Source organism: Homo sapiens, chromosome 6, assembly GCF_000001405.40.
Source record: "Homo sapiens chromosome 6, GRCh38.p14 Primary Assembly".
NCBI lineage: Eukaryota > Metazoa > Chordata > Mammalia > Primates > Hominidae > Homo > Homo sapiens.
In genome coordinates, this window is record NC_000006.12 from 53,696,304 (window position 1) to 53,925,034 (window position 228,731).

Genomic DNA, 228,731 nt, shown 5'->3' on the forward strand with positions numbered 1-228,731 from the left:
CTGAACCGAAGGAGCCAAACACAGAAACTCTCTTCTTCCTCCCTGCATTCCCTGTCTGGGTAATGGCACCAGCATCCGTCTGTCACCCAAGACAGAAAACTACTGGTTGTCATAGGATCCTCTCTCTTCACAGACCTCGTGCCTCCCACTAAATACATAATACACAATGAAGCCTGACATCTTATCATTCTTACCTCCTAAGTACCTCTTATCTCTGTCCAGGGCCAGCTTCATGGGCATCCAACCTGTGCACTTGGACAGGGCCTCTCTCTCAGCAAGGTTACATACTTGGGGTTTAATGCTCTGCAGTTATCTTGAAATTCTTAATAATGTTTACTTCACATTTCTGCTTTGTAAGTCAAGTTCAATGGGGCAATGGAGCATGTGCCAGGGGCTAAGAGCCTAAATTCATGCATGATCCCACCTCCCGCTGTCTTCAGTGGATGAGTTTGGGGCTGTTCCCTCCTGTGCCTCCTAGTGCCCTGCCTGCCCAGCCTTCACCCTCCTGCTCAGGGCCAGATGGGTCAGGCACAAGCTGTGGCTGCTGTCCCTGTCCCAGACTAGCAGATCTAGGCTAGCAGGTCCATGGGGGGCTGCTGGAAGTTGTCTCTTGGTGGGAACACGCTCCCCTCCTACCCCATCCAGTACCCAGCCCATACTGACACAGAGGTTGAAGATCCTTGGGAGTTACCTGTCTGCCAGGGTTTGAGGCTCTAGGCTAGTGGGAAGGGAGCCACCTGGTTTGACTTCTCCAGATCCCACCCCTGATGGAGGTAACACATTGACTCAGTGGCTGGTGGGAGGGGGAGCCCAGAAGCCAACTGACAGAGCAAACGCACTCATGCTACACATTGTGGGATGAGGCCCCTGGGCAGCTGCGGGAATCTGCACTGGCCCCACTAGTGTTGTGGTGCCCAGGAGTGCTCTCTCAGCCAGCTCTGTGCCTTGGGACCCTCTTCTCTTTCTTCCAGCCTTCCTGAATCTGACCTACAGTTGTCTCTCTGGCCAGCTCCAGGCACCCACCAGGATAAGACACAAAATACGAATTGTGTGATTTTGGTGATTCTACACACGAGTCGAATGCTCATAATTGTATTTAAAACTGGCATTTGCACAGTTTAAATTGCACGTTGCATGCTGCCCATCTGAGAAGACAATTCAGGTAAGATCACCTGAGCTGAGACGTGAAGGGTGAGCTCCTAATGTGGAGCCAGTGCCATGGAGTGAGCACTTAAGGCAGAGAAAGGAGCAGTGCTGGGACCCAGCTTCAGGAGAGCGTGGAACGCACAGGCAGTGAGAAAAATCTTCTGTGGGTGGGCACAGGAGTCACTGGAAAATAATAGGGCTGGAGCAGGGCAGAAGCTAGATCTTACAAGGACTTTCTAGGCTGGAGGGCAGGTCACTAAAATGGTATTATGTAGTTTACACACGGCAGAGAAGACATTAGGAGACTTTGCATTTTTAAAGATTCCTTTTGCAAACTGGAGACTGTGTTGTGGTGGAAGGGTGCTAAGATGGGAGGCAGAGAGATGGTAAGGAGGCTATTGAGCCTGTCCTGGAGGTAGATTTCAGCCTGAACTGTGGAAGTAGCAGTGAGGATGGAGAGGAAGAGGCAGAGACAGGACCATCTTCATAATCTGTGGGGCCCAGAGCAAAATGAGAATGCAGGGCCCATTGTTCAAAGGAAAAAGTGCCATGAAAGGTTCAGATAAAGCTTATCCTTTCTTCCATGATCTCTCTCTTCTTGTCATGGTGTTTTTATGTTATTTTATACCTTTCTCAGTAAAGAAAAATGAAATCCTACATTATTAGCATGAATTTTACCCCTCAGCATGAATTTTATCCTTCCACCATCAAGCAGAATTTAAGCACACTTCCCACTGGTAAAATTAAAAGCATTTGGACAATACCAGCCAGGGTGAGAGTATCAGAAACCAGTGCTCCTATAGAAAGCTGAGGCACACCTTTCTGGAGGACAATTTGGGAATGTGTATTATAAGCCTTCCAATAATACTCTTTGGCACAACAGTTCCACTGCTAGGAACTTATAGTAAAAAAAGTCAGAAGAAAGCACTAGGATAATGTCATTTAGACTTTATGTGAAAGAGAATTTCACAAAAGGGAAGTTGTTACTTTTTCCCCCATTAGTGAAAGAATTCCTCTTAATTTTTCTTTCTTAGTATGCAAATAAATTTATTTACCTGAATAGATTTTTTTTTTTTTGGCCCATGTCTAAAACAAAGTACTATAATCTCAGATGTGTGTGTATGTGTGTGTGTGTGTCGGGGTGGGGGGGCGCCCATTCCCTTTAAACTACCATAGACTGGATGGCTTATACACAACATAAACCTGGTTCTCATGGTTCTTAAGGCTGGGAAGTCCAAGATCAAGGTGCTGGAAGATTCAATGTGTGCTGAGCCCCACTTCCTGGTTCATTGTGTCCTCACATGGTGCAAGAGGTGAACGAGCTTCCTTGAGCCTATTTTGTGACTGCCCTAAGGCTTCATGACCTAATTACCTCCCAAAAGGATCAACCTTCTAATACCATTGCCTTGGAGATTTGGGTTTCAAAATATGAATTTTTGGGAACACAAACATTCGGATCATAGTGCCTTCATTTCATCAAAAGAATCACATAATTTAATGCACATAGAAAGGCAATGCTAAGTCATTTGGCTTCCTTGGGGAGCTGTGGTTTGATGAACTTACACCTTACTACACATAAATCATTGTTAGTTTGACCAATATCTGAATTGATTCAAAATATGATAAGGCCATTTTTTGAGAATGTTGAAATATTTTAAAAATATTTAAAAATTAAATGAATCCAATTAAACCAAATGTCTCAGAGGACCTTGTTATTTAAAATGCTGTTTGGCAGTCACAAATCACTGCCTGGCTGAGGCAACTGTTTTAAGTAATATGATTTTGCAAAATCGTAGCTTGGACACTGTGCTGCTTATGCCTGCAAGTAATATGGGTCATATAATATGTCACATGTGAGATGATGCTCCTGTCAGAGAGATTATAAGCCTGCAGCTCTGCAAATCTGACTTTTGAAAGTGGCTTAAGTGTGTTTCCATGAATTTTGGAATGTTATCAAACACTAGCGTAGATACAACCATGAAATTAATATTCTGTATTGTGGAACTCAACAGGGTTCATAAACGAGCCCTAACTCAACCCTAAGATTTAAGAACACATGTTTTGGCTGCTTCTAACATTTACCTAACTAGGAAATAAGTGATAAATTAATTTCTCTGAACCTGTTTCCCAATCTCCACTGCAGGCAATAATACCATCCCATGAAGTTATTTAAGAGGATTAAATGAGCTTATACAGAGATAAGGAACTAAAAGCCATGCCTGGCTCACCATAAACCTCAAACAACACCAATGATCCCTATTCACAATAGAGAGGTGCTATGAGAGATGGAAATTTTCCAAATTAAAACAAGCATTTAAACCCACTGGGAGAAAAATGCAGTTATTGGGAGGGAAAAAGAGACATGTCTAAGTCTGCCCTTAAACTTCTGGCTTCAAGCAACCTAATCTTTTTGTTGCTAGCCAAAAAATAGAATCAGAACTGCTGGTTTCCAGATACTAGAGGAAGAAGGTAGCTGTAGGGGTCTAAGATGGGGAAGGGGTCGGAGCTAACACTATTGTCCTGGTGGGGAGGCCATGGGGGAGAGTTCGTGGAGGCCAAATGAAAGGAAGCAAACTCTGACTCAACATAATGGATACATGTTACCTTGGAAGAAGTCATCTCTAGATAGTCATTATTACATATATTTCACTGAGCTTCTATAAAAATTGAGACAATCTCTATAAACCATTACCAAAATGCTATTATTAGTAGTACTGTTATTTCTTATTTATCCTCCAGTACCGAAACCCCTCACTATTTATTTATTTATTCATTCATTCATTTTTTAGAGATCTGAATCTCACTCTGTCACCCAGGCTGGAGTGCAGTAATTATAGCTTACTGCAACCTTGAACTCCTGGGCTCAACTGAGCCTCCCGCCTCAGCCTCCCAAATAGCTGAGATTACATGTGTAAGACACTGTGCCTGGCCCTCACTATATTTGTTGATGGTCAGCACCTGTTTTTTTTCTCCTTACCTATCCTGGAACCCAATCTGTCATTTTATAGAAACAGCCTCCAACACTCTGGATCCTCTACCACCATGACCTAAACATTGGTTGCTGACATGGAGTGGAGGCCATGAGAATTAAACTGCATTTCTATGTTGTCAAACAAGACATCAACATTTCTGCAATGATGCTGAAGCTAATATTGGTTGACAGTAACAGCTTTGGACTCAGATGGCCCTGGGTTCAAATCCTAACTCTGGTATTTGACAGTAACATAGCTTTAGACAACTTAGTATCTCTCGGCCTCAGTTTGCTCATTTATCAAATTGGGCTCTACTATCTACTGTGCAAAACATCTTGCATGCGCTCTTCCAGATATTGCTTTATACTTCACCCTGTTTGGTGCTCCTCAAGGCATCAAAAGGCTTCCTTGTCATCTGGCTTCCATATGGAGTTATACCTGGAGATCAGCTCACATACTGGTTCGGATTTTTTTTTTTTTTTTTTGAGGCAGGAACTCACTATGTTGCCCAGGCTGGCCTCAAACTCCTGGGCTGAAGCAATCCTCCCACCTCAATCTCCCAAGTAGCTGGGATTTGACGCATGCACAACCATGCCTGGCTTGCTTCAGACTTCTTCAAACAAAGCTCTAATGTTACTACTGTGCACAAAGATGCCCATGGAATAATGTCTAAATGTATAGCCTGTAATTGAACAGAATCTGACTCCTGATCTAACAGGAGTCTCACCTTTATCTCCTCTTGTTCCTCCTGATGTACCCTCATGCTGAGGAAACCAGATAACTCATTCACTATTTCCTGCCAATATTCATGCAATTTCTTACCTTCATGCTTCTGCTTCTGCTATTCCCTACCAGGACCTGACTGTACATAATGAAATTCTACCCATTGCTCAAGGCCTAGCTCCAATGCCTCGAAAATATCCTCCCTGGCTCCCAAACTTAGGAATTGGTCTCTTGCAAGAATTCCTATACCACTGCATGTGTATCTTTCTTTCTGCACTTTATCACTTCCTGCTTATATTGTAATTATATGTTTCATCTTCCATGCCTTTTGTAAGGTCTGTGGAGGATGTCAGTGTTTTACTCATCCTGTGGCTCCCCACCATACCTGCCCATAGAGGCTGCTCAGTAAACACTTCCTGCATGATGTATGTGGATTCTGTTGGTGGGTGAAGATCATCAGGTAGTTGAAAGAATGATGCAAGCTGGCATTATGAATTTACATACTGCACTTTTTCACAAGAACTTCTTTGCTGGGGGTGGTTCTTAGCTTTATGACTAAATGTTGCATTTCTGTACTGTACTGCTCAGGTGGGGTAGGGAGGAGAATCAGTAAATTCATCTTTAATCTCTCTTCTGGATCATTGCTACTTATAGTTCATGACAAAACATTGTCTAAAAAGACTCACTAGGGGTAACCCTGCATGAATGTTGATATTCCAGAACAGATGGCAGGCTCTGGGGGAGGGGAAAGTGTGAAGGGAAAGTGTAAAAGGAAATTTTCACTCTCTGCCTGCCAGGCAGAATAAATAGAACACATTCTCTACACGGATGTCTTCTAATTCTGTCTTAACATTAGAATGCACCACGATGAATTAACAATTAAGGTTGACTCAGCCAAGCTGTATTGAACTTGCACTGTGTCCCAGCACTGCCATGTGTTTGGGGAGGCACCAAGGACTTAAGGCAGGGTCTCTGGTCCTAATTTATTTCTCAAGTTTATGTAGGAGGCAAGATCTAAACACTACCATCAAAATGAGGAGACATATGGATGGCTGCATCACTGCTCCAAAGCCCTTCAAGAGTCTAATGTATTTTAATATAATTTGAGGTCACAATATTGTGAGCCAGATCCTCCATGCCTGAGTTACTCTCTGGGAAGAAGAAATATGGTTCATTTCATGGAGCTGGGGCTAAAAAATTGCTTACCATAGGCTTGTAAGTGGGGCCAAACGTTGGATCTCTTCTGAAGCAAGCTTTGGTGACTAGCTGCTTTCCTAACTCCAGATCGGCCTTTACCTCTGTCCTTCACCTTGTAAACTCAAACTGGCACTGCTGGTTGTGGCCATTTGGGGGAAGTGCCCAGAAGAGTCGTGGATCTTGTGGATAGACTTCAGAGGCACAGGCGGCCTGCTGTGGCTGCTGCTGGCAAGAGAGAAGTGCAGGTTGGGTTACCAAACACCCAGCAAGGGGAGTACACGTCCTCCTTTGCCCTGAGCTTCCTTTTAACTAGTGTTTAAAATTAGATCACATAGCCTAGGACTAGGAAATTATGAAATGACATTTCACATTTTTTAGTGTCACTTAATCTACTGGTAACCAATTCTTGCTGTCCTTGTTTGTTTTCCCAGCAACCTATGTCATTGGGTGGTTAAAAGGATGTGATAAAGTAGATGAATGTGCTTAGTAGAGTGAGAGTACATAGCATGCAAAAATATTAAGTATTACACATAACATGTATCACTTGCTCTGTGCCTCAGCCTATCAACTTCCTAAGAGTGGGATCCATATTTGAATCCCTTTTAATTAAAATCTAACACAAGCATAAACAAATTCTTCACTTCTATTAAGTCTTTAATATTCTCATATAATATGTCATTAAAAGGTAATTTTTAATATTAACTGCTGTAAATTATTCTTCTTCCTTTTTTATGCCCACAAATTTATTGTAAATATTTCTAAATCTGGCACCAGTTGGTGGAGAGGGGACCCTCCATCTCTCTACCAGCAGGGCTCACCAGCTTAGGGATGCATTCAGAGTGGCTCAGGGAGGGCCTTGGTGTCCCTCACATGTGAGGACTTTTTGTCATGCATGAACGAACATCAGCTCTTGCAGCTGCTCTAATGGCCCTGTCCAAAGGAAAGCCATTTTAAAAATAGAATTGAAGGGAACAAATGGTTTGCCTGATAGACTATTTTGAGGTGCAGGAGATTGGAGGATTCAAAAATGAAAGTATGTTATCAAGTGGGATAGAAACATAAAATTTGGAGAAGTTTTGGGGTGTGATGTTTACCAAAAGGCCATGACAATTGTATGCATTTAATTTAATCTCTAAAGGTGACACCCAGCCATGAATTGGGTAAATGTAAACCCGTCATAATAAGCCTTAGAAGCAAAGGTGAGAAATACCAATAGCGTGTTCTCAACACTAGATTACACATATAGCAAAGTCCTCGGTACCTTAGAGACACAATTTTAAGTTTTCAGAATAAACCACAGGCCTTTAAAATAGTGTCAGGAGTCTTCAATTTTTCCAACTCTTCTGGGGACATTTACCTCCCGGGGACTCTTGGTATTACCACGGTAAAAACTGAGCATTAGCCCAATGCATAATGCCAGCCTGGACTTGATCCATGAGCTCACAGCCTAAGGCCTTACTTAGGAGTTTCTATCTTTTCTGTGGGCTTTCAATCTTCCCTTCTCTCAGTAAATTGGAGATAACCTAAACGAGCAGTAAGTAAGTCAAACAGCAGAATCAAATACGTACCATTTGAGTGGACTGACATTATATGTGGAAGCCCCTAGCACCATGTCAAGAATCAGTTAATTTTTTTTAGTGTATATTCTTACATAGGATATTTAATAATTATGGATGTAATTATACTGTATATAGTTTTACCTTTTGCTTTTTCCTTATTTTACAAGTATATTCTCCCATATTACATCCATCACATCTTTTAAAATGCTTTGTCACAAAATCTGCTTAATTTTAAAATGTAAATAACATAGAAGTATGTAAACTAGCTGAGTAGTGTCTTGCCTATAATCCCAGCTACTCAAGAGGCTGAGGCAGGAGGATCCCTTAAGCCCAGGAGTTCAAGACCAGCCTGAAAAATATAGCGAGACCTTGGTATCTAATAAAATAGAAAAAAATTAGCGGGGTATGGTGATGCATGCCTGTAATCCCAGCTACTCCAGAAGCTAAGGCAGGAGCATCCCTTGAACCCAGGAGTTCAAGGCTGTAGCGAGCTATGATCATGCCACTGCACTTCAGCCTGGATGAAGAGTGAGACCCAGTATCTTAAAATTTAAAAAGTGTGTAAAGTGAAAAGTGAAAGCTTCTTTCCTTTCTATATTCAACACTTAAGAAGCATGACTTTTGTGTATATTCTTCCAGGGCTTTTTATCAATGGGAGTGTGCGTGCATGTGTGTAAGCATGTTTATGTATAGAATAGTTTTTTCTTTACATAAATAGAATCAATATAAGCATAAGATTTGGCAATTTGCTTTTTTTTTCGCGTAATAATGTGCGTTGTCATATTTAGAAAATAAAAATACAGGATACCTGGTTAAATCTGGATTTCAAGTAACTAATGTTTTTTAGTGTAAATATGTCCCAAATATTGCATGAGACATACTCATATAAAAAATGATTTGTTGTTTATCTGAAGTTCAAATATAACTGGGTGTCCTGTCTTACGTACTTCAAACAAGTTTTTATATCTGCACATCTTGACCTACCTGTTTGCTCAAGCCGCAGAACACTCCATGTGCCCGAATGTTGCCAGCTGATAGCTCTTGGTAGTAGAACTAAAGGCAACTTCATCTTCTTATTTTTTCTCACTTGACTCTGTCCAAAATTTATCATTGCAAGTGCCTCATAAAGAGATTAGATCCTTCTAAATGGCAGGCACCTTTGTCTGTGGAGTAACCTGATTTTCTCAGGAAGCCTGGGAGTGGGAACTAGAACATTAGCTTACTCTCCTTTCTAGAGGGAGAAGACTCCCTGGGGCAATCAAAAAGGAAGTGGGCAAGGAGACCAGCCCTGCACCTCATAGGAGCCCAAGCTTTGGTGATTTCCTCGAAAATCTTCCAAGTCATCCTTTGGTGTCTGATTGATGGGTTGGCAGAGACTTCTGGGTGGGCTGCACTGAGGCCAGACCAGGAGGTGCATGAGGCCCCAGGCTCTTTCCTCTGGGCCCTGGTCTCTGTTTCTCTTCTTTGGGGGCACTCTCTGACTGTCTCTCCCACACTCTACACCTGTGGGGTTGACTAGATGCTCTGAGGAGCTCAGAGGACTGTGCTTACAGAGTCTCCAGGGTCGCTGGGACCAGGCCCCAGTTCCAGGAGGGAGGCTTGGAAAGTGGATCATCCTTGCTGTCCAGCACAGTATTTCCTTTGTGGAATTGCATGAGATTGAGCAGCCAATATGAGGTTGACACACTGATTTTGATTGACTCAAATTGTTTACAGAGATAGGACCATGGCAAAAAACATTTGCTGCTCTTCCACCCATCCCAGGGGCAGCTCAAAAGAAAACAAGTGAGAGGAAGGAGACAGGAATGAGAAAGCTGGGAAACAAAAGTTGCAAGTTGATATAGGCCCTAAGGGAAACCAAGAAATCCAGCTGAGAAGGATTTTGGAGAATGTCTAATAATAATAATACAATAAATGATAGCTGATACTTTACACAGTGTCCTTAATATGGCCAGGCACCTAAGAACTGTACATCACTAACCTGTTTAATCCTCACAATCCTAGATAAGAGCTATGACCACCTCAGTTTACAAAAGAAAGAGAGAGAAATAGGGGAGTGAGGAAAGGTGGGAGAGAAGAAGGAAGAAAAAAATGAAGGAAGGAAGGAGGAAGGGAGGGAAGAAGGGAGAGGAGAACTGAGGCCCAAGGAAAATATATAATTTGACACAAGATCACATAGTGGCAAGGGAGTGGTAAAGCTTGGTCCATGGAGTTAACTCCAGAATCTATGGCCCATACACTAGGCTAGATGTATCTATGTGGATTTTTAAGTTGTTGACTGTGTGGTATGTAATGTGACCACTTCATATTGTCTCAGCTTTCCAGTGAATGCAAATGTAACTCATGAATGATTTCTTAAAATTTTGCTTCGCTTAGAAACTAGTAGAGAAGCTGCTTATTCTTTAGATCTATAAGTGAGGGAGCAGGAATGCCTGGGTAACAATGAATATATGACAATAAGACCTTTAGGAGTCCAAAGAAATCTATGGGAAGGTGTATATATTCATCAGGATACCAAGAGGAAAAGTTGACACCCTCAGAGGGTTTAACCAAGAAGTGTTTAATGAAGAAGATGGAGGTAGGGTGGGGCATTAAGGGAAACAGTGAGGGAAGGTGAAGCATCCAGCAAATAGCAATAGAGAGAAGCCTTTACAATCCTAGCCCTTGAGGGGTAAGGGGCAATAACTGTGTTACCTAAGTCCATAGAGAGCTTGGAATCTTGGAAGCGAGGCTGCCTTCCAAGAGCCATGACTGCAGAATGTGCTTCTGCTGGAGCCATGGCAAGGCAGTGAGGAAGTACAGGAAATAAATATCTCTTCCTGTTTCCCTGTCCAGCATCTGATACCCTGCAGGTGCTTCCATTAGCCAAACCCAACTCAGAAGCCAGAAGGCAAAGGAGCTCAACTGATGCAACCTGCAAAGTCATCCTCTGGGTGCAGAGCAAGGCAGGGAAGGATGGAGAATGAAAAGCAACCAGCACCAGAATTGGGACTTCCATAAGCTCTGAAAGTGGAGGTTCTAGGAAATTTCCCCATGTTTGCAAGTGGGGAGATCTCAGTTGATACCTGAGTTATATTTCCCTTGTGATATTTCTACAATAAAAAACTGTGTGTGTGTGTGTGTGTGTGTGTGTGTGTGTGTGTGTGTGTTTTATTTGTGCATTGGAAAGACAGTAGTTTGGGTTCCAGCTTAAGTGTTATTTAGGTTGGGCTTCAGATGTTCCTAGATTTCACCAAAAGTCCAGATGTATCCTAGAGAGACAGGCAGAACACTTGAAGGGATGTACATGGTCTCTCCAGAAGCCTGTGCCATCCTCAGGCCGCCCCACGACTGAGAACACCTCCTGTGGCTGCCCTAGTCAGCGTGCTGACCCCAGGGAGTGGCTAGGGCTATTCGGCTTCCCGAGGCCACGGCCAGGCACCGGTCGCCTCTCTGGTGTCTGTCTCACCGTCTCTTGACCAGGCCCACTGTCAAAGCAGCTCATCCCACCCTGATGCCAATGATACTGATGAGCGTGGGATCCACAGACTTTTTCTAAGTACAGCCAAAGTGTTCTCCAGAATGCTGTGCAGCTCTTATCAGGAAGACAACTTTATAATTCATTCTTTTTTTAAAGTTATATAATGTAGTTTATCATCTTGACATGCCATGTGAGTAACGCATGATTCTCATCTAACTGGTTGTTTTTGGTGAAATCTTCACTGGAAATAGTGTTGTTACATTTCACTAATCTTAACAAGAGAGAGAGAGATTTGGAGTTGCAGGGAATGTTTGTTTTCACAATAAATTCCTCCTACACAGGCTCTCATTTATGATCCAGAAAGTCCAACAAGATTTAATTGTTTGGACTTTAAGTAATATGATACAAAACCACAATTTCCACCTCTTGGAGTAGGGTCAATATTATATTGATCACAATAAATGTGAACTGCCATCTCGTGGTTTTCTATCTACTCTGTAAACCTGAAAACTGGAATCAGGGAAATAGTTAACCATTTTTAGGAAGCAAACTATCATTAAAGCCACAGCAAGTCACTGGCAAGAATTTACTTTACCAGAAAAGGTCAGGTGTGTGTTGACTGTCCTGTCACTGGAGGCAGAGATGATTATTTTTTCCTTGAGGACAGTAAAGTGAATGAGGGTGAAGTGCTGATGTGACCTGAGTTGGGCAGGCTCAATCCAGACTCCAGTGGCCGTCTTGGAGTCTCATGGCTTTGCTGAGGCCTCCTTGTACCTTCTGGTATTACTTTCATTAATTAATTAATGCAAGTGAGTGTTCCATGTGGTTCTGATCTTAGCTTCTGCTCAATATGGAGGCAATCCATAATGTAGCCAATACCATGTTCCATGACTTCCTGCTGCAATATGATGCTGTACTGCAATCTATGAAATTGTCTTTGAAACACGTGACATGTCATTTCAGTCTTACCTTTTCTCAGAGAAGGGATGTTGGCCCTTTATGCTGGGGAGTTCTTGCCTTCAAAACAAATTCCTTTGTTTCCCAGTGTTCCTTATCATCATTGCTTTGGTTCTGTGGTTATTTTAAGGCCACTGTTGTCTGAACGCTTTTCAGTGAACTAACCAAGCCTCACATCTCCCAGGCCCAGAGACCTCCCAGAAAACAGAGGGCTGAGTGTAGAACAGGCTGGAGAAACCAGAAAACAGGATGAAAGGACCAGATGTCCTGAAAATGCCATTCCGCTAAAAACAGCCACATGAAGGATAAATTCCAGCAAACATATATTTCAATGCATTGCTGAACTTCCAAGGTATTAAGGCAATCCCTAAGGACAACAAATTTCAGATAAAAAACAAATCAGAAGCTAGCATGGAAGCCAGGGCTGTCCTGAGAGCCGATGCAAGGCTGGCCTGTTGGGCTATAGTGCATGTTTCCTGCCTTTGAGTCATCTCAATGTCTATCAACAGAAAAGTGTCAGTAAAATATAGAAATCTCATTGGCTTATACACAGTTTCCCCTCCAGAAAGTGACTGCTTTGTGCTGCATGCATTAGCAATTTCCACTGGCACAGCTATGGAGGAACACCATAGTGTACATGAAATGCATTCAACCCCAAATTTACACTCTGAGCTCAGTCTGGTTGTTTGTTCTGTCTAAAAATCCTAACTGCATGAGTCTCCTTAATCTTTGTGCAAAATAAAACCAGAGCATCCACCTCTGGTACCAATGCATTTCACACAGAGCCTGCACCTGCTCTCCACTGGCAACCTCTGAGAATGTCCCTGTCCTCTCTCCTTGCACTGTAGACTCAGCCTTTCTTATCCACAAGTCCTTCTTATCTTCTTCCATCAAGCTACTTACACCTTTGCTTCAGTTAAAGCCCTGTATTTACTGTAGTATTTATTTGCTGGGCATATAATATGTGGTTCTAATTGCTAATATTTTTGTAAGACTTAGAATTTTACTAATTCCCAGCGTATGGAGTTGTGTTGATTGAATTGCCTGTCTCTTCCCCCAACTCCCCTCCCCCCGCCCCCATAAGCCATTTTTTTTCATGTATGAGTAAAACAACAGAATATAAGGTGTTTATTTTTGGGAATATACGTGTATTTCAAGTTTGGGTGAAAACACTGGCCCAGAATTAGAACAATGGGGATTAAGGACCATGGGGAGGGGAACGGGAAGGGTAAGCCTTGGGTCTACACAAAATGGAGGAGGAGCTAAACCTGAAACCCCCTCCACCCCCTACCCCACAAACAGGTTATTTGCAGAGGTCACAGTCTCAGTAAAAAGGCTGGGGAAAATCTGCCTTCAGCTAAAGCCACCAAAAGAGAAAACTATTCATAGAAAAAAATGATGTTAACAATAATAATAATTTCCTCCCTAAGAATCTATAATTGTAGGTATGCTCTTTCAAGGACGTGGGATTCTACTTCACAGCACCAACTCAGTCAGGGATACGGCCACATCTGGAGTGGAAATGACCCCAAGAGAGTGGCACCCGTGGTACACATGTTTATCCTCCCTGGAGAGAAGTATCTTCAATCAAGGTCCCACAGGTTACCAAAATATGAGCTTATAATGAAAAGATTCCAAAATGCTTTAAGAAACATGTTATCATGAGTGAGACTTATTAATAGTAGCAGAAATCACAAAAAGCGGTTCTAGATCCCCACAGAATTTCAGATATTGAAATTATCAGATACAGAACACAGAATGATTATCTACAAACACATACTTACAGAGGTGTTACATATTTTTACATATCAACTTTTAAAATAGCAATTTTCCAACTAAAAATATGAAACCAAAATACTGGATAATAATAGTATGCCAACTGGAAGTGATTTGAGTTAAAGCATTTTAAGATCTGTGAAGTGTTTGGAAGCAGAATCATGTATATTTGATTTTACTAAGAGCTTCCCTAAATTACACACAACATTTTAAAGGTAAACATTAAAGGAATAAAAATACAGTGTGTAATGTACAAAGAGTAGGTGAAAAAATATCCAGAAGACATCAGGGAGAAAAAAAGAAGCAAAAGCATAGCAAATAGAGGTTGTACAACATGGCAGAAAGAAATAGAAATTTATCAGTAGTCACAATAAATATATACAGTGTTTTTGAAAATCTCCCCAAAGTCTCACGCCTGTAATCCCAGCACTTTGGGAGGCCGAGCCAGGTGGATCATGAGGTCAGGAGTTCGAGACCACCCTGGCTAACATGATGAAACCCCGTCTTTACTAAAAATACAAAAAATTAGCTGGGCGTGGTGGCGGGCACCTGTAGTCCCAGCTACTCAGGAGGCTGAGGCAGGAGAATGGCGTGAATCCAGGAGGCGGAGCTTGCAGTGAGCTGAGATTGCACCACTGCACTCCAGCCTGGGCGACAAAGTGAGACTCTGTCTCAAAAAAAAAAAAAAAAAAAAATTCCCCCCCATAGTGTTTCTAATTGTGAAAGTACCTCCCCTAGGTGTATGTGGCCTTGAACAGGCCCTGAGGATGATGGCAGGGTGGCTTCCTCCCAGGCCCTGGTCTGTCACCAGGCAGGCACTAGGGGCCAGCCGTCACCTTAGGGAGTCTGGCCAGCCAGTGGTGGCAGAACTCATCTTGCTGGCAGAGCACCATGGCATATGTTTCTCTATGATAGTGCCTCTTAGGATGTTTGTTTCTTAGGCCGCATTGAATGTGAAAAAGGAAACATTCTCCTGAGGGAGATAAGGAAGGCTGAAGCATGGAATTTTTGTTTCCAAGGAGGAAATGACCCAGAGGGGTGTGGAGCAGCTCCCAGAACACCCAAGGGATAAGAATCCTTCAAAACCTGGGAATGAATGTCACACTCAAGCAGAGCATAGAGAGAAACTGAGGGACGGTAAATCTTTACAAAGTGGAAGAAATGAAATGGTGGCTATCCAGAAAGTCAGGAAAAAGGAGAAAAATTCCAAAATAATTTTTGTTAAAATTTAAATATACTAAAGAAAAAGAAGAAAAGAGATGCAATATTCTGAAGAAGCCACAAGTTTCTGAGCCTATAGAAAAATATTTCCAGAGCTTTTACATAGATTTTCAGAAAGCAATGCTTTCTGGTGCTTTTTCCTTTAACCTGTACTTAAGATAATGCTTCTAATAAAATGGAAGAGGACAGCCTATGCAAATGTAAAGCAGAAATGAGAAGTACAGTTCATCTCATTTTAATGAATTCACTCTGGTTCCCAGAGATTTAAGCCATAACCATGTATATCCCCAAAACAACCTGAAATACCTGATAGAGCACAGAGCTATCACCATCTGGTAGAATATATTTGGTCTTGTTCTGTTCTCCAATAAATGTAATTAACTTTTGTATTTTCAGTGCTTCACACATTTGTAAATTTCTTCTTTTTTGAGCTCAAAGCTCAAATCCAAAGCCATACTTTAAACACCGCAAACTGGCTTTGCCTGTTGCCATTTCCACCAAATAAATAGCTGTTGGAGCTCACAGCAACTCAACCCTGTGGTTGGTTTCTTGAGAAAAGGGTTCAGTAACTATCCACCATCTGGTCACCATTGGACTAATCAAGAGTCCTTCCATTTTAAGGCAAGAAGTTCAACTCAAGCTGGCTTATGTCCAAAATCTAAATTTATTAATATTTGCTTCTGTAACTGGGAAGTCCAGCTGTAGAGCTGGACTCGAAGACTCCAAGCACTCAAGCAATGTGTGGTGGGACAAAACTGAGTCATAAAGCAAGGTTTTGCTTTGCTGACCCCTTCCCCTCACACCATTGATTGAGAGATACCCCTTCCCTAGGGAAGACTAGATTAGTATAGGAGGAATGCAAAGAGAAAAAAATGCTATTTACCTTTTCAATTTCTAAACATATTTCAAAATCTTCTAACAGAGATTTCAAAAGGCAGAGCTTTAGATTTGCTGAAGCAGCGATTTTGGAAAGAAGAAAAGCTTTTGAGAATTGAAAGAGCTAAACCCTGAAAGAATAAGGGGATAGAGCAAATGCCTTAAACAACATATTGGAAAGCAAATTAGGGTCTTCTAGATTTGGAGTTGGAAGGGGGATAGAAGGGGCATGATCAGGAAGGATGCTGGTGATCCTATGAAGGGAACAGTGTGCCTGGAGGGGCCTTCCCAAGAAGAGGAGTCAGCAGCGGGAGACAGCATTGCAAGATTTTAAACTAGCCGCCAGAAGCACTGATGACTTGAAATAAAGAGAAGGGTATTCAGGAAAAAGTCAAAACAGAAATGTAGAGGGGCAATAAGAGCATGTAAGCTGTTCTTACCAAACTAGTAAATGGGAGCTTTGAGTTTGGGGGATGTGCCAATTACAGGGTCAGGAGAAAAAGTCCCATCCAATAGGTAACCTTGCCTTAGACAGCTGGGATGCCCAAAGGGCCATACCCCTTGCAGGACCCGCTGGATAACATAGGGGGCCCAGGGCAAAATAAAAATGTGGGCTACTTGGTAAGACGATATTAAGATTTTCAAGATGCTGTCATCAAGATTATTAAACCAAGTAAAAGGCTGTTCTGGACACATTGTCTTGACCAATCCCTTATGAAAGAGTGGACTAGATGTAAGCCTGAGTCCCATCAACTCTAGCAGAATCTTTCTAAGCATCCATAACCCAGCCTTCATGTGGATTTGCAGCCTAAATTCATATTATCTGGGTCATCCAAAAATACCTCCAGCCAAGTATTTAGTATAAAGGATACCTGGGTTGAGAGTGCTACAAGGAGCCAGACAGAAGCAAAGGCAGTTTTCTTTGTTGGAATTAGCTTCAGTGCAAAGTCTAAATCAGTCCCTCCATATAAAGTTTCAAGAAAAAAACCATTTCCTCATGAGAAATCATAAGTTACCCAACGAAGAAAGACACTATGAATAAGAACTAACAGAAATAAGTACATAACTTTAAAAAAGACCCACAAAGCATTTTCTACTATTGCCATTATCAGACACACAATATTAAAAGGTAGTTTAATGTTTTAAAAAATTAAGGTCCTAGGTTGTGTGCGGTGGCTCATGCCTGTAATCCCCGCACTTTAGGAGGCTGAGGCGGGTGGATCACTTGAGGTCAGGAGCTTGAGACCAGCCTGGCCAACATGGTGAAACTCCATAAAAACACAAAAATTAGCCAGGCATGTTGGTGCATGCCAATAATCCCAGTTACTCAGGACGCTGAGGCAGGAGAATCACTTGAATGGTGGAGGCGGAGGTCGCAGTGAGCTGAGATCGTGCCCCTGTACTACAGCCTGGTTGACAGAGAGAGACTTGGTCTCAAAAAACAAACAAATAAAACAAAAACAAAAACAAAACAAAACAACAAAAAATTAAGGTTCTAGTGTGACACTGTGCTATAATTTTACAACACATTTTATAGTTTCATTACCACCATGCGAAACTGGGTAAATGGCACATGGGAGCTCTCTGCATTATTCCTTACAACTGCGTGTGAGTCTATAATTATCTCGAAATTAAAAGCTTAATTTAAAAAAATGAAGGAAAAACTGAAAAACCTGAATAATGAATAGGATTATAAAGAAGCTGAACATCTAAGTTTGAAAAAGAAGCAAATACAACCACAAGAAATGAAAAAAAAAAAAAAAAAAGAAAAAAATTCTGCAGGCTGAAGAATTAGTGAACCACAGTGTTCTGAAGAAATTTTCCAGAATGCAGTAAAGAGAGAAAAAGAGATGGAAAACCTGATAGAGAGATTAAGACAAAGTAAGTAGACCTAACAGACATCCAGTTAGCGTTCTTGATGAAGAGGAGACAGTGAAGATGGGGAAGAAAAAATACCTGAAGAGATGATGGCTAGTTTTTCACAGTTGGCGAAGGACACTAATCCACACAAAACATGTCATAATGAAAAAGTAGCCAGGGTGAAAGAGGATTACCCTCAAAGGGAAAAAACTAGGCTGCTGACTTTTTGACAGCGTCTTTAAAACCTTCCCACACATAGTGAAAACCTTTCAATGATTTTCTGTCAGTTTCTGGATAGAGGCAAGAACAGCATAGCCTACAATTCTGTGCCTAGCCTTTTTCGGGGCCACTGTCCCTGCAGCGGTCTGAGCTCCATGGCTTTCTTTCAGTTTCTTGTATACTGCTGTCTTTCCTCATGGCTGGGGACTTCAGACAGGATGTTCTCTTTGCCTGAAATATTTTCTACTTTTCCCCTCCTTTAATCTAGTTAGCTACCACTCGTCCTTCAGGACTCTGATAAAATGTCCCTTTCCTGGAAAGCATAGTGAAAATTTGTTAGTTTCTGTGTTTGTTTGCTTTCCTGCCCAACATCTGACCTCCACGTCCTACTTAAGGGGACTCTTATAAATTATATCCTTTGACTGATAAGGTTTGAAACTTAATATTCAGAATAGCTATTAAAAGGTATTCAACATATGCAATAGGACCACATACAAGTAAAACGTACTTTTCTTATGTATTTCAGTGAAATGTCTCGTTACTTAATAAGTAATAAGAAAACATAGTATTTTTCTTATGTGAAGTATTTTATCTTCACATCTTCTAAATTCCAATATAAATTCAGTTGAAGTACTTCCACAAACACCTTTATAAAGCTGCATGGCCACTTTTAAGAAAATAGATAAAAAAGTCTGTCTTCCTTGACAGGTGCAAAGGGTGAAAGGCACCCCGTCCATAAGAGTGAGCTAGGGTCATATTGTTTCTCAGTGGTGAAGTACTGTAGTCAACTCTTTCTCTGAACTTCAAAGCAAGCTGACTTTGTCTTTAACCACATATGGGTTTGGCTCAAGGACAAAGAAGATCTTTGTTTATGGGACTCTGGGAGCATTCAGTAATTTTTCAGGTGGAGGGTGACCTGCAGAATTGTTCATTTAAATGACATGCCTTATCAGAAGCCAGAAAGAAGACTTCCTCATGAAATGCTCTTCAACCTCTGCACTTTCCTAAGATGTTTATTGAAAAGGCTCTTTGTAGAAAAATAGTTTGAGAGTGACTTCTAAAAGGTAGTTTTTAAAGTAATAAATATTGATTTTTTTAATCCAAAGAGGTATAAAAACAAGCCAAAACATGGACCACGATCCCCCCATCCACTTAACCCACTTATAAATTTAATCTTTACAGAACTGTACAAAACCAATAGGATTAGCTGCAACCTCATTCCCTTCTTATCCCCAACATTCCATTATAAAAAAGCAAATATCCTAAAATACTATCTATTTATAAAGTACATATTTTTGTACAAAAGTAATTATGCTATCCAGCACTTTGCTATTTGTGCTTAATATATACAAAAAGGAATTTAACCCTGGGTAGTTCTAACTGTATGAATCATTGCTTTACAATAAAACAGAATAAAAACTATAGGGCAGTTAGAATGATGCTTTTAGCCCAGCCTAAAAAACTCAGAGGGATGTAGCATCATCAGATAACTTTTTGGACTACCTTTGTGACCAAAAAAAAAAGGCTTTGGCTACTGTCACGGATCAGGCTACAGGTTTTACAGGTAGACTTGAATTCAAGCTGTAGAATTGACAAGTTAGGTTGTCCTTGGGCAAATAACCTCCTAACCCCAAATGTCCTTATCTAAACAGTGGAGCAAACAACACTTAGATTACAGGGTTGTTGTAAGCAATTTTTTGTTTGTTTCTTTGTTTTTTTGTTTTGAGACTGAGTCTCACTCTGTCACCCAGGCTGGAGTGCAGTGGTGAGATCTCAGCTTACTGCAACCTCTGCCTCCTGGGTTTAAGCAATTCTTGTGCATCAGTCATCTAAGTAGCTGGAATTACAGGTGTGCACTATCACATCTGGCCTTTTTTTTTTTTTTTTTTTGTATTTTTAGCAGAGACAGGATTTCACCATGCTGGCCAGGCTGGTCTCAAACTCCTGACCTCAAGTGAGCCACCCACCTTAGCCTCCCAAAGTGCTGGGATTACAGGAGTGAGCCACCATGCCTAGCCCTATTGTGAGCAATAATGAAATAATATATATAAAGCACTTAGCACTGTGGTCACATAGGAATCCTGCAGAAATTATAATTTTTTTAAAACTTTTTTTAAAAAGGTTGGTAAATAGGTAGCCTCCAAGTTTTCGTGCTTGCCTTAATTCCATCTTCTGGGAGAAGCCTGTAGGTCTTCTGTAAAAGGGAGTCCTTTCAGGCCCCGCTTCATGGTTTAGTGTCCAAGGTAATGTCTTGGTCCACCAGACAGCGCTTTCCTAGCCTGTGCTCTTCAGTCATGACTAAATCTTCTTCATTTGCATTGAAATCTTCTCTTTTATTTTTACATTTTCTACAAGAAGCAATTCCTCTTGTTTGGCAGAACATTGGCTGCACTAATTAGGATGACTTCAACGAAGGGCAAATCACAGAGAGCAACTCGAATAGGGTGTCTACTTGGGCATGGTTGTAGTTCATATTGACCGGAATACATGACCCAAAGCAGGTTTGGAACAGAGAGCACAGAAGCAAAGCGAAAAGATGGAGAGTTTCGTTTTAGTGAGTTCAATGCATCTGTGAGGAAATGTCCAAAAATGCGTTGGACTGTTGGTCATCAGCCTATGAGAAGGACTTGGGGGATTGGGGATACAAATTTAGAAGTCATCAATGCACAGGAGATTGGACCTGGGAAAAGACACCTGGAGAACTATTTTAGGCACAAAAAGATAAAGGAGAGCCTGCAAAGGAGCCTGGGAAGAGGTGGTCAGAGGTAGGAGGAAGGTGAAAAGTTTAGTTTTCAGGAACCAGTAGAGGAGGGTTTTAGGAATGAAGACTGGTTGACCATGTCCAGTGCTGCAAAGAGATCAGGTAAGTAAAGAACTGAAAGATTTCAGATTTCCATCACTCCACAAAGGTTCCTCATATTGGATTGTGATAATGGTGTGTATGCTCTGACACTGATTCTATGACTTCAACTGGGTGCCCAACACTTCAATTCCTCTCTGATACTAAACACCTGGAGTTAGCACAGACCCCACATGCGAAGGGCTCAGTCCCCAAATTGCCTTCACATCTGACATCAGCCACCAATCTCAGGTATCCCAAGCTACCTGTACTTCTGCCTAGCTGACTACAAATTTGGGGGATCTCATGACCTCCCTCAGGTTCAGTAATTCACTAGAATGGCTCACAGAACTCACTGAGAGTGCTACAGTTTTATAATAAAGGAAACAACTTAGGAATAACCAAATGGAAGAGATGGATAGAACAAGATATGAGGATAGGGGAATACAGGGCTTCCATGTACCACCCTCCTAGCACATGATGTGTTCACCAGCTGGAAAGCTCTTCGAGTCTCATGGTCCAAGGGTTTTATATAGGTTCCATTATGCAGATATGACTGATTAAACCACTGGTCACAAGACTGAACTCCATGTCTAGTCTCTTTCCCCTTCCCACAGGTCAGAGGGTGGAGTTAAAAGTTCTAACCCTCTAATCACATGGCTGGCTTCTCTGGTGACCAACCCCCATCTGGAAGCTAAGGGCCTTGTCATGAGTCACCTCTTTAGCATAAACTCAGGTACAGTCAAAAAGGGCTTGTTATGAATAACCAAATATCCTCCTATCAGGAAATTCAAATTCCCAAGCTTTGTGCCAAGAACCTGGGGACAAAGATCAAATGTATTTTTTAAATTAAAGCATAATAAAATAAAATAAGAATTATTATTTATTTTATTTTTTATTATATTATTACCAAATTATTTTCGACCTAGCAATTCCACTTTGGAAATTTTTTCCTGGCATACACATGAAATTATCTATGTGCAAGGTCAGTCACTGGAGCATTGTTCGTTAGCAAAAGGGTGGGGAAAAACATTTCAATAGGGAACTGGTTAGAATTTATGATATGCTCATAGAAAGGAATGACATGCAGCTTTAGAAAAATAGAATGAAGAGGCTTTCTACCTACTGATGTGAAAGGATCTAAAAGAGACACGGTAGCAAAGTATAAATACTTTGTATATTATAGTATACTTTGCTTTGTATAGTTTGTTTCCTTTTGTATAAAAATGGGGAAGATGGTAATTTATGTTTGTATTCACTTGTATCAGCAGAGAAAAACCCTAAGAGGACAGGACACCACCTTGGACAAATGGTCCCTTAGTGGACATGTTTATGGGGGACTGGACAGATGCAGAGAATTGTAGGAAAATGTTCTGCTGGATACGTAAATATTTGTGTTTTCTATTTTCTGATTTTGGGATCACATAAATTTAAAAATTAAAATTAAAATATTTTTAATTGAAGAAAAATGGTGAGGCAGAGAATGGCAGGCTTTGACCTTTATAAGGGTATTAGACTCATACGTGGATTTCTGAAAATAATTCTCAGATCCCGCCTAGAGATTCTGATTCGGTCTGCTTGGGGCAAAGCCAGCACCTGTTTTTTCATTAAGCCCCACAGTAATGAAAACACCTGGCAAGCCACTGCATTGCTGAGTTAGATGTCGGTGCAGTCGGCACAGGTAGAGGGAAATGAGGGGCCCATGATGGGGTGAGAGCTGGCAACATTTGAAGGTTTTCACTAATAAAAGTTCCTGATTGATATGAATAAAAGAGATTGGAGAGGAAGTATGGAGAGAAAGGGTCACTTTTCACATTGCCTCAGTTATGATTCTTGGAAGAATCTGACAATAACTCCACATCAAAAGAAAAAATAAAAGAGCTTTTACCATTCCATGATTGACCTCCACTTTGAGCATTAGGCTTTCTGGCTATGTAGTGTCCACTAGAGGTCACTGTGCTCATGTTTCTGTGGAGACAGAAAACATTGGCACCTGCTGCTGCTTAGCTAGTCAGTCATTTATCTTAACAACGGCTTGTTGAGCTTTGGTTTCAAAATGAGTCTTCCTCATAAAAAACTAAATCCAAAAAGCAGTACACTCAGAAGTCTCTCAACATCGGAAAGGAGAACTCAGAAAGCAGAGAGAGAAATACTTCCAGAAATATCAGTGAGTTGATAATAAATTAGAAGAGTCTACTTAGTCCTGAAAGATTTTTTTTCCCAAGGCAGTAATAAGTTAGGAAGGTATCTGAGACTTATTCTCAATTTTGAATCCTTTTTCTTGACTTTTGAACACGATGGGGTCAATTCTCACTGATTAACCAGATATAGGTCTACGGGTTGTATATATTTTGGGATACACATAGTGGCTAAGGTGGCTTCACTTAGGCAAATAGGAAATTTGACTCAAGTATTTAAGGTAATACTTATTATTTAACTTTTCGGAACTTGTTTCTATGAAGACCAAATTACTGAAAGCATTAAAAAACAAAGCAAAATAAGAACAGGGCATAAGGACACAGAATACCCACAATAAGACTATTTGCCTATAATGGTTTTAACTCGAGGTAACCTCTTTATGGATCTTGTCAGATGGAACTATAACTCATTTCAGGGTTCTCAGAATGGGAGTTATCTTAAGTCTGCAAATGACAGTATTTAAAAGTCTTTCAATGTGTAGCTCCTGAGTTTTTCTTAGACAACAGCGAGACTGTCTTGTGGCCTAATGGTAATTAGCTGATTGACAAATACCAGGCCTAAGTTCAAAAGTTGTATTAAGCTTTGTGTCATAATTCCGTTGGTGATAATAAAATCAAGTGGACTTCCAAATACTGTGTTCATTGATTTTTTTTTAAATCAATCAATTTTTTTAAATTTTTTTGAAAGGTAATACTGTGCTTTAAACATGTATTTATTATATATAGATAGATTATATTATATATTATACATAGGGAGATGCAGATGCATCTGTCTATCTATCTGTCAACTATCTATCTCAATAGCTTTTGGAGTATAAGTGGTGTTTGGTTATATGGATGAATTGTACAGTGGTGAAACCTGAGGTGTTAGTAGACCTGTCACCTGAGTAGTGTACATTATACTCAATATATAGTGTTTTTAATCCCCTACTCCCTTCTCACCCTTCCACCTTCTGTACTTCTGAGTCTACAAAGTATTATATCAGTCTGTACGCCTTTGTGCACTCATAACTTAGCTCCCACTTATAATAGAGAACATAAAGTTTTTGGTTTTCCATTCCTGAGTTACTTCACTTAGAATAATGGCCTCCAGCTCCATCCACGTTGCTGCAAAAAACAAATCTAGTTCTTTTTTATGGCTGAGTAGTATTCCATGATGTATATATACCACATTTTCTTTATCTACTCATTGGTCGATGGGCACTTAGGTTGGTCCCGTGTCTTTGCAATTGTGAATAGTGCTGTGATAAAAATATGTGTGCAGGTGCCTTTTTCTTTTTCTTTCTTTTTCTTTTTTTTTTTTTTTGAGACAGAGTCTTGCTCTGTCACCCAGGCTGGAATGCAGTGGTGTGATCTCGGCTCACTGCAACCTCTGCCTCCCAGGTTCAAGTGATTCTCCTGCCTCAGCCTCCCAGGTAGCTGGGACTACAGGCACGTGCCACCACGCCTGGCTAATTTTTGTATTTTTAGCAGAGATGGGGTTTCACTATGTTGGCCAGGCTGGTCTCGAACTCCTGACCACAGCTGATCAGCCCGCCTCAGCCTCCCAAAGTGCAGGGATTACAGACGTGAGCCACCGGGTCCTGCCGAGGGTGTCTTTTTTCTTTTTTTACTTTTTAATAATGGCCATTCTGGCTGGGGCTAGGTGGTATCTCATTGTGGTTTTAATTTGCATTTTCTGATGATTAGTGATGTTGACCATTTTTTCATATGTTTATTGGCCATTTGTATATCTTCTTTTGAGAAATGTCTACTCACATCCTTTGTCCACTTTTTGATGGGACTCTTTTTTTTTTTTCTTGCTGATTTGTTTGAGTTTCTTTCTTTTTTTTGAGACAGAGTCTTGCTGTGTTGCCCAGGCTGGAGTGCAGTGGCACAATCTTGGCTTACTGCAAGCTCCACCTCCTGGGTTCACGCCATTCTCCCGCCTCAGCCTCCTGAGTAGCTGGGACTACAGGCACCCGCCAACACGCTGGCTAATTTTTTTGTATTTTTAGTAGAGACAGGATTTCACCATGTTAGCCAGGATGGTCTCGATCTCCTGACCTCGTGATCCACCTGCCTCAGCCTCCCAAAGTGCTGGGATTACAGGCGTGAGCCACCGCACCCGGCCTTATTTGAGTTTCTTATAGATTCTGGATATCAGTCCTTTGTCAGCATAGTTTACAAATATTTTGTCCCATTCTACGGGTTGTTTACTTTGATGATTATTTCTTTTGCTGTTCAGAAGCTTTTCTAGTTTAATTAGGTCCCATTTATTTTTTTTTAAACGTGTATTTATATTATGTCCCAGACATTTGAAGGGCCACCTGATCTAGATATCACAGAGATGTGTGCTGGATTGTCTGCAGACAGGTCAGCACTGCTTCTCCTAAGGCGAGGGGCTGTTTACCACGATCCTCTTCTGTCTATGATTCTGGGTAAGAGTTGCCAGGAGAAGAACTCGAAGGAAGGCAGATGTGAGCAAGAGGCCGTTATCCCTGGAAGGTTATGGGGCTGACACGGTGACCTATAGACACAGAGGGGCCAGCAGGCACCAGCTTGGCCTGGCTGTTCTCTGCTCATTGTCCAGCCTGTCTTCTCAACTTGTAATCTGACCAACCAACAGCAGCCCAAAGCCCACCAACCAGCACTTGGCTGAGGCCCACAGCACTGGGAGTTCCATGGAGGTGGAAGTTTCCACAGGCCTCTCTATGAGCTCTTCCTTGGTGGTCCCATGTTGGTGGCCCATGTACACAGCTTCTCCACATCTTTCCACAAGCTGTCACCCTCCCACCCAGCTTGCTGCAGCCCAAGGAGGTTAGCAACTTTCTCTGATCCTCCAACTCTCCATCCAGACCTCCTGTACTACCCAGCTCCTCTCACATTCTGTAAGCTTCAATTTCAGTATTAAACCCCAAATCCCTATAAGACTTGGAATGGCTCTGTTTTCCCGTGTGAACTCTAACTGATACAGGCTGTTTTAAGTTTGGCTGTGGTTTAAAAAAAAAAAAGAGCTTGGTTGAGCACTTAGGGAAGAAGAGATGTGCTAACATTTACTAAATAGTCTCCAAAGCTTTAAGATAGCACCATAATAACTGTTTATTGTGGATAAAAACATGGACTTGGTCATCAGACAAATTGGTTTCACCAATTCATAACTATGGCATAACTCCTGGCAGCTTAATTTCTCAGAACCTTATTTTCCTCCTTTATAAAGTGTGGAATTGATTATTCCTTCTTCGTAGTATTGTTCTGAGGATTAAATGAGATAAGATATTCAGCGTTTAGCCAGTATCCAGCATAAAGTGATAATAATTTTTAAAAAGCTACTATCATAGATCTCTTATTTAAGATCTGAGAGTTTCTGGGAATATTGCAGAAAACATCCTAAAAATATCACTGCTAACCTAACTACAAATGCTAGATTAAGACTTAAAAAAAATCTTTTAAAATAGACAGTTCACAGTGACAAGGGAATAAGGTCTTCAAAGGCAGTCCATGCATGACTACGGACATGGCACAGATGCAGAGAGGACATGGCATCAAGGCCGTGGATGGGTTAAAGGGCATCTTTCCATGCACTGGGACCTGGAACTCTGATTTCAAGAGCTACATGGGATGCAGGGCCACATGGGAGGCAGGGACCTTGCAAGGTGATATTCAGTTCAGAAAGCCCCATTTAAGCTACGATTTCAAAGGGCTGCCCCACAAAGACTGAAAGTAAAAAACTTTGCTGGTCTTGACCTTTCCTCTAAGTAAAATGGAAAACAACAACAAACGAACAAACAAAACCCACCTCTCCTAAGAACGCATAGTAAGAACAAGCTCCTGGCGGCTGGGTGTGGTGGCTCACGCCTGTAATCCCAGCACTTTGGGAGGCTGAGGTGGGCCAGTCACCTGAGGTCAGGAGTTTGAGACCAGCCTGGCCAACATGGTGAAATCCCGTCTCTATAAAAAATTACAAAAATAAGCCAGGTGTGATAGTGCATGCCTGTAATCCCAGCTACTTGGGAAGCTGAGGCAGGAGAATTGCTTGAACCCGGGAGGCGGAGGTTGCAGTGATCCAAGATTGTGCTCCAGCCTGGGAGATAGAGTGAGACTCTGTATCAAAAACAAACAAACAAACAAACACCAAAAAACTTCTGTGCAGGTTTGGGGCTCCAACTCACACTGCTTGCATGGTCTCTCCAAATCCCAAGCCAAGAAGGTAAAGTAGTAGTACCAGGCTGGTAGCATTCTTCTCCCTTATGCTCCTGGCCAAAGCAAACATAAATTCTTTCTGGGTAAACCAACAACAACCCAGACATACAGCATTCCTGCAGATAATGCTCCAATAACTATGAACTCACAGAATCAAATAATTTTTTTTTGTAAAAAAAGGAAACAAAGTCCAATAAGCAGGAGTTAGCTAAGAAAACCTGCAGAGGAATCACATTTACAAAGATTTCAGATGTTAACGTTAGTGTTTGCAGAATATAAATGATTTAGAAGTTTGAGGAAGAAATTAGGAAATCAGAATTACATACCAGGAAGAGACTGTTAACTGACTAGGTAGATTTCAAAAGAAACAATTGTACGCTCACCCCTCCCACTGCCCTCACACAAAACAAATGAAAACAACATTCAATGGATGGACTGAACAACAGATTAGGTGCAGGCAGAGAGTATTGGTGTACTGAGAATTATCTGAAGAAATTACACAGACTATAGTACGAAGACACAAAATAAATGGGAAATATCACAGACAAGCTAAAAAAAAAAAAAAAAAAAGAGGAGATTTAATATTAAAGTTCCAGAAGGACAGAAAAGAGAATGGGGAGAAGATACTAGCTAAGAATTTTCCGAAAGTGATATGATATGTGATGTGGTGTGCTGTTCCATAGATCCAGGACGCCTGAAGGGCCCCACGCAAAAAATAAAAAAATAAAACTACAAAAAAAACTCTCACCAAAGTACATCATAATCAAATTTCATATTATCAAAGATAAAAAGAAGCTCTTAAAAGCAGCCAGAGAAAAGACATATTTACAAAGAACTGCATTTAGACAGAGTTCAACTTTATTTTATTACCATGATTGCTCTGAGGAACTGATTCCTACATGCCAGCCATTAGCCCTCGTTTCTTTGAATGCTGCCCAGATGGGCCTGCAGTATTGCCAGGTGGACCTCTGCACAAGTAGTAGCAGTTACATTCATGTCTTATTTCAGGTAAGTGGGATTATGTCCATTTTGATGTCTCCCCTGGAAGTCTGACCTGAAAGGATTGTATCAACCAATCCTCTTATCCTCTGGGAAAAGGAGACAAAGGACAAAGGACAGGAAAGGAAGGGGAGGGGAGGGGAGGGGAAGGGGAGGGGAGGGGAAGGGGAGAGAAGGGAGAGGAGGGGAGGGTGTGGTCACCTGGGGCTGGCTGCAACCTAAGATCACTGTCCTTCTTACAAGTTGGACTTCTCTCCACGGACTCTCTCTTCAGCAACCCCATGAGTACTCCCTCCCCTCCCTCAGATTCAGGTGTAGTGACAGCTTGCTGTTAAAGCTCTGAGCTACTTTCTGCACCATCTCATGAGGGTCCCTTGCACTCTGCCCATGCATTAGTAAATAAACCATCCCAGAATGATCCTACCTTGGGCATGCCATCTGCTTCCTGTTAGGAACCTGACTGAATAACTTTCCAGCTTCTTCAGGACTCTGGAAACTCTTTGAGAGCTAGAATCCACTTTTCTTGCTTTTGATTCTCTCTGCATTTAGGGGAGAAATATTCCAGAAAGACTGATAGAAATACCAGCATTATGAAATAGAAATATAAAACACGTGCTCACCAAAAGCCTTCCTTAAACTCACTCTGTTTCCATCAAAATGAAACGATGGAGGTTGAGTACTGTCTATCACTCTTGGAGATGCTGTCTGTGTGGTCCACGTGTAGTTGGTTTCTTGGGCTAGTTCTCATGTGAAGCAAATCCCTGTCCCTAAGTGTCTCTTATCGTTTGCTGCACAAAATTAGGGAAAGCATGGAAAGTTTTTGGAAGTGTTTCATGAGACTTAGGAAGGCCACTGTAGCCCCTGATTAGCTCATTTTATATCCCTGAAGTGAACATGTGCCATGTCTGTACTGAGATAAATCACCGTTTCAAATAATCTCAAAATTCCCTTCTCTCGTTACCTCTGAAGCAGCCTATTTCCATGTTCACTGCAGAAAAGTCTCATTACTCAGCCGGGCGCGGTGGCTCACGCCTGTAATCCCAACACTTTAGGAGGCCGAGGTAGGCGGATCACTTGAGGTCAAGAGTTCAAGACCAGCCTGGCCAACATGGTGAAATCCCGTTTCTACTAAAAATACAAAAATTAAATTAGCCGGGCGAGGTGACGCGGGCCTATAGTCCCAGCTACACGGGAGGCTGAGGCAGGAGAATCGAGAATCGCTTGGACCCGGGAAGTGGAGGTTGCAGTGAGCCGAGATCGCGCCACTGCCCTCCAGCCTGGGAGACAGAGAGATACTCTGTCAAAAAAAAAAAAAAAAAGTCTCATTACTCAAAGTTATTAAAGCAATTGTTACCTTTGGTGCCTACCCTTTTCCTGGTCATATTTCAAAGCAACCTTCCTTGCTAGATAATTTATTCTATGCTTGTTTTATGAATGGCTTCCCTGTGACTCCTCCAGCTGCTGAAATCCTGCGCTCCCCAAATGGTGCGCTTGAGTAGCTGCTCTGCCCTGCGCTGCCCTCTAGCGGCACAAGTGTGTCAGAGCAGCGGCTCCCCTGCCTTCCCGCAGCAAGGGGCTGCCAGTATTGAATTCTCCAGCCCTCACCATTTCTCGGCCTCCAGTTTCCTGTTTCTTGCTAGAGTTCTCCCTCGCTGCAGCCTCTTGACCAGAAGAGGATCAACTTGAATGGTCAGCGGCTTTCCTGAACCCTAGTTTGAGTCAAAGTGCCCCCGAAATACAGAAAATCTTGCTGTACACCCTACACCACTTTGGAGCAACTCGTTCGGAATGCAGCCCTTTTGACGTTAACCTCCCATTCAGCACCCTTGGCAAGCTGAAAAAAAGATGTGGCTGGGCCAGATTCACCACCCTTATCCCCACCTCCTCTTACATCTTTCTCCACCCTCCCATCACACTCTCTCCTGACGGAGAGGAGCTATTTGGAAAGACAAAGTAACATGACAAAATTAAGTAATATGTCAGCATAATAATTGGAGGTGAGTGGTACCAGCAGTAAGGGTTGTCAGTCGTGTGGATGCTTTTTTTTTTTTTTTTTTGACGGAGTCTCGCTCTGTCGCCCAGGCTGGAGTGCAGTGGCGCTGGATCTTGCCTCACTGCAACCTCTGCCTCCCGGGTTCAAGCAATTCTCCTGCCTCAGCCTCCCGAGTAGCTGAGACTACAGGCATGCACCACCATGCCCAGCTAATTTTTGTATTTACTTTAGTAGAGACGGGGTTTCACCATGTTGACCAGGCTGGTCTCGAACTCCTGGCCTCAGGTGATCTGCCCGCCTCGTCCTCCCAAAGTGCTGGGATTACAGGCGTGAGCCACCGTGCCTGGCCCTTGTAGGTGCTCTAAGATGAAGAATTCCAAACTGCTAACCGTCAGCACACGTCGTTCATAAGAAAGCACAGCAGAGGATGCCATCCAGAGTCCAGGATGAAGCCAAGAGGGAGCCTCTGGAGCCGGTAAATCTGTCTCTGTTATTCAGTGATGAGGCTGGGACTCTCAAGGAAGGGCAGAAAGGCACCCAGAGGATTCTGAAGAGAGAGACCAAAGGGAGGGGCTTTCCAATGCCTATCTGAGGGGGACCCTTTACAAATTACAAAGTGACTAATGAAAAAGGTAAAAATGAACATTTTGCAACATTATCTACCCTCTGCATACTCATTTCTATTTTCATATTGTTTTCTTTGTGATAACGTATTTTACCTGCGAACTATCTCAGGTGTTGAAGTGCAAGTTAAAAAATTACATAAGTTGGGGCGCGGTGGCTCACGCCTGTAATCTCAGCACTTTGCGAGGCCAAAGCTGGTGGATCACTTGAGGTCAGGAGTTCAAGATCAGCCTGGACAACACGGTGAAACTCCGTCTCTACTAAAAATGCAAAAGTTAGCCTTGGTGGCGCAGGCCTGCAAGCCCAGCTACTCAGGAGGTTGAGGTGGGAGAATCGCTTGAACCCAGGAGGCAGAGGTTGCAGTGAGCCAAGATCACCCCACCACACTCCAGCCTGAGCGACAGAGCAAGACTCCATCTCAAAACAAACAAACAAACAAAACTGAGGTGTAGATTGTAATCTCAGAAAAAAAGTCACATAATATTAAAGTAGAAGGTTCAATTATTTCCTGGTGCTAAAAGAAAATGATATTGCCCGCGTCCCTAGCTGTCATCTTATGTTTCCCCTGTGAAATATCACCAGTGTATAACTCAGTAGGCCTCAACCCTGACTGCACTGTAAAATAACCTAGAGAGTTTTCAAACATTGAATCAGAACAGGGAGGTAGAGAGAGAGCTGGACATCTGAAAGTTCCCTGATTGATGTGAACGTGTAGCATGGCTTGAGAACCACATTAGCGTTCATCATTCCAGGTGCATTTGGTGGTGTGTCAGAGGAATGGGGACATTCCAACAAGATTGCTGTGAGGAGACCACCCTCACATAGCAGCCATCAGCCCTCATCATTCCTAGAGGACTACCCAGTCTGGTTCGTGGCATTCCCGGGTGTAACTCTGCTTACACAATAGGAATGATATTCAGATGGGCTCATTTCAGGTCAACGTGGTTATGCTGTTTTCTTCCTAAGTTGTTTTTACCCCAAATCTTCTGAAAACTAGAAGTTTATGGTTAAAAAACAACAGGTTTTAGTACTAGCTATTGGCTTTTTTCTTTTATTTTGCATTTGGATATTAATTTTCTCGGTTATATATTATTATACAGAAAACAGTTTCTCAAAAAAAAAATTCCCTCTTTTTCTTTTCTCTCTCCTTCACCCAGTGACTTCTGATTTGGCCTTTGAGCCTCCAACACTCTCAGCCATCCCATCTGCTCACCCCACCTGAAATCCCAGTTCCCCTCCTTTGAGCTCATATTGCATTTGGGACATTATTGTCTCTTGATTAATTCACTTGTCTGTCTGCCCACCTACACCGTAAACCTATAGAGGAAAATAACAAAGAAATACTTGTGTTTATATCCCCAGTTCTCAGTACAGTCTCTGGCACATGGAAAGGGCTGAAATATTTTAGTAAATGAAAGTTATCAAAGTTATGAAACTTCAGATTTCACTGGAAGAGTGTTTTCTTCCAATGAAATCCTGTTTCAATGCAATTTACGTAGTAGTGCTTGCCTGCCCACCCACTGTTCTGCTCCTAGAAGGGTGAAGTGCAGGGGTGGAAATGCTTTTAAGTGTGAAGGTCTGCTCAGCATTCAGCTCATCCTTCAAAGGAAACTTTTCAATTTCCCCTCCGGAGAAAGCGTCTGAAAACAGAAGTGGTCTGCTCTGCCCTCTAGCGGTGGCCCTGTGGCAGAACACTTTTAAAGATTGTCTTTGGAACTGCTATGTCAACGCTCTCCAGAGTGGTATTGGAATGCCAGTCTGTATAATAACCTGTATATTACCCAGTTATTATTTCAGCTTTTCGCCACTGTTTTCTGTAAGGGAGTCCTTTGCTCAAGGGTCTGTAGTTATATTCAGCAAGAACACCTCCCCAGAAGGAGGTTTGTGTGTTGAAGAACAGAGTCCTCAGCACTAGAAATCTCGGAGGGGTTCCTGGCAGCATCCCACAGGCCGCTTGAAATGTGTTTTTTTCTTTCATACTCCAGATCAAGGGTGTCCAATCTTTTGGCTTCCCTGGGCCACATTGGAAGAAGAATTGTCTTGGGCTACACATAAAAGATACTACACTCACGCCTGTAATCCCAGCACTTTGGGAGGCCGAGGCGGGCGTATCACGAAGTCAGGAGATCGAGACCATCCTGGCTAACGTGGTGAAACCCCGTCTCTACTAAAAATGCAAAAAAAATTAGCTGGGCGTGGTGGCGGGCGCCTGTAGTCCCAGCTACTGGGGAGGCCGAGGCAGGAGAATGGCATGAACCTGGGAGGCGGAGCTTGCAGTGAGTCGAGATCGCGCCACTGCACTCCGGCCTGGGCAACAGAGCAAGATTCCGTCTCAAAAACAAAACAAAACAAAACAAAACAAAACAAAACAAAACAAAACAATAAAACCACTACACTAATGATAGCTGATGAGCTAAAAATAAATAAATAAATAAATAATTTCATAATGTTTTAAGAAAGTTTACGAATTTGTGTTGGGCTGCATTCAAAGCCGTCCTGGTCTGCATGTGGCCTGCAGGCCGGGGACTGGACAGGCTTGCTCTAGATATTTTTCCTTACGGTACTGGAGCATTTGGGGAGATCAGGGCTGAGTAAGGCTCTAGGCATTACAGTCCCTCAGGGTTCATATTAAAATAAAATTCTACAATAATGACCCAATGTGGCCCAATACAGCTGACCCACAGTACATTATGAGGTATTTAATCAACTCTCTTTGGCTTAAAGAAAATATTTTTGTTTCTGAGTTTTATCGTGGTTGATAGTGGTGGTGTAGCAATTTGCTTATTTGTTTGCTGGGCTTTTTAATCAATCATGACGATAGAAAGCTGTTGTTGGGGCTTAAGGGAAGAAATGACAACCTAATCTGAAATGTCACCAAAGCCAGCAACTGTGGGGAACCTACCAAATAAAATCTGTTGATAAGATAAAAGGCTATTCGGATTCTGATCTGACAACCTTTTTTTTTTTTCTTTTTTTTCTTTTTTTTTTTTAGATAGGGGCTATGTGATGCGGAAGGTAAGGGAAGGTAGAGAAAAGTGTATAATATCTGCAAAAAGATCATTCCCATTGCCTGTATACACCACTGTTTCGTATGGACTGCATTTTTGCTGGCAAACTGCAAACACTTTCTCCAAACTGCAGACACATTTTGAGTCCCAACAATGTGCATGGTTCACAAAGCAATTTGTAGTCATGGTTTCTTTTACAAAATGATGATGTTTAAGAACATCTTGTAATTAGGTCAAAGGAAAACAGTGTTTATTCTATGAGCTGAGGATAGGCTGCAAGTCTGAGTTCTAATTAACACAGTGGTTGATTCACTAATGCCAAGTGTCTGTTGTTAATGAAGACATGAAAGCAGTCCCGCAGGTAACATTTTGTAAGGGGCTTCTTTACAGCAGCAGTTCACTTGGGCAAACAATGACAGCAATCCACACCCTCATCCAGTCTAATGAAATGCGTAGCTATTTACTGGATTCTTTTTACCTCAAACCCACTTGGGAGAAAATAGAGATTTTTCCCAATAAATGTGTACGGTAAGGCCTTTGGAAATATGCAAGTATTCATAGCTACAAGTATTAAACCATGCACTTTGAGCCAGTACGAATAGCAGCAAGGCTTAAGAGAGAAGGCTTTTTAAAAAATTTTTTTTATTTTTTATTTTTTTTCTAATGCTAGATCACAATGGACTTCATCAGAGCCCTGGAGAGCTAGAGTCAGAATAGGCCAAAGCAGGAACTCTTGCTCCACATTATGCTTTCTTTTTGCAGCATTAAGGCTTTGGCTGAAATGCTAATGATGAAAACAATCTCCTTGGGAACCTGTAGGTTTCCACCTTGTCCCAGGCCTGGAGAGATTAAAATGTTATGACAGTTGTGAAGTCCCTTTCTGGCAAAGCTCCATGATCTTGTGAAAAGTGTCAAAGGAGATGAATGAAAACAAAGAACTTCACCTGACCTCCAAGTGGAAGGCTGAAATAAAAAGTTAACCCTAGTCACTCCACTGTGGCAGAAATGTTACATATTCCTGCTGCCAAAATTCCTCAGTCCACTCTTGAAAACACAACAAACACATTCTCTCTCTCTCTCTCTAACTTCTTTTAGTCTTTCTGCAGAGCATGTTTTCTTTCTGGTGTTTCTTTATATGGGAGACAGGTAAAGGAGAGAAAGGATTGTTTAAGTGGATGAACCAGGCTGTATTTAAGAATTTTAGGCCAGGAAGGATGGCTCATGCCTGTAATCCCAGCATTTTGGGAGGCCGAGGTGGGCGATCGCCTGAGGTCAGGAGTTTGAGACCAGCCTGGCTAACATGGTGAAACCCTGTCTCTACTAAAAATACAAAAAAAGTAGCTGGGCGTGGTGGTGGGCGCCTGTAATGCCAGCTACTTGGGAGGCTGAGGTAGGAGAATCAATTGAACCTGGGAGGCAGAGGTTGCAATGAGCTGAGATCGTGCCATTGCACTCCAGCCTGGGTGACAAAAGCAAAACTCCATCTCAAAAAAAGAATTTTAATCCTCTTGCCAAAGGCATATGTCTAGATATCACATGGCTCTGACATCAGTAAGTTTATTATTTAAAATTTAAGAAAAAAAAATATATATATTTTTAGAAATAGAGATGGGGCCTCGCTATGTTGCCCAGGCTGGTCTTGGACTCCTGGGTGATTCTACTGCCTTGGCTTCCCAAAGTGCTGGGATTACAGATGGGAACCACTGTGACTGGATGATTAGTAAATTTAGACATGAACCCAAACTAAACCCACTCTCAGCTCCTACCTTTCCCTGTTGTCCAGAGCTGCCTGCACTCATTCCTTCCTCCCTTTACTGGCATCTGTTACCTTTCTACTCTTGAAGGAAAGCTTACTTCGCGATAATTTTCCTTCTCCATCTGTTTCTCTTGGCTCTGCAACTCATAAGACAGGATTGGAGAAAATATCACATGGATCACATAGTTTTGCATTTCAGAGACTCTAATGCAGTCATCTGGTGCTAGTCAAAGAATCTCAAAAGATCCACTTCCTCCTGAGTCTTCAATCTTGATGTGAGATAAGGGAAGGTCAAATGTGGTTTCCACTTTTAAAATATGGGTTACTGAGGCTGAAAATCTGAAAAAAGCCAGCTCCAAGCATTTGCTATCTTCACCATTTTTTTTCTCTACTCTCCCTTCAATTACTTTTCCTTCCTTGCTATTTCAATGCAGAATTTTCCGTGAGGAAGTTCCCAGCCCTTCCACCTTCCACCCCTTTAGCAGATCACCAGTAGGTTCCTGTATTGCAACAAGGGATATTTGAAGGTTTTACTTCCTAGCAGTGATAAGCTGGTGGGTGAGGGCCTTCTCAGTTCCCTAGGATCATGCCCCAGCAGAGACTACCTCGAGGTGAATGTGGTCAAGTTTTCCCTGGAAAAGGCAGTCATTCCAAAAGCCTGTTCTGGGACTTGGCTCAGTCACTAGCACAACCTGCAAAGTGTGGATTTTTTTTTTTTTTTTTTTAACAATAGACTGACAACGGTTACTGGTATGAAATTTCTTTCCCTTCATTTGCTTTTCACCTCAGAGTGATTTCTTTTTGCTTTAATCAAGCAGCTACTGTGTTCTTGAAATACAACTTTTTTTTAAAATGCAATTTTTTTTTTCAGATTGTGTCAAAGGATGGAACAAACCTGGAAGAGGTAAAATCTGGGTCCCTGTTTTTTATCTGCCACTTGAGAGCTGTGTGAACTTGAGCAAGTCATATCCATTCCTTCTTCAAACATGAGAGTGCCTGGTATATGCCAGGCACTGGGACACAATGATGAGGAGGCATAGGAAATTGACCCAAGAAATTGGCCATTACACTTGCTCTAAAGATTTGGCCAAGATACCCAAGAGCAGAGAGGAGAAAACCTCTAAGTCTGCTTGGAGGATGGGGAGGATCTTTTATAAAACAGGTAGAAAAACGTTGGCTCTGGTGCTGTGAAATACTTTGTCAACTGCACTAGAACACAGAGCTTTTTAAGAGCACTTTATTGGTTTGAAAATTATACAGTTCATTTGTATTAGTGATGATACTTACAACTTGATCATGCAAATGTGAATTTCAAAGTCTAAAGTTAACAAATATCTCTATCTACCTCCCAAAGAATAGAAAGACTTTAGAACACTCTAAGCCAATAATCTCTTCCATTTTGTTTTAATTCCATCCTATTGTATAATCACAAAATCAATCACTATCATGATGTTGCTGCTTATAATCAAGATCTATTTAGATTTATTTACATTTTACTAATATCCTTGCCTACTATACCTTTCTGCATCTCACTCCTTCCTTTTTTTTTTTTGAGAAAGAGTCTCACTCTGTCACCCAAGCTGGAGTGCAGTGGCACGATCTCGGCTCACTGCAACCTCCACCTCCCGGGTTCAAGCAATTCTTCTGCCTCAGCCTCCCGAGTAGCTGGGACTACAGACGCGCACCACCACGCCCTGCTAATTTTTGTATTTACTTTAGTAGAGATGGGGTTTCACCATATTTGTCAGTCTGGTCTCAAACTCCTGACCTTGTGATCTGCCTGCCTTGGCCTCCCAAAGTGCTGGGATTACAGGCGTGAGCCACCACGCCCGGTTTCACTCCTTCCTTCTGAGTTCAACTTTGTTTTTCCTGAATTGCATCCACTAGTAGGGTCCTTTAGGGGTGTACTCTCAATTATTATTATTTTAATGATGGTTTAGTTGGACTAGAACTTTAGTCAAGATCTATTTAGATTTATTTACATTTTACTAATTTCCTTGCCTACTCTACCTTTCTGCATCTCACTCCTTCCTTCTGAGGTCAGCCTTGTTCTTCCTGAATTGCATCTACTAGTAGGGTCCTTTAGGGGTGCACTCTCAATTGTTATTATTATTTAATGATGGTTTAGTTGGGCATAGAACTTTAGTTTGATAACTATGCATCTCAAAGATATTAGTACACTTACAGTGTTGCTTATATCAATGTAATTATTGTTCATTTTGGTTAACTGACTTTTTGCTTATGAAGATCTTTGTCTTTGACATTTTGTTGTTTCATTACATTTTGTTTTGTTGTTGACACTAGGAATGAACTTATTTTTATTTTTCTTGATCAGGACTTTTTAAACTTTGTGAATCAGACAATTTATGTTTCAAAAATTTTAGACAATTTAGTCATTGCATCTTCAAATTTTGCCTCTTCCTCATTTTTTCCATGTTTTCCTTCTGGAACTTTTACTGGACATCTTTTCATTTTATCCTCTACATCTCTCCCTTTTTATTCATGTTTTTTGTCTCAATCTCTTTGGAATTCATGCTCAGAGCTATCTTCCAGTTTGCTAATGCTTACTCCAGTTGCATATTCCAACTAATGCTATTCCAGCTAATGTTATCTTCCAGCTTCCTTTGCTCTTTCTAATGCGTCAATTAAGTTTTCAGCTTCAATGAATATACTTTTCTTTTCTAAGCACTGTGTTTGTTTATTCCGTCAACTTTGCAGTTGCATTTTTCTCCTTTTTTTTTTTATTGTGTTACGTCTTTAATCATTCTAAAGATACCTGTTTTATTGCCTATGTCTGACTCACCGGAAATTCCTAGGTATCCAGTCATGCTGTTTGTGGTATCTGCTGCCTCTTGCTCCTGGTAGCTTGAGTGTTTCATAAATATAGATTGCGAATTTATCAACACTGAGCCTTTAACTGTGAGGATCCTGTGAGGCCTGGATCGAAGGTGTGATTCTGCAGCAAAGTTTTACAACTGCCTCCGTCGAATGCCCCATGGGTAGAAAACCAGGCTTCATTTTTACATGAATTGCTTGATTGAGAGTTCTTGAGCTATAAAAGATAAGCCCTGAATCCACGTGGGGGCAGGTCTTGATCAGGAACACTCAGGGCAGACTTTCTTTTTCCTCACTCAGAACCCAGACTGAAATAAACAAAATACCTTGTCATCTCCCTGTCAGTGGGTGGATTTATTTAAGGACCTCTCTATTACTGAAAATAGAGTCCTTCAAGAGTCCCCTACTGGTGTTTCAGTTCCAGCTCCCAGCCTTATATATGTGTGGAGCCAGGACCTCATCTGCCATCTCCACGCATGCATTGGCTCTGAGCTAGTGCGATGGCGCCCCCTTCCTGTCTCCCACTTCCCTCCCAGGACAACCGCAGGCTTCCTGTCTCTGTACTGCTCTGGTTTGTGACCTGTTTCAATTTTAGCTCCTGAACATTTCTTGTACTATCTTATAAAGTCAGTGCTTTTAAAAGTATGTTTTGTATATTTTTTTCCAACATTTCTAGATGTTTTATAATGGAGGCTCTACATTTTTCTATATTGTTAGAAATGTAAACTCTTATATATACTTTTACGAATAGATCCCAAAGAAGTTTTTAACTTGGTGAAATCATCTTGTTATGTGAAAATGTGGCCATCATAGCTGGCTAACATGCTAAAGAGGATTAGCCTTGGTGAACATGCTACTAACTCAAAAAGTTATAATAGGGTGCTTGAGATAATACAGGGGAAAGGTAATGCCTTTTGAGGGACTAGATAGTCAAGCAGAATATCGTAAACTGAAGGAATCTTGGAGATTAATGTATTCATTCATTCATTCATTCATTCATTCATTCATCAGTTACCTGATGCATGCCTATGACCCAGAAACTGTTGGGTAACATGCAGTTTCTTCTCATCAAGATCATCTTCTGTAGCACACGGTGAATAATAAACAGATGATTAAGTAACATAGTTATAGACGGTGATAAAAGCTGCACACTTTTAAGATGAAGACTGGGAGGCATCAGCCTCCATGAAGAAGTAACAGTTGAGCTGAACCCTAAATCATGAGAAAGAGTTAGCCATGAGAAGAGGAGGAAGCAGCACCTAGACGGAAAGGCAATGTGATTCGGTTGGCGGGCGGAAAGCACAGGAAACCCCAGTGAGAAACCAGAGCAGACAGAGGGTTCTGAGAACACAGAAACCAGCTTAGCCAGAGTTGGCCCTGGTGGGACTCTGATTATACCTTCTGTATTCTCCAGTCCTCACCCATCACATACCACTAATGCCCTTGACAGCTGTCCTATTCAGCCTTGTCTTTAAGCAAGCTGTTATCTACCACATCAAATACCTCCAAGTGCCCACATGAGCCATAAGAAGACCTAGAACACCTGCTTCTGGGGTATTTTAGACATCTTGCTCCAAATCCATAGAGCCTCTGCAATTAATGAAATTATCTAGGAGTTCTTGCACCTGTTGTTTTTATGTAATTCTGTCTGTGCTCACTCGAATAACTACTAATTATGTTCTAGCATAATAAATAAAAATTTGCTGTTATGGTTTTAGAAAACAAAGAAAGTGCTTGATATTTAAAAAGTGCTTTTTATTAGAAAAATCTCTATACTAAATTGTCAAATTTTCATATCTTTTTGTTATATAGGGAGCTATCTATACAGCCCTGCTCAAGTTGACAAGTATATATACATGTATGTATACATATATGTATTTATACGAGCCTTAAAAGAAGAAAACAAATTTTATTGTCTTCCTTCTAATATTACTGATGAGTAACTGCATCCTCTCAATAGTTTGAAAACTATTGTTTACTTGATTTCACTTTATTTTCATAATAATCATGGGAGGTTAATAGTATTATTTCCCTTCTTTACCAGAAAAGGAAATCAGTTTCCTTTTATGACAATGGTGAAGCAACATAAAATATTACTGAGAATAGATTAAGGATAAAATGTGCATGTTAAGAGTTAAATGTTCGTCTCTGTTCTAAGCCAATAACACCAACATTTGCATCTCAATTTGTGTGAATTGGGTATTTTAAATAGCTATGTAATTTCCTACCATTATTAGTAGAAAAGCTGTTGTGCATGCTTTCTTTTAAAATAAACATGCATTGACCAAAATCTGTTATCGAATACAATATCAAAATCAACATTTCAATTTTTATACATTTTCTTTATCTTATTGTTTTGAAGGCCTTTCTATAGGAAGCCAGAGTCTTGTGAACACTAGGATGAGATAGATTTCTGAGACATTAATCACATCAGATGGAGTTATTTTCATTAATCCTTTGTAGAGCAACTGAAAATAGACCTGGAAATGAGTGTTGAAAATGTAAAGCTTAGACATGAGAAGCATTCAGTAGGAGGAGAGTCCTGGCATAGTTGTGTTTTCCCAGGGCACTGTCTTAATTTAATCTTAGTGCCACAAATGGAGTGGCTCTTTGAAATATTAGGATTTGTCAAGTGACTTTTCTCAGTAATGGTGTTGCCTCTGCCCATCTGTCAAACTCTTTTCAACACATGTTTAAAGGCAAATTAGAACACAAATGCAGAACTGAAAAGCATTCTGATATATGTACATTGCATTTCGGGTGTTGTTTTACTTGCTCTAGTTAAGTCTCTTCAGTTCTTGATGATAACATACTTGGCCCATGCTAGCTGCCTATAAAACACATCAATAGGAAGATAAACTGTTATAGAATCACACACATGTGATTTCTAACCATCCCAATCATTCCTATCCTTCAAAATCCCGGTTATTGCCACATTCCTACTTGACTGTACAAAATTTTTGACAGGTTGTATATCAAGTGCTTTATATGTAACATCCATCAAACCTTTACAATTACCCAGTGAACCTGCTACCTTGATTAACCTTTTTTTTTTTTTTTTTTTTTTTAAACAGATAAGGAAACAGAGGTGTGCAGAAGTTAACTACCTTATCCAAGGCCATACAGTCAGGAAGGAATGGGGCAGGATTTGAACCCAGGCAGTTTCACCCCAGGGCCGGAGTGTTTAGTCACCAATAAATGGAATGTTGTTTGCAGATTACGTGCAGAACATGATGCTGGGCATGTCCTCAGAAATCTCATATTCTAGTCAGGAAGTAAGTCACCAGTCTAGGAGGAGGAGGCAGGATGCAAAGTCCAAAACCCTTTGCCTACTCCTCATGGCCCTTTATTTTGGGATTCAATTTATTTTTCTTACCTAACTGCCTACCACGTACCATTTTCCTGCTTGAACTCTGGACTCATTGTGAGGTGTCTAGAGAAACCCTCACCTTCACAGCTCCATGCCTTTGTTTACTTGATGATAATACGTTCTTCTCCATCCCCTACACAAATCTGCTTTTCTCTAGGTGAATCCTAACTACTCTCCACGAAGCTCTTCTTTCACTTGAACTCATAACATTTCTTCCCTCCTTTTTCAGTAACCATATATGCTAGGTATTATTTCATGTGCTTTACATCTATCCCTGATGCAAGCCTCAAGTTTACCTAGAAGAGGATACTAGGGAGAAAGAATGGAAAATACAGAGGCCTCAAGTCTGGAGTGTACTAAGCATGTACCAAACCATAGGGAGGTCAGCAGCATTTAGGAGATATTTTTTAGCTCCCACTGGGCAAAAATGAGCTATGTGGGTGCTCAAGGCCAGCAATCTATTTCTCCAAGCTGTCTTTGATGGCTCTACACTCAGGCTTGCCTAGTGGAGTGGCTGTCTTAGTCCATTTGGGCTGCTGTAACAACATACTGAAAACTGGGTGGCTTATAAATAACAGAAATTTATTTCTTATAGTTCTAGAGAATGGGAAGACAATGCTCAACCAGTTTGGTGTCTGGTGAGGGCTCACTTTCAGGTTCATGAATGGCACCTTCTCACTGTGTCCTCACATGGTGGAAGGGGAAAGGCAGATGTCAGGGGTCTCTTTTATAAGGGCATTAATCCCATTCAAGAGGCAGAGCCTTCAGTCACTTTCCAAAGACCCTACATCCTAATGCAATTACCTTGGGGGTTAGGATTTCAACATATAAATTTTGGGAGGACACAGACATTGAGACAACAGCAGTGGTTCTTTGGAATCCTATCACTCTAGTTTTTCAATATCATATGTAACAAAAACTGGGCACAGCTATCATCTAGTAACAAAGCCTTGAAATATATAAAACAATATTTTCAGAACTAAAATGAGAAATAGACAAATCCATAATCATAAGGGGAGATTTTGGCACTCCTCTTTTAGTAAAGAATATAAATAGAATGAATAGACCAAAAAATAGTAAAAACATAAGGGTTTGAAGAACATGATTAACAAACTTGATCTAATTGATACACGCATGTTGAAAACTGATACCCAACAAGAGCAGACTAGAATTTTTTTTCAAGTACATGTTCTATAGAATTTTATTTAAAAATTTGACCATATGCTTGACCATAAAGGAAGCCTTAACAAAGATTAAGAAACTGAAATAATATGGAATATGCTTTCTGACCACATATAATTAAACGAGCAATAAATAACAAAAATGCCATACTAAAACCTCCCAGTTTTAGAAGTTAATAATGTACTACTAAATGATTCAATAGGTCAAACCAAAATCACAATAGGAATGAGAAGACATTTTATATTTAATATATTAAAAATGTAACATATCAAAATGGGTGGGCTGAATCCGAGTCTATGATTCAAGGGAAATTTATAGGCTTAAATAAAGCATTAGGGAAATAGAATCATGTAAGTATCCATTTCAAGAAGTTTGAAAAAGAAAAGCAAATTTTAACTCAAAAAAAGTAAATTAGGTAAATTATAAACAACAAACTAGAAACCAATGGAAAAAATACAAATACATGTATAATGAGGTTTAACAAATCCAAAGGTTGTATCTTTTTTTTTAAGAGCCTTAAATTGACAAACATCTGGCCAGTTTGATCAAGAAGAGAGAGTGAGAATGTGCAAATAAATAATTTCAAGAATGAAAACTCATTTAAAAAAATCCTAAGAGGTCTATGTGACTTTTATGTCAGTAATTTTGAAAATTTAGATAAAATAGACAAATTCATAGAGAATCTCAATGTGCCAAAATCAGAGTGTTGGAAATAGAAGGATTTGAATAGTTTTATATCTATTAAAGAAATTGAGTCCATAACTAAAAATTTTCCCATCCTAGATGCTTCCCTAGTGAAGTTTACCAAATATTTAAAGAAGTAATCATATCAAATTTATAAAAACTTTTCCAGAAAGTTAAAAAAGAACAAGTACTTCCCAAATAATTTTGTAAGACCAACATATCCTTGATTCTCAAACCTGACAAGAACATACAAGAAAAAAATAACAAGTCACTGTCTCTTGTGAACATATAAGCAAAAACTCTAAAATAAATAAATAAAAGAATCAAATCCAGTGTTACACAAAAAGAATAATGCATCATGACCAAAGTGGGTTTATTTCAGATATGTAAGATTGTTTTTAGATTAAAAAATCAATATAATTTACTGCAGTAACAGAATTTAAAAATCATATGACCATCTTGATAGATGCAGTAAAAATTTTTTATAAAACTCAAGATTCATTTATTAAAAAAACTCTTGCCTTCACAAAGATCTCTAAATAAACCCCATTAAAAACATCATAGTTAATATTAAGAGCTTTTCCTCTAAAATCAGGAATGAGGCAAGGATGGTTGCTTTTTTTCCACATTATTTTGTAGGTTCTAGCTAGTGCATCAAAGTTAGAAAAAGAAATAAAGAAACCCTATTAGAGGACTGGAAATTAAGAAATGAATCTGTCATTATTCATATATAATTATACACATAGAAAAATCCAAAAGAACTACAGAAAAACTATTACAATTAAAAGAGGAATTAACCAAGGCCACTGAATACATAGTCAATAAACAAAGTCCTGTACTTAGTTTCTATATGTAATTAAGTTTCTATATGCTAGTAACAAGCAATTAGAAAATAAAAATTTTAACAAAATATCATTTATCAACAGCATAGAAAAGTCACATGTCAAAGAATCAATCTAAAAAATTTGTAAGACCTCTACACAGAAAACTACAAAACATTATTGGGAGAAATTAAAGATGATCTCACTAAATGGAGGGATGTATCATATTGTTACTTCTGTCACATTCTGATAGTTAGAGAAAGTCACAAAGTTAACCCAGATTCAGTGCGGGAGGGGACTATGCAAGGACATGAATTCCATGAGGTGTGGTTCACTGAGAGCCATCTTTGGAGATTAGCTGCAGAGTTCATGTTCTGGCCTTTTATGTTTTACATTCTTCACCGGTGAAATACACTTACACTTATCTCCCTTTGGACTCCCAAAGCCTCATCCCATTATGGCACCAGCTCAAAGTCCAGTATCTTATCATCTAAATCATGTTGGCAAATCCAGATAGGGCTCTTCAGATGTGTTCCCTCTGGTACTGCTCCTTGGGTGTGGGTCCTTGGGTGCAGATACTGAATTGTACAGATTGTGAATTAAAAATTCTAGCTCTCTCAAACCTCATCACCAACACACATATACACTCCCATATATACATAACATACATTCATAAGATAGGGCTAGGATAAACAAATAGACACTTGCATTTAAAAGGGGGGCATGAATAGGAGGCACAAAGCAAGCACCCATCCACAGCAATTCCAACATCCTCTGAGCACATGTGACCAGCCCTGCTACTTGGGAGTGATTCTCCGTGGCTCTTGGCTCCGCCTTCCATGACATCCTGCCTTTTTCATTAGAAACGACCCACGCTTGCAACTGAGAAACTTTCGTAACCTGCTTAAGAAAGCAGTGGCTCTTGCCTCCGCCCTCCGTGACATCCTGCCTTTTTCATTAGGAACGACCCATGCTTGCAACTGAGAAAGTTTCTTAACCTGCTTATTCCCCATAGAAGTTTGAGGACCCAGAAACTTCTTTCATTTTGAACTGTCTCAATCTTTTTCAGCTCAAGCTGATACAGTTCTTTTGGAAATGTTGTGGTTTTCTGAGATATCCAATGATAAATCAGCTCTCTTAGATAAAAGCCCCTCTGTACTTTGCTGCTTCACTTATCTATTACTCTGCAACAAACTCCCCAAACTAAGTGGCCTAAAATAACAATATATTTTTTATGATTCTGTGAGCTTTCTGGAAAATATTGAAAAATTAGACTACATTAAAACTATAGGCCAAGCACGGTGGCTCATGTCTGTAATCCCAACACTTTGGGAGGCTGAGGTGGGTGGATCACATGATGTCAGGAGTTTTGAGACCAGCCTGGCCAACATGGTGAAACCCCGCCTCCACTAAAAATGCAAAAATTGGCCAGGTATGGTGGCGTACCCCTGTAATCCCAGCTACTTGGGAGGCTGAAGTGAGAGAATTTCTTGAACCTGGGAGGCAGAGGCTGTAGTGAGCTGAGATCGTGCCACTGTACTCCAGCCTGGACTACAGAGCAAGATCCCATCTCAAAAATAAAATAAAAATAAAATAAGTTATAAAGAACTCCTAAAGAATCAGATAATTTAATAGAAAAAAGGGGAAAAGATATGAACAGGCACTTCAGAAAACAGAATATCTAAATGGTCAATAAATATATATTATATGAAATAATTCTCAATTAGTCATCAGAGAAAATTCAAATTGAAACAAAAATGTGATACCACTGCATACTCAAAAAGATAGCTTAGGTTAAAAAGCCAATTACAAGCAAAGTTGCTGGGGGGAGTATAAATTGATACAGTCACCACTTCGGGAAACTGTCAGTATCTACTAAATTTGAATATAATATACCTTATGACCCAGCAATTCCACTTTCAGGTATATGTCCAACAGAAATGCATACACACATATGCACCAGAAGACTTGGGTATAAATGTTCAAAACAGCAGTATTTGCAATGCCTCAAAATGAAAATAACCCTAATATCCATCCACAATCTTAAAAAACACACCAACACGTGGTGTAGCCATAAATCAGATACTACACGGCAATGAAAATGCATGAACTGCTGTATACGACACAAGTAAATCTCACACATATAACATTATGCAAAAGAAACCAGACACAGAAAGCGCATGATATGATTTCATTTATATAAAGTACTATAAAAAAAGGTAAAACTTTTTTTATAAGGGAGTGATAATGTTCTGTTTTGACCAGGGTGAAAGTTGTACCAGTAGTTCTTTTGGTAGTAATTACTGAACTGTGCACCTTGAATGAAAGTCCACTTTACAAAGGGGTACATGTTTTGAAATTTTAATTTAGCAGAGCATACAAAGGGGAATAATCAGTTGTTCCTGGGAGAGTCCTGATAGCTGAGTTATGAATGAGGAGGAGAAGTGTATCATGCAACCAGGGAGGGGCAAGAAGGAATCCCAGGAAGAGGAAGCATCTTGAACCAAGGAATGAAAGTGCAAAACAGTTTGACATAAACTGGGACTCTCCAAGCAATTCATATAGGCTAGGAGGAAGGAGGGTGAGATAGGTGGAAGAGGGAGGAAAGCCCCACGCCAAGTATTTTCAATTTTATTATGCTTTCGGAAGATATTGATAGGTTTTAAGCATGGAAGCATAAGTTCTGGTTGGCATTTTTTTTTTTTTTTTTTTTTTTTTTTGGAGACGGAGTCTGGCTCTGTCTCCCAGGCTGGAGTGCTGGAGTGCAGTGGCGCGATCTCGGCTCACTGCAAGCTCCGCCTCCCGGGTTCACGCCATTCTCCTGCCTCAGCCTCCCAAGTAGGTGGGACTACAGGCGCCTGCCACCACGCCCAGCTAATTTTTTGTATATATATATATTTTTATTTTAGTAGAGACGGGGTTTCACTGTGTTAGCCAGGATGGTCTCGATCTCCTGACCTCGTGACCCGCCCGCCTCGGCCTCCCAGAGTGCAGGGATTACAGGCGTGAGCCACCGCGCCCGGCCTCTGGTTGGCATTTAAAAAAATATCTCAAGTGGCCAGGTGTGGTGGCTCACGCCTGTAATCCCAGCACTTTAGGAGGCCGAGGTGGGCGGATCACGAGGTCAGGAAATCGAGACCATCCTGGTTAACACGGTGAAACCCCGTCTTACTAAAAATACAAAAAATTAGCCAGGCATGGTGGCATTTGCCTGTAGTCCCAGCTACTCGGGAGGCTGAGGCAGGAGAATCGCTTGAACCCGGGAGGCAGAGGTTGCAGTGAGCTGAGATGGCACCATTGCACTCCAGACTGGCAACAGAGGCAGACTCCATCTCAAAAACAACAACAACAACAACACACACACACACACACACACACACACACACACACACACACACAAACTCTCAGGCTGAGGCAGTGTGAATTACAAGGGGGTGCCTGGACCTACACCCTCCCACCTTTTTTTCAGAGTTCTTCCTTCATCCAACTCCAAAGCTTAAGAGAATGAGAGGTCAGATCATGGAAAATAATGAAGCTCATGGAGGCACTCAGCCTCTTCATGTCCTTGATCTCATTAGAACCAGAAAATCATCGATGATCAAAACTGGAAAACAGGTACAAAATTCTTAGTGAAAATTGCTCCACTGAAACGTCATAATGGTGATGGAGGGATTGTCCCAAAACCAAAATACCGGAAAAGACATGTACTCTAAAGTATCTGTCCATGTACTCAATTGCTACAACTGGTTTTTCCTGTCCTTCATCAAGTCAAAGCTAGCTGTTCCTAGGCTTTTCTTCTTAAAAACCAGTTTTACCTGTTATGATACTTTGCCTGCTATAGCTAGATTTTTAAAGACATATTTTCCCCATACTTGCAAACTGGAAAACCTGCCTTGTTAAAGTCAGGTAACTGGGAATGTAATTAGCATATAAATAGATGTTCAACGTCACTATTTATCAGATAATTGCTAGTTAAATAAAATATTTCATAGCTATCATATTGAGAAAAGATTTAAAGGTCTGATAATGCAACTGTTGGAAAAGGAAACTTATACACTGCAGAAGAGATTGAAAATTGGTTTGACCATTCTGGAGTGGAATTTGTTTATATGTTTTAGAGCTAAAGATGCACTTATTCATCAAGCCAGAAATTCAACTTGCAAGTAGAAACCATGCAGAAAGTCTCAAACTATCTGTAATAAAAAGGCAAGTTTTCTAAAAATATTTCCATGCTGCTGAGGATCAATATGTTTGTAAAATACAATGAAAATGAATAAATAAAATTTTGGCTGGGGACAGTGGCTCATGCCTGTAGTCCCAGCATGTTGGAAGGCTGAGGTGGATGGATCACTTGAGCCCAGGAGTTCGAGACCAGTCTGGGCAAGATGGCAAAGCCCCATCTCTATAACAAGTGAAAAAATTAGCCAGGTATGGTGGTGTGCGCCTGTAGTCCTAGCTCCTCAGGAGCTGAGGTGAGAGGATCGATCACCTGAGCCTGGGAGTTTTGAGGCTACAGTGAGCTGTGATTGCGCCACTGCACTCTGGCCTAGGAGACAGAGTGAGACCCTATCTCAAAAAAATAAAATTTTAAAACAGACATACAAAATACAGAACTCAATATTCTGTATTATTGGATTCAATAGACATAAAAGTACTCAGTTGGATTGCTATTAAAGTTTCTAAATTAATATTGTCAATTTCTGTACTTAATTAGTTATGAACTGGTAGCGATCTTCAGGTCATGGTTTGAGAAGCTCACAGGAACAAGCAGATAGATATAAGGAAAAATGTTCATTGCAGCACTGTTTAAATATTAAAAAAATTAAATTCACAATCAAAAGAAAAAATAAATGTTATGGTCATACAATAAAATATAACACAATAATTAAAATGAATAAACTAGACCTACACATATTCACATGGATAAATCTTGAAACCAGAACATTCAGTGAAAAAAAACTGCTGAGGGTCTTTATTGTATGATTCCATTTATATACATTTCAAAAATACTTAACACAATATTACATAAATGTCTTAAGAATATGAATAAATGTATTACAATTAAGAAATAGAAGTAACTAACTTTAGAATAGTCATTTTCCTCTGGGAAGTGTGAGAAGAAATATAAGATTAGGAAACTTTGATTGTACCTGTGATGTCTTACTTCTATCAAAAAATTGAAGGCCAGGTGCGGTGGCTCATGCCTGCAATCCCAGCACTTTGGGAGGCCAAGGTAGGTGGATCACGAGGTCAGGAGTTCGAGACCAGCCTGACCAACATGGTGAAACCCTGTCTCTACTAAAAACACAAAAAATAGCTGGACTTGGTGGTGCGCGCCTGTAATCTCACCTACTCAGGAGGCTGAGGCAGGAGAATCGCTTGAACCCGGGAGGCGGAGGTTGCAGTGAGCCGAGATTATGCCACTGCACTCCAGCCTGGGTGACAGAGCAAGACTCTGTCTCAAGAAAAAAAAAAAAAAAAGAAACAGATACTGCATAATGTAAACATCTATTAAATCTGGGTATGGGGTACATGCATATCACGTTATTTCCTATTTTAAAAATGTTTGAATTATTTCATAATTTTTAATTTATAAAAAACAATAAAAAAGGTTCAAGGAAATTTACTACATCTTTGAAATATTGAAATTGTTTTAAGTGTCATGGTTTATTTGGCTAGAATACACATAGGCATAGACAGATAAACTTAACCATTTACTTCTGGTTTCAAAGTTCTGGCTTAAAAACTGGGATACCTCACAGACTCAGGAGGGATGATGGAAAAGCTATCCCCAGGTGAACATAGAAAACCTGTATTCCAGTCCCAGCTCTTCATGTAGTAACCTGTGTGAACACCAAAACGTCTCAAATTACAAAGAACACAGAGGTCACCTACTCCAACTTGCTTACTCTAAAATAAACTAGCTCAGACAGGCTGTGAATTGTCCAAGGCACACACTCATTGTTGGTGGAATTAAGATTTGGGTTGAGTGTTTTCTCCATTAGAAAAGTCACAAGTCATTTGGAAACAAATGAACAAACAAAAATAATGGTGTTTGGTTACTGCTAGTTGTTTCTACAAGGCTTGAATTCAGACATTCAAATGCAGTAGCCCACATTGCCTCTTCAAGAGTAAGCTGAGGGATTACCTGTCTCGTGGGAAGCAGGGGAAAGACCACTGACTTCGAAGTCAATCAGGTCTTGCTGTGAATTCCAGCTGTGTGCTCTGTGATCTTGGGCCCAGGTTTACTTACCTGTAAGTATGGGGAAGAAAAAATTACAAATCACATATAGAGTTTGTGGCACATGTTGAACATAATGAGTGGCTAAGGAATGTTATTTTCTTTCGCCTTCTTTAACTACTAAGGCAAGGAGCATAAAATGACTCTATGTCTGCCTTAAAGTGGTGATACAGACATGTAACAAATACATTAGTAACCCTTACTCCCTCCAGCCATCCAAGGTTTCACTTTCCAAGGTTTCAGTCATCCATGGTCAACTGTTGTCTGAAATTAAGTGATTATAGTACAATATGATATTTTGAAAGAGAGAAAGTGCATGTTCAAGTAACTTATTTTTTTTAAGACAGAGTCTCACTCTGTTACCCAGGCTGGAGTGCAGTAGCATGATCTTGGCTCACTGCAACTTCTGCTTCCCAGGTTCAAGCAATTCTCTGGCCTCCGCCTCCTGAGAAGCTGGGATTATAGGTACCCGCCACCACGCCTGGCTAATTTTTGTATTTTTTTAGTAGAGACGGGGTTTTGCCATGTTGGCCAGGCTGGTCTTGAACTCCTGACCTCAGGTGATCCACCCACCTCAGCCTCCCAAAGTGCTGGGATTACAGGTGTGAGCCACTGCACCCATACATAACTTTTATTACAGTATATTGGTATACTTGTACTATTATTAGTTATTATTGTCAGTTTCTTACTGTGCCTAATTTATAAATTACCCTTTGTTGTAGGTATGTACATATAGGAAAAAACATAGTGTATGTAGAGTTTAGTACTATCCTCGGTTTCAGGCATCCACTGGGAGTCCCAGAAGGCATTCCCGGATAAGAGGAGGCTACTGTAATTGCAATAGAATGTGGTAAACACCAACCTAGGTACATGTGGAATATTCCAAGGCAATTGAAAAAGCAGGAGGTAACTACTATGCTATACTATGTTGCCACTTAACATATCTAGAGCTCCTTTTGTCCACCATAAAATTATTCTCTGCTTACAAAAGTGAGATCATTAAAAAAAAAAACAAAAAAAGAAAGTGTTTGGCTTGTAATAAGGTGTAATATTAATATGAGGCATTGTTATTTTTTTCCCCCAAGAACCATGTGGGGGAAAAACCAGAATAATGGGCAGAACCAAAACCAGAATAATGGTCTCTCAAAGATGCATACATCCTAATCCTCAGAATTTGTGAATATGTCATGTTATATGTCAAGGAGGAATTAAGGTTGCTAACCAGCTGTTATTAAAATGAAATCATCCTGGATTATCTGGGTGGGCCCAATATAATCATAAGGGTCCTTTACGTGTGGAAGAGGGAGGCAGTGTTCAGATTCAAAGATCTGAAGATGTTACACTGCTGCCTTTGAAGACAGAGGAAGGAACCACAAGCTAAGGAATGCAGTTGTACTCTAGACTCTGGAAAGGGCAAGGAAACAGATTCTCTCCTAGAGTTTCCGGAAAAAAAAGCAGACATGCAAACAGCTTCATTTTTAGCCCATGAGACTTATTTCAGTATTCTCACCTCCAGAACTGCAAAGTAATACATTTGTATTGTGTTTAAACCATTAAGTTTTTGCTGATTTGTTTACAGGGACAACAGAAAATTTATATAAACTGCAACCTCAATACTTTGAAGACAGTAGCACGAGGAATGAATTAGTGCTGAAGACAGCATCGAATGTGAGTTCCATTTTTTCTTTAATGTCATTGTCATCACACTAGAGACACTGGGCTCAAATGGCTCCTGCATGATCAATATGGGCCTACCGTCAGCAAGATGAGGTCTTTCATTAAATTTTCTCTAGATCTATTTAGCTGTGGCACGCATAGGCTGTGCTCTTCTCTATATACTAATGGCCCTGGTGCATTCCATGACAGACACTGAGCATGCACCTTGTATAACAGTCCCAACTACTTTCCCTCAAAACATTTCTGTTAGGCCAAATGCTGTGTATTAATATTATTTCTCCTGATCCTTATTTCAGATGTTTAGATCCACCTGATAAACTTGCAATCATCTTTCAGGATGTATATCAAGGGTTCTCTCTTGTGGTAAATTGAGTTTTTTGTCTTAATTCCTCACTTCCCTCCAGTAGCATTCATACCCACACATAGCTGAATGGTAGGTGGAGTATATGTCCCTGTCCCTTGACTTTGGGCTTGGCCACGTTACCTGCCTTGACCAATGGAATTTTTATGGCTGTAGCAAGAGCAGAGACCTGAACTGTTTTTGCAGAGTTAGGTTCTCTTGCTTTGTAGTGACCCACAGTGAGCACATACTCTGGTCCAGGGGGGATGAGAGCCATGTTGAACGGACCTGATCCCAATCTGCAGCTCACAGTTGGAGCCCAGAGCCTGGCGCCCAAATCAAGCACAGCCCAGCAGATTGGTTGTTGATTTGCAGACATGAGCCTGAGGATTACTGTTCTGAGTTACTATGTCTTTGAGTGATTTGTTGCACAGCATTATTGTGGCAATAGCTGACCAATATACCTCCCAGATAAATGCTTTTTAACTACTCTCGCCCAGTAGAACTAACCACCTCCTCCTAAGCTTTTTGTGCTCATTGTGCTGTTACAGATTTATATATCTGTCTTTCCCAATGGACTTAAGTCCTATGAGGGCAGGTGCCAGGTGTCACTTAATTTTGTATCTATGACCTCCAGCATGATGCTGAGAATACAGTAGGCCCCTAATACCTTACAAGTGAATAAATAAATGAATACAAGGAACACACTGTCCCAGGCCTGAGACTCTTAGGTGGGGCGGGTGAGAAGGAATAGGAAATTACAGATTTCTGAGCCACTGCAATTGTCATCAAATACAAAAGGGGCCAAGCTTTGTTGGTAGACTGAATAAATAATATTTTAAAGCACATACGTTTTGTTTTTCAGGTATTTATAAATGCTATTGTGATTAATGAAGGTAAATAGCTTATTTCAAAGTAATAAATTAATTGCATATTATCACCATATATTTCCTCAAATGATGGATATAAAAAGAACAGCTCATCTCAAGTAAGGAACAAAAAGTTTTGACATTAAAAAGAACCCTCATATTCGGAAATGTCAGGAAATACCATTCCAGACTATTTGAAGAAGTCATAGAGAATTCAGCATTATGCTGAATCTTTTCTTGCTTGTTTGCTGGTGGTCAATGTGGCGGTGACTTGGCATGTCTCTCTAGCTTCATCTTTCCTGAAACTTTAGGTCACTGCAGATTTACATCATAAGGGTGGGGCTGCTGTCAGACTTTGAGACATCTCAAAGAAAATTATAAGCTTTCATTGTTTCTCCACCCTTTCTATCACAAAAGCTGTCATATCACTGCATTTTACAGCTCAGCTTTGGGTTGTAATTATAGTCATTGCCATGAGAATTCTTCCAAAAGAGAGGGTTTATTTAATAGGGAGAAACTCACATACACAAAAGAAAGGACTGCCAGCACAACAGTAATGATTGAGCATTGATAGTTTAAAACATGAAAACTACACATTGAGTGTGGCAGGGAGTTGGCTTAAACCATATGCCTTCCCGTCCTAAATATTTATAGTAGCAAGGAGGCTTCTGTGCAACTGTCAAGGCCTTTTTTTTTCTCTTTAAATGTATTTTTTCCCTTCCTTCAAATTCACTTAAAGGATGATATTTCTCATCTGTGGCTAGAATACTGCAGAGGAATATTTAAGAGTTTAAAGGCATGTGAGGAGAACTGGAAGTGGAGGTCAGGGGAGGGGGAAGCAATAGACAAGTGGTGACTTCAGTGAGAATCTTTAACTGCTCATAGGCAACTTTCAAGGTCTCAACTTAAGCCATGACCCAGGCATAGCTCCATGGGGCTGACAGAACTAATAGGAGACTCTGGACAGGATATTTGATAAATATTTGTTAATGAACACGTGAGTAAGTGAAAAATGAATGCTTCAGCATTCATTATTGATAAATACTGATAAATATTTGTTAATGAACATGTGAGTAAGTGAATGATGAGTGCTTCAGCCTGCCCCTTCACTTATGCTCCTTTCATCATCCTCCGCTAAGCACTCTACACTCCTGTGGCAATGAAGTATTTGCCATTTCCCAAACATCATGCTTCCTCTTGCTGTAACTCCTGGATCCTTTATCTCCTCATGCAGCCCACCATAGCCTATCAAGCTCCTACTCAACCTTCAAGTTGTAACTCAAGCTGTCATAGTTCCATGCTCTAGCAATACTTTATACATGTATAATAACTCAAAACTCACTATGTTATAATTTCCTCAATTCATGTGCAGGAACCATGTATTTTAATCATTGCAACCTAAGCAACTGGCTTGGTGCGTGACACATCATAGATATTCAATAAGTGGTCACTAAATATCTTTTATGCTGTTTGACCCTTCCGGTGCCTTCCAAAACAGACAGTAAATTCCTGCACTGTGGGATGGTTTCTTCTACAATTCTTTGTGTAAAAGAATTCTTTATTCTTTATTCTACATGTCCTCCTTTCCTAGGACGTAGCAATGTTTCACTCTACCTCAGAACTGATCAAGCAACAAGATAAGTAAGACCCAGTTCTAGATGCTAGGGTTAAGAAAAGGGAAGAGAAACAATTGGAAGAAGTTTAGTGGGAATGACATCATGATATTTACCTGTAGGAATGACACATACAAGTTTAGAAAGCATATTTCAAAGTAGACAAGAAGGTCATTGTAATAGTTCAGAATAGAGAGTTGGGGATATGTATACATATACATATATATAACATATATATGTGTATTTATACTTGTGTATCTATATATATAGAGGAAATTATATATGTTATATAGATAATTTCAGGAATAGCACTTCTAGGATTTGGTGGGTGATTGAAATGGCACAGAGGATGAAAGGAATCTAAGATTATTCCAAGAGAGCTTGGGCAAATCCTGTATTCTGCCACTACAATGGGAAATGGCAGGAGGAATGGCTTTATTAGCAGAAGGGAGGAGGACCCTGAGCTCAATGCTGCTTTTATCACAAACGAGGGACCTGTGGATCATCCAGAAGATAACTGTTCATCAGTAGACAGTTGTTTTGGAGCTCAGCAGAACAATCAAGACTGAAGATACAGATTTCAGAGTCATTAGCAAGCAAGTAGAAGTTGAAGTTTAGGTTGTAACTTACATTGTCCAACGATGTTATATGGAGTAGAGGTTCTAGGGGGTTGGGGTAGGAAAAGGTTATGTGGGAGTTTCCATCTCTGAAAATGGGAGACAGTTGACTAAAACCACATGCCTTCCATTGCTAAATACGTGTAGTGGCAGTTTTTAAAAAGCGAGAATTATTGAGAGTCTTGTGCCCTGATCCTGTGGGTGGTTTTGTGTATAATTTAAAAAGCTCCCTATGTGTGCTGATATAATCTCACATCTTGAGGATGACTGTTGAATATACTTTTATAATTAGACTTACTTTGTACATTTACATATTTGACTCACCTATGAGATTTGAATCACCTACGAGATTCTGCGCTACTTGAGGGCAAGACTTTATCTTGTTTAAATCTATATCCCCAGTGCTTAACACAGTGTCTGTCACACAGGTATTCAAATGTTTCATGAGTCAAATGATCTAATTGATTGTTTATTTCACAAGGTAGGGTTTGTCACTGACTTTTTAAATGTAAGAACATGGAGGCTGCATAAGATGCAGTAACTTGGTCATGGCACACAGCTAGTAAGTGGTTCAGCCAGTTGCCCCAATGCCGATCAGTGTTTTTCAACAATAGCTCACTGCCTCTGCTCATTCCTAAATCTGCCACCACCATCAAAAGACAGGGAAGCAGGGTATTTAGGAACTGGATGTAGCATTACTGGAAGGCCCTGTTAAACTCAAAGTGCTCTCTAAGATGTGTGCAGCTTACCTTGTCACTCCTTACTAACCGACTTCTTAAACTATCCGGTGAAAAGAACATTAAAGAAAGAGCTATTTCGTATTGGACCCATGTAGAGAAATATTCAGATGAGCCAGGAAAGTAGGAGAAATGACTAACTGAAGGAAAATTGCATCACAATTCTTTATATGCCTCACCCCTTTTATCTGATTAAACAAGGAATTTGTTTTCACATGTTCTTTGCATGAATAATATGATCTTCCAAACAGGAAATTAAAACCTTTGCTATACTCTAGGCCTCTCCTTAACCAAAAACTTGATACGTGGATGCTATATTTAATATGTAGAACATGTGGTAAAGAAAACAGGAAAATGCTGAGAAAGGAATGGGGTTAGAGAGGACATTTTATGATGGAAAAATATAGAGGGGACAGTATGGAAACTCTAGTGACTGTGATTTCTGACAAACAGTCCCTGAGTTGTAAACATCTAATACCTATAAGGTAACCTTGACTCTTAGCTGGCCAGAGCTCCTCCAGGAAAGCTGTTAATGGACTCTCACAGCTTCCAGAGAGCCTATGGATCTAAAAGTAAAGATCCTAAAAGCCAGGAAAGTTTGTGGGAGCCATTTTAACGAGTTTATTCTCATGAAGGATGATTCTGATTAGACATTTGTCTTTGTGAAATAAGCTTCAACTAGGCAGAGGTACAAAATATTAGGAAGGTAAAGGTCCAGCAGTCACTTGAACTTGATTTGGGTTTGGATAATCAGTTTGCTTTCTAAAGAATCATAGCACCTCCAAAGGCAAGGGAGTTGGGTTGGGAAAACGTGGCACCCCTGCCTGCTCCTCCAAGTCAGGAAATGCAGGCAGGCTTACAGCCAGGTGAGGAAACAAAGGATGAAGGCAGGAGAGGGATACACAAAGAAGGAAGGTGCCAAAGCCCAAATCCGCCAAATAAATTTGCGCAGGGCTTGACCATGCACCAGGAAAGGGAAAGGAATTATCTTTCTGTTTTGCCACAGACCTGGAACCTTCTCTGACCTTCCAGAGGCTAGTTCCAAAGGCTAGGTTGGAACTAGCCTTTCCCTTCTTGGTTCCCCATGGCTCTTTGCTCATCCTTTGCCTATAATGGCTCTTTTTGAGACAGAAACAACAGTTAGCATTAATCAAATGTACCAGCTACTCTAAAATTGTGATTTCATTTCAATCTTATAACAATACTATAAGGCAAGCACTCTTATTATCCCCAGGAAACTGAGGCTTAGAAAGTTAAATATTTTGTTCAAATTCACAGAGCATAAGGGGCACAGCAGAAATTCAAGTCCAGGTGTCTAATCCAAAATCTTTCCTCTGGAGACTCCCTGTTTTTCATGAAGCCCAGAATCCTGTCTTGCACATCACTTTCTCCTCATAGTACCTACATGGTCACTTGGACATGGTGAGTGCATTCAACACATATTTGTTAAATTGATTTTGAGTTTGTCAGTCTTTCTGTGGGGGTGACAATTTTCATTGACTCCTGGGTATCATTAATATTATTAAGTGAGAACATACGTGATTAAGGATGTGCCAGACACAAACCTTTCCTACCTTCCCAGATTCTCTCATCTGCCTCCTGCCATTCTTCTGACTGGCGCCTCCCTTACATGCCTCAGCTCCACTTCACTCCACTCCACTCCACCCCACTTCACCCCACTCCACTCTGGGTTTGGATGAACGACCACATTTCAGGGCAATGGAGTCAGCTTCTGGGGAGCCTCCAAAGGGCCAGATGGCACAACACTGAAATGCAGAGGAACTAGGTTCGAATGGGATGAAACTCAATCAAAGGTAAGTGAGACAGATAAGGGGAGCCAGGCAGATAACTCTCCATTCTTTCTTTTCTTGCATCCTTTGTGGAGAAGGTCCCTCATGCTAGAGAACAGACCTGTGCTCAGCGAAATACTGTGCTTTTTGAGTTAGTTGAGAAGCAATGGCCAGAATGATACCTCGTTGCCTTATATGGCTTTGCATTTTTCCTCATCTCGTTTCCTTTCTTTCCTCACCTGCACTGCCCTGGGCTTGTACATATCAAGTAAAATGGCAGCATAAGACAAGGAATAAAGAGAGACATGATATGTCATAACAGTAATAATCCAAGAAACTCTAACAAACATGTACTTATCTGTACTTCGCAACAGAGACATGAAAGATATTTATAAATAAAACAATTGGTTCCACTGGGGGAGACTGGCAAACTCTAAACCACAGTGGGAGATTTTAACACACCTCCTCAAAGCTGATAGAGAGATGTCAATACTCTTCCCTTTGGCAATGAGAGATCAAGAAAACAAAAATTAGTAAGTCTACACCAGATTTAAATGAGAAAAATGATGGAAAATATCCTTGAAAACCCAAAGGAGCTCAGAATCCTATTAAACAATCATGACATAGCTTCTATGGCAATAGAGGTTTGGAGGTTCAAGAAAAGTATTACCATACCGTCTTTTGGGACCTGACAACTTAGTTTGAAGGTAGGAGAGAGCCCATTCCTCAAGGTCAGGTCCAATACTCTGGCACCTAAGATTCCATGGGCAGACACTCACTGGCCCAGGCTCACGATTCACTCTACAAGTAAAATCTCCCAAAGTCACTCAACACTGCTGGTCAAAGCCCACATGTGTGCCATCAGAATAAAAGGTGGGCCTTTGAAGATTTATGGTTTTTACCCCTAGCCTCCCACTTCTTTAACTATCTCCATGGGCTGAATCTTTTACTTTTCAAGCAACGATAACATTGATAATGCAGAAAACTCTGAGAAAGTTGTTTTGATGCAAATGCTTTTACTAAGTTATGCATCTGAGATTCTTGGTAGTCTTTTACCAGTGAATAAACATCAAATTTTACCCTTTCACAGTTTTTCTCTTCTGCTATATATTCAATTATTATTCATTTGAATTCCTTTCTTCCTGAACATTATATTTGGAATTTTCCCAATGACACATTTTATTAATTTAAAAAACACTTTCCATTTTTTTCTCATTATCAAAACAAACTGTGCTCATTGTAGCAAATTCAGTAAATACAGAAAAGCAGAGAGAAGAAAATAAAATTCATCCTACCACCCGGTAGTAGTCACTTTCACATGTCATTTTAACCCTGCGACAACTTTTCGAAGCTTACGGGTTCAACTTTCCTGAAGTTCTTAGGCTTGGCCTTTGGCTTCCACCTTTGTCCTTTCTTTCCATCCTTATTCTTTCCTTTTTCCGTCCTTATTCTTTCCTCTTCCCCTCTCCCATTTTCTTTACATCTGCCAATTTATCAGTCAATAACAAATAGAAAGGGAAAATTAAATGTTTAATCTTATTATAAATATCTTATTATTGAATTAAATTTAGGTGTAATAGAGCCATGTGTGAAGACAGAAATTTGTCCATCAAATTTGATATTAATGGTAACTCCTAGCACTAGGCATCTCGGATATGAACTCAGTGAAACAGGAGTGGATCAGTTCATGGGGTTATCCAAAAAAGCTCACTTTCCCCAGCTCTACAGAATCAACAGTCTGAACTTCTCTAGAACAAAGGCTATCTTATTTACTGTGTTTTAATAATAATGGCACACTTATTAAGCATCAACCGCTGATAGAACTCGTTTACATATATTAATTAATTTAGTTTTCACAATAATCCTGTGGCAAATACTAGTAATATTACTCCCATTTTGCAGATGAGGCTACTGAGGCACAGAAAGATAAAGTGACTTGCTCAATGTTTCACAGCTTTTAAGGAACAGAGCTGGCATTAGAACCCTGGCAGTCTGTTTCCAATGTCTGTAGTTTTAAACCACTGCCAAGCTTCATCTAAAGTGTTTGCATATTTTGTAAGTTGTGATTTCTATAGCATATAATGTTAGAAATAACTTTAGATGGTTCATGGAGTTATTTTAAAAAATATTACGGTGGCACATGCCTGTAATCCCAGCACTTTGGGAGGCTGAGGTGGGCGGATCATGAGGTCAAGAGATCGAGACCAGCCTGGCCAACATGGTGAAACCCCATCTCTACTAAAAATACAAAAATTAGCTGGACGTGGTGGTGTGTGCCTGTAGTCGCAGCTACTGGGGAGGCTGAGGCAGGAGAATCGCTTGAACCTGGGAGGCAGAGCTTGCAGTGAGCCAAGATCGCGCCACTGCACTCCAGTCTGGCGACAGAGCGAGACTCCGTCTCAAAAAAGAATTTTATGTTATATGATGTGTGTGAGAAAACTATATCTTACACAGAAATCATAAGTATTTCTGCTTAGGATGAATAAAATTTTAAAGTCAATGTCAAGAAAAAATTAAGTAATTAGAGGTATAAATGGTATGTAAACGTTGCAAAAATAACAAAAGTGAAAGTGACATGCTAATTAACACTGTTAATGTAAACGCTCAAACCATTGGCTGGGTACGGTGGCTCACGCCTGTAATCCCAGCACTTTGGAAGGCCGAGGCGGGCGGATCACCTGAGGTCAGGAGTTCAAGACCAGCCTGGCCAACATGGTGAGATCCTGTCTCTACTAAAAATACAAAAATTAGCCGGGTGTGGTGGCACACGCCTGTAATCCCAGCTACTCAGGAGGCTGAGACAGGAGAATCATTTGAACCTGGGAGGTGCAGGTTGCAGTGAGCCAAGATCATGCCACTGCACTCCAGCCTGGGGGACAGAGCGAGACTCTCTCTCAAAACAAAAAACAAAAGACAAAAAAAAAAAACTCAAACCAAGATGTCACCTCTAATTCAATGTTGCACCTGGCAGAGATTCCCCACCAGCAGAGTGGATCAAAGATGGTAGGCCCAAACTCTCACCCATATTTTATCCTGTAGCACTGTGAGTGAGGCTTCACTGGTTGAACATTTTTTTAAGTAACACCTTTTGCTTTTCCATACATTACAGTCCTATTAGCTTATTAGACATTTTCTGCCTTGAACAATTGCCAGTCTGAGTTTCTTAGACTGAGGTTCCACCCAAGGAATAGGCAGAGAGCTGACAGTTATTCTATTACTAATCTTTGCTGTATTTTATTGACTTTCAGATAAATATGTTAGAAGTAATACCAAGTTGCGGTTCTTATAACCAAACCCTCAGCTGTGGGCTGGCTTCTTTAGATGGATATAGACCTCTTTTTATTGAAGTGTACATAAAACCTGTCCCTACAAAAATCAGGTTCAAGAGAGACAGTGTCATGGCAACTTTCGCAGTGGATAAGATAAACATGCGCTGTCTCTTCTTCCTTGAAATTTATTGTCAAGTAATTGAAGTCAGCTTCAATGACTTGATGCTGTAATCCTACAAAGCTCTTGTCTGTACAAAAGTTGAGCATATTTTTTCAATTTTTTTTAAAAAAGGTCCTCTTTATGATGATGCATGAGGCACTTTCTCTTTAATCTCAGTGACAGGAGTAATAGCCTTGTTTTTATTTTAGGAAATTAGGAATACAATAATTGTTTTTGATGTAAGAAATCTTAACAGCCAAGATTGTAGCCCTCATGTCTTAGCAATGAAGGGCTCTCATATCTCAGATACATAGAATCTATGGCATGCAGTTTTTGACTTCTCTTTTATCTCATCATTTTTCTGCTTATTTTTCCTTTGACCTGTTTTATTCATTCTTTTTTTTCAAAATTTTATTTTCTTTTTTGGCATACAAATGCATAAAATACAATTTACATGGTGTATGGAATAAAATGAGATGTAAATAAGAAGATTATTGCCCAAATCCTACGTGTTAGATTGTGATTCAAATCACCAAAGGCAGCAAAACTGTAGAAAATGTTTTTACTGCCAATCTCAACTAAATTCTGCTTGTGGGCCAAGCCAAATTTATAAGCCTTTGCCAATCCCACTCCCAGGCACATATGTTACAGTAGCATTTGACATCATGTTTTTTCCTCCTTCTGCTTTATGCCTCAATAACTGAATTGATTGCCTGGGTGTGGAGCCCATGCAAGCAAACTTTTCCATTTCTTTTTTCTATACAGGCTGCCTGATCTATTTTAGACTGGGTCTGGGTATTTGTGGTAATAGTCATGATTTTCTTCTTCTATTAAAGTTCATGGTCATTCTAGATGATAGATTTACTTAAAGTTAAAAGGAAGTTACTAAAGAAATTCACAGTAAAAAGAAAGAAGAAAACTAAAGTGCTAGTCAAAGCACTTCTTTGAGACTTGTGTGTAAAAGCCTAAAAAATATCTTTGCCATGTCCTTGTAAAACTATTTTCAGTTTAGCCCTTTTAATTAAACGGTCATCAGTAGTTTTTAAATATCCTGCTTCACTCTCTGTCTGTTCTGAAGATGATGGAAAGATGCATATATGACTCAAGTTTTCAGTGACTACTTTAGACTCAAATTTTATCTGTCATGGACATAGGGAATCCATGTTATGGGTGTCTGGAGAATCTATGAACCACCTGTATGCAGAATTTTGTAAAGACAGAAAAATGACCCTTAGCTTTCATTAAATTCTCAAAGGAGCCTGTCACCTAAACAAGGACTAGCTGCTCTGGAGGCAATTTAAGAAATGTTTATGCTCTCTTTGGTACTAACAATACCCTCAGCATCCTATCCTTTGACATTGAGCCAGCAGTACAATCACTATTGATTCAACTCAGTCAACAATTCTTAAGCTCTTCCATTGGCAAGGCACTATTAGGCCCCACTGGGAAACAAGGATGGTCTGGTGTAGTCCAGGCTTTCCAGGAGTTACAGCCTGGAGGGAGAGGGAGACAAGCATCTCAAATCTTAATGTGTGAGAGTATCAACTGGGGAGCTTATTTCACTGCAAATTCTGATCTAGTAATTTTGGAGTGGGGCCCCCAATTCTCCATTTTCTTACACACAGAAAGAAAGAATAATTATTATCTATTAGAATAAGATCTAATAGATAAGATTAAGATTTATTATTTTATTCTATTACCTATTAGAATAGAATCTAAAAAGTAAGAATAAGTATCACATACTTTACACATGTGCCTCACTTGAAGCAAAGAAACTCAATGTTGGCAAACTCAATGATGGTTTTATTCAACAGTTAAACCAGGAGCTTATCATTGCTATATTAAGTAATGCATCATTTACTATGTTGGTTCTCATCTCTGCCACATATTGGAATCACCTGGGAATCTCTAAAAACTACTGATGCCTGGCCCCCATCCCCAGCCAGCTGTCTTAATTGGTAAGGGTGCAATGTGAGCAAGGCTGGGGAGGTTTATAAGCTCTAAGATCATTCTAATGTGCAGCAAAGTTTAGAAACCACTGATCTAGTAGCTACCAACATTGTCTTTGAGTCTCATATCCAAAAGTGATTAGCAAAGTTATGATAAAAAACTTGATCTACCTGAGCCCTGAGTCTCCCACCTAAGGAGACCTTCTGAGCTTTCATTTCAGACACTGTATATCCATTTTCTATAATTTCTCTGTAACCTTTTCGAGGACTTGACTCTTATATTTTCCTACTATGCTAAAGGCCAATAATCAAGCACAATGAGAAGAAATAAATTGTTTAAGGTAACATGAGATCTATTTGTAAGAATGATCTTAAATAGTGCAAAGGACAAAGAATAGTTCAAAGTAGCATTGAAAGCTGCTTGGAAAGAAATGAAAAATTTCTATTAAAATATGTAAAGTCTATAGGAAAAGGTAGTAAAACTTGGCCAGGTGTGGTGGCTTACACCTGTAATTGCAGCACTCTAGGAGGCCAAGGCAGGAGGATCTCTTGACCCCAGGAGTTTGAGACCAGCCTGGGCAACAGAGTGAGACTCCATCTCTACCAAAACAAACAAAAAAAAATTAGCCAGATGTGGTGGTGTGGACCCATGATCCCAGCTACTCAGGAGGCTGAGGTGGAAGAATCACTTGAGCCTGGGAGGTTGAAGCTTCAGTGAGCCATGATTGTGCCACTGCACTCCAGCCTGGGCAACAGAGCAATATACTGTCTCAAAGAAAAAAGAAAAAAACCCAGCTTGGCCCACATGGTGAAACCCCGTCTCAACTAAAAATACAAAAATCAGCTGGGCATGGTGGAAAACGCCTGTAATCCCAGCTACTTGGGAGACTGAGGCAGGAGGATCGCTTGAACCCAGGAGTTGGAGGTTGCAGTGAGCCAAGATCACACCACTGCACTCCAGCCTGGGCCACACAGTGAGACCCTATCTCAAAAAAAAAAAAAAAAAAAAAAAAAAAAGGAAGAATAAACCAACACTGAGATATCTAATAGAAGACTTAAATTAGGGGAGAAATATAATGTGCTCCTGGATAGAAGGACTAGAAATATAATATGCCAGTTAACTTGATGGACTAGGAGTCAAATTCCTGTTTGATTCTCAGCTCTTCAGATGATTAACTTCTTGAATTTGGGCCAGAACTCATGGAAATACCGAAGACACAGCACACCATCAGGGCTCACAAAGGTTTTTCAGGAGCCAACACAGCTGTGGCCTCAAGAGAATCCAGACCAGTGATTTCCAAACTGTAATGTGCAAATTACCTGGGGATCATGTTAAAATGCAGATTATGATTCAGTAAGTCTAATGTTTGACCAGATATTCTGCATTTCCCACAAGCTCATGGTGATGCTGATGCTGCTGGTCTTGGACCACACTTTGAGCAGAGAGGATCTAAATTTCTTCAGCAATGAGAGTTATTAAACCCTTTTCTAGTGCTCTGCCAACATTGTGGTTCTTTCTCTGCCTCTGTGCCTTTCCATGTATTTGTAGCTTCTATCCCATCTCTAATCACTTGTATCTTAATTATTAATTCCACAAGAGAAAAGATCAAATTGATTTATCTCAAGGTAGTGGAAATATAGGCATCTTTTAAAAAATATTTTTTATTTCAATAGCTTTTGGGGTACAAGTGGTTTTTGGTTACATGGATGAATTATATAGTAGTGAATTCTGAGATTTCAGTGCACCCATTACCTGAGTAGTGTACCTTGTACCCAATATGTAGTGTTTTTTTTTTTTTTTTGAGACGGAGTCTGGCTCTGTCACCCAGGCTGGAGTGCAGTGGCGCGATCTCAGCTCACTGCAACCTCCGCCTCCCAGGTTCAAGCAATTCTCCTGCCTCAGCCTCCCGAGTAACTGGGACTACAGGCACCCACCACCATGCCTGGCTAATTTTTTGTATTTTTAGTAGAAATGGGGTTTCACCGTGTTAGCCAGGATGGTCTCGATCTCCTGACCTCGTGATCTGCCCACCTTGGCCTCCCAAAGTGCTGGGATTACAGGCGCGAGCCACTGCGCCTGGCCCCCAATATGTGGTTTTTTATCCCTCACCCCCCACCCAACCTCCTGTTTCTAAGCCTCCAAAGCCCATTATACCACTCTGTATGCCTTTGTATACTCATAGCTTAGCTCCCACTTATAAGGGAGAGTATGCAGTTTTTGATTTTCCATTCCTGAGTCACTTCACTTAGAATAATGGTCTCCAGCTCCATCCAAGTGCTGCAAAAGACGTTATTTTGTTCCTTTTATGACTGAGAAGTACTGCATGGTGTATATATATCACATTTTCTTTGTTTAATTTTTATTTTTATTTTAAGTTTTGGGGTACATGTGCAGCATGTGCAGGTTTGTTACATAGGTAAACATGTGCCACGGTGGTTTGCTGCACCTATCAACCCATCATCTAGGCATTAAGCCCAGCATGAATTAGCTGTTTTTCCTTATGCTCTCCCTCTCCCACCACACACCCCAGCAGGCCCCAGAGTGTGTTGTTACCCTCCCTGTGTCCATCTATTCTCATTGTTGAGCTCCCACCTGTAAGTAAGAACATGCGGTGTTCTGTTTTGTTACTGTGTTAGTTTGCTGAGAATAATGGCTTCCAGCTCTCTCCATGTCCCCGCAAAGGACATGATCTCATTCATTTTTTTTATGGCTGCATACTATCCCATGGTGTATATGTACCACATTTTCTTTATCTACTCTATCATCGATTGGCATTTGGGTTGATTCCATGTCTTTGCTATTGTGACTAGTGCTGCAATGAACATACACATCCATGTATCTTTGTAATAGAATGGGTTATATTCCTTTGGGTGTATACTAAGTAATGGGATTGCTGGGTCAAATGGTATTTCTGCTTCTAGCTCTTTGAGGAATTGCCACATCATCTTCCACAATGGTTGAACTAATTTACATTACCATCAACGGTATAAAAGTGTTTCTATTTCTCCACAAATATCACATTTTCTTATCCACTCATTGGTTGATGGGCACTTAGGTTGGTTCCAGATCTTTGCAATTGTGAATTATGCTGCAATAAACATACATATGCATGCGTCTCTTTAATATAATAACTTCTTTTCCTTTGGGTAGATACCTGGTAGTGGGACTGCTGGACCAAATGGTAGATCTACTTTTAGTTCTTTAAGAAATCTGTATACTGTTTTCCATAGAGGTTGTACTAATTCACATTCCCACAAGCAGTGTATAAGCATTCCCTTTTCACCACATGCACACCAACATCTATTGTTTTTTGACTTTTTAATAATGGCCATTCTGACTGGGGTAAGGAGATAGTTCACTGTGATTTTAATTTGCATTTCTCTGATGATTAGTGATGTTGAGCATTTTTTTCATGTTTCTTGGCCATTTGTATATCTTCTTTTGAGAAATGTCTATTCATGTCATTGCCCATTTTGGATGGAATTATTTCATTTTTTTCTTGCCGATTTATTTGAATCAAATTTGTTTGAGTTCCTTGTGGATTCTCAATACTAGTCCTTTGCCATACACACAGTTTGCAAATATTTTCTCCCATTCTGTGGGTTATCTCTTTACTCTGTTGACAATTTCTTTCACTGTGCAGGAGCTTTTTAGTTTAAATAGATCTCATTTGTTTATTTTTGTTTTTGTTGTATTTACTTTTGGGAATTTAGTCATAAATTCTTTGTCTTGGTCAGTGTCTAAAAGAGTTTTTCGGAAGTTATCTTTTAGAATTTTTATGGTTTCAGGTCTTAGGTTTAAGTCTTTGATCTGTCTTTAATTGATTTTTGTGTTAGGTGAGAGATAGGGATCCAGTTTCATTCTTCTACATGTGGCTAGCCAGTTTTCCCAGCACTATTAAATAGGGTGTCTTTTCCCCCATTTATGTTTTTGTATGCTTTGTCGAAGATCAGTTGGTTTTAAGTATTTGGCTTTATTTCTGGGTTCTCTATTCTGTTCTATTGGTCTATGTGCCTACTTTTATACTAGTACCATGCTATTTTGGTAACTATAGCCTTGTAGTATAATTTGAAGTCTGGTAATGTGATGTCTCTAGATTTGTTTTCTCTGTTTAGTATTGTTTTGGCTATGTGGACTCTTTTTTTGGTTCCATAGGAATTTTAGGAATTCTTTTTCTAATTCTGGGAACAATGATGTTGATATTTTGATGGGAAATGCACTGAATCTGTAGATTGCTTTGAGCAGTATGGTCATTTTCACACTATTGATTCTCCCAATCCATGAGCATAGGATGTGTTTCCATTTGTTTTTGCCATCTATGATTTCTTTCAGCAGTGTTTTGTAGTTCTCCTCGTATAGATCTTTTACTTCCTTGGTTAAGTATATTCCTAGGTATTTTATTTTATTTTGCAGCTGTTGTAAAGGGGTTGAGTTCTTGATCTGATTCTCAGCTTGGCCGTTGTTGGTGTATAGCAGTACTACCGATTTGTGTACGTTGATTTTGTAACCTGAGACTTTACCATGTATTTAGTAGCTTCTTCCTCACATTTAATTAGTCCAAATGCATAATGTATAATAAAGTCAAAACTGACATTGGCCAAGATCAAAGACCTTCAGAATCCCCTCCTCTGATCATTCTTGCTTTTTGTAGCAATATTAATATTCACTATTTTTTGAGCACCCACTATGTGTGAGGTGTGGGTTGGATGTTTTGCATACATTCTCATTTCATTTTCACAACAACCGTACAAGACAGACTTTATTAATTTCATTTTCTGGAAAGGAAAACTAATAATTTTGGTTAACTCAGTATCCAAATTGATTTGTACAGAAATCTGAGGCTCACAGAGGCAAAATATATTATCCATGGTCATACAACTGGAATTTGAACCCATGTTTGCCAAACTCTAAGTCCTGTGCTATTTCTGGTACATTTCCTAAATCTTACTGAACATATTCATTGTCCTCATCCTGACATTCTCTCTCCTTTTAGGCCATAACCCATATTCTGGCTTCCCTTATTTCAAGTATTTTATGGTAGCATCCCAGAAACCAACGACTCCACATACATTTCTTGGTTTTTACTTTGCCCATTCTCATGCCTAATTCTTACCATCTGATTTTTGTCCTCCTGCTCCAATGTCTGGAGATTAAAATAATATAAAAATGTGGAGTAAATCCTTTGGAAGCTGGAAGATTTATTTAGCACCTAAAAGGTTAACTCCAGTGCCCACACAGGTGTTGTTGATGGGTGCCAGTCAAAAGCAGCTAATACTCAAAGAATAACTCAGTCTTATGAAAACACAGCCAGACCTTTTAGGAACCAGGCCAGGAGCAGTTTCAGCTGTAGACCAAAAGGATGAAGACTGAGTCCACAGGGAACATTCCAGGAATCACATAAATACCTGAGACTTAGTACCAGGGCGTGAGCAGGGCTTGGATCTAGAAGAGCCTGGTACGGCTAGAGGTCATGCTATAAGCATCCAAATAGACAGGGTGTAGGCTGCAAGACACAGTGGGCTAGCTGAGTGTTCTGCCTCTTTCCTAAGGAGTGGCCTGTGGCTACCCGCTATGTTTACACTCAAATGTGCAGAGTCTGAAGCAAAGTATCTAAAGTTAATCTTCAGTGGCTTGGGCTGAGGACTCACTGAAGTCAGCAATCCTTGAATCAGCTCTCTTGATTTTCTATTACGTTCCCTACAGCATTTACCCTATTAGTTTCTAGTCACAGCCTCTCACCCTTTCTAAACAACCCCAGCATGACTTTACTCTGAATTTGGAGATGTTCCATGTGAGCATCAGTTTCCTTCCAGTCCACCTTAGCAAATTCTTCAGCATTTTAATTTTTTAAATTCGTCTTCTCCTTCCATCCTCATGCCTTCCATCTTGGAACTCACACTTGCTCCACCACTGCTGCTTCCTTCAATGGCATCTTCTCTTACCTGCCTTTTCACTGGTCTCCTCTCTCAAGTTCTTTCTATTACTCAGGTCTTTCTTATCCTAAAGTATTTATGTACTTTCAATTTTCTTGCCTATTTGAGGCACTCTGTTTCCTCATGCCATCTTCAGTTTCTACTTCCTCACCTCCAACTATCATTCAACCCTTTGCCACTGACTTGTGCTAAAATATCTCCTTTCCAGCTAATCAGGGACATCTAATTGCCAAGACCCCTGTAGAGCTGTGGATCCCCTTGACCGCTTCCTTCCACTGGCAACTCTCGCCTCTATGGTGCTGAAACCCCTGGTTCCTCTCCTGTTCCTTCTTTGCTTTGTTTTACTGTCTCCTCTTCCCACAGCCCATATATAGGCAAGTCCTAACATTTGCTTTATCCCTAATGATGGTAAAAGCTTCCACTACTTAAGCCATATACTCTACACATCAATCCAGTTTCAGTGTCCATCATTGACCTACTGAATCCAGCTCTGCCCTTTGAGTTGAGTTTATTTTAGTCTGGTTGTCCTGATTGGGTCTCAAGGTGCTCATCGTTTTCTGTATGCCCTCCCTCCTAACCTCAGAGAATAATAGTTATTATAATTATAGTTACTAATATGTATATGTTATAGATGTGCTTCTATGTGCTATAGGTTATCTATTGCAATGCCAATGGCATCTCAATGAGGTAGGTGTTTTTATCCTCATTTTATAAATGAGAACACTGAGATCGTGATATAACTGGCCCAAGTTCATACAGTGGAGCTGGGATTCAAAGCCAGATCTAACTGCATCAACCTATATTAACTTTTATGCTTTGAGGACAGTTTAAGATAGTAGTTAAACACATGGCAGCTGATGCTAAATTTTCTAGGTTCCAGTGTTGGCTTATGTTGAGATACCCTTGCAAGTTTTATTTGATCCTTAAAGTCTTTGACAAAACAAGAGAAGCTTCAGGCAACTAAACTTGTATTGACTGCTAGGCTGAGAGAAAGTCAGAACTGCTCCCCTGTGGACTGTCTTTTGGCATTTGAAAGATCCTTCTCCTCCTCCTCTTCCTCTTCCTCCATCTTTTAGCATCTGCACTGGTAGCACAGTAGTTATCTGTCAAATATTTGTTGAATGCTGATTATGTCCCAGTCACTGTGCTAGACACACAATGACATCAACAGTGAACTCTCAGATATAAATAAAACTGCTTTCTGAGAATGGGACAGTGTGAGCCTGAGCCAAATTGCAAAATGACAAAGATAGGCTCTATACCATTTCCCTTCTCCTCTCATTATCCTTTTGGCATGGACCCCACCCCTCTTCCAAAAGCCTAGGCCTTTGTTGCCACTCCCTAGATTTCTGAAGCAAACAGCATATTAGCTGGAAAGAGGCATTGGATCAGGGCTCAGGAGACCTTTCCTGATACTGCCACTGTATTTATTTGGTCAAATTGCTCTATCACAAAGAGTTTCAGTGTTCTCCGCTACAAATGTGAAGTTGTGTTGAGGCTGCCTGGAAGACAGCACTAACCATCACTGAAGAAGTATCTTAGGCCCTTGGATAAACATTTTAGAGGGAATCTCTAAAATAAGCTAGTTTTAATGGTAGTCAAATTGCTATTAAATTTAGGTTTCCAAAATATTTTACTATTGTTAAACTAAGGTTTCCAAAAATATTTTACTCTTCAAAGCAAATTAACAGAATGTGAGTATTACGGCATAATGGCACAAATTTTTATTTTTTCTCAATTTGTTTCTGGCATTTTAAAGGCATCCACTGTGGGATAATTGGCATTGTTTAGTTTATTATACAGAATAAAGGCATTCTCTTCTCCATGTCCCCTTTAGTTGATTAAACTCATTGGGAATCACTTTGGATAACCCTTTAGAAAAATAATTTAGATTAAAAACTTTTATTTCTATTATACATTTATGTAAGTAAGGCAGAGACATTGTGAGACTTTCAAAGGAAAGAATGAAACAATAAAATTTGTATGCTACAAATTGAACACAATCCATGTCAATACTTTCTCAATTTGAGCAGTGAATCTCAACTGGGACAGTTTTGCTCCCCCCTCCCCCGCCCACTCCAGCCCAGAGGACATATGGTAATATCTGGAGATATTTTTGATTGTCACAACTTGGCAACTGGAGGACAGGTGTTACTGGCATTTAGCGGGTAGAGGCAGGAGCGCTGCCAAGCATCCTGCAATGCACGGGACACCTCCACTCCCCAAGAGTCATCCAGTCCAAAATGCTTATAGTGCCAAGGTTGAAAACCCTTGACTTAGAGACACAGCCAGGGTGGTTCAAACCTGTCTTCTAGTTGCTAAACTGGAACACTTCATGGGTATATGAACTGAATTCTGCTAAAAACAAACAAAAATAAAAATCAAAATGGAGTTTCTCTAAATTTCATAGGGATAGAGTTGGTGGCATTCCACTGATGGCAATGTACTCACCACTTCTGTCTTTATTTTGGCATGCAGAGCTTAATTATCTGCAACAGCACCCATGGTGAGAAAAGGAAGTTGTCATGATGGTACAAGAAGAAATAACCACCCCCAAAGTCCTGGAAAAGTTTCAATAAAAGTGGCAGTCAGGAGAAATGGAAGGAGGTAACTGTCACCCTCTTTCTAAAACAACTGAGCCCTCCTGGAGGCAACTGCCTTCAGCCACGCTGTGTCAAAAGGACCTTGTCAAGTAAAGGCTGTAATTGCCAACAATTTCCCTGGGAAAAAGGGAAAGAAAAAAACTGAAAAGTTTCTGTCACTCTGCGAATTGCTTTAACACAAAGCACAAAGGGTGGGTGGATGTGACAGCTTTTAAGCAGACAGTTGTTCTAGGTGAGCCAGCAATAGAGTGACCCTGCAGATGTTTAATGAGCCCAGTGGAATGAGTTCACTTTGCTCCCCTCCACTAGCTGTGAACTGTTCTCACCAAGAAGTACTGAGTCAGGGTACAAATATTTTTGAGTAAGATGTGCAATTTCTCTTGGTTGCCTATAAATACATTGTAAAATGTATAGCATTGCAGAATTATAGTCTGTTAGAAACATAAAACGATAAAGAAATTAATGTTAAAAGATAAAGAAATTAAGGATAGTATTTATTCCTACATGAGACAGAAGAGACAAGAGCCTAATACATGGAGAGTGTATGAAACATCAGGGACCTTAGGGTCAGGAAACGATAGGTACCTTCTCTTTCTTCCTTCACACCAGAAAATACCCCAAATTGTTGACAATGTTGCCTCAATGCTTTTCAAGTAGGTGGTAAAGGATTATAGGTAAGAAGCTAAGAATGGGGGAAATATGTCTAGTGGGACAGAGTTTTGGGGAAGGGAGCACATCTAGGGAAGAGATCAGACTCTGGAATGGCTTCCAGATGCTGATTTCCAAGGTTCCAAGGTGAGTGCCCAGAGACAGGGGTACATAAATTCCAGCCACTAACCCAATGCAGTCTCTTTGACTACATTGTTCATATATTTATCAAACTTCTGTCTGTATATATGCACAGAAAGATGTCCATAATGATGTTTGCTAATTGCTAATGCTGGCTTTTTCTGTATGGTAGGAATTGGGATGCTTTATTACTTTTTTCTTAATTTTTTTAATTGATTGACATTTTAAATAGGCACATATTTAAAAAAAGTAATTACAATGCAAAAGCAAAACTCAACCAACCAACAGAACCAACCAACCAATCAATCAGGGCTGAGACTAAAGTGAGGCAAGTCAGGTTCCAAGGGCACAAAATTTAAGGAGGCACTCCCTCTAAGGGTCATCCAAGTACAACCTAGGCTCCTCAGTTGCCTCCCTATAGTCCCAGACAGCCCTTTCAACAATACAGGGGGACTACAGATCAATGTGGATGAAGAACTACATGTTTGGAATCCTGCGTAGATAAGTAAAGCATACTCTTTCTTCATTATAAATGATTATTTTGCTTAACTGTCTGCAAAAGAAATCATAGCCTTTACATTTCAGAAGTTAATTGATGAGATACTCTTAAACTAACCAACACCAAATTTTCCCGTTCTTTTCCTCTCCCTCAATTCAACACATGGTTGAGTAAGCTATAGCTTCTGGCCAGGGCCAGGGAAGGGCGCTAGAGAGGGGCATGCTTTCTCCAGCATCTTGCTCTTCCCTCAACTAGGGCTCTCCTGATCACATTAGCTAAAGCAGCACACCATCTTCCTCTGTTTTTCCAGCCCATTTTTCTGCTTTAACATCTTCCTGGTGGTTATCATATTCCAAACATATTCACACTTTACATATGTAGCTTTATTTTGTATATCGTGTTTGATTGCTTGTCTTGCCTTGTTAGAACATAAGCTCTGCAATGCTACCCTCATGGAAGCATGATAGCACATAGTGGATTTTAGTTAATATTTGCTGAATGGAAGAATGAATGAGTTCATTGGATTTTCAATGAATGATTGTGAATCTGATACTGTTCTTGGCAACCTGAATATGAATAAAATATACAGTCTTTGCTCTCTACAGAAAGTCCACATGCTAGACTCTTTCCCTGCCTCCGCTCCCAGGCCTGTTCATTTGCCTCAGACAATCTTATCTAACAAACACTGAACTTTTGTTTTTACCCCTTTTTCCTTTTCTTATATTCTCTGTCTCCTTTTTTTTTCCCTCAACTTTTGCCTAATTATAATAGGGGAATATTTGTTCCTCCCCTAAAAAATATCACTGAGTGATGAACATTAAAAAATAGTGTTAGTAATTACACATTTATCAAGAGAATCAATTTTGGAGAGAAAACAGTAACAATAGTATTATTGACTGTGAATGTCTATTAAGTGCTCGCTATATACCTGACTCCGCCAAGCAATTATGTGCATTGCCTAACATAATCAGTACAGATAAGAAAAGGATGGTGCAAGAAGTAACTTGCCCAGGCCACAGAGCTGGTAACTGGTCTGAACTCATGTCAATCTGATTCCAGATCTTGACTTCTCCCAGGGGTAACAGGGAAGCTGAATTGCTAATTTCCAGTATAATTCTCTCTGTGGGGTTTCTCCTCCATCCCCTCACACATTACGAGCAGAATGAGATGTTGCTTTCTTCACACTCCTATAGCACTCTGCTCATACACTACTTCAGCTCTTATCACATAAAATGTTTGGTATGCATCTGAAAAGTTCAGCTGGGTACATTTTCACTCATTACCAGTGTTATAAACTATTTGATTCCCTTTTCATTGCAATCAGGGTTGTAATAGAAGTAGGAGCTTCAGGTTTAGACAGACCAGAGTTCAAAAGCTGGCATCTGCTACTTACTAGCTGTGTCATGATGGGGAAATTATTTAACCCTTCTGAATCTTAGCATACTCATGTGTAGCATGAAGATAATGATACTCGTGTAGTGGTGTAATAGGAATAAGCTAAGATATGTCTGTAAAGGGCCTGGCATAGTGTCTCAGACAACATAGGTGCTCAGTGAGTACTTTTCATCTCTCTCCTGCCCACCTTGACTCTGATTCTCCCACTACATCTTACACAGCATTTCAGCTATATTACATGTTACCTACTATGGTTTGCATTAGTTTTCTATTACTGCTCAACAAATTACCCAAACTTAGCAGCTTAAAACACAAACACTTATTATCTCAAATTTTCTCTGGGCCAGAGATCTGGGACCATCTTAGCTGGGTAGTTTTAGGTTGATCTCTTATGAGGTTACAGTCAAAATGTCAGCCGGAGCTACAGTCATCTCAAGGCTCAACTGGGGGGAAAATTTGCTTCCAAGTTCACTGACATTGCTGCTGAGATGCTTTAGGAGATCTGTGTCTTAGTCCATTTTTGCTATAAAGGAATAACTGAAGCTGGGTAATTTATAAATAAAAGTTTTTTGTTTGTTTGTTTGTTTTTGGCTCATGGCTCTGCATCTGTTGAGGGCCTCAAGCTGCTTTCACTCATGGAGGAAGGGGAAGAGGAGCCAATGTGTGCAAATCACACGGGGAGACAGAAAGTGAGACAGAGGAGGTGCCAGGCTCTTTTCAACAATCAGTTCTGTGGGAACTAACAGTGAGAATTCTCTCACTCCTGTGAGAATGGCACAAAGCCATTCATAAGGGATTTGCTCCTACAATCCAAACACCTTCTGCCAAGCCCCATCTCCTAAGGGATTTGCTCCTACAATCCAAACACCTTCTGCCAAGCCCCATCTCCAACACTGGGGATCAAATTTCAACATGAGACTTGGTGGGGACAAGCAAACCATACCCAGATTATAACAATCTGCTCTAAGCTTACTCCTGTGGGCTTCTCTATAGGGCTATCTCAGGACATGGCAGCTGGCTTTCCCCAGAGCAAGCAACCCAAGAGAGAGTGAGAGACAGCACCCAAGATGGAAACCATAGCCTTTTTATAATTTGATCTTGAGAGTGACAGCCCATGACTCTTACTGTATTTTATTCATTAGAAGTGAGTCAATAAGTCTGGCCAACACTCAAGGGGAGGGAATACTACAAGAGCACAAATACCAAGAGGTGGAGATCACTGGGACCATTTTAGAGTCTGCCTATACCACATGGTTTAAATAGTCTTACAGAGCTAACCTGAGGATTATGAGCCAGCCAACCTCATTTTATAACCTCTTTTTTTTTTGAGACAGAGTCTCACTCTGTTGCCCAGCCTGGAGTGCAGTGGCATGATCTCGGCTCACTGCAGCCTCCGCCTCCTGGGTTTAAGCGATTCTTGTGCCTGAGCCTCCCCAGTAGTTAGGATTACAGGCACATGCCACCATATCCAGCTAATTTTTGTACTTTTAGTAGAGACGGGTTTTCACCATGTTGGCCAGGCTGCTCTTGAACTCCTGACCTCAGGTGATCCACCCCGGCCTTCCAAAGAGCCGGGGTTACAGGCGTGAGCCACCATGCCTGGCCATCATCTCATTACCTTTTATAGAAAACTTAGTCTTGCCTTTATAAAAGGGACTGACTTACTCACCTTGAGACCATAAATATTACTAAACTGGGTAACATGCTATACCAGTAATAGAGTTCAACACAATCTAAAAAATAATGATAATGGTGATAATGATTTCTTTTGCATAGACTTAGAAGTTATCATACTATCTTTCCATTCCTATTCTATGTAAAACTACATTTTTTCTTTGATTCATTTTTTTAAAAACTATTTCTTCTAAGGCTGTCCCCTTGGTACATTTTACACTTTCTTTTCTTTGGTCTGTAGACACACACACACCCAGCTTCCTTCCTCAGGGAGCACCAAAGGTCAGGTAGAAAGTCATGGAGAAATAAAAATACCACTTTCAGCCCTTACTGAAAGGGCAACTTGTTTGTTATTCCCAACTAAGCCACAGTGTGCTCCAATTATCTCCCCAGAGCAAAATGTCCTGCCTATGACTTATCTTCTCTCTTTTTTCCCCTTTCTCTTGCTGGCTGCCTTTAGTTATGGCACTGCCTGGTTGCATTAGCTTCTAGTTGCAACTAGATGCCTAGCTGCATCCCCTAAAGGGGATGAAATTGATCAAGTTTGATATTTATATCCATTCAGGTTGATAATAAAGATTATATAACTACTAAAGTATGTAAGATATAAGTAGCAAAACATATTTAAATATACATTAAATTTTTATTTTACAATTATTTTTTAATTTTTTAAATTAAATTAAATTTTTATTTTACAATTATTTTTTAGTTTTTTAAATTAAATTAAATTGTAAAAATAATTTAATATTTTACAATTATTAAATATACTGTGTATATATATATATCTCCAAGCAGGTTATATACATATATATATATATATATTAGATCCAACAATAGAGGTATGATAGTTCATGTTCTTCTATTTCTATGAATTACTGAGAATCCATTTTATTAGAGAAATAGAGTATCTATAACTTTCCATCCTCAACAAATTCTGCTTTTGCATCATTCTTTCTCAGTAGAAAGAAATAAGGAGCCAGATGAATATACATAAAAAGGAAGATAAGGGACTATGGACAGATGAATATATATTCTGAGGTAAATGAATTTGACTTTGTACTTTTAATGTAATTTTCCCCCAATTCTTGTGATACAGCATGTCTCAGAAAGATTAAAACTGGTATCAGATGGCCGAATAGGAACAGCTCCAGTCTACAGCTCCCAGCGTGAGCGACGCAGAAGACGGGTGATTTCTGCATTTCCAACTGAGGTACCAGGTTCATCTCAATGGGGAGTGTTGGAAAGTGGGTGCAGGACAGTGGGTGCAGTGCACCAAACGTGAGCCGAAGCAGGGCGAGGCATTGCCTCACCCGGGTAGCGCAAGGGGTCAGGGAATTCCCTTTCCTAGTCAAAGAAAGTGGTGACTGATGGCACCTGGTAAATTGGGTCACTCCCACCTTAATACTGCACTTTTCCAACAGTCTTAGCAAACTGCACACCAGGAGATTATATCCCGCACATGGCTCGGAGGGTCCTACACCCAAGGAGCCTCGCTCATTGCTAGCACAGCAGTCTGAGATCAAACTGCAAGGCGGCAGCACAGCTTGGGGAGGGGCGCCTGCCATTGCCAAGGCTTGAGTAGGTAAACGAAGCAGCCGGGAAGCTCGAACTGGGTGGAGCCCACCACAGCTCAAGGAGGCCTGCCTGCCTCTGCAGACTCCACCTCTGGGGGCAGGGCATAGCCAAACAAAAGGCAGCAGAATCCTCTGCAGACTTAAATGTCCCTGTCTGACAGCTTTGAAGAGAGTAGTGGTTCTCCCAGCACGCAGCTGGAGATCTGAGAACGGACAGACTGCCTCCTCAAGTGGGTACCTGACCCCCGAGTAGCCTAACTGGGAGGCACTCCCCAGTGGGGGCAGACTGACACCTCACATGGCCAGGTACTCCTCTGAGACAAAACTTCCACAGGAACGATCAGGCAGCAACATTTGCTGTTCACCAATATCTGCTGTTCTGCAGCCTCCACTGCTGATACCCAGGCAAACAGGGTCTGGAGTAGACTTCCAGCAAACTCCAACAGACCTGCAGCTGAGGGTCCTGACTGTTAGAAGGAAAACTCACAAACAGAAAGGACATCCACACCAAAACCTCATCTGCACGTCACCATCATCAAAGACCAAAGGTAGATAAAACCACAAAGATGGGGAAAAAACAGAGCAGAAAAACTGGAAACTCTAAAAATCAGAGTGCCTCTCCTCCTCCAAAGGAATGCAGCTCCTCACCAGCAATGGAACAAAACTGGACGGAGAATGACTTTGACTAGTTGAGAGAAGAAGGCTTCAGATGATCAAACTACTCCAAGCTAAAGGAGGAAGTTCAAACCCATGGCAAAGAAGTTAAAAACCTTGAAAAAAAATTAGACAAATGGCTAATGAGAATAACCAATGCAGAGAAGTCCTTAAAGGACCTGATGGAGCTGAAAACCAAGGCACGAGAACTACGTGACAAGTGCACAAGGCTCAGTAGCTGATTCGATCAACTGGAAGAAAGGGTATCAGTGATGGAAGATGAAATGAATGAAATGAAGCGAGAAGAGAAGTTTAGAGAAAAAAGAATAAAAAGAAATGAAAAAAGCCTCCAAGAAATATGGAACTATGTGAAAAGACCAAATCTACATCTGATTGGTGTACCTGAAAGTGAAAGGGAGAATGAAACCAAGTTGGAAAACACTCTGCAGGATATTATCCAGGAGAACTTCCCCAATCTAGCAAGGCAGGCCAACATTCAAATTCAGAAAATACAGAGAACACCACAGAGATACTCCTCGAGAAGAGCAACTCCAAGACACATAATTGTCAGATTCACCAAAGTTGAAATGAAGGAAAAAATGTTAAGGGCAGCCAGAGAGAAAGGTCGGGTTACCCTCAAAGGGAAGCCCATCAGACTAACAGCTGGTCTCTCGGCAGAAACTCTACAAGCCAGAAGAGAGTGGGGGCCAATATTCAACATTCTTAAAGAAAAGAATTTTCAACCCAGAATTTCATATCCAGTCAAGCTAAGCTTCATAAATGAAGGTGAAATAAAATCCTTCACAGACAAGCAAATGCTGAGAGATTTTGTCACCACCAGGCCTGCCCTAAAAGAGCTCCTGAAGGAAGCACTAAACATGGAAAGGAACAACCGGTACCAGCCACTGCAAAAACATGCCAAATTGTAAAGACCATGGAGGCTAGGAAGAAACTGCATCAACTAATGGGAAAAATAAGCAGCTAACATCATAATGACAGGATCAAATTCCACATAACAATATTAACTTTAAATGTAAATGGGCTAAATGCTCCAATTAAAAGACACAGACTGGCAAATTGGATAAAGAGTCAAGACCCATCAGTGTGCTGTATTCAGGAAACCCATCTCACGTGCAGAGACACACATAGGCTCAAAATAAAGGGATGGAGGAAGATCTACCAAGCAAATGGAAAACAAAAAGAAGCAGGTGTTGCAATCCTAGTCTCTGATAAAACAGACTTTAAACCAACAAAGATCAAAAGAGACAAAGAAGGCCATTACATAATGGTAAACGGATCAATTCAACAAGAAGAGCTAACTATCCTAAATATATATGCACCCAATACAGGAGCACCCAGATTCATAAAGCAAGTCCTTAGAGACCTACAAGGAGACTTAGACTCCCACACAATAATAATGGGAGACTTTAACGCCCCCACTGTCAACATGAAACAGATCAATGAGACAGAAAGTTAACAAGGATATCCAGGAATTGAACTCAGCTCTGCACCAAGCAGACCTAATAGACATCTACAGAACTCTCCACCCCAAATCAACAGAATATACATTCTTCTCAGCACCACACCGCACTTATTCCAAAACTGACCACATAGTTGGAGGTAAAGCACTCCTCAGCAAATGTAAAAGAACAGAAATTATAACCAACTATCTCTCAGACCACAGTGCAATCAAACTAGAACTCAGGATTAAGAATCTCACTCAAAACTGCTCAACTATATGGAAACTGAACAACCTGCTCCTGAATGACTACTGGTTACATAACAAAATGAAGGCAGAAATAAATATGTTCTTTGAAACCAACAAGAACAAAGACAAAACATACAAGAAACTCTGGGACACATTCAAAGCAGTGTGTAGAGGGAAATGTATAGCACTAAATGCCCACAAGAGAAAGCAGGAAAGATCTAAAATTAACACCCTAACATCACAATTAAAAGAACTAGAGAAGCAAGAGCAAACACATTCAAAAGCTAGCAGAAGGCAAGAAATAACTAAGATCAGAGCAGAACTGAAGGAAATAGAGACACAAAAAACCTTTCAAAAAATCAATGAATCCAGGAGCTGGTTTTTTGAAAAGATCAACAAAATTGATAGACCACTAGCAAGACTAATGAAGAAAAGGGAGAAGAATCAAATAGACGCAATAAATAATGATAAAAGGGATATCACCACCGATCCCACAGAAATACAAACTACCATCAGACAATACTATAAACACCTCTATGCAAATAAACTAGAAAATCTAGAAGAAATGGATAAATTCCTTGACACATACACCCTCCCAAGACTAAACCAGGAAGAAGTTGAATCTCTGAATAGACCAATAACAGGCTCTGAAATTGAGGCAATAATCAATAGCTTACCAACCAAAAAAAGTCCAGGACCAGATGGATTCACAGCAGAATTCTACCAGAGGTACAAGGAGGAGCTGGTACCATTCCTTCTGAAACTATTCCAATCAATAGAAAAAGAGGGAATCCTCCCTAACTCATTTTATGAGGCCAGCATCATCCTGATACCAAAGCCTGGCAGAGACACAACAAAAAAAGAGAATTTTAGACCAATATCCCTGATGAACATTGATGCAAAAATCCTCAATAAAATACTGGCAAATCGAATCCAGCAGCACATCAAAAAGCTTATCCACCATGATCAAGTGGGCTTCATCCCTGGGATGCAAGGCTGGTTCAACATATGCAAATCAATAAACATAATCCAGCATATAAACAGAACCAATGACAAAAACCACGATTATCTCAATAGATGCAGAAAAGGCCTCTGACAAAATTCAACAGCGCTTCATGCTAAAACCTCTCAATAAATTAGGTATTGATGGGACGTATCTCAAAATAATAAGAGCTATCTATGAGAAACCCACAGCCAATATCATTCTGAATGGGCAAAAACTGGAAGCATTCCCTTTGAAAACTTGCACAAGACAGGGATGCCCTCTCTCACCACTCCTATTCAACACAGTGTTAGAAGTTCTGGCCAGGGCAATCAGGCAGGAGAAGGAAATAAAGGGTATTCAATTAGGAAAAGAGGAAGTCAAATTGTCCCTGTTTGCAGATGACATGATTGTATATTTAGAAAACCCCATCATCGCAGCCCAAAATCTCCTTAAGCTGATAGGCAACTTCAGCAAAGTCTGAGGATACAAAATCAATGTGCAAAAATCACAAGCATTCTTATACACCAATAACAGACAAACAGAGAGCCAAATCATGACTGAACTCCCATTCACAATTGCTTCAAAGAGAATAAAATACCTAGGAATCCAACTTACAAGGGATGTGAAGGACCTTTTCAAGGAGAACTACAAACCACTGCTCAATGAAATTAAAGAGGATACAAACAAATGGAAGAACATTCCATGCTCATGGGTAGGAAGAATCAATATCGTGAAAATGGCCATACTGACCAAGGTAATTTATAGATTCAAGCTACCAATGACTTTCTTCACAGAATTGGAAAAAACTACTTTAAAGTTCATATGGAACCAGAAAAGAGCCCGCATTGCCAAGTCAATCCTAAGCCAAAAGAACAAAGCTGGAGGCATCACGCTACCTGACTTCGGACTATACTACAAGGCTACAGCATGGTACTGTACCAACACAGCATGGTACTGGTACCAAAACAGAGATACAGACCAATGGAACAGAAAAGAGCCCTCAGAAATAATGCCGCATATCTACAACTATCTGATCTTTGACAAACCTGACGAAAACAAGAACTGGGGAAACAATTCCCTATTTAATAAATGGTGCTGGGAAAACTGGCTAGCCATATGTAGAAAGCTGAAACTGGATCTCTTCCTTACACCTTATTCAAAAATTAATTCAAAATGGATTAAAGACTTAAATGTTAGACCTAAAACCATAAAAACCCTAGAAGAAAACCTAGGCAATACCATTCAGGACATAGGCCTGGGCAAGGACTTCATGACTAAAACACCAAAAGCAATGGCAACAAAAGCCAAAATTGACAAATGGGATCTAATTAAACTAAAGAGCTTCTGCACAGCAAAAGAAACTACCATTAGAGCGAACAGGCAACCTACAGAATGGGAGAAAACTTTTGCAATCTACTCATCTGACAAAGGGCTAATATCCAGAATCTACAATGAACTCAAACAAATGTATAAGAAAAAAACAAACAACCCCATCAAAAAGTGGGCAAAGGATATGAACAGACACTTCTCAAAACAAGACATTTATGCAGCCAACAGACACATGAAAAAATGCTCATCATCACTGGCCATCAGAGAAATGCAAATCAAAACCACAATGAGATACCATCTCACACCAGTTAGAATGGCGATCATTAAAAAGTCAGGACACAACAGGTGCTGGAGAGTATGTGGAGAAATAGGAACACTTTTACACTGTTGGTGGGACTGTAAACTAGTTCAACCATTGTGGAAGTCAGTGTGGCCATTCCTCAGGGATCTAGAACTAGAAATACCATTTGACCCAGCCATCCCATTACTGGGTATATACCCAAAGGATTATAAATCATGCTGCTATAAAGGCACATGCACACATATGTTTACTGTGGCACTATTCACAATAGCAAAGACTTGGAACCAACACAAATGTCCAACAATGATAGACTGGATTAAGAAAATGTGGCACATATATACCATGGAATACTATGCAGCCATAAAAAAGGATGAGTTCATGTCCTTTATAGGGAGATGGATGAAGCTGGAAACCACTATTCTCAGCAAACTATCCCAAGGACAGGAAACCAAACACTGCATGTTCTCACTCATAGGTGGGAACTGAACAATGAGAACACATGGACACAGGAAGGGGAACATCACACACCAGGGCCTGTTGTGGGGTGGGGGGAGGGAGGAGGGATAGCATTTGGAGATACACCTAATGTTAAATGACGAGTTGCTGGCTGCAGCACACCAACATGGCACATGTATACATATGTAACTAACCTGCACGTTGTGCACATGTACCCTGAAACTTAAAGTATAATTAAAAAAAAAAAAAACTGGTATCAGTTCACATAGTGATTGGCTTAGGACTTGCAAAGAGTAGTGTCTTCACAGGTATTGGTTGACTATTCTTTTTTTTGAGACAGAGTCTTGCTCCCTTGCCCAGGCTGGAGTACAGTGGCATGACTTTGGCTCACCGCAACCTCCATCTGCTGGGTTCAAGCAATTTTCCTGCTTCAGCCTCCCCAGTAGCTGGGACTACATGCGTGCACCACCACACCCAGCTAATTTTTGTGTTTTTAGTAGACATGGGGTTTCTCCATGTTGACCATGCTAGTCTTGAACTCATGACCTCAAGTGATCTGCCTGCCTTGCTCTCCCAAAGTGCTGGGATTACAGATGTGAGCCACTGCGCCCAGCCTGGTTGAACTATTCTCAGACAATATGATGTCATATTCATGTGTAACATGTCATTAGTGCAGATGATAACTGAAGAAACTACATGAAGTCTACACTACTGAATTCACCTAGAACAAAGGCCAATGTATCCCACCAAACCTACATCCTAAGATCCACTCATACAAGTAAGTCTTTCCCTATGAAACCTACTCCGTAAAATTAGAAGAAATGACTTTTTCACCAGATGCTTAGAAATCAACATAGGAACACATCAAACATGAAAAGTCAAGGACACATTACTCCTCCAAAGAAAAACAGTAATTTTACACTAACAATAATAAGCAAATACATGAAAGGCCAGAAAAAGAATTTTTACAAAATCTTTAGGAATTTCAGTGAGATACAAGCAAATATAAAGACAATTTAATGAAATGAGGAAAATAATTCATGATTTGAATGAGATATTCAACAGAGATCAATATCATAAAAAAGAACAAAACAAAAATCCTAGAGCTGAAGAATTCAGTGAAGGAAATAAAAAAATACAACTAAGAGGGTCAACAACAGATTAGACCAGAAGAAAGAATTTCTGAACTTGAAAATGGGTCTTCTGAAATAATAAAGGAAGGCCAAAAAAAAAAAAAAAAAAAAAAAAGTGAAGAAAGCCTACAGAACTTATTGGATACCAGTAAGTGAACAAATTTTGTTGGTATTATGGGTGTTCCAGAAGGAGAAAACATGGAAAAAGGTGAGGAAAACATATTTCGTGAGACAATAACTGAAAACTTCCCAAGTCTTGGGAGAAAGACAGACATTCAGGCCCAGGAAGCTTGATGAACCCCAAATGGATTAAACCTGAACATATCCTCTCTGAGGCAGATTATACTAAAATTGTCAAGAGTGAAAGACAAATAAAGAATTTTAAAGGCAACAAGATAAAAGTTTTAAGTCACATATATGAAAATCTCCATTAGATTTTTCAGCAGGAATTTTATAGGCCAAGAGAGAATGAGATGATATATTCAAAGTAGTGAAAGAAAAATACTTGGCAGCCACAAACGTTATACCCAGCAAAGCCATTCATCATAAAAGAAGAAAATAAAATCTTTCATAAACAAGCAAAAACTAATGGAAATCATCACCATTAGACCAATTTTTTAAGAAATACCCAAAGGAGTCTTACATCTGGAAATGAAAAAAACAATCACCACCACCATGAAAACATGAGAAACTATAAAACTCAATGGTAGAGCAGAGACACAAAGGAGAAAGGGAAGGAATAAAAACTCATCACTACAGAAAACTAACCAATAGTAAAAACAAACAGTAGGAAAGGAAGTAAGGAACAAAGGATATACAAAAAAACCCTAGAAAACAATCAATAAAATGACAACATTAAGTCGTCACCTATCAGTAATAACCTTGAATATAAATGGATTAAATTCCTCATTTAAAAGATATAGACTGGCTGAATAATAATAATAAAATAAGACCCAACTATATTCTGCCTAAAAGAAACTCACCTCATCTTTAAGGACAATCACACTGAAAGTGAAGGGCTCAAATAAAAAGTATTTCATAAAAACAGAAACTAAAAGCAAGCAGGAGTAGCTATACTTAGACAAAATAGACTTCAAGTCAAAAGCTGTACAAAGAGACAAGAGAGACATTACATAATAATAAAGGGATCAATTCAGCAAGAGAATATAATAATTGTAAATGTATATGTGCCCCAAACTGGAGCACTCAGATATATAGAGTAAATATTATTAGATCTAAAAGGAGAGATAGACTCCAATACAATAACAGTTGAGAACTTCAACACCCCACTCTCAACATTGGATTGATCATCTAGACAGAAAATGAAGAAAGAAATATTAGATATAAACTGCACCATAGATCAAATGGACCTAATAGATATTTTACTAAACATAGAACATTTTACTCAACAGCTGGTAAATACAAATCTTTTTCATCAGCACGTGGAACATTCTTCAGGACTGACTATGTATTAGAACACAAAACAAATCTCAACAAATTTTTAAAAATTGAAAACATATCTACTATCTTCTCAGACCACAATGGAGTAAAACTAGAAATCAATAACAAGATAAACATTCAAAACTATACAAATACATGGAAATTAAATAACAGGCTCCTGAGTGACCAATGGATAGAGAAATTTAAATATTCCTTGAAGTAAATAAAAATAAAAACACAATATACCAAAACTAGAGGACATGGCAAAAGCAGTATTAAGGGGCAAGTTTATAGCAATAAATGTCTACATCAAAAAACTACAAAGATCTCAAATAAACGACCTAAAGATACATCTCAAAGAACTAGAAAAGAAAGAAGAAACTAAACCCCAAATTAGTAGAAGAAAAGAAATCAGAGAAGGAAATATCAGAGCAGAAATTAATAAAATTGAGACTAAGAAAAAAAGTACAAAAATCACTGAAACAAAAAGTTGCGTTTTTTTTTGGAGAAGATAACCAAAAGCAACAAACTATTAGCTAGAGTAAGAAAAAAGAGAGATGATCCAAATAAATAAAATAAATTAAAAGGAGATGTCACAACAGATACCACAGAAATACAAAGAGTTATTAGAGACTACTATGAACAAATACATGACAATAAATTAAAAAAACCAAAAGAAAATAGATAATTTCCTGGACATAAACAATCTACCAAAATTCAACCAAGAAAAAACAGAAAACTCAAACAGGCTAACAACAAGTAACAAGATTGAGTCAGTAACAGAAAATCTCCCAATAAATAAATGTCAAAGACTGGATGGCTTCACTGCTGAATTCTCCTGAATCTTTAAAGAATTAGTATCAATTCTTGTCGAACTATTTCACAAAATGAAGCAGAGAAAATTTTTCTTAACTTATTTTATGAGGCCAGCAAAACCCTGGTACCAAAAGCAGACAAGGACACAACAAAAAAAGGAAACTATAGGCCAGTATTCCTGATAAACACAGACACAAAAATCCTCAACAAAATACTAGTAAATCCAATCCAAGAACACATCAAAAAGATAATACACCATGGTCAAGTGTTATTTATCTCACGAATACAAGGATGGTTCAATATATGCAAATCATTAAATGTCATACATCTCATCAATAGAATGAAGGACTACTAAAAACCATATGATCATCTCAATAGATGCCGAGAAAGCACTTGATAAAATTCTACATCTGTTTATAATAAAAACTTTCAACCAACTAGGCACAGAAGGAACATACCTCAAAATAATAAAGGCCATATATGACAAACTCACAGCTAACATCATACTGAATAGGGAAAAGCTAAAAGATTTTTTTCCAAGAACTGGAAGAAGACAAGTATGTCCACTTTCACCACACTTATTCTACATAGTATTAGAAGTATTAGCCAGAACAATTAGTCAAGAGAAGGACATAAAAGGCATATAAATTGGAATAGCAGGAAATCAATTTGTTCTTGTTTGCAAATTCCATGATCTTATGTAGAGAAAAACCTAAAGACTCTATCAAAAAACAGAATAAAACAAATTCAGTAAAGTTGCAGGATATGAAATCAATATAAAAAAGCAGCATTTCCATACATGAACAATGAACTAGCTGAAAATAAAATCAAGAATGCAATCCCATTTGTAATAGCTACAAAAAATAAAATATCTAGGAATAAATGTAATCAAGGAGGTGAAAGACTTTTACAAAGAAACTGCAAAACACTGAAGAATGAAATAATGAAGATACAAACAAATGGAAAGACATCTCAAGCTCATGGATTATAAGAATTAATATTGTTACAATGACAATACTACCCAAAGTAAACTACAGATTCAATGCTATCCTTACCAAAATGCCCATGATATTCTTCACAGAAATACAAAAAGAAATCCTAAAATTTGTATGAAACCACAAAAGACTCCAAGTAGCCAAACCAATGCTGAGCAAAACAATGAAACAAATAAACAAGCAAGCCAGCCAGCCAAGTTAGAGGAATCACACTACCAGCCTTCAAAATATCTTACAAAGCGGTAGTAACCAAAACAGCATGATACTGGCATAAAAACAGACACACAGACCAATGAAACAGAATAGATAACTCAGAAATTAATTAATGTATCTATGGCTAACTCATTATTGATGAAGGTGCCAATAAGGCACATTGGGAAAAGGACAGTCTCTTCAATAAATGGTGCTGGAAAAACTGAATATCCATATGCAGAAGATTAAAACTAGATTCCTACATCTCAACCTATAAAAAGTCAACTCAAAATAGACAAAAGACCTAAAAGTAAGATCCAAAACAATAAAACTTCTAGAAGAAAACATAAGAGAAATGCTTCAGGACATTAGTTTAGGAAAAGATTTTATAAATAAGACCTTAATAGTTCAGGCACCAAAAGCAAAAACAAACAAATGGGATTATACTAAAGCACAAAGTGTCTGCACAGGCAAAAACAACAACAATCAACAGAATGAAAAGACAACATACATAATGGGAGAAAATATTTGCAAACCATTCATTTGACAAGGGGATAATATCCAGAATATACAAGGAACTCAAACATCTCAGCAGCAAAAAAAAAAAGTTTAAAATGGACAAATGATCTGAACAGACATTTCTCAAAAGACCTAGAAATGACTAACAAACCATGGTTAAAACTAACAAATATGATGTTAAAAAATGTTCAGCATCACTAGTCATCAGGAATATGCAAATCAAAACCACAATGAGGTATCATCTCACCCCAGTTAGGATGGCTATTATCAAAAAGACAAAAAATAACAAATGCTGGCAAGGATGTGGAGAAAAGGGAACTCTTATACACTGTTGGTGGGAATGTAAATTAGTGCAGCCACTATGGAGAACAGTATGGCGATTCCTCAGAAAACTACAAATTGGACTACCATATGATCCAGCAATCCCACTACTGGGCCTTTATCCAAAGGAAAGGAAATCAGTACGTTGAAAATACATCTGCATGTTTATTGCAGTAGCATTCACAATAGCTAACATAAGGAATCACCCTAGATGTCCAACAACAGATGAATGGATAGAGAAAATGTGGTATTTATATACACAATGGAATACTATTAGGCCATAAAAAGAATAAAATCCTGTCACAGCAACTCCCTCCCTCCCTCCCTCCCTTCCTTCTTTCCTTCCTTCCTTTTCTTCCTTTCTTTCTTGTCGCCCAGAGTGGAGTGCAGTGATGTGATCTCGGCTCACTGCAACCTCTGCCTCTCAGGTTCAAGCAATTCTCTTGCCTCAGCCTCCCAAGTAGCTGGGATTACAGGCACTTACCACCATGTATTTTTAGTAGAGATGGGGTTTCACCTTGTTGGCCAGGCTGGTCTCAAACACCTGACCTCAAGTGATCCACTCATCTCAGCCTCCCAAACTGCTGGGATTACAGGTGTGAGCAATAATATATAGTTTCAAATAGCTAGAAGGAGGATATTGAATGTTCCCAACACAAAGAAATGCTAAATATTTGAGATGATGCATATGCTAATTACCCTGATTTGATCACTATACGTGTATGGAAACACCACTTTATACTCCATAAATATGTACAATTATTGTATCAATTAAAAATTAAGTTTAATTTTTAAAAGGTGAATACAGTTAAACTTAGCTTTGTGCATTAGAAATGTACCCACAAAATTGTATGCAACTTAATTTTTTGGTAAATAAAATTGTTTCAGTTGCATTAAAATAATGATCCATTTAAACCTTTCAGTAAATCTTTTTGGTAAAGCAACAAATCTTAGGACAATAAGAATCATCTCTGCATTGAAATTGGCAATGAGATTAGGTATCTTTATGCTTGATTTTGCTTAAAGCAGGACACATCTGTAGAACTGCCTTCCTACAAATTAATTTGACTTGTCTCAATGATGGATTTATAACAGTATCAGATACTGATATTTCCACCCAAACTCTCTAACTTTTACCTCCTTTAAGGTGCTATAATTAATGAAATGTATTTGTTTATAAGCTTCTCACATATTAATAAAAACTTTACAACAAATTGATGCTCTTTGAAAACATTTCTCCCTTGTATTTTGTGGGAAGAAAACAGCAAATAAAGTAGATTTGTCAGTTGACCCAGTAATAGAAAATAGTATGAATAAATTAGAATTGCAGAGATATCTGATGGTTTCTGAAATAAATGATTGAATGAAACCTAAATATTATACTTTTAAAAATACATGTTGATCTGATCTTCATTGTTTTATTAGTAACATAAATAAACTATCATGGTATGCTTAAACAGTTAAATGTTTTTGTCAGCCTGAAAGTTAATAGTTTTCTTTCTTTCTTTCAAGACAGCATTATTAATAACATATTATTTCAAGTTGACTAGCCCTAAAAGGTATCTTATTCTCCAGTCAAGTTTGCATGAACTTTATGGATAGTGCTAACTTGACTGGAGAAATAGGAGATCTTTCAGGCTTATGTTAGTTAACTGATCAACATACTTTGATCACTAATGGTCTTTGAACTGTTTGAATGACAGTGCTCAGTGGAGTGGTTTCACTCATAGGTATAATTTTTACTAATTACAAAGTAGACCTTGGCCTTCAGTGAAAACAATGTCTATATTGATTTAATTTATATTGTAGGAACTGTAACAATAAAATAAGAGTAACATAAGAAGAGACACGGCTATATGATTTTCTTAAACCTTTTGTGGATGAAGGTGAAAAATAAATGAGGCATCTATGTTTACTTAAATGATTAAAAAGTACATTTTGATCAGATGAGGCAATGTATGCTAATGTACTCTTTTTAAACGATAAAGCATTACACAAATGTAAAGCATTGCCACAACCTGAGCCACCTCTAAGCTTCACCTTCCTGTTTTATCAAAGAAGGAGACCATGAGGCTGAGGCAGAGGCCTGGAAAAAGATGGATTCAGTGGCAGATACCTGGTTTTGATTTGGCTTCTTTGATATAGTCTCTTTCCTACTGAAATACTTTACCGTCTCATATCAACTGATATGATAATTTACATATTGTTTACCTAAACAATGTACTCACATGATAGGCTTTCTTTTGGCTGGTAACTGAGCAAAGAGTATTGACAATGAATAATGCCTAATGTGTTGTGTTCTGCAGTATGGAAAACTTTTTCCACTACATTAACCCATAATCCTCTCAAAAGCCATTTGAGGGTGGCATTTTTCATGCCTTTGTAGAAATAAAGAATATTGGAGTTAAATATGATTAACCCAAGATCTCATCCCTAGTAGTGGCAGATCCAAAAATTCAATGCAAAATCATGAGTTCTTTATACCACCCCACACTACAGGTAGTTTTGGCTCATTTCCACCAAGGCAAAATGCTGTTCAATATTTGACTCATCATGAGAACCTTTATAAGGAGATTGAGAAAAACAGAAAAGCAGAAAACTCAATTTGCTCATTTGTAACTCCTATGAATGGAGGGGTAGATTAAAATCTTAGTAATAAGAAAATTTGGATTGTCCACATACTCTTACAATCTGTGAAGCTATATAAACAAATGATTACAATTTATAAAAAACAACTGAATGGTTACTACATGACCAACTTTCCCACAGATAACAATTACAGTGCTGAACAAAATGCAAAAATCAACTATCTGAAGGTACTGCAGAATGGCCAAAACCAAGCAGCAACTGAAGGAAAATCTATACTAGGAAGAAGAGTGAATTTTCTGCTTTTATGACTTTGACAAGCATACACTAGAGTCTATCACATAGATCAGCTAAAACTCATGTTTAGAGCAATCTGGCTCAATGTATCATACATCAGAGTTGGGGTGACAAAGGCACCTTGAAAGTGAGAAGCGGGAAACCTCAGACAGGATTGAGTGAGAACAGAAGCTCCAGATTCTGCATATAAATCGTCCAAATATTTGACTGACCGCTAAATTATGCATGTGTAGTTCAGCTTTTAAGCAACCTAATTAAGAATAAAATAACTGAACACAAATTTCAGCTGCCATGTACCACAGAGAAAATAAGAGTTTTTTGTTTTATTTCATCCAAGCTAACAGGCTGCTAAAACAAAACAAAACAAAAACACTCTTTGGAGGAATATAACAGAATCCAGAGATTCTATTATTTACAATATCCAGGACATAATCCAAAATTACTAGGTATATGAGGAGACAGAAAAATGTGACCTATACTTAAAAGAAAATGCAATCAAGGCAGAATGACTCTAAGATGACCCAGGTTTCAGAATTTGCCTACAAAGAGTTTAAAGCAGCTATTATAACCTTAATCAAATATGTAAAGGAACATAAACTCTTAATAAATGAACACATAGGAAATCTCAGCAGATAAATGAAACTATATAGAAAAAGAACCAAATGGAAATTTCAGAACTAAAAAATACACCATCTGAAATTGCATTTCTGATGGGCTTAGCAGCAGTTTGAAGATGACAGAAGAACCAGTAAACTTGAAGCTGGAACAGTATATATTATCCAATGTGGAAAACAGAGAGAAAAATATCAGGGAAAAAAGAGGCAGAACCTCAAAAATATGTGGGACAATATCAAGAGGTCTAACATTTTAAAAATTGAAGTATTAAAAGGGAAGAAGAGAATGGGCAAAAAATATGTGAAGAAACAATGGCTGAAAATGTTCTAAATTTGGTGAAAGTTATAAATTTACAGATTCAGGAAGCTCAGTAAACCATAATCAAGATAAATACAGACATATACTAATTAAACTACTAAAAACCAAGAACAGAGAGAAAATCTTAAAAGCAGCCAGAGAAAATGGTATATTACATACAAATTAGGTCCAATTTGAGTTATTGCTGACTTCTCATAAGAAATTAGAAAATTGATTATTTTTAGAGTGCTGAGAAGAAAAAAAAAACCAGCAAACTTGTCAACCCAGAACTGTATACCTACTGAAAATATTTATAAAGAATTAAGGTACAATAAAGACATCTGCAGATAAATCTTTAACAAACTTCCAGGTGAAGAGACATGACATGAGACAGGAATGAAGAGCACTGGAAATAAACGTGTGAGTAAATATAAAAGACAATTTTTTCCTCTTATTTCTTTAAAATACTAAAGAATTTTAAAAGAAAATATGAAAAATTTTGTGTGGGGTTTATAACATATAAATGTAATCTGCATAAAAATTGTAACATAAAGCACCAGATAGTTGACAAACGGACCTAGATAATTGCAGGAATCATATGCAAGGGTTTATATGAATTGGTATATTTACTCTAACTGGACTGTGAAAATTTAAGGATGCATATTATATTCCCTAGAGCAATCACGATAGCTAGAAAGCCAATAGATAAAGTGAGATTATAAAATATATTTATTTACTTAAAAGATGTCAAAAAAGGAGGAACAGAGGAACAAAAATCAGATGGTACACATGGAAAACAAATAATAAAATAATAGATTTAAGTCCAAATCATCTGATAATTATATGAAATGTAAATGGACTAAACATTTCAACCAAAAAGCAAGGGATGGGGACAGAATTTCAACTTAAATAGTAATATGAATCAAAGAGATTTTAGGGTAATTACTTTGGTTCTGATCATAAACATTGCTGACTTCTAAACTAATGTATCCATGTAATTCTGCAGGCTCTCAGGTTTCTCAAATGGTTTGAGTGTAGCCTTCCCTTATAGCACAGATACATAATCTTCAGGAAATATCCATAAACTCAACCTTGGAGAATCATGAGTTGGGATCTGAGTGCTTCTTCTCTGAGAGAGGGCTTTGGGATTCATATACAAATTGACCTATCTTTCTATTATCCAGATTTGTATATCATTAAGATTTAATTTGCTATTTGACCTGTTATCTAAATACCTCAAATAATCTCTTACAGGACAAAAAGTCATCCTCTCTAGATCAAGAAAAAAAAAGCTGTATCACACTACAATAGTACTATGATTTATAAGTTCCTTGATAGCTGCCTTTCTTTCAGTAAGACTGAAAGCCCTGTCTTGTTCTTTTTTGTCTCTCCAGCAAATTAACCCAGTGCCTGGCATGTAGTGAACAAGTAAATATTTATTGAGCAACTAATACAACATGATCCCTAACCCTAGATGTAATTTGCAACTTGTTGGATACATTCACCTGTATACTTTTTAATTTTTAGAATTAATTTTAGTGATATATATATCTTATGTAATAGTTTCTTATTTTAACTATACAGTCTGATGAAAAAAGTATATACCCACATAACTACACCACAATCAAGATATATAATATTTCCATCGCCCACTTCCCCTACAAATTCTCTGTTTTTCATCATCAATCTTTATCACCACAATCCCTCCTACAACCCAACTAACAGGTTCTAGACCACTGATTTAGGTTGTGTCACTTTATATTAGTTTGCATTTTCCAGAATTTTATATACATGGGATCATATAGTATGTACTCATTTGTGTTTGCCTTGTACACAACATAGTTTTTGCGATTTATGCACATTGCTACATGTATTAGTAGCTTGCTCCTTTTAGTTGAATGCTAGTCCATTGTTTCACTATACTACACTGTATCCGTCTGTTGATGAATATTTGGATTGTTTCCAGTTTGGGGCTATTATTAACAAAACTGCTATGCACATTTGTAAACAATCCTTGCTTGGACATATGTTTTCACTTTTTCTTGTGCAGATACCTAGGAGTAGAATGGGTAGATCATTAAGGTAGGCATATGATTACAATAAACTGCCAAATTGTTTTACAAAGTGGTTTTACCATTTTACACTTCCACCAGCAGTGTATGAATTCCAGTTGTTCCATTTTTTTATTTGTTTGAGACAGTGTCCTATGCTGTTGTCCAGGCTGAGTGCAGTGCCCAGCTCACTGCGGCCTCAAACTAACTAGGAGGCTCAAGTGATCCTTCCACCTTAGCCTTCTGAGTAGCTGGGACTACAGGCATATGCCACTATGCCAGGCTAATTTTTTATTTTTTGTAGAGGTGGGTGTCTCCCTATGTTGCCCAGGCTGGTCTTGAACTCCTGGCCTCAAGCGATCCCTCCACCCCATTCCGCCTGGGCCTCCCTAAGTGTTGGAATCAGGTGTCAGCCACTCTGCCGGGCCAAGTTGCTCTATATCTTCAGTAACATTTGGGATTGTCTTTTTTTTTTTTTCTTTAATTTTAAGTCATTCTAGTGGTTAGGCGGTGGTATGTCACATTAAAATTCACATGCCCAAACCTCTGAATCCCCATTTACAAGAATCCCTATCTTACACGCTAACACTTTGGATTTTCACTTAAAAAAATTAATGATATCATGCTCAAAAAATTAATGATAAAGCAACAACAGACCACTAAGTATTTATCATTCTCCTAACTTCAGAGAGTAAGCTTCATGAGGCTAAGACCTATCTTGTTTTTCTTACATTTCTAGTATCTAGCACAATGCCTGGTGCATAGTATGTACCTTTATTAGTTATTTGTTGCTGTGTAATAAATTACTCCAAATCTTAGCAGCTTAAAGCAACAAACATTTACTGTCTCACATAATTTCTGAGGGGCAAGAGTGGGGAGCAGCTTAGCTGAGTGGTCCTGAGTCTGAGGCTATCATGAGGTTTTAGTCAAGCTATCAGCTGGTGCTGCAGTCACTTGAAGGCTTGACAAGGGCTGGAGAACTGGCTTCCAAGATGGCTCACTCACATGACTACTGCCAAGAATCGTCAGTCCCTTGCTAGTTGTTGTCAGCAGTCTGCAATTCTTTGGCATGTGGAGCTCTAGATTTGCTCAACATGGCAGCTGGCTTCCCCAAAGTGAGTGATTCGAGAAAGAAAAAGTTGGTTACATAGACCAACCAGGAGATGGTGGATGTTGTCCCTAACTTCCTGGAGGCTGGCTAATAAAGTGCATAATTAATATTTATTGATTAAAGTAATGTGTGTCTGATACTGTACTAAGCATTTTACATATGTCATTTCATTTAATCCAGATAACAATCCCATGAATCATCCTCATTTGAGATATGATAAAACTGAGGCTTATACAAGTTAAGTAAACTGTCAATTTCTACGAAGCTAGTGGCATAACAAGAGTTCAAACACAGATCTCTTTAGCTCAAAGGCTGTGAAAACATGGTTCACAGTACAAATGAATAAAAGAATTACATTATTCTAAGAATAAAGTGATTTAGGTGGTCTTTTTAAACTTTGTTTAAATTGAGTCAAACTCATTTGTATGTGGCGGAAGAAACTAGATGTTTTATCAGGCGGGAAACCCTAAAATTCTTCAGGTGAGTAAAAAGTTAATTGCTTCCCTATTCTGTAGTTGACAAGGTGTTGTTTCATTTTTTCTCTCTTACTACGCTGTTTCAAATTCTTGGCAGATTATTGGAAACAAGGAAAGTCAAGAATTCTCCCAGTGACTACCCATAGAATTAAATCAACAAAAACTGTTGATCATTGACTGTGCATATGGCACTGTGGCAGCTTCCCAGATCTACAAAGCAAGTGAGACAGTATCTGTTGTTTAAGAGGTCATAATCTCTTTCGGATTAAGGTGATACAAAAATAATAACACAGAGAAGCTGAAGCATCATGGAGAGGCACACAAGGAATGCTTATTGAGGTCTGAATTTTTAAAAGACTGGACACGTCTTTAAAATACATTTGGTGTTCGTTAAAATAATCTAGTGTGATAACCTCTGGAAATCACATTATTTTAAATGGAGGGAACTAGCCTTCTTTAATTTTTTTTTTAAAAAGCAGTTGGAAAACTTGAAGACAGGGACTTACTTACCTTTCCACATGTCTCTGTCAGGAACCAGTTTTCTAGGAAGGGTGGCAGAAATGAGCTTCATATGTTTCTGGAATGCAAGAATGTAGAAAGGGGGGTGGAGGTTCAAAGTCCAGGTAGCCCTCTGTGAGAACGCAGGAATCAAATCAGGACAAACAAAAGAAGGGTGAAGTGGGTAGGGCAACGGAGTTTCGGGATTGACTGGAATGAGAGTTAAGGTGATAATGCTGGGGTGGAAATGAAAGTCAGACCCCTCCTTACGGACTGGGAAGAAAGGAGCCCTCCTAGTAAAGTTGAAAAGACCAAGTGTCCTCTTCTCCATTTCACCGGGGAAACGCTCCTGTGCCTAGTCGTAAGGTACAGGAGAGTCTATGGAGCCCATGGAGAGTCTAATGCAAAAACTAGTTTCCGACCAAACTTTGCCTTGGCCACTGAGCATGCTCAGCTTTGTCTTCTATAGAAAAGTGAACTCCGTGGCTCCAGATTTTAGCTATAGCAGCTGGAGGGCGGGAGTGAGTGTGGGAGAGCCAGCGTGGCAGCGGCCGCAGGTGGAAACCTGGAGTTTGAGTATGCTTGAAAGGGAAAGTGTGGAACGAAGGGGCGGCCGGGTGGGGAATCAGAGAAGCCCCCAAGGAAATGATTCATCATTGTGATTGACCTTGACTTTAGCAACCCTTCATTAAAGGAGAAAATTTGGTTATTCGGAGATGGGGACTGTGTTGCAAACAGTTACAGGCAAAGAGGGGCAGTTCAGGATTCCGGCCGTGGTCCGCAGGAATGAGTCGGGGCGAGGGAATGGTTGTTATAACCCAATAGTGAGCCTCCCCGGTCATCCGGGCTGGACGGGACTGGGGTTGTAGCAGAAAAGCAGGAGCTGTATGGAGGATGCTCACCTGGCAGCCTCGATCTGCCCCTCTTCCCTCGCTCCTCCCTCCGCACCAGCCACAGCTAGTTGTCAGGGGCCAACATCTGGGCCGGGCTGGAACTGGCTCAGAAACTCGCGTTTGCCTGCTTATTTCTGCAGCTGGGCTCCTTGCCAGGTGCAACCACATCTATGAGAATCTCGCAGACTCTCAGACTCCTATGCCTTTGCTGGTACAGGGAGGAGGATTTACTATCACTCACTGCATAAACCATGATCACCAGAGATGTGCTCCCAAGTTACAAAGCCTGCAGGCGGTGCCCGAGGACCAGAGGGCCGGGCGCGGCCAGCTCACACTTCTGGGGCAGCCGTGAGCAGCGGGCACACGGGCAGCCACGAAAGCAGCAGCGAGGGTGGTGCAAACACCTCAAAACTACACCGAATCCAGTAGCGCCTGGCGCCCCCGGCGCGCAAGGTACGCTTTGGGGCGGTCCTGTGTGACCCCGGAAGAGAAAGTTGTTTTGGGGAAGGGGAGCAAGGAGAGGAGTGCGAGTTAAATAAAACTAAATATCAAAGTTGTTCTGCTCTGCTCAGGCCGCCTCTACTCCGCCTCATCTTTGTCCCAAGTCCTTTCACAGTCTGCCTTCCTCAAACGGCCCGATGCGCCCCCGTCTTTGCCGGAGTAAGCAGACCGCCAGCAGCCGGCCCGCAGGTCAGTCGACCCTCTCTGGATGCAGGTCGCCGGGAAAACCCGGAGCGGAGCATCCCTCGGGCCGGGAAACGCCCTCGGCGCGCACCCACTGGCGCGCATGCTCAGTCCGCGCGGCGGCTGCGAGTAGGAAGCTCCGCGCGGCGGCGGGGGCGGCGACGGCGACTGGCGGGTGGGAGTGGAGGCACCGGCTGGCGGGCGGGGGTACAGGGACGGGGCAGGGGCTCCCGCTCCAGGTTCCTTGAAGCACTTCCGACCGCGAAGCCCGGCGCGAGAAGCGAGCTAACCCAAGAGCCAACAACGAGCGCGGAGAGGGCAGCGGACTGAGCGGAGCCGCCGGCCAGAGCGGGCTCGGAGCCCGGGTCTCCGCCGCTCGGGACCCGGCTAGGCGGCGGCGGGGGCGGCGATGTTCCACTGCATCCCCCTGTGGCGGTGCAACCGTCATGTGGAGAGCATCGACAAGCGCCACTGCTCGCTGGTCTACGTCCCCGAGGAGATCTACCGCTATGCCCGGAGCCTGGAGGAGCTGCTGCTGGACGCCAACCAGCTCCGCGAGCTGCCCGAGGTAAGGGTCCGGCCTCACCTGAGCGCTCTGCCCGCTCGTCTGCTGTCCCTTCCGCTCCCATCCTCTCTCGTCCCCTCTTCCATCTCCGGGTCCGGCGTGAAGGAACCTTCCCTCTTTTATGCATTCACCTGCTTCTTTCTCCCCCTGTCTCTTTACTTCCATCCTTTCCCAGTAAAAGTTCCTTTTCATTTTATTCAAAGTGACCGGATATTTTGCGCGTAGTCACTGGGGCTCGTGCTATTGGAGAAGCGTTCTGGACTGTTAAGTAACTTAGATCCATGCTAGGTACTGACACCTGGCACTTGTGCCCGGTCAGGTGAGAAGCCGGGTGATTCGGGCTGTTTCCATCTGGAAGCTACAGAGCACTGCATCCTCCCCCCCTCCACTCCCCGGGGTCGTTCCCCCACCAAGGGCCGGGCGCGCCTCTCCTTTAGTCAAGGCATGTCCCGGAGGACCTTGTGACCTGGGCAGCGCTCAAGCGGGCCGCACTATCTCGGCATCTTGGGAGGAATGAGGAATGTGCTCCGTGCTTTATCGCGGGTGGGCTTGGCCGGCTGGCCTGCGGTGGCTGCGGGGGTGGACGCGAGATGGGCGCAGGGGAGAGCTGGGCCTGGAGCGCTAGGGGCAGGTGCCCAGATGCCGGCCGCCCGGGCCTTGCCTACGTGGACCTGTTGCGTGGTGGGAGCTGCGGTGAACGTCAGCGGAGGCTCTGCCCGCGGGCCAGCCTTGCAGCCGCCTTTCCCGGAGCGGGCACAGTCGTCCTGCTGACTTTCTCTCCTTGCAGTGATGCGTTATCTCTTCAGAGTTGTTTATGTAAATTGATCACTCCATTGCCGCCGAACTTGTCAAGCGACATGTGCTGATGGTGCTTTGACCGAGAGTAGGGGTACAGCGAACTTCTTTCAAGCTTGCCTCGGGAACTTAGCTAGAGTAACCCCTCGGGGAAGGTGTCTCAAACCCAGGTGTGTGCAGGAAGTCGGTGTGCAATAATCCAAAGGTGTGCAGGAAGTAGGGAGACTGCTGGCAGTCGGGGATTGGACCTGTTTTAGGCCTGAGCTTTGGAACGCAAACTTCTTGTTGCCCTTTAGTTAACACAAGCCAAATCATTGTCACAGAAACACTAGTCAAGTGTTCTGACTTGTTAGAATGACCTGATACGTTCTCCAGCGCTGATGGAGCATTTAAACAATAAGAACTGTGTGTTTTTCTCAATATTTTAAGTGGTGGTGTTCTTCTTGGATTAACTTTCCTGGGTTCATGTGGAATTGATTGGATGTTTGCTCTGTGTAATCATGGAGATTATCCTCACTAGGACCTTTGCAAAGCCCCCCAGGCTTTATTTAGCTTAGAAGCAGCAAAGCCATCAAGTTCCCTCAGGCGTTTATTATTTCGCAGGCATTTTCAAACACATGATTTTTTTCTGGCCTTTTACGTCCTTGAAGATTTCTTACCAGTCGTCAGCTCCCTCACTGCTTTAAGTTGTGTAATTTTAGGCAGTGATATCACCAGGAATATAGAATATGTAATTTAATAGTTTTCAGGGGCTTCAGGATGACATTATTGAAGATGGAGTGAAAAGTTATTCACTAGAAATGATTCATTGCTCTTTGTGGTATTTGTTTTTTTGTTTTCTTTTGTAGAACTGGAAGATTTCCTTTGACTGGATTGGCTTTTCACTCCCTTCTGCAGGGTTTGTGGGTTTTCCTGTAATGTTGGGGAATTCAGCTTGGCATGGGAAATTACATAATTTCCCATGCCAAGCCGAAATGTCAGGTCTTTCTGTGATCCTAAATGGAAACTTGTCAGAATCTCAAAATATAGTCTGATGGCACTCTGTAAATATGGTAAATAAACAAGCTTTTCAAAGGTTACAGGTGATCTTGCTAATGGATTATTATTGCTCTAACAGCTGTTAAATTAGTATTAAAGTTTTTAGGTTGTGTAAAATCTACTTCTCCCTGACTTATTGTGTGTCTTGGTGCCTGGGTGTGTACATGCCAGACATGAGAACCACCTTGCAAACATAGATATCTGTTCCATCCCTTCCATTCTTTCCTTGGGCTATCTGTTGTCTCACCTCTGAGATCTGTATAACTTATTACCACTGGTCTCTGCTGCTCCTGCTCCAAACCCCTGTCTCCTTACCTGCCACACACAAGCGCATCTGTTTTGTTCACAAGCCTCAAAGGTCCTTATTTTGGTGGCCATACCAGCTGTATGTTCTCCTCTCTATAATTTGTTTGGAAGCACAGCTTAAGGGGAAGCCGGTACCCCTTACCAGGGCAGCAAAGATGCACTCTCCAGGTTTCAGTGTAATAACAGCCACCTTCTTTCCACTGAAAGGCCTGCAACTTCTGGTTTGCGCCAATATCTTCCTTTTACAAATTCAGATTCAGAATTGAGGTGACTTTCTCAGGGCTGTCCAGTGAGTTAGATGCAGTTGCTGGTGGGTCTTGTTCATTCAGATGTCAGCCAAATACAATTGCTTTGGACACCTAGCAGGAATCTTCTATCCTGCTTCTCACACCCATCAAATCTTTATTTAGTCTCTCCTGTTTTACTCATGTCATTATAACTTAGCCTTAGCCAAGCATTTATTGAGACTCCATTATTTACAAGTTATTGGGAATATAGAGATTAAAGGAGGCATGATTCACATCTTTGGGAGGAAGCAGATGATTTTAATCCAGATGTAGTTAGTGTGGGATGGAAAGGACACCACGGTTAAACTACTCCTAAGCTATGGACTTGATGGTTACTTCCCTAATCTTTTAACCTTTTGCATCAGATCCCTCATCTTCAGTTTGGTTGCAGTTGGGTGATAGCCTCACCATCCTTTTTGCATCCACCTACTTCTCCCCCATACCCGCAGTTTGATCCTTTTTGGCTCTGTGCTAACAAAGGCAGTCTCACTGTAACCTTCTTGAGATGTCTGTGTGTTTTTGCTTACCTTTGTTTATTTTTTATTTATTTATTTTTTGAGACGGAGTCTCACTCTTGTTGCCTAGGCTGGAGTGCAGTGGCACGATCTCCACTCACTGCAAGCTCCTCCTTCTGGGTTCACACCATTCTCCTGCCTCAGCCTCTCGAGTAGCTGGGACTACAGGTGCCCACCACCACACCCAGCTAATTTTTTAGTATTTTTAGTAGAGACAGGGTTTCACCATGTTAGCCAGGATGGTCTCGATCTCCTGACCTCATGACCCACCCGCCTTAGCCTCCCAAAGTGCTGGGATTACAGGCGTGAGCCACCATGCCCGGCCTTACCTTTGTTCAGCACAGAATCTCATCCTTGTGACACCCAATAGGTCTTGCTCAATAAACAGTTATTTATCTGTTGAATGAATGTTGCCGAATCTTATAAAAATCTTCCTCCCTCTGCTTCTTTCTTTTCCCTTAAGCATATCACTGCTCCAGCATCTATCCTTTTCTAATATAGTCAGAATATTCAAGTTGGAAGCAACTTCAGAAGAAAAGGTCATTCATAGGGTGACACTGTTTTGTCCTACTTGCCCTGCAGGAACCTTGGCTTCCCCTCTGTACTTCCTCAGCCTTTCACATGCCATTGGTTTTCTCCTCAGTGTGCACCAGTTCTCAGATACCTTCAAATGCGTGTGTTTTCCTGTAATCTCCAGCACCAATATAGCGCTTCATGTAGTAGTAGGCAGCACATATTTTAAATGAATATACTAAAGGCTTCATAGCTTTAAAAATTTGAATTTCACCTTGCCACCTCCTCTTAAGAGTTCAGTTGATTTTTGTTGATTGCCAGATGGCATTATCTCAAATGCCTGCCCCCTACATCATTCTTTCTCATATTCTGCTTTATTTTTTCCTGTCCTTTAGAGCATATATCATTACCTAACTCCAGACCATATATTTGCTTTCTTGTTCTTTGTCTCTCTCCCTAACTAAAACATAACCTCCATGAGTGCAGAGGTCTTCACGGCTGGACCTAGGACAGTATTTAGTACATAGTGGGCACAAAGATGTGTCAGTGAGTCCTAACATGGGTAGATGGGCCCTGTTTCTTAGCCGTCATAATTCCCCTTCCTATGGTCAGACTTTTGTACACCAATCTGGTGAAGCTATTGTTGACACAAAGTCTTCTTTCAGAATCCGGTGTCCTTGTCTTGCCAGTTTTTGTTTTCCATCTCTTCTGTGCTGGACACCTTTGATTGCCTTATCTTTGAAAGAATCTTCATGCATTGTAAACATATTTTCTATGAACATGACTTAAAGTTTAATATATCCAGCTGTGATCTGTTAAGGGAATATCCATCTCCACTTGTGGTAAGTCCCTTTTGCCTTAAACCAACCATGTTTTAATTTAGGTTTCATATTGCAAACTGACTGCTTTTCCCAGAAGTTCTGTTTCTAGGGGGCAGGGCAGCTATTCTTTCCATCTCAAAGGTCCAAGGACTTACCTCTGATCCTTCCTTCTTCTCTCCATTTTGTTGCCAAGTCCTGCCATTTCTGTTTTCACAATGCCACCTATTCTCTCTCAGTCCCTCACTCCCATCTGGTAGGCTTCATCTGGATTTATGTTGTGCGTTGCTGGTTGTCTTCTGCTGAGGCTCTTTAGGGCTGGTCTTGAAAGGGCAGAGAGCAGAGGTACTGGATTCAGATAGTTCAAAATGCTGCCCCAACACTTGGAGACTCTGTTCAAGCCTCTGTTTCCTTGGGTGTTACCTACTTTATAGGGTTATAGAGTTATTAAAGACTATGTGTAAAGCACTAAAAGTGTCAGCACAGAGTTAGCTCTCAGATGTCTAACATCTTTCTGGATACTGTGGCAAGATCCGTTTATTTTAAAATAATGTTTCTTTTTCTTTTTTTTTTTTTTTTTTTTTTTTGAGACGAAGTCTCTCTGTCACCCAGGCTTGAGTGCAGTGGCGCGATCTCAGCTCACTGCAACCTCCGTCTCCTGGTTCAAGTGATTCTCCTGCCTCAGCCTCTCGAGTAAGCTGGGATTACAGGCGCACACCACCACGCCCAGCTAATTTTTGTGTTTTTAATAGAGACGGGGTTTCACCATGTTGGGCAGGCTGGTCTTGAACTCCTGACCTCAAGTGATCTGCCTGCCTCCGTCTCCTAAAGTTCTGGGATTACAGGCATGAGTCACCATGCCCGGCCAAAATAATGTTTCTTAAACTGGAGTTTGAAGACATTTTCCTGGGAGTTATTTTTTAAAGCCAGAATTACATTTTTAATATTCTTTTCAATAATACTTTTTTTTTTTTAGACGGAATCTCACTCTGTCGCCCAGTCTGGAGTGTGGTGATGCAGTCTTGGCTCACTGCAACCTCTACCTCCTGGGTTCAAGCGATTCTCCTGTCTCAGCCCCCTGAGTAGCTGGGATTACAGGCGTGTGCCACCACGCCCGGCTAATTTTTGTATTTTTAGTAGAGACGGGGTTTCACTATGTTGGCCAGGCTGGTCTCAAATTCGTGACCTCAAGTGATCTGCCCGCCTCAGCCTCCCAAAGTGCTGGGATTACAGGCGTTAGCCACTGTGCTTGGCCAATAATACATTTTTTAAAAAAATCACAGATTCTGTGACATCTTGATGACCTTATAAATGAGCAGTGCCAGAAGACTTTATTGACTGTGTTTGAGCATTCCTTTAATTGTCTCTAGCTAGTGGGGGAGGAACAGATGTGAACTTATTACAGAAATGATTTGTTGGTGTCAGAAGATGGCTGGAAGTTGTATGAACAAAGGTTTCATGGCAATTTGTTAGACAAAAGTGTTGGGTAGCTGAAGGGGTCACAGCGCACATTGGTGTCAGCAAGCAGAATGTGAATGCAGGCTACCTCCTCCATGCTACTGTTGTATTTAAAACATTGCAAGCAGCCATACAGTGTCTGCAAAATTGCATCATTGTTGTCTGTCATGTTAAATTAATGTTGAGCTTTCTTTTATGTGTTTTTACCAGATTTAAAAAGTGTTTACCTTATAGTTTTATAAGAGCTAAAGCATAGAGAAGACATAACCTAGTTTTATGTTTGGACATACTTCAATAACATTATAATAAATGTAATTTAAGTCAAAGCTTAGGGGAAAGGGGATCCAAAGGAATATTTCCCCTTTATAGTGCTGATCTATACATTTCTCAAGCTGGGGAAACAGTTGTCATTTCTCAGATACCCTGTTACTATCACACAATTTAGCATTTAATTGTTTCCTGTGTTAGTCCCCCACCCCTCACCCCATACCTCTCCTCACCTCTCATACTTAAAAGTGAGAAAACTGAGACCTAGAGAAGTTGTCATTTGTCTGGGGTTAGTGGAGATTAGAGTCTCTGGTTAAGAAACATTTAGTGAGTATCTGTGACATATTAATAATAATTATAATGGGTTAGTGGAGATTAGAGTCTCTTCAATTAAACATTTAGTGAGTTTCTGTGATGTATTAATAATAATTATAATTGTCACTGCTTATTGAGGTTTAACTGAGTTTTAAGCATTGTATTAAGTGCTCTACATAAATAATTTCTCTAAAATGGAATAACAGCCCACTGTAGCCATTATGATTTCAGCTTGGCAAATGCAGAAACTGAGTCATAAAAAACTTACTTAAAAAGCTTAAAAGCCTTGTTCACGGTTAGTTCTGGAGCAAGCAAGAAACTCCTGCAACATGTGTGCATTTACTGGTATGCTGTACTGCCCGCCTGGGAGCAAGGAGGCATGGCGATGTGAAGAGCCTCTGCAGAATGCCATGACAGCTAAGGAGATGAACTCTACCCTGTAGGCAGAGGAGCCTCAGGGAAGGTGTCTATGCAGAGGTGAAGTATGGAAAGATCTTTGTTTCTAGAAAGATCATTCTGGGGCAGAGGAGAGAATAGAGTCCGGGAGACCAGGCAGGGGCTCGTTGCAGTGGTTTAGGCCAGAGGAAAAGATAGAGTACCTGTGGGATGTTCTGGGAGATGGTGTCATTAAAGTTTTTACCGCTGGGAGCCTCTCCCTTCCCATCTGCTGCTCTTTCTACTATGCCGCCTTGTGTTGTGCTGACCCATCCAAAGTGCTTCATAAATTTGTGGGACGCCAAATACAAAGCATTGTCCTCCCTTCTGTGGACATATTTTCCTTGATTGTGGGGTGCCCTTGTAAGATGCTCAACAAAACCTGGCAAGTTTTGTAGTAGGCATTGGCTTGGAAGAAAGATGGACAGCCAGATGTGTTAAGGGTAGGAAGAGTTTGCTTATTTTTGGTTTTGTTTAGATGAATGTGATCATTAAATTTATAAAAATGTACCAGCAGTGACCCTGGTAACCCTGTGGGTTCTAGTTTTCTGAGTAATATGAATGTATATTTATGTTTGTTCTATACTATGAATTTTAGTTTCATCATCCTGTGCTAGAGTACAGGTGCTGGAGTAGAGGATGCTTTCAAAGACAAATACTTGGAGAATATTTATTATTCTAGAGTAACTTGAAACTCATTGCTTGTATATCTTTTTAAAAAGTAGCTCAAGTCCTTGAGAAAAACAAACCATTTGCTTAATGAAACTTTGTGAGAGTTGACAAAGATAGAGTCATGCTTTTAGTATGGTAAAACAGCAAAATGAGCCTGCTTCCACAACCCCCAGTTCCCTTTTCCTGGGGCTCCCAGCGGAAAAGGAGCACTTTGACTCCACCTCACAGGCTTCCAGTGAATTTCCCCCGTTGCCGGAATTTTGCATCTTCTGTACTGTAACAAACAGGTACTTGGGATTTCCTTAAAACGGACCCTTTACCACAGACTTGAGATTTTAGGAGTAAGCCACTCTTGAGATTTACACAAGAGTATCAGAAATAGCAGTGTAAACATTTCTTTGCGATGATGACAGATCCCAGACATGGTCTTGCTGTGCCGTGGAATGAGATGTCGTGTTCTTTTTGGGTGAGGATCCAGTGAGTGCTGCAGGCTTCTCACTGTGCTCACTGAAGTCTAGGGCAAGTTCACCTATTTTAGGACTCTACCCAGGATTCAGGGCTAGAAATGTTTGCCCTCTGCTTCATAAGATAGTTCTGAGGGGTGATGAGACCATGGGCCAGATCTTCCTAAATGCATAGGAGAAACTTCTGGATGTCCATTAACTTTCTCTTGGGTATGATTTAGTGGACAGGAATGGAATGGTAATTTACTATTGCATGTGGTATTTTAGAAGATCTAATAGAGTGTGTGTGTGTATGTGTGTGTGTGTGTGTAGTGTAAAATACGTTGGACTCCTAAAATAAGATGTAATATTTAAAATTTTTCCCTCCTCATTATTTTGATCTAGACTATAATGTTTAGATTTCAGGGAAGTTGACTCAGTTGGAAGAAATTTGGTGTTTTTGTTTCTAAAAACCCCAAGGAATGGATTTGCCATGTGGTAAGTGGAAGGTGGTGTTACACCTAATTACAGCATGTTCCAGACTGACTCCTTGATTGTGTGGCTGAATGGAGAGGACTCTGTCCATCTGGCCACCATAGTCACCTTTCTTTCCGCAGTCCACCCCCGCTTCTTGGGAAGAGATAATCTGGAGGGCTGTCCACTGGCTTGTGAGAACCAGGCGCCTGAGTCAAATGAGCAGTTGTGAGGGCCAGAAAGGGGCTGCAAACCTCTCAGGATGTGATGTGGGCTCTGACTGCTTGACTTGATCTGGAAGATGCTGAATAAATGCCTTTGAGGCTCATGTTATTAGTGCAAATGACCTTGGCTATGGTGTTGTCTTGTGTTTATCTTATTATGAGAGTAGTGTGTGTTGGATGCTTAAAATAATTCAAAGAACAAAAAAGAAAGAATAGTCACTTGATTTCCTTGAAATGATATCATCCGTTAACAATTTGATTGTATTAAATTTTTTTATTTTATTTTTAATTGACAAATAATTGTATACATGTATATGGTATAACATAGTGTTTTGATACATGTGTACATTGTGGGATGATCAAATCAGTCTACTTAAAATACCCATCACCTCACATATTTATTATTTGTGGTGAAGACATTTAAAATTCCCTTTGATTTTAGGATGTATTTTAATGGATTGTTTCTTCTTCTTATATCACCATGTATTTGTTGTTATTAAAACAAAAATAGAACTCCCACTATATAAATTGTTTTGCTGCTTGTTCTTTTTACTTAACACCATATCTTGGACATTTTTCATATCGATGTATATAGAAGTATTATAGCATTACTGCGAGTGCTATAGTATTCCATTGTATTGGATATAGCACTGTTATTTATTTTTTAACTCTTTTCCTATTACTGAATATTTAAATAGTTTCTAATTCTTTGCAATGATGAGCCATGCTGAATTAAAAGTTCTTGTATTTATTACTTTGTATACCTGTGCAAATGTTTCTTTAAGATACATTTCAAGAAGCATATTTGCTGAATCAATGGATATGTACTTTACAAAATATTGCTAGATTTTCAGTTTTTTAGTCAGAGTTGGATGGAGGCCTAGAGATTACACAAATCTAATCTGTCGTTTTGCACCTAAAAAGCTAAAGTCTAGAGAGGTAAAGTGATGTATTAAAGGAAAATAAAGACATGGGCTACACATTCCCGATTCTTGACACCCAAGTCCTGTGATCCTTGTGAGATCTTGAAAAATAGGCCTAGAGGCTGTCTTTTTTTTTTCTTCTTTTTATCTCTGTGCCCATTATTCTTGAGTGCAATTCTTTTCCGTAGGTCTGGAAAAGGCCTCGGGTAGGCTTTAGTCAGTTGAGCAGGTATTTGTGCCAGATCTTTGGACGACTAACATCTAATACTTGCCACATGAATGTGCATGCCAAGAGTTGCTATGCTATGGGCCCTTGTCAGAGGCTTGTTGCATTTGAGGTGTAGGAAAGCAGGACTCCGGCTTTCAGTGCTGCCGGGCTTTGACAGGCTGGGAAGGGAGGAGGGCATTGCAGACGGGGAGCTTTTGTGAGGTGACATATGCTGTGTTTGGAGCATAGATTCTTACTCTGGGTTGACTCGGTTCTCTTTCTGGAGTGAGAGGGCAGGGTGGTGTGCAGGATGTTTGGGAACACAAAGCTTGGTCATTAACTTGTGATGTCTGCATGGATCAGCACCCCCACCTCAGTCTCTTCTACTGAAGTCTCCACTCAGGCCAGATCCTCTTACTTGAAGATGAAGTATACATAGTTGTTAGGAGATTGTCCTCTTCATGGTGACACCTTGGATAGGTAACTAGTCTTTCATTGTACTTCAGTTTATTCATCTGTAAAAAGAAGGTAATAATAGTCCCTACCTCATGAAGTTGTATGAAAGTTACATGTGTTACTCTGTAGACAGTGCTGAGAACAGTATCTGGGAGATAGAATGTACCCACTACAGTCTGATCATTGTTATCAATACTGACTTTTGTGGTAGAGGCCCACACTCCTTCATTTGTGCTTCCTTCACATCCTTTCTCAATACTTGGTCAGAATGATCTTTCTAAGACACAGATGTGACAGTGATTGCCTGCTGTGGTGGCTTCCCTGCACCAGCAGGATACAGTCTGGCGGCATGCCATGCTCCGCCTACCCCCACCACCTCACCTTCCCTCAGCCTTGTGTTTCAGCCCCAGTTAGCTGCCCTTAGTTGCTGATGTATTGTTTCATGCTTCTTAGTCTTCGTTTTTTGTAGTTCCGCCTGTGGTGAAGTACTCTTCCCACTTCTTTGCCTGTCTCACTGCTCCTCATCCAACTGGACAGACCTCTGGAGCTAACATTCCTGCAGGAAGCCCTCCCATCTCCTCTGTGGTCTCTGGAGACACTTCTGACTTTATCGTTGCATTTTTATAATTATCTCTGTCCCTCATCAGAGCGAGTTTCTTAAAGCTACACATCTTTTCTTTGCATTCCTGCTGCTTATTAATAGGGTGGTTGGTGCAGAGCAGACCTTGAATACATATTTGAAGGGCATCTTGGGGGAAGTTTTCAGCCCTTTTGGGGAGTGGATTTAGTAATGGCTTTGAACCAGACCTGTGAGGGAGAGCTTGAACATGACACCATGAAGAACCGGGCAGTCTATAGTCCTTGTGTGTATGGGTGGCACCATGATGGAGTGGAAACAGCACTGGCCTGGGTGTCAGCGCTGGGTTCTTGTCCTGGTCCTGTCCAACACTAGCATTGTGACCTTGGGCGGATCACATACTCTCTTGAGCCTCAGTTTCCTTACCTGAGTGGTGTCAGCAAAGTCCCTCTGTGTGTTGACCCTCTCTGATGCTAATTTTATGACTTGATGTCCCAGAGTGAACCTTTGATGAGTGGTGCTACAGTTGGGCACATACTCTGTGAGGTTGCTTCATGAGGTTTAGTAGAACCACAAATCTAGGCTTAATCATTATAATCAAGGATTTGATAATAAGGAAAAGCTGTTCCAAACACTTACCCTCCTGTGGTCAGTTGTTGATTCCCAGAACCAATTAAGGAAAAAAGATCAGCAGATTTTCTTTGGTTAAAACACTCACTCCCTCACCCCCAACAACCTTTGAACACTGAAGTTTTTCTCTTTTGTCAGTTGCATTTTCCCAGCTTTTCAAAATGAGGCAAAATGGTTGAATTTGGCTGGGATCTTTTTTGTGTCCTTATTAAATGAACTCAAGCAATTCAGAGGGTGTTGTTTGAAACTTCCCTTTATGTTGATTTTAGTACCTGAGAGATTGTATTTTGAGAAACAGTTTGGGGACTGACCATTAGAAATATCTATGGGTCAGTATCAGATTGAGGTGGCTTTGCAAGGAGTAAGTTAGGATCAAAGGCTACAGCTCTCTAGTCTCCTCCTGAATAGCTGGCTTCTCTGATGGGATGTTGGTGTCAGGCTTCAGAGACATCTTGGTTCAGGAATGGGGACTAGGGATGGGTCTCTGCCGGATCCTGACAGACCCTCCCTCCTCCTTCCCTCATTCACTCCACATGCTTATTGTTGAGTGCTGGCTGTGCTTCAGGCATCGTTCTATCTAGAAAGGCAAATAAATCTCTGTCTGTATGGAGCTTCCATTCTAGGTAAGGATGGAAAACAGATAAGAAAATATGAATTTCAGGTAGTTACAAAAGCTATAAAGAAAACAAAACAGAGAAGCCAGGCGCAGTGGCTTACGCCTGTAATCCCAGCACTTTGGGAGGCTGAGGCGGGCAAATCACCTGAGGTTGGGAGTTCAAAACCAGCCTGACCAACATGGAGAAACCCCATCTCTACTAAAAATACAAAATTAGCCAGGTGTGGTGGCGCATGCCTGTAATCCCAGCTACTTGGCAGGCTGAGGCAGAAGAATTGCTTGAACCCGGGAGATGGAGGTTGCAGTGAGCCAAGATCACGCCATTACACTCCAGCCTGGGCAACAAGAGTGAAACTCCGTGTCGTCAACAACAACAACAACAACAACAACAACAACAACACCCCCCAAAACAAGGAAGTACTGTAGAGAGTGATGCAAATGGAGATTTCTATTTAAGGCCTCTCTAAGGAAGTGACATTTGCATCGATGGAGTGGGGCAGCCATGTAAATATGGCAGAGCTTCCTGCAAAGCCTTGGGGATGAACTTGGTGAGTTTATGGGCAGAAAGAAGGCTAGTGCAGCTGGAGCCCTTGGCATGGGCAGTAGGAAATCCAGGTGAGGATATTGGCAGGGCCTGGAGGGCCTGGCAAGGAGAGTGGATGGGTTTTCATCAGTTGAAGTGTGGCAGATCATAAGCCTATGAGATACCTGATTTATGTTAGAGAGTTCACTCTGCCTGCTGATTAGAAATTAGATGATAGGAAGAGAAGAAGCAGGGAGACTGGGAGAGGGGGCTTTTATTGAGAGGTTCTAGTGAAGTGCTGCTGGTGACGTTGACTGTGGTGGTAGCAGTAAATGGTGAGATAGCTTGGGGGTAAAGTGGACAATACCTGCAGGATGTAGATTTTTGGTTGTATTGATGGGGAGGGGGTAGCAGAATTATTTATTGATTTAGGGAGGACTGGAAAAGGGAACTGCAGTATAGGAACTGCAAAGTACTTGAGTTGAGTCATGGCAGAAGTTTTTATGAGACCTAGAATTTAGGAGAGGAAACCTGGGTAATTGATAATTATAATAATGATAGTCAGCATTTTATGAGCAATGTGCCTCAGTCTGCTTTAAGCACTTCCTGTGATTAACTCTTTTAATCCTTACAACCATAGCTATATTTCACATAAACTGGTTTATTTTACAGATGAGGATACTGGGACATGGAGAGGGTAAATAACTTGCCAAGCAGCTACTAAGCAGAGTAGCAGAGCTGTGATTTGAAGTGATGCAGTCTAGCTCCAGATCCAGTGTTCCTTATCATGGACCTTCCTGCTTCAAGGTCAGACATGGGGAGACAGTGTTGTCTGCACCAAAAGCCACCTGATGAGCCATAAGTTGCATCTGTTCTGTGAAGGGGAACAGAGAGACATCCATGACCCCTGCACTCAAGCCTGAGTGACAGAGTGAGACCCTGTTTCAAAAACAAATAAATGAAAAGAAAAAGAGCACTGAGCTGCAATATCATTTAAGGAAAGGGGTCACTAAATATTAATGAGCTGATTCAAACATAATCTTTCAAAGATTAGTGACACCCATTCTTTGGTGCTGGATTTCCTACTTTCAGGATGTAACTTAACAGCTGAATCCTTATATACATACTTAAAGTCAAAGCACATCCGTCTGGGAAAACAGTAGGAAGCTCTCTGAACAGCAATGAGCATTTGTTTTCTCATAGCAGCACTCCAACTATAAGTCTGCTCATAATTATTCAGCTATTATATACTATTTTTTCCTGTTCTCAAAGCATATCAAGTGATTATGAGGAAATCATTAGTCTTGACTGTAAAGGTCAGTATTATAAAGAGGCTCTAATGTGCTTTCTGGAACTATACATATTTCAGTACTGTTATAAATGGATGCTAATAAAAGTTAAGGGAAAACAAGCATTTTACAATAGATCCATCTTATAACATATTACACTTATTCTCATACCTTGATTTTTGATAACTTCATTGCAAAATGGCAGGAGGAGGAAGGGGGCAGTGTTATTTATGCCCCACACCGCTGGTAACTATAGTGATTCACTGAAATTGCATGGGGACAGGAGCAAAGCGAATCAGATCTCTGTTCTTCAACCCAGTCACCATCCCTCTTTGGTAACTTACTGTTTAAAAGGAAATTTTGTATAAAGGTGGTTTTGGTAAGGTAAATACAGCAGAAGATATTTACTTGTGTACTTTATTTAGTTTTTAAAAAGTTTATATATTCTAAAATGTTTATTTCAATTTTCAGATACAGGTACAAGGTAAATCTGGTCCAAGAGAAGCATCAGGTAACTTCTGTGGTTTCAATTCACTGGTAGTTTCCCCTTAGTGGAGGGTTCAGCCCTAGAGAGACAGAGGAATGTATCTGGAATACTCTGGACTGCAAATAACAAAAATCTCAACCTAAAATGCCTTTAATGAAACAGGTATTTAGTTATCTCACACATCAGGAAGCCTGAAGGTAGGGGCAGTGCTGGGCGCTTGTATGACTTCCCCGTGACTTGGTCCTGTGGTGGTACCCTTAGCAGAGAAGAAAGGGATAGATAGAGTCACAGGCCAGCCCTGGCCACCAGCAAGGCTGACAGTGACAGTGTCTGGCTTTTTTATTTTATTTTAAATTTTGACTCTGTAGCGGGAAGCAGGTAGGCAAAGAATAGTTGGAAAAAGAGGTTGGGAATGAGTGTGGGGTGGGCACTGTGCAGTGTCTGCTGCAAGAAGGAAGGCAGGAAGGAAGGCAGGCAGACAGTGAGAGCCTGCCTGATTCTTGCAGACACCCTTCTTTCCCGTCAGGGAGTAGTAGATAAATGTTATGTCTCTCGTTTAACCCTATGTCTTCTGCCAAAAGCATAAGGACCATCTGCTCAGGAAAAATCTCTAGCAGGAATGATTCTGTTTCAAAGTATTCTTAAAAAAGCTTTTACGACTGGGCATGGTGGCTCACACCTGTAATCCCAGCACTTTGGGAGGCCGAGGCAGGCGGATCATGAGGTCAGGAGATAGAGACCATCTTGGCTAACATGGTGAAACCGTGTCTCTACTAAAAATACAAAAAATTAGCCGGGCGTGGTCGTGGGCACCTGTAGTCCCAGCTACTTGGGAGGCTGAGGCAGGAGAATGGCTTAAACCCAGGAGGTGGGGCTTGCAGTGAGCCGAGATCCGGCCACTGCACTCCAGCCTGGGCGACAGAGCGAGACTCCGTCTCAAAAAAAAAAAAGCTTTTACACGTAGACATTTTCCCTAGATTTTATTCTCACTTCTTGTGTGAGAAATTTTGAGAGAACAAAAACATACATAAATAGGGTATAATAAAAATTAAAGTGATCAATACACTTAGTTTCTAACTTGTTAATTTTCTGTCACTCAGTGATAGGACTAGCTCTCCCAGCCTCTGTGCCTTTCTTGGTGCTGTCCATTCTGCTCAGAATGCTATTCTCCAATGTCAGTGCCGCCTTCTCTGTGAAACCCTCCCAGGTCTCCAATCTGTCAACGTCTCTGCTCCCCCAGCCTTTGAGGTTTACTTTTCTAATGAGATTCATCAGGACAGGACTTAGCTGTGTATCTGTTTGTTTTCTATCAACTTATCATCAGGGACTTACTTATGTGTTTCTACCCCAGGCATTGGGAAATTCAGTGCGTTAATCACAGAAATGCTCAAAAAGCGTATTTTTTTCATTAAAAAATATATTTTGTATGGAGTAGTTTAGATACGTAACTCCTCAGATATGTCCACATTCTCATTGTGTCTAACCACTCTGTTTTAGTGCCTTGGCATAGTGAGTTATTCTGAGGGCCCAGTGATGACAGGAGCACAGCTTTAGTTTCTGTTTGAGACAGGCGTCTGTCTCAGGAGGAACTCTGTAGGCTACAGACCACAGCTCTGGCCCCAGCTAGGCATGTTCACATTTGTTTGCTATCCACCTGAGAGGCAGGTGACGATGGTGGCTGAGTCAGCATGTCCTGCTGGCAGAGGGTCAACAGTAGCACAGAAAGATAATATGTCATTAGTCATGTTGAGAGAAGGACGTTTCCTCTCCCACTTGTCTATTAGTTGGGGTGTTAATGAGGAGTAAAATGGCCAAAAGGCAGGGAGCTTTCTCTCAAAAGAGAAGGCCTGAGCTGCTCACACACAGGATAGGAAGGGTTGACTAAAACCTCAGTTGTAACTTTTAAAATACTAATAGCAGCTCTTTATTAGCTGCATACAGTATTCCAGATGTACAGCTAGGCAGTTAAACAGATTTTGTCCTGCCCTCACATCAGCCTTATGTGTGAGGATTTTTTTTAAGTCACACTTTACAGATGGGAAAACTAAGGCTGAGCACTTTGCCTGGGGACACTCAGCTAGGAGAAGCCTGGGCTGGGGTTAAGTCCAGGTCTGCTAGACTACAAAGGCGCAGGCTTTTACATGCGAGGTACTAATCTGACAGGCCCTGTCGATTGGGTGGCACCTTTGAAATCGTCATGCAGTGAATGCATATTGATGGCCTGCTGTGTGCCTTAGGCACTGGGGATGCAAAAGTGAGTGCACAGTGCCTGCCTTGACACCTGAGCAGATCAGGTCGTGGTGAGCCTGTGTTGTGAAGCTAATAGCAAAGTCTTCCTGGAGGTAGAGGGCATTGCATGCACAGGCAGGGGCACCCCAGAGCCAAGTGTTGTTGGAAGCATGGGGTTTAAGAAGAAGGTGTCAAGAGATAAGGCCCCATCATGGGCAGCCTTGAATGCCAGGTTAAGGAGTTTGGCTTCTATTTTGTAGGGAGAGGAGTGTCTTGTTAGACACTGATTTAGAGCGCTCAGCCTAATGGCAGCTTTTGGATGGATTTGAAGGGAACAAGACTGGAGGAGATAGGGTTAATATTTAGAAAGCAAACCAGGGCAGAATTTAGTGACTGACTGGATTTGAAGCCGAGAGTTTGGTGGTTGGGGGAGTGAAGGATAACAGTTGAATTATTGGTTTGAGTGACTGGGTACCACCTTCAGAATTTGAAGAAAGAGGCCGGGCGCGGTGGCTCACGCCTGTAATCCCAGCACTTTGGGAGGCCGAGGCGGGCGGATCACGAGGTCAGGAGATCGAGACCATCCTGGCTAACACGGTGAAACCCCGTCTCTACTAAAAATACAAAAAATCAGCCGGGCGTGGTGGCGGGCGCCTGTAGTCCCAGCTACTCGGGAGGCTGAGGCAGGAGAATGGCGTGAACCCGGGAGGCGGAGCTTGCAGTGAGCCGAGATCGCGCCACTGCACTCCAGCCTGGGCAAGAGTGCAAGACTCCGTCTCAAAAAAAAAAAAAAAAAAAAAAAAATTTGAAGAAAGAGGGGAAGGATGCTTGTGGATAAATAAAAGATCAAACCTGTTGGCTTTAGTTTTCTCAGTTCAGGATGAGATAGGGCAGTCTGCTAGGTGAGGGAGGTGGAGGTGGAGCATGGGGTGCCTTGGGGGTAGTGAGAGAAAGGAATGGGAGGGGGAGCTAATGGGCATTGCTGAGGTTGGCATGAAGTTTTGGTGGTGCCAGGCTTCTGATTTTTTTTTCCTCTAGAGTGCTCAACTATACAGGCTTAGAATAGAGAAAGGTGGATTGTGGGTGCTGGTTCTACCTATGGAATAGGGAGTGGCTGGATGAGAGGGTGGGATGGGGCCACTGAGGATGCCGATGAAAAGGTACTTGGGATGCTGTACAGAGAGAGAGAAGGGAGTTCCAGAAGGAATGGGTGGGCAGAAAGAAAAATGGAACAGCAGCATAGTGGATTGTGGCCATGGGAGAGGTCATGGCCAGATCCAGGATACTGGAGTTGAAGATTCATAAGAGGAAGCAGCTGTGAGTGAGGCCATATTATGGGGTGTGACTCAGGAGTGGACTGTGTGGATTGGAGGGGTGTGGTGGTCATTGCCCTTAAGGAAGCCCAGGAGTTGCTATGCTTGCTTGCTGGGTGGATCAGCTCCATGAGGGACCAAAAAATCAAATACCTGTGGCAGCGCCAAGTGGGCAAATTGTAGGATAGGGTGGGCTAGTTATAGACAAACCTGTGCAAACCAGAGAGTGCATGCCCCCTCTACAGAGGACAGCTGCCCCTGCCCAACTTTACCAGCTGGAAGGTGGGCCTGCTGTTACTGCCTGGCTCAGTGGTTTTTTTTTTTTTCTTTTTTTTTCTGGAAATCAGTTTTTACGTGCAGTTTCCTGATTTTTAAGTGTTCAGTAATTAAAAATGGACAATGATTCAACAATTTGGAAAATGCACTGTGAGCTGTAGGAATCAGGTATACAGGTTGGGTTTGACTCTGCGGGCTGCCTGTTTGCACCCTCTGACCTTTGGACACCTTGACAGGTCCTAGGACTGTGGCAGGGGGTGAAGTGGGGAGGTGATTTTGAATTGGATTCTATAGTCTTGAAACACCTTGCCTTCTTGGTCATCTCATCTGGCTTGGAGGTTTTAAAGATAAGGAACTAAGTAAGTAGCTAAATTAGTTTTTCAGTAGCAGCTAATAGGTAATGATGGTAATCTGAAGCCTGTGGCTCAAAGGAACTGCAGATTGTGTTGGAAATTTTGCTAGCTCCTTCTGAAACCCTTGCATCCTTGCTCCTTTCCTCTATACAGAGTGTCCTTTGGCTCTCATGGTTTGTTTCTTGATTCGTACTTCCTCTTTTGCTTATTTACAGCATTTTCTTCTCTACTCCCTTTTCTCTTCATTGCTCATTTACTTCTCTAACTCCAACTCATCTTTCATAGGATTCAGCTCAATTTACTTGGCTAAAGTAATGTGTAGGTCAAATATTTGTGGTATTGATTTATTTAGTAAAATCTTCTATTTTCTTAGTTTTTAAACTCAGTGAATTAACTGAATTGTTGTTAGATGGTAGTGAAACTTTTTAAAAAAAATTAGCAGATAAAAAGGTGCTTACACATACAAATGCATATTTTGCCCTTAAATTAATCACTCTGTGGGTTTTACTCAAATTTCAAAACACCATTGAACCTCTTTGGGAATTATCCTCATGCCACCTACACATATCTGTCCATTATTGGTGTTTGCAAATCTTTGTTTCTTTGAAGGTATTTACCTTTGATGGTTGAGGCAGACTAAGAACTAAGTCTAAACAATAAGAGAAGTGACTATGAAGTACTGACACAGTGTCTATTGTTCTACTCAGCAGTGAGTCCCCAAGGTTGGTCCAAGCAAGAAGGTGCACAGATGTTTGCATAGTGCAGCCTGGTCGGAGTATGTGCTACCAGCATAGCTTTGAAAACCTTGCTTCCAGACATGCTATATTTATTAAGCTAACGTTAAATTTTCTTATTTTCAGACATTTCAGTTAGACCTTTGGTTGGTCTTTAGGGGATAAATGTGCAATTTCTATTGGCCTTTGAAATACTAAGATAGACTTTGAAACCTGCATTACTGTCTTTCTGGGCCCTTTGAGCTCTGGATATTGTAAATGAGGAAATATTAGGGTATGGGCTTCCCTAAGTGATGATTTTAAAGAATGATGTGAATGTGGCTGTGTGGTGGCTGCATAATTGTTGAACAACATGCATGTAAACCAGGCTCACCGCCGAGCCTCTTGTGTATAAGGAACTAGGCTGTCTTTCTTTGGCTGGTCACTTGTTGCGGGGAGCACAACAGTCGTTTGGACTGATTCTTTATGAGAAGCACCTGGGGAGTTCTTTTAAAAAATACAGATTCTAGAGCCTCATTTCCAGTAATTTCACCCATTATGTTGGGGTGGGGGTGGGGGTCATCAGTGGGACCAGGAATCTGTAGTTTTAGCTAGTGCCCCAGGTGACTGATGCTGACGGTCCTGGGGCCACACTATGAGAAACAGTGGGGCAGTGGGCTTTGGGTTGAATGGGCCTAGGTTCATGTCTTATCTCTAGCCTCTAATGGTTATATGATCTAGCAAAGCTACTTGTCATCTCCGAGCCTCATTTTTCTCACCTTTAAGTGAGGATGATGGTTCCATCAGGCACGGCATATAGCTCCAGGTCATGAGTTTTCCTTGGGCCTCCTCCTGGGCCATTATTTGAGATTTTCTTTTCTCTTGTTCTCTTTTCTCCCTCCACTTTAGGGCCTTTTTCTCCACATACTTGCATATGCACACACAGTGAGCGTGTCCTGAGGAACTAGTACCCAAAGCCTGCCTCAGGTCCAGTCCTCTCCTCTTAGCTTATTGAAACGTGGTGACAGTTGTTTATAATTTTGTCCTGCCAAGGCCCAGAGACTTTCCAGACTGTAAGATTTGGTCTGTTCATGTTGAGTCTGTAGGGAATTTAGGGCATTTGTTTTCAGTGGACAAACTTAAGCAAGTTCTCTCTCCTCCTGCGTTCACTTGTGAAGAGTTCACTGTACACAGATAGTCATTCCTGTGAAACTTTTTGTTTTGGCCAATATGATCTTGATCTTCCTGGAAGATAGGCAGGCCGGTTTTTAAAAATGTTTTATTTTTGTTTGTTTTTAATGCTAACACTGAAAAATAATACTTTGGTCTTGGCCCATACTGCTGTCAAAACAAAATGCTTCCTGTATCCAGGATATAAGTAGGTTTAACGAGTACCCAAGCATGTTGCTGCTTTTAGTTTTCATCTCTGCTTTGTAACTTTTGAAGTGGAATAACTCTGCATTCTTTTCTTGCTAATCACTTAAAATTTTAATAGAAAGTTTTACTTTTATAACGTGAGCTCTTTTGGCAAACGCATGAAGGTGTGTCTAATGTAATTCCAGTTTCAGAGGCACTTTTTAAAAAAGTAAAAGAGGCTTTAATCTTAAATACTTTTGACACTGGGCTATTTATTAGGTATTTTTAGTTTATAAATTATAGTGAGCATGGTACCAAAATTTACATTTTTTTTCTGTTTCATGTATTTCCTGATTCTTGGCTTGGTAATTATATTCAGGATAATTTAGTCTTGGACTATAAAATAGATGTTGGGTCTATATTCTCTACCTACTATACGTTAAAAATTCCGAGTTCATTACGTGACAGAATATATAGGTATATTTTAGGATTAGAATTGAAGCCCTTGGTATCTCTGTCAAAAGCTTCTTGAATCTCGTATGAAAGAAACATATGGGAAAGAGAAATCACTGAGATGGAAATGCTAAGTGCCAAGTGACTATAGAAATCAGTAAAAAGCCTTTTTATGTTGGTTTAGAGTTACCCAAATCAAAACAGGGCAATATTTTTAGTTGTTGCCTTTAAATGTAGCTTTCTTACAATCAGAATATATAAATCACAGGTTAAAGTTTCTTATTCAAGGTGTTATATATTTTCTAGGATACTTTGTAAACTGAATATTTCTTTCAAAATAACCCCATGGAGGGCAGAGGGAAGGATAAAAAATGTGCATAACACCTCTTCTTTCCTTGTATTTCTGATTCCTCTGCAACTTGTGAATACTTTCGTATATGCCGAACAATCTGAAAGTCGGAACCTCCGCTAAAAATCCAGCTCTCTTCCCCCTTTAAAACATTTCAACACATTAGCTTCACTTAAGACAAAGAAGATAGCCAAAATTTTAATTAGTGGCTCAATTTATGAGCTAAAAACATTCATTTCAGCTGATATTTTTGAAAGAGATTTTTGACCCCCAATTATGGACATGATATTGATGCCCTTTTAAGAAACTTTGACAAATGTAGAAATGTTTAAAGACATAGAAGAAAAGGTCACCCATAATCCCCACCTAAGATTACAGCCCCTAATTTCAATCCGAGACACTTGTCTGATGACCCACTTGCATACCACCTAGCTGGCTCCCTCATGAGCCCTGGGGCATCCTTCACCCAAGCATCATAGCTGCCATCTGGCACTGTGCATATCTGGCACACAGGTCTTTTTGTCTATGGGATTCTGAGCTCCTTGAGGGAAGGGACTGTCTTCATTTTTTTCTTATTTAAAAAAATTATATATTGACAGATTATAGTTGTATATATTTGTGGGGTACAAAGTGATGTTATGATTTTTTAATATAATGTGAAATGATTAAATCAAGCTAATTAACATGTCACCTCAAATATTTAACATTTTTGTGATGAGAACATTTGAAATGTTCTATCTTAGTGATATTAAAATGTGCAATACTCAGTTATTAGCTCTATTCACCATGCTGTGCAACTGACCTAAAAAAATCAAACTTATTTCTCCTAACTTAAACTTTGTACCCTTAAGAATGAATGGGGATTATCTTTGTACCCCCTTAAGAATGGAGATTATCGTTTCCCCATTCTCCTTACCTCCAGCCTCTAGTAACCACCATTTTACCCTCTGCTTCTATGAACTGAATTGTTTTAGGTTCCACATACTATAGGCATAATGGGTTAAGACATGTGGTACTTGTCTTTCTGTGTTTTGTTTATTTTACTTACCATACATAGTGTTCTCCTTGCTGCAGATTGCCTCAGTTTTTGTATCCCTAGAATCTAGGGTACTACAGTAATGTAGGTACTAAAAAAAAATGATCAAGCTACATCCTATGCATTTTAAGTTCATATCATTTAATTGCATAAAGCCAGTGCTATGTGCGCTGTATGATCAGCACTTTTTTTGAAATGTCTACAAATATTTTAAAGAGCATTTTATGTTTTGCATGTGTAATGTGTAATATATGGACATGGTAAGACATGAATACAGCACAAAAGGTGCACGTACAATGAAAAGTGGGTTTTCTTTACATCCCTTTTCCAGGTCTGTGCTTCCTTTCTAAGGAGAAGGCCACTCTTTTATTACCTTTGCATCTTTCCAGAAATAATCTATATTAATGCTTGTATACACACAGGCTATCTTTTAAAAAATCTACCTTTGGGTTATAGGGCAATGGTAGACATGTGAATGATACGGCTTTTTTGGAAGTCATTCTGGTCTTATCTATTAAAATTAAAAATCTAGCCTAATAATTCCAGTTCTGGCATTCTGTTTTATAAATAGAAATACCAGTGTATCAAGATAGAAATGGAAGGATTTTTATATCAATAGTGCATTTTTTTGTGGTGGCAAAAAAGAAAGGAAAAAGAAAAAGGAAATACAGTGAATGCCTGTCAATGAAATTGTTGAATAAATTATGGTACATACATACTATGGCTGTGGTGCAGTCCTTACAGAATTAAATAAAGTTTTATTATTTGTCACAGAGGAACTTTCTTGATAAATTTTTATGTAAGAAAAGAAAGGCAGATAAGATTGTATGAGATTCTGTTTTTACAAAACAATGCTAAACTCTGTATGTGACTGGATGTTTATGTATAATGGTATGAGCATGGAGAAAGATAACAGGGGAAAGGAGTTAAGTAAAAAATGCTTTCTAAATTAAAATTCTAAAAAATGTGTCCTTGAATCTTTTCCAGAATAGGCATCAAGGTAATTGAGGTGATTTGCCAAATCTACTTCCTTTTACTTCTAGGAAATGGTGGTGGATACTTAACCTCATTTCATTTCATTTCATAAATGCTTTTATTTTTTGGGGTGTGAATTACTCAAGGCAGAGCATAGGAACTCATGTAGAGCAGCTAAATGCTTTAATACAATGAATGCACCTTGGGTTTCAAGTTGTCAGGGAGGCACTGACCCTCATAAGAGTACAGGACTGTGGGGGTCACAGCACAGTTAACTGCACTGCAGGCTGAGAGACTGGAGAGGCAGTAGCATTGACCCATGTGGGGGATGATCAGAGCCTGAGTTAAAGCTCTATGGGATCGGAAACTATAAATGCCAAGAGCTGTGGAAGAGAGAGAGGCAATTAAGGGTCAGATGATAACTTGAGTGTCTTGTCAGAAAGGTGAATTAAGTGGCAGAATGATGCAATGATGAAGGTTAAAAATAGGCATTTTGGAGAAAGGAAGTTCGGGTATCTTTTCTGGGTTTACATCCTAACACAGCCCTTTGTTGCCCATCACATTTATCTTATGATCCTTATGATGTATGCTTCTGGCAGGTAGAACTAGGAGGAGGAGGAGGTAAATGTCATTTAAGGGCCTTGAAAAGTACTTAAAGAAGACGTTATGTTCCTACCCTCTTTTCACAGAAGTGACTAAATACTTACTAAGTGAATACATAGTAAGCCCTGGGGAAACACCTAAATTTCTGTTAGCAGAAACTTAAAATATTTAGTCTTGGAATGAGGAGGTACTTTGTCTGCTTGGACATCTGTAAAGGAGTAAAAAACCTCCACTTTGTGGACCACAGGATTGTAAAGTCAATTGGGAAGGAAAAGAGCACATTGGAGACTCTATATGTATTTGAAGGATGTGTGCCGCCATCCTGTCCATTCATGAACTCACCCTACCCTATTCTATATAAATTCATCTTCAGTTAAATATTTTTTCTAGTTCATTTATTTTGTCTGGTTATGCTACTACAGAGATACCACATTTCACCAAAGTCCTTAAAATGTGCTACCTCAAATGAGATTTATTAGCCAGGGCAGATAACTGTCACTCCCCTCATCCTGGGCTTAATACTTCTATGAATGCAGTCCTAGAGCATGTGAATATATATGTGTACCTATTGGATTCATATTGAGTTTATAGTTCAGTTAGTATGTATAACTCTTGGATTCACTTTGAGTTTCTAGTTAAATCCATCCCAGCATGTTCATGCATGCTGCCTTTGGGCCAGGTCTCCATGATTCTGTACAGAATGTTAGGGTTTTTGGATTTAAATGCAAGATTTCACCTTTTTCAGGTCTAAATTTAATCTCATTAGATTAGCACATTAGCTTCATTGCAGCTGCCTTTAAAGAGATCATTTTCCAGTTGATTTACATACAACTTACTGGCTAGTTTCAGGAACCCTGAAAATGAAATAAACATGTCCATCCAATGGAAAGAAAATAAAAGCTGGAGACTGAATTCAGACTTCTGCCATTTGCTAGCTGTATACTCTTCAGCAAGTTAACTTCTTTGAGCTTCCATCCCCATATGCTTTCCTAGATGTGAAGTGGAAAAAAGTCTCTATTTCACAGGCTTGTTAAAAGGGTAAGGTAAGTCAATGTGTGTACAGCATCTAGTATGGAGCTTTGCACATGGTAGGCACAGTGCTGGTCAATATCAGTAACTCAAATTCACAAGTTAAAATATTGAACAGTGTGAAGCCCTGCATCATACTCTCCGACAAGCAGATCATCAGGTCATGAGCCCACTAATTAGCATTCTGTGAATCGCCTTTGATTGTTCAACACGTTTTAACCTCCCCGCCCCCATTTTATTCTTCAGCCCATGTTTCTCCATTGTGTTCAGGATACTGTAAGAGGTTATCAGGTTATCACCTACCTTAGTGAATTCCAGATGTTGTATTTAAGGACATGGGAAATTATTTGTGATGTAATATATGTAATAAGATATAGAAGTCCCTTAGAAAAGTGGGAACATTTTTCTTTCTTTAGTTTTCTGGTGTTTGAAGTGTACATGTAGTAAAATTAAAACTTAGTAAATATTTTTTAAAAATGAAGCAGATATGACTAAAGGGAAAAAAGAACAGGGCCACACACTAGAATGTCAGCACTTACTATGGGAACACTATGGGCTACTACTGTAGTATTCCACAGTGCCAAGCACATGGGAGGATCTCAAGAACTTGTTGACTTATTTCTTCTTTATTCAGGTACCACAGCTTGTTCTCTCTTTATTATTCCAGAGAGCACTTATGAATATGTCACTTACACCACGCTTTCTTTGAAAAATTGAAAGCAAAACATTATTTTTTTCCTTTCCTTTATGCCTATTGTAATATGCAGGGTTCACTGTTCAGCTCTCACTGCAGAAAAGCATTTGCGCTAATGCTGTACATCATTTGAATGCTTTGTGGGTTCTCATGTGTCCACCTTGGATCTTGAGCAACTTGCCTTGCTAGCATCTGCTTTCTCTCTAAGGACAGAGCTGCATATGACTTTTCTGGGTCCTAGCATAGGCACTTTGCCTTCATGGGCTCCTTTCTCCATTAAAAAATTTATAGGTTATATTTTATTACTTCACTAGACAAATATTCTTTTTACACATTATTATATTTATTTTTCTTTTGATTTTAAAATAAATGAAAACATTTTTTGAAGGCCCTGAAAAGTATCATGGGCCATCAGCACTGTGCCTTCTATGCCTAATGGCTAAGTCACCTGGCTCAGGGACTCAGGAGTGCCTGTCATGGAGGGCCTCCTCTGCACAATGAGGTGTGCGTGATTTATGATGGCAGTGCTTCTCTGTTTTTATCCTCATTTGCTCTTAGAATATTGGATGATCATGATTATTATCTGAGAAGTAATCACTTGAGTTTCTCCTCTTAATACATTTTCTCTTGTCCCCTTCCCAGATTATTGTTCTCTGTTAGCCTTTCTCAGATTCTTAGGACTCCTGCACTATGAAAGATGACTTTAAGGGAATTTTTTTTCAGCAACGCTTTGGACCATTTACAGATGCAACATTGTGAGACTGACTTTGGAAAGGACCTGAAGGTTAATGCTTTGCCTTCTAATGCTAGTAATGCTAGTTTTTTTTTTTTTTTTCCTTTTCTGTTTGTTTTTCTCTTTTTTTTTTAGTGTGGTGAGGTTGTTATGTTCTTTTGATTTTTGAATGGTATCAGTCAAAAGCATTTAGGCATTGTCAGTGGTGATTTTGAAATAAAACTTATTAAAGAAAATATAATTACTGTACTTGTCATGTGCTGAGAGACAGTTTCTCTTTGTTGTTACCCTAGCTGTGTATTTCTAGGTTCTGTAAGAATAGCTCCTCTAGTTTTAAAGTGTCAGGTGGCTAGAAAGGAGTACAGATCCTTGACAAGAAGAACATAGCAATCGAGGGAGGAAAAATGCAGAGGAGTTGGGGAGGATACAGCAATAGTGAAGGCTCAGATGCCAGAGAAAGACCAAGGAACATGGTTTATACTTGCTTCTTTAGTGTTTAAACAGATGGGCAACTCTAAAATAAAGGTCCATATGAAGCCAGAGAAAGTACATTTTAATGAAGTACACCCTTGGAAGGGAGGAGGTCAGAGAGAAGTAATATGAGTTTTATTCCATCAATGTTGCTATAGACTAACCCAGGAGGATAGCGTTAGCATTTTGAGAGCCAGGAAAGTTGTTGGCATTTCCATTATCTTCATAAATAAGTGACTTGGAGCAGTGAAAGCATGTCTTACTAAAGGTTGTTGGGGAGGGTCAGTTTTCCAGTGCTCATATAGTTGCTGGGCTTTAGGCCAGGCCCTGATAAATGCGTGGACGGTGAAGTGGTTGGTTCACGTTTTGACTGGTTCACGCAGGATTACCAGACAAATGGCCACCTCATCTGTCACTGGCAAAGAATTGAAATCTCACTGACTGTAACTAAATTCTCTCTCACTCAGTTTTTTCCTACTCTTGGTCCTGGTGGAATATGCTCCTTCATAATGTGGGGGAAGAACAGCTACATAAAGAATTCATTGTCTGTGACTGTTTATAGACATTTAACCCCAATGTATATTCTTGGGAGATGTAGGCATATTCCCATGAGTGAGGAAGGCTGAGTCCAGTTAAGGTGTAAGCCCTCCCGCGTCCTGGAAAGGGTTGTCAGAGCAAACGCTGTCATATGATACCGTCCTTGCAGCTCTTCCAGCTGAGCCATCACAAATACACGAAAATAGCTTGGATATTTGGACACATCTCCCAACTTTAAGCTATTAAGGTTTTCAAAATTCTCCAGGTCCCTTGATCCTCACTGTGACTCTGGAGTGTAAGTTTTGGATAGGCTGCTATTGGTCTGAGCCTTTCACTCAGACATGTCATTACCAGTCACAATGCTATTCTTTTCTGTGAGGCTTGTTTTTTGAATTTAAAAAGAAAATAAGCTCCTATTAGTATGGACCATATTGATAGGAATCAAAATTTCATATTTAAAAGTTCTTTGTAACTCATGAGGGGATTACATGAACTCCCTTATTAAAGAACTTAATATATTGCAGCATGGATCCTTATGAAAAAGACAAGTTGATAATTGCCTTGCAAAAGCTTTCTTTTCTCCTCCTTTCTAATACTCATGAAAAGTAGTGCTAGGGTTTTTCTACCTGATTTGGTCAATGCTTCCTTTATTTTTCTTCTAATTAACCAGGGACTGTAACATCATGTTTTAACCTTAATTTTGTTTTAAACTTTTAAGTTCAAGGGTACATGTGCAGGTTTGTTATACAAGTAAACTCGTGTCACGGGGGTTTGTTGTACAGATTATTTTGTCACCTAGATATTAAGCCTAGTACCCATTAGTTATTTTTCTTGATCCTCTTCCTCCTTCCACCCTCCACCTCAGGTAGGCCCCAGTATCTATTGTTACCCTTTGTGTGTCCATATGTTCCCCTCCCACTTATAAGTGAGAACATGCAATATTTGGTTTTCTCCTCCTGCATTAGTTTGCTGAGGATAATGGCCGCCATCCCATCCATATTCCTGCAAAGGACATGATCTCATTCTCTTTCATGGCTGCAGAGTATTCCATGCTGTATATATACCACATTTTCTTTATCCAGTCTACCATTGAGGGACATTTAGGTTGATTCCATGTCTTTGCTATTGTGAGTGGTGCTGACATGGACATACATTTGCATGTGTCTTTATGATAGAACAATTTATATTCTGTTGGTTATATACTCAGTAATGGTATTGATGCTTTGAGTGGTAGTTCTGTTTTTAGGTCTTTGAGGAATCGCCATACTCTTTCCCACATGGTTAAACTTATTTATACTCCCACCAACAGCGTTTAAGTGTTCCTTTTTTTTTTTTACAACCTCGCCAGCAGATGTTATTTTTTGACTTTTCAATAATAGCCATTCTGATTGGTGTGAGATGGTCTCTTATTATTGTTTTAATTTGCATTTCTCTAATGATCAGTGATGCTGAGCTTTTTTTTCATATGCTTGTTGGCTGCATTTATGTCTTCTTTTGAAAAGTGTCCGTTGCCCTTTGCCCACTTTTTAATGGTGTTTTTTTTTGTTTGTTGATTTGTTTACACTCCTTGTAGATGCTGCATATTAGACCTTTGTCAGATGCATAGATTGCAACAATTTTCTTCATTCTGCAGGTTCTCTGTTTACTGTGTTGATAGTTTCTTTTGCTGTGCAGAAGCTGTTTGGTTTAATGAGATCCCATTTGTCAATTTTTGCTTTTGTCACAATTACTTTTGGTGTCTTGGTCATGAAATCTTTGCCTGTTCCTGTGTCCACAATGGTATTGCCAAGGTTGTCTTCCAGTTAACTTGAATTTTGGATGCTGTTTTATGACCCCAGAAAACCTGAGGTTTGCTTTTCTGCTTCATGCAAATGCTGTACTTGGTGCTAGTTAATTATAGGCCAAAATGCATATCAGGTGCTGTTATCTAAGAACCTTGGTAAATTTTGAGTAGGAAGAGGGGAATGTGCATGGAAACTGAGCTTGTAGAATCCTAGGGTCAAGAAGGTACTTTGTAGATCAACCATCCAGTTTTTCAGTTCCTTTGATAAAACCATACTAAAGGGTCACCTGGCCCATGCTTGAATGGGGAATTCACTGTATCCCCAGAGGACCCTGACACATTTTAGCTCACTATGTAGGGGAACATTTTTCTTTCATTAGTTTTCTGGTATTTGGCCATGCCACGCCAGTCTAATTCTTTCACCATATAACAGACTACATATTCAAAGGACATTTGATGTTCCCTGCAAATCTTCTCTTCCAAATCTCATCACTAGCCTTGCTGTCTGGGTGTGTTCCAGTGTGTGTTTCAGTGTCCTCTGCACTACTTAGTGTTGCCGGTAAACCATGCATGGGGAGAGATAATGGAATTTTTCTTTGTAATTTTGTTCATGTGCTTTTTAGGTGTACTTCATAATGGCAATAGGTTCCAAGTATTGACTATGTAATGATGGAGGTGTGCACTTTGGATGTTTTTGTAGGTCTAGGCAGAGGAATACATCTTTGAAAAGTGACCAAGTTATAAAATTTGCCTGCCTTACCTTAAAGATGTAATTGTGTAAGAGCCTGCTAATGTGGGCAGTGGTCAGTCCTGCTAGACCAAGGAGACTGGGGCGCCATGTCAGCCCCTCCCTCTCGTGTTATACTGCCACTGTTTTGAAAGTTAACACTGGGAATTGGCAGATAAGTCATTGGTATGGGAAATAAAGGATTTTATAAACATTATAAGTGTGCTTTGGGTTCCTGGGGTTGTAGAATCAGGGAAGGGGGCTGCCTCCAAAGTTGATAGTGCCTCCCGGACTTGGCTGTTCATGAGAGTCACCCGGAGAACTTTGTAAACTGAAATGCATCGCCTCACTGCAGACCTATTGAGTAAACTCTGAGGGTTAGGCCCAGGAGTCTGATGATAACGCAGCAGACTAAGAACTGGTTTGTAGGCGTTAAGTGGGGAACAGGTGATGGTCCATCTTTTAGAACCACAGACTAGATAATCTTTAAGCTACTCTCTGGTTCTGAAATTACAATTTTTATATCCTTTTGATTGTTCTTTATGCTGTCTTTTTATGGTGTGTGCTTTTTATTGCCTTCTTTTTCTATTGCTGTGTTCTTTCACTTTCCTTCTGTGGTTATTGTTGGCTTGTTTTACCCATTTGAGTAACTTACTGGCTGAGTGTCCTTGAAGATTTTTCAAGCAGAGGAATGGCATGGTCACAGTTTTCATTCCTGTCGTTGCTGGCCTGTGATGACCATTTTTCCCATCTTTCTAGTGTGTCTAGAAAGAACACACTAGGTCAGAGCATCCTTTTGCTAGGGCTGCCACCTACTCCTGCCAGCCCCCTGCCTACGTGTGGGCTTGCTGAGGCATGATCTTTATGTCTCCTCCACATATCTGCCTTTTTTTTTTTTTTTTTTGGACTCCTGATCACAGCTGTCCAGGTGTTCCTTTTGAAATGGATCTGAATTTTTAATTTTAACCCAAAGAGGCCATGCCTTCTTACAACCTAGAGCCTAATTTTGGTTTATGTTAATAGAGGAACCTCCCCAGTCTTTCCAAGCCAGCTTGAAATAATAAAGGATGTCCCACTGCATCCTCCAAGAGAGACCACAAAAGGAGGACAAAGAGCCCCCATTACTCTCCATAGATAACCTATTAAAAGCTTGTATTTGATAAGGTGCCCTGTTCTGAAGGTGCCCATGTGCAGTTAGCCTCTAGCATTCATGTACATATTATCTTTGAACTGTTTCTCAGTTAGCAAATCTTTACTCAACTCAGAGCAACTGTAGGACAAGTATTTGGGATAAGGGGGACATCTTTTATGCAAATGTCAAGAGTGATTGACTTTTTTCATCTTCTTAACCCAGAGTTCCTCAACCTTATTTTCATTAGGTCCCCCTCCATGCCTCTTTAGACATACATTTTGTAATCTCCCCTTCGATTATGAAATCTTAACACCACTGATGTACTGTATATCTGTATATATACTGTGGCCCTTTGAACAAACACAAACCATTTTAATAGCTGAGACTTTTTTTTTTTTAACACTCTTCCTCCCCCGATTAGTTTCCCTTTCCTTGGTGACTATAATGCCTCTATTGTAAATGCATGTTTTGACCCACCTGCCCAACCTTGGCCCAACTTGCATAAGGTATATTTAAACCAAGTGATTCTAATGTGCATCCAGGCTTAGGACCCAGTGATCTTACCCACTGTTTCCAAAACCTGGCTTGATCATAAGAATTAACTGGGAACATTTGTTAAGCAATCATATTCCCAAACCCTTGTGCCTGGAGATTATGCACTAAGAATTCTTATGCTTAACAGTTGCCTCAGTAATTCTTAAAATGTGGCAGATTTGGTTCTTTCTCTTCTGACCCAAAAGCTGCTCTCTCTGCCCATTTTCCAGCCTAGAGGTTGTGAGGGTGGGGAATGAAGTTGCTTACAAAGCATAGATATACTCTAAATATCCTGAGTTGGAACTTAAAATGAAATCGAATAAACACTTCCACAAAAAAAAAAAAAAAACAGTTGAAGTAGTGTCATGTTACTTCACTAGACAACTAGCATTGAATATCTATTGAGTAGAACTGTGGCGGGTATTCTGAGGGATGCCTTAGTGTGTATAATATGGTTTATTACTACAGGGGGCTCATTAATCTCTTGAAGGAGCAGAGGCAAAATGCGTTGGAGAATCACCTTAATTTTTTCCAGGTAATTGGGTAAAGGCCTCAGAGAGGTCGTGGCATTTGAGGATGAATAAAATGCTGCTAGCTGGGGAAAGGTTGTTAGGAACAGGAAAGGCATAATGAATAGTGAATGATTCACTGGTGCCAGAACATGGGGTGCATGGGCCTGTGGGTGTGGGAAATGGAGTCAGAAAGGCCATGGATATTTGTGGGGCAGAAGTTAGAAAGGACACTGGACTGGAAGCCAGAGAGGTTTGTTGAAGGTGTGGCTCTGATACCTTCCATGCCTTGTCTTTCAAAGTTCAATTTGTGATAATGATTGCTCACTGGGCAGTTGTGTTGCTAGTGTAAGATATGAGCAAGCATTTTATAAGCTCTCAAAACCTACAAAAATGTTGATGGTGTTATTATTATGTGCCAGGTCATGAGGGCCCTGAATGTGAAACTGAGGAGCTTGTGCTTTGTTCTATAACTAGTGGATAGCTATTGGAAAGCTTTGAGAAGACCTGTTTATGCTGCATTAGGGGCTGAGCAGACTTTTATAGGCTTACTTAAAGACTTAATCACAATCTGTAATGGTCCTATGCATGTGGAAGTGCATTCTGAGCTTCTAGCTCTGACCTAGAAATGGATGTTTGGAATAGAACCCATTGGAGAGTTGGAGGCCCTTAGTTCAAAGGCCAAAAAAAAAAAAAAAAGAAACATGGGTAATTTGTCTTATCAGCTTTCCTTTATTTTCATAATTAGAGAATCACAGGCTGTTGATGTTGGAAAGGAGCACAGAGATCTAGTTGAGTTCATTTGCCATCTTAGGTGCTCAAAGCTTTGCTGTTAGTTATTCACAGGGCTAGGACCTGGGAGCCCTGTCACAGGGCAGCACCCATCTGGTTCTGAGCCAGGCAGGCTGATGCCGGAGGGGCTGGCCTAGCCAGGCTTGTCTCCGTTTTCCAATATGTACAGCTGTTTCTCCTGGGCAGGATCTAGGCCTCCTCTCTCACCCTGTGTTCCTTTTGTGCACAGTTTAGGTCCACCCTTCATTCAGTGTTGACTGACTTTGCAGTAAGATGCTGAGCCTCCCTGAACTCCTTCCATTCCTTTCATGTATGTTTTAGCTCACTTGTTGCTTTGTTTTTGATGATTAGTATGAAAAACATTTCTTTAAATTTACATGCTATGTTTGGATAGTAGCTTGAATACTTGGTAGATTGGATTGCTGGACTTGTTAATCAGTCCTGAGACCCTTTAGACATTTGGTCCCTGCAGTCTGTTGATTTCTGCTATAATATCTTTTTGTTTGTGGTCCTTCTCTGTTTTTGAAAATGAAAGAAGTCTTAAAAGTTGGCATGATTCTTGTTTAGCACTTAGCCTCATCCTACCAGTACACTCCAAGGGCAACAAGGTGTTATCATTAGATCTAATATTTTTGCTCTTGAAAAGCTTTAGTAACTTGGATATATAGGAAGATGTGGTATGTGGTGGTTTAATAGTAATAATTAAGGCTAACATATATTAAGCATTTCTCATATGCCACACACTATTCTGAAAACCTGTATTTACTGTATTAAGTAACTTGTATGAGGTCACACAAACAGCCAGTAAACTGTTGGGGAGTTGGGATTATGGAGCTTGGGCTCCACAGTGCACCTTCTTTGCCTTGCTCTTTATAGTAGACATACTGGGACTTTGAACATGAGTCTGAATCCTGGCACAGACACATCTATGTAATCTGGACCCAGGCAGGTAATCTCTCTGTGCTTCAGTTGGACCATTTGTGAAATCAAAGTAACTGCCTGGCTCAGGGTTGTTTTTAGGATTAAATGAGATTATGTATGTAGAGTGCCTGGCCTAATGTCTGGCACTTGAGAGGCATTTCTCATTATTTTAGAGATGTTCTTGTAAAAAGTAGTGTTGTAAAGTTTTTGAAATTAGACTTTGAAAACCTGTCTAGTAATAAATCATTTTAATGTTAAATTGCTCTCACTCACGCATATGAGATGTTCTTCATTAAAGGAAATCTTTGATGAGTTGTGGGCCTGGAATACCAGGCTGTGGAAAGTGCTTTCCAGAGAGAAAAGGGGCCCATGGTACCAGAACATGGTCTCTCCCTGGTTGGTGCTAATGATACGACATAGTGAGTCATGACACGGGTGATCTTGTTTCCTTTTATTATACAAATCTGGGTAAAAAATTGGACTCTCAGCTAGGAGTAGGAACTTGGGGAAGTGGTAGCAAAGAAGCTATTGGTACCACTGAGCTACCTCAGAAAATTGTCCTGGGAGCTTACCGAGAACGGATTGTGCCCTTTGGTCTGAACACCTGGGAGCTGTTGCTTGCTTCCTGGTGCAGGAATGCTGTTGCTCTTACACTTTACTTTGGGATTATGATTGGGAGTTTCCTGTAGAATTCCTGCATTCCTCTTTTCTTGAATATTCTTTTTGATTGCATGTCACAAAGAGAGGTTTCTGACTCAGAGAACTCTTGAGGTGATGTGCTGAACAAGGTACTCACTAGATAGTGTTTCTGCAGAGGAACCAGCTGGTCAGCAAATACAAGCACACTGTATTTTAAGAGCTGAGCTGCAATGAAAGAACTGTCCTTAGATGCTGTGGTAGTGAGATGGCTCACTGGGTGGCCTGCGGGCCACTACCCAACATTTCTGCACATTCTTATATTAGACGAAGGCCAGGAGTGTTAGTTCCACATCTTACGTAGGTTGTTGGTAAACAGTAAAAATAAAATGTAAAGACTGTCTGTCAAAAGGAGCAGTTTTTAAAGAAGTGGCTCTGAAGGAGCTTTGCCTTTTCTTGTCAGAAAGAAAGCAGACTTGTTAGATGTTAACATCTAATCAGATGTAACTTCAGGACATAGGAGTTGAGTAGACTTTGTTGGATACTAATGGTCTGCCTTGTTCCTTAAACAGTAGGGGAATTAAAAAACTTTGCAATTAGGCCTTGTCTTTGTGGTTCTTCATCTGGATTAATATTAGAATTTAATATTTAAGTTCTGTTTGTGGAGCCAAAATGTGGTGATCAGCATGAGATCTGTTTCGTGTTTGCATAACTGTTTGTGAGTTGCTAGGGAATATACTCTCAGTTTTTTCCATCTTGCCTTTTTACTTAACTGTTTTGGTAAACCAGTAGGAAACTTTGTGAATGTAGTATGTGTGAGAAGTTTAAATGTTAGAGAGGATTTATTTTCAGGGTGCAAGACTGCCTCTTACAGGAGCTGTAAACACTTTGGAATGTAAACCTATCTGGTTGGAGAGGAACCCTTATACAATTAGGTTGGTTAGGTTGGTGCAAAAGTAATTACGGTTTTTGCCATTATCTTCAATGGCATTATTCAATAATGCCATTATTGCAATTAAAATTGTGTGATTTTATTATGTTGGTGCAAAAGTAATTATGGTTTTTGCCATTATCTTCAATGGCATTATTATTGAATAATAGTTATTATAATTTTATATATATATATAATATATAGTTATTATTGAATAATGCCATTGAAGATAGTGGCAAAAACTGTAATTACTTTTGCACCAACATAATAAAATCACACAATTTTAATCTTAAATTTTGATTGTGGAAATACCACAATATATGTTTTAGCTTATGTATATTTAGAATATGTTAGAAGATGTTTTGAGGCAAGTTAAGCCCTTCTCCACTATTAAATTCTACAATGGTTATAATTGGATCATTGTATTTCTGAATACCTGAAATCTGGTTAGGGCCTAACAGTCTGAACAAACGGCATTACATAGTCAATCCAGTTCACATGACTTCTTTGTAAATGCAAAAAGCCAAGTTGCATATTTAAATTGTTTGGAATCCTGTGGGATTTCAGTATGTATGCATCTGATATTTGGGTTATTTGTTCTCTTAGTATTTGCGATATTCTATTGCTTGACCATACCCTCCCGCCCCTTTTGGAAAAGTGCTTTGGCATTCCTTGAAACAAACTTTCCAGAATAAATATAGCAATATCATGGTTACCATTGCTGGGCTTAATCCATCTTGCAGTTTGTTAAGAGATGAATTCTTGGCTGCAATAAATTGTATTAACTGGTTAGTCAGGTCCCTCCCTGACCCTTCAAGATCTCCTGATAATGGTTTAAAACAGTTAGGTCATCTTCAGCATTACTTAGAGTAAGAGATAAAGTCCTTTTCTTTCCTCCATTACTTACAATTTGTATGCACTCAAAGTGCCATTAAATGTTGCCTTAGAGAGTTATGGGCCATTCTTGAGTGATTGTAATCTGTCAACTCAGATTAATTTTTGAAGTACTATGTCAATGCCTGAGTCTTCCATTTCTTGCTTGCTGTCCAGAAACATCAAACCTTGGCTAGGGGTGGTATCGACGTATTTGCTTAAGGAGATTAAAAACATTAACTAAGGTATTCTCTCATGGATAATAGGTAATCCTAAAGTATTCTGTTGTCCATGATCAGGACTTATCAGTGTTGCCTATGTGAGTTTTTTCTTTGCTCGGCCTGTCACTTCAGAAGGTACTCTGAGTGCTGATTTTAATGTTGGTGTATTTGCTGAGAAAATTCAGAAAGAATCTTCCTAACGCAGTTCCTCTGAACAACCCATTCTTACTTGATGCCTCATAGGAATCTTTGATCCTATTGGTATGATGTGACTGACCATAAAATCGCCTAATTGACTTTTGTTTTTTTCTCGGAAGAAGCATAACAGATAAGGTTTATGATGACAAGAGCCATTTGTTATCCTTTTATGGCAGTTTGTGCCTCATTATGATTTTCATTTTCTACCTTGTATTTTAATTATTGATCCACCTCTCCTGTGTCATTTCCTGGATGTCCTTTAGGAATAAAGACTACTTTTTATTTGAAATCTCTTCCATTTTCAAACCTTGCACATAGTTGGCATAGTATGTATGTGGTGCTTGTTGTTGCTATTAGTTTGGATAAATTGTATTGAATCCACGGCACAATGCCCACTAAACAAAATTTTATTCCATTTGAGTCATGTAATGCTTTCCTGAGTACAATGTGTGAAAAATGCAACCTTATTGAAAATCGCACATCAAAATATAAAAAACACTGTAATAAACTTTATTGGATATCTGTTTGACTGCTTTTTGAAAGAACCTTTTTCTTTTCTGTATGTAAACAGATTATATCCCCCTCTTTTCAAGTTTTACTTGATGATACATTTGGTTAAAATGTGCAGGAAAAACAACCCTTTCTAGATGAGTAGAATCTTTGATTTTCTGTCGTACAAAACATCAATACCAAGAAGTTGAATGATCCTCTGTCATCTGGCCTAAGTTCCTTTTTTTCTCAGCAGATTTACCTTTTTAAAACAGTTTTTCTCCCTAAAATTTCTATTACATTTTTTAATAAAATAGGACTTATACTGTACATATATACAATTTTACATTTCTTTTTTCCCTTAACCCTAAAACATAGTGTTTATTATATTATTAAATATTCTCCAGAAACATGATTTTTAATGGCCATATAATAGTTCATTGTATGCATTTGCCATCCTGTGTTTAATCATTCCCCTATTGTTAGTTTCAGTTCGATATCTTTTTTCTCTCCTCATAGTTGATCTTTCCCTCTGAGGTACCAACCCTGCTTGGTCCAGCTCTCATCAGTTCTCCATCTGCACCATCAGTCTGGTCCTCCCATGTCAACAGCTCATCCCTTCAGTCAAGTTACCAGTAAAGTAATGCTGTCCTGATCCATTTTGCTTTTAGTAAAAGCTTCTTTTCTCCAAGTGATTGCAGTTGCCACTACCAGTCTGATCCACCCTTCTGATCATAGCACAATACAGAAAACATGCCTGGTTTCTTGGTTTTCAAAGTGATTCACCCTTGAGCTATTTTAATTATGGGGGGCAACCTTGGGGCATTTATATCTTTGTTTAGGATCATTAATGGTGACAGCTTAATAATGCATGAAAGCACCTTGGAAACATTAAAATATACCAGCAAATGAGAGGATAAAGGTATTAGGGGAGGCCAGAAAAATTAGAAAGATAAATATTTTGAACAAAATAAATGTAAGCATCTTTATTATAAATGCTCAAGCACACACATGCTAACACTCAGTGGAAACTAATTTGCTTCTCTGAAATTTGGTCATGCAAGGAAAGGAGTCAGCACTCTTTCCTTTGTTGCATAAAGAAAAGGGTACTTGTGCCTCTGAAACATGAACCTATTAAAAATTATATTTTAGAGCAGGAGAGGCCTTTTTTCCCCCTGTGATCTCTTTCATGTATTTGTCTTCTGGGCAAATAGATGGGCAGGGAGAAATATCTCTTCAGATTATAGAATAAATGGTTAGTTTTATTTAGAGATTGAACCCTTTATCTTATTTCATATTTATTGTCTATCACCTGGCCTATTAGTACATGAATATAAACTATTTTGTCAATCAGTATTTCAAATTCTTAAGTATTTGTGATTCTCTGGAATTCCATTCTGTGTCTATGAAAATTGTTCAGCATTAGTAAAATTCTAATTGCCAGTTGAACAGTGTCATCCTTTTGAGTTTCTCCAGGACTGTCCTGCTGCTCTGTGATACCTCCCCTATTGCCTTCAGAAACTAGACCTAGCTGAGCCTTTTTTCTTTGTATGCCCTTTTGCTGTATCGTATTATAAACTTGTATCAAATTTTGTCTTCTGCTTTCCCTGTTTCTTTCAGCCTTCCCTTGCCCAAGGCTTTATCGGGATGTTTGTTATATCTCTGTGCCCCTGATCCTCTAGAAGTTGATTCATTCTTATCTGTCTAGATTTCTTGCATGTCTACTCTCTCTGTCTGGATTGGTTTGGCAGCAACCCCACTTATGTGCTCTCACATGTAGGTTTCATTAGCATGCTCTTTTCTTCCGCTCGCAACTTGTCAATCAAGATGGAATCTGACAGCATTGGTAATTTTAGTAGTTATTTCTTTCCTAGCTTACCCTCCCGCCTCCACCTCCAGCATGACTTAGTTTTGGTTAGCTGATTAGAATGTAGTTTCACACCAGTGTTTTTTGTTTAGCAGGTAGTTATCTGAGGATTTCTACTGTGTGATCCTCCAGCATGGCTCTGTTTGGGAATTTTTCCTAAAGAATATTATTAACTGGTCTGCAGTATCAGGGAAGCCAGTAAAGTTGCTGGTCTTCAGTTTCCTTATCTGTTAACTAGAGATAAAAAAAACTCTACCTCACTTGGTTATAGAGATTCAGTTAAATAAAAGTATCTGTGCCTATAATACCAGCACTTTGGGAGGCCGAGGCAGGCGGATCACGAGGTCAGGAGATCGAGGCCATCCTGGCTAACATGGTGAAACCCCATCTCTACTAAACATACAAAAAATGGTGGCACACACCGGTAGTCCCAGCTACTCGGGACGCTGAGGCAGGAGAATGGTGTGAACCCGGGAGGCGGAGGTTGCAGTGAGCCGAGATCATGCCACTGCACTCCAGCCTGGGCGACAGAGCGAGACTCCGTCTCAAAAAATAATAATAATAAAAATAAATAAATAAAAGTATCTGTGTATCCCCAGCCCAGTCTTTTCTTACTAATAGGAATTCCTTCTTCATTAATGTCTACCAATTCTGTGCATTTTTGACATCTTTATTAAGATATAATTCACATACCATACAATTCACCCAAGTGCGCAATTCTCTGGTTTTTAATAAAGTCACAGTTGTGCAACCATTACCGCAATCAATTTTAGAATATTTTCATCACCCAAAAGAAACCCCATATCCTTTAGCCATCGTTTTCCATTTCCTAGGCAACTGCTAATCTACTTTCTGTAATTTTATGCATTTTAACTTCATGCTTAATGTTATATTGTGTGCTAACAGGATTTTCATTTTTCTTTTGGCACAGGGAAGGTATTTTGAAATGCAATTCTATAATTTTTAGAGCTACAAAGAGCCCTTTATCATTTAATGCTATTTTTTCACAAGAAAACAAGAGGACCAGAGAAGTTAAGTGATTCACCCAGAGATATTCCTATTCCACACCTCTACCAAACACACTGACAAAAAGTGTCTCATTCACGCTTATTTAACTAATACTTATTTATGAGTGTTTGCTAAAACCCTTTCAAACTCAAATTCTGGATGTGGGATATGATTGTTTGAATTATCTGCTTTAACCAAACTAGTTCTTTCAGTATTCTGTGACTATTTCTTGGCCTTTTCTTTTTGTCTATATCCTTTTCATATATAAAGAATCTTAGCCAAAGTTTATTCAGTGTATTATTTTCTCTTCTGATTTGCTTTAGAAAAGTCATTACTCTATAATCAACCATAGAATTTTGTACATAATCTACCCAGTTTTCATGTGTGTTCTGTGGCATATCTGAGGTTTCTACCTCATTTAATCTACCAATTTTTTCCCACCCTCTCCCTCTTTTTAACATGATTTTTGCCATTCCTTCCATCTATAAATGAAGATGATTTCTCTACTCCCTTAAATATGGGCCGACTTTGTGACTTGCTTTGACCAATTTCCATTGGCAGAAAGGACAACATCAGGCAAATTTCAAGCTTAGGCCCCAAGAGTCCTTGCAGCTTTTGCCGTTGCCCTTTTTGAATGCTCTCTGGGAGCTTCATATAAGAAAGCCACTCTAGCTTAAGGGAGGAGGACAGAGGCCTTGTGGAGCACAGAGGAGCTCTAGCTGGCAGCTGGCACTAACTGCTAGACATAGCAGTGAGGCCAGCATGGATCTTCCAGCCCTTCTGACACTAGCCAAATGTAGATGCATGAGTCCAGATGAGAGCAGCAGCGGAATTACCTAACCAACGCACAGAAACGTGAGGAATAAAAATCCATGTAGTTTTGAGCCACCAAATTTGGGATGGTTTGTTATTCAGTAAAAGCTAACTTATATGCGTAGGTATCAGTATTGCGGCAACCTTGAGATGATTAAAGAGTATAATCCATGTAAAGTGTTTGGCTTACTGCCAAACATATAGTGTCCCTCAGTAGAGGTTAACTGCTGTATTATTATCATTATCATTGTTGTTTTGGTTATAATGGTCGCTTCTCCCTCCTCCTCTAGATCTAATGCCATTGCTCTTTAATATTATTAACTTTGATGAATTAAATAATTGGATGTCCTTAGTGGTAATTGGTATTTTCCTTCCTAATTAGTAAGTAGTCTAAAACTTTAAAAAGTTTTTTTTATTGTGAAATAAAACACATATATAGAAAAGAACTTAAAGCATAAATTTACAGCTTACAGCAAATTATAAAGTGAACATCTGTCACTGCCATTCAGGTTAAGAAATTGAACATTACCATGACTCCAAAAACTTGTATCAAATTACATATTCTGCTTCCATTGAATGCTTTTCCTGATCATAATCCCCCCTCTTATATCTAGAGGTAGCCACTAACCTGATTTTATAGGAATCACTCTTTGCTTATCCTTTTGGGTTTTATTGCCTCTGTATGCATCTGTAAACAAATTAGTTCAGGTGATTTATTCAACATATAAATGAAATAATATAGTATGCATTTTTGTGTGCCTGGCTTTATTCACTGAACATTATCTCTAAGATTCATCCATGTCATAACTAACGGTAAGCTTTCATTTTCATTGCTGTGTAGAATTTCATTGTAATAATGTATAATACCTCTATCAGATCCACTATTTATGGGTGTTTGGGTTTTTATAGTTTTGGGGTATTATAAATAATTCTTTCAAGCACATTTTTATATATATATTCTGGAAAAAATATATGTGAGAGTTTTTTTTTTAAAGATCTATACCTAGTAGTATAACTTCTGGGTAACAAAGTCACAGTCACTTTTTGCAAGTCTCACAGAAAAGAACAATACCAGATGACACAAATGATGTGTACTGTGCATCTTACCTTGAGATTAGAACTGTTGGTTTACCATGCAACCACATACAGGTGGTTGACCAAAAAGGCAGTCTAGGTTGATGGGGACCGGAGTAGGGATGGTATGAGAGTTATGTAGGATGAAAAGGGGTCAAGATGTATGTGATAGGTTAGAATGTCTCTGGGAAGGAAATCTGTGAGTAAATTTGGTGTTATTATAGTTAGGAGTCCCATAGTTTTTCAGGAATTAATAGCATTTTTTACATTAGTTGTTCTCCATTTGAATTTGTAACAATGGTTTATGTTTTCTCTATATTGCAGAGGAGAAGTTTGGGCAACTGGGGGACAATTGACTGATCCTTGGCCATATAATAATAAAAGGGGACCCAGCTCTTCTAGGACTGAGATTTTCTTTGTCCCTTTCTAAAAAGCAGAAGGGAGGTACTAACACTTTACCAAAAAAGAAGGAAAAGAATCTTGTCAGAAATGGAGAATGGGAGAACATTTAGCCAAATTAAAGGCTGTATCTACTAAAAGCAATGGTGGCTCTAAGAAGATGGGTGTAGCATAACAACCCGAGGCAATTTGGGTTCCTTTGCATATAATTGTACAGAATGTGCTCTAAGTGGGTTAGTGAGCTATAATCAAACATGGTAGAGTTGAAGAATGGTGTCTGTGTGTTCTGTCACATGGTTGCACTGCACTGAGGCTTCCTGCCAAGACAGCTACAGGAATTGTTTTTCATGGGCTCTGGCTGATCTCAAAGGCAAGGCAGAAGGGTTTATAGCTTAGTGAGTTATTTTTCCTGACTCTCTAAGGAAGCTGAATATTTGAGAATTTAATACAGTTTCCTTGGCATTGTGTTGATCTTTGGATACCATATTAAGATCACATCAGGATAATGAGGGAAGGATTAAGGAATTACTGGTTTCATTTGGGATCATGTCAGATGGGGTTGTTTTTACATCTGGCATGTACTTCCCAAGTTGAATAAAGTAGTATTTGTGACAGGCTCTAGTGGAGGATGCTGGTAACATGCAGAACCAAACCTTAAATTTGCATGCTGTTATGACTTCTATTGGATGTGAGGATTTGTAGGTTATCGTTTCCACAGATGTAAAGTGAACTTATTATTCACTGTACATCTAAGTACCTTATTGACTTGATTTCTTGTCTTATTTCTGAATGGTCCCAGAATGTATGGAGATGGTGATGGGTTTTGTAGTTTTGCTATTATGCCTTTCCTAGAAAACAAAGTGAGCTTTTCATGCTTGAGTAAACACATTGATGTATTATGAAACTGTCAAGACTCTGTACAATTGGCATAAGCTCAATTATTCAAATACGTGACTCTATTGAATGGCTTTTGTGCTGGCTGATGCTTTAGTTCAGCCAGTATAAAGACATTTCAATATCTTTCCTTAAGAAATTAAATCTCAACTGCATGAGTAAAGAAATGCAAAGGATTAGTCCTGTAGTTGAGCACTTTCCTCATCATCTTGTATAGCTAATTGGTAGCATTCATTTGCTGAGATTTATAGTTCATTTTATTTTTTAAAAAAATATGGTTTTTAAATTAAAAAGTCATTCATGCATTATCTTTGTCACCCAACATAACTGCTTTTTTCTTCTTTGTTCTCTTCCTGTCAGTCCACATGCACACATGCTTTTTTAATGTAGTGTATCAGCAATTTTGTTTTCTTTTTAAGTTATATTTGCATGGTAAATCTTTTTCAAGTTCTGTGGTCTTTATAATATTTATTTTTATTGTTGCATAATATTGAATTATTTAATAATATGCAATCATTTTTCTTATTTGAAATGTATGTTTTCTAGTTTTTTATTTTTACACATAATAGTGCAAAGATGTATTTGTGCATTATTTTCAGTTATGAGGACAGGTGTCCAGAAGTATTTCAGTGGACTTGAAAAGATTTTTTCTTTTACGTATTGCTCAATTGCTTTCCAAGAGGCAATTGTATGATTATATAAATATACAATCTTTTTTACCAACAAAAAAAAGAAAGATAAAGTCTATTAAATGTTAGCATCCTACAAAATTAACATTTGGAGCATCCTGTAATCTTAGTAGAGACTTCTTCATTTGTAAATTCAATTTCTATTTTTAGCAGAGTAATGTATGCAAATAGTTTAAAAATCTAATAAGCTGTTTAGTGTGACAGTGAAAAACAGCAGCCTCTTGCCTCCTTCCCCACTCCGGTTTCTGGCTTTTGACTATTTCTGCGAATATTTGCCTCCATATTGCTAAATGACTTTTGCGGCTTGATTTTTTTTCCTCTTTGAGTTATTTATGGATTTCTTTTTGTGGAAGATGAGGCTTTAGTTCTTACAGTTTCTTTCCCATTCTCTCAATATTGACATAACATAAATTTTGGTTTTACCAATATAGATATTATAATGTTATGACTGTAAGTACTGTTCATAATCAAATTTTATATTATGATTATATATTCTTTCACTTTATATTTTCCCTGGAATTAATAACCCTCTTTCCTTTTGCTTGCTTTGTTTTCTTTATGCCTATTTCTAATTTATCACCAAACATTCTGAAAGAGTTGCAAATTTCCTTTGATACTTCCAAACATGTCAGATAATTCCTCAGGTGTGTTTTTATTTATTTTTTCAAAACCTCCCTCTGGGAGCTGTCATATTGCTGCAGTGTAGATGGGTTGCTCTTGGGGCCTGATATTCAAGCAACATTTTGGAATTCCCTTCATGATTTTATTCTGGGAATTTCCTTTGCCTTTCTCTGTTTTGTTGATTCTCTGTTTCCTGGATCTCAGGTTGTTTTTCTTTTAAGTTTACTTACATATTTTGATGGAGTCCTGAGAAAGGTGCAAGGAAACTGAACTTTTTGATACCATGCGTGACTGAAATGTTTTTATTCTGTAATCATACTTAATTGATAGTTTGGCTGGGTATATAATTTTAGGTTGGGAATAATGATTTTTTTGGAATTTTGAAGGCATTGCTTTATTGCCCTCTTACTTTCAAGGTTGCTTTTGAGTCCAGTGCCATTCTGATACCCAATTCTTTGTTAAGACCTTTTTCCTTTATTTCCTGTGCCTGGAAACTTTTAGAATCTAATTTCTGGAGTTCTAACATCTTATGGTATGCCTTGGTATGTACTTTTTTTTTCATTCATTTTATTGGTCGCATGGTGGGCCCTCTCAAACCAGAAAAAGCATGTCCTGCAGTTTCCTGTATTTCTCTCTTTCAACTACGAATTACTTTGTAGTACCTTGTGAACCGGTCCATTAGTTTTCCTCTCTTTTTTTCTCCCACTTTCCCATCTTTTTGTCTTTTTATTCCACCTTCTGAGGACTCTATTAACTTTATTTTTCACCTCTTTTATGGGATTCTTTTATCAATGCTACAATATTTTTCACTTTCTGAAAGCTTATTTCTAATTCTTCTAATTATGCTTTTTATGGTGTTATGTTGCTTCATCTGTGATTTCTCTGAGGATATTAATTATTTTTTGGTTGAGGAATTATTTTTTCTGCTCCCTGCATCATGTTTGTTTCCTCTGGGGTGGGGGGGTATGTGTTTGTGTGTGTGTGTGTGTGTGTGTGTGTGTGTGTGTGTGTGTGTGCGTGCGCGCACATTCTCTTTCTTGCATGTGGCAGTGGAGATCAGATGAGGTGGGCCTGTTTGGAAGCTCCGTGTGTTGGTGAGGCTTATAACCTGAAGCTTCTTTATAGGAAGATTAGTGTCTGCAAGTCTGTGCTCATGCCCAGGAGCCGGGATGCAGGGAGAAGAGAGGGTGGGATCTTACTGACCAGGCTTTGTCTCAGTCCCCTGTTTTTAGCATGGTTATGTTACCCCCTGCCCTCAGCTGTGCTTAGCTGTGGTAGGACTTACCTCTTCTGGAGAGGAAATTTCCAGGCTCCTGCCTGGCTCTGCAGGGTAGAGAAGAGAATATGGCAGTTTAACTGTTCATTATATAAATTTTCAATCAGTTCTCCTTTCCTCAGAGGTACCTGGACCTAGTTTCTTATTGGCTACTCGCCCCACAGGCTTAAATTTCAGCTTTGTTTCAATTTGTTTGTTAGTTACCATTCATCCCTCTGTTTTCTAGCTTAAAGGATTTTGTTGCATATCTAGTTCGCTTTTTGTACTCTTTCATTTTCTGTCTTCATGGGCTTATTTCACATTATATTTATGTTCATGTGTATATAAATTCCTTTAGTGTCATTTTAATACAGTTTTTAAAAAGTATGGGGAAAGAGCATGTACTCAGTCTGCCATGGTTGATGGAAGTATCCAGTGCAGACTTTTTAGACTGGTCAAAAATATATTTTTTGCTTGCACACATTTGTGGGATATTTATTATACTTTCTGATATACAATAATTTCTTTAAAAAATGTCTTTTTAAAATATTTTAAAATTTAAATAATATTTTTAAAAGACATTTTTACATGTCTTTAGCATTGCAGATTTAATGTCAATTTTCATAAGTCGATATTTCTGTCTACTGGATAGCTTAAAGGAGTGACTGTTCTTTAAGTTGCTCATTAATTTTTAAAAACCTTTTATTTTGAAATAATTGTAGATTGATAGGAAGTTCAAAAATAGTACTGAGAGGTTCCTTATACCCAGTTTTTCCCAATGGTAACATCTTCACAACTACAGTACTGCCATCAAAGTTAGGAAATTGATGTTGCTACAACCTTCATTAGTTTTTAAAAGACATTGTTTTACATTTCATAGTAGCCCAAAAGTTTATGATACAAACATATGTGAAATCTATGTTAAACTCTTTTGTCTTTCAGCAATTTTTCCAGCTAGTCAAATTACGAAAGCTTGGACTTAGTGATAATGAAATTCAGCGGCTCCCTCCAGAAATAGCAAACTTCATGCAGCTGGTGGAACTAGATGTGTCTCGAAATGGTAAGAAAGATTCCACTTGGGTTGCCTATTTGTCTCTTCAGATGCTGGGGGTGTTTTTAGTAAATATAGCTACGAGTGAGAACATGCGGTGTTTGGTTTTTTGTCCTTGTGATAGTTCGCTGAGAATGATGGTTTCCAGCTTCATCCATGTCCCAAATATAGCTAGATAAATATTACTGGAGGTGCTTTCCCTGATAGTTATGGGAAAACTATATGATTCTTGGGGTGAAATTAATGCCATTTTTGAATAGGTCAGTTAACTTATAGGCATTTTCCAAAAAAAATTTCATAACACAAGTTTTAGGAGACAGCTTTCTCCAAATAAGTTCAATCTGATTCCTAGAGTTAGAGAGTGGGCTGGGCAATCATTTAACCTTGTCCACTTATTTTGCTGAACATGATATTGAGGACTGGTGGCATGGTTTTTGTCCAGTGCTTGGGTGCTGCTGTGGCAAGGGAAACCTGCCCTGGGGAAGGGTTGGTTTCTCTTGGCTGTGTCTCAGTTGCTTGGTATGCTCTCCCTGTAGTGAACAGACCTGCTTGCGTTCAGGCATCTTCTGTCTTAATGTGTTTCTAATTAGGCTGCTGGTGGCTTTGCCCACTTCAATTTGTGTGGTATATTTGTGAGTTTATTTTGATTTTCAGATCCCACTATTGATTCATTTTTACTGAACATTTGAATAGGGCATCCTAATAGATACCCCAATGGGATACTCAAATGCCTTTCATTTTTAAATGGGTACCTTGGTTTAACCCTCAGTTTTATACCCCTTAGAGTGCTTCCCAAATGGGCTGGTACTGCTCCTTGTTGTAGCATATTTGATTTATTAAATTAACGTAGCAACTCCCAGTGGTCCTATCTAGTGATGGAATTCAGTTCTTGTAAGGACCCTGGTACAATTTCCTTAGGATAGTCTTGAACAAGGTCTGAATTATTTATTAAAAAGGTAATTCCTTTATTTCTCTCCTATTACATACCTGATTTATTTTGTGTTTTGCTTCTGTTTTCCTACAAAAATCTATAGGTTTCTTCTGAATTGATTATCTTTAGGTCTGTATATTTCAGTCTGATATTTTTGGCAAAAACCCCAGGTCCCAGACATATAATTCTTCTGTGGGTCATTGTTATAATACAGCAATGGTAATCAGTACTTGGTTGGAAATATGGTGAAGAAAAAAATGATTCCTCCTTTCTAACAACTTCTAATAGGTTTTAAATTGTTTTTATCTGTTACATTCCATAAATTAGAAACTGTCTTCTGGCTTAGCCATGTGATCGTGACATTCTTCTATTTTGCATGAAAATTATTTCTTACTTTGAAGGTACTAGAAAAAGTAAAACAAAACTTTTTTGGGGGAGGGTGTCTTGTTTTAGAGTGGCTTATTTGGTCGCAGGGAACCCAGATCTACTTAGATAAAGTGGATTTGATTGTAAGGAAGGCGGGGTGGAATTAACATGCACCAAAAGCAGTGGCACCAAGCTTGCATTTGACACTATCTTGGGGGTTTCATGGCCTCTTTTTTCCAGTGTGTCCACTTCTGTTTGTGGGTTCTCTGTTCTTCCCTCCTCACTGAACTGCTCTGTTGGAACTGGCTTGTGGTGGCCTCTTTTTGTGACTTCTCTTTACGTACAGTTTGACTTTTGCCCCTGCTGCAGCATTTGTTTGCCAGTGAAGGATTTCTCAGTGAAGAGTGGTTGACCCAACTTATCTTTTTATGCCAATCATAAGACATAGGGTACAGGTCAGGTTACCAGCCACCCTAAAGGTTGGCTGCCCTGGGAGTTGGATGGCAACCAGTACAAAGCATGGCCCTGCCCCTCAGCACAGAAGTTGTTGATGAGCAGCTTCGCTTACACTGGAGTATGGGGTGGGGTGGGCATCTGGGGTCTGGCCAGGCCAGAATTGCCTCAGAAACTAGCCTGTATAATACTTTCCCAAGGTATATGTGATTGAAATGATTCTCTTGTCCTAGCAGTTACCTAAGTTATAAAGAATGACTAGCTATTAACTCTGCAAGGAAGCAGTGACTTTGTAAAATGGTCACGAAAGTCACAAAATCTGAAGAAATACATAGCAATTTTGAAATGGGGATTAGAAATAAACAGAAATACTTAAGAAAGACGAAAAGTTTTGGCTCTGACTATTTGGGCGGAAGGAAACCATACAGCTCAAAAGTTCCCAGTCCCGTAATTAACTCTAATGGGATGCTCCGTGGGAAGTCAGCACTAGTCAGCTGCCAGTTTTACCAGTTCCCACATCAGCTCTTTTCAAACATTTGTAGCTAGAAAGAAGGGCTCCATGCATCTTCCCGTGTGTCCCCTTACCTTCCAGCACGTTGATAAAAGAAACTAGGCTTTCACTGAAGACAGTATCAGGACACAAAAATGTTTCTGCTCCTTGGAACACCTACCCTGCTTTTTGTTGTTGTTGTTGTTGTTGTATTTTTCCCCGCTCACTTTCAACCTTTCCTTCTGCAAGTGTTGGAGTTTTGTGAGGGATCCTGCAGAACGTTCACCTTCTTATCCAGCTCTCTTAGAAATGCCGAGAGGGAGTTAACCATTCCCTTCCCTTCTTGACAGGGCCTGGCTCTGGCTCAGTAGCATTATGTGTGTGGTGGATGTGGGGGTAGAGGGGAAGACAGCATGGAAGGTTCAGGGCTTTCCTGGAGGTTATTAAAAGAAAGAGTGAACCTGGGCTGGGTGCGGTGGCTCACGCCTGTAATCCCGGCACTTTGGGAGGCCAAGGCGGGGGGATCACTAGGTCAGGAGTTCGAGACCAGCCTGACCAACATGGTGAAACCTCCAACTCTACTAAAAATACAAAAATTAACCAGGCTTGGTGGCACGTGCCTGTAATCCCAGCTCCTCAGGAGGCTGGGGCAGGAGAATCGCTTGAACCCGGGAGGTGGAGGTTGCAGTGAGGCAAGATCACGCCATTGCACTCCAGCCTAGGCGACAGAGCAAGACTCCGTCTCAAACAAACAAAAGAAAGAACGAATCTGTGCAGGTGACAGAGCAGAAGAACAAGGTCACTATTTACTGTAACCAACAGGTATAGGGGTCTTAGGCCATTTCTTGGTCAAGCAGATCTCAGTATGCTTCCACTCATTTTTTGGACAGATAAAATTATGTTAATCTGAATACCCTAGGTAACCGAGTAGGCAAATAAAAGTCACAAATCCTGCAGCTGGAGAGGCGATGTGAGAACCTGACTTTGTACAGGTGCAGGCATTTGTGAGGTTTGCGGCTGGTGCCTGGAGGCCTGTGTGGGCCTCTGGTCTTCTGTTGCCCCAGATGGCGGTGCCTACTTTCTGATCAGAAGCTGTTCCTTTGGGTCCCTGCCCCGCCTCAGTGGTTTGTAGCAGGGTTATAACCAGGGCTGGCCAGTCATGATAGGACCTTCCTTAGTTCTTGATTTTGCATTGTTTTGGCCATGGAGGAGAAAGTCCATTGAGTTAATGCTTATCATACTTGAATGTGCAAGGAATTATCTGAGACTTTTGTTAAAATGAAGATTCTGTTGCAGTAGATCCAGAGTGGATCTGGAGATTCTGTATTGCTAAGAAGCTCCCAGGGGATGCCAACCCTGCTGGTCCCCAGCCACACCAAGGAGAAGGATCTTAGACATCACCACCTGCAGGCTTGCTGCTAACTTTCCTTCAGCAGCTTCCTGTGGTTAGGAGCCCACATTCACTCCCCTCAGGCACCCCTGCACCCTCCCATGTGGAAGATAGGAGATCTTCCGGCCATTCCTTGTTAAAGGGTAAGATGCTGGAGCTGACTTTAGCTCACGTTTGCTTTGATTCTAAAAGCAAAACTAGACCTTTCTGGATGTTTCCTTGCTCAAGTGAGGAGAAAACCCAGGTTTTGCGTTTCTCTTTAAAGACGTTTGTAAATGAAGAGAGAAGTTTTTACAGCCTCACTTTCTGGGCCAAGAACTGCCAAGACCTTCAAACACTGACTTTTGTGGCTTTGTTTTCTGACATTTTAGGCGCAAAGTCAAGGGAATTGTGTGCTGTGTTGGAAAAGAGAAGCATGAGTTTAGGGAAAAAGAGGGCAGTGCTTATGGATTATCTAAGCTGCAAGGATTTATTTATTTTTTTTCTGAAGGACAAGTAGAGAGCCTTGGGATGAGCACAGTGCATATGGTCTCTTCCCCAGAATGACTAGATGTGCTCAGCAGAGAGGACCCTGGCTCGGAGCCCTGGCTCTGCTGTCAGCACGCGGTCGACTTTGGGCAGGCCCCTTCCGATGCCGCTGGGCCTTCTTTTGCGGAGTGGGACAAGACCCTGCTCCCTGTATGAGCCCAGTGAGAGTCAAGGAAAGTGACACACTTCTCTTGTCTTAACTTGGTGGATTTGTTTTTTTAAAACAGGCAAATGTCTAAAACATATATGAGAAAAAAAAACTAGGTGTTTCCCCTGAACATAGATTAGAGGATGATTGGAGTATATGAACTAGATATCTGAATTTGCTGGTAACATTTTGTCTACAAAAAGTGTACAGACTTAGAATTAAGTTCTGCAACAGTTTTCTGTGGTGAAATGCGTATGCTTCAATGCTTGGAACTTGTATCTGCTTTCTCTGCTAACTGATTATTAGCTGCTTGAGGAAAATGACCTCTGATTATGTGAGAAGTGGTATTATCGCATAGTAGGATCTTGCTATTCAAGAATCTAGGGCAGACTTTCTTAATGCTTCATGATTCCTGCCTCAAGGGTTAGTAATTTGAATTTTATAATCTATGCTGTAATTTGACTTACATCACAGTACTATGTCATTATCCATTTAGTTCAGTTTTCCCCGAAGTGTAAGGTGTATACTACCAGCACTGCTAGAGATGATTTTAACTGGTACTGCAAAACAGCAATTTTAAATTTTGAGTCATGGTGAGAAAGTTATCCTTTTATTTTCAATTTTATTCCTTTTGGATTGCATCTGTAAAATTTGATAACACTGTATTGTATTTGTTACATTTATCTTTTGTATCTCGTGGTGATAATAGCTTTGAATTCGTGTTAGTGATTTAAAACAATTTTCTTCCTTTAAAAATCTCATCCAAATTTTAAAAGTCAGTTTAAAAGAATGAGGCAAATGATAAAGAATGCAGGGGCTACACCAGGATGGCAAAAATTGTGAAGGTGAAATAGAGATGGGTGAAGTTAAGGAAATACTTGTCAGTATTAGCATAATGTGCCAAAGAGTTCATGAATTTATTTCTCTTATGGGGCAAATGGAACTGCAGATAGAAAAAAACATGTCCAGAGACTGCATACCTTCACTAATTATTTCATCAACTTGAGTTAACAAGAACTTAAAGGTAAGATAGTTTTAGTACAATCATCACTATCATCAGGACAGCACTGCAGACTAAGTGGACTGCCTACCAGTAGGGACATTGTCTCATCTAAAGCCTCTTCTAGAGGCTGGACTTTGAGTGCATGATTGGGTTAGTTGTCCTCTGTCCAACCACGAGATGCTGATCAATGTTTGGTCTATAGCTATGGATTTGTTTCATAAGATCTAAAACCAATCTCGAACCCTGTTGAAATGATAGCATCAAATCATGGTACTTTGTTTATGCCCTGAAAAGAGCTCGTTCTGGCAAGTGGTAACTCTAGTGTGCCTAAAAGTCCTCCTACTTAGTTATGAACAATTAACCTTTTTTGTTTGTTTGTAATAACTGTATACACACACACCAGAAGTGTGGTAGAAACAAGTTTTTACCCATGCGGACTTCAGACTTGCCACAATTAAGCCATTGTTCTCTCCTTTCTTGCAGCCTAATTTGGGCCCAAATTTAGCACTTTCTTTAGCAAACTGCCCCAGTGGCTGGACTTCATACATTACAGTAGGAGAGTTTTGTTGTCACTGTCATTGTTAAAATATCACAGGAGACATCCAGCAAAGGGAGCACGCCTCTATGCTCACTGTACCTTAGGTTGTGCTGGCTGGGCAGTGTTGAGCCCAAAGCTTGCATTCTTGCTTTGCAAATATATCCGCTTTCCCATTGTGAGCCTCCTCTCTGCCTTAACCTTTACCTTCTCTTTTGTTAGGAAGAAGAGTTAATGTAGAAAAATAAATTGCCTTCTACACACATTTTAATTTCAGATTATAATTACCTTTAAAGTAGGGGTGAAGAGGAATCAGGCTTCTGTGATGTTTTCTAATCACCTTTCCATTCTGCAAATTTCAGCGAGCATTGTTTAAACATGAAGATATGGTTTCCATTTCAAACGCTGAAAACGTTGGGATAAACTTTACACATATGTCTCTTTTGATGAGTATATTTTACACTTTTTACCCATTTTCTTCTTGCCATTCCATAGTCCTTTTCTGCTCCCATCTGGAAGGGTCTTTTCGGTCTGCTTTCAGAGGGTCAAGTGATCTTCCTTCCACTTGCTTTGTCAGAACATATATATGGAAGAGTAAACTGCCGTTCCTCTTTATTCTGTTAATATTAATATTCTGTAATCAGAAAAGTTATGACTGATGAATAAGTTGTAGGCTTACATAACTTTTTTTCTTTTACTCTTTTTTTTTTCCAAGACAGAGTTTTGCTCTTGTTGCCCAGGCTGGAGTGCAGTGGCGCCATCTTGGCTCACGGCAACCTCTGCCTCCCAGGTTCAAGTGATTCTCCTGCCTCAGTCTCCCGAGTAGCTGAGATTACAGGCGTGTGCCACCAAGCCCGGCTAATTTTGTGTTTTTAGTAGAGATGGGGTTTCTTCATGTTGATCAGGTTGGTCTAAAACACCCCACCTTAGGTGATCCACCCACCTCAGCCTCCCAAAGTGCTGGGATTACAGGCGTGAGCCACTGCGCCCGGCCTATGCTTTTTTTTTTTTTTTTTTTAGTTAGCAGGTTTGTTGTGATAGATCTGAGTTTGAGAACAACACCTTTGAATATGTTTTTTAAGTCAACAAGTTCTTCATTCAGTTACAGGTTCTCTCAATGTTTTGTCTATTTTAAATAGCTCCTTATCTTCGTACTCCATCCCTCCCTAGCTCATTCATTCACTTTATCCGTACATGCTACGCTCTGTGTTAGATCTTGACTTTTCTAAAACAATGGTGGATTTAACCGAACAGGCTAAGTTATGGAAGGAAAAATAATTGCAATGGTTTCTCCTGAAATAAAACAAAACCCTAACATATGGGATGACAGTTTCTGCTCACTTTTTAATTAGGCCGTTTCTGTAGGTATCAGGTTGATGGTTTCCAGCCACAGTGCTCACATCATTTTGATTTTGAGGCCACCCATTTTGCCGTGTGAATCTGGCTGAGCCAAATGGTGCTGAGGCTCCAGGCAGCTGAAGGTTGGATGGCATCTTTTTGTCAGGATGGTAACACCAACATGCTCGCACCACTGCAAACAGCGCTCTCCTCTTACTGAGCTAGAAAAGACAAATCTTGGAAAGGGACTTGAGCCAAGAGGGAAAGAGGGAATGAAAAGCAGTACTAAGAACTGCAATTTGAAGATTAAATATAGAAATGGTATGATTCTTAAATTAGCTTTATAAGTGTTGAATAAGTCCTTAATCTAACTAAGGTGTCGGCTCAAAGTGAATAATGAAAATGATTTTTAAAAACATAGTGGTGTGTGACTGTTGTCCCAGCTACTTGGGAGGCCAATTTGAGAGGATCACTTGAGTCCAGGAACTTGAGTTTACAATGAGCTATGATTATGCCACTGTACTCCAGACTGGGGGATAGAGCAAGTCCCTTTTTAAAAAAAAGAAAAATGATTCTGTATTCTTTTCAGTTTGAAAAAGCCTAAAACTCTGGCACTTTAAAAAATGCTTACAGTTAACAACTGTAGCTCATAATAAGATTTCTTTTTTTTTTTTTTTACTTCAAGCAGTATTTATTGAGTACTTACTAAATGTAAGGCTCTATGCTAAATTGTTCTATCCCTTAAGGAAATAACAAATAACTCTACAGGCACAATAGACAAATATAATAACTTATATTGTGGTATAAATGAAGTGCTCATTATGTTCAGAAAAGTGTCAGTAACTAGGATCAGTAGCAACTGATGTGAAAAAGACATGAAAGAAGAAAAAGACATTTTTGATTAGATGTTGGTAACAAGCAGTGTAACAGTTCTTATACTTTGGTAGCAAATTTAGAGGGAGTCAATGAGTGGGTTTCTCAGTTGGGTTGTCATTTGTCGTTTGTTAGAAATTTATTTCAAATGTTTGTTGTAGCTTTATGGAGTCAACAATATCATTAAAAATGCAGATATCTGAGTGCTTCTCTGTGAACTATTCACTGAAAATTTTAAGGTTCATCAAAAAATCAAAGAACATAATAACTAAAACTCAGTGCATAATAATAACAAAGCTATATGAATTGTCATGGGATTCTTTCTCTTTTTATTATATAGCTGATACTGTGTTGCAAAGGGTTTGCTTTGCTAGGTGAAATGTTAAGCTCTGTGCATTAGCATAGGCTATTGATTTAAAAATCTCAGTGGCTTAACACGGTGAGGAATTTTATTGCTGTTCAGTTTACAGTTTAGAGTGTGTGTGCTTATTACCTTGGGGAAGTAGGTGGTAAGAGGCTGTGCTCCATAGAGTCTTTCAGAGATCCAGGCTTCTTTCTTCTTGTGATGTCACATCTTTATTCAACTAGTGGCCACAAAGTCTTTATGGGAGGGGAAGAAAAAGGAGAATTGCATCTAGGAAATTTTTACGAACTATGCCAACAAGGTAGTGTACACCATTTCTATCAACACTCTATGGCCAATTTTATGCCCCTGACTTAATTGAATGGAGCTGGGAAATTCAGTTAGCTAGAAGAGGAGAAGAAATATGACCATTGATGACCACTAGATCATCTGCTACACCTGGCACTTAATTGAATGCTGGAATTATGTGGTTTTATGCCACTGATCACACTCAAGCCTAGTTTATTAGATGTCTCCAGGGAAACAGAACTAATAGGACACACACACACACACACACACACACACACACGTGAATATATATATATATAAATCATATATATATGAATCTATTCCTAATCTCTCTCTCTGAGACAGATTTATTAGGAATTAATTCATATATTTCTGGGGACTGAGAAATTCCAGGATTTGCCCTCTGCAGGAAAGCCAGTGGTGTAATTCCAGTCTGAGTCTGAAGGCCTGAGAACCAGGGAAGCCAGGGGTGGAAATTCCAATAGAAAGGCAGGAGAAGATGATGTTCTAGCTCAAACAGGCAAGCATGAAGCAAAAAGGGGCAAATTCCTCCTCCTTCCATCGTCTGTTCCATTCAGGTCCTGAGCAGATTGGATGATGCCCACTACATTGGGCAGAGCAGTCTCCTTTTTGAGTCTAACCAATTCAAATGCTTATCCCATCCAGGAACACCCTCACAGATACACCTAGAAATAAATACTGTTTAAATTTGGCATCCTGTGGTGCAGTGAAATTAACATATAAAAGTAACCATCACACCTAGTAAACATAGATACCACAGACACACACACATGCGCACACACACATACACACACAAAATCTCATTGCACTTTCACAACTTCCTAGTGAGTAACATGTTTATAGGAAACTCAGATGCCTGTCCAAAGAGGACAGGGTAGCCTGCCTTCCCACAACTGCACATAAATGCATAAACCTAGACATAAGTTAACATGATTGATGGCCACTGATAAGTTAATAGTTAGCATAAAACCTATGCAAGTGTTTGCGACTTTTTTATTTGAAGTTTTAAAAACTACATTCTTAAAAAATATGTTTTAGAAACTAGAGGTTTATGTTTGAGGAATCCTTGAAGTACTTCACTTTAGGCAATATGTCATCATTTTAAGTGTGTGTGTCTAGGGATCACTACCTTGGACAAATTGCTTAATCTCTCTCTGCCTCAGTTTATTCATCTGTAAAATGATTTTAATAGCACCTACTGTATAGAGATGTTTTTGACTCTTAAAAGAGGCTGTGCATGTAAATACCTCCACTAAATTAGAAGTATGCTTTTTGTTAGAAAAATTAACATAAACAACTTAGAATAGTGCCTTTCATAGAATGAACACTCCGTATAGATGCTGTAATTCTATCATCTTTCATTTTGGATCATGAAAATCTGAACTAAGCTGCGAGAGGACTGTCCAAGTAAGAATACAGGGTGGGTGTGAGGACACAAGCAGGCATGAGGGATAGAGTGATACAAGTGAGGTTTCGGCTCAAGACAACTTCTAGATACTGTGCACCCATATGCCAGCCATTGTCCTGCTTCACCACATGTGTCATTTAATCCACACACTAATTCTGTGAGGTGTGGCTATTAGCATCTCAGGGATGGCTGATGAAGAAACTGAGGCTTAAAGAAGTTGTCATGTGCCCCAAATCATACTCCTAGTTAGTGATGGACCTGAGATAAGGAACCCAGGAGGAGAGGTGCTTTTCATTGTTTTTGGAGTTTATTGAAGATAATAAGGGCAGAGCTGATAGTTATTTTGAGAGGAAGGATGGACAGTGTATAGACTAGTTACCCTCTGAATTTGAAGATAAAAACTGGAAAAAGTGATCCTAAGACATTTAAACTTGCAAAAAAACCCATAAAACTACTAGTGAATAAGTTCAACCACCTGTAGAAATGGCCAACTCTAAGAGGTGGTATCTTTGTCTGTTTGGGCTGCTATTACAAAATGCCTTAGACTGGATAATTTATAAACAAGAGAAATGTATTGCTCACAGTTCTGGAGGCTGGGAAGTCCAAGATCCAGGTGCTGGCAGATTCAGCGTCTCATGAATACTTGTTCTCTGCATCAAAGATGGTGCCTTGTTGCCATGTCCTCACATTGTGGAAGGGCAGGGGAGCTCGTATTACCCCCTTCTATTTTCTTTTTATTGTTCCATCTTCCTCTAGTTGAGTGTCTTTTATAAAGGCACTAATCCCATTCATGAGGGCAGAGTCCTCCTGACTTACTTCCCAAAGGCTATACCTTTTAATAGTATCACATTGGGCATTCATTTTGAACAGGTGAATTTGGGGAATACCAACATTCAGGTGGTATTACATAAATAACAGGTGGTTCATATTTTTTTTTTTTTTTTTTTTGAGACGAAGTTTCGCTCTGTTGCCCAGGCTGGAGCGCAATGGTGTGATCTCGGCTCACTGCAACCTCTGCCTCCCAGGTTCAAGTGATTCTCCTGCCTCAGCCTCCTGAATAGCTGGGATTACAGGCGCTCACCACCACGCCCAGCTAATTTTTGTATATTTAGTAGAGACGGGGTTTCACCATGTTGACCAGGCTGGTCTTCAACTCCTGACCTCAGGTTATCCACCTGCCTTGGCCTCCCAAAGTGCTGGGATTACAGGTGTGAGCCACTGCACCCAGCGTGTAAATCTTTTATGGCTAGAAATGGGGTATCATCCCATAAAAAGTAGAAGAGCTTTCACAGAAAGATCTGACATAACATTTCTGGGGTAACTGTTGTGCTGTCTTGGCAAAAGGTTGAAGCATTGCCAGAAGTGTAGTGATAATCAGGAAAGACAAATACTAGGAATGTATTGGTTTTACCTTTGAAGGAAAAGTAAAGGGATTTGATAACATGAGTGTCCCAGGTCCCTTGGAAGCAGGTGTAGCTTTCTTCTATGGAGATGACTTTGTCCATCTCTGATTACTGATGATGAAAATCATCCCGTGATCCTTTCTCAAGGTGTGGATATTCACTAAGCACTGTGATGGGGCATCTAATTTTCTGATATGGGTGCTGAGGAGAGGTGATACACTAACGTGATGACATCAGTACCTAGTTCCATTAGCATTCACATTGGTCACAAGGAAATTTTCTTAGTGTGGCACATTTCCATAGTCATATCTTCTCTGAGCAAACCAACTGACCTGGCAACTGGTCAACTCTGACCTGGTTAGCCACCAAGTTTTGTCTCACTGGTAGTGTACTACACGAGGCTCTGCTTCAAGCAGCCAATAAGCTTGCCTCTTTGAAGTTCTTCTTTGCAATATAGAGTAGCGTTAATTCAGCAGGTTTCCTTGTTTTAACTTGGTATCAATGAAGTGAGTTAAATTTGACCTATCCCTGAGAAGACTAAGAAGAGCACTCCAAGAAGGGTAGAGAAATCAGTTATTAGGATCATTTATTTTCTGGTTTATGTTCTTTAAAGTACATGTTCTTTGTTGAGAATTAATAGTGAAATATAAAGAAACATTGTTGAAAAGCAAAGAGAACTGTGTGAATCCTTCTCATCAACATATTTATTGGGTGCTTACTGTGTACCAGGTATGAGGCTAAGTACTTCATATGTATTATATTATCTCATTTAATCTTCAAACTGTCTCCGAGAAATAAGCTTGCCATCTCCTTTTTACAGGTGACAAAACTGAGTCTCAGGTTAGAAACTTTGATTGTGTGACTCATGAGTAGTGAATTGGTATTTTGTCTCAAGTTTGTTGAACTCTAAAATCATAATTCTGTCTCCCTAGTATAAAAACATTTATATCCCACTACCCAGAAATAATCATTAACATTTTTGTACATTTTATTTATCTTTTTCTCTTTTCATTTCTGTTTTATAAAATTGGGATCATTTAACAAATAGATATTCCTATCTTGCTTTTTATTCACTTAACATAGGTTGTAAGCATTTGTCATGCCATTGTTTGCACTTAAGCACAAGTTTTTTAAAAAGGCAGATTAATCAATAACTTTTGCCTTTTCTATAACATGAACATCAACAGGAAGCTATTAGGTTTCAAAGGTAAGGTTGATGTGTGGTAGATAATCGACAAGACAGGGGGATTTCCAGAAGGTTGTGATAAGTTAAAAGTCAGCCAGACAGAGTGAAGAAAGAGGTGAGTAAGCAGTTTCAAAGTCTTTACCTGATTTGGGCTTCCTGGTACCCAGGGCCATGTAGGTACAGAGGGAAAGAATGTGGGCAGAGGCAGGCCAAACAAATGTGCAGCTTTTAAAAGATACTCTGAAGCAATCAGCCTGTATTTATGTAACAAAACACTCTGCTTATAGAGGTGCTTGGTGAAAGTATCATACCATGAACATTAACAGTTGATGTCTTGAAGTATTTAATCTTTGTTTTACAAAATGTTAAAGAACAAGCCTTCCATTCAGCGAGTGAATGAATGAGTGCTGGGTTAAGATGAACAAGTGGGTCTGAGCAAATTAGGCAAAACTGGAAGGTTGAGTGCCAGTAACTCAACACAGGCCCAACACAAAAGGTAGCCCAGAGCCAGTGGGGAAACCTAAGTAACACCAGAGAGGCTGAGGAGGACTGAAGTCTCTCTGCAGAGGCCGAAACGAAGTTGGCACAGCAGCAAGCACCTCGGGGACCTGAGGGAGTCTTTGGAATTTCCTGCTTCCTCATCTTACATTGAATGTGCTGCCTGTATTGTGGTGTGCCTGTTTACCTGGGTAGGAACTGATGGGCCACAGCATGGCAAGGACCTGTGCCCATTTGACATTAGCCATAAGTGGAGTCAAATGCCATGGAAATGTGCTTTATCACAATCACAGGGAGCACCTTTGCTTTAAGAAGGCCTTCCTCACCCCACCCCAGCCCCCTTTTAGGTCCTTGCTCTATTCAGGAGCTATGCATTATGTCGTTGGAGAAGATAAATTCCTTCTGCTCTTCCTCCTCATCAGGGCCCTGCCTTTGGGTCTTGTCTCAAACTACTCAGCCTTCAGTTTTGAACAATTGGAGCATGGTAAAGAGGTCTCCTTTTTGCAGCTCATTGGCATCTTCTGAGCAGATGCTTTGGTCTTCTGGAGCCCTTTCTCACTGCCAGTTGAGTTTATTCTTATCTCCAAAACCCTTCTTTACTGTGCTAGCAACTGTTCTGTCCTTCCTTAGGGATCCAAATTGTAAGAGATAAACTCAAAGAAATGTTCTAAATAAAGGCCACATATTTCATTATGAATAGCACAGCAAGCAATAGTGAAAGTCTTGGCAACAGTGTATGCTTCATTGTGATAAGGGACGTAGGGACAGGAACGAATTTTTAGAATGAGTTTTATTCTTTCATGAACATTTAACCAGTGCCATGAATTTGGGTTCTGTGCTAGAAGCTAGAGATAAATCAGTTTAGCAGTGGCTCTTGAGGGATTTAGGCCAGAAGGGTGGAAGGACCAAGTCCATCCGTGATGACACAGGACAGTGTGGAAAGTCCTGTCTCAGAGGTATTCCTGAAGGAGCTGGGAGGTTGTGGGGCATGCTCCATCATTTTGGGGGAAGTAAGCAGTATCAAAAAGACTTCCTGGGAAACATGACACTTAGGCTCTGAGCAGCAAGATGCAGATAGAGACAAATATCTGCATTTGTCTCAGAAGGTCATTTCTGGGCAGATGAAATAACATGAATGTGTGTCTGAAGGTTTGAAATAGCATGATGAATTTGGGGAAATGCAAGAAATTACTGGAGCCGGTGGAAAGAGATGAAGCTAGAGAGGGAGATGACAGCAAGATCACAAAAGGCTTGTGTGTTTGCTAAGGAATATTTTCTTGAAAGCTGTGGGGAATCATGAAAGGGTTTCAGGCAGGGGAATGGCTCACATATCACCCTGGCCCTAGCAGGGAGCATGAAGTCGATTAAGGACAGCCTGGATGTGGGAGGCCAGGCATCTATGTCAGGGGTGGAGGGCCTTGAGAGGGGATCAGTAGAAGAGAAGATCTTGGACCAGGCATGAGGACAACTAGCTGGTAGCTTGCTGGAGCGGGAGGGAGAGGTTTTGGGTCTGGATAAGTTCCCACTTCCCACCACAGGTAAGATGGGAGAGGCTGAAGAAATGATCAGGTCTGAGGGTAAAAGATGAGTTTATCTGTGGACATGTGGAGGGTGAGATGCCGTTGGAGTATCTAGATGGAGCTGTTCAGTAGGCAGATGAATATAAAGTTCTGAGGCTCAGGGGAGAAACTTTAATAGGAGATACAGGTTTGAGAGTCATCCATCTGTCGGTGATGGTTCAAGCCACAGGTAGGAATGAAGTCAGTCAGGGAGAGGACATGGAATTGGAAAGGCAGATGAGCTTGCAGAATATCCCTGCTCAAGGGAAAGCAGAGAAAGAGGGGCCCTTGTAAGATTCTGAGAAGGAACAGCAGGAAGACTGGTCAGCAGTGGGGACTGGTAGTGTGGGAGCCAAGCAACAGAACGACAGAGCAGAGGTCATCACTTTAAACCTTATGGAGGTGACTGATTGCATGGGCTGGAGCTACTGTGCAGATTAATGGATGAAGCGTTGTCATCGGTGAAACTGCCCAGGCATAACCTATAGAAAGGCAGAACCTTGGGAAGCACCATTGTTAAAGGACTGGTGAAAAGAAACTTGAGTAAGAGACTGGGAAGCAACAGGCAGGGAAACAAAGAAATTCTCGAGAGCTTTTATGATGGAACTTAAGGCAGGGCAGCACATTCAGAAGGGCTGTGGTGTAAAATGGGGGCAGAGTAGTCAATAAACGTGCACTGAAAAGTTTCCGTTGGATCTGGCATTTGGGAGGTCATCTGTGACACCAAAGACAGTGTCAAAAGTGGTTCACAGCCCACATTGCTTGTTGTTTTATGCTTTTTCCCTTGACTGTTTTTGAAAGATCAGAGGAAGGCTTGAAACATATCCACAATTACCTTGAGGAAACAGCAGCGATCACTGTTTCCTGCTGGATCTGCCAGTTCTAAGGGATGTGAGCAATTATTCTGGTGGTATGTGTCTTGGACAGCTAACAATGATATAATTAATGGAGGAATTTCATAACACTCTGCTCATAATGTGTACATGTTTGATCAGCGTCTGGCATGGGTGTAAGCCATCCAGGCATTGCTGTTGCCACTACAAGGCAGACCCAGTAGGCAAAAGGTGGGAGTAGCTAGTCACCAATTATCTCCTTCTGGAGTCTGGTCGTTGGCCATGGTTAGGACCAGGGTGGTCTCTGGCCATTTCAGGTATGTTATTCCATGTTAAGTGTTGAGAACCACAGGCAGTTAGTAGTCCCTCCTTCTAAGACTCTACTAATTGCATTTATCTCATTGTGTTTCCAAGTTTATTTCACTTTGGGATTTTTTTTTTTTAATTATAAAAGCAATATATGGTCATTAGAAAAAGTCAATGGAGGCAAGTAAAAGAAAAGTCAACAGACTGCCCTTCCCACTTCCAGACTCTCCCTGCCCTGGTGGAGGGTTGCCAATGTTGGTGTCACACTGTATTGGGCTTATTTTTATGATAACCCTCTCCCCCTCTGTGTTATGAGATCATAGTGGCCAGAGACTGTCCCTCTTGTATTCATCTTTGCCTCCTTACCTTCTGCCACATGGCCTGACATAAATAATCAGGGCCCATCATATATCAGTTGCTTAAATAATCAGATAAATGAAAGAATGAGTGAATGGAGTGATTTTTTAGGCTTTGCCCTTGGGACCATTGTTTCCATCCCTTTCACTGTAATTTTAGAGATAAACTGGATACAAGAGGAGAGCACCATTTTTGTCACTTTTTGATTTGTAGGAATGCTTATTATATGGATGGTGCTGTGTGACAAGGTATGGGGTTTACAGCCCCTTTATCCTGCTAGAGGCACAGATTTATTGAATTATGTAGATAAAGTTAATCTCATTTAGAAACTGGTAGATGACTGGCAGAGAATAAATCAGAGATGATGGGTGTAGCACTTCCATGGAATTATAAGATGTAATATTTGTAATATATTTTAAGTTTTTAAAATGCTTCTTTTAAAGAACTTAAAATGTATTATAAATATCACATCTTTTAATTAGTTCTTATATTACTTCTATACAGTCTAGAAACTTACTACGCACTCTCTGCATGTCAGGCACTGGGATATTATCACAAGTATAGCAGAAGGAAGATTCTTGGCTAAGAGAGGACAAAACACGGTCATATCCCTAGAGACATTCAAACCATGTGGACAAAGCTGCCTCTGTAGGTTTGAAAGGGAAGATAGAGAAAAATATCTTGAAGGTCAGCACAGAGAAAGGGGACATTCAGGAGTGATGGAAGCAAGAATTATTTTTACTTAGATTTTGGATTATGGCCTGTTTTCCTTCACTTCGAGCAGTTGTTTCTCCCAAGTGGGCTCTGGAACCACCTATATAGAATTCTTATTAAAATTGCATTTTTCTACCTCCTAAGGAATATGCAATCCAAATTTCCAGAGCAGGAACCCAGGAGTCTGCATTTTAAGAAATGCATGCAACTTTAAGAAAATTCATGCAACTCTAAATTGCAGCTAGGAGCCATTCATAAAATAGCATGACAGAACCTGAGCATTTCCTGACTGGGTCAAGACCCTAAACAGCATTTAGACCGAAAGGATGTCTTTACATTATGATCTTTTTCAGATAAGTCCGTGGAACAATGGCTTTACTACGTCCAGAAAATTATTTTTGCCCAGTTCAAAATTCAAGCATCTATTATAATGACCTGGATTACCAGGCCATTGTGACACCAACATTGGCATCCTTCTGCCAGGGTAGGGAGAGTCTGGAAATAGGAGGGGCAGGTTGTTGACTTTTCCTTTACTTGTTTCTATTGACTTTTTATAATGACTATATATTGCTTTATAATTAAAAAAAAATCCCAGAATGAAATAGACTTGGAAACACAATGGGATAAATGCAATATTATAATCTTAGAGCGAGGGAACACTGTCTGTCTGTGGTCCTCAACACTTAACATGGAATAACAGGCTTGAAGTGGCCAGAGCCCATGCTGGTCACAACCATAGCCAATGACCAAGAGAAAACTGGTGACTGGTTACTTCCACCTCAGCAAAAGCTAACATTCCACCTTCTCTCTCCCTTTCACCCTAAGTTTGGATGACAGTGCCTATGAGAATTGCTTTAGGACATAGAAATTGATCCAGTATCCCACAGTATATCATTTTCAGAGTGAGATTCAGCTGAAACACACTATATATTTTATTCTGATTCTCAGTCTTGAATTTTCTATAATTTGTAAGACAGTACTGGTTCTGCAAAATTTTCTCATAACAGTACGTCATAAGCACCACTCATTATAATTCTAAAAAAGGACTAAAACATTCATTCAATGGCAGAGCCAGAAGAATATATGTGCATGCTTCATTGATGAATACTTTGAAGGGGATAATACCAATTTCAATGTGTAAGTTCTGATATGTTTCCTTTTATGAAGTTTAAATGTATTAGAAATATTTTACCTTTTCATCTGTAAGTTGACAACTTATAATTTTTAAGCTCTTAAGCTCTTTACAGTATTTCTTTGAAAAATGTGAACATGTTTTTGAATTCTTTTTAGAATGCTTTTTGTACTCCATTTTCTGGTTTAATCTTTTTTAAAGGGTTACTTTTGAAAAGATGTACTTGTATTATAGTAGAAGGATTTTTTTTAAGATCAATTTTATTTCAAAATGAGAAGGCAGTTAAATTAGATCCAAACAGTCCTGCTTTTCATCCATTTCCCACCACCTCCTTTCCCCATCCGCAACTAAACAAAACAGCTTTCCCTTGTCACATTGCTATTGTTACTTCCCATTGGAGGCAGTTTAACAAAGCCTTCAGTGCAGGCTCTAAAGGTTGGATCTGCTTCAATGTAAGAGCAGAAATAGCTTTATTATGGGGGTGAAGTGTGGATGGGAGCCATGAGTAATTGTCAGATACCACACTAAAATGGGCAGGGCAACATGGACGGAGCTGGAGGCCACTATCCTACGGGAATTAACGCAGGAACAGAAACCCAGATAATGCAGGTTCTCACTTATAAGTGGGCGCTAAACACTGAGAACACATGGACACAGAAGGGAACGACAGACACTGGGGCCGCTTTTAGGGTGACGGGTGAGAGAAGGGTTGAGGATTGAAAAACTGCCTATTGGGTATTATTATGCTGATTACCTGGTACACCAGATTCCTGTGACACACAATTTACCCATGTAACAAATTTGCATGTGTACCTTTTGAACCTAAAATAGAAGTTAAAAAAAAATAAAATAAAATGGCCAGGTCCTCATTGGCAGTGGTTCTCAACTGCATGTTAGATTCACCTACCTGCATGTAGGTGTTGTTGTTAATGTCCTTGAACAATGCCCGAGTCCTACCCCAGGCTGACTTTTCCAATTCTCAGGGGACGGTGGTCCCAGGTGATTTTGATCTCAGCCAGAGCTGAGAACCACTAAAGTTAAATCCCTCAGTGTTTTTTAGAGGTTGCCATTAGACCTCCTTTATCTGAATCTCCAAGAGTGCTGGGTTAAAGTGTAAATTCCTTCTCGTCATCCTAGATCTGCTGAATCAGTCGCTGGGAGTGGGACCAGACCATTCTTTAAGCGGGTCAGATGATTCTTTTGTGCTCTGAAGTTTGAGAATCCCCAGCCTCTGGGATAACCAGTGGTTATATTAAACCTGGATTAGGGATGTGCTTTGGAAAACAGTGGTGAGACTATTGAGAATCAGTGTTCTAGCTAGTTTATCTGGGCCAAAGGGCTTCTCCTGCCCTTCTGGAAAAGTGTGTTCACTCCTGGCCCTGCACCCTCCTCTCACCTTCTCTGTGTGTTACCCAGAGAAGGTTTTTTGGGTCTGAATGACTCATTCAGCCTGTGGCTGAGTCTCTAATTGACAAACACTATAGTTCGGGCGTGTGAGAGGAGAACACATAGTAGGATGTCTGTCCCAGCTGACAAGAATCATAGATCCTATTTGGAAAGATAAGTGTTGCTTAGAAAGGCAGCACAGAGGGATGGAAGCTGGTAGCATTGAATTCATGCCGAAAGAGTGAGCCTGACCATAGAGGCTTATTTGCTGTTCAGGGGAGGAAAAGATTCCCATGGCCTAAGGAAGGTGGAGAAGACTTCAGAGAAAGTTAAAGACTTCATTTCTGGATCAAAGCATTCATCCATTGGAAGACTCCATTTCTCTAGAGAATTCTGGTATGAACATACCAGTAGTTGTAATTTTGGCCATATTAAATGGGAATGATTAAAATGAGCTGTAATGTTGAGTGAAAGATATGTATCAGATGAATACAACTTTTTTCCCCTCATTTTTGATATTTGATTGCTGTCTTCTTGAAGTAGCCATTAACCTGAATCGTGTGTGTGTGTGTGTGTGTGTGTGTGTGTGTGTGTGTGTATGTTTATGTATATAGTTTTGGAAGAAGAGTAAGTAAAAAGTGCCAAACTGTCCACATTTTTTTCTGCACATTATCCCATATGAAACCTCACATTTAATATTCTGGAATTCACCTTTACTTTGTGTGTGTGTGAATCAGCATCTTGTACCCCAGGACATGTTTGTGTTTATTTAAGCCAACTCCGTGTGGGAGGAAAAGCTGAGGTATAAGGGTTATTTTGGTAATTGTGGCTTTAGGTGAAAACCTTTTTGATTAGGAAAAATTTCTGCCAGCGCAAGTACCAAGAATTGTGCAAAATAAAATTTTACAAAGGCCGTCTCTCTTTCCTGCCTCCCCTTCTGTACCATCAGGAGACCCATGCCGCTCAGCCTGTGTATGCTCTGGAAAGGCTGCTTGGAATTATGGCTTTGTCTACAAGGCTGGCTGCCTCCTCAGTGAGTCTGTGGTGGTTGGAATAATATGATAAATGGGATGCATTTGAAAAAAATTCTCCATTTAACATTTTTTTCCCCCTGCACACCCGGAACAACAGCTGTGGTAGCAAATGCAGACTTGGCTCATGGATTCATATTTAGTCTTGTTTGACAATTCCAGATATTTTTAAGCAGGATTGAGTCAGGCAGCCCACAGCACGGCATTCAAACTGTCTTAATCAGCCAGCCTGTTTGGCACACAAGGACTTTGTTTTATCCTAGTAGTAAATAATTCTAAATCAAGCAATATGATGTACTGAATGTACCCAAAGTCACAGCATTCAGTATTTTACTACAGCCTGTCAGCATCTCTTTTTACATGCTTGTTCTGTTCACTGCTAGTTGTTTTATTCATTATAGCTTTTGAATTCCATTCTTGGCCAGGTCTGGATTCATGGTTTTCATACATAATAGGATCCTATGTTTTCTGCCCTGTGGCCCTTCCTCCCTGCCCTCCTCCCTTTACATAGCATTGCCAAGTAGATGCAGTGTTCATTTTTGCCCAGAAGGGTTTCCTATTGTGACACCTCATTTCCTTCTTAGGATCATGGGATTTTGTCGTTTGCCTCTTCTGTGGATGAGTGAATCTCATCCCAAGAGCCTGTTTTCGATGTATGGGGTTTCTTACACTGTTCCAGGTCTTCCGCTCCCGGGCTCTTCTTCATCTCTCCACGTAGATAGGTCTCTGAAGTCTTTATGTTCAAGCCCTCCCTTCAGCTCTGTGGCTGTCCTTGCTGCCTTCTGAAGAAGGACTTTGTTTGTCTTGTCTACCTCTCTGCTAGCTCCTCAGATTTTCCAGATAAGTCAAACCCGAAAACATCAGAATGAACTTTCCCTTGACCTTGGTATTCTCCTCAAGCTATTCACCCTTTTTCTCTTCTGGTTGCCAGGCTTTTTGAAGGTATACTCTACCCCATGTTCTCAGATGTGGAGATTTAACAGAACAGTGTAATTTTTTTAATGGGATCTGACACAGGATTGCTAACTATTTTGATAATAAAAATATATCACCGTCATTTAGTAAAAGACAAAGATTTCAACCCACTAGTCAGGATATAATCTCAGATTAAACAACAGTCCTTTTAAGTAAATAAATTCAGCTTTATTATCAGAAAACCTTTCTCTCCACTTCTTTCATTTTGCCAACTGTGAATACTGTGTCTCCGACTAGAATTTGACAACAACTGTGCATGCTCACTCTGTCTGCCTCCTCTTTATCTACTGCCTTCTCAATCTTTGTAAAAATAGTTTGGCGTTCCCTCAAACCACTCTGCCCTTGTCCTCTCAAAGATGACCACGGATTCCTGACAGCCAGGCCCACGTCTGTCTTACCTGTTGTGTTGCCACAATGATCCCCCCTCTGGGTGACTCTCTGCTCTTTTGACTTCTGGGACTACTCCGCAGTTCTCTTCCCCTCTGCCTCCTGGGTCTCCACAGAAGCCTGTGTCTTGTTCCCCTCCTCATAACAGCAGGTTCACTTCCCGGCAAACTTGCTTCCTCTCTCCCCACACTGCTCATCCACCCCCATCTCTGTGTAAAATGAGTACCAAATGGTATCTTGGAACCTCAGGCTTTGTTTCTGACTCCTCATTTTGTCTCTCCATATGCATTCCTCCAGCATTTTTGACTCCTGCAATGTATCTGGAGCTGATCAAATCTGACTTCAGACCCTCAACCGCTACTTTGCAGTCTTCCTCGGCCACGAGGCAGATGGCTGGAATTTCAGAGCCCTGCTCTTTCACATGTCAGCAGAATGACCTTGGACAATTTATTTAATGTTTCCAAGCCTGCTTCTGCATCTGTTAATGGGACTCCTGCTATCTATCTCAATACTTGTGGCAAAGATTAGAGAGAATGCATGCAAAGTGCCAGTCATGATACCCGGTACATAACAGGCCCTCAAAAATGGCAGCTCTTCTTGTGTGGAGTTATATAGTCAAAGAGGGCTTGGAGGGAAGTAATTCATTCCCCTTTGCACTTTTCCTGATCTGAGCCTGTCCTCTGCTGTTTCTCCCAGTGCCTAGGACTTACCACTTATGTCTAAAGTGGCAGTGACACCAGCTGTCAGGTGACTAATTTTAACAAAGCCTTCTTTGAGCAATCGATAGTTGGAAAGCAATTCCAGATTTTCATTGGAAATAGAAATATTGTGCTTAAAAAATATAAAGTGTCCATATGGCTGAAAGGAGGCGATTGCGTGTGCACTCTTGATACCATGGCAGCCAGCTGGAGCACAGGCGCCAGCTCAGCATCGGCCAGGATGAGCCATAGTGCACATTTTCTTAGCAGGAGTTGATGTAGCATTTTGAGAATTCAGTGTGCTAACAAGAATATTAATCTGCTGTAATAATTCCTCTCCTCTCATAGTAGAGGACAGTGTTGTATGGGAAGAAGATCAAGTTCTATGTAATCTTGCTTTTGCATTATCCATAGCACTTTAATATTGGTAAATATAGAAGGTGATCAGTACAGATGTTAATAGTTTACATGAGAAGCATGAGAAGGAAAACCTAAGTGGGCTTACCTGTAGGTCACATCTTATATATTTTCTCCTTAAACACTCAAAACACAAACGTAATTAGACTCAAATGGGGAAATTGTTTATCTTGAGCAAGTCCCAAGGTGACGTAAAGAATGTCTGTGCAGAAGGTTGTTAGTCTTTGATATCTACATGCAATTGCTGATTCCTGTTAGGGTTCCCTCTGCCTCTGGACCTCTTGATGGGACAGTTCGTGGAGTAGTTTTATTATTGAGGGTACTATTTGTTTATGCCATATTATTTTTTGTTTGTCTCTGATTTGTTTTAACATCAGCGATGTGGCAGTGAGGGTACTGTCTTCAAATTCTTGATTGCTTATGCAGTTACATGTTTTTTAAATCTAATATTAGATACTAATGACAGAGAACTTACTTAATGACTCAGTCTTTCTTTTTTTTTTTGAGACAGAGTCTTGCTTTGCCACCAGGCTGGAGTACAGTGGTGTGATCTCGGCTCACTGCAACCTCTACCTCCCAGGATCACGTGATTCTTTTGCCTCAGCCTCCTGAGTAGCTGGGATTACAGGCACGCGCCACCATGCCCAGCTAATTTTTGTATTTTTAGTAGAGATGGGGTTTCACCATGTTGGCCAGGATGCTTTCGACCTCCTGACATTGTGATTCACCTGCTTCAGCCTCCCAAAGTGCTGGGATTACAGGCATGAACCACTGCGCCTGGCTAAGACTCAGTTCTTTCTATATTGACAGAGGTCTTGATATTTCCTTCCTCTGGTTTGAGTGTGTCCAGGTTGAGAGGAGACCAAGAAAGCATATGCCCCAGGCCTTACCAGTTGGTATGAAAAGTGACCCACATGTAAAAACCATCCTGGGCCACTTGGGGAAGGTTGCCTTCCTCTCCCTTCTTATAATCCTGTACATTTGCATACTTTACCAAGTTATAAAGTACATTCTCACTTTACCTCTCAGTAGACTTGTGAGGTGGAGGAGACAGAGATTCCAGATCCCTTTCACAAGGAAACAGAAGCCCAAAGTGGTTGAAGTTTGACTGTATTTAATGAAGATGCTGGCTGTGGAGTCAGTCTTGATTCCAGTCCCTGTGGGGTTAGTCAGTACGTGTTGTTGAATGCCTGCCAAGGCCCCACACTGTGGCGATGGTGGGGCACAATAGAGAACGATATAGGTCTGGTTCCTGACCTAGTGGAGGATACAGCTAGTGGGAAAGTTATTGAATAGATTTTATGGATAATCACTGCTGAGAAAAACGCTTCAAACAAGGAGTATTGGGCACTGTGGAAGGCCTCATTATTTGGGGGGGATTCATGGAAGATTTAACTGAAAATGTAAGATACTATGTTGCCTTTTTATTAGTGCTACATTAAGTAAGAAATAATTATGAAACATTTTAACATTGTGTACTGAAATACTGTTTGTAATCCAAAATTGATAAAGATTATTCATACTAAAGAATTAAATAGGGTTAGATTTTTAAAGTTTTTGTTACTTTGATTTTTTAAATTATGTATCTTGAAAATGAATCTTAGTTTGGCCAGTTTAATCTGAAGAATTAGGTAAAGAAAAAATTTAAATCTACCCTAAGTCAGATCAGATGATGCACTTCCTCTCTGGTTCCCTTAGACTGAGCTGCTGAAGATTCAGAGACAGCGTTATCCTTGGCTTTGGCAGGTGGCACGCGTCTCTTCACCCTAACTTGTTATTTTCAGAGGCAAGATGTCTTGGTGGTCAAGATCGTGGGTCAGGACTGAGATGGCATAGGGCCAAATCCTGGCCTTCCCACTTACCAGCTGTGTAAACTTGGACGAGTCCCTTACCCATTGGGTGCCTCAGTTTGCTGATTCGGAGAATGGAGATGATAGTAATAGTACCTCCTTAACGTTTTTGTGAAGGTTTAAATGAGTTCATTTGTGCAAAGTGTTGAGAATTGTGCCTCACACTTAGTAGGCGCTCAGTAAAGTTCTGCCGCTGCAGTTTTATGATCAGGGTGGTAAAGGGCCCTCTGAGTGCAGTGAGGCTGGAACCAGGAGAAAGAAATTGGTCTATGCCTGGGCCGAATCCAGGACTGTAGTAATGTTTATATTGCTAAACTATAGATTTCATGTTTTTATTTCTAAAGTATGACTATAAATCTCACTAATTGAAAGCAATTCTAATTCAGAAATAATGATAGCTTAGAGTGGGGTCAGAATTAAAGGTTAGCTTAAGAAAGTTGTAGGAAAAAGATTAATTTTACAATCATTCTTAGACATTTTATAAATATCAAATTTTATGCTTTTATTCTTGATGTATGTAGAACAAGCCCAATTTGAATTAATGAAAAGTATGATTAATTTATTTTTATTTTTATTATTTTTTTTAACCAGGAGTGGTGGCACACGCCTGTAATCCCAAACACTTTAGGAGGCTTAGGCAGGAGGATTGCTTGAGCCCAGGAGTTTGAGACCAGCCAGGGCAAGATAGTGAGACCCTGTCTCTACAAAACATTTTAAAATTAGCTGGGCGTGGTGGCGTGCACCTGTAGTCGCAGCTAGTTGGGGGCTGAGGTGGGAGGATTATTGGAGCCTCGAGATCAAGGCTGCAGTGAGCCAAGATTGCGCCACTGCATTCTAGCCTGGGCAACAAAACGAGACCCTGTCTTACCAAAAAAAAAAAAAAAATTTTTTTGTTTCACCTTATGTAAAAGCTTGAACTGAGTGTTGGTACGTAGTAATTTTGGGTTACATTCCTTAATGAGTAGATGAAAATCTCATTAGTAGTACTAAGTATTAGTATACTAACTATATAATAATAAGTATTTCTAGTACTTTAAGGTACATAGATGGTTATTTAGGGTTTAATCATTATTGCTTCTCAAATAGTTAAAACTAGCAAAAACCCTCTAAATGTTATTTCTATTGGTAATGCTACTCTTTTTTTTTTTTTTTTGAGACGGAGTTTCACTCTGTGCCTTAGGCTGGAGTACAGTGGCCTGATCTTGGCTCACGGCAACCTCTGCCTCCCGCGTTTAAGCGATTCTCCTGCCTCAGCTTCCCGAGAAGTAGCTGGGATTACAGGCATGCACCACGATGCCCAGCTAATTTTTGTATTTTTAGTAGAGATGGGGTTTCCCCATGTTGGCCCAGGCTGGTCTCGAACTCCTGACCTCAAGTGATCTGCCTGCCTTGGCATCCCAAAGTGCAGGTATTACAGACGTGAGCCACTGTGCCCAGCCAATATGATGCTACTCTTCAAATTATTTGGCCTTGAATGGAAAACAGCGGTCATCTCTTTTGATCCCCTCACGTAGTGTTCTAGTGTGCCGTTTATTTTACTCCCCTTTATCCTGCTTAGATTGTAAGTTGGAGGTGTGAGTATCATCTTTTTTATAGGAGAGGGAACTCCTTGTCTAGCAGATTAATTGTAAACAGATCAAGCTGGCATATGGTAATCTGCTATCAAGAGATCTTTCCAGCCTTCTCTCCAGATACTCTCATTTTGATAACCTGTTGTTCAGGCAGACTGTACCATCATTCCCTAGGGATCACCCTCTCATCACTGTGCATCAAATATCACATTCATGCCTGTGCTTCTCCTTTGCTCTTATTTATTTGATTCAAAGCATAGCAGGGTCCTTCTTTGTCTAGCTTCCTCCCTTCTCAACTCCTGCAGCACTTACATTATGATATACTAGCATTATTTAAAAATACTTGTCAATGATCTATTTTACAGGTAAGGAAATTGAGGCACAGATAAGTAGTTTACCCAGGGGCGCAAACCTAATAAGTGCAGAAAACTGGTGCAGATATTGCTCTTATGGCTGTTCGGATTTGATGGAGGACAAATTGAATAGAGAGAGAGACCATTTAAGAGGCTATTGTCATCATCTGGTAGATTGAGGCCTGAACCAGGTTGATAATAATAGGAGTGGACAGAAAAAGATGGACAGGAAAAATAATTAGAGAATACCAAAAGGATTTGGAAATTGGTCATGAGTGTCAAAGAGGGGGATGGTGGGGTCTGGGGGAAATACTCAAATTACAGTTTTTAATGGGGTATTGTGGTCAGGCTAGACCTCATTGAGAAGATTTTTTTTTCTTCATACATTTAGTTTTAAACCTCACATTTGTCCCCAGCAGAACATTTGGGAATCAATTAAAAGTGATTTCAGCTGGGAATAACCTGCAAGCTGTATAGTATCTCTTGTAAGAGATGTGGCACTAAGCGGTTTTCTTAGTGGTACAATAGAGATACTGTATACCACATGAAATAACAATGTTCTGATACAGTCTTTGTTGCATATAGTTTCTCATCCATTCCTTCAGGACCTATGGACTGCGTACAATATGCTTGATACTGTGTGGGCTCTGGAGAAACTGCAAGTGACAAGGTCACCATGGTCTCTCTTCCCAGAGACCTTAGAGTTTAGTAAGGGAGATTTACCATCATCAAACAATTAATTAATTAAAACTGTAACAGATCTTACAAAGGTGAAGCCCAAGGAACTTGAGAGCTGGAGAACCCAATCTAATCTTGGAATTCAAGGAAAGTGCCCCTGAGGATTTAACATGTTAGCTGAGTATTTCAGGGTAAGCAACTTGCTTAAAGCAAACCAGCAATCAAGACTCTTTAACCCACACTATTGCCTTTCTTGTCTAAAGTTTTTATTTTACAGGCAAATACATTCAAAGGGTCAAGCTAAGGACATGGATGTGATGGAAAGAAGTGGTGTTGGGAGTCAGGAGACTTGCGTTCTGTTTACTGTCTGCTACTTTGTGCATACAAGCAATTTAGCCTGGAGAGAGAATTTACCTTCCTGTAAACCGGACCTCTAGGTCTGCTATGTCTGGACTTAGTCCAGCTGTGTTCTCTGGCAATTGTTTTTGTTATCCTCTGATCGCTGAATTCCAGACCAGCTCGACCAGAATTTCTTACAGCCACCATTCATGTGATTTCTCGGTTGGCCCATCTTCTCAGGTCTCAGTGATGCTTCTGTTACTCTGAGTAATATTAAAGCCTTCTACCTAACAGACATACCTTTCGTCTTTTCCCTGTGCTTCTTTGAGTTTTGTTTTTCGTTGATAGAGTAGTAAGCCACTGTAAAATTTATATTTTAATGTGTGGCTTCATCCTCTTCCTCAGTACTTGTGAGACACCTCTTTTCAAATTTTTCTTTCTCATTGCTGTAATTTATTAGGAGGTATCTTTTTTAGTTTTATCTTTAATGGACACATAATTGTACATATTTATGAAGTGCAGTGTTTTTGATACATTTATACAGTGCATAGTGATCAAATCAGGGTAGTTAGCATATTTGTGACCTCAACATTTATAATTTCTTTGTGGTGAGATTGTTCAAAATCTTCTCTTTTAGTTATTTTGAATTTAATAGATTATTGTTTATTCTAGTTACCATGCATACTGTGGAATGGAACACTAGAACTTATTCCTCTTATCTTACTGTAACTTTATACCTGTCAACTTTTTTCCCATCCCCTCCACCCCACTACCCTTCCTAGGCTCTCTTAATCACTATTCAACTTGCTACTTCTATGAGATCAACTTCTTTAGGTTACACATATGAGTGAGATTATGTGATATTTGTCTTTCTGAGTCTGACTTATTTCACTTAAATAATGTCCTCCAGGCTCATCTATGTTGTCTCAAATGACATTGATTTCATTCTTTTTTTATGGCTGAATAGTACATTGTGTGAAATATACACATTTTCTTTATCCATTCATCTGTTGAGGGACACTTAGGTTGATTCCGTGTCTTGACTCTTGTGAATAATGCTGTGATAAACATGGGAGTGCAGATATATCTTTGATATGCTAATTTCATATCCTTTAGATATGTATCTGGTAGTGGGATTGCTGGATCATATGGTAGTTCCATTTTGAATTTTTTGAGGAACCGCCGTAGTTTTTCATAATGGCTGTACTCATTTAGATTCCCATCAGCAGTGTGTAAGAGGTTCCTTTTCTCTGCATCCTTGCCGGTATTTGTTGTTTTTTGTCTTTTTGATAATAGCTATAATAACTGGGGTGAGATGATATCTCATTGTGGTTTTGATTTGCATTTCCCTTGTGATTGGTAATGCTGGGCATTTTTTTCGTGTACTTGTTAGCCATTTGTATGTCTTCTTTTGAGAAATGTCATTCAGATCAGATCTTATGTTCATTTTTAAAAATCAAATTTTTCTTTTTTGCTGTTGAGTTTTTTCTGTATTCTGGATATTAACAATCCCTTGTCAGATGCGTAGTTTGCAAATATTTTCTGTCATTTTGTAGGTCGTCTCTTTATTCTGTTGAGTCTTCCCTTTGTTGTGAAGAAGCTTTTAAGTTTGATAAAATCCCATCTGTTTGTTTTGTTTTGTTTTGTTTCGTTTTTTGAGACGGACTTTTGCTCTTGTTGCCCAGGCTTGGGTGCAGTATCGTGATCTCAGCTCACTGCAACCTCTGCCTCCCAGGTTCAAGCGATTCTCCCGCCTCAACCTCCTGAGTAGCCGGGATTACAGGCAAGTGCCACCATGCCCAGCTAATTTTTGTATTTTTAGTGGAGACGGGGTTTTGCCATGTTAGCCAGGCTGGTCTCGAACTCCTGAACTCAGGTGATCGGCCCGCCTTGGCTTCCCAAAGTGCTGGGATTACAGGTATGAGCTACCGCCCCTGGCCTGTTTTTTGCTTTTGTTGCCTGTGTTTTTGAGGTCTTGTCCAAAGAAATCCTTGCCCAGACCAATGCCATGAAGCATTTCTCCTGTTTTCCTTTGGTAGTTGTATAGTTTCAGGTCTTACATTTAAGGCTTTAACCCATTTTGAGTCAATTTTTATATATGGTGAGAGATAGGGATCTCGTTTCATTCTTCTGCATGTGGATATCCGGTTTTTCCAGCGCACCTAATGTGTGTTTTTGGCACCTTTGTTGAAAATCAGTTGGCTGTAAATGAGTGGATTTATTTCTGTTTTTTAAAAAAAATTTTTATTTCCGTAGGTTTTTGGGGAACAGGTGGTATTTGGTTACATAAGTTCTTCAGTGGTGATTTGTGAGATTTTGGTTCAACCATCAACCAAGCAGTATACACTGAACCCAATTTGTAGTGAGTGGATTTATTTCTGGGTTCTCTATTCTATTTCACTGGTCTATGTATCAGTTTCTATGCTAGTACCATACTGTTTTGGTTACTATTGCTTTGTAGTATGGTAATTTACATTTTCACTAACAGTGTATAATAATTTCCTTTTTTTTGTATCCTTTTGAAGTCAGGTAGTATGTTGCTTCCAGCTTTGTTCTTTTTCTTTAGCATTACTTTGGCTTTTTGGGGTCTTTTGTGGTTCTGTAAGAATTAGAGGATTGTTTTTTCTATTTCTATGAAGAATATCAGTGGTATTTTGACAGCAATTGCATTGAATCTATAGATTGCTTTGGGTAGTATAGACACTTTTAACAATTTTCTTTTCTCTTTTTTTTTTTTTTTTTTTTTGGAGACAGAGTCTTGCTCTGTCATTCAAGCCGGAGTTCAGTGGTACATTCTTGGATCACTGCAACCTTGGCCTCCCACGTTCAAGCAATTCTCTTGCCTCGGCCTCCAGAGTAGGTAGGATTACAGGCATGCACCGCTGCACCTGGCTAATTTTTGTATTTTTAGTAGAGATGGAGTTTCACCATGTTGGCCAATCTGGTCTCGAAATCCTGACCTCAAGTGATCTGCCTGCTTCGACCTCCCAAAGTGCTGGGATTGCAAGTGTAAGCCACCATGCCTGGCCACAATGTTAATTCTTCTAACCCATAAGCACAGTATATCTTTCCATTTATTTATATCCTCTTCAATTTTTTTCATCAGTGTTTTATAGTTTTCATTGTAGAGATTTTTTACCTATTTGGTTAAATTTATTCTTAGGCATTTTATTTTTTGTAGCTATTATAAATGGGATTGATTTTTAAAAATTTCTTTTTTAGGTAGTTCACCATTGGTGTATAGAAGTGCTACCGATTTTTCTTTTTTTTTTTTTTTTAATTGAGACAGAGTCTCACTCTGTTGCCCAGGCTACTGTGCAGTGGTGCGATCTGGGCTCGCTACAAGCTCCGCCTCCTGGGTTCATGCCATTCTCCTGCCTCAGCCTCCCGAATAGCTGGGACCACAGGTATCCGCCACCACGCCCGGCTAATTTTTTTTTTTTTTGTATTTTTAGTGGAGACAGGGTTTCACTGCGCTAGCCAGGATGGTTTTGATCTCCTGACCCCGTGATCTGCCCGCCTCAGCCTCCCAAAGCGCTGGGACCACAGGCGCGAGCCACCATGCCCGGCCGGGAAATGCTACTGATTTTTCTATGTTGAATTTGTATCCTGTAAGTTTATTGAGTTTATTTACTAGTTCTCATGGGTTTTTTATGGAGTCTTTAGGGTTTTCTATATGTAAAATTATGTCATCTACAAACAAGGACAATTTAGCTTCTGCTTTTCCAGTATGGATGCCCTTTATTCCTTTCTCTTGCCTAATCTCTCTGGGCAGGACTTTCTTGTCTTGTCTAGATCTTACGAAAAAAGCTTTCAACTTTTCTTCATTCCATATGATGTTCATTGTGGGTTTGTCATAAGTGGCCTTTATTGTGCTGAGATAATGAGGCATCTCTTTTCTCAGCCTTATAGACTGCTCCTCAGAACCAGAAATAGTGACAAGAAGAGAGACTACCATGGAGTATTCAGGCTGACCAGCACTTTTCAGACCATGGCAAGCCAATGGCATGGCGCGGCCTTGCTTGCCTGAACAGTGATGCTCATCCTGTGATGAATTTGCTTGTTTATTCTTAAGCATGGCAATGCCATGACTTGAACATGGGAGGGCCAGCACTCAGTGAAATAGACCTGTAGTGGTGGGTGAGTCACTTCATCTCTCTGAGCCTTAGTGTCCATTTTGTATAATGAAAGTTAAAATATTTTGAGGAGATTAAATAAGATAATGTTTATAAAAGGGCTACAGCCGAATTTGTACTAAGGGTCCACAAATGTTCGTGAGTTTTAAAAATCTATTCCAGATTCAACTATAGATTTGACAGCTATATATATATGATATATATATAATATTAGTGAAAAACAAACACTATGGTCCTACTTTCACAAATAAGCTATTATATTTATGCTATTACTTTCATAAATAAGCGATTATATTTATATAAACTAGGACCATAGTGTTTGTTTTTCACTACCTCATTTGACCATGCAAGGCAGAAAATAGTGTGAGGAAAATGTTAGCATAGATCCAAATGTTTTACACTTTTAAATTTGAACTAAAATCTTTCATGTAGCATCTGATTATTGTGAGGTTGTTGGAGCAAGACATCCATTTTTTCTTTAATTCTCCCTTTTCCCTATCACCCACAATTTAGAAATATTAAGTATGTTTTGGCTCAGATTGAATGAGTCAGACTGGTGGAAGAAACAGCAAGAACCAGGAGAAATCTTTCTATTTTAGCCATTCTCAATGTTAATATGTCCAAAATAAATGAATTTTTGAAGTTAAATGCTGCAGACTAACCTTTTAAAGGCCTAAAAGCTATAATCTCAAGTTTTCTATCAAGAAAGGAATTTAAAATAGCAACTTTGGTCTTTTAAAAATCACAGTATTTAAAGGCCAGTAAATATGGGGGAAAATGTTCAGCTGCAATAGTCATAAAAAGAATACAAAATAAAATGTTGCCATACTATTTTAGCAATACAATTGGCATTTTTTAAAATGTAAAAGAAAGAAAAGAGGAGGAGAGATGTTGAATACGGCATCTTGTACAGGCTGATGAAAGTATAAGTGGGCATAAGTTGCTGCTCGCAAAAGCAATTTAACAATATTTTTCAAGCTCTGTAGAGATGTTAATGCCTTTGACACAGTAATTCTACTTCTGGGAACATAGCCTAAGGAAATAATCAGGAATGCACATACATATAACATCAGGAACTTTGAAACAACCTAAATGCCCAACAATGGAGGATTGATTAAATGAAATATGAAAATATATACAATGTGCTTTTCTGCCATTAAGAACAGCAAACTACTTGGAGAAATAATGATAAGAGAAAAAAGCTTGTAAAGTAATGTAAGGTGCAAAAAACAAATTATCATGAACTTAGTATTGTGAAATATAATCTATTTATACACATATTCTGTGTGTATATGTGTGTGCACACGTGTGTGTGTGACAAGTAAAAAAAAAAATCACAATAAAAGATTACCTCTAGGTGATGAGAGTGTTGGTGGTGTTTATTTTCTTCTTTGTATATTTTACAAATATTTATGTTTGTAATCAGGAAAAAAATCGTAATTTAAAAGTGCACTACTTTGGAATACCTGGTACTGATACCACCACATGAAAATATAAGGAAAAGAAAGTCTAAAGGTAATTACAACAGAATGCCATCAGTGCTTTTGATAGAGTGATGGGACTTGATGGTGGTAGTGGCGGTTTTTGTTATTTTATTATTTAAATGATTTGTTAAATAATTGTACATATGTATGGGTACATAGTGATGCTTTGATACATATAATGTACTGTGTAATTACAAGGTAATTAGCATACTCATCTAAAGCATTTATCATTTCTTTGTGTTAGGAACTTTCTATATCCTCCTTTCACCCATTTGAAACTATATATTATTGTTAACTGTAGTCATCTTACAGTGCTATACAACAGCAGTTCTCAACTTTTTTTGGCACCACGGACCGGTTTTGTGGAAGACAGTTGTATTAGTCCATTTTCACACTGCTGGTAAAGACATATCCGAGACTGGGCAATTTAAGACAGAAGGGGGTTTAATTTGACTCACAGTTCCATCTGACTAGGGAGGCCTCACAATCATGGTGGAAGACAAGGGGGAGCAAGTCACATCTTATGTGGATGGTGGCAGGCAAAGAGAGCTTGTGCAGGGAAACTCCCCCTTATAATAACTATCAGATCTTGTGAGACTTACTTACTGTCATGAGAACAGCTCAGAAAGACCTGCCCCCATGATTCAGTTACCTCCTACCGGGTCCCTCCCACAACACATGGGAATTCAAGATGAGATTTGGATGGGGACACAGCCAAACCATATCATTCTGCCCCTGGCCCCTCCCAAATCTCATGTCCTCACATTTCAAAACCAATCATGCCTTCCCAACAATCCCCCAAACTCTTAACTCATTTCAGCATTAACTCAAAAGTCCACAGTCCAAATCTTATCCAAGACAAGGCAAGTCCCTTCCATCTATGAGCCTGTAAAATCAAAAGCAAGTTAGTTACTTCCTAGATACAATGGCAGTGCAGGCATTGAATAAATACAGCCATTCCAAATGGGAGACATTGGCCAAAACAAAGGAGCTGCAGGCCCCATACAAGTCTGAAATCCAGCAGGGCGGTCAAATCTTAAAGCTCCAAAATGATCTCCTTTGACTCCATGTCTCACATCCAGGTCATGCTGATGTAAGAGGTATGTTCCCACGGTCTTGGACAGCTCTGCCCCTGTGACTTTGCAGGGTATAACCCCTTACCTGGCTGCTTTCACGGGCTGGCCTTGACTGTCTGGTGGCTTTTCCAGGTGCACAGTGCTATCTGTTGGTGGATCTACCATTCTGGGGTCTGGAGAATAACGGCCCTCTTCTCGCAGTTCCACTAGGCACTGCCCCAGTAGGGATTCTGTGTGGGTGCTCCAACCCCTCATTTCCTTTCTGTACTGCCCTAGCAGAGGTTTCCCACGAGGGCCTTGCCCCTGAAGCAAACTTTTGCCTGGGCATCCAGGCATTTCCATACATCTTCTGAAATCTAGCCAGAGGTTCCCAAACCTCAATTCTTGATTTCTGTGTACCCGCAAGCTCAACACTATGTGGAAGCTGCCAAGGTTTGGGGCTTCCACCCTCTGAAGCAACAGCCCAAGCTATACTTTGGCCCCTTTTAGTCAGAGCTGGAGTGGCTGGGATGCAGGGCACCAGGTCCCTAGACTGCACACAACATGGGGACCCTGGACCGGGCCCAGGAAACAATTTTCTCCTAGGCCTCTGGGCCTGTGATAGGAGGGGCTGCCATGAAGACCTTTGAACATGCCCTGGAGACATTTTTGTCATTGTCTCAGGGATTAACATTCAGCTTCTCGTTACTTATGCAAGTTTCTTCAGCCAGCTTGAATTTCTCCTCAGAAAATGTTTTTTTTTCTATCATGTTGTCAGCCTGTAAATTTCCCAAATTTTATGCTCTGCTTCCCTTATAAACTGAATGCCTTTAACAGCACCCAAGTCACCTCTTGAATGTTTTGCTGCTTAGAAATTTCTTTCACCAGATACCTATATCATCTCTCTCAAGTTCAAAGTTCCACAAATCTCTAGGGTAGGGGCAAAATGCTGCCAGTCTCTTTGCTAAAACATAACAAGTCACCTTTGCTCCAGTTCCCAACAAGTTCCTCATCTCCCACCTCAGCCTGAACTTTATTATCCATATTGCTATCAGGCTTTTGGTCAAAGCCATTCAACAAATCTCTAGGAAGTTCCAAACTTTCCCACGTTTTCCTGTCTTCTGAGCCCTCCAGACTGCTCCAGCCTCCGCCTGTGAACCGGTTCCAAAGTTGCTTCCACATTTTTGGGTATCTTTTCAGCAGCAACCCACTCTACTGGTACCAGTTTACTCTGTTAGTCTGTTTTCATGCTGCTGATAAAGACATACAAAAGAAAGAGGTTTAATGGACTTACAGTTCCACATGGCTAGGGAGGCCTCACAATCACGGTGGAAGGCAAGGAGGAGGGAGTCACATCTTATGTGGATGACGACAGGCAAAGAGAGCTTGTGCAGGAAAACTCCCCCTTATAATAACCATCAGGTCTCGTGAAACTTACTATCATGAGAACAGCACAGGAAAGACCTGCCCCCATGATTCAATTACCTCCTACTGGGTCCCTCCCACAACACATGGGAATTCAAGATGAGATTTGGGTGGGGACACAACCAAATCATATGAGCAGTTTTTCCACAGACCAGTGTTGGGAATGGTTCTGGGACAAATGAAGCTCATTACATTTACTGTGCACTTTATTTCTATTATTATTACATTGTAATATATAATGAAATAATTATACAACTCACCATAAGGTAGATTCAATGGGAGCCCTGAGCTTGTTTTCCTGCAACTGGACAGTCCCATCTGGGGGTGATGGGAAACAGATCATCAGGCATTAGATTCTCATAAGGAGCACACAACCTAGATCCCTCGCATGGGCAGTTGACAATAGGGCTCATGCTCTTATGAGAATCTAATGTGGGCGCTGATCTGACAGTAGGTGGAGCTCAGGCAGTAATGCAAGTGATGGGGAGTGGCTGTAAATATGGATGAAGCTTTGCTCACCCGCCTGCCGCTCACCTCCTGCTGTGCATCCCGGTTCCTCACAGGTACTGGTTTGTAGCTCAGGGATTGGGGACCCCTGCCATAGAACACTAGAACTTACTCCTATAGCTATAATTTTGTCAGAGATTTGATGTTTTTATTATTTTTCTTTAATGTGCTTCTGTTGAGAATATAACTTATATTAGGAAAGCAAATATAAATATATTAAAATACTTTATAAGTCTAGGTCATGTTTGAATGGAGGTAGGAATTTCCAGATATTCTCTTGTGAGTGTGATCCATCTTGAGAGTGATGAAAACTGTTAATAATGGTGGCAAATTATAGACATTTTCTCTACTCCTGCAGAGATTCCTGAAATTCCAGAAAGCATTTCATTCTGTAAAGCACTGCAGGTAGCTGACTTCAGCGGAAACCCACTGACTAGGTAAGCTTTCTGCTTACTTTTCTGTCTATACTAGTAAGAGTATCTTTTTTGAGAGCCAAGCGGAGAACACAGTCAGGTTAACCATCTTGGAGGTACCTAGATGGATCACTGTCTTTATCAAGGATGGTTGACTTTCACAGATATTTCTTTATAAATAGCCCTGTACAATGAAAGGCGTACTATTCTATTGATAGAAACCTCAAAGTATGTTGTAGGGATAAGGTGCAGCACAGTGAAGTGTACAAAACAGGATGAGGAGTGCATTTCTGAATCAATGTGAAGAGTTGTAGTGCAACCTCCGCCTTCCGGGTTCAAGTGATTCTCCTGCCTCAGCCTCCTGAGTAGCTGGGACTACAGGCACCCGCCACCATGCCTGGCTAATTTTTGTATTTTTAGTAGAGACGGGGTTTCACCATATTGGCCAGGATGATCTCGATCTCCTGACCTCGTGATCCACCCACCTCAGCCTTCCAAAGTGCTGGGATTACAGGCCGGAGCCACCTCGCCCAGCCATACTATCTTTTTGTCTCAACTTTCCTCTAACTCTGCATTAAAAAACAAACAAACAAAAAAACCCAAAAAACCCATATCAACATCACTATTTCCTTAGCAATAGCTGTGAGGATTTCTTTTTTTTTTTTCCCTGCAAGTAAAGCCACCGTGTCAGTTTTACTACTTATTCCAGCTTTACCCTTCCTGGTATGACACAGTCTGTTGCCGAGGCATGGCTGAGTGGCATTGCTGTGAGCTGTTCCTTATGGCTCCTGGCTTAGTCGTGAGTCCACTCACCATGGGCTTCCAGGCATCTTGTTACTAGGATAACTGAATTGTGCCCACGTGCAATGCAGAGATAGCCCTTGGGCATCTGTTTTAGATGTCTCTTTGGGCCAGGTGGGTCCATTTATAAGATTTCTCAAGAATCTGAGAGGAACCTCAGAAGAAATGCACTCTTCCCTTCTTTTCTGTCTTTTTTCTTTTGATCTAGGAAAAGTAAGATTAAACTAAAATTTCTGAGTCATCTCACCCACTTCAAAATTTCTTGGGACTTCTTGGGTATGGAGTGCTGGAGAATGCACTATTTAGTTTTATTTTTCCAATACCTTCTTATTGCCAATAAATAAATGTTTTCTTTTTAAAACTATTTCTGCTTGTCCTTCTTTGAATTGTAGTGATTAAGTTGCATGTAACATTTATTACTGAAAAATAGTAATCTAGTAAGCTATACCCTAATAGCTTTCTTACTTATCACTGTCCCTCCAACCTTATCCTCTTTCCCCACCATCTTCCATTCAACTGTCTCTTCTCTTAAAACCTTTCTATAGCTCCCATCTCTATAAGATAAAGTCAGAGCTCCTCTATGTGCTATGTGAGCCTCTTCTTGCCCCTCCATCTGACTTTGATATGTCTCTCCATCTTCATTGACCTCAGTTACCTGTGCTGGACATCAGTCTCTGCTGTAACATAAAGTGCTTCTAGTTAGCTCATTTCATGCCTCTGTCTTCTTGAGAGTTCCAGCCTTTTCACCTTCCTTAAGTTGCAGTTTGAGCATCACACGTTTTCCAGAAGGCTTTCCCAATTACTATCCACAGGCCCCTCCTCTGGGCTCCCGTAATGCTCTCTGTGTACTTTTTTCATAACACTTGAAATTTACCCTTAAGTTATTTCTCTGACCAAGACTCCTTGACTAACCTAAGGAAGTTACTTGAATTCCTCTATTATTTATTATTGTGTCTTCAATGCAACTGTCATTCCTGGAATGGAGTAAGTGCTCAATAAATGTTTGTTGAACTGGACTAAACTTAAGGCAGCCTACAGGGTTTGGCAAGCTGGGAAATACTCGTTATGTTGCTGTTGGGTTTTTTTTAACCATTCAGTTGCGTATTCCTTTTTTCTATTTCTTTGATTTTCCTTTTCTAATGTCTGCTGACATTTGACTTTACTATTATTTCAGTGCTCTCTCAACTGGAACACACCTAGCTTGTGTGAGGCTTTACTGTTTTGTTTGTTTGTTTTAATTCTGGCTTTCTATTTGGCAGGTTTCTTAAAGTAAAGCCATTTTAATTTGGCAGGTGTGCTGTTTTTTAAGAATTAAGATGACATCTGTGAGTTGAAGAGACCTTAAAAATGATTTAGTTTGGCTTGCTTATTTTATGGCTAAAGAAACTGAGGCACATGTAGGCTAAATTACTTTTCAAGATCATACAGCTAATGAGTGGGAAGCTCGGACTGCAGTTCGTTTCTCCTAACCTTGGGTCTGTACTTCCTCATCACATCTAGTTTAGCCCTTAGGTTAACAGCCAGTAAAATAACACCTATTTAAATCAAAACTATATTTTTCTTATGTTTAAGAACATCTTAGCTAGTTTTTAAATTATAAAATGATATATGCTTTCTGGTTAAAAACTCAGGCAGAACAGATAAGTTGCATCTTTTGAATTATAAGTAAAAATCTTACCTCTGTTACCTGTTCCTCAGAACAAATTCCAGTGATTATAAATATTCCAGTTAATACCCTGATCTTGTGGGTCTGGATTTGGTTTTGAAGTTTGGAATTAACCTATATTAAATATCAAACATAATGTTATGTAGGCCTTTTTTAAAAGGAACCTAGAAAGATAAAAATGGAAGATTCTAATCTAGAGACCATCACTAAAGCCAGAAATCTCTCCCTCAGTGAAAAAAAGTGATACTTAAATGTTCTGTTGTCTTTATTAGCAGATTTATGTTTAATAACCTTCAGCATTTTAGATGCAATGAGATCCTTTGCCTTTAGTTAGGTTTTCCTTCCCTCCCTAAATATGGAAACCATAGAAATATTGAAACTAAACTTTCTTTGTAAATTTTAAATCATGATTTTATTTTAAAGCCTTGTTATTCTGTAGACTTTAAGGGACATATAAAAAATATCCCTTTGTGTAGAACATAGTAAAACATAAAATTATTTCAAGTGGTTGGCAACTTAAATAGAACTAAAAGAAAAATGTTAAGAAAGTAGCAGTTGTCGCGGTGGCTCACACCTGTAATCCCAGCAGTTTGGGAGGCCAAGGCGGGTGGATCACTAGGTCAGGAGTTTGAGACCAGCCTGACCAACATGGTGAAACCCCGTCTCTACTTAAAAATACAAAAATTATCTGGGCGTGGTGGCGCGTGCCTGTAATCCCAGCTACTCAGGAAGCTAAGGCAGGAGACTCGCTTGAACCCGGGAGGCGGAGGTTGCGGTGAGCCGAGATTGCGCCACTGCCCTCCAGCCTGGGTGACAGAGTGAGACTCCATCTCAAAAAGAAAGGAAAGTAGCAATTGTCTGTCAGTGGATCAATAAGTATTCCATAGCTTTCCCCTGGGTATTATAAACTACAGGAAGAAAAATTATGCAGTAGCTGTCCTGTGTTTTATTATAATCTCATGGGCTGATGAAATTTTCTCTTTAGTTTCTGCTAATCAATAAAGTATTTTTACTCTTAGGCACTTTTAGCTGCAGCAATAATTCATCATTTTCTTTCATAGAGTATTCAGTAGTCTCAACATTTTTTTGCCTTTATTCTTAGAGCTTGCATATCTTTCTACTTTAATTATTTCTAGATCACCATAACAATGTGTTTATCATGCCCCTGTACATCTATTATGTATACGAAGTCTTGTTTTTTCCTTACAAGCGTCTTATATATAGGAAGACAAGGCAAACATGCCATATATAATGTCATTTTTAGGAGGTTATTTCAGTTAGCACATAGAATAAATCATTATATTTATGCTTGGTATACACTATACATGAACTTTTTTAATTTACAGCGTTTTGTTTGTTTGTTTGATTTTAGGTTGCCAGAAAGCTTTCCTGAATTACAGAATTTAACATGTCTTTCTGTAAATGACATCTCACTACAGTCTCTACCTGAAAATATTGGCAAGTAAGTTTTTTTGTGAAGTTTGGGTGGATCAGGGTGAAAGGGGGTTTATATCATCAGCTCTAGCCTCCTTCCCTTTTAAAGCTCCTATTTGTCTACTCAGAAAGCCATTTACTCATTCTTTAATGTGACCTTCAAGAAAGATTATAGCCAGCCTCCTATGTTTTTGCATCTAATTTTCCCTAAATTTTATTGGTTAAAAAGGGTACTGCTACTTGTTACTAGTAAAAACCCTAAATTGTTTGGAAGTGCTCTTTAAACTGATGTATGGCAAAGTAGTTAATTTAAGCCAAGTACTATGTGTCATGTAGGTGGTCAGTAAATACTGGTAGAAACAACCACTCAGTAATTTTAAACCATGCTGGAGAGCCAACAAACAACTCCATTAAAAACGAAAAGTATGTGCCCCTAAAGAACAGCTATGTCTGACAGTATTTGTGAACTGTGGATCCAAGAATAGGGAATGAGAATGGTGTATTTGGAGAGTGGGAGTGGAGCTGGGAGAGGAAAGGAATGATATGGGCACATTCCATGTTGCCGGCTTAGAGGTTGTGGAGAACCTAGTCATGGCAAGAAATAGAATCCATTGAAGACAATGTATGCTGGTGAATAAATGTTCTGTTATACATTCCCACAGACGAACTAGTTGAATTATCTTTGCAGACTTTTTTCACTTTTTCAGGACATACAGTAGGTTAAATCAGGTTGATGCAGTAGCTCATGGTTAACCACTTAAAAATAAAAGTCTGACTTGTCTACCCTAACCTGGTAGACCAGTGTTCCCTAGCATCATAAATGATTTTCCTTGTTTGTACCTGTCCTGCGTAAGTTCTAAGACAGAACAGAAACTTGCTCTTTGAGAACCACAGTAAGCAGTTGAGCACAGTCTGACATGTCTGTTTTGCAAAAGTTCTCTTTCCAGAGGTTTATAAGAATATTTGCAGACAGCTTTTCCCTTTCCTTTCTATCCTCTTCAGGCAGAAGACAACTAGCTGACACCTGTTCAGCCAGCAAGTTGGTGTTTTTCTGAAATGTACACTGATGTTTTATCTTTATGCCATTAGACTTGCTAATTAAAAATTCTGCCCTTAAACTCTCAGGAGGAGAAGAAGACAGGAAGCCCTCAATACACTCTAGGTGTATGGTATCAGTTGCAGAGAAAACAGTGGTATTTTATTGTGAATTTCATGCATGTACAATTCACTTTTGCTGTATCAAGTGTCAGATATTTATAATGTAACAATTTTTGTGCTGGGCATGGTGGCTCACACCTGTAATGCCAGCCTTTTGGGAGGCTGAGGTGGGAGGATTCCTTGAGCCCAGGAGTTCAAGACCAGCCTGGGCAACATGACGATAACCCATCTCTACAAAAACAAAAAAAAAATTAGCTGGGCCTGGTGGCCCAAACCTGTAGTCCCAGCTACTTGGAAGGTTGAGGAGGAAGGATCACTTGAGCCCAGAAGGTTGAGGCTGCAGTGAGCCATGATTGTGCCACTGAATTCCAGCCTGGGTGACAGAGCAAGACCCCATCCCCGCTTTGCCCCCCCTACACAAAAAAATCTTAAATATAGTAGCTGTTTAAACACCCAAACTAACACTGTCCTCCTCTTGCTCCTCAGGATGTCTGGAGTTTAATTCCCTTATTACTCTCCCTTCCATTCATTCTTAGTCTGCAGCTGCCTAGATGGTTCTCCTTTCTAGCCTCTGATTCCTACCCCTCTCCTTTTTTCCCATTTTGTGTCTTTTTAAAAAGTCTTAATGCTTTGAGATAAAATATATTATTAAACCAGAGTGTCCCTCTCACCCTCTACTGTACTATTTTAATGGAAAGTATTATTTTAGAATACATTTTTTATAATGTTCATTATTATATATTTTCTGTTAATATCTGTACCTGCTTTTGTCAGTGTTCAAGATTTTTTTGTTTTGTTTTGTTTGTGGACTTAATCAGCTTCTGTTACTATTATAGCATTGTGGATACTGATTGTTTACTGAATAAAATGCCACTTTGATCTTGAAATTGACTGATTCTTATTAGGTCACTTTGTGAAATTAAATGAAAAAGAGAGAGTTTTCTATTCTTGGTTGTTAGTAATTTTGTCACCATAGCAAGAAACTGTGATTTCTTCTTCCTGCATGCTCAAGTAATGGCCTGTTCTCACATACCAGAAAGAAACAATCAAAGAACAAATTCTTCCTTGGAGAAGATTGGGCATACCTGGTGTCCAAGACCTTTTGGAAAATGCACTTGAAACAGTGAATTGTTGAGGAAATCTCATATATGCATAAGTGTACTACATTTAAAGCAAATTATTTGAAACTTGGAAGCTTTCCTTGTGGCAAGGCTTCATTCATTTCTGAAAGGATTCCCAAATAGTTTCTTTAGAGCATTTAGCACATTTAGTTAACCAATATTTAGTAACCAGTACAACTTCTTGGAGATGGAATTGTTTTGCATAGAAGACATACCTGTTTAATATTCCACAAAATTTGAAAGAACATGGAATGGCCATTTGATTGCTTGATTCTTACTGTTATCTTTGTGGAGTCTGATGTGGAATCCTTACATAAATTACCTCTGCTTATGTGGTCAGATGGGTAAACCACATTAGCATTGGCCTCTCAAGCTTCAGTGAAGATAGGACTTCATTTCTCCTCTTGGCACCTAGCACAGTAGTTGGCATTAAATGGGAAAGCTATGGATGTCTCAAGGACTTGGGCCTCCTCAGGATGGTCAGGGGTACTCAGACTAAGAGGGGAGGGTAAAAGCCTTTATATAGAGTGAGCAGACTTGCAATGCCTTGAACCTGGGGGCACCTGGACACATCTCTCCCATCATGTGTTTGGTTTGCCTATGGTCAGTTAATTTGAAGAAGTTTTTAGGAGTTGATGGCAGAGCTAGAACTGGACTACGGCTCTCCAGGTCCCAGTCCTGTGTTTTTTTACTACTCTACTCTGCCATTGCCATAGGACAGTTGGTTCCTGGGGCCCTTATGGGCTCAGTAACTTTCTTTTAATACTCCTGGAAATATCTAACAGTTCATTAAGTAGGTCCAAACATCTTAATAAGTGTTTATGTCCTAATAACCTAGTAGCTGTTTGAAAAAAATTATACATATAAGTGGAAAGAATGCATATTTTTATTTCATTCTTAAATATTCCCAATTATTTACAGTGAGTCCTCACATAACATCATCCATAGGTTCTTGAAAACTGCGACATCAAGTGAAACAAAGTATTATGAAGCCAAGTTTACCATAGGTTAATTGATATAAACAAGAGTTAAGTTACTGTGGCATATTTCTGATCAGAAAAACATCAAACTTCCAAGCAAAAACCCAAAACACTTCTAGTATCAAACATTGACATAAATATGAGCTATACATACATTTAAGAAAGGTTAATAAATACAGGTATAATTATTTACCTAATTTTTGGAGAACCAGTGAGGGATGGCAGTTATAATGGTGGTGGGTTAAATCAAGGAATAAATGTTTGCAAAGCAAAAATTTTAAGGAGCACTTCCTATGGTGCAGTTCAAAGACAATCATGAATAGGGTAGGCTCGCTGATTATTTTTGTACTGCATCATTTATTTTTGTGCATTTGTATGATTTTCATACACTTTGTTAATTTTTATTTTACAGTAATTTGTATTCATTCATTCATTTTCCATCCCGCTTATTCCAGTTCAGGTGAATGTTAAAATTTTTTACCTGCCTTGTCTCTTTCCAAACTGGCTGGGGTGTTTCATTTAATGATTGAAATTTTACATCTTTCATCATGCCTTCCCCAATGATTGACAGGTGAAATAGATCCCAGACTTGCAGGTTGTACTCCCCACACAATAAGCACTTTAGTCCTTTGTCTTTACACAGAAGTGTAGTTGTTCATTGTTTAATTTTATGTATATAACTGGTGTATGTACTGGGATCAGCTTGTACTCTGATACTACAGGAACCTTGGTTGTCCAGTTCTCTTTGTGTCTGTACCTACCCTGGCATTGTTCTCACATACCAAACAAATACACGTGACAAGGTACAGAGTATTGCCTCCTTTATTCCACTTGCTTCCAACATCACATCATAGGCAGTCAAGCTCAGGTTCTGGAAGATTTATGCTAGGACCACTTTAGCCTGTTCCTGCATTGTCACTTTTTTGGCCTAATGCGGCTGTACTCAATTTCTAGAAAAAGTTGTTTACAAGAAGCAACTATTAAAAAAAAACAGCTTCTGTTGCTCTAAAACCTTCCAAGAAAAAATAATTATTGTCTATTAATACTGCTTAATATTTCTGATGTAATATTAGGGAGACAATAAATTTATTTTTAAAGAAACAAATGCTTTACCAAAAGAACTGGTAAGCTTCTTCCTTTTTAATAACATTTCCAACATTTATTTTCCTGCCTTTGTTGCCAGTAAGCTTAAAGCTAATTCTGATAACCAGTGAGAGCAGCTGTGTTCTTTTCTGTGCGATGAAGGGAGAGATGATGCTGACAGTCTCGGTGGGGTAGGGACTCTTTGAGGTGCATATACTGTCTCATGACACCCTTCCTCCTGAGGCTAGCTTTACCCATCCTGAGCTTTATTAGCTTCCTCTGTGAAATGGAGATAAGTGATCTGCCCAGGTGTGCATTGCTGGTGGGTGGTAGAGCTGGCATTTGAACTTAGTTTCTTCCTTGAAGATACTGCATTTTCTTTACTGCATGCTTCTCATAATGAACACATTAGTGTCTCCCCTCTTTCATGGCCCTAATGTTGTTTCGTGAACCTTTTTGCATATTTGCAATTTTTAAAGACTTATTTAAATCCCCTTTAGAAAAAAGTTGGGGTATAATTAAGTGAATGACTTTCTATGTCACTGCAGATGCCGGTTGGCATGGGAGAGCATGCAGTGGGGTCTTACTGAGTCGAGTTCCAAGTCTTGGGACAGGATTTCAGAAAACTATCTGAATTAAAAAAATTGATATTTAGATATGCCCTTAAAAACAGTGCCTAGTCAACAATGGCTTTTTACTTTACTATCACTAAAAACACTTAGAAGATTCCACTGGTAAGGCCAGGAAGGATAATTTTTGCTTTAAGGAGTTTTGAAATGTTGGTACAATGTGTGAATGAATTTGTCTTTCAAAAGAACATTTTAATACTGAAAATATTTTTCTTGGGATCAGTTATATCAGTTTCTACTCAAGCCACACACTTTGTGTTTTACTTTTTAAAAATGAGTTACTCTTCAGATGACATGATCTTATATAGAAAGAATCCTAAGGAATCTGCAAAAATTATTAGAGCTAATAAATTAATTCAGGAAGATGGCAGGATACAAGATTACAAAACAAAAATCAGTTATATTTTTATATATCAGCATTAAACAATTCTATTTACAAAACACAAAAAAGTATAAAATTCTTAGGATAAATTTAACAGAAGAAATGTAGGACATGTACATGCTAAGTATAAAACATTGAAAGATTTAAAGAAGACTCAATAAGTGGTAAGATAATGTGTGTTCATGGGTTGATACTTAATATTGTTAAGATAGCAATACTCGACAAGTCGATCTACAGACTCATCTTAAGCCCCATCAGAATCCTTACATATGTCTTAATTGATTTTGACAAAGATATCAAAACAATTCAGTGGAGAAAGAATAGTCTTTTTAACAAATGCTGTTGGGAAAACTATGAACATACAAAAGAATGAAGTTATACTCCTACCTCATGCCAGACACAAAAAGCTAAATCAAAATCAGAGATCTGAATATAAGAGCTAAAACTGTAAAAGTCCTGTAAGAAAACAGGGGTAAATCTTTGTGACATTGGATTAAGCAGTGGTTTCCTAGCTATGACACCAAAGTCTGTGTAACAAAAGAAAAAATGGATAAATTGGACTGCATCAAAATTTAAAACTTGTGTGCATCAAAGAATACTTTCAAGAAAGTGAAAAGACAACCCACAGAATGGGAAAAAATATTTGTAAATCATATATCTTATCAGAGTCTAGTTACCAGAATATATTTAGAACTTTTACAACTCTGTAATAAAAGAACCAACCCAATTAAAAATGGTTAAAGGATTCGAATAGGCATTTCTTCAGAGAAGATATGCAGATAACCAATAAGCATATGAAAAGATGTTTAACAGCATTAGTCATCAGGAAAATGCAAGTCAAAACCACAATGAGATGCTACTTTATACCCTCTAGGATGATTATAATTAAAAAGATAAATGCTAACAAGTGTTGTTCAGGATGTAGAGAAATTGAAACCCTCATATGTTGTTGGTGGGAGTGTAAAATGGTTTAGCCCCTTTGTAAAACAGTTTGGGGAGGTCCTCCTTAAAATTGAACATAGTTACCATGTGACCTAGCAATTCCATTCCTAGCTATGTATACTCAAAAGAATTGAAAACCTAGGAGGGTTATTATTGGCATTATTTATAATAAAAAGGTAGAAACAACTGAAATTTTCATCAGTGGGTAAGTTGATAAACAAAATGTGGCATATGTATACAGTGAAATAGTATTCCTGGATGAACTTTGAAAGCATGTTAAGTAAAAGAACCAGACACAAACAATCACATATTCTATGACTCACTTTTTACAAAATGCATGCTATAGTCAAATCCATAGAGACAGAAATTAAATTATTGGTTGTTGGGTGTTGTGGGGTGGAGGAATGACTTCTAATGAGTATGAATTTTCTTTTCGGTATGATGAAAATTTTCTAGATTAGATAGTGGTGATGTTTCTATACCTCCTGAATAAATATATTAAAGACCACCAAACTGTACACTTTCAAAGGTGAATTTCATAGTTTGTGAATTATATCTCCGTAAAAAGAATGGACCTTAGGCAAATTTGAAGCTGGGTACTGCTGAAGGATGATGTTATACCTGGGAAACCGACCCAGTTTATTCTTACAGGAAATACTCTGTAATGTAACCTTAAAAGTAGTGTGCTAAGATCATTTTGTTTAGTTACTTGCACCTGGTGATCAGGCAGGTACACATAGCCAGAGTCTCCAAAATGCTCAAGTGATGTAGAGTGAGAGTGGAGGTCAAGAGCACACAAAAACTCCAGCGGCAACTGATGGAAAATTCTGAGGTTCTGGGAAGCCTATGATTGTGTCTGGGAGCATGCTGCTTTGTCTTTACTTGATATGCCCTTCCATGAGATTCTGTATCCTTTACCGTTAAAGAAACGAATACCCTCAAATATGTTAGCCTAAATATCTCTACTCCCTGTTTAACTGAGTTGTCTTCTCCAAAAATAGCATTCTTAGAGGAGAAGGAATATATGTAATGAAATAGTCCAGTACCCGAAACAGTTATTCAGTCACTAAAAGGTCATTATCAATAAACATTTAATTATTACAAGTTGCTGATAGAAGTAGAATGAGTAGGCCCTAGGTTCTCTGGCAGATTGAACTAGAGCGTGTGGGTCTGATTTTATGTCTGCTGAGTCTGCTGCCCTTGGGAATGGTGACCTTAATTTTGAGTGAGCTTGAACTAAGTGATCCATGTGGCCCCCGGTCACAAGGCCTAGTGCTAGGCAGCTTACCTATATTATAAGTGCATGCTGCCTAAAAGGAGTAAATCCTTTTTTTGAAAACTATTACCATATTTAATGTTCTTTTTTGAGTCCTGGGAATTACTATAAAATATTTATTATTTCAAAAACAAAAATAAAGATTTTTTAAAAAAAGTTTTCTAGAGCAAAGCCACCGTAAGAAAGTTTGTAACCAGAGGTTTTTGAATTCTAATTTGATGCTGAAAGAGTAGAAGTATTATGAATGTATAAGCAACTCCCCATTCCCCCATTAATAGTTTTTCCCAATCAAATAATGTTGCCATAAATAGTTGTTGTTTTATATATTAATGGGTTTACAGTGAACTGCCACTTGTTTGTTTGGTCTACCTTAATGTGTTTTACTCTTTATTTTCTTAATGATTTTGGCCGCTAAAATGGAAAAAAATTAACTCAAGTGGGTTAAAAAGGGTTTTGAAAACATAGTAGAGAACAGATGTAAATTCCTTAAAGTAACCATTCATCCAGTCACTGAAATAGAATCCTAAAAATACAGTTGGCCTACATTCTGACTTACAAAAGAGTGCAACTTTTGTCCCTGCTATTATGAACAGTGTAAAACATTAAGAATTAGTGTGCTGAGAAGAAATACTTCATGTATTCTCTTCCTGCAGGAGCTTGTTAGGTGTGCTCTCCTGCCCCCCAACTTCCTTTGTTGGTAAAAATGGTAGGAATTGACAGGGAGGATAGAAAGTCATGTTTTTTTTTGGTAGGAGGAGGAAGAAGAGGTCATTCCAGCAGTATTGTGTAGAAATTAATTTGTCAGAAATTAAAATTGAAGGATGAAATGTTTATTAATAGGGTTCTAGTTAAAAAAATAAAGGTATCCATAGACAGTAAGATACTGTGCAATTGTTGAAAAAATACTGGTATGTACAAATAAAAAATGAGACAAAAAAAATCTGGTAAGTGAGGAAAGCAAAGTGCCAGATATATATGTATAGAACGCTACCTTTCTTGTAAAAAAAAAAAAAAGAGGGAGAGAGACTATATACATTCACACCTAAAGAAAGCCCTGCATGAATCCATATGAAATTTTTAAGGTAATTTCCTGTGAAAACGGTTTGGTAGTGGGAAGCTGGATTGATGGGGGAAAAGAAGAAACTCTTTACTGAATATATTGTTGTAAATATATATAAATTGGCCGGGTGTGATGGCTCATGCCTGTAATCCTAGCACTTTGGGCAGGCCTAGGTAGGCAGATCACCTGGGGTCAGGAGATCGAGACCAGCCAGGCCAACTGTCTGGTCTGGTGAAACCCCATCTCTACTACAAATACAAAAATTAGCTGGGTGTGGTGGTGCATGCCTGTAGTCCCAGCTACTGGGAAGGCAGAGGCAGGAGAATCGCTTGAACCCAGGAGGCGGAGGTTGCAGTGAGCCAAGATCACACCACTGCACTCCAGCCTGGGTGACAGAGTAAGATTCTGTCTAAAAAAAAAATATATATATATACACACACACACACACACACACACACACACACACACATACACATAAAAATAAATATGTATATACATAAATATATTATTACCTATTTGCAAAATTGACTTACCAACTCGAGTGAGAGGCAGCACAACATAGTGGTTAAGAATGCAGATTCCCTGGTGAATCCTGGCTTTTCTACTTGGCAATTTTGTGAGACCTTGTTCAAGCTTCCTCTCTGTGCCTTAGTTTTCTCATCCGATAAGTTAATTCTCATAAAGAAGTTATAACGAAGTCTGTCATAGAGTAAGTTGCCAGTATTATTATTATTAGTAGTAGAACTATTAAAGTGTTTAATTTTTAAAATCGCATTTGTAAAAGTTTTAGAAATGCCTGATTCTTTCTCGTATCTCTGTAATACCATGTTTAACTGAAATAGTGGATAAAGGCCTGTGGAGGTTGGGTCTCCCTCTGTCTCTCTTGACCTTCTGATTAAGAGCTTGGGCTCTTCAGCACACAGGATTAGGTTTGGATCCCACTCCCGAAGCTGCTCAGGAGCATGTTCCTTATGGGGTGCTGTAAGAGATGTGAAGATATTTGAATTCAATGGGTTGCTTTGATGGGACAGGGACTTGATTGAAGATACTGTATTCTGAAAGACCACAAAAGGAGATTATTCATTCATTCACTTTTGTGTTAATGTCTCTGTTCCAATTCTGCATTTAGGCTGATTCTGTTTTATGTCAGCTCTGTTACTACAACAATTTGGAGAGAACCATGTTCTGGAGTGGGCTGGTTGGGTTCTACATTTTGGTGAAGGACTGTCCAAGGCAAGCTACTGATGTGAACCAAACCCATAGTTTCATTCTAGAATCACTTAGTGATACTTGGAACTGAGAATGACTTGTCCAGATTATGCTGTGAGGTTTGGGCTCATACAGGAGGTAGGAGTCTATAGTCAGAGCCTTTGTTTGCTTTCTATTTCTTCCAGTCCAGTTACAGACAATGTTTGATGAGTTAAAAATTGGCCAATGCCAGATGTAGGGCCTGTCCTTCAAGGAGTTTTTTAGTAGTGGAGATGACATCCGTGATTAGCAGCATCTTGTAGCAATCTTTCTGAAGACCCTGACTCAAGGCACACACATTTGTAAGGTACCTAGCTGCACTTAGGGACAAAGGGTGTCTTGAGGAAATAAGGCAAGAAACTGGCTCTGTTAACTTGAAGGGAAAATGTATTATGCTCTAATTGCCATAATAGATATGATTATATTTATTTTAGGGAAAATCGAGATTCAGCAGTAAACACCTCAGGCAAGCAAGCCTAGCTAATTAGTGAGGGACAAGCAGGATTCAAGCCTGGGCCCCAGGCCTCTTAGATTCCATGTGCTCTTTTTAGAGTGGCTTTCATCGGTGGCTCTATAGAGTCTGATTATAATATCCAAGTTTCTTTATTTTAAATAGTTTAAAATAATTGGGGAAGTATTACCTCAGAATATAAGGATATTCTTTTATATACAGGTTGAGCACTCCAAATCCAGAAATCTGAAATGCCCCCAAATCTGAAACTTTATGAGTGCCGACCATTTGCTCAAAGAAAATGCTCATTGGAGCATTTTGGATTTCAGATTAAGTATATTGCAGATACTCCAAAATCCAAAATTTGAAACACTAACAGTTCCAAGCATTTCAGATAAGGGATACTTAGCCTGTACTTTGTTAATTTTTACTTTTGAAATATTATAAAAATATGATATTTTTTGTTGTTGATGTATCACCCATACATCCACATTTTCTTTACTTCCCCCAAACAGTAGAAACTTAAGAGGTTTTGTAGCCAGAACTTTTTTACTTAGCAGGATATTATATCTGGGTGTTAGCATGATGGGGGTGGGAACTAGGGCATTTCAGCAGTATTTTTGCTCAAGTGTTGTTTGCTTATAGTAACTGTAGCCTATGCCATTTGCTCTGAAGACAAAATTTAAAGATAATTTTAAAATGTGTATCACATTCTTAAAATAAAATCAAACAGCAAAAATTCCAGTGTCTCTTTTAAGAAGGTAAGACTTATGTATATACCTAAAACTGAGAGGTGTTTTTAAAATTTAAATGAGAGAGTTTTGAAGAACAGAGACACCTGGAGATGCCTCAGTCAGTGAGGGTGAGGGCAGGAGCTTTGGCATTTGGCCAGGGTTGAATTGTGGTTTTGCCTGTTTCTATCAAGTGGGCCTCACACAAAACCTCACGGTCCTAATCATGTCATGGTAGCATCATCAACTTGCTGGGTCATTACTAACCAGATGAGATGGCTCACAGAAGGCGCCCTGCACAGCTCCTTCTGCCTTAGCAGGCTGGTTTCTCCCCCTTGGCTCTGGTCTATGTTTCAGGCAGGAGATGCTGAGAGCATGGCTGTGGAAACTTGGCATAACACTCAGCATGAGGCTGTGTGAAACTGCTTTGCAAGATGCTTTCAGTGATGCCCAGTGAGTCAAGTTTTTGATGCAAAGAAGGACATTTTCCTTCTTTCATTAGTGGGTGTCCTTGGTTTGTTAAAATAGGTGTGAAAGTAGTGGATTACCGAAGAGATAAAATGACAATCCTAACATTCATTTTAAAAATTTAAATGTGAAAATAGCTGAGGGATTACTGTCTTCTTAATAAAACTGGTTAGGCATTACATGGAAATTTAAAACTGAAAACAAAGCCCTTTGTTTTTAAATTTTTACTTTTCAAGTAAAATTATGATTTACAGATTATTTACAGATTGCTTTTGGAAGGAGATACTGGGTGGTGTACATCTCATCCTCCTCCCCTTCCCTTTGTTGTTTCTTCTACGTAAACACTTGGTCAAGAGAAAGTAGAACTAGAGAACTGCAACTCCGCACCAAGTTACATTTGATTTGAAGAACGTTGGTGTTAATTTCATGGTGACATATTAGCGGGGAGTTTTTTTTTCTTTTTTTTTTTTTTGAGATGGAGTCTCGCTCTGTCGCCCAGGCGTGATCTCAGCTCACTGCAAGCTCCGCCTTCCAGGTTCATGCCATTCTCCTGCCTCACCCTCCCAAGTAGCTGGGACTACAGGCGCCCGCCACCACGCCCGGCTAATTTTTTGTATTTTTAGTAGAGATGGGGTTTCACCGTGTTAGCCGGGATGGTCTCGATCTCCTGACCTCGTGGATCCGCCCACCTCGGCCTCCCAAAGTGCTGGGATTACAGGGGTGAGCCACCGCGCCCGGCTGGGAGTTTGTCTTTTTAAAAAGAAATTGAAAGTTTTGTTCTTGCTTTAAGTATGAAAATTATTTGGTTTTGTAAAATTGGAGAAGGAGATGCAGGATTTTTACATTTCATAATACAGTTAAAATATATTTTCTGGCAAACAGGTTTTAAGCATGTATATACACTGTTCATTTAAATTTACATTTCTGGATGTTATAAAACCAGCCTTGTTAGTACACGTGATTCTGGCTTTTTTGTTGGAAGGAGGGAGAATGGAGGATTAAGGCAGATTAGAGTGTTGGGATAATGTCTGACTTTTTGTGTTCTGTGTGCTCAGAAATGAAATTCCTCCAAATCTGGATGTTACTATGGTGATATTAGCAAAATGTGACTTTTTGGTTGGTATAGTTTAGTACAGTGCTTGTAGGGGCAATAGACTGTGTCACTTGTTTTCTGAATCAATATGTTTTGCCAGTGCTGACATAACTTCATGAGGGTTTCTGGTGATGCAGAATTGCCACTGCCTGTCAAGATTTGCCCCATCTGTCAAACATCTGTCACATTCCACTGTGCTCCTAATAGACTGGATTACATCCAAGAGGCTGGAGAATCTGATGAAGAGAGCCTCATTCTAGGGTTTAATCCAGAATAAAAGCAACATTATTATAGCTACCATTTATTAAATCAGTCCGTGTTCCAGGCACTGTGCAAGATACATTATGACATTATCCTGAATGCATTTAAATGAAAGTTACTTCCTTAGCGCAGCTGCCACTTGATCCATGAATTTATGATCATAAGTAGATCAACTTGGACTCTCTGGACTGAGATGTCCCCTACTTTAAAACAGGGATGATCTCTCACTGATACTGGGAAGAAGAGCTCTGAGCTCTGCAAGACTAAAGGTGCTACTGTTTTATGGTAACTGCATTTTTGGCATTTGAAAGTCTAGATGCACACATTCAGCTTCTGTCTCAGTCCTGAGAGTGGTTGTGTTTTATTGGCTGATGAGTTATTTCCACATATCACATGTACAAGGTATTTGAATGAAGGTGCTTTGTAGTCATGACACACTACTCTTTTATTAATTATTAATATCTTAAGATTACAATTTGAGAGGTAGAGATGGTATTGTTTTTAATGGGTGTGGGGGGTGGTGATGATAGGTATTTTTACCCTGGTAAGTGACCTACTAGGTTTTATTAAGTGTTGCAACTTGTCCAGTGTGTGTATGGGGGAAGGGAGGTAGGAAGAATCTCAGGAATTTCTCTTATGCTTTTTTTTCCTTCTGTTCATTTCTAGTCTTTATAACCTGGCTTCACTGGAACTGAGAGAGAATCTTCTTACATATCTTCCTGAGTGAGTCTTTGGGGAAAATAAGAGGAGATTTTGTGCAGAATGAATTTAAGTATTTAAAAAAACAGGACTACAGTATTACGTGAAAACATTTGTGTGTTTTGGGAAGTTTGGGGGATGCCAGCCGGCCTTTTCTTAACAATCCTTCCTGTGCAATATTTTCTACCATAAAAATAAAAATGGACCTTATTTTTGAAGCTAGTCCAAGTGAGGGATACTATATTGCTCAGCATTTCTAAGTATTCTCTAAGTGCTCTTTATTTATTTTTTAAAATAGCTCTCTTACCCAGCTGCGAAGACTAGAAGAACTTGATTTAGGAAACAATGAAATATATAATTTGGTAAGTCCGTATTAGAGATTTGAATTTAACTTTGTTTTTAGTTATGATCACACAGTATTTGGGGGAGTTCTATAGGGATCTTTATGAAGCCAGTATTTCCACAGATGTAACTTGGGGACACTAGAGAACCAGCTTTATTTCACACAAGTTAGGAATTATGATTCATGGGTGGGGGAGGTCAGGACTAGAGATGATGGACATAGGTGGAAACAACTGGCATTCTTGGGGAAAGTTTGGGCACTTTGAGGAAAGGGGCTGGATGTTAAGAGAAGTACCAGTGAACATCTGCTAAGGTACCCAGTTGTTAACAGATGAATTCAGTTTCTTTCTTTCTTCAGGGAAGACTGAAAATTGAATCTTTGTTACCGTAACTTTTTTTTCTTTTGTTTTAGCCAGAATCAATTGGAGCCCTCTTACATCTAAAAGATCTCTGGTTGGATGGAAATCAACTGTCAGAATTACCTCAGGTAAGTGGTAATTTCACAGTGTCTCCCCAAAACATAAAACAGCAACAATAAGCTTTGTGTATTTCCTGCTGCCACATAAGGTTTGCTATAAAAGGATCTTGAAAACCAAAAACATTGATTGAAAAGGCACATTTGGAAAAAACATATTGAGCATGCATCATTCTCCATTGCCATATAAAAACTGAAAACCTCAACCCACCATTTGTAAATATAGTAAATATTTCCTTTAGTTTGTAAAATCTGTATTTTATTGTGTCCTTGCTACCCATATAGCTTACTTCAAGCCCAGCAGATTAGTAAATTGCCAGGACCCATGATTCTGATGGTATACCTTTCCGCCACTCCATGATGTGCCAAGTGCTTTGGGATAATTTGACCATGTTTTGCCCCATAATAACTCATGTAAAAGCAATGTTAAATGCTTTTATTTCAGATTTTTTCCAAATGTTGCTTATGGTTTAGCTGGCATGTCATGGTGTTCAGGCCTTTCCTACTGTTCTCAAGTGGAAGAACCATGTCCCAAATGAAGCGGAGTCTTGTATAGACTTCTGAGCACATAGTCATCTTGTGGAGTCTTAGCAGACAGGCCTACATTCTAAGACAGAAACTGAGAAGTCTGAAACAAACAAAACCAACAGGCATTTTCCTCTTGTATTTTTTTCTCCAACTATTACTGAATTTTATTCTTTGATGTCTCTCACAGCCAGTTTTTCATGTGACCAGTTGTAAAGGGCTCTGTATTTTCAGTGGGGAATGCCATATCAATGCAGGGAACCCTAATACTAGAAGAAAGCACTTTAGTAAATTTTTAGTTGTTATAGCACTGAAGTTTCCATGATGTCACCTAATGACTAATGGAACTAAGGAACTAATTTAAGTCTGTTTATGAGATCTTGGCTACAGTTGGGAAAAGGAGACAGATTAGCAACTCTTGTGGGTAGAGTTCGATTCGTACTTAGATTTCTCTAGGAAATATGTGGGAAATCCTGGTTGAAAGGATGCTAGTTACTTTAGAAGTCAAAGGATGGGAGAAAACTATCATGACATTATCAGGAAAGTAATAAAATATCTGTAGGACATAAAGGGGAAAGGAAAGAGGTGTGTATGTTCAGATGTGTGTAAATGACTGTGCAAAGTGTGATATTCTAAATACAAAGAAATTAAAATTCCAATGATTGTGCTGTAAATGATTATTTAAAAATCTCATTTGCTCCTATAGTATAAATTTGTGTTAAATCAGCATAAACACACCAAAAAGTCTTAAATAATTAGAATGATTTTTCTTATCTTCAATGATGATGGAAAGAGAAAGATACAAAGGCATTGTTAAAAGGAATTAATGAAAAGTAAAACAACTTCAGGGATCTGGCCTGAAATTAGTATAAATCTAGTCTAGTTTCCTTTAGACAGGAAATACAGGGGCAGGATCATAAGGCAATATCAGGTGGATGATAAGCTGGAAAGAATAGATCAGACCAAATTAAATATAGATGGAGGAATTTGTACTCATGTAGACATCAGGGAGCCACAAGATGTTTTTTGAAAAGAAGGTGGTCCAATTATAGGACGAGAACTGGCTGTGTTTCAGGAAGGAAATGAGGAAGCACAGTTTATGGAATGGTCTCAGGAAAGGGGAAGTTAAGACTAGAGCCCAAGAGGCAGAGCTGACAGTCAAGGTAAAGGAGTAATGAGGTTAAGATTTAATATTGGGAAGTGGAATGGAAAAGTGGAGTCAGTGATAAGAGAGAAAGCTTGCACTTTGGGAATAGAAGAAAAGGTAGGTCTTGAATAGAATGTTAGACTCATGGAGGTACTTTACCTTATCCTGGTAGACTGTTTTCACTAAAGGCAGTATGCTGCTTTTAATGTTAAAGATACAGATAGGTATGTATGTTCCGGTTTTGCTGGGGAGCAATTGCATTGATGTTTGTGCTAACGAGTGCTACCTGTCATGGAAGGAAAATACAAAGTAGGTAGGTTCTTACCAGAGGAAATCCCAGGGTCACCCTGCAGTGTAAGCTGCTTACTAGAGATCAATTCCGAACTTGAAAAGCTAAATTCTAGCCTCCTTTTTCTTTTCTAATTGTGTGACCCTGCAGTCGTTTTTTCTCCTGTATCTTCACCTATTAAGTGGGAATGATTCCTTGCCTGCCTGAAAGGTGGAGGGCTTTGCATCCCTCCCAGCTCTGGGTCTGTGATTCATTCAACTTCCCACTTTCATTGGAAGGGGATCTAGGAATTTGCCCCTGCCTTCACATTTGGATTCATGCTAAAGATAACATCCTTAGGACCGCCCTGGGATTTAATTGTGAAAAATCACTGGAACAAATGCCTCTGCACTGTGGCAGGTTTAAGTGTGCGTTTATTTTTCCATGTCATTGTTATAGGAAATAGGAAATCTGAAGAACCTGCTGTGTTTAGATGTCTCTGAAAACAGGTTGGAAAGACTTCCTGAAGAAATCAGTGGCCTGACTTCATTAACGGATTTAGTCATTTCCCAGAACTTATTAGAAACGATTCCGGATGGCATTGGTAAGCATTGGAAATCACTAACTGCTAAACATACTGCCTGCCGTCGTCTTGAGGGTTTGGGGCACACTTTGATCCTTTGGTCACCACTTTCAGATGCTGAGGATGTGGCTCCTTAAAGTCTCCTTACTGTTTTTTTTTTTTTTTTTTTTTTTTTTTTTTTTTCTGAGATGGAGTCTCGCTCTGTCGCCCAGGCTGGAGTGCAGTGGTGCAATCTCAGCTCACTGCCAGCTCCGCCTCCTGGGTTCACACCATTCTCCTGCCTCAGCCTCCCGAATAGCTGGGACCACAGGCGCCCGCCACCACGCCCGGGTAATTTTTTGTATTTTTAGTAGAGACGGGGTTTCACCCTGTTAGCCAGGATGGTCTCGTTCTCCTGACCTCGTGATCCGCCCGCCTCCGCCTCCCAAAGTGCTGGGATTACAGATGTGAGCCACCATGCCCGGCCTTGCTGTTTGTTTTTAAAGAAGGAAAGCAAAGAGTATTTATTACAGCAGAAGTTTCTCTACATGCAGATGTTTCTGTCATCCTGGCTTGGTATCTATTACTGCTGTCGTTACTTTTAAGCATCGATTCATCTCTACTTCATCTGTATCTTCTCTCAATGATTTCATGAGGGATTACCCCAAATAATAAAATGTATTTAAGGCATATGAGCAGTCACTAAGAAATTTCTAATTTGGCATCCTAATAGTTCATGAGAAAATGACTGACTTATTCCATGACCTAAGGGAGGTGCTGAAAGAGTGGCGTAATTGAATTGAGCCTTTTTTAGTACATCGATCATCCTTTTATCATTCTGTGCTATTTTCTTTTAAAAAAAAATCAATCTAGACATTTTCTTTACTATGAAGGAACTTAGTCCAGTGTGAGAAATTAAACGCAGAGAAAGTATAAACAGATACGGACTTGGGAGCTCCATTGTAGCAAAGCCACTTTGAAGTTGAAAGAGACTGTATTTAACCATGGAGTTATCGTAGGATTGCTGTCTTTAATTTTATGCAGAACATCACATCAAAAGAAGTTTTTGAAAGGTTTTCAATAGTTGGAGAACTTGTATGGCAGAAGACCACTCCCTCCGTGGTATGTGGTCAAGATGAAAATTTCAGTAGAAATTCAGACATTGTGTTTTGGTTAAACCCAGCTGGAAAATCGGTAGGGGTTTTGGCTCTATGCGAGATGTTCACTGAGAATCGTTTATGGCATCTGAAAAGGGTTGTAGAGACTGGGCATGTTTTGTTGCTTGGAATAGGAAGCAGCAGCAAGCATGAGGCTGACTTCAAACGTTTAAAGGACTGTCTTCCAAAGAAAGAGATGTATTACAGCTTTCTGATCAAATGGGCAAAATGAAAGTATTGTGAATTTCATTTAAGAAAGAGCTTTAAAAAGCAAAGATGGCTGGGCATGGCTCACACTTGTAATCCTAGCACCTTGGGAGGCCAGGAGTTTAAGACCAGCTTGGGCATCATAGTGAGACTTCCTATCTACCAAAAATAAAATTATTAGCCAAGTGGGGTGGCACATGCCTGTAGTCCTAGCTACTCAGAAGCCTGAAGGGGAAGGATTGCTTGAGTCCAGGAGTAGGAGTTTGAGGCTGCGGTGAGCCGTGATTGTACCGGGGTACTCCAGCCTGGGCAATAGAGTGAGGCCCTGTCTCTTAAAAAAAAAAAAAGCAAAGATATGTTACAAATCAGTTTGGGCTGCTTAGTGAAGAAATGAGTACCTTGTCACTAGAAGTATTCAAGGAGAGGCTAGAAGACTAGTTGCCAGGAGACTTCTCTGTTGGGGTGAGATGTTTCGGTGCTTGGCTGTGCTATTCAGCATACCCTGCAGAAAATGCTAGTGGATCTCCTGACCGTGAGGGCAGGTGGAAACCCTCCAGTGACAGTGTTAGGCTATTGATTATGCTAAATAAAGAGCTTAAGAATTGGTTCCTTCTCCTATCTTGCCCTGTGGCTGCACCCGAGGCAAGATACGCCTTTCGGTATTTTTCTTTCTCCAGCTTTATGACTGTGTTAGAATAGAGGATGTTTTCTGATGTAGTGGGGAAAGTGTCAATGTGTTAGCCACTCAGTAGAGAATGAAGGGCGCCTGCTCTGTGGGCTTAATCCCATGACTTGTTGAAGTGAGAATCTGAATGACTTTACTAGTGGCTAGTGGGGACTCTGAGGAGGCTGCAGTAAGACTTGCTCTTCTTTCCCATGAACAGTGGGTATCACCAGGACGTCAAGTCTTCCTGGCCTGAGTGAAATAGACTCCATCCTTAATATGGCTTTCCAGAGGTTACCGCTTTATTCTGCACCTGTAGAAATACCGCACTGTAGGGATCTTCGTTGAGTCATTTTCATTCATAGGTGATTTAATAAACTATTTTTTTTTTGTTTATTATAAGGATAATGCTTGGAGTAAAATGAAAGTCTCCTCTGTGCATGAAACACCTCCACGGAGAGAAAGCTGTTTTGTTTTTCTGTAAATTTCTTGGCTTTGATGCAATGTTTTTATGCTTTTTAAAATGTTTTGTTTCTTATTGCTGACCGTTTTTGATGTTCTAAACAAATTATTTTAACTCCCAACCTTCAGTGATCTAAATGATAGAGTTTCATAATGTGAAAAGCTAGATGAGGAAAAAATAAGTAACTGTTTAAAACAAAAAGAACAGCAGATAGGAAATTCCAAGCAGTGATTATGAAAATAATTGTAACTAATGAATTTGATAATAATAATCATAATGCTTTTACAGGAAAACTAAAGAAACTGTCAATCTTGAAGGTGGATCAGAATAGACTCACACAGTTGCCTGAAGCAGTTGGGGAATGTGAAAGTCTCACTGAGTTAGTTCTTACAGAAAATCAGCTCCTGGTAAGTGTGGTTTGCACATATATCATAAAGACTTACTAGGGTAGATTCTACTTAATTTGTAATTTGAGTGGACTAAATGGAAATTTCTTCATATTACATCCCAAAACGGTCTTACAAAGCAAATGCATGACCTAAAGATCAGTTTTTAACCTGCTTAAGCAAAGAAAGTGGTGCTTAGGTTTCCCTGTTGAGCCTGTGTCCCAGTTGTGGTGCTTTGAATATAGAGACTGAACAAATGCCTCACAGATGTCTCCAGTGAGGTGTGGGGATAAGCTACTCTCGTTGGATGTGTTGATGCCCCAGCTGTGGTGCCCAGAGACCACCACTGGGAATATTCATCAGGATTCCTCTGGCCTCTCTCTGGGTTCTTTGAGCAAATGGGAAGAGCAGGAGAGAAGAGGAACGAGATGGACGTTGGCCAGGAAAAGCCTTGGCAGGATGGGGGCTGGGAAACGCTCTTGATCAAGGAGCCAGAGGATGGCATCTGATGGGCTCTGGTTAAGGCTGCTTCTTATTAGAACTTGGAAGTGGAGGGGACTGGAGGGGTCCTCTACCTGGACCAGGCTCCCACCAGACAAGGGCAGGGGCAATGCGTGCACCCCCTGGCAAAGGGTGGGTGGGCAGGGTGGCAGCAGATCTCAGTCGTCTTTTCCTGTCCTGCTGCCCCCTCTGCTTTTGTCAGCCCTTCAGTTGTCACTTCTCCTTCCCCCACTTTTAGTTGTCATATAGCACTCTCTTTTCTTCAGTTTACTCTCCTACTTTTCTCTTTTCTCCATCTTCATTTTGTCATTTTTTTTTTACTCTCTTTTCCCTTTTCCTTTTCCTTTTCGCTTTTCCTTTTCCCTTTTCTCCTTTCTCTATAAATAGAGTAAGTAATGTTCTTTAGGTGGAAAGAGCAGAAGGGACAGCAAGAAAGGATGGAGTGCACAGATGTGGGTGGGGAGCCCAGCAGCCCCTCTCCTCAGACAGCTGAAGCAGCCAGCCTCTGGCAGGTGTGGTGGGAGTTACCAAATCTTCCAGTCCTGCTTTGTGATTTTAGGCTTACAAATAGTAATCATAACAACTGTAAAAATAATATTCACCCCTGGATTGCACTGGAGTGTTGAAGACCCCCATGTGGGTGCCAGCCTGGTTCTGGTAGAGCTCTGCTCCCCACTCCAGGATGCTCACCTTTCTCCCATCCCCATAGCCCTTGCCTTTCCCTGCCCATGCGGCACCCTGCTTCGGGTGCTGATTCCCTGCCCCAGTGCTCTGGCTTCCACGGACATCTAAGCCACTGTCCCAGTGTGGTCCTTGAAGGTGCAGGCAGGGCAGGAATGAATCTTGAGGGTGCAAATTCTCACTTCCTTGAGTTGAACAGCATCTTTTTCCCTTTACAAGATGATTCCCTGTTCCCAGGTCTCTACTTTTGACTTCATTCCTTTAAAACAGACTTATCATTTCAACAAAAATTCAAAATACTTAATGTCGCACCCCCTAAGGGAACATTACAAATATCTGATATTCAGCAAGAACTATTGCTTCTGTTGCTGGATGAGATTATATTCTTTAGGTCCTTGCAAAGATCTTATTTACTGTGAGCCATGTTAAAAATGTGTGTTAAATTAATAGTGAAATTGTTATTTTAACAGACCCTGCCTAAAAGCATTGGAAAACTAAAGAAGTTGAGCAACTTGAATGCAGACAGAAATAAATTAGTGTCCTTACCAAAAGAGGTATGTGCTTTTAGAGAAATCACATGATAATAATTATGAAGAAATAATAATAATACATAAGGGATCAAAAATGTCAAATGCTTTGAAAAGACGCATGTGTTGTTTTTTAAAGGTGTGAACTCTAAATCTGTGAGTATAGAGCCAACTGGAGGAATTATGTCAAAGAATGATCATCAGTAACATTAAGGAGAGTTGGAAAAGGTGAATTTATAGGATTTTAAATGGGAGAAAGAAAGAGATTGACATTTTGGGTTTGATATACAGAGAATGGTGACACCATTGGCAGAAATTGATAATTTGGGAGTTTGACAGAGGAAGTGGATGCCTTTGGGTTTGATTTTTGAATTTAATGTGAAATTAAGCTCCATCCCATAAGCAATTGGAATTATAAAAATTGATCTTGATGCAACCATATTTCTGGGCAGAGATTTACATTGGGCCATGCTCATGTCTTGGATGAGGTTGAACAAACTGTTCACAAAGGCATACACATAGAGGAAGGTGAATGGGAAGCTAAAGCCAGCTTCCTAGGACTTTTTTTTTGGTTAGTAGTCTAAGCACGAGAAAATGAGACATCACCATCTGTTGTGGAGAGTAGCTGTATGGACTGAGAGGCATTTAAATTCTGGCAAGGGAGGTGGAAATGCTGACAATGAGGAGGAAGCTTATAGTGGGTCAAACAAGGAGGTGTCTAGTGTGTTGTTTAAAAAGAAGGCTTACAATTAGCCAGGCGTGGTGGCGGGCGCCTGTAGTCCCAGCTACTCGGGAGGCTGAGGCAAGAGAATTGCCTGAACCCGGGAGGCTAAGGTTGCAGTGAGCCGAGACCACGCCACTGCACTCCAGCCCGGGTGACAGAGCGAGACTCTATCTCAAAAAAAAAAAAAAAAAAAAAATGAAAAGAGAAAAAGAAGAAGGCTTACTTTCTATTGGGTACTGGAAGTGCTTGGTTGGAGAAGGATAATACTGAGCTTGATTTTTTTTATCAGCAATAAAGCCTAAAACTAGCTGTTGATGAGCCTTCTCCTTTGCTGGGTCCTCATCTGGAAAGGTATGGTATTTCCTTGGATGATATGATCACTGGCTGGGTGTAGTTTGCTTCATATTTCTGTTTTGACTTTTTCTAACGTCTATTTTGGTGTAATTTCAAAGCTGCCTTCCAGCCAGTCAGAACATGTGGCGTTCTTGTTTTCCTAGGGCCACATCTCAGGGTATCTGAACTTCCTCTTTCCTTTCCTCATCTTGGTGTTCGGCCCACAGTGTCCCAGTCTTCTCCCTGGGTAAGGTGGCCAGCATTTCTAAATGGAGACATGAGAATATTTACTATAAACATGATCATATTCTGAAACATCCTTAATATGAACACTGTCATCTAAGTAAACTGTTTCTGGCTGTAAGACTTCAGTCTGTTTCTCAGCAAAACTGGGACTCAACTAAGAGATTCTACTAATTAGAAAAGTTGGCTTCTAGTTTCTAAGCAATAAACCAAAATACAGAACTGATATTCTGAACAGTTGAATTTACTCTTGCTGAATAGTGCTTGCAGATGGATAGTAGATTGGGCATATAAACACACATACAGATGTAGAAAATATTTCTTTCTTTCTTTTTTAATGCCAGGCACTGTACTAGATGCTTTCAAGTATTTGTTGTACTTGTTGAATCCTTACAACAGCTTTTGCAGTCATGATAATTTCTTCATTTTACGAGTGAGGAAACGGAGGCCAGTAAGTAGTTTTTCTTACTAGGGCTCACACAGCTGGGAGTTGGTAGAACCTGACTCCAAAGATGAGTCTCCCAGTAAACACGTGACCACTTATGTAATGCAGGCTCAGCCCAACCTTTCCATCTGTGTGACCTTGAGGTAGGGCAAGCCCCTGATTTGTTAAGGAAAAGCCAAAGTATCTTTAGTTTGGACACTACAGAAAATTAACACATTTTAGGTGTTCTTTCAAGGCAGATCATGAGGAGAGCACTTTTAGGTGTAATGTTAATTCCCAGCAAGTTTCACCACCCATCCCCAGCTTCCCTGATCCCCTGACTCTCTTTCACAAGATTATGTTCTAGACAAGAACCTTGGAAATTTACTTTCATAAAACTTTCACCATCATTTCAGCATCGGTCCTCTTTTTCACTTTAAAAGAATGAAACACACTCAAGAGTTTCTGACTAGAGGGTTATATCTAGTCCATGCTATGTGTTCACTAAATTTACTAGAACAGTTTTTCATGACGTGAAAAGTGAAAATATGAAAGTATTTCTAACTTCAAAGCGTTTTAGTCATATTTTGTCCATTTTCTGAGAAATTATGATTGGTTTTCTGGCTTCTGGCATTTTAGAAAGAAATAGTCTGCGCCTTTCCTTTCAGCTGTCTGATAAAGCAGAGAATGTTTAGGTTTTTAGGAGTTGGATCTTTTCTAGATCACCTCCTACTTACATACACTCAGCTCCCAGCGTAGGAAAATGTGCTGAGCACATGTCTCCAATTCTCCCTCGGATCACAGTTTGCTGCCTAGCAGAAATGGTTGAGTGCTTGCCTCTGACCATCAGGGCTGAGCAGCCAAACCAGCAAGAGCCTCCTGACCTCTCATTGCATCACGTTGGCCCAGGCAGCACTGTCATGTCATGAGTCTCTGTGCAGTGAGTGTGGTAGGCCCTGTGACTGTGTGTATGTTAGCTCTGCCTCCAAGCTTGATGCCATTTGATCAAATCTTGCATTTTCCTGATTGGATTCTTCCAAAAATATATTGCTTTCTCTTGAACAGTTAAGTTGCATACATATCTAAACTGAAATGCTGACCGATTCAATTCATATGCCAAAAATCCATAGTAGTATTAATTGCCATTGGTCTGGTATGCTGTGTAGTTCTTCCTATATTTTTTCCTTTAAAAAAAACAACAACATTTATAGTATTGTGTGTTGCCAGTTTTAGGGCACAGCTCCTTAGTCTGTAGCAGCATTTATTTGCATTTTTTCCCCAAATGGTTGAGGGGAAGATGTTTGTACCATGTGGGTCACAATATGGATTCTGTTTGTGTTTTGTGGTGTTATTTGTAGTAAACATTTGCAAATCAATGAATGTCTTTTGTTTTCTTAATTGTTAGCTGCTTGGAAATTTAGAAAAGTCAGGTAAACTTGTTATCTTGTAAGTATTGTTCAGACCACAGTTGCATCTCTAACTTCCATTCTGCTTCTTAAATGCATGAAGATTCACATTGGCTGACTGCTTTGTGTGCTCTTCATTGTAAAATATTGGACATTTTCTTCTAAATTCATTTTTTTTTTTTTTTTAATGACTGCATGGCCTGGAACCTTACTTTGTTATGTGTTTTTCAAGTTTGTTCAGATTATTCACTCTCAAAAGAATGCTTTTCTGTGAATTACATTTTAAGTTATTCAGAAATCCTGAAAGGCATCATTTGGCAGCTCATCTGTTTTCACTAAATTGTAAGTTTGTCGGCACAAATCTGTCTCTAATGGAAAGGCTAGATTTGCTTTATTTGCTACACCTGGCATGCCTCTGATTTTTCAAGTCACTTATTTGTGTCTTTTATTTTTCATCCTGTTGCTTAAGTATATATACTTCTGGGAAAAGATTTCTTAAAAACTCATAGTGTTGGTGGAGAGGAGAGTTAAGGAACATATTGTGCAGTAGTATGATTGATTCATGGATAGATGGAGTTGGTGGTATATGTGTGAGCATGAGTATGATGAATGAGAGCCAGACCATAAAGAGTTTTTGGCTAGAAGAAATTGAGCTTATATCCAAGTTTAGGGTCCTGTTTTCTTTTTGTCTCCATTAAGTCCAAATGAAAGAGACGCCAACTAAGCCACACTTACCCAGTCAGATGAGGCAACATAGCATTTGCAGATCATTCATCAAAGCTTTTTTCAGTCAGGCAACCTGTAAATATTAATTACCCATAAATATTACTATGATACTCAGAAATGCCTGTGGTGATAGAATATTCATTTTGTGGATAGTTTTTCTGCCTTCTTATTATTGCAATTCAAAATTCTTTCAGTATAAGTTTCCGTTGTATTCTAAAATGAATTATTGATTAAAGACATGATATAGAATATAAAAATATTAGATAAAATATAGTTGACCATCAAATTTCAAGATGGAGAAGTAATTCCTAAACTTGAAATAAGTCATAAAAAATAGTTGATGGATTGTCTACAGGAAAATTCGATTTCTGATCTTCAAGAAGGTAAAAGCAGCCTTTACTTTCTTGAAAGGGGGCAGGGAGACATTTAAGGCATCTTAAATGAGAGATCTGTCTTTACTCTATTAGAAGTTCTTCTACACCAATAAGGAAAAGATGTATTTACTATAGAGAAGTAGACAAAAAGAAACTTCCACAAAAACCAGCAAGTGATTCACACAAGAACAAATAGAAATGGCAACTAATGTGAAACAATTTCAGCCTCATCAGTATTCACAAAAAAATTTAATAATGCCAAATTTTGGCAAGGGTGGAGGGAAATATATATTATCATGTAAATATAAATTATTATGACTTTCTGGAAGGGAATATGATAATAGTAAAAACTTTAGAAATGTGCGTACCCTTTGATTCTGCAATTCCACGTCTAGGAAAACATTTATGGATATACACTAAGAATGATGTACAAGAACATTTCTCACATTATACATGGGAGCAGGCACCATACCAAGTGTCCACAGAGGCAGCTAACATGTGCCAGGCATGGTGCCAAGGGCTTTTGCACTTATTCTTATCTAATTATCACAACAGTTCTATGAGGTATAGGTAAACCATTTTCAATGTCCAACAGATTGTGAAACTAAGACTGAGAGAGGTTAAGTCACTTGTCCAGAGTCACACAGCAAAGAAGTGGCAGACCTAACTAGCATTGTCTAACCTGGGCAGTTTCTTAAATAATCTGTGATACATCCATAGAAGGAAATAACTATGTGGTCCATAAAAGTCCTCTTAGAAGCATTGTTAAAGTGTGTATGTATAATCACAAATGCAAGGCAGTGGTACTGGAAGATTGTACCTCATAATGTTAATACTGATTATCCCTTTGTGGTAAGATTTGATTTTTTTTCATTGTGCTTTCCTGTGCATGTATGTTTAGTTTTTATTTTTCTAATCAATGTAAGGTACTTTTTTATAATCAGAAAAAAAAAAAAGAATTCCGTAGCTATTAGTGGATATTTTGATGTCAGTGGCCTCAGAATTCAGGGAATCCCAAAGCCACACAATTGCCAAAAATATTTATGAAGTAGGGAACATTTGAATAATATGCCATAGATGATGGGATTCTAAAATTATGCTTCATATTATTTTTGTTCAAATTGCGTTTTGGCCAGATTTTACTTATTGTACACTTTTCTTTTTTTGCCAATGGGGTGTGTGTTCAATTATGTTACAAATAATATTAAAAGGAATATACTGAAGGAAAGTGAAAGTTCCCTTATACTTAAGGCAAGCATTTAAAAAATGGAAGATAAACAGACGTGACTAACATAGGCTCCCTTTTTGAATCACTGAATCTGTCTCATGATCTCCTCCTTGGGTGAGCTAACCTGCAGGCAATTAATACCTAGTGAAAGTTGACCTGAGCAGAGGTTTGCTCAATAATCTGCAGAACCTATTTTCTTGAGATGGGTTAAATCAGTGCATAACAGCTAAGGAGAGTATCATTTTGAATTAAGAGAGACACAAAATGGCTGGACAAAGATTCTCAGCTATATTCCATAATTCTCAGAGAATCCAAGTCCAACCCCTTGTATTCTGGGAAGGTGCTATTATGTGGTTTAAGGGAAGCTTAAAAATATCAGCTTCCTACATAACTGGTAATAAGTTATTTAAACAGTGACTCTGCTTCCCAGAACTTCTAAGTGATACATTTTATCCTGATTACCACTGAGAAACCTGTAAACTCTGCCTCCTGAACCCAAAAGAGAAAGCCAAAATATATATGAATGATGTGTATAATGTCAGTCTTCATTATTATTAATACAAAATGTCACTGCGATACATCGTTAGGGAGATGGGTTTTTTAAGACATTCGGGTAAGTTCAGGAAAGAGACTGCCAGCATCAGTACAGTTCTAAGAACATAGTAGGTATTCAGGTGTTGATTGTACTCATCATTTGGATCTGAGGTTTTTATTTCCTGGAAAAAAAAATAGCTACCACATTTATTTGGCAACAGCAAAAGGCCAGTTTCTATGATAGGCGCCAAATTATATATGTGGTTTCATTTAAGTTAATCATTATTGTTACTTTTGGTTAAAGTAACATATCCAAAACCACAAAACATATGACTGAGCCTAAATTCTAGCCCAGGTCTGTATGGTCTCAAAGCATCCGCTCCCTCCATCATACCGCATCTCCCTCTGACGTCTATAATGAACTATATCTTTTCAGTTATGGGTTTGAATGCTTAATAATCTTTTCTAAAAACCAAAGGTTGTGCCATCCCTTCCTGGCTGATTTGGAAAGAGGGCTGTGTTTATGTGAATGTTCGCTGGGACAGCATGTGCCTTTGTGGGGTGATTAAGGCATCCCTAGCACACTCTGCAACAACATGTGCTCTTTGTTGGCATTGTTTTTCATAAACCATAGACAATAGAGATCAGGAGGTCACACTGCCTGCTTTGACAACCCAGAGGGCCTAAGAGGCTCTTGTACGCAATTGCTTTCCACCCCTTGACGTCTCAAATGGGTGTGAGATTAGAGTGGGAAAGGAAAAAGAAAAATGAAACAATAACACACAGTAGACAGCTCACACACTTCATTGAAGTTTACACAATATGTTCCCAAATGATTAATGGATCTTGTCCAGAACATTTATTTAGAGCCTTCTCTGACCCACTTTAATTAATTAATTTTTTTGACTACATAATATATGCATATGATACAAATTGAAAATGTTCACATGGTATAGCAGTAGGGCCCCAAAACAGATATCTTACAGGTTGGTGTGGTGGGAGGGCAGTGGACAGCTTCAAGACAAGATGCCCAGAATTAAAATGCAGTCCCAGCTCTGTATGTCTTCCAGGAGCTGATTATCCCATCCGGACGATCATATGAATGATAATATCTGCTTTGCCCCCCTTGGGTCACACATAAATCCTGTCTCTTCAAAGCTAGATCAGGACGCTAGCGGGGGTCTTCAGCCTCAGCCAACTGCTGACTTGGAAGCTCTCCTTCAGGGCATGCAGCCGTACCTCTGAACCCCAGCCTGACACCGAAGCTCCTCCACCTGGAGCAGGGATGCGGCAAGGGTGCCCCATGGGAACCTAGTCATTCTTTCTCATGAGTAGATCTTTGTCAGGATTGTCTAAATTTATCAGAGACTCTAATAATATTGATCATCAAAAGGATCAGGGTTTTGATTGCTTTCCTTCCATGATATTTCTGGGCACCTAGGTAGAATTGTTGATTCCCTTCCTCAAGGGAGGGAGAATATGCTCAGCCATATGGGAAATCCACACTATATTGGGGCTTGATGTTTCTAAAACCTAAGAAAGGCTACTCTGGTGATTCTTACTGGAACAAAAAAGAGTTTTGTTGTCTCCACTGCTACACATAGAGGCAGATAACTTTTAAGTAGAGGTCTTTCACAAGTAAGTAAATAAAGTGTATAAACATATGTAAATGAGAAATTTAGTGGGCAGAGAGGCTATGCATGGTGGGTAGATAGCGTGAATACTATACTTGCCAAGTACCTTGAGTGTACATAAACATGTGCAAATAAGCTGTAACTCAGGTAAATGATCTTAGGGTTCTTCATGTGGTATTTTGTGCTGTCAGAGGGTTAGACCGTAATTATGAAATGCGTGTTATTATATGGACCAAAGCGTTCTGTGAAGACTCAATGGAGGAATAGACGATGTTTAGCTAATTTTGGATCATTGGTAAGATTTAAAAAGGCATTTCTATAAAAAACAATGGGATCAAAAATATAAAAATGTATTTAGGGTATAATGACTAGACCATTTTTGCTGGGATGAGAAATATGTGAATGCGGAGACTAAAGGGAGTAATCTAAAAGCCTTTCTACATATCTGGGTGCTTTCCACATGACCAGAGACAAATGTTAGTCTACATTTACTTATATATTTATTTTTCTTTTATATACATTATGGTTAAATATTGTGGTTCAATACATTATTTTGAAATCTTTATATTTTTAAGGGAGGAAATAAAAAGATTATGTATGAAAGTAATTATGTAGCCATTCACAAAAATATGCATTCTGCTTTTGAAGATATTTTATACATATATTAAACACATGTATAAATAGAAAAGGGCAGAAGATATATTCAGATATCATTGACCATTCAAGTCTTGTGCTCTTTCACAAGTGGGAGGCTCTGGAGTAGTATTTTTCCATGTGTTGGAGAGACATCAATAGGTTCCTTCATGAGCCTTTTCTAGCAATTGCCCTTAGTCAGGAGAGTGAGTACAAGAAGAATGTAGTACTTTATGGAGTCCTGCAGAATGTTGTGTCTGGGATCAAGCTATTTTTCTGCCCTCTTGATTCAGTTTTCCTGACTGTAAAAACCACCGCCAATTTGTTCAAGAGAATCATTGGATTTTTTTGTGTGTTTATGTTCCTTTTTGAAGACCAGACTCATACAAAACTCAGTTACCTTTAAATTGCTTACTTTAAAAAAATGGTAATCAAATTTGGTGTGGATGGAGGTGTTGATTTGTGTGCTTTTATGAGCAGGCTGCAGCTGAAGAAATGGATGTATGGATTTACTCAGTTCACTTTCTGTGAAGATACTGTTGATTTTACATTCATCAAAAAAAGTGGATTTACCACATTAATTTGTGAATGACCAAAAGCTATTAAAAGATGTATGGTGGAAATTAATGTACTGTATCATCTGTAAGATACCCCTCTTTTTGAAAAAAAAAAACCAAAAAACAAAAAACTGGAACACCAAGAATGCTGAAGTTAATATAATGGGCAAGTCTTGAATTATGTGTGTATCAGTATCACCTTTGGCCTAACTTTTGAAAATAGGATTGTTAAACTCACATATTACCACATAGTATTTTTCTGGATTGTATAGTTTGGTTAACATTTAACAGATGCAGTTGCGTTAGATATCAGCAGTGGAAAATGATTTCTTCTTTAGAATAAAATTTTTTAACTGTATCATTGATTTTCTTGATTTAATTTAGAACATGTACATCTAACATTTTGCAGAGATTTTTATGAACATATGGGGCTGCGTTTTGTAAGATTTAAATTAATGATTGTTGGTCATCAGTGAGACCGGTGAGTTATGTGGTATAAGTTTATGCATCCTTTTTATACTGTTTGGTAAACAAGGTACTCTGATCCTACTCCATCTCCCCTAGAAAACTGGAAAAAAGATGTATTTTCTTTCTCACCATAGATCGGCGGGTGCTGCAGCCTCACTGTGTTCTGTGTACGTGACAACAGACTAACTCGGATACCTGCAGAGGTGTCACAGGCAACAGAACTTCATGTCCTGGATGTGGCAGGGAACAGGTAAGCCTGTTGTAGTTTGCTTTGCTTGAGGGAAACAAATATACATACATCCCAATCTTGGCAGTGCATCTTCAAATTTTTGTCTTTGCTTTATCTTACAGAATATAATCCTGATTTTTCAAATGACCTAGGCCTCAGGGAGTTCCTTCATAGGGGGGCTAGAGTGCTTGAGCCCAATGGAGCAGAGAAGGTCAGGGAAAACCTGAGCATGGGTTAAAGTGTCAGTGGACACTTTCGTAGAAATGCTTCCCAGAATGACAGTACAGTGATGCCAGGGAAAGAGCACTGACCTGAGAATGGGGAGACTTGGGTTGTGACTTAGCTCTTCTAAGTAGCTTTTGTAAATCATCATGGGCTTCAGAGTTTCCTCACCTGCAAAGTGAGTGCAAATGAGTTTGAACTCAGTTTTAACCAGGGGACCTTGATATACTCTGCTGGTGACTCTGAACCCCCTGAAAATACAAACAGAATTGTGTATTTAGGGAAGTGTTTACAGCTAATGTCAGAATCTCCAAATGATTCATAATACAAAAAAAGTTCAGAGCCGCCAGACTAGTATCCCCAAGGTCACAGCATCACCATTTCTCAAGTTCCGGAGCAGAGGTCATGTTGGACTGAGTGCCATTTTCTAAAATATGCCTGTTCATCATCTTTGTGGAACACATTTGTTTCCATCATTCTGAGCTAATTTCAGCACCCTAAATGTCATATGCGCCTTCTCTGTGAACAGAAACAGGCTATTCTTTCTTTTGGGGACCCTCTTCTCTGGCTCCTTGGCTCTCTTCTTCATCACTCAAGCTTTATTTTCTCCAGGGAGCCTCCTTTCTGAATCTGCATTTGGGGAATTTCCCCTGCCATGGCAGTCACAGTACCATATGAGAATTGCCTGTTTTCATATGGGTAACCCTACTAAGCCTGAAGTTACCTAAAGTTAGATATTCTTCTGATTTATGTGTCATTGTGTCACTTGTCCCATCAGAGTGCCTGGCACATAATGGATGCCTGGTAAATATTTTCAGTGGAACAAAAATGTTAATAGTTTTACAGGATGAATAGCAGCCCACTGCAGAATGTCTTATATCATAGGCTTCCTTGCCAAAAGGAATTAAAAATTGCTTTTGAGTGTGATGTGGTTAGAGAGGAGAAAAAGGTTCAACTGCTTGGGGGAAGATTATCAATGATCTTAAATGGTAAAGGCCAGCAGTCTAAAGAGTGTTTGGGAGGCTGTCTCCTGAGTGTTGATTAGCTGGTCATTTTGGTCAGGCACGGGTCACCATTTTTTACTCTTGCTAATGGATTATAGACAGCAGGGCTAAATAAACAGCAGTTCTCAGCTGGAATCTAGAGGTGAGTTATAGCCTCAGGGAATGCTCACCTTTTTAGAGTTAATGCTTTCAGGACATCTTGATAGATTCTTAAGACCACTAACTGGTTGCCGGAAACCCAGGATTAAATTGAGTTGAACCTCGGATTTCTGCTGAACTAAGCAGAACTAAGGCATGAGCCTTTACAGCTTGAGAAGGGTACTTCTTTCCTGATCTTTATCCTCTAGCAATAGCAACTCAATGAGTCAACATTTGCTGGTTCTTGCCACACTACTGAGCATGAATTTGCCTCAATTCTTGAGCCGAAAGATGGCTGTGATGCCGAAAAACTGTTTTTACATGAATGAAGGCCCATTTCTCCAGTTCTCAGAAAAAGAGAAAGTTAAATTTTTATTATGCTTGGGCTGGGATGGAGAAAACCCAATTAAAAAGTCGAGTTACATAGCTGTCATTTGAGTCAGTTAAGTGTGTCATTTAGTCCATGCATACATATATAGATTCATAACCAAATGTTAAGCCTATTAAAATATTTAATCACTACTTATTAAAAGTATCAGTATAGAAACTAATCTTTTAAAAAGGGCTACCTTGTCAGCCTTTTAGCTTGCAGAAACGTCATACCATGGGAAATCATACTAAATCATTAAATACAATAGAAGCTTCCGCCTCTTCTTTCAAGTATATGAAAATAACACATGGCAGCAGGAAACCTACACTGTGAGTTTCTAGAAACTTTCTTTGCAGTTTGGTAGGATAAATTATAGCAAGGATGACTATAACCTGTCACTTGGAAACTAAGTATTAAACCTTCTGTGACAGTAAAGAAAATGTCTTATATCATCAGTTACTCAGGCACAGAACACAAAATTCCTTAATACTTAGACTCTCTCCCATAGGAATATCCACCAAGTGTGCAAAACTGGGCATTTGAGGATCTTCCTTACTTGCAGTGTTAGTAGTACTGAATATTAGAATCAATGGTTGTCAATTGGGAAATAGGAAATAGCTTATACTTTTGAATTTTGTACTTTGTATGTATCTATTACCCAATCCAAATAATTAAAAATATTAAAAGACAAACAACAGCATACTGTTGTGGAATACTAAGCAGTCAAAGAATGAGATATTTCTCTGTGCAGTGACACAGAAAGAGACCCAAGATACTGAGTGAAAAGGGAAAGTGTTGAACAGTATATAGAGCTCTCATTTTGGTGGGGTTTTTTTCCTTAAAAAAGAAAAAAAAATCACTTATTTGTGCATTATACCCAAATACTAATAGTAGTTCCCCTAGATGAGACTTGAGGGTACAGGGAGTTTTCACTTTAGATATTTTAGTATTGTTTAATTTTTTGCCAGTTATGTTCCCAATTTATATATATTTTTAAATATTTTTGAAAACTTTGCTTAAAACTAAAAATTCTAGTAGAAAGTAGCAGAAAGATGAAACTACATTGTAAGGCGTATTCAGTCACTGGTGAAGTTAATATTAATCAGTAGGCCATGCTTAGATATTAAATTTGAGAAAGCAGTTGCTATAGTAGTTCACAGACATGGAAGGTCACTTGGGGCTGGGTTGGTCATGGACATAACTGGAGACAAGAGGCTTACAGTTTGGTTATTCATTTGCTTTAGTTCTTGTACCATTGGTGTGAATAGTAACCACAAGTTTTTTATTTCTGGGGGCATGTGGTCCTAAATAGAACACAGAGATGCCTGCGGGCTGTGGTTTCTTGTGCGTTGATTCTGTTTATTCTGTAGTGTACAGAAGGTACCAGAATAAACCAAAAATGTATTATTAGCTCCTTTGGAAAGCAGGAATGTATTTCTCATCATTTTCTGACTTGTAGCTGGGATGGTTTACCCAAGAGAGACAGAAAAGCATGTGTATGTCTTTTTTTCCCCAGGCTGTAGTGAGTTAGAGGATCAGCCAGCCTGCAGAATCTCTGTGGGCAGACTGTTCAGGGAACAGTGCCTTTTTTTCTCTTGGACACCACTGGCAACACTTCTGTCCGCAAGACAGTGGGCAGCTCATGTGTGGTGTGGACTCAGTCAGCAGCAGCCACATTCAAGTTGGCACTTTGATTCTTTGAAGCAAAACTGGTGTTTCAGGCAACTCATTAATTTGAGTTGAAATATGTTGATAAGATTTGTTGTTGTAGAGTCTAATAATTTATTTAGCTTTTGTCATATGGCTTGTCATCCTTAGAAGCTGTGATTTATTAATATTATTGATGCTCTTTTTAGCCTCTTATTTATACTTTTGCTTTAACATTCAGGTGGCTTCTAGTCTGAGAAGTTACAGTGACCACGTTTGAGTATCTGTGTTTTGTGCCAGTTTTCAAGTCTTGATTTTCTTCTTTCTGTTCTCATGAGTAAGACAGGTAGAGATGTTGACTGTAAGTGTCTTGCCCAAGACTTGAAACTTTAAACATTCTAGTGGATGTTAGCTTGCTTCCTCTTTTAAAAGATGTAGGAGAAAAATTTAAAAGAAATTACATTTGTGTTCAATAAAATGAAAAAGTTTGATGTACTTGAAGCTTTAACAGTGTATAATGCCTATTTAAGAAAATCCTTGTCACAGTACCTGGCAAATACATGTTTTTAACTTCCTCGCATTTGAGTTTACATGTATGCAACATTCTTTGGATAGAAAGAGAAAGAATTTTTGTATAAGCACAAGGTATTTCAGTTCTGTCCCTTAAAGAACAAATATCCCAGAGGAAAAAGAAATGGAATTGTGAATCTGCTGTTCCCTGAGGTTCCCTCAGGTGTCCTTCTCTAGCTGTGAGCACATGGTGGCACTGGGTGGATTCTAGGATTTAAAAATATGTATTTCTCACCTAATATTGCTCTCATTAGTGAAATCTTATAATGTACAATTCATAGTCTTTTCAAGGGTACTTTAACATAAGCAGTTCTCGTGGATGCACTGGCTTAAGAACCTCACTCCCACTTAAGTTACAGTTTCACAGTACTTCCTCAGTACTGCACCCAATACATATGCATGAGATGGACTCAGGCTTTACTGGACTAATTGTTAAGGAAAAGAAAATATTTTCTCATCTTTGAAACTAACACAGAAATCTTTTGCAAAATGTATTGTTACTGTAAAAAGTTTGTTAATAATGCATTTGTTGTTAATACTGTCCATGCACTCTTTGATTTTTTTTACTTCTTTTATTAAAGTAATTTAACCAGTTTATGCCTACCATTTACTCTGATTAGTTTTGTGTTGTTGGAATACAGCTTCTTTTCATATCTTTAGAGAGTTCTAGTTTATTTCCTGTAAGTTCTGTCAATTGAAATGCTGTGTGTGTCTGATAATTCACTATTACTTTTGGTAAGATGTATAAGTAGATTTCCTGCTAATGTTAACTGGAGATAGGTGTACATATGATTTCTGGCAGTGGTCTTTACTAAATAGATTCTACTGATTGCAGCCAATCTGTGAAATCTTTGTGCAAACATAAATATAAAACTAATATTTAGGTGTCACATTATAACATTTAAAGTACTTTCATTTATACTACCTCATTTGAAACTGAAATAATCTGATATAGATATTAATTGTCACCTAGGACTCTGAGAAGTGAGAGCTTCTAGAAACTGAGAGATAAAGGTTTAGAAGGGAATAACTGAAATAATCTCCCTAGAGAAAGCAAATGGAGTCCATCCAAAATGGTGTTTAATCTTTATTTTGGCTGCAACTTAAATGCTTTGACACCGCAGGCACCTCCTTCCTCTTGGCCTGATTCATCAGGTGCTCCTGGAAACAGGTAATCCTGCAGCTTCACACCAGCCCTGTCAGTGAGGCTGTGGCCATCAGAGGTAAAGAACTCCTCCTTCTGGGTCCTTCCAAAATCACCTTGACTTTCTCTCTTTACATTGAAACCTAGTACAAGACCATAAAAATGTGTCCTGTAATTTTCTCTCTCTTTTTTTTTTTTTTTTTTTTTTTTTTGCTCTGTAATCTGGAGGTTCTAATGGGAGAAGTGAGAGCAGAAAAGGGAAGCACAGGAACCTACTGAGGAATCCACTTGCAAAGAGTATGTTGCGTCTTAAAAACATAACACCGTTTTTACATTTTGAAACCAATCTCAGGAAGCTCCTTTTAATTTTTCCTCATTTTGTTGATAGGGATTGATTTGATTACAAAATTTGAGGTTGTGATGTCTCTTTTTTTAAAAAAAAAAAAAAAAACAGGTTGCTGCATCTACCTTTATCCCTGACTGCCTTGAAGTTGAAGGCTCTGTGGCTATCTGACAACCAGTCCCAGCCCCTGCTTACATTCCAGACAGACACAGACTACACCACAGGAGAGAAGATTTTAACCTGTGTCTTACTTCCTCAGCTGCCTTCTGAACCTACTTGTCAAGGTGAATTTAATTTAAGGACAGTATTCACAGGGCCACGAGATTGAGTAGGACCTAATGTCTGTCCATAAGGCCTCTTACTCCCTCATGTGATTGTGTTATATCCAGTCTGCACCTAGAGCCAGCTCAGGTGAGGCCACTGTGGGACTCTTCCGGGAAGGTTACCCTACATCCTTGCAGAAGAAGGGCCACTCCTATCTATTTATCATGTTTGAAATTCCATAAGCAGTTTTTTGGTTTTGAATTATAGCTAAGGCTGAAAATACAATACTTCTAGAAGTGGTAACAGAGTCTCTTAAAATCCAAACTGATAGTTCAGAGGATTAGTATTAACACCACTGGCATACTGTTTTTAAGCCATTGAATTATTTTGAGTCATTGTATCTTTGTTTTGTAAATTGTGTGGTTAAACAAAAAATTCACAGTAACAGCAAAATGCTATTATAAACCCTTTGCTGAGAGCTGGGTTTGGTGGAGGAGAACCGGAGTGTCCTGGGGGAATGGGAGCCCAAGTGGGAGGACTTTAAGACCCTAGAGAAAAACGTGGTGGAGTGTGTTACTGAGGAAAGTACTAGTGTCCATCATGTGCAGCCACATCACTGTCAGAACAGTTTTGAAGTTGTATAAAATAAGCATTTTAAAAGGGACTCTAAATTATGACATTCTGTGATGAAATAGTAAACATATTAATTTAGCAGATATTTTATATGATCTCAAATAGAATTATACATCATTAAAAAAGAAGGGGCAACCTTGTCCCAGGCCTTTTTCTTTTTGTTTTTGAATTTTGTGTGTGTTTGTGTTTTAAAGCCAAACTTGCAACAGAACACCCCCCTTATTTCTGGTGTTCTACCCCTGGTCCTCCGTATAGATTCTACCTTGTCAGCCGCAAAGTTCATAGCATTTACTGATCACATGAAACGCAATTCCCTGCTTATGTGGTCTTTGTCACTGCAGAGAATCTGCCTCGCTGTGGTGCACTGGAGAACTTGGTAAATGATGTCTCTGATGAAGCCTGGAACGAGCGTGCTGTCAACAGAGTCAGTGCGATCCGATTTGTGGAGGATGAGAAAGATGAAGAAGACAATGAGACGGTATGGAAATGCAGATTCTTTGCCTCTGTGGAAGTTCAAAATTAAAAGATTAGAATGGCACCTAATAAGGATATTCTTTATTTTCAATTAGTATGTTCTCTGCTTTGCCTTCAGCATTTAGGAATTTTTTTAGAAGACAAAGATAGGTAATTCTAGGTACTCACTCACAAAAGGTAAATGAGGCAAATGGAACTCATGGGTTTTTTTTTTTCTTCTTCTTTTTTGAGACAGAGTCTCCCTCTATCACCCAGGCTGGAGTGCAGTGGAGTGATCTCAGCTCACTGCAACCTCGACCTTCTGGATTCAAGCCATCCCCCGACCTCAGCCTCTCAAGTAGCTGGGACTGCAGGCACCTGCCACCATGACCGGCTAATTTTTGTATTTTTTGTAGAGATGACGTTTCACCATGTTGTCCAGGCTGGTCTACAGTTCCTGGACTCAAGTGACCTACCTGCCTCAGCCTCCCAAAGTGCTGGGACTACAGGCATGAGCCACTGTGCCCGGCCTGTTATTGTTGTGTTGTCCTGCTTTTATGGTGCTTCTTTTTCTTTATTTGTAATAGTTTCCCCTCCCACTCCCACTGTTTTCTTAACATGGAGAAACTTTTTTTTTAATTGTTCCCAGTGAATGCTGTCTCTTCCCATGTTGACTCCATTCACTTGCCATGAATTGACTTAGTGCCAGACCTCTGTGCCTTCTTCATGTAACCAGCTCACCTTAGCCTTCTTGTAGAGGGCTTATGATCTTAGTTGGATTAGTTAACAAGTTTTTGTTCAGAAATTGGAAAATACTAGTCACCATTACTTTCATCTGTACTTGAAAATTTCGTCTCTCAGACATCCATCATCTCTAGGTGTTGGTGACAAGGCTTGACATCTTTCTAGCAGTTGACTTTGGCTTCTTAAATTCCTTGAACTAATTGAGAGTTTTCTTAAGCAGAGCTTAGAGGGAGTACTTGCAGCCCCCAAAACAAAGGCAGTTTTTAAATTATTGCCTATAGTCTTTGTTATTCCAGCTGTCACCAAATGGGATTTTAGGCATTTACAATCGTAAAGGGCAAAACGCAAATTAGGGATGACAAAATCACTCACTGTGGATGACTCTTTAATGCTTACCTCAAGACTTCTTAGAGTGTGATTATCACCAGTGACTTCATTGCCTCTTCCAGTATTTTGTTAACCTAGTTTGGTTCCCCCTAAAGCTCTTGGATAGGCCATTTAAAAGATGTACATGCTGTTTTATGAGCTAAAGATCATGTAACATATTAAATAATATTTTAAAAATTACTCATACCCTGTTACTTAACTTCCAGTCTTAATTAGAAGAGTGTGAACTTTCATCAGTAGGTCATAGAAATAGTACACACAGCAGCAAAATAAGAAAAAGTATACTTCCCTCTTGATTTCCTTTTTCTCCCATGCCTCCCATGCCTCATTCTGGGTTGAAGGAAGCCAGAATCGCTTTGGGTAATAGTAGAACATTATAGTGACTTTAATTTAGGATTTTTTATTTACTCTTTTATCTTTTTCTTTCCCCACACCCTGTAATTATATCCTAAATTTTAAAATAAATGTTCTTGCTGTTTATGGAGCCTTTTTATTTTATAGTAATTTCATATTTTTATAAGTATTCTTTTATTCTGAAAGTAATCCTTCTATAGTAACTAGGTAAGTTACATGGAACACTTTCCCTTTTCCTTAACTACCAGTGGGCAGTTGATGAATGCACATACATCCAAAGAAAGCTTTTCCACCCATTTTAAGAATTTCTAAGAAGGTAACATTTGTATTGGAATGCTAATGCCTTGAAGCTGCATGTTTTGAAAAAAGTAGTGGAATAAAACCAAAACACTCACTCCACTGTTTGTTTTTAGAGAACACTTCTAAGGCGAGCCACTCCACACCCAGGGGAGTTAAAGCACATGAAAAAGACAGTGGAGAATTTACGGAATGACATGAATGCTGCTAAAGGACTGGACTCAAACAAAAACGAGGTCAATCATGCCATTGACCGAGTGACCACTTCTGTGTAGAGTTTCACCTCCAAGTTTTACCTCCTGTGTCTTCCTCTGCTGTCGAGACGTTCCTGTCTGCTTCCCGGGAGCCTCACGTGCTCCTTGTCCTAACCAGCCCCCGCGCGCCATCTTCCCGTGGAGTGTGGGGAAGCTGCTGTCTCCCAGGAAGTGCCTTACTCATCCCGCAACCAGTCAGCGCACCAGTGGTCTCCCGGTGTGATTTTTTTTTTTTTTAATTTCAGTTGTTTGTAATAAGTAGAATACACTACTGTAAACATACGACCTTTGTTTTTGTCTTATGTTGGGGTAAAGGAAAGCAGGAAGGGGAATTTTTATCCTCCTCCCTTCCGTAAAGTGCTGGGATATTTTGAATCCCCCAAGTTCCCTTGGACCTACTGATGAGAGATAGTTTTATGTATGGGGAAAAATGGATACTTTTTAAACCTTTTTTGGCAGCTCAGATGGTGTAAATTTTAAAATTTTGTATAGGTATTTCATAACAAAAATATGTATTTCTTTTTTGTTATTTTATCTTGAAAACGGTACATATTTTAGTATTTGTGCAGAAAAACAAGTCCTAAAGTATTTGTTTTTATTTGTACCATCCACTTGTGCCTTACTGTATCCTGTGTCATGTCCAATCAGTTGTAAACAATGGCATCTTTGAACAGTGTGATGAGAATAGGAATGTGGTGTTTTAAAGCAGTGTTGCATTTTAATCAGTAATCTACCTGGTGGATTTGTTTTTAACCAAAAAGATGAATTATCAATGATTTGTAATTATATCAGTTGATTTTTTTTGAAAAGATGAACCAAAGGATTTGACTGCTAATATTTTATTCCTTACACTTTTTTTCTGAATAAGTCTCTCATAATGAGTGCAGTGTCAGACTGTGCCTACTCTGATGGTATGTGCCATTTGTAAAATAAAATAGAGCAGAAAAACACAAAAAGAGAACACTGGTTCAGACATTCAGTGGGCAAGTAAATTATGGACTGCAAAATAATGATTTTTATTCAAGAAAGCTTTAAAAGTTTTATATCCAGATATACAACCACAATAAAGCAAAATAACCTACTATCAAAATAGAAATGTTGCTATCTTTATAAGTGCAATTTAATTTGTAAATAGAGTTTGAATCAAAGTATCACAAAATACTGCTTCAAGATTTAATTTTAAATCTGCTAATTTAAGGGATATTGGGAAAAGTTTTGGTGTGTTTCTGTTGATTTCTTTTTTGTATGCTGTGATAAAAGAGAAATGAAAAGTGCCAGTCACTGTGTGGTGTCTAGGAAAATCATATATATTTTTTTCTCCAAGAAATAAATTCATCCTGGACATTGGCCATACAGCTTTTTAAAATTATTACTTTGTATGTTCAAGTGATAGCAGGTAGCCAAATTCTTTGACAGTGTGCTCTGGTCTGTTAAATATCTAAATTACCCGTCAGTTGTGAGTGACCTCCTGTGGGACTTGCATTCACATGGGGCAGAGCCCAGAATTGCCTTTGACTCTGGCTAGTAATTTTGGGTTGTGGCTATCTGGCCAATTGGACTCCTTATAAACCCGTCTTCAACCAACCAAATACAATACTTTTTTTTACTTCTATACATTTACTTATTGGGTTCACTTAGCTTTTTAGTCTGTGTGTATGTAAATATGTGTGTATTTTAAAAACTATTTATGGAGCTGAAAGTACATAACACATAAGTGAGTTTCGGCTGGTCAGTTTTATACCTTGTTCCCTAATCTGTGCATACCAATTTTCTTTTCTCTGTTTTAAGATTTTTGACATCCTCTATTTTGTTTTAAGCTTATAAAGATAATGCCACTATCTCATGGGCTGATTATATATAAGCAAATTGGTTTTATTTAATGAGAATTGTCTTGACGTGGAAGAACAAGTAGAACTTGCATGGCGTGTTTTGTTTGTTTTTATATAAAGCCCATCCTTTACTACTCAGTTCATCATGGCTTTTCTGGACTGGAGGTGGACAGAATGGTGTGTGTGTGCTTAAATTTTCCTAGGAAATGTCATGCACCTAGTTTATTTCCTTTGGCCTATCTCCTTTAGTTCATGTTCACTTAGTTTGCTTTTTGTTTTCAGTTTGGGGGATTTTGTTTGTTTCCCCGCTTCCTTTGAGAGGGAAATGTCGCTTTCATCTGAATGTTTTACGCTGGTGACACTGCAGTGCTCTTGAACTTCAGGGTGCTGGAACCAAACTCAAGCTTCACAGTGGAAACAGCACCAGCCAGAC

General features: G+C 39.7%; 1 protein-coding gene and 2 long non-coding RNA genes across 12 annotated transcripts, besides 8 other annotated features; 2 read left to right on the forward strand and 1 right to left on the reverse strand.

Annotated features, from left to right (window-relative positions):
* Positions 26,452-26,637: a silencer, noted in NCBI's record as "fragment chr6:53587553-53587738 (GRCh37/hg19 assembly coordinates)". NCBI's record gives its function as "represses an EF-1alpha promoter that drives an FKBP-Casp9 reporter gene in an ReSE screen in K562 erythroleukemia cells {active_cell/tissue: K562}" and the evidence as "EXISTENCE:reporter gene assay evidence [ECO:0000049][PMID:32094911]".
* On the forward strand, positions 30,273-77,796 carry LOC124901334 (uncharacterized). Of its 2 annotated transcripts, none has more exons than XR_007059621.1 (3): positions 30,273-30,652; positions 52,278-52,366; positions 57,830-57,988. It is a non-coding gene; the product is annotated as an uncharacterized LOC124901334 (long non-coding RNA). The 2 variants fall into 2 exon arrangements; XR_007059620.1 differs by lacking the exon at positions 57,830-57,988 and adding an exon at positions 77,710-77,796 and having other exon boundaries at positions 30,468-30,652.
* Positions 33,931-34,448: an enhancer, noted in NCBI's record as "NANOG hESC enhancer chr6:53595032-53595549 (GRCh37/hg19 assembly coordinates)". NCBI's record gives its function as "activates a minimal SCP1, AML or CMV promoter by ChIP-STARR-seq in primed H9 embryonic stem cells {active_cell/tissue: H9 hESC(primed)}" and the evidence as "EXISTENCE:reporter gene assay evidence [ECO:0000049][PMID:30033119]".
* Positions 37,900-39,099: an enhancer, noted in NCBI's record as "P300/CBP strongly-dependent group 1 enhancer chr6:53599001-53600200 (GRCh37/hg19 assembly coordinates)". NCBI's record gives its function as "activates an origin of replication core promoter dependent on BRD2, BRD4, P300/CBP, MED14 and CDK7 cofactors, with strong dependence on P300/CBP, by STARR-seq in HCT116 cells {active_cell/tissue: HCT116}" and the evidence as "EXISTENCE:reporter gene assay evidence [ECO:0000049][PMID:35650434]".
* On the reverse strand, positions 43,179-97,372 carry LOC124901333 (uncharacterized). Of its 5 annotated transcripts, XR_007059619.1 has the most exons (5): positions 97,238-97,372; positions 96,980-97,046; positions 50,606-50,710; positions 47,916-48,061; positions 43,179-45,035 (listed from the first exon to the last, which is right to left on the reverse strand). It is a non-coding gene; the product is annotated as an uncharacterized LOC124901333 (long non-coding RNA). The 5 variants fall into 5 exon arrangements; XR_007059616.1 differs by having other exon boundaries at positions 47,916-50,710; XR_007059615.1 differs by having other exon boundaries at positions 96,980-97,372.
* Positions 97,393-97,522: a silencer, noted in NCBI's record as "silent region_17293". NCBI's record gives its function as "represses an Ori minimal core promoter by ATAC-STARR-seq in GM12878 lymphoblastoid cells {active_cell/tissue: GM12878}" and the evidence as "EXISTENCE:reporter gene assay evidence [ECO:0000049][PMID:35858748]".
* Positions 98,568-98,807: a silencer, noted in NCBI's record as "silent region_17294". NCBI's record gives its function as "represses an Ori minimal core promoter by ATAC-STARR-seq in GM12878 lymphoblastoid cells {active_cell/tissue: GM12878}" and the evidence as "EXISTENCE:reporter gene assay evidence [ECO:0000049][PMID:35858748]".
* LRRC1 (leucine rich repeat containing 1) lies at positions 98,702-227,822 on the forward strand. Of its 5 annotated transcripts, NM_018214.5 has the most exons (14): positions 98,702-99,112; positions 145,807-145,924; positions 182,690-182,768; positions 186,584-186,673; positions 200,195-200,251; positions 200,526-200,589; positions 200,982-201,056; positions 203,444-203,588; positions 206,326-206,444; positions 208,076-208,159; positions 217,551-217,666; positions 223,195-223,367; positions 224,322-224,458; positions 226,332-227,822. In NM_018214.5, the coding sequence occupies exons 1-14, from the start codon at positions 98,954-98,956 to the stop codon at positions 226,488-226,490; spliced, it is 1,575 nt and encodes a 524-aa protein (NP_060684.4). In that variant the 5' UTR covers positions 98,702-98,953; the 3' UTR covers positions 226,491-227,822. The 5 variants fall into 5 exon arrangements, 3 of the variants coding, with proteins under 3 accessions (NP_060684.4, XP_016866486.1, XP_011513029.1); XR_007059279.1 differs by lacking the exons at positions 224,322-224,458; positions 226,332-227,822 and adding an exon at positions 222,969-223,037 and having other exon boundaries at positions 223,195-223,287; XM_011514727.3 differs by lacking the exons at positions 98,702-99,112; positions 145,807-145,924 and adding an exon at positions 154,291-154,635.
* Positions 98,774-99,486: an enhancer, noted in NCBI's record as "NANOG-H3K27ac-H3K4me1 hESC enhancer chr6:53659875-53660587 (GRCh37/hg19 assembly coordinates)". NCBI's record gives its function as "activates a minimal SCP1, AML or CMV promoter by ChIP-STARR-seq in naive H9 embryonic stem cells {active_cell/tissue: H9 hESC(naive)}" and the evidence as "EXISTENCE:reporter gene assay evidence [ECO:0000049][PMID:30033119]".
* Positions 114,902-114,951: a silencer, noted in NCBI's record as "silent region_17295". NCBI's record gives its function as "represses an Ori minimal core promoter by ATAC-STARR-seq in GM12878 lymphoblastoid cells {active_cell/tissue: GM12878}" and the evidence as "EXISTENCE:reporter gene assay evidence [ECO:0000049][PMID:35858748]".
* Positions 118,148-118,442: a silencer, noted in NCBI's record as "tiled region #10889; HepG2 Repressive DNase matched - State 8:EnhW, and K562 Repressive non-DNase unmatched - State 24:Quies". NCBI's record gives its function as "represses a minimal TATA promoter and a strong SV40 promoter by Sharpr-MPRA in HepG2 and K562 cells {active_cell/tissue: HepG2 | K562}" and the evidence as "EXISTENCE:reporter gene assay evidence [ECO:0000049][PMID:27701403]".
* Positions 227,823-228,731: the final 909 nt, after the last annotated feature.

Coding starts and splice junctions, on each gene's coding strand:
- LRRC1 (NM_018214.5), top strand. CDS start 98,954: ATGTTCCACTGCATCCCCCTGTGGCGGTGCAACCGTCATGTGGAGAGC. Junction 201,057..203,443: donor AACTGTCAGAATTACCTCAG/GTAAGTGGTAAT, acceptor TCATTGTTATAG/GAAATAGGAAATCTGAAGAA. Junction 217,667..223,194: donor CTGGATGTGGCAGGGAACAG/GTAAGCCTGTTG, acceptor AAAAAAAAACAG/GTTGCTGCATCTACCTTTAT.